General features: G+C 48.5%; 3 protein-coding genes and 1 non-coding gene across 6 annotated transcripts; 3 read left to right on the top strand and 1 right to left on the bottom strand.

The window, feature by feature from the left end:
• Nucleotides 1-1,339: 1,339 nt before the first annotated feature.
• Nucleotides 1,340-12,424, top strand: NPTX2 (neuronal pentraxin 2). Its single transcript, XM_060123930.1, has 5 exons — nt 1,340-1,765; nt 3,366-3,582; nt 8,755-8,999; nt 10,795-10,974; nt 12,011-12,424. The coding sequence occupies exons 1-5, from the start codon at nt 1,340-1,342 to the stop codon at nt 12,236-12,238; spliced, it is 1,296 nt and encodes a 431-aa protein (XP_059979913.1). The 3' UTR covers nt 12,239-12,424.
• Nucleotides 12,425-148,366: 135,942 nt separating this feature from the next.
• On the bottom strand, nt 148,367-164,068 carry TMEM130 (transmembrane protein 130). Of its 3 annotated transcripts, none has more exons than XM_060123883.1 (8): nt 163,984-164,068; nt 158,293-158,598; nt 156,849-157,008; nt 153,464-153,630; nt 152,655-152,739; nt 151,228-151,430; nt 149,147-149,259; nt 148,367-148,679 (listed from the first exon to the last, which is right to left on the bottom strand). In XM_060123883.1, exons 1-8 carry the CDS (start codon nt 164,066-164,068, stop codon nt 148,491-148,493), a joined length of 1,308 nt encoding a protein of 435 aa, XP_059979866.1. In that variant the 3' UTR covers nt 148,367-148,490. The 3 variants fall into 3 exon arrangements, with proteins under 3 accessions (XP_059979866.1, XP_059979867.1, XP_059979869.1); XM_060123884.1 differs by having other exon boundaries at nt 148,367-148,643; XM_060123886.1 differs by lacking the exon at nt 158,293-158,598 and having other exon boundaries at nt 148,367-148,643.
• Nucleotides 164,069-170,391: 6,323 nt separating this feature from the next.
• On the top strand, nt 170,392-279,889 carry TRRAP (transformation/transcription domain associated protein). The gene is made up of 73 exons (XM_060125038.1): nt 170,392-170,507; nt 171,359-171,519; nt 171,927-171,976; nt 176,108-176,218; nt 177,265-177,369; nt 178,339-178,422; nt 179,979-180,035; nt 181,377-181,502; nt 182,764-182,841; nt 183,043-183,131; nt 183,956-184,052; nt 186,237-186,375; nt 188,677-188,755; nt 190,272-190,506; nt 191,141-191,507; nt 191,596-191,693; nt 192,182-192,376; nt 193,181-193,372; nt 195,676-195,841; nt 197,442-197,698; nt 199,735-199,935; nt 202,544-202,695; nt 206,301-206,500; nt 207,788-208,005; nt 208,123-208,320; nt 208,887-209,147; nt 209,685-209,846; nt 212,017-212,113; nt 213,681-213,802; nt 214,128-214,298; nt 217,603-217,671; nt 220,033-220,086; nt 220,221-220,241; nt 221,896-222,015; nt 222,255-222,374; nt 222,760-222,924; nt 223,021-223,202; nt 223,430-223,628; nt 224,056-224,184; nt 225,913-226,179; nt 227,583-227,789; nt 228,831-228,989; nt 229,085-229,219; nt 229,587-229,697; nt 230,581-230,727; nt 232,150-232,363; nt 233,128-233,253; nt 233,688-233,834; nt 234,538-234,737; nt 235,292-235,413; nt 235,735-235,948; nt 237,869-238,048; nt 240,213-240,359; nt 241,558-241,677; nt 241,874-242,161; nt 242,310-242,447; nt 243,139-243,251; nt 243,682-243,817; nt 246,817-247,008; nt 252,234-252,429; nt 253,070-253,335; nt 253,909-254,009; nt 255,235-255,436; nt 256,670-256,834; nt 258,246-258,336; nt 260,198-260,397; nt 261,208-261,469; nt 264,023-264,248; nt 265,090-265,307; nt 266,630-266,814; nt 276,634-276,837; nt 276,923-277,117; nt 278,872-279,889. Exons 2-73 carry the CDS (start codon nt 171,420-171,422, stop codon nt 279,154-279,156), a joined length of 11,625 nt encoding a protein of 3,874 aa, XP_059981021.1. The 5' UTR covers nt 170,392-170,507; nt 171,359-171,419; the 3' UTR covers nt 279,157-279,889.
• Nucleotides 171,648-171,841, top strand: LOC132506569 (small nucleolar RNA ZL1). Its single transcript, XR_009535891.1, has one exon. It is a non-coding gene; the product is annotated as a small nucleolar RNA ZL1 (small nucleolar RNA).
• Nucleotides 279,890-285,795: the final 5,906 nt, after the last annotated feature.

Raw genomic sequence — 285,795 nt, 5'->3', positions numbered from 1 at the left:
TAATGGATAATATGATTAATGACCTTGCCACAGGATTCCTTAAAAACAGAAAAAAATAAAGATTTCCACTTAGAATGTGCAGTAAACCAGTTCCGTCTGTAGCTTTGCACCAAAATCTCTCTGAACTTGTTTGTAAACCACAGCCCAGATTCTGAAACAAATTTGCTCCTGCCTTTGGGGGTTCCTGTCCGTCGATGTACCCTCCAAGAATCTGAGGACAGTGGTTTCTAATGGGTAAACTGGACACGGTGGGCAGCCCATTCACAAGGGTGACGCAGGGTTTCACCACATGGCGCCATCTCAACGCGACTGCGGTCGGGATCAAGGCCCATCCAGCCCAGGCCTTGCTGCATAAGGTCACCACCCGGTGGGCTGTCGCCGGACCCGCACAGGCGAGCCCTGCGCGTGGCCTCGAGACTCCGGCCCACTGCACTCCCCTAGCTGGAGGCAACGTGGCCCGAGGGTGCGCGGGCGACTCCTCCTGCGTCTGGAGCCTGTTTCTGGTCCCCGCAGACCTGAGAATTCTTTCCGGGACGGGGACGGGGACGAGGCCGCTGAGGGCGTCCCGGAGGCGGCCGTCCTGCGTCTCTTTCCCGCCTTCTGAGTGAGGGGGCCGCGGGCGGGGGGCGACGGCAGCCCACGGTTCGAGTCCCGCTCAGGCGCCTCCTCACTTTCTCCACTTGTGAAATGGGGGTCGCCCCCGCCCCCGGGCTGCGGCGACCGCGGAACGAGGCCTGGCGCCGCGCCCGCAGCCCAGAGCCGCCCCAGGGGCCGCCGGGGCACCAGTGGGCTCTTAGCTTCTCCACAGCCCGCGACGCCCGCGTCCTCAGGTGGGTCCGAGGGGCGCCTGGACACGCCGGCCGAGGCTCCCGAAGGCACCCAGAGCCTTTTTTACCTCAGCTCCCCGGTTCTGGGGGACCCGGGGGCCCAAGCTCGCGCCCTCAGCTCGGGCCCACACGCCCACCCCCAGGTCCGCCGCTCCGCCGCTCCGCCGCTCCGCGAGTAGGCGCCCCCGCCCCGCCCCGTGCGTGACGTGAACCAGGCCAAGCCAATCAGAGCTCGCGGCGCCGCTCCCCATGCGCTGGGCCCCCCCCCGTCCCTTCCAGCTTAAGAAAGGGCGCTCGGGTCCGGCTTGGCCAGAGCGCGGAGCCAGGCAGAGCGAAGGAGCTGTACGACGGCTGGCGGCTCCGCGGGCTCCCGCGCTCCCGCTGCCCTCGAGCGGCGCGCCCGGCCGCAGCCCTCCGCGCAGGCGCCCCCGCCGCCCGCCCCGACGGCGCCCGCTAGCCCGCTAGCCTGCCCGCCCGCCCGCGGATGCTGGAGTGAGCGCGGCAGCGGCGGGATGCTGGCGCTGCTGGCCGCTGGCGTGGCGCTCGCCGTGGCTGCCGGGGCCCAAGACGGCCTGGCGCCCGGCAACCGCTTCGTGTGCACTGCTTTGCCCCCGGAGGCGGCGCGCGCCGGCTGCCCACTGCCCGCGATGCCCATGCAGGGCGGCGCGCTGAGCCCCGAGGAGGAGCTGCGGGCCGCGGTGCTGCAGCTGCGTGAGACCGTCGTGCAGCAGAAGGAGACGCTGGGCTCGCAACGCGAGGCCATTCGCGAGCTCACGGCCAAACTGGGGCGCTGCGAGGGGCTTGCGGGGGGCAAGGCGCCGGGCCGGGCGGCCTCGGGCAAGGACACCATGGGCGACCTGCCGCGGGACCCTGGCCACGTCGTGGAGCAGCTCAGCCGCTCTCTGCAGACCCTCAAGGACCGCCTGGAGAGCCTCGAGGTAGCAAGGGCGAGGGGTCCCTGGGGGAACGTCCCCGAGGCTCAGGGCAGAGGAGGGGCGCATGGTCCTGCCACCAGGTTGTGCGGAACACGGCCGCCCGGACGCGCTCAGAAGCAGGGCGAGCTGGGTTCGGGGTCAGGGGCGTTCTCGGTCCTGCTCTGGAACTTACTTGCTTGGCTCGCATCCCTCCTCCCCACCTCCTTACTGGAAGCGAAGGGTTAAATCGCCCCGCGCGCCAGGACTGCCAACTGTGCGGCCATTCACTTCCCGAGGTCCGGGCTGGCGAACGCGGATGGCCTCCTCTCTCTCTTTGCAAATCTCCGAGTCTCCCCTAGCAGGACGCGCTCGTGAAGCTTCTGTCGGGTGACGTGAGGCTGCCGCGTGAGGTCAGCAGCCCTGGGCGTCCGGTGTTTCCTTTCATAAATCAAGTTGGGCTGGACGAGAGCAGGTGGAGGTCCGGGGGTCTTGGCGGGAGGCGAGCGCGGGCCAGTCACCGGCCATACTAGACGCGCCTTGGAGGAAACCTGGTTAACTTCAAAGCCACTGTCCCCAAATTGCGCGGATCTAAGGTGCCCTTCCCGATTGCTTTGGGGGAAGGGACCTTATTCCCTTCTCTCTTGGAAGGCGTATGCAGTTTGGAACTTTGAGAGAGAAATGTTCATTTAATTTCTATCTTTACTTTCCACCCTGTTTAAGCAGTGTGGATGTTTCTGTTATACACGTTTACCAAAATACTACTTCGCAAAACTAGGTTTCAATTACAGGTGGTAATTATTGCAAAATTACTTGAGAGTTTCCCGTGGCATGATGGCTAAATACAGTATTTCCAGCATCTGTATATCCTTCGATTCATTATGATTAATAACAGCTAACATTTCTGGAACACTAAATATGCGCCAGGCGTATTATCTAATTTTAACCCGTGCGACAACCCCGTGAGGCAGATCCTATAATCTGCATTTAAAATTTGGAGCACTTAGAGAGAGGGGGTAAATAGCTTGCCAAGGACTCATGGCTAGACAGTGGCTGGCTGCCTTCAGAGCCAGCAAAATGGTAGAGGAGTGAAAGAAATAAAAGCAAAGATTTCTGGAATTCAGAGTAGTCACGCTTTAGAGTTCTCATTTTCCAGTAACATCCCTGCAACCCTAGTCACGCACCTTTGTGCCATACTGGAGCTTGGGGGGGTTAGATGAAAGTTCATCAGTTTTGAGGACCATTTGATTAACTCTTTCTCTCTCTTTTAATCCTAGCTGTATTTTGGTCTTTACTTGAGAATGACAGATGTTGGTTAAATTTTTGACCTTTTAGTAAAAGAAGAAAAACAGCTTTCTCAGAGGAAAAATGAGACTCCTAAGTTTCAAATATCACAGCAGAGCAATTCTTGTCTGACTATGAAATCCTTTCCATACCCCCAACCAAAAAAAAAAAAAAAAAGCATCAGTGAAATGCTCCCTTTCCTGCCACTGGCTGGCACGATTGAATACTCCCACTTTGGAAGCTTCTCCCTGTGGGGGGGGGGCATTGGAGCTACATCTCACAGTTTCTTTTTAACTGGCCTTAATAGTTCTCCCGCTTGCGTCCACTCCTCCCCCACCAAAAGCACCAGCTCCGAGTGAACATGTCCAGCACGGCGCTGCCCGGCGACTTTCGGGAGGTGCTCCAGCGGCGGCTGGGGGAGCTGGAGAGGCAGCTGCTGAGCAAGGTGGCCGAGCTGGAGGACGAGAAGTCCCTGCTCCACAACGAGACCTCAGCTCACCGCCAGAAGACCGAGAGCGCCCTGAACTCGCTGCTGCAGAGGGTGACCGAGCTGGAGCGAGGTGAGTGCTTCACCAGCGTCTCTGTGGCCCCTTGGCTGACATCCCTCCGGCCCCCCAGCCCACTGTCTTCCTTCTTGGCTGCCCCTTCTTGGCTTGGAAGTGGGGCTCAGAGTAAGGGAGGGCAGGCCGGGAGGGGTCAGCAGCACAGCCCTCTTGGCCATTGACAGATGAGGCCACTCCCAGACCCCTGCCTGCTGACTCTCGGGGCAGTGGCTCTGCTCCCGAGTTTCCCGAGTTTGCTCGGCTCTGAGGCTGCTCTCCCATCACCTCTGAACCTTCAGTCTGAACCTTCAGTCTGAACCTTCAGCAGAAAACCACCTGACTCCTTACCATCCAATCAACAATCCACCTCTCCCTTCTGCCTCTCACTTCTCAGATGAAGTGTTGCGTTTTCAACCTGAGTCATCTCATGGTGCACAGGGTTGGGGTTTCTCCCCCACGGGTGGGCCGACTTGGCCTTGTTGGCACTTGTCAGAGATGGTGGGCATGGAGGGGGCTGATGGCTGATGGGAGTGGCCTGGGTTTCATCACTTGTGCTCAGACCCCCGTTGTCAGCGGTGATTGTGGCACCACATGGTTCGTGGCTGTTTTTTGTTGTTGTTGTTTTATAGTCTGTAGTTAGACTCACTCATATTCCTTTTATTGCGTGATAAATTATAGGAATATCTGACTTAACAGATGTACTATAGCTCTGAAGATTCTGGAAAGGATTCCTCAGCCAACTGTAATAGCAAAATAGTGCTCATAAACAGGACTAGGTTCTGGTTAGGAAAACATGTCCCGAAATCCAGCTGGGTCAGTTGTGACCAGCCAGGTGACTTTTCTTTTAGCCAAGTTAGAGACCATTGTACCTGATTGGTTGTACTTATGTAGTCGCAGCAGGAAGTGTTTGTGCTAGCCCAGCTTCCTCCTCAACCAGTTATGGCTGATGAATTCAAACTGCATTGCTAGGTCTCCAAAGAAGAGCTTGTCATTAATGTCTTTCTAGGGTGAGACATTACTGACCGCTTTGCATTTGTATTATTCCCACTATGCGAATCCAAACTCGCACAGCATGCGTGAACAGGAAGCAGACAATGAGGGTGACTGATAACAGCCATTTCCGGAATTAACCCTGCCCCCAGCCCCACTGGCATGTCCGTGGAAAAGCAAGACGCTCGGGATCAGCTCGGACAAACAACCTAATCCCTGACCTCCTGCCAGGTGGCCATTTCAGTCCCTTCTTAACTAGCCCCTGCAGCAGATTCTGAGTATCTTTCTCTTCTCTGCTCACTTTCTGGTGGGTAAGTTTCTTCCACAGACAGGAAGGGGAGGGATCAAGGGCTCTAGATCATTCAGATTGCACGGGGTGTGAAGTTTTAGGTCTGCTGGTAGTGGATATAAGATTGTAGTCTTTTCAGATACACTAAGCTGACAAGGGCAATTTCTCATGACTCAGTTTTATGAATGGGTAGGTGAATGTCCAATGGCAGAATGTCCACTTACTCCTTCAGCGACGTGGGCTCCGCAGGGCCAGATGGAGTCACCCAAGGGGATGGTGTTTCTGTTTCATTTGATTTAGTCGCTTTTACAGCAGCATCCCAGAAGTCCCAGGTCTCCTTCATCCCTCTCCTGTTCTCTCCCTCCAGAAAAGTCTGTCCTTCCTTCCTTCCTCTTATTACTACACTTGGATTCTTGAGTTAAAAAAAAAAGTCCTCTCTGCCTCACCTCCATTGCTGGGTGACCTCAGGAAGCTCATAAGGTCTCAAGAGCCTTCCCCGGAGGCAAAGCAACTGCAGCTCAGGCCTCTGTCACAGGACAGGAGGAGAGGAAGGCAGCGTCAGGGCCAGGGGAGGGTGGCTCGGGTTCCCTTGCCCAGCCTCGCCCTCATGGGACCTGGAACCTGCAGGCTGAGGGAGCAGGGACACTGCAGTTACTCAGTAGCTTGAAGCAGGGTTGGCTGTAGAATGAGGGGAGAGCTTTGCCAGAGACCTTGGTGGCTGTATACCTCGCTTGGCATGGCAGCCGCGTGGCTACAAGGAGGTGGGTTAGTAGAAGTCCACTGAGTTAGAGCGTGGAGACAGGATTCCTGTTATACCCATTTCATAGACCAGAAAAGTGCTCCGAGGTTCCCAGCCAGACGTGTCATGTGGGGAGAGGGGACCAGCTGGTGAGCAATCCCGCCCCTCCCCGTTTTATTCTGTGACTCCAGGGAGGTTGTGAGTTTCACGTGGCTTCCCCTAAGGTTCTTCATCATGGCTTGGGCCACCCAGGAGATGCCACTTTTTGACTCTCCCTCCCATCCTTAGCCTGCCTGTTCACAGCCAGAAAGCAACAGTCAGGGCTCACCCCAGCCAGCCTGATTCCTGTAGCCATGCTCTTTGGTGCTACGGAAAGCCCTCAGAGCTCACCTGCCCCAGAGGGGAAGTCCGTGTTCGAACTAGAGCTGGACTGCACGACATTAAGTCCCCTGGCTGGCCATTCTTGCAGAGCCCGCAGGCCCTGGCACTGGGCAGCAGCTCAGCCTTTGCTGTCCCCTGCCTTTTGACCCCACCACAAGAATTCTCGAATCCTGTTTGCTCCACCCAGCCGTGGGATGAGTCTTTGAGGAAAATTACCATCTGCTGACCGATTAGCCTTCTGGGCAGTTCTGAGTTTATGTCTGTCATGTAGAGACAAGTGTGAAGGGATGTGTAGACTCCCAGGCCCCAAATATACCATGAGTAGAATATACACTGTGTTCCTTAGAAGCATCCTGCTGAGCCCAGAGGAGAGAGACCTCCACCATGTGCAAAGTGGGGGCTTTGGGGTGCTCTGGCCTTCGCCGCATCGTCCCCTGCCTGTTAAGTGCCTGTTCTGCACCAGACGCTGGCCTCTGAGCTCCACATTCTCTATCCTCTGTAACCCCTGCAGCAACCCAGTGAGATGGGATCTAGTTAGACGAGGGACTGAGTCAGAGCTAAGCGATGCCTGCATTCACGTGGCTGGCAGATTGCAGAGCTGGGGTTGAGGTTAGTGGTGACCCCCGAGGACCAGAGTCATGAAGGCTGCAGCCTGGAGGGGCATGTGAGCTCCGGCCATGCTGGGCGGGAGGCTCCTCCCAGCCCAGTGGTGTGCATCCAACCCTGTGTGTGCCCCTGCCACCCAGGTCCCACGGGTGCTCATTTTCTTTATTGTGAGACCTCCTCATCTGCGGCTGCCTCCAGACCCGGGTCCGCCGGCGAGGGAGAGCCGAGCTCGGAGTTGAAGTAAATGTTGGAACCCTTGTCTCTTTGGTCTCAAGCCACCCCCCTCCTTAGCTTGTCTGCCACCTGCAGTCTCTGATTTATTGGTCAGGGCTTTTAATTCCTTAATTGGTTTTAACTGAGTTTCCTCTGAACCTCCAAGCTGTTTTATGTAAATAGAGGGCACCGGCTTTCGAGGTATGGCCACCCCTCGGCTCTCCCAGCTCTGATGAAACCTCTGTTGTCACCGAGCTAACGATATTACTGACACCGAGCCTTATTAAGTCAGCAAGCCTGCCCACCTGCCAGGAGAGAAGCAATTTCTCTCTATTAGATAATCACATCTCGTGAAAACACAAGCGTTTGCAGATTAAGTACTCGCAGCTGCGCGTAGCGGGAAGAGGGACTTCGGTTCCTGGTTCTGTCACTCACGGGCTGCGTGACCTGGGGTAAGTCCCATGGTGCCCCCACTGTGCAACCTGCCAAATCGGGGAGTTGGGGCTTTCTGGTTCTCTCTCTTAGCTCTGCTTCAGCCTCATGTGGGGCCCCTGCCAGCCTAACCTCTAGCCTGGCCGCATCCTCGGCTTCCCCAGGCAACAGGGTCTTCCCAGCCCTCGCCGGGTGCTCCACGGCCTTGGGAGGTCAGGATGGATGAGGCAAGACTGCACAACCAGCAGATAGAAGTAAATGCTACGTATGAAGCCCAGATTCTAGTATTTCTATGCTGCCTGTTCCGGAGAGGTTGGAAGGGTGACACTGGGCCCTGCTGCCTTCCTTTGCAGAAGGTCCCTCGGTAGGTGTGAACCGTGGCACCGAAGAGCTTCTCTCACGTGTTCCTCGCTGTGGCAGAAAATGAGTTTGGGGGATCATGATGGAGAAAGTTCATCCACTCTGGGTCCTGTTCTACAGAGGGGGGCAAGAAAGGGACAGATTTAGTCCTCCAGTGACATGGGCAGTTTGGTTCCAGGCCGGGAGAGCCTGCCTGTCTTTGACAGAGATGGGGACCATCTGGCCCCTTGTGTGTGATTAATAAATACTTGTTGAATGAATGAAAGGCATTTAGGTTCCTTCCCTGGCAGCGCCTGGTCCCCAAATAAGAGGGAAGCTTTTACTGTGACAGCTCCCAGAGTCACCAGTCCCCTGCAAACTCTGAGATCTGTGATAACCAGGCAGGGGCTTGTCTTCTTGCGTGTTTATTTATGATGCTGCCATTAATTTTGAGCTTAAATCAAAACTGTACTGAAAATGCCTTAGGCCTGTTTAAGAGTATCACTCTTTTCAAAAGGTCTGGGACGTGCCATTTACATGGGGACGGCCCCAGGCAGGCCTCAAGGGTCAAGACCCCGGCCGGTGGGTAGCCTCTGTGGAGGGGGAGCCTGTGCATTTCCCTGCCTCCCATTGCTTCCAGACTGCAGGAGACGGTCCATCAACTCGGTGTCCTCTTGAGGAGAGCAGGGCAGATCGTGAGCAAAGCAATTCACACCAGGGATTTAGTCCAAAAGCCCCTTCTGAGTTAAGTTGTGTCGGGTCACGGGTGCCTGGCTCCGTCGCCTCGGGCGGTGGTGGTTCTTCTGGGGGAGAAGTGACATGGACTCATTGGGGGACAAGTGTCTTTGGAGCGCCTGGGGTCCTGTAAGATGTCCTGCCTCCAAGCCCAGCAGGCCCCTGACCCAGCCCTGCTGAAGGGGCCGGGATTTCAAGCAAACAGTGGAGGGAACAGGGTTTCTGGCTTAATTTAACCAGAAAGTTAAATCCTGCTTGCCCCTACACACTTCCTTGAGCTTCCAAGAGTGAGGATATGCCTGTTTCCCACTGGAGCTTCAGCACTGAACAGCAGCCGGTCAGTAGCAGGTGCTCCGTTGTTTGGGGGACCCGCCGGTAGGCCGGGCGGGGGTCCAGGTGGGCTGCCGCTCTGGGTTGTGGTTGAGAGAGGGCTCACATGCTGTTGCCCCTCTCTCCCCCGCCCCAGGCAACAGTGCTTTCAAGTCGCCTGATGCCTTCAAAGTGTCCCTCCCCCTGCGCACGAACTACCTGTACGGCAAGATCAAGAAGACGCTGCCCGAGCTGTACGCCTTCACCATCTGCCTGTGGCTGCGGTCCAGCGCCTCGCCGGGCATCGGCACCCCGTTCTCTTACGCGGTGCCCGGGCAGGCCAATGAGATCGTGCTGATAGAGTGGGGCAACAACCCCATTGAGCTGCTCATCAACGACAAGGTGAGGCCTGCTGGGACGGCCACCCCCCTATCCTGGCAGCCACAGAGGTTGGGATGTTGCAGGGAGCCTGACGTCTGGCCACGGGGCTGTCCTCCTCGCAGTGGGGACAGTTTTGGCCTGACTCAGTCCCCCTCTGGGCAGGTGGCTGGGTAGGGGGCAGGGGGCAGGCAGCTGCAGCTTGTGGAGATCCAAGCTGTGAATCCCGCCAGGAAGCAGCAGAGGGTCCAGGCACAGAGGCCACAGAAGGAACAGAATGAGCTGGGTCTCTGCGTGCTAGCCTGAATTGTCACGGACCCTCGGGCCGGTCAGTGAGGGCTGTTCCCCGGGGCTGCACCAATTAGGCGAGGGTGTGTATTTGTGTGTGTGTGTGTGTGTGTGTGTGTGTGTGTGTATGAGTGTGTGATATTTCTCATGAGCACATCTTTAGTGGGGGGGGGCTTGAAATATATTTATATACAATAAAATTTACACTTTTTAGTGTATAGTTCAACCAGTTTTAACAAATGCATACAATTACTGTATCCACCACAATTAAAATCTAGAACAGTTTCATCATCCTCCAAATTTCCTCATTCCCCTTTGTAGTCACCTCCTGCTCCTACCGCACCCCATGGCAACCACCCATCTGTCCCCATCCCTGTAGTCCTGCCTTTTACAGAGTAAATGTCCCCTTTCTGACGGACTGGCTTATTTCGACATTCAGGAACGCGGTCTCCTCAAGAGATCAGCTCTGAGCATCTGCGGGACCCTCCAACAGCCTCACCTAAACTTAAGTCAGGCTCCACGTCACCTGAACTGCATCCTCACACCCTTCTTGCTGGAGCTGAGTGGTGAATGGCTGCACCAGCCCCCTGGCTGCCTGAGCCCCCAGAGCGCTCACCAGGCAATGGCCTCCCACCCTGTCTGTCTTTACTAAACCCGCCCTGGCTGGAACTGAAGTGGGAAATGCTGTGGAATCCACCTTCAGGGCTCTTTCCAGTGGTGACCACATCCTTGAGCTAGGGATTAATTATTCTAAATAAGGCCCTTGGAGGAGGCAAGGCCGAGAGCCTTGTTTTCCTCTCGGTTTAGATGTCGTGTAAATAGCCCATTCCTGGGAGGGAGCTCCGGGTTGCTAGGACACCAGCAGTAACAACACAGTGTTTCACAGGCCTACTGGTCTGTAGAGCACTCACAGGACTGCCAGGAGACAGTGTGGGTGGGAAAGGCCCTCCCCCCAGCTCTACGTGCATCCCCCCACCCCCCTACACTCACACGTAATTGAAGGTGCTCTGCACAGGAGGACACACATACACGCAGATCCCCAAGTGCTCTGCACAGGAGGACACACATACACGCAGATCCCCAAGTCCCACGATGGCACTTGGGACTTTGCCTGCAGCGGGTAGATGCCTGGTCTGTTTTCCAAAGAAATTGGTCCAGTAGAGTCCTGACTTCCCTTTAGATGCTCCAGTGAGGGATGTTCAGGACCAGTATGCGGGGTGGGGAGCCGTCTGTCACATTTGCTTGGTCTGCACAGAATCCTAGGCCCTTAACTAAGCCCAGGTCCAAGGGTGTCCAGTTGAAAGCAGGTCACCCTGGGGTCAGGGTGTGTACCCAGGCTGCCCCTTTCCCCTTAAGAGTCTGTGACACACGTGGTGTCTCCAGCCCAAGGGTCACTCTGAGCTGGGCAAGGTTGGGCATGTTACCCACAGAGCATAGAAGGGGAGCAGCAGTGGGCCCAGGGTCTCCGTATCCCCAGGTCAGACTCCTGGGAACCCCAAGGGGGCCCTCACCTGCACGTTGCCGCCCACAGGTCGCACAGCTGCCCCTGTTTGTCAGTGACGGCAAGTGGCACCACATCTGTGTCACCTGGACAACGCGGGACGGCATGTGGGAGGCCTTCCAGGATGGGGAGAAGCTGGGCACCGGGGAGAACCTGGCCCCGTGGCACCCCATCAAGCCGGGGGGTGTGCTGATTCTCGGGCAGGAGCAGGTGGGTGCAGGTGGGGTGCCGGGAGGAGCGGCTGGCAGGCCAAGCAGCACACGGCCGGGCCTGCGGGCTGCCCCTGGCCCTGCTCAGCTGTCTGTCTGCCTGCCAGACCTGGACCTGGCCACCGCAGCACGACGACCACCCTGGATGGCCAGCATCCCCGCCGGCTCAGCCCGTGCTGTCCTGTGGCCTAAGGGGCTGAGAGCGGGGATGGGGACACATCCTGCCCTTCCTGGCAGGGACCAAGTTGGTGTGGTGGGTTCAGACAGATTCTAGAATGGAGTCTGTCCGATACAGGTGAGCAGGAGTGACCCTGGCGTCCCAGGGTTAGGTAGCGACCCCGGGCCATCTCTCCAGCTGTTTGGCCTCTGCCGGCCACTGCATTGACTCCAGATGCTGGGCGCTGGCTGGTATTGGCATCTTCCAGGAGCTGCCAGCTCAGGGTCGCGACCCTGATCCCCAGCAAGGGCACCTGGGGAACAACACCTGTGGGCGAGATGGGGCCAGGCCTCAGAGACTGCGCTCAGAAAACTCGCCATCTGGGGCAGAGGCCATCTGCTCTCGGGCAGATGAGAATTCACATTTCAGTCTGTGTTTGGGGTTTCCTGGAAAACGTGGAAAATGAGGGAACAGACTCCAGGTCCTCTGGGGGGCTTTGAGTCTGGGCCCTTGGCTCTCCCCGCTCCCCACTACCCTGTTTCTTCTCCCCTGGGAGGGGCTGGGAGTCGGGAGACCCGGGTCCAGTCCTCGCTCTGGGACCTTGGGCAAGGATCTCTCTGCTTAGTTTCCCCTCCCTAAAATGGGCCAGTTTGAGTCATGCCATTTCCCAGGCCTGACGTGGCCTAAAGCTTTGGAACTGGCAGGAATCAGTGGTCACAGGCTGCGATCTGAGTTGGGGAGTCAGGGAAATGCCCCAGTCCCCATCTCCCTCCCAGGCTGGCATCCCCCCACCTCCCCTGAAGCCGGTCACGCCCTGGGACAGGTAGCAGATGTGTCTGCCTGTGAGCCTGCCCCGATGCAGTCTGTTCCTCCTTCCCAGGACACGGTTGGGGGCAGGTTCGATGCCACGCAGGCATTCGTGGGGGAGCTCAGCCAGTTCAACATATGGGACCGCGTCCTTCGTGCACAAGAAATCATCAACATCGCCAACTGCTCCACGAACATGCCGGGCAACATCATCCCCTGGGTGGACAACAACGTGGACGTGTTTGGAGGGGCTTCAAAGTGGCCGGTGGAGACCTGCGAGGAGCGTCTCCTTGACTTGTAGCCACCTGCTCCTCTGTCCAGGAGGCGGGGGTCGGGCCGTTCCCCTTACTCCCCCGGTGGAACTGTGTATAAACCTCCTGCCATAGTGCGCCGGGACCCCCAAAGCCCGTTCCCAGGGCATCTCTAAGCCTGAGGCGTTTGTCACCAGCTTATTTGTTCCTAACCAAGATTTTGTTGGTTTTGGGGGAGGGGGAAGAAGCCCTGAGCTGCAGGTGGGTGGATTTCGGACTTCTGCTGTGAAGGGACTCTTGTCCTTAAAGCCCTGTTCAGCACCCCTGTAAATGCTGGCGCACCCCAGCCCTGCCCGCCCTCTCGGATCCTTGGTGTCTCGTGTGCGCCGTCTGTCCGTCCCCTTCAGAGCCTGTGCATCCATCCTGCTGGCGTGGCCGCGTCCCTCGTGTGTTGAGTTACACCCTGCTGTCAACTGAGCACGCAGCAAACCACCCCCGCCCCGTTCCACCCTCCCCGCAAAAGGGCCTTTCTCTTGATGTTCTTTACGCTGTGAATATTTCCGTCCCAGGAACTCTTGAGTCTACTGAGGAAGGCGGGCTGCCCGGACAATGCCCTGCGTTCTCCAAGGTGGAGGGGGCATCCATGGCTCCAGAGAGGGGGCTGTGAATGGGAACTCAGAACGGAGAAGGGCCATGGCAGCTGTCCCTCCCCCTCTGTCACCTCTCCCTCTGACCCATGCTTTGGCAGAATCCTGGTTGGGTATGGCTTTGAAAGGTGTCTTTTCTCCACTGGTGCCAAAAGTTCAGTTGCAGCTTTTACAACCATTCGGTGTGGTTTGGGGAATTTATTTATTTATTTTTTCCCGACAGAAGAGAGCAGCCGTTAGCTGGCTCGCATTTTTGATGTCTCGCCCCACTGTGAGGAACGTGCTAGTTTTTTTGTTGTTGTTGTTTGGACGTGCTAGTTTTAATTCATGTTGATTCCTGTAAGCATTTGACTGTCTCCAGTATTTCCCCCAGAATGTTTTCAGGAAACGAATGTCATTTGGCTGATGTCTGTTTAGTGACTCCAGGCTGATTAATTTATTGGACAGAGGTAGTAATTTATTTTAAAGATAACGTGATTAGTGGGGAAATTTATACAGCTAAATATTATATATTTTATTTTTCATACATGTTTGAAGTGCAAATCTGTGGATATTCCATTTGTAGGAGCAAGTCGACATGCCCATCCTAACACTGTATGCTACAAGAACTCTTCTGATGATGGAATTTTGATTAAAATGCACTGGAAGATGCCTTGATGTCTGCTTTCTCCTTGTCCGGGGCTGAGGGCAGGGAGGGCTGGTGCTTTGCAAACCCTGGCAGGAGGTTGTCCTCTCTGGTTAGACTGGGCCGAGCCCCAGGGCGTGGCCCCAGGGCGTGGCCCCAGGGGAGCTGAGGACGCTTGGAGGAGGGTGTGGTGCTGGACTGCGCCCTTCCCTCCTCAACTCCAGGCTCCATCTGGGGATGCCCCGCAGGCTCTTCCCAGCCTCTCTGTCCCCAGCCTGTCCCTGTCATCTCAACTGGGAATCAGGCTTAGCTAGATGACCCTCAGCGCCCTGTCCCGGGTGTGACACCTGTTCAGCATCTACTCTGTGTGCTCTGCATTAAAATCTCATTTAATCCTGTTCACGACCCCCTGAAAGAGTTCATCCCAATTCACAGGTGAATACGTGGAACAATTAAACAGTCACTTTGGGATCATACAGCTGACAAAGGGCAGAGCTGGGATCCCAGCTGGCCTGTGGCTCTGACGGCCCTTCCACCCACCCCCTGCCTCTGGCTTTTGGCTCCGAGGGGACCTAGGGCCAATGTGTCCTCCCAGTGCCACCTCTCTGTGTCCACCTGGCCCTAGCAGGTGTGTTGATATTTTCCCCATCTCCACAAATGTTAGGTATGCCTCCCTCACCCCCACTTTCTATTTTTGTATCTTTATTTCAGTAGCTGCAGAGTATAACTCAGTTTGTCCCCTTCCCAAGTGGCAATGTCTAAATTTTTATTCTAAGGGAGCAGAGTCCAGTCTTGGGGCCAATGACACTATGTCATTGGGGCCAAATGACACAAATGTACTATGGGCTTGGTGTACCTGATAGGCCAAAATGGAAGCTGTGACTTGTAAAACCAAGATCATTACTGGGTCACTGAGGCTCTTGGAGTCTATTTTCAATGTTGTATGTTATGACTTGGCAGGAACTCAATCATTAGTGTTGGGTTGAACATGAAATTAGGCCAGGTTCCCTGCTTGGGGGGGTCTTTGGAATCCAAAGTGCTGAGGTCAGGTGGAGAGCAGTTTATTTGGAATCTCCTTCATGATGAAGCTACTCAGATCTCCCCGTGAAAGGCACTGAGGAATTACCTTATTTCATACCCACGCCAGACACTGAGCTTACCTTACCTGATTCCCTGGCACTGCTTCTTCCAGGAGCAAAACTTTGCATAAGGGCTTTGAACCCCTGCTGAGCCAGGTAACTTCCTTCCTGCAACTGGAGAAGCTCTGAACCCAGAACACGGGGCCAAAGTACTTCCTGACCCGATGTGGGAAAGTGAAACATTTCACCTCTCCTTACCACTGCTGCAGGCTGGTCCTCCTATTGGAGGTTTGGCTTTCCTGACATAAAAGCAGAAACAAGAATCAGCCAGGAAATCCTGTGAATTTCTTATGCCTTGAGCCTCGCATCTAAAAGAGACCCAAGGCCTCTGTTTCCCCACCCAAGACCTTACCCTTTGCTAGAGGCTGGAAAACACCTTGATAGTGAACTGGGTGCTCTGACAAGGGTGGGATAGAGAGTGTCCTGGATGATGGAATATTCTGCTTAGTTGAGGGTTGCCATGGAAACTGTAGCTGGATGATCAATGATGAATGGATTAAAGTGATAAAATGCAACTCAGTTGAAGGCAAACTGGGATGAAGTCTCTGCTGGTGGGGAAGGCAGACCTGGGCCCTCTATAGACTTAAGGGACTCCAGCATCAGCTCTCCTTATACGGAAGGCCTTGGGGGAGGTCTTCCTGTTAAGCACAGGTATTACCATTCATTCTATTCACTCAACAAGTATTTGGGGTACCTACAATGTGTCAGGCCCTATTCTAGGCACCAGAGATACAACGGTGAGGAAGACAGCCAAGTTACTATCTTTTTTTTTTTTGCGGTACGTGGGCCTCTCACTGTTGTGGCCTCTCCCGTTGTGGGGCACAGGCTCCGGATGCGCAGGCTCAGCGGCCATGGCTCACGGGCCCAGCTGCTCCACGGCATGTGGGATCTTCCCGGACTGGGGCACGAACCCATGTCCCCTGCAACGGCAGGCGGACTCTCAACCACTGCGCCACCAGGGAAGCAAAGTCTAAAAAGTAGACTTTAAGACATAAATTGTTACTAGAAATAAGGACATTTATCATTTTATAACGATAAAATGGTCAATCCATCAATAAATTATGACAATTATAAACACACATGCACCTAAAAGCAGAGCCCAAAATTACATGAAGCAAAAGCTGACAGAATTGAAGGAGGAAGTTCTACAATAATAGTTGGAGATTTCAATACCCCACTTTTAGATCAACAGGGAAATAGAGGACTTGAACAATACTATCAATACAAACTTACTATACATAGTAGTACTCCACCCAACAACAGCAGAAAATATATTCTTCACAGGTGCACATGAAACATTCTCCAGGATAGACCACATGTTAGGCCACAAAATGGTCTCAATAAATTGAAAAAGATTGAAATCATAATATATTTTCTCTAACCACAGTGGGATAAAGCTAGAAATCAATAACAGAAAGTAAGTTGGAAAATTCACAAATATGTGGAAATTAAACAACAAACTCTTAAGCAACCAACGGGTCAAAGAAGAAATCACAAGAGAAATCAAACAATACGTAAAAATGAATGAAAATGAAAACACAACATACCAAAACTTATGGAACACAGTGAAAGCAGTGCTAACAGAGAAATTTATAGTTATAAATGCTTACATTAAAAAAGAAGAAAGAGGACTTCCCTGGTGGCACACTGGTTAAGAATCCACCTGCCGGGCTTCCCTGGTGGCGCAGTGGTTGAGAGTCCACCTGCCAATGCAGGGGACACGGGTTCGTGCCCCGGTCTGGGAAGATCCCACATGCCGTGGAGCGGCTGGGCCCATGAGCCATGGCTGCTGAGCCTGCGCGTCTGGAGCCTGTGCTCCGCAACAGGAGAGGCCACAACAGTGAGAGGCCCACGTACCGCAAAAAAGAATCCACCTGCCAATGCAGGGGACACGAGTTAGAGCCCTGGCCCAGGAAGATCCCACATGCCGTGGAGCAACTAAGCCCGTGAGCCACAACTACTGACTCCGCGTGCCACAACTATTGAGCCCATGTGCCACCACTACTGAAGCCTGCGTGCCTAGAGCCCATGCTCCGCAACAAGAGAAGCCACGACAATGAGAAACCCATGCACTGCAATGAAGAGTAGCCCCCGCTCACTGCAACTAGAGAAAGCCTGAGTGCAGCAATGAAGACCCAATGCAGCCAAAAATTTAAAAATATAAATAAATAAATAAATTTTTTTAGAAAGAAGAAAGATCTCAAATCAACGGCTTAACTTTACAACCTAATGTATTAGCAAAAGAAAACTAAATCCCAAAGTAGCAGAAGAAAGGAAATAATAAAGATTAGAGCAGAGTTAAATAAAATCAAGAATAGAAAAACAATAGAGAAAATTAAGAAAATCAGAAGTTTTTTATTTGAAAAGGTTAACAAAATGACAAACCTTTAGCCAGATGGACCAAGAAAAAAAATACACAAATAATTAAAATCAGAAATAAAAGAGAGGCCATTGCTACTGACTTTATAGAAATAAGAAGGATTATAAGGGAATACTATGAATTGATGTATGCCAACAAATTGGATAATCTAGATGAAATGGAAAAATTCCAGAAAGACCCAAGCTACTGAAACTGACCCAAAAAGAAATAGAAAATCTGAATAGATCTATAACATGACACTGAATTAGTAATTTTAAAACTTGCCAAAAAAAAAAAATCCAGGACCCATGGCTTCACCGGTGATTTCTACCAAACAGTTAAAGAAGAATTAACATGAATCCTTCACAAACTTTCCAAAAAGTAGAAGTGGAGATAGAACTTCCTAACTCATTGAGGCCAGCATTACCCTGATACCAAAACCAAAGACTGCACAGGAAAAAAAAAATCTATAGACCAATATCCCTTGTTAATATAGATATAAAATCCTTAGCAAAATACTAGCAAACTGAATCTAATAGGAATTATAAGGCTTATATATTATGACCAAGTGAGATTTATTCCAGGAATTCAAGGGTGATTCAACACAAGAAAATCAATCGATGTAACACACTGCATTAATAAAACAAAGGAAGAAACGTACATGATCATCTCAATAGATACAGAAAAACATCTGATAAAATCCAACACTACTTCATGATAAAAGCATTCAATAAACTAGTAATAGAAGGGTACATCTTCAACACGATAAAAGGCATTTATGAAAAACCCACAGCTAACCACATGCTTAATGTTGAAAAATGCTCTCCCTGTAAGACCAGGAACGAGACAAGGACTTCTACTTTATCACTTCTATGTAACATTGTGCTGGAAGTTCTAGCCAAGGAAATTAGGCAAGAAAATGAAATAAAATGAATTTGTAACAAATAAGGAAAACTATTTTTATCTGCAGGTGACATGTTCTTGTATATAAAATCATAATGATGCCACCAAAAAACTACTACAGTCATTAAATGAGTTCAGCAAGAATGCAGGACATAAAGTCAATTGACAAAAATCAACTGTGTTTCTATACATTAGCAATGAGAAATTGAAATGTAAGAAAACAATTCTGTTTGCTACAGCAGCAAGCAATTCAAATACTTAGGAATAAATTTAATAAAGGAAATGAAAGATTTGTAAAACTTTTGAAAACTGCAAAACATTGTTGAAAAAAATTAAAGAAGATCTAAGTAAATGGAAAGATAAACATGCTCATAGATTAGTAGACTTAAAATTGCTAAGATCACTGCTGTGGACTCTTGGCAGAAAAAAAAATTGTTTCAGATATTGAGTCTGATGACACCACCCCCACCACCAAGGGTATGAAAAAGTTTATTACTCACATAATGAGGCTTCCTGGGGAGATTGGGGTGGCCCCCAAGCAGATCTGAAAATGGCTTGAGAGAGCAGGGAAAGAATACTGGCTTGGGTTTTGTATGGTGGTCAGAGGGTAGGGCCAGAGTGGTGGTTCCCCCATGTATGGTTTGGACTGCCCACTTGGCACCAAAGGAGAAAGAATTTAGGCTTTAGCCCCCAGATCAGGGGCACAAGGGGAAGAGAGTGATGAGGCTTAAAAGCTGTCAGCAGTCAAACATCAAAAACTGGAGTCAGACCCTTTTTTACAATTCACCTCAAGGTGTTTGATGACCAAAATGTGCCACGCTGCATTTAATTGAACTTGAACTTAAGTAAGCTATTATGGGGTATATAGCTTGAGGCTGGTAAGGGAGGTGAGAGTTCTGCTGAATGCTGGTTCAAAAGCCCAGAACTGTGTATTTTGAGAAGCGCAATCAGTGTCTTGGTCATTATCAATAATATCTAGAGCTGAAGGAGATAAGGAGTATCTTGGTGAGCTCTTGTACTATGGCTTTAGTAAGCAGAGATATGTGTGATCTTGATTTGTATTTTGAGCATCTGTGGGGCAAGAGATTTCCAGAGTTCTTTACCCCAAAATGGTCAACTTGGCTCAAGAGTAAGGAAAAAGGTGCAGATGGGTCAAGTCTTGGCAAGGGCTTCCAGTGCTAGGGAAAAATATTTGCAATCAGGTATTTGATAAGGGACTCGTATCCAGAATATGTAAAGACCTCTTAACAACTCAAAAACAAAAAAGGACATATAATCCAATCTTGAAGTGGACAAAAGATTTAAATAGATATCACTCCAAAGAAGATATACAAATGACCAATCACACAGGAAGACATTTTCAATATCATTAATCATTAGGGAAATGCAAATTAAAACCACAATGATATACTACTGCACATCCATTAGGAACAGCTATAATTACCCCCACAAAAAGGAAAGTAGGGCTTCCCTGGTGGCGCAGTGGTTGAGAGTCCGCCTGCCGATGCAGGGGACGCGGGTTCGTGCCCCGGTCCGGGAGGATACCACATGCCGCGGAGCGGCTGGGCCCGTGAGCCATGGCTGCTGAGCCTGAGCGTCCGGAGCCTGTGCTCCGCAACGGGAGAGGCCACAACAGTGAGAGGCCCGCATACCGCAAAAAAAAAAAAAAAAAAGGAAAGTAAAACTAGTGTTGATGAGAATGTGGAGATATTGAAACCCTTATACTTTGCTGGTGGGGATGTAAAATGGTGCAGCCGCTTTGGAAAAGAGTCTGGTAATTCCTCAAAAAGTTTAACATAGAGTTACCATAGGACCCAACAATTCCACTCCTAAGTGTATATTCATGAGGACTGATAGCATATATTCACAGTAAACTTGAACACAAATGTTCATAGCAGTGTTATTCATAATAGCCAAAAAGTGGGAACAACCCAAATGTCTATCAACTGATGAATGGATAAACAACTTGTGCTATATCCATACAATAGAATATTATTCTGCAATAAAAAGGAATAAAATACAGATCTATGCTATAGCATGGATAAACCTGGAAAACGTTATTCTAAGTGAAAAAAGCCACTCACAAAGGACCACATATTATATGATTCCATTTATTTGAAATGTCCAGAAGAAGAAAATCTATAGAGACAGAAAGTAGATTAATGATTGCCAGGGGCTGGGCGTAGATGTGGTGTTGGAGGGAAATGGGGAGTAACTATTAATGGATACGGAGTTTCTGTCTAGGATGATAAACATGTTCTCAAATGGATTGTAGGGATGGTTGCAAAGTCTGTGAATATTCTAAAAATCACGGAATTTTACACTTTAAAATTCAGGGTGAATTTTATGGCATATAAATTACATCTCAATTCTAGAAAGAAAACAATGTGAGGTTTTGGACCTGAGCAGGTGATGGATGCCATTTACTGAGACAGGGAGATGGGGGGAGGCAAAAAGCAAGTTTGGGGGCAGACAGAGTCAAGAGTTCTGTTTTACATATAAATCTGAGTTGTCTAGACCACATTTTAGTGGAGCTGTCCGGTGGGCAATCGATTTTTTGAGAAGTCAGGGCTGGAGATAAAAATTGGGGTTTAAAAACATGGCCCCTGCCCTCTAGGTACTCCCAGTGTGTTTACCCAGCCTCTGCATCTTTGGATAGTAAATGTAAAGAAAAGTAGGTGTCCTCTTCCTTGAGCGGACTGTAGGCTCCTCACTGCCAGAAACCATATTTGTGCACAAGCCAAGTTAATTAAACATGTATTTATGGATCCTACTGTGAGCAGCATTTAGAAGAATGGAAGTGCACCTCTTCTTGTGGTCGACTATGAGAGACAGACAGTTAAGCCAATTAAGCAAATAGTTTTCTCAAAAAGCCTGTAGGTGGCCAATGCTGGGGAATGGGCATTTTCCATGGGGACTTCTTTAATGATCCCTTGCTCCACATTCAGCTGCAAACTGAACCAACCCAGCCATTGACATCAACCTTGATGACCCAAATAGCCGCCAGTTGACTCTGCCCGGCGTTGGTGTTGGGACAGTCACATAGAAGCAATTTGATTGTCACTGGGGATTTCAGTATGATAAGGCAGCTTGTCAAGGCCAGGACTGCACGTGTTTGGTTACGTGACTTTGGCCTTGACAGGCTGCTGGCTTCCCATTGTTTTCTCAAGGAAACACAAGGCAAATTTACCAGGTAGTTTTACTTCTCTCTACAAAGCAGTCCTGCTCTCTGTAGTTGTCAGTGCAGATATTCATGAACACATTTCAAAACCCTGTTCAAGGGCTTCCCTGGTGGTGCAGTGGTTGAGAGTCCGTCTGCCGATACAGGGGACACGGGTTCGTGCCCCGGCCCGGGAAGATCCCACATGCCGCGGAGCGGCTGGGCCCGTGAGCCATGGCCGCTGAGCCTGCGCGTCCGGAGCCTGTGCTCTGCAACGGGAGAGGCCAGACAGTGAGAGGCCCGCGTACAGCGAAAAAAAAAAAAACCCTGTTCAAGCAGAAATAAAACACAGAAGACTGAAGTTGTGGGTAGATTGACATTTTCTTCTCAGTGTCATCATACACCAGAGACCATGTCCTGTGGGAATAATGTAGTCAAAACCCTGGCTTTCTGTGCTTAAGGGAGTGGCATACATCATGAAGGGTCTGTATCTTGCCTCAAGACTCAGAACTTGCAAGAAATACCACATTTATTTTCTTCAAACGCTACTTATCATAAGACACCATATATACAGCAAAGTGCCATGCATATGCACAGTTTAAAAGATAATCATAAGATTTCTCCAGGCCGATGCGTGTGGCTGTAATTCATTAATGTTCACTGTTATGTAGTCTTTCTTTAATGCGCATACCGCATTTATCTATCCATTCTTCTGATGAGGGACTTTTGGATGGCATACATCTAGTAGTGCAATCTGCAACAATTTTCTCTGTGGCCAGTGCCTAGGTGTGCAATGGCTGAGCTGAAAGATGTGAGCATCTTCACTTTTTTTTTTTTTTTTTGGCCACACCACACGGCATGCAGGATCTTAGTTCCCCAACCATGGATCAAACCCGTGCCCCCTGAAGTGTAAGTGCAGAGTCTTAACCATGACCGCCAGGGAAGTCCCAGCATCTTCACATTTAACCACACGTTATAGGTTGAATTATGTTGTCCCCCCAAAGATGTTGAAGCCCGAACCCCATTATCCGTGAATGTGACCTCATCGGGAAATAGGGTCTTTGCGGATGATCAGGTTGAGGTGAGGTCATTAGGATGAGCCCAAATCGAATATGACCGGCGTCCTTAAAAAAAGGGAAATTTGGATACAGAGACAGACACATATAGAGGGAAGACAATCTGAAGACACAGAGAGAATACCACCTACAAGCCAAGGAACACCTGAGGCTATCACAAGCTGGATGAGGGACCTAGAACAGATTCTCCCTCACAGCCCTCAGAAGGAACCAACCCAGTGCACACCTTGACAGACTTCTGGCCTTCAGAACTGTAAGCCAGCAAATTATTCTTGAAGCCACCCAGTTCATGGTACTTTGCTACAGCTGCCCTAGCAAACTTATACAAGTTTTCATACCAGATTGTTTTCCAAAGACTTTGCACCTATTTGCATTTCTTCCAGCACCCCCATTATTGCCCCACATCCTCACCAACACTGGATATATTCAGACTTGTAATTTTTTTGCTAACATGGTGGGAATAAAATAATACTGAATTTGCTTTAACTTCACAGTTTACTGTTTATTCATGCAGCTGAGCATCTTCTCATGTGTTTATGGACATTTGTGTTTCCTCTCCTGTGAAATAACTGTTCATATATTTTGTCCTTAAGTTGTTTGCCATTTTCTTATTGATTAGTAGGAGTTCTTTGGGTTCTAGAAACTTATCTTTTGGCAGTTGTATGTGTTGCAAATACTTCCTTCTAGTCCATGACTTGTCTCCTTGCAGTTCTATTGGTTTTTGTTTCAGGTGTTTTGAAGCTCTGTTACTGGGTGCATATACGTTAAGGATTGTTATGTCCTTTTGATGAACTGACACTTTTATCATTACAAAATACCCTCTTCATCTCTGGTAATATTCTTGGCTCTGAAATCTACTTTGTCTCATGTTAATATGACCACTCCAGCCTCACTGAGAGCTTTATTTTGATTAGTATTTGTATGGTACATCTTTTTCTACCTCTTTAGTCTTAACTTGTTTGATTTTTTAATATATAAACTGTGTTTATTATAGGCAATACAGTTGAGTGTTGCTCTTTTATACAATATGACAAACTCTGCCTTTAACTTGGGGGATTTAGACCATTTCCATTTATTGTGGTTGTTGCTAGGGTTAGGTTTCAATCTGTCCACTTACTGTTTGTTTTGCATTTATCCCATCTCTTTTGCTCCCCTTTTCCTCTTTTTCTGCCTTCTTTTGGATTAATTATTTTGTATGATTTTATTTTTATCTCCTTTTCTGGCTTATTAGCTAGAATTATTTTGTTAAAATAAACTATTAAAAGGTTGCTCTAGGGGTTATGGTATACATCTTCAACTTATCAAGTGTACGTTCAAACACCATGATACTACTTCACGTATGGTACAAGAACCGTAGAACTTTATACTTCCACCTTTCCTTGAGGTAGCTTTGTCATACATTTTACTCTTACGTATGTTATAAATGCCTCACTACATTATTATTTTTTGCTTAAAACAGTCAGTTATATTTTCAAGAGATTTAAACAATAGGGGAAAAGTCTTGTATGTTTACCCCATGTAGTTATCATTTCCAGTTCTTTTCATTTATTTATTTTCATTCCTTTATTTCCATCTAGTGTCATTTTCCTTCTGTCCAAAGGATTTCCTTGGACACTTCTTGTAATGTAGATCTACTGGTGATAAATTCTTTCAGCTTTTGTATGTCTGGAAAAAGTGTTCACTTCACTTTCATTTTTGAAAGCTATTTTTACTGGGTGGAGAAGTCTAGACTGACAGTTTTCTTTATCTTTCGATATTTTAAGGATGTTTTTGCACTGACTTCTCACTTGTGTTTTCGCCAGCAAAAGTTCTGCTGTCATCCTTAGTTTTTTTCCTCTATACACATATTGTGTTTTTTTCCTCTGCTGCTCTAATATTTTCTCTCTATCACTGGTTTTGGGCAATTTGATAATGATGAACCCTGGAGTAATTTCTTAATTTCTTGTATTTGGAAATGTTTCAGCCATTATCTCTTCAAATATTTTTTTTCTGCTCTCCTCCTCTCTCTAAAATTACATGTTTGTTAAGCCACATGAAATTGTCCCACAGTTCATTCGTTCTCTTTTTAATTTTATTTTTGATTTTTTTCTTTTACTTATGGTACTGCCTATTGCTGTATCTTCAATTCACTAGTATTTTCTTTTACAATTTCTAATGTGCCATTAATTTCATCCTACGTATTTTTCACCTCTAAAAGTTTAATTTAGAGGTTTTGATATCTACATGCCTATCTAGGAGAAACTCACTGGTTTCCATTACTCTCACACTGAATACTTCTGACACCAGATGTGTTCTACAATTCAGTTGTGTTCTGACACTGTCTGCCTGGCATTAGCATCAGATCCTACAGGTTAAGGGCTCAGTCTCACAAGACTGCCCCCCTTCATACACCAATCACAAGTCCCAGGTTGTCACCTGTACTTCTGACCAACTGTATAAAGTGGGGTTCTCACAAACCCCCCCCTTGGGTTCAATAATTTGCTAGCATGGCTCACAGAATGCGTGGAAACACTTACATTTACTGGTTTATTACAAAGGGTATAATAGGGGATACAGATGAACAGCCAGATGAAGAGATACATAAGCCAAGATCTGGAAAAAAATCTCAAGCTCGGGAGTTTCAGTCACCATGGAGCTGGGGTGCACCACCCCCAGGCACATGGATGTGTTCACCAGCCCAGAAGCTCTCCAAACCTCATACTTCAGGAACTCTTATGGAGACTTCATCACATAGGTATGACTAGGTATCAGCTCCATTTCTAGCCCTTCTCCCCTGTCCAGCGAGTGGGGGTGGAGCTGACAGTTCAAAGCTTCTAATCGTGGCTTAGTCTCTCTTGTGAGCAGCCCCTATCCAGGAGCCCACCAAGAGTCATCTTATAAGAACAAAAGATGCCCCTATCACCCAGGAAATTCTAAGGGATTTAGGAGCTCTGGGTCAGGAACTGGGGTCAGAGACAAATGTGTGTGTGTGTGTTTTAATTTCACAATGCCTCACAACTTTTTGTACACATGGAGAAGAAAAACTTTTTAAGCCTACTGAGCAGCTATAATCATTGTTTTAATGTCCTTGTCTCATTACTTTAACATCTATGTAATTTCTAAGCCTGGCTTCCAGGAGCCCTGTGCCACAAGTCCTCAGCAGCTTCCAGTCTGGGGAGGAGTGTGGTCTGTCTACCATCTCTGACTGTGTCTGCCTGTCTGTCTATAGACAGTGGAATGACTGAAAGGTATCTGTCTGCTCCAAAAAGGGCAATGGGTCTGACTGGGAAGAGGGACTCTCGGATGCCCTTCCTCTGGACACAGGCTCCACGAGGCCCTGGAGTCCCTGCCTGTTTGGAGCTGGCCCGTAGGCCTAGGGTGCCGGTGGAGTCAGCCACGCCCCTGAAGATGCAGCCACGCCTCTGGAGATGTGACCACGCCCATGGCGCCCCTGGCGATGCTGCCATGTCCCTAGAGACGTAGCCATGGCCAGCACCTTCCCAGTGGGTGCTGTCCCCCTCCCCTGGGACCAGGGCCACTCAGTTGATGCAGACACAGCCTTCATTTTCCACCAGGGCTGCAGCACTTCAGCTGGTTCCCAAGCCACCCATTAGAAGCCAGGGCCCCTGGCAAAGCGGAAGAATCCAGGTATGGCGTGGACAAAGTTGGTAACCAAAAAGGCCACATTCTCCTGGACCCAGGGCACGTCTGTGTGGCGTGGGTGTGGAGGGGTGAGCTCAGGGATTTCCACCTCCCTCCCACCTTGGGCAGAACCCCAGTTGCCTGTGGGTCCTCAGAGAGGAGCTTCCAAAGCCCAGAGACCTCTCCTCACAGCCCCACCTCCTGTTCTATTTTAGGAGTTTCCAGTGCAAAAAATAGGAAAATGGAATAAATAAATATATTTGTGTTTCCAGCAGAGAGAGGAGGCAGAGTGGAGAGGGCTGCGAGGAAACTTTCAGAACAGTGTCTCCTGAGAACATTCAGACTCACTCCCAGCTGGGGGAGGGGAGGGTCCTGTTTACCTGTGCGGAAACTGAGGCCCCAGATCTCTAAAAAGCCAAGACTCAATTCCAGACCTTTAGTATATTCCATGTGCTTGGTCTGTACACCTTATTCTCTTAATAATATGATGTAGTCTTTTTTACTAGGATGTAATTTAAAAATAAATGACGCTTTTGACCTATTTACAAATCAAGGTGTGTATGTGGACCAGTTAACCTGGAAACCCCAGGTGAGGGGGATGGCCTGCGGGGAGAGCCCTGGTCCCTTCCGCAGGCTTCTGCAGGGTACACTGAACCCCTTCCCAGCAGCTCAGAATCTGCTTCCCTGGCTTCTCTCTGCCGATACACTGCCCCAGGCCCTGACCCAGATTGCGGCTAAGCCCCAAGCATGTCCACAAGGAAGCACACAGCAGCCATCGTTCACAACCGCCCAGCTCTGACAGCTGGGCAGAGAGGGCCTCCTGGCCTGAGATGACAGCAGGCCTGGGTGGCTGGGTTCTGGGCCCAGCTGCACGCGCTGTGTGGCCTTGAGCAAGCCCCCTCTCCTCTCTGGGCCACCCAGAGGGTGGCCTGGAGCTCTTGACATCCCTTCATCCTGGAACCCAGTTTGGGGAGTGGTCTTTACCACAATTTTCAGGAGGATGCTCCAGGGAGGCTAGACTTTACTTAAGCTACTGACATCCCTAAAAAGGCAGGCAGCTTTGTTATGCCTGTTTCACAGATGAAAAAACTGAGGCTCAAGAAAAAGGAGGAACTTATTGGTGCAGAGGAGGCCCACCCAGAATCTGGCCCTGGACAAGCTGTCCTGAAGGCATATTTCATGCAGAAACCCAGGGAATGGGCAGGAGGTGGAGGTGTGCTCCCTGGGTAGAGGAGTTATTACTGGCAGCATCTGAGTGCCCCCTGGGGACAGCCCCCAGGCCATCTGCAGGCGCCCAGGACAAAGCCCTGCTCCCTGTTTGCCTCCCTACCTGGTTCTCTCTCTCTTTCAGCAAATATTTGCTATTGCTCGGTGAGCTGCTGCCATGGTTACAGGCATCCCAGGAGCTGAGGGTTCAAGTTGGACTTTAAACTTCTTTGAAATTCAAGACCTAGAGTAAACAGCTTCTTGAAACCTCAGTCCTGTAGATGACAGCCCCCATCACGGCAGGCTGTGAGCCCTTTGCTGGCTGAGGGGTTGGGGAAGGTGGAGGAGGGGCCCCACAGTCCTGGGTGGGAGAAGAAGAGCCTGAGGCCACACACCAGGGCTGACCCCCGCTCTGAAGAGGTGTCACCCCTGGGCAGCTTGCAATGACCCCAGGGGACTGAGTTCTGATGGGGCTCCCTCCACCCCAGCTGTGGATCCTGAGTAAGTCGTGGTTCTTTAAGCCTTAGTTTGCTCATCTGTGAAATAAGGGTGATTAGCATCCCCGGGGCTTGTTTTGAAGAGTAAAGCCCTCGGCTAAGGACATGCTTTCTGAGTAGGAGCATGTGGTTGTAAGTGGATGGAAATCCAGAGATCTGGTTATAATGGATGCAAACGCCCAAGCTCACACTCCTCTACACAACGTCTCTGGGTGACTTGGGGCCAGTGATTTCACGTGTTTGAGCAGCAGTTTCCTGCCTATATAATGAGACAACAGTCACTACACAGCATAGAGTTGTTCTGAGTACTGAAAGAGCTGAGATGAGTGTGTTCGTCATCTGTTGCCACGTAACAAATTTTTCTAAAACAGAGCAGCTGAAGACAGCAAACCTTTATTATCTCATGGTTTCCGTGGGTCGGGAATCCAGGAGCGGCTTAGCTGGTGGTTCTTGCTCAGGATCCTTCATGAAGTCGTGGTTGAGATGTTGGTCGGGCTGCCGTCTCGGAAGGCTCAGTTGGGCTGTAGGACCCCCTTTCAAGATGGCGCCCTCACCCAGCTGCGGGCAGGAGGCCTCAGTCCCTCACCATGTGGGCCTCTCCAAATGGCCGTTCCAGACATGGCAGCTGGCTTCCCACAACGAGTATTCTGAGAGCAGGCCAAATCTTTTGTAACCTAATCTCAGAAGTGGCATGCCATTGTTGCAGGAAGCGGGACCCCTTCCAGGGCCCGAGAGCAGGCTCTTGTCTAACATTCAGAAATGAATTGTCCGAGGAGACACACGTGCTGACAAAGCCAGAGACGTTATGAGGAAGGGGCGCCCGAGCGGAGAGCAGCAGGGTCAGGGAACCCGGAAGAGCTGCTCTGCCACATGGCTCTCAGTCTCAGGTTTTATGGTGATGGGGTGAGTTTCCGGGTTGTCGCTGGCCAATCACTCTAACTCAGGGTCCCTCCTGGTGGCGTGCGCATCACTCAGCCAAGACGGATTCCAGTAAGGATTCTGGGAGGCTGGTGGGACATATGGACTGAAGTCCCTCTCTCCCTTTTTTTTTTTTAAGAAGATGTTGGGGGTAGTAGTTTATTAATTAATTTATTTCTGCTGTGTTGGGTCTTCGTTTCTGTGCGAGGGCTTTCTCTAGTTGTGGCAATCGGGGGCCACTCTTCATGGCAGTGCGTGGGCCTCTCACTATCACGGCCTCTCCTGTTGCGGAGCACAGGCTCCAGACACGCAGGCTCAGTAACTGTGGCTCACGGGCCTAGTCGCTCCGCGGCATGTGGGATCCTCCCAGACCAGGGCTCGAACCCGTGTTCCCTGCATTAGCAGGCAGATTCTCAACCACTGCGCCACCAGGGAAGCCCTCCCTCTCTCCTTTTGACCTTGCCTGAATTCTTCCGGTTGGTGGTAGCTTGTTACTTCCGCATTCCTTACCAGGACCTCCTGTTGTAAGAGAACTCATATGAGTGGCTACTGTTGTGCCTGGGCAGGGTGGGCGGTTTCGGTCAGTGGTTCCCCTCACACCATCACATCTGCTGCCTTCTATAGACCCCATGGACCAACCCTGGTGCAATATGTGGGAGGGGTCTGTTCAAGACTGTGCATCCAGGGAGCAGAGAGCATGGGGACCATCTTCAAGGTTGGCTACCACCTGAGGAAAGGGCTCACCCAGTACCAGCATGTAGTGAATACTTAGCATATGGGGGTAGTACAGTCGTTATGTGGGATACAAACCCAGAACTAGAATGACTTAGGATGGAGAAGGGAATGCAGGAAAAAGACCAGGCCCAGAACGAGGACTCCAGGCCCCAAATGAGGCACATTCTCTGGGCCAGGCAAAGAGACTTGGCAACCAGATCAAGGGCCAGGGGGAGAAGGGGCAGGAGGTGTGACCCAGCAAGGAATGACTGACAGGAGTAAGGTTCCAGGTAGAGCCGCGCAGCCTGGGTCAGGTATGGCTGAGAAGCCGGGTGGACCCCCACCCTGTCTTCCCTGAGGGTGGCCAAGGCCCAGAGGGCACCCTGTGGCGCTGGAGGGCAGGCTGGGGTGCAGTGGACACCCTGGACCCTCTTGTCCTTGGAGACTCTCTGAAGTTGCCCATCACTCTGTGAGCAATCCTGGTCCCCGTGCATGCTCTGTCCACACTCAGCTGCAGCCTGACGAGCCAGCTCTGCTTGGTTTCTCACTGTTTCTTTCTGGTGTGAGTATATGCCAAGCCTCAGGCGCAGTTGCCTTCCCCGTGGTTTCCGGAGTGCCTCATTACTCGCCTGTGTTCTTGCGGCTTCATTCACCCTCCTTGGGGCCCAGGAATGAATTCAATAATCATCCAAGCACTTGAAAGATGCAAAGAGCCTAGAACGAGATTCTCTCCTCGCACCAACGCCCTCCCGTCACCCAGGAATCTGCTCCAATGACACTGCTTCTGAGAGGCTTTCCTGGACCCGGTCTCAAATGCTCTATCCTTCCTTTCTAACCTTAACTTTGTTTTATCTTCTTCAAAGCACAAATTGCTCTCCACCATTACCTCATATAATGATTTACTGATTGCTCGTTTTTCATTGATCGATTGATGACTTGATCATTATCGTCTCCTCTAGAGCTGAAATCTCCTGGAGAAGCAGGAAGCGGGTCTGTCTTATTCATTCTGCATCCCCTGAGCCCAGCTCTGTGCAGCACCCAGTAGGTTCGCACGTAAGTATCTGTGGAAAAAGTGAATGAAAAAGGGAAGAGACTGGCACTTTCTAGGTGGGAAGAGTACCTGCCAGGCCCGATGGAGTGGTCATTACATTTTGAGACGGGGACAAAACGGTGGGACCAACATGGCCCCTGAGGAGACCTGGGATCAGCTCAGCTTTTCTAACTACAATTTCAGACCCAGGCCGTGTTGCCTTTTAACCGCAAGAGAAGTTGTCCCATTTCCATCTCCATTGGTCTGGATCATTCCAGACTCATAACATCCCCAGACGAGTGGCAGGGGTACCACATATTAAACTCTAATTAGCTGGGAAGCAAAGGGAAAAAGGAGACAAACACCAGTCCCACTGGAATGTCAATCATGTCTCCTGCATCAACATGGAAACTTTAACATCTTTTCTTTGAGCCTGAGTTTCTAGGCTATTCTATTGGGTGGATGTGGGCGATCACTTGTAAAAGTGGGGGAAGCAGTGTGACTCAGCAAGAAGGATGAAGGGACTTCTGGTCTACCCGCCTGCTGCTGTGGGTACAGTTGCCAGCTGTGCAGTTATTAAGTGCTTGCTGTGTGCTAAGCCCTGGGGAAGGTCCTGGCAACGTCCCAAGATGTCAGGCCCTGCTCAGGCTATGGCCCCAAGGGAATGCCCTTTCTTCTCCATCTCTCTAAACACTGCCCATCCTCAGACCCCGCTCCTTTCCCACTCCTCCAGGAATGTCCCTGACCACTGACTTCTCCCCTGCATTCACACAGCAGTTAATCGAGTGTGTGCTGGGTACTGTGGCCCCCAATATTCTTTACACCCTCTCCTCCACTGTGTCTGGGGCGGGGGGAAATGAGCCCACACCCATCTCCAGGGCTGGGCCCTGTCTGTCCTGAGCCAATCAGGGGAACCCCACTGGGTCCTGGGCATGCTGGCAAGAAAGCATGTCATCAGGCTCCTGCTGTCTCCAAGGAGCTCGACCCACCCTGGGTGGGTAGGGACAGTGACTCTGCCTGCAGGAGTCCCCAGGGCCCCAGGGGTGGCAGTGACCCGAGCATGGACCAGGCACAGCCAGGGGCTGCTTTCTTTCTGGGGGACCTCCTGGGATCACAGATACATCTAGGAAGGAGGCTGGCCTCCCTCCAATCCCTCTCTGTCCTGAGGTCACTTCCTTACTGAGGAGGGGCAGGGCTGAGTTGCTCCGTGGCATGTGGCATCTTCCCGGACCAGGGCTCGAACCCGTGTCCCCTGCATTGGCAGGCAGATTCTTAACCACTGCGCCACCAGGGAAGTCCCAAGAGATGGGGATTTTAGGTGGTTAAATGAGGTCATAAGTGTGGGGCCCTAATCTGATAAGATTGGTGTCTTATAAGAAGAGGAACAGTATAGTCAGTATCTTGCAATAACCGATAACGGAAAAGAATCTGAAAAAGAATATATATATATATATATATATATATATGTGTGTATGTATAACTGAACATTTGCTGTACACCTGAAACATTGTAAATCAACTATACTTCAATAAAATTTAAGAAAAAGTAGAAGAAGAGGAATAAACAGCAGAGCACTCTCTCTTTGCCATGTGAGGACACGGCAAGAAGGCAGCCGTCTGCAAGCCAGGAGAAGCCTCAGAGTGAAACCTATGGGGCCAGCACTTTGACCTTGGACTTCCAGCCTCCAGAACTGTGAGAAATAAATTTCTGTCGTTTAAGCTGCCCAGTCTGTGGTGTTCTGTTATGACAGCCTGGGCTGAATAAGACAACGATGACGCCTTTAGCTAACGCTGTGGGGCACCTACTATGTGCCAGGCACTATTTCAGAAGCTGAGGATGCAACAGGCAACAAAATTAAAAGAAATTCCTCCTATCATGGAGTTCATATTCTAATAAATTTATATAGTAATATGTATGCAGTATCTATCTATCTATCCATCCATACACCTATCTATTTATCTATCATCTACCTACCTATTTATCTATCAATCAATCAATCTATCAATAGATGTAGTAAAATACTTAGAATGTCAGATGGTAATTGTACTAGTTAGGGTTCTCTAGAGAAACAGAACTAACAGGCTATATATATATATATAAGCAGAGGGAATGGCAGGTGCTGAGACGAAGAGTTGAGAGTAACACCAGGGTAGGAAGGACCCATGTGGCAGGAGGAGGGAGGTGGTGAGACATGAGTGGGAGAGATCTGCGGGGCCGAAGCTTCTGAGACCTCGATACTGCAGGTAAGGACTCTGGATTTCATTTAGTATCATAGAAGCCACTGGAGGGTGCAGACCACGGTATCATCCGACAGGTTTTAACAGGACCATCCTGGCTTCTGCAGACACAGGATAGAGGGGCCCAGAAAGAAGGCAGAGAGGACGAGGAGCCTGTTCTACCAACTTGGGAGGGAAATGACAGTGACTGAGCGCAAGAAGGTGGCAGTGGAGGTGGTGAGAAGGGCTTGGATTCTGGATTGGTTCTGAAAGTAGAACTGACAGGGTTTCCTGACAGATTGGCTGTGGGTGCGAGAGGGGGAGGGCGTGAGGATGACTCAGATTTGGGCCAGAGCTCGGGGGACGCTGATGCCATTGGCTGAGACAACTCACCAGGGTTGGGGGGGGCGTGATGCGGTCGAGTGTCGGCAATGGAGACGGAGGTGTTTGTAGGAATCAGGTGGAGGTGTGCGCAGGTGCGTGCAGGTGTGTGTGCAGAGTTCAGAATTTGGGAGAGAGTCAGGTTGGGGATAGGAATGTGAGAGGCCCAGGCATGGGGGTTGCATTGGAGGGAGGAGAGGGAGCCGCTGGGTCCTGGACACTACAGGTTAGAGGTCAGGAGAGCAGAGGAACTGAGCGGCAGCTGCTGGTGACAGAAAGAACATGTGGAGGGTAGAGTCCTGGGAAAATGCATTCAGAGTGTTTTGGGAAGGAGGGAGATACCAGTGCCTGACTGAACGGTGTGCTGGGTTGGAGAATGTCCCCCCAAAATTCATGCTTATCTGGAGCATGTGACCTTAGGCATAGGATCTTTGCAGGTGTAATTAGTTAAGATGAGATCCTACAGGATCAGGGTGGGCCCTACATCCAGTGACATATAAGAAAAGGAGATGGGAATTCCCTGGTGGCGCAGTGGTTAAGAATCCGCCTGCCAATGCAGGGGACACAGGTTCGAGCCCTGATCCAGGAAGATCCCACATGCCGCGGAGCAACTAAGCCCATGCGCCACAACTACTGAGCCTGCGTGCCACAACTACTGAAGCCCGTGCACCTAGAGCCCGTGCTCCGCAACAAGAGAAGCCATTGCAATGAGAAGCCCATGCACCGCAACAAAGAGTAGCGCTCGCTCGCCACAACTAGAGAAAGCCCGCATGCAGCAACGAAGGCCCAACGCAGCCAAAAACAAACAAATAATAAATAATTTTTTTAAAAAAAGAAGAGATGACACACAGAGAGATGCAGAGGAGAAGGGGAGGTGATGAGAGGGGCAGAGATCGGAGTGATGTGTCTACAAGCCAAGGACACCAACGGCTGCCGGGAACCACCAGAAGCCAGAAGAGGCCTGGGAAGGGTCTTCCCCTAGAGCCTTCAGAGGGAGCGTGGCCCTGACGGCATCTTGACTGTGGTCTTCTGACCTCCAGAACTGTGATAGAATAAATTTCTGTTATTTTAATCCACCCAGTTTTGCAGGTGCTTTATTCCCACAGCTCCAGGAAACTAACAGGTGGGTACCCAGGTGCCCCCCAGCCCACCCCTAGGGGACATCTTTAGCCAGAGGGTCAGCACCCTGACCCACTCTGCTTTGCTCCCTTCCACTCTGACCCGCTGTAGCTGGGACACTAGTGACCCTCTGTGGGGAGACTGTAGAGGTGACTCTGTGTCCAGGGGGCCAGGGTTGGGGTCCCACTCTGCCACTTTTCAGCGAGCCTCTTCCCTGCCTTTTTCCTTACCTGATGAATGAGAGTGACAGCATTGTCTATACTTACACTGAAACCATTTTTTCTGTTTATCTGAATTCAGATTTAACTGGGCACTTTATATTTTTATTTGCTAATCTGGCAACCCTGCTCACCCCTCAACGTGCTTCTGGCAACCAGGACTCGTGGCCAGGTCCACGACGGCCTCACGAAGAGGCCATCTGACCACATTTGGCTAAAATCAACCCCCCGCCTGCCTCTGCCTCCTTCCACCCCCACTGGTTTGTTCTTGTCGGCTGTGTGCAGAACATGCTTTCCTGTCACACCTACGTCTCCACATATGAGGAATCAATAACGACTTTAGGGAGAAAATACAGTTGTCATGGGGGGAAAATAGAGTGAATTCAGAGTTCATCAGGCAAGTTAATCAAATTGCCCAGCCATGCCTTGCCGCCCCTGGGAGCCATCTGGCCCTCCCCGACCAATGCAGGGCCAGGGAACAGGACAGGAGGGCCTGGGAATTTGTCATCCCACACCCGGGAGGGGCGGCTTTGGTCAGGACCCTCCACCAGCTCTTACGCCCCGTCACCTTGAAGATACACGCCCGGACGGCTGCCCTTCCACCACGTTTCTTGGAGTCCTGCTCGGCACCCTCCCAGCCCACCCCCCCCACCCCACCCCCCCCACCCCACCCCGCCCACACACACAGGCAGCGGGCCAGCTGGACAGGCTTCCCTCCTCACAGGGCTGATATTCCAGGCGGGGATAAGCAGTCAACACAGAAGCAAGAACTTGCAGAATAGCCGCCTTCCTGAGCTGCAGGGCTGCTGACTATGCGCCTTTCCACTCTGCAACACACACCCAAGTTCCTTGGCTTCCCAACTCCTCCATTTATAGGGAAGCCAGGCTTGGGTGAAGCCCGCGGCAAAGCAGAGTGACAGAAGAATCCGGGTCCTTGGTGTGGGGTCAAGGGTCAAGCAGCTGAATGGAGACTGATTTTGAAGCCCACCCCCTAAGCACTTTTCAGTTTTGTGAGCTAATAAAGACCCTTTTCATTCAAGGACGTGTACGTGAGGTTTCCGCTTCTCACAACTTAAAAAGCTCTGACCTGTACCGTCCTTCAGCTCAACTGTTCTCGCTGACAGGGGACCCAGCAGTTCTGTGACTCCCAGGCCAGTGTCGATCATGGGTCGTGGCAGCCCACAAGGACAGCTGCAGGAAACACAGGCACCCCCAAGACCTCCACCACTGAGGGCATCCCCAGAGCCTCCCACGTCACAGGGACAAATTCACACCTTGCTTCTCATGACTCTTGGGCTCCTCAGGGCAGAGTCCATCATGGGGTGACAAGTGTCACCTGCTGCTCCAGCAGGCTGGGTCCAGGCTACAGCTGAGCTCTCTGGGTGGCTGGGTACCAGGGTCTGGAAGGATGTATGAGAGTGATGCTCTGGCTGGTACTCAGGCCCTAAAGAGCCCTGCTTGATCCTGGAGTCTCACGTGGTCCCTTTCAGCTTCTGGCCCTGACACCTGTCCTCAGGTGGGATGGGAGACGGAGATTGGAGATGAGGGAGGGCACACCCCACAGGTCACTCATGGTCCCCACAGGAAACAGGAACACCCTCATCTGGGATTTTTTTTTCTAATTTTTTTTTTATTGTGGTAAAATACACACAACATAAAATTTATCGTGGTATTAAATATAGTCATAACAGGGAATTCCCTGGCAGTCCAGCAGTTAGGACTCGGTGTTTTTACTGCCAGGGCCTCAGGTTCGATCCCTGGTCGGGGAACTAAGATCCCACCAACCAAAATAAATAAATACAGTCATAACGTTGTACAACCATCACTACCATTATCTCCACAACTCTTTTCGTCTTGGAAACAGGAAACTCCATACCCCTTAAACATTGACTTTCCATTCCCCTTCATCCCAGCCCCTGGCAACCACTGTTCTACTTTCTGTCTCTATGAATTTGACTTCTCTAGGGATCTCATATAAGTGGAATCATACAGTATTCGGTTTTTTGTGTATGACTGGTTTATTTTATTTAGTGTAATGTCTTCAAGATTCGTCCATGTTGTAGCATGTGTCACAGTTTCCTTCCTTTTTAAGGTTGCACAATATCCCATTGTATATGGATAGACCACATTTTGGTTTTCCATTCCTCTGTTGACGGATGAGTTGCTTCCACATTTTAGCTATTGTGAATAAGGCTGCAGTGAACATGGGTGTACTTTCCTGGGATTTTTGAATGAGGGGCTGTTTTCAGAGGTAGGGGCAGGACTGAGGAATCAGGAAGGGTGATACCCAGAGACTCCCAAGAATGGAAAGTCATCATCACCCCCCGGCCTGATGGGCGAGGACAGGGAAGGGTATTTGCAGAGCCCAGGGATTGTCTGGGGCTACACAGCAGGAACTGTAGCTTCTAGAACCATCACAAAGCACAGAGGGAGAAAGGCCATTGCTGATGGGGCCACGCTACCCCGACACCTCCTCCAGCTCTCTGATCTGCGGGTGCGCTACACAGCAGGAACTGTAGCTTCTAGAACCACCACAAAGCACAGAGGGAGAAAGGCCATTGCTGATGGGGCCACGCTACCCCGACACCTCCTCCAGCTCTCTGATCTGCGGGTGCTTTCCAGTGGAGCCTGAGGGTATTAGTCTGATATTGCCGCGATGATGCTGGTAACAGACTACCCCAGGTTTCAGTGGCTGAAATAACAATCGTTGATTCTCACAGCTTGGCAGCTCTGTTCCCACATCTCATATCTCCTTCTGTGGCCCAGGCTGAGGGGCCGCAGCTGCCCAGGGTGTGTTCTTCCCATGCAATGCAGAAGCCCAAGAAAGCAGGCCCAGCTGCACAAGCACATTTAGAACCTCTGCGCATCTCAGCGTTAGCCTCCTCTTGGCCACGCCCACAATTAGTGGGCGGCAAGTCCACTCCGTCTACCCCCAGGCCCTGGCAAGGGTGTGGCAGTGCATTTCTGCTACAGGGGAGTGAAGAATCCTGACCAGTAAAGTCAGTCCACTGGGGAGGGTGGGGTAGTCTGCAGAGTCAGGCTCCGGAACCCAGGGAGGGGTAGAGATGGGAGGGGGGATTAAAGAGAGCAGCCAGCAGCTTGATGCCCTCTCGGGTCTCCTCTGACCTCCTCCCAGGTGAGTCAGCATCAACCCCCATCTCCTCCCCCAGCATCTCTGCAGAGGAACCTGATGTGCAAGCTCTCAGCCACCCATGATCAGAGGCCAGGAAGGGTTAACTGTAGGACTGTGCTGAATCACAGTCGGAGAGAGACTTTTTCAAAGACTTGATAAATAAATCACCGCTCATGTTTAATTCAAAGCCCCCGCTGCCTACAGAGAACACAGGGAAGAAGCCATCTTTCAATTAAAACAGCTCTGAGGGGCTTCTCCTGCTCTCCCAGGGCCTTCCAGCCTCTCCACCCACACCCGGTTGGAGGCCCTGGCAGGGAAGGTCGGCGTGATCCTGCCCCGCTCCCAGGACAAGCTGAGAATAGAAATCGGACTCACATCTGGGTCACCTGGGGTCGCAGCCTCAACCCTGGTCACTCTCCTCCCTCATCTCACCATCTCCCATTGTCCCCTCCAGGTCATTTTCTCATACAAGCCAGTTTTCTTTTCTCCAGAGCTCTTGTCATTATGTGATGGTTTTGTGGGTTTTATCTGTTTCTTTATCTTCTGTCTCCTCTGATAGTATTTCATCTCCGTGTGAGCAGAAATTGGGCTCATCTGCTGAAGCCCCAGCACCCAGAACAGCTCTTAGCACATAGTAGGTGCTCAATAAATGTTTGCCTGTTTGTTTCAGAGCCTTTTCTCTTCCAGGCTAAGCAACCCCAGGTCCTGCGGTTTCACACATGGGGCAGGAGGCTGAACGTCGCTCGACGCCATGCAGTGCTCTGAGCTCAGAGTCTCTGAGGAACAGCAAGAAGGCCAGAGGAGGTGCCGAGCCACATCCACGAGGGCCTGTGACAGGCCACTGCTGCTCTGAGCACTTGGTACGGATGGACCATCTCAGCCTCCCCAGAGCCCATTTTACAAATGAGCAAACCAAGGCACATTGAGATTAAAGTCACCTTCCGCACATGGCACCTTCAGGGCATTGGAGGCAGGATTTGAACCCAGACCCAGTGCTTCTACAGCAGGCACCCTGAGTCACTCTTCGAGAAGGTGAGAGCTTTTTATAACCACCAGGTGCTGGGAAGCATGAGTTATCATATCCCTCAAGAGTCTGGCTTTCTGAAATCCCAAGTGGCAAAAATCAGGCCCAGGGGTGAAAGAAAGATCAACTCTTCCCCTTGTGGACTGATAAACTCTCAACCAATATTTTGGACTTGAAACCTGTTCTTTTTTATTTGCCAAAATCACACTGAATCACTGTTTCTAGCATAGCACCCGCTTTTATCAGCGGGTCTATGTGCCAACATTCAGCAGACTTCAGGTGATTTAATCCTCTCACTAATATCGTGCAGTTGATGGTTTTAATCTCCATTTTCGCTATGAGAAAACTGAAGCCCTAACGGTTGAGTACCCGGTCACCCTGCTAGGGAGTGTCAAGAGTCAGGAATTGAACCGCTGGCCTCAGAATCATGCTGTTTCTACAATAATCCCACAGTGGACATACTATGAGCTGTAATCATCATCACTAACATTTAATGAGCACTTACTATGTGCTGAACTGGGTGTTTAGCATTTATAGTCATTAACTCCTTTGATCCTAATTACAACTCTAGGAGGAAAATACTATTTTTATCCCCATTTTAAAGATGAGGAAATTAAGGTCCAGATGGTTAAGGAACTGCTTTAAAATGTAGGTTTTATTATTATTCAGATATGATGAGGCCAGCAGCTTAAGAGATGACTGCCATTGAAGAGATAGTTTGTCACACACAGATCCCAAGAGGAGGGGGCCTGTCTTATAGGGCCACACAGGGGAGCATCAGGGTCAGCCAGGTGGTAGAGGGAATGAGGGGGCATCACAGGCAAGAGCTTTATTGTGGTTTCCACAGGGATGCAGACTTAGGATGGGCTAATTTGGATCATTTCAGTGGCTCTGAAGCATAAGAGCTGTCCCTACTTGCCTGGCACCTGGCCCTGCTGAGGGCCGATGGATTCTGGGCCAGAATGTGAGAGCCTCATAGAGGAAGGTGTTGAGGGTATGAGCTCTGGATTGGCTGGTTTGCATATGGAAGATGCACTTGCAGGTGAGTCCTTTACCATCTCTAGGAATTGGTGAGCCCTGTGTGGGCAGTCCCTCCAAGGTCAACATGGCTCCAGATGTCAAAATGTCTGCTTTACCCGCTCAATACAGGAACTTCGCCCAGGTCACTCAGAACAGGATTTGAAACCTTAGATCAGCTCATTTCTGAGCCCTCGCTTGTTACCACTTTACAACCAGATTTCCTGTCTGCAGCCAAATACTTGATCATGCAACACAGCGGGAAGTTACTACAAATATCACCATCTGAACAGAGATGAGGCTGGGATGCAGGCTGCAGAGGGGGACCAAGCGGGAGCCAGGAAGGCTGTTAGGGGCTTTCTTCAGCCAGACGAAGAGTCCCCAAGACAACTGTGCTGAGCTGGCATCCCTGTTGATTCTATTGTCATCTCAGTTTGGGAGGAAACCAGGAACATCTGACAGAAACTTGAATTCCACCCCCTTCCTTTACACAAACAGCCCAGATTGGATCCAGTGGTCCCCGCCGCGTGGCTGAGCTACATCCTGATCGTGTTCTGACGCGGGAGTGTTGCGTCTACATTATCTGGGATAGGCAGCTGGAAGGGAAAGCACAGCCCGGATTGAAATAGCAGCATCTGTTAGTATCTCCCAGGAGAAAAATTCTCCTTTTGTTGCATATTAAGTCATTAAAACACCAAAGAGAAAAAGGGACATTCATTTCCCCACCATATTGCAGACAATACTTGAATGCAAAGGTACCAAGGGAAACGGGCCAGGCCTTCAGATGACAGGCTATAGAAGGAATGTCAGGCACAGGGGGTGAGCCAAACACCCGAGACCATCTGTCCCCTGCAGGGCGGGTGTCAGTAGCCGGGGCTGGGTCTACTCAATCCCATATTCCGGGTTTCTCTCTGCTTCCCAGGACTAAGGGAGGCTTGGAGGTCTGGGGACCACACTGGGGTTTCAGCTCATGCCTAAATCATTGTCCCAGACCCTTGCCCAGATCCCTTTTGAGGCCACGGTCATTTCCCCCAAACTGCTACCAGCCTCCTGGATCACTGAGAGAGGGATCCCCTCCGAGCTGTCAGCCGTCAGCCACCTACTAGAAGAACAGGCTTTCCGTCCAGCAGCCCTGGGTTTAAAAACCTGTTCCAACCACCCAAATGGCCATGTGACTTGGTCGGGACTTGGCATCTCTGGGCCTCAGTGTCCTCATCTGTAAAATGGGGGCAGTGACGTGTGACCTCTGGTGTTGTGAGGTCCAAAGCCAGTGCTGGCATCTGTCAGAGCTGAGCACTTCCTAGGGAGCTGGGGGGAGGTAGCACCTGGTCCCTCGCCTTCTGATAGCTGATGGGTGATCCTTGTTCTTTCCTTCCCATCGTGCTCGTCAGGGTTCTTGATGGAAGAGCAGGTGGCAGCAGGGCCACGTGACCCTGTCATGTGGCCCCTCATCTCAGGCCCTTTTGCCTCTAATACCTGCCGATGATGTCACAAAACCACTGCAAACCTGGGAGGGCGTCTGCCTCTGTTTCTCTACTGAGGGAGCAAATTGCCCCTGTGCTCTTACCTCTGTCCTCTGCTTTCCAGACCTTGTTGGCCCAGAGCACCCCTCCTGCTCTATCTCCCAGGCCTCGGGGCTCCACCTCTGTTCTCTGCCCATTGGGCTTGGATGCCCAGAAGAGCTTCCGTAGACTGTGCCTCTGCAGGCTAGGTGGCCCTCGGCAAAGCCACTTTACATCCTGTGCATGAGCCCAGCCAGAGCCACTGGCTTGTGTGCCTGTGAGGGCCCTCCTGAGCAGATTAGAACCAACATCTTCCTTCCAGGATATCCCCAGCTCTCCCTCTTAGGAATAGAGGGTCATTTTTTCTACCTTAGGAACAAAAGGCTTAGAACAATGTTTCATTTGCAATGGTAGCCACCACTCCAGCCAGGATGGTTTATTGAAGATTTTATTATCAGTTCACTAAAGAGTTTACTTGGAAGAGTGTATTAGGTTAAGCTGGGCTTTGAAAAGTAATGAACAGCTCCCAAATCTCGTGGCTTTCACCCAGGTGATGTTTATTTCTGGTTCACATAAATTCTACCTCCAGTCCAGGTGGCTTTCCAGGCAGCTGTCCTCTATGTGTTGTCCCATAGAGGTGTTGTCCCAACGTGAGCTGCTTTGGTCTTGTGTAGCCCCCCCATCAGCATGATCTTCCCAGGGAAGAAAGATCTGCGAACATCACGCACTAGCTTTTGAAGTGCTTCCCTATGGAAGGTCACGTGACCATCTGCTCACTTCTCATTGGCCAATGCAAATGACACATCCATGCCTCACTTCAAGGGGGCGGGAGGTGCCATCCTCCTGGGGTCCAGAAGGAGAAGAGGGATGGAGAGTGAGAAACAGCAGTAATGCCGCTCACAACACATAATAATAATAATAATAATAACTAATAAAATTAAATAAATAACATCTAAAAAATAATAGAATAAAATTTAAAAGTGCTTCAGCTGCTGTATTGAGCACCTCACATGTGTTACCTCATTTTATCCTTATGCTAATCTTGTAATATAGAAGTTATTTTCATACCCATTTTACAGATGAGGAAACTGAGGCTCAGAGAAATGAAGTGACTCGCCTGAGACCTGCACAGCCATCCAGCTAGTGCCACCACCAGATGAACTGCCCTGATAGAGACAGAGGGAGCAGACCTAAGCTTCTTGGATTCCCCTCAAAGCTGGCTGGGCCTGGACCACAGCATTGTCTTTGCTAAGTGTTATGAACTGAATTGTGTCCCCCCTAAATTTATATGTTGAAGCCCTAACCCCTCAATGTGACTATATTAGGAGACAGAGCCTATAAGGAGGTAATTGAGGTTAAATGAGGTCATAGGGAGGAGTCTTAATCCAACAGGACCAGTGTCCTTATAAGAAGCAGAAGACCTTTCTATCCCTCTCTCTCCCGGGACACACATAGGAAAAGGACCATGAGAGGACAGAGAGAAGGCAGCCTTCTACAAGCCAGGAGCAGAGGTCTTGCCAGAAACCAACCCTGCCAACATCTTGATCTTGGACTTCCAGCCTCCAGACCGTGAGAAAATAAATGTTTGTTGTTCAAAGCACCCAGGTTGTGCTGTTCTGTTATGGCAGTTCGAACAGCTGAGACACTGAGTAATTTGCCAGAATCCTGTGGGGCCTAGGTATGACAGAAAACATGGCACTGCCACAGTTTCCCAAAAGTGGGAGAGGGACAGTGACAAAAGCAGCCTGGAGGGCATGACCTGAAATCAGCACAAGGTTTGTTGACCAGCTGTGCTCCAGGCAGGAGCCTCCTAACTCTCCTGTGGGAAGCAGGTCCTCTGCAGAGACCTCAAATTCTTTGACCCTAGAAATGACATTGTTGGTCCACCCCTAAGATTCTCTGGATACTCTGGTAGTATTTTGTGGGTCAGAATCCTTGGCTTTTGACAAATTGCAATTTATTCTAATGCTGTTTCCCAGGGCCCAGCCCAAAGTCCCCTGGATGGGCAGCCTCAAAATTGGGTAACACTATGGGCTTTGGAAGCCAGGTCTCAGTTATGATTTTGTTTGTTTGTGTGAAACCACGAACCCAATAAATGGTATATTAAATAAGTAAGAAGTTTATTTGCCTAATGAAATAAGGATCCTGGGGAAGGTAATCCACTGATGTCATCAAAAAACCCAATTACTTCTACCTTCCTACACAGCAATTCTTGGCATGTGGACTTGACCTCATGGTCACAAGATGGCTGCTGTGCATCCAGGTATCATATCTACACTTCAGATAGAATAAAGGGAGAAATCTAAATGGCTGAATCTGTTCCAAGAGCTTCTGCCTAGTCCTTTTTGTTTATATACAGGTGGCCAAAACTGGTCACTTGTCCACTTCTACCTGCAAAGTAAGTCTGGCAAGATGAGTATTTTAGCTTTCCATCTCTTTAGAAGAAGAAGACAAGGGAAAGGGTGTTGGGAATGGCTTTGGGCATCAGATCCTCGCTGCCTGACAGAGACAGGCAGATCTGGCCTCATCACTTAGAATACGACCTTGCACAGAGGATTTATTTGAACTTCTGTTTATTCATGTGGAAAATGAGGACAATAAGAACACCTCCCTTCCAGAATTGCAGTGCCTGGAATACAGTAAGTATTTAATACATAGTAAATATCATTATAATTGTTACAATGGGAAAACAATATTTACGTGAAAGGTAGGCAGCGGGCCTAGGTAATGTATTCCTGGAAAATTACTGAACTATCCCAAATTACACAGAAATATATTCTGAAAATCCCTGCAGAGGCAGCTTGGCGTTTTACTTGAAGAGGTCTGAAGCTGAGGAGGGTGAGAACTGCTAACCTGTTTTCCTTTGGAGCCTGTCGGGGGTGACAGCAGAGAGTAAACAGAGGAGGGACATGACCATCAGGCTCCTGGGGCCACAGTGAGAGGCCTGTCTGGGAGCATCACAGAGCTGGAATAACCCAGATGCATGCCGGCCCGCCTTCTCCCCCGTGGAGCTGGAACCCTCCCCACCCCTACTCCGACCCCCACTTACTGCGTTTGTGTTTCTTTTGTAAAGATGAAAAGAAAGCTGGAGGCTGCTGATCCTGCCATGGAAGCATCTCATTTCTGCTCTGACGTTCACACGCAGAGGGCAGCAACCAGCAGCGGAACTGGCTTCACTCTGGAGCTGAGGGCTGCGGCCAGGGTGGCCCCTGGGGTCCTATGGGGATGAGAACCAGGGAATAAGAAGACCAGGCAGGCAGAATTCCTGTTCTGGCCCTTGCTTATCTGGCCCGATTTCCTCAAATAGCCTCCAGGGGACCGAGAGAGAGAGTGGACAAGACTGACCATTGGGCCACCCAAGACTCCTGGTTGGGGCTTTGTGTCCTAGGAACCCCATCAGCCCCTCATCCTGGGAAAGCAATGTGGACACATACCGGGGTCATGTGGAGGTAGCAGCCACAACCCCTGTGTCCCGAGTGGGACATGGCAGGTGCTCCAGAAACTCAGGCTGGGTAGAGGATGCCAGGCACCACTCTAGGAGATGCCCACGACCGCTAGTGAGTTGGTCTGATGCTCGTCCTGACTCACTCTGGTGTGTGTCCTGTGTCCTGCAACCTCTGGGGCCGGGCCTCCCTCCTCCCAATGCTCCTTTGCAGTAGGAAGGTCTATGAGGGACCGGACAGAGCATCCTATCCGGTGAAGTCATTCACGCACACTCAGCATACGCTGAGCACCGACTGTGTGCACCGCCCCAGGCCAGACAGGGTCGATTCCCAGCATGATTTTCATTTAAAATCCGCTGATTTTCACCTCTGGCACGTTTTTCTTAGAAATGACTCAGAGTTAGTCACCTGGAGAGAGACACAAAGGAAAAATTAGGGCTTGCCTGGTGGCGCAGTGGTTGAGAGTCCGCCTGTTGATGCAGGGGACGCGGGTTCGTGCCCCGGTCCGGGAAGATCCCACATGCCGCGGAGCGGCTGGGCCCGTGAGCCATGGCCGCTGAGCCTGCGCGTCCGGAACCTGTGCTCCACAACGGGAGAGGCCACAACAGTGAGAGGCCCGTGTAACGCAAAAAAAAAAAAAAAAAAAAAGGAAAAATTAAGTTAGAAGTATTAGTGTCCTAATGGCAAATCCAAACAGATACCAAGCAGCTGGTTCTCTTGGGAAATCAGCCTCCCCATGTGGGGTTGGATCTGGGGAGGAAATCAGAGGCTCTTGCCTGACGCATGAGCCCTCGTTCTGAGGTCTTTGGGCTAAGCCGCTCCCAGGAATAACTGTCCTTCAGCCCATCTCTCCCTCTACCAGCCCCCACCCACCCCCAGAACCTGACCTATAACCAGATTTGACTCACTTATTTGATTTTCTCATTAACCCCCAAGGTCATTCCTGCCCCAGGGCCTTTGCACTTGCTTTTCCTTCAGCCAAAGAAAAGCTGCTTGAACTTGTACACAAGCCACTTAACTTCCTGTGCTTCAGTTTCCCTTTCTGTAAACTGGGGGTGTTAGTAGTATTACTTGTCTTAGAGTGTCTATAAACATTAAGTGAGATCATACACAGAGAGCCTCAGAACCAAGCTCAACACAGAGTAGCAACAAACAAATTCACTGTCAGGACAGGCTGTGCTCTCAGCCACCTCTGGCCGTGAGGCCATGTGGCATCTCCCCTCCCTGCCCCCCTCACTGTGCTCCCCTCGGCCGCAGCACCTGACACAGTTCCTGAAGTCAACCAGTTGATGAATTGTGTCCCCCTGGTGGGAGCACCTTCTTCCCTTGGAAGACCTCTCTCCACAGCCACCTCCTCTGAGAAGCCTTCTCGGATTCCTGGGCAGAGACTCCTATTTCCTTTGAGCCCCAGCGCCCTGCTGAGATAACACTGGAGCCAGATGACAGGGCACTGACTCACAAGCCACTTGAAGCCATTTTAGGGGCAAATCCTCTTTTTTTTTTTTTTGCTGTACGTGGGCCTCTCACTGTTGTGGCCTCTCCCATTGTGGAGCACAGGCTCCAGACGCGCAGGCTCAGCGGCATGTGGGATCTTCCCAGACGGGGGCACGAACCCGTGTCCCCTGCATCGGCAGGCGGACTCTCAACCACTGTGCCACCAGGGAAGCCCCAGGGGCAAACCCTCTTGCAGCAGCTGAACCTTCCAGACATTAACTGCAAACTCCTAAGAGACCCTAAGCCAGAAGCACCGGCTATGTCGCTCCTGAATTCCCCAAGCACAGAAAGCGTGATGGTAGGTGTTCATTGTTTTAAACTGTTAAGGGTTGGGATGATTTTTTTCTGCAACAATAGTTAACTAATATAGTGTATAAATACCCCACCAGACAGCACTGGGCTCTAATGGGGTAACTGTTTTGTGGGTGTTCCGTGCGGGGTCCTGGGGTCCCCCCATGGGATTAATCCCTGCATCTCACTTCCCCATCCTATCACTTTCCCTCCCAATAAACCACTTGTCCTCAAATGCTTGTTTCGGTCAGCTTCTATAGACCCCAACACTAGGGCACAGGCGGGCTCAGAGGCTCCGCCCCATGGCCTTGCCTCAGCATCACTGACCTGGCTGTGGCGTCTGCACAGGGCCTGTCTGGACACAGCTTGTCCAGCCCCATGGAGCCTGAGTCCTGGGCCCAGTTTCTCCTTCAGGTAACATACCCCGCAGGAAACTTACCTCCTCCCGGGGCCCCTGGGAGGAAAAAAATGCCTCCTGAATCCAAGCGAAAGTGTCAGCACTTAAGACCTGGGGACCCCAAGGGCATCCTGGGCCTCCTCGCTCTTTCCCTCCTGCCCACAGATCCCTACCCTCACCAGAGCCCACGTGGCTGCTCCCAGCCTGAGGCCAGGAGTTACCACCAGGCTTCCAGAATCTGCCCCTGCCCCTGCCACGCCAATCTGCAACTGGTACAAAGTCTCCCCACCAGGTATTCCTTTTCAAATGTATGTAGATGCTGCGATAAGTAACTTTCAAATTATTTTTTCAACGTGCCTGAATTAATTCACATTCACTCTTTGTTCTCTACTGGTGTCTCAATCCACAGATGCTCGGAGCACAGCCGCCATCCTTGGCCACGTGGATTTTTCTGACTTTACCAAGGGGCTCTCCCATTACAAAGAGTGGGACTCCCTGCTGCAACAGAAGCCATTAACCTGCAATTGTGGTGACAACCATGGGCAGGGCCAGGTCAGGAGGTGCATTGGGAGGCGGGGGACGGTGTTCTCCACCCAGGTGATCTTACATGTGATGTCCACGTTTTCCAGAAGAGCTGAGACTACAAATGGAGATCTTGCTGTTGGACTTGGGGTCTGATTTTGGTTCTGAAAATGAAGGCACTGAGGCCTTGGTGTCAGGACTTCCCCTGGGCCTTGGGTGTTGACTTTTCTGCTTTTGATTTAGGGAGCAGTGTCCAGGGCCCCCAGCAGGTCCGCCATGTACAGTTGTTCAGGTTGGAGACACATGGTCATTGAGGGTTCCATGCATATGGAGGATTTCTTCAGAACATTCTTGCCTTCCTGCTATTTTCACGCTTGCTTACTTACTTATTGTCTGTCTCACCAACAGCCCTGAGCCCCGTGATTGCTGAGGACTTCATCCGCTCCATGCCCAGCACCCGGCTGAGGCTGGGCCATCAACACTGCCACCAGTCACTGCATGAACCACACGAGTGGTCTGAATTCTCCAGTAGTCACGTGAAAACAACAAAATGAAATAGAAGGGATGAATTTTAATAATACATTTTCTTTAACCCAACCTATCCAAAACATTTATCACCCCAACATATAATCCATATAAGAATGATGAATGAAATATTTTACACTCACTGCATGTCTCAATTCAGACCTAAATTTTCATCACAAGTTCTTGGTCTGTATTTAGACTTCATACAATTTGCAGTTGAACAAGCAGATCCCCATGTCCAAGTTGTTCCAAGCATTCTTAAGGCTTTTCCGATAACTATATCAAGGATCTATTCTAAAATTAAAATGAACTAAAAACAAATGAAACTTTACAATGAAACGTTCAACTCCTTGGTCACACTATCCACATTTCAAGTAGCCACATGTGGCCATTGTACTGGATGATGCAGACGGAGAACATGCCACTGGGGCAGAAGGTTTTGTTGGACAGAATAAATCCAGGCTTTCGTGTTCTTTGGGCTGGAGCACTGATTAACGATGAAGACCCATCTGGACGTTGATTCAGACCCTTAGGGATTTGGGATCAGGGCACACGCCCCACGTGGACCCAGAATGCCGCCAGCTAAACTTGCGATGCTTTGACAAAACCCAGACAAGATCCTGTAAACAGCGTGGGCGAGAACACGCAGACCCTGCCCAGCTCAGAACGAGAAAGCAGATTGATGCGATACTCCCTCTAGACGTTTGTTTCCTAGGTGGGGATTCAAAACCTAAACATTTCAGTCAGCTTTTCAGAGACATGCTTCCAAGAGCATGTGGAAAAGCAAAGTCTGAGACAAGCACATCTTTAAGCATTTCCTGGGCGGGGCCGCCTGGTCCACTTTCTGTGACACCTGAGGGTAGCCAGGTGGGCTGCCAGGGCATCAAGCAGGTGGCAGACCAGACTCTGTGCTGGCCTCAGGCTGCCCTTTAAATGTATCGGCTGCTATTCCAGGGCCTTGGTCTGCTTGTGCGAATCTCCCCTCAGCCCCAAACAAATAAATAATTCATCCCCAAAGTGGCACACTTGCTGGTATGGCTTAGATTAAAATCCCTAAAATATGTATTTAATTTGGATTTGGTGAGGCTGTTATCAGCCTCAGATAGCACCAGAATTAAAATAAAATTTGGAGTTCTTAGGAGACAACGGAAAACTCGACTCCAGGTGTTCTCTGACACCGGACCCTTCTCACCCTGGTCTTTCCTAACGACCAGTCTGGAGGTCCGCCTAATTACCATGTTGGAGTGCGTGTAGCACCTGCTTCCAGGGCTGGCAGAACTGAAGCCATGCGCTATGTAATATTTATGTTTCCTGCAAAATTCACAGAATAATTGGTGGTGCTTGGCACTTGGTGTTGTTTTCAACAGAGGCTCCCAGCCTTGGCAGAGTGAATGCCCCGTCCTAGCCTCTGCCTGGGGGTCAGGCCCAGCCTTGGAGGAATGGGGTGGGGGGTGGGGACTGTCTCACTGGTGCCCCTCTGGGGGGGTTCAGGCCAGCGATGGGATTACAACCCCACTTAAAGATGCTCAGAAACACATTAGTCCTCCATGCATTCACTCAGAATCCTCACAACTGCCCTGTGTTGGTTGATCTTTACTGTTATTTATTTATTTAGTTAGTTAGTTAAGTCTTTATTGAATTTGTTACAATATTGATTCTGTTTTCTGTTCTGTTTTTTTGGCCGCGAGGCATGTGGGATCTTAGCTCCCTGACCAGTGATCGAACCTGCACCCCCTGCATTGGAAGGCGAAGTCTTCACCACTGGACCGCCAGGGAAGTCCCATTGGTTGGCCTTTATGACGTGCCTGCAGAAGCTGGAAGAAACAAGGGGGGAGGGGTGAAGATGGTAAAGGTTAAGGGGGAGAGGGGTACCTAGACAACCCAAGGTTCTGCGCATCTTCTGCTCTCTTCTTCCTCCCTTCCTCCCTTCCTCTGACATTTAACAGGTACCTAATATGTGCCGGGTACAAATAAAGATGCCAAACAACACGAACAAAGCCACATCCCTGCCGTCCTGAAGCTCACAGCCTAGAGGAGGAGGCTGTGAGTCACTCCCGAACCACGTGGACGTGTAAATTCACAATTGTGCTCCGTGCTACGGAAGAACACTCAAGTTCTCCTCTGTTACACGAACATCTCAGAGTCCAGGGAAGCACACGTTTTGATCTTCACTGGCCTAATGCCTACGTGGGTGTCGAGAAAGGACTTTGGGCTTCTGGCATTCTGTCACTGCCACACCAAGTGGGTAAGTACTCACATCTTTCATTCATTCCATTGCTTGATGAGTACTGGCCGTGGCAGCCCCTGTGCCGAGTGCCGGGGAGACAGACACGTAATGGGCGACTCTAACCTGTCAAGAGGACAGAGGTGATGGAGGTGAGCTGGGGAGGGGATGAGACCTCAGGCTTGGGGAGAAGGCTGCTGGGTGGTGGAGGCACTGATCAGCAAGGACACCAATGAGATCAAGCAAAGGCTGTGCATTCAGAGCCTCCTATAGCGAGTCAGCCCCTGTCACTGGTGTTTGGCAGAGACTCAGAAGCAGGTAGGCAAGCTTTACAGGGGACACAAGGGAAGGGGCAGCCATGCCCCAGTCGGCCTGGGGAAGCTGGGGGAGGCTCATGGAAGAGAGCATCTTATGTGACTTGTTAGGGGAGCATATTTGGCTTTCTCTGGTTGGCTCTAAATTGGAAGCAGGGACAAAATTAGGGAAGATGCCAGGGGATGAAGTCCTGGCTGTCTGGGGCTGGTTGAAGCAGACTGTGGTTTGGATGAGTTCTGCTTTTACAGATAGGCTGGCCCTTGTTGCTTCTGTTTCAGTCTCTCATCCCTGAATGCCACCTTAAAATGAGGTCTTCTCTCTGTCAGGAAGGCATGAGCTGAATCTGGAAGGAGCAGGAGAGATGAGTTGCTCCCGGGAAAGGACATTCCAGGCAGAGGAAGAAATCTCCAATCTGATATTGTGCAAATGAATGAATGAATGAGTGATGTAGCAAAGCTCCTTCATCCAACCAGCGTGCTTCCTTGCAAAATGAGAAGTCGGCTTCCTCAGTGACTAGGATATAATTTAGTTCCTAATGAGCTCTTGAGAGTGCTTCATAATTAGGGAGGCTCTGGCGGGCAGACCAGCAGCTGACGGCTACTTAGAGAACACACCGTTTCTTTGGTGAGTTGACCAAGGATGGTGGTTTACCAAAGTAAAAACTAATGAGATTCCACAGTCACCAGGTTTTATGTGCAGCCATATAATGCCAGTGTAATTATACATGTGTATTCCTAAATTGGACCTAAAGCTGAAAAGGATGCTTTTGGTAGCAAATGCAAAAGAACAACAAAGTCATAAAAGATGCTCGGTGCCCAGCACGCATGCGTGAAAGCTGCCGTGATGGGGTGTCTGTTTTCACGAACTCCGTGATCTGGGGTCTCTTTTGTTACTCCCCAATCTGACCCTTCCTTCTTAAAGTCGGGCAATGCCCCAATCTTGGGGGTTTCTCCGCGTCTCAACTGCCAGTGTCCATGAAGTCTCCGTGCTGGCTAGGAGCATTTCTTGTACTTTTCGTGGCTTCAAGCCATGTTGTTGGTTAATCACAGAGCTTAAAATGTGATCAGAAAAGATCTCACTTTAGCCTTTCTAAGCTGACAATTTTGCAGAAGGCCCACGGAATGACATTTATTACATTAATTGTAAAACCCTTTTACTACCGGTTCTATCCGCAAACATATAGAGCCTGGCAGGGAGGAATTGGCAGTAAGCCTGCTCCCTCATCTGAGTCCAGTTTCTTCATCTGTAAATGAAGGATTTGGTCTGGGCTCTCTCTTTGTAAGATGCCCCAAAATTCTAAAACCCCGAGTTACTCTTTAGGACATGACATCTGTGGCTTGTCTTAGGCCCACGTTGTATGAACGGATCTGGAATTTGGTGAAAAGTCTGAGATACAGATTCCCAGGACATTTTGGCCACTCCGTGCTCCAATGACTCTGGGGGAAATGTTTTGAGTCAGGTTGACTCAGCCTGGCACTTGAGTAGACTCTGAAACACTAGAGACTCTGTTTGGGGATGAACTGGACCATCTGGGGCAGTCTTCTGTGCAGATTTCCCAGTGCCTTTTGTAGCTGATTTTGCAGAAGCAAGATCCTCCTGTGTCAGCTGCCCTCTGGGGAGGCTGTGGGGAGGGGGCCAGGCTGAGGAGTGTCTCTGAGGCCGTCTAGGAGGAGGCAGGCTGGGGTAACCTCACCAGCTGGATGGATTGGTTAGATAGATAGAGACAAGGAATTTTGGAGAAGGAAAGTAGTGTGATCAAAGACTTGCAAGTGGGAAAGGCCCAAGGACATTTTGGCCAGGTGTCTACTTGGAGCAGAGGGTTCCCTTAAAGAAACAAGTCACAGCCAGACATTCCTTGGACACCCCTCTGGGCCAGGACCTTCCTCAAGGCAGTGAAGGAAGAAGGAGAAAGTCTCCAGTGATCGACTCAAGATGCTGGGCCTGGTTAGCCTGGAAGGAACCTGTTTTCAGGTATCCTCCCCCAGCAGGCAAATCTATGGCAGAAGTGGGGCTTGATGAGGAGCTGGTCTCCTGGTTCTCTGGGGCCTACACCCCCCTCCAGCAGGGGGGGCTCCACCTGCACTAGCAAATTAATCCACTTCTGACTTTAGGTCCCTTTACCCCAACTCATCCCAGGACATGGCTCCAAGCGGCATCTGATAAGTAAATCGGTACAACCAGTTTAGAAAACCGTCAGTACCTAGTAACGTCTACCCCGCCCCATGGCCCAGCAATTCCACTCCACAAACGTGATGGAGTTTGCATGTGCCACCAGAGACTTGGGGAACCAGTGTTCACAGCAGCTTTTGCATGAATTTCTCCAAACTGGAATGAAGTCAAACATCCATCAACAGCAGAATGCATGACATAGTGTGGTACATTCACATGATTGGAAAAACCGCTCAGCAATCACAAGGGAAAAAAGTACTAACAGACACAACAGCCCAGATGAATCTCACAGGCTAGAGGCTGAGCCGAAGAAGCCAAGCACAAGGCATCCAAACCGCAGGGTGATTATTTGAAATTCAACCACAGGTGAAGCTATTTCGTGGCGATAGAAGCCAGAGTACTGGTTGCTCTGGCGGGGTGGGGCGTGGGGGGATGCTGACTGGGTGGGGGGCATGTAGGGCCTTCTAGGGGCTGAAAACACTCTGTGTTTCCATGTGGGTGGTGGCTGCCTGATTGTATTCGTGTGAAAATTCATTGAGCTGCTCTCTTAAGGTCTGTGTGCACTTTGCTGTAGGTAAGTTAAAACTTGATAAAAATGGGGGGCAGAAAACACAACAGAATGGTGTATAGTGAAGGATTTTAACCTTTGCTCAAAGACAGGTATGGCCTTTGCCCTCGGCTTTTGGGAGGTGATCTCTAAGCCTTGGAATGTCCTGCCTGATAGGAGTGTCTTCATTTACCTGGGGGCCTTGGGCCATGCCAGACAGTCTAACAATGTCATTTAAGGTGGGGGCTTGGGGACACATGTGGTCAGCTTGACCTCCAGAGGGACTGGAGACTGAGGTCAGCCATGTGGGGAGACAACCATGTCCGTGTGATGGAGTCCAATAAAGACTGTGGACACCAAGGCTCAGGGGGCTTCCCTGGCGGGCAGTATACCACCAGGATACAACATGTTGTTGCATGTTGTTACTGGGAGATGCTAGCACTGTCCTTACCTCTGCTGGATGTCCTTACCTCTGCTGGGACAACTGGAAGCTAGCTCCATGTTTGGAATTTCTAGGACTCTGCCCATGAGCCTTTCCCTTTCACTGATCCATGTCCTTTGCTGTAATAAAGCATGACCATGCATGTAACAGCTCTCAGTGTGTTCCATGCATCCTTCTCGTGAATCATCCAACCAGAGGGTGGTCTTGGAGACCACTGGTGTCAGAAGTGAGAGTGGTCTTATGGGCTGTTCTCCTAATGACTCTCCAAGGCTCACACCAAATACCTGGTCATGGAGCACATGGGGGAGGATTGGAGAACAGTCCCACAGGGCCCTTTCCAGGGAGGATGGGGGAGGAGGGCCGTGGGGCCCTTTCTAGCAACTATTCCTCTTCAGAAGCTCAGGTCGCTGCCATCTGGATCCCATTACAGAAACTCCCACTTCTCTGTGTTGATTTCGGCAAAAAACAGACCCATTTCTGATGCACAGAGAGACGGACCCTCCTTGGACATGGCCCTTTGAGCCTCACCCTTTGGTTCCAGTTTCCTGCTTCTCCTCCCCAGTCACGTGTCCCGGGAGGAAAGAGAGCATTTCCAAGAACCTCCCATCTGAAGTCAGTCTCCTTAGATCCCATCAGACATTCATCCTCAGGTACCCACAGAATCTGGAAAAGCAAATGAGGACTGGAGAAAATTTATTGGGAGGACTGTAGATAGCAAACGATTATGTGTATCTCTTGGTTTGTCTTCCAAATCTGGTCACCAGGCCAAAGAAACATAATGAATTTCTTGGTTCCAAAGAGACAATTTCACCCATGATACACATCTTTAATTAGCCCAACTCAATTGTGCTCCAGTACTTTATTTCAGGGAGCTCGACGCTGACACGTTAATGGAAGATGGTGCCAGACTCTGGGGTAAGAATAAACATGATAATAAAGGTCTGAAATGAAAGTGGTTACTTACACAAGATAAGCACCGGGTCTTCATTCTAGAAGTGAAATAATCAGTTGTGTATCTAAGAGAGAAATGCAAATGGGTAAAAAGTGGAGTAGAATCCATTAGGACAAAGATGAGGAAGGTAAAGAGGTTTAGGGACTGTCCTTAGTAAATCTCTTGAGGGTATATTTTGCAGATGGTGGAAAATCCAATACAAACTAGCATGAGCTAAAGAAGGTTTGTTATCTTATGAAACGGAAGAGTTCTGCAGGCTCTGACCTTTTTCTGTCCGAGCAGGCTCTGACCTAGTTTCTCTGCTGTTCTCTCATCTTCCCTCCCCTGCTTGTTGGCTTATTCCTCATGCCAGTTTCTGTCATGGTCACAAGATGGCTGCCATGAGACTTGCAGCTGCAGCTGTCATCCTTCTCCTGGCCAGGGGTGTGTGGGGGAGGGGAGAGGACACAGAGGGTGAGCAAGAGAATAGCTTCCCACAACCCAAGTCAAAGTGTTCTGTGCTCTGCTCTGATTGGACCAACCTGGCTGGGACCTGATTGGCATAGGTGGCTGGCCCAGATCTGTACCAACTCAAGGGACTACAGCAGGAGAAGCAAACACTGAGTGTGGTTAGAAAGGAGGGCTGTACTGATAGCGACAGCATTTAGGGACACAAAATGATAGGATAATCTGAGGAGCGCTTACCAGAGACTTGTCAAAGGTGTGAGCAGGGGTTAGGAAAGCCAGGAGGCTGAGGCAGTGCCCTGGGCCCCATGATTGCCCAGAGGCCTGTGGGTGCAGGGGACAGCCGTGGTCACTGAGACTGACCCCATAGAACCTTGAGGGGAGAGGGCCAGTGGCCCTGGTCAAAGGCAGCAGCCAGCCTGTGGTGACTCTGCCGAAAGAGAGCAGAGGATTCCATACACAGACACCCCTCCCCTCCCTCCATCACCTGCTGGGCTCCCCATCGCTGAACCAAATGAGAAGCCAGAGGGTAGGGAGACAATACGTGTGGCCGCACAGGCAGCCCTGGGCAGAAAGCAGCATGGAAGAACACAGAAGAGGGTCCAGAGGCAGGAGAGGGAATCCCACAGTCTAGCAGAGTGGCCCTGGGCGCAGGGTGGCAATGCAGCTCCTGGCTGCATCCCCCTGGAAACTACAGGACCAGACAAACTGTCAACAAGGGATCAGCAAGCCTGTTGGTCCTGATAGGTGAACACTCTAGGACCAATAGAAGTTTGCTCTCATAATCAAAAAGTTGCCACCGTGACACATAAAGACAGATCAGCTTTCAAATCGTGGGTCTGCCATTAACCAGCCTTGTGAAATAGAACTTCACCTCTTTACACCCTGCTTCTTCATTCATAAGGAAGGGTGGATAATACAACCCATGGGATTTTTAGGGGCATTAAGTTGGATAACGTATGTAAAATGCCCGGCATGTAGTAAGTGCTCAATACATGATGTTACTACTTTCGATAGTGATATTTTGTGATACATTCACATTGTGGTACAATGGGATATGTTGCTCATAAACCCTAAGGATACTGAGGATACGCAGCCCTGCCCTCTGATTTTTTTTTTAACATCTTTATTGGAGCATAATTGCTTTACAATGGCGTGTTAGTTTCTGCTGTATAACAAAGTGAATCAGCTATACATATACATATATCCCCATATCTCCTCCCTCTTTCATCTCCCTCCCACCCCTCTAGGCAGACACAAAGCACCAAACTGATCTCCCTTGCACTGTGATTTTTTGACAGTTTCTCCAAAGAGGTGGCATCTAGGCTGGGCCAGGATGGACGAGAAGGAGTTTCCCAGGCTAACGCCATTATAAGGAGGATATTTATCTGCACCTTGATGACATCACCATGTTGCTCAAACACCTGCTATGACTCTCTACGTCCTGCCAGAACAATTCCAAGACTGTGCAACTTGAGTCCCTCCATCTGTCCAGACTATCCCCATCCATGGGGAAGCTGTGCTTAGACCCATCCAGGTAGTTCTGGACAGTTGAAAGGACCCCCTCGCATTGCCATTTTCTCAAATCAATAACTCCCTCCTGCTCACTCTTCAAGACTCCAGGAGCCTCTCCTGATCTGTCCGGCCCTGCTCCCACATCCACACATCCCTCCCCCATCAGATTACTGCTGTCTGCTGTCTTCTACACAGGATTTCCTGGAGGTGGGAGCTCAGAACCCTGGTACACAGCCTTGTACACAGTAAGCACTCCATAAATGTTAGTTGAGCAAATAAACCATGGTTTGCAAATCGATGAATTAATTAATAATTTAATCTTTTATTAGTTGTGGATGACAATTTTTCCAGAGTCTCAATTTCACCATTGGTAAAATGGACAAAATATCTCTTAGGGGTTATTATGAAGGATTAGATGGTATGAGATCACACATGTAGTACATAAGACCCATGACAGGGGCTCAATAATGTGTGTTTCCCTTGACTCCCCTAAAAAAAAGTAAATTATCTGAAAGCGGGCCCCGTGTTCTCCTAACGCTTCTTTAAAGTCAGTTTTATTGAGGTGCAATTTATATCCAATAAAATGCATGTATTTTTGTTTAATGAGTTTTGACTGTATATACACATATAACCACCACCATAATCAGGATACAGAACATTTCCATCACTGCCAAAGGTTCCCTTGCTGAGCTCCTTCCCAGTCTAAACACACTCCTAACCCCAGGTTGCAGCCAACTATTGATCTGCTTTCTATCAAAAGGCAGTAGATTTCTCTTTCCTAGAGTTTCATGAAAATCTAGTCATCCTGTAGGTACTCCTACAGGACTGGCTTCTTTCACTCACCTCAGTATTTTTAGATCCATCCATGTGGTTGCATTCCTTTTTAAAACTGCATAGGATTCCATTTCACAGATGCATGACAATTTGTAAGTCTATCCGTTCACTTGTGGATGGACATTTGAACTGTCTCTGATTTAGGCTATTATGAACAAAGTTTTCATGAACATTCACACACAGGTCTTTGTATGGACATATAGTTTCATCTCTCTTAGGTAAATACCTAGGAGTGAAATCACTGAGTTGTGTGGTAAATATATGTTTAACTTTATAAGAGAGACTGCTAAACTGTTTTCCAAAGTGGTTGTGCCATTTTACACCCTGACCAACAACATATTAAAATCCTAGTTGCTCCAGCTCCTTGTTACCATTTGTCATTGTCAGTCTTAAATTTTAGCCACTCCAGCAGCTATATAGTAGCATCTCATTGTGATTTTACATTGCAATTCCCTGATGACTAATGATGTTCACCATCTCTTCATGTGCTTATTGGCCATTCATGTATCTGCTTTTGTAAAGGGTCTGTTCAAATCTTTTGTCTACTCATAATGCTTTTGAAACCTGCCTCCCACGTAAACCAAAAAAGCCTGATGTCACTTTCCCAGCTTCCCTTGCAACTCAGTTGTAGTCATGTGATCTAGGCTTGACCAATCAGATGCACCCAGCCCAATCTGTACATTGGGGGCTGATGGCTGGAACAAGTGAGACCAGTTCCCATTTTAGCATCAGTGGGAACAGTAATTGCCATGGTACCAGTGGCCACACCCGGAGGCCAGTGACCTGTGCCAAACATGGAAGTGAAGGTCAGCCTCCTGGATTTCTGGGGGGCCCAGCAGCAGGGGTCTCACTAAGCCAGGCCTGTAGCTGACTCTGAATCAGCCTCCCCAGGTCCTGCCTATGATCCTGACGTCACCCAACCTCCTCTTCTTCATTCATCAGCCACATCCGCCAAGTCCATTTCTATCCTCCCAATCAGGGCACAGCATTGAACACACGGTAGGTTGGGTTGTGAATGAGTCCCAGGGGAGAACTGAATCTGTCACATTCCTGGTGTAGTGGGAATGCCCAAGATTGTGACTTTCTCGGTCAGAATGAGAACCGCCGAATTAGCATGCTGCCTGTCACTGCAGCCATTGCAGGCTTGCCTTGCTTTCAACTTCTTTGCCAAAGGGCTCAACAATAAAAGACACTGTCGAAAATGAAATCTTATCATTGCCTTTTTTTTAAGAGGGCTGTCTTCCAAGGCCTGGATCTCTGCCCTCATTTGCGTTTGGATGTGGGAAATCAATACAGCACCATAAGTATTTATTTTTAATAATCTGATAGCATGCAAATACATTTTCCATTTCCCAACTTCTTTCCCTTCACTAACCTTGGTGCTCCTGACAAAATAAGAACAAACAAACAAAGGCTCACTAACTGAAAATGCAGCTGTGTGGGTTTGTCCAGGATTTGTCCTTTGGGAATTGCTGGAAGGTTCAAAGTTATAGACCGTGCACTTGGCACAGTCTTTAAGTACCCTGTGGGAGAGCACTTCCCAGGGGTGGGCCCAGGTTTCGCCAGATCTGAAGCATATATGATTTGGGGGGGGAGGGGTGTCTCTCTTTAAATAGAGAAGACGAAATACCATGAAAAATTAGGAGCAGGTGTTGGGATGGGCCCTTGCAAAGGAGTGGGCTGAAGCCTGAATTTCATTAACTTCTCAGTACGTCTGGTTCTAGCTACCACTGCTATTCTTCAAACAACACTAACAAATTCTTGATTCTGATGAGGGGCCAATGTTCACCTTTCAATAGGCCCAGGTTTTAACTTTCTGTCCCTTGCTTCTTCCAAGGTGAGATGGGGGAAATCCAACACCTCTGGGCATGTCTTCTGACCAGCTGTGTGTTTTTTATCATCTCTTAATAGCTTTGATGTCCGGGACAAATGAGACTGATTGCTTCCTATGTTGGTGGTCTACCATTAGGCTAACGGCCCCCAAGGCTCTGGGCTTCCTCCACTTTGCCCTGATCCCCAAACAACAGTGTTTACTAGGGGACACGGATTTCAACACCTGGTGATCGGGAGCAAGGACGAGTTACATACTTGTACAAGTGGCACCACGGGGTCACTCCAGCTCATTCTCAGCCCAGACACCTCCATCCTGCCCTCCCCAGTAATCGCTCCATCTATTGGGATGGGGGTCAGGCAGGTCCTCTCTTAGGCTGCTACGCTGTCAGCTCTTTGTTTCAGAACAAGTTTTGCTTGTGCAGAAAGAGGCCCTGAAGCTGTCTCACAGCCTCAGATGACACCTCACCCTCCACTCTGCTTATATTCTGCAGCACAGGCCTGGCCAGTACAACGTGAGGACGCAGTGAGGACCCTGCCAGATGCTGCAGACGTGGAGAGTAGCTAAAGTTAGTGTGGCATCCTCACCACCAGGAGAAGCAGCGGAGGGAGCCTCACCCCCAGGAGAAGCAGCAGAGGGAGCCTCACCCCCAGGAGAAGCAGCAGAGGGAGCCTCACCCCCAGGAGAAGCAGCGGAAGGAGCCTCACCCCCAGGAGAAGCAGCGGAGGGAGGCTCACCACGAGACTTGTTCCATGACTTAACATCAAGGGAGAGAGACGGAGGCAGAGGAGGGTGTACAGCGTGATGATGCATTTGGAGATTGTGTGTAGCCTCAAATACAGTTACAGTGAGGCAGACTGTACGTTCCAAAGAGAGCTGCAACACTGTCCCACGAGCTCTTCTGCAGTGTGGCTTTGCCACTCCCCTGCCAAGGGCCGGGGTTCCAAAAGCCCAGGGCTAGCTGGGACCTCTCAGTTATTGACCCTTTCCTGGTCCCAGCATGGTGTTCTGGGCTCTGTGGTGGTCTCCACCCTACCCACAGCCCTGCCCTGCAGGGGATGCCCTGTAACCCCAAAGTTTGCCTGACCGGCCAATGTCATATTGGGCATGGCAACCACCAACACGATCCTCGCCCTCAAAAGGACCTGCTTCCCCTTCCAGGAATTGTAGGAAGATGGCAGAGTAGGCAGGAGTTGAAGGCCAGCCTCCTGTGTCAACACCTGCCCCTGATTTGGGGGCTTTAAAAAGCAACAACAACGACAAATTTATTGAGATATAATTCACACGCCCTACCATGTACCTACTTGAAGTGTACAATTGATGATTTGGGGTATATTACACTTTTCAATTTTAAAAATGGTGATAAAATATATATACCATAAAATTTACCATTTTAACCATTTTTAGGTGTACAATTCAGTGGCATTAAGTACATTCGTAATGTTATGCAACCATCACCACTATCTATTTCCAAAATTTTTCATCACCCCAAACAGAAAACCCTGTAGCCATAACCAATAAGTTCCCATTCCCTCCTTCCTCAGACTTCGGTGGCCTCAAATCTACTCTCTGACTCTACGAATGTGCCTATTCTAGATATTTCGTCTAAGTAGAATCATAGGGAATGTGGTCTTTTGTGTCTGCCTTCTCTCACTTGGCATCGTGTCCTCAAGGATCATCCGTGTTGCTGTGTGTGTCAGTACTTCATTCTTATTTAGGGCTGAATAACATTCCGTTATATGGATGGACCACGTTGAGTTTATCCATCGTCCGTCGGTGGCCACTTGGGTTGTTTCCACCTTTTACGTCACTGTTTTTTTTCCCAAGAGTGTGTTTCTCTTTTCGGATACAAAATACCTTTTCCTTGATCAGGATTCAAAGTCTGTCCTAGGGACTTTCCAGGTCTGGAGTAGAGGGTAGGATGAGAAAGAACAGCTGTGGATGGAGATGGAGGATGGAGGGAAGATGACCCACACTTTTCAGCATGGCCGGCGGTTCGACCCTGTCGTTTACATGGACTGGGTGTCAATCCCATGTTCCAATCTGGGCCAGCCCCTCACCGTCTCTGGGGCTGGGTTTCCTCATATAATGCCTTCATATGGGATGCTGTCAGGAGGAAATGGGAAGTATTGGTAAAGCACTAGCCTGGTGCTTTATGATTATTATTATTAAAGGATCCCATCTCAACCTCCACCTCCTCCAGGAAGCCTCCTCTGGCTGCATCCACCACAGGGACCACCCTCTCCTAAAAGCCACAGCGTTTGTTGGCTGCAGCCCTTGTTCCTCTCTTCATCATGGCTGCCTTATTTTATTCCACATTTCATCAGTTACACGTAGAAACTGTTAATTCTGTGGGCTGGCCCCCAGGGGATAGACAACACACAAGCTCTGAATCTGTGATGAAGCCATCCCGCCTTTGATGGAGGCAGAAGATGAAACGCAGGCTACCGCGAATCCCGAGAAGATGGGGGCTGGCATGCAATATTTCAACGGCCCTTTCATGAAAGGGAGCTACCCAAGCTCTTAACATCAAGGCTGGAGAAAGTCAGACTTGATTTCCAAACTCAGGCTGATGTTTGGGTGCACTTTGTGTTTTAAATACTCATTTCTACTGCCTTGATATTTTAATTCATTGCCTTTCAAGGTTTACAAGCCCAAAGTGCTATCATCAGGTGCTCTCTTGGGAGGCTGGGCACAGGAGGTGGGGACTCAGCACATCCTAAGAGGGAATTTGACTGTCGCTGTGAGGTCAGGAAAGCTGACCCCTCTGACATGGAGATGGGTGATACCGAGCTCTGGTTTGCACAAAGCCCAAGCTAGGTGTTGAAATATGTAAAGTGGATTCAGGGCAGCACACTCTTCTCCCTCCCTCCCTTCCCCTTCTCTTTTTCTCCTTTCTTTCCACTTTTTCTAAAGGAGATATAGCTTTTGATAAAGTGGACAGACCTAAGTGCACAGCTCAATGAATTTTTATGTGTGTGCCCCATGTAACTGCCACCAGATTAAGATGTGGAACATTTGTCACCCCAGAGGGACTCCTATGTCCCTTCTCAGTCAGCACCCCCAAAGGTAACTGCTATCTTGACCTCTATTGCCTAAGATTTGTCTTCCCTGGTTTTCAACTTCATATAAGTGAAACTTTGCAGCATTTCTGGTGCTGGCTACATCTTAATGGGAGAAGCCATGTCAGATAGGTACTTATCAACAAAGGTGACTGCGTTTAGAAATAAAAATTGTACATGTAATTTGCCATGTATCACATATTTGAGAATGAAATACGGGAATTTTTAGAAATCTGCTGCCCTTTGGGAGTTCCCTGGTGGTCCAGTGGTTAGGACTTGGTGCTTTCACTGCTGTGGCCCCCGGTTCAATCCCTAGACAAGGAACTAAAATCCTGTAAGCTGTGGGGTGCGGCAAAAAAAAAAAGAAAAGAAATTTGCTGCCCTTAGAGCATCACATCTTTTCTGGAACAAGCTTAGCATACTGGAAGTCAACAAGCCAACCTATTTCAAACATAAACAAGTATGAATCTTCTGTTTAGCTGAATTGTTATTACAATTACAAAAAGGAACCATAAACCTTAAGATCTGAGCTTCTTTCTCAAATGTATTTTAAAAATCTCAAACCAAATGACATTTTAAGTAGGAAAAGTCTAATTTTCCCATAATTCAGTGATCATCCGTCTCTGTGGCTCACAGACAAATGCTCATTAGCCGTTCCATAATAAGCCAGAGTCAAAGTTTATCACTTACATTAAACATGCAAATGAAAGGAAAGGGGCGATTTCCTTTTAAGAGAATCCTCCATTTGCCACACCAAAATTACAGAAATAATTGGGAGTGTGAGAAATACTGTTTAATGCTTACTGATGTTCTGCCATGAAACAAAATCCTTTTACTGAATTGTGTTTTGGGGAATCTAGCCGACCCTTTGACACCAGAAAGAAGGATTTTCCATAAATAAAACCTGCAGGTCAATTTCACTTAGTGATGAGTGATTTCTTTCCCATGCCATCGGATTATTAATAGCTGGGATTTGTGTTTCATCTCAAGGCAGGAAATTAATCACATCATGTACAGGACTTCATGTGGTCCCATTTATTTCAAGAAGGAAAATGTAGTTAAGCGTTTAAATTAAATAAACGGATTGACGTTACAGCCATTACTGAGGAATGATTTTGTCACACAGCAAAGAGAATGCATTAAAGATATGAAAAGCTATTTCTCAGTTTAAGGGTATAGTGTTTCAAAATTCAGGAAGTGACTTTTGTGTTCTGCTGAGATTTCAATTTCAAAATTAGCAGAACCAACCCACAATACAGGTAAAGATGTTTGTTCACTTTCACCAAAGCATAACATTTTGGCAAAATGATCCACTTCTCTGTAATGCAACAAAAGCAGGTTTCTTGTTAGAGTTACATATTAGGTCAGTGATCATTTTCATTATATGATATCATTTACACATCAAATCCAAGCACATAGTTTTGTGCGGCAGTTGAAAGAAAAGTCAGAAATTACTGAATTTAACACAACAGGATAATTATACTATGAAAGGTGAATTGCCTTATCCTGAGGTTGGTCCAAAACTAGGATCGAGCATTTGAGGCAAAACAATCTTTGAGAATTCTCCCTTGAGGCTGTTTCTCACACCAATAACAAGTTAGATCAGGCTCATTTTCAAAGATTATCTGCATGTGAAGAATGGAAACCCTTTCCACAAAACTCACCCCAGCTGATCTCTGTTTTTTGCTCTCTTCCAAGATCCTCATTCAATAGCTGCTTTCTTAAGAGAGGGCAAGTTGAGCATGAGTAAGAAAAATAATTGTAATGATAGAAATAACTAATGATTTTGAAAGTTGGTAAATAAACAGGAGGAAAAATCAAGCATTCATCTTGCCTTTTCTGAATAAATGCTTCCTCAGACTAGCCAAATAGTTAGAGGCATTTTCTCTTTGTAGAAATCTTCCAGCTAATAAATGCAGAAGAAAGCACAAATTTATACTATCACCCATACTGCAAGCTAAGCAGTATGATACGATCTTTTTTAGATCATATCATTATATGATCTAAAAAAGAGGCCATCAAACATAAAGCATGTCCCTGATGGGAGGACACACTGTCCCCCATGAAGTGGTCTTGCCAAAAACAGCCTGATTCTGGCAGGTCTTTGGATTTACCTGATTAGATTAAATACAGGGGACAGAGGAACAGGTTACAGGACACCATAGGGCTGCAGTCAGCAAAATCCAGGCTAGGGGGAACCCAGGAGAACCAGCGACTTGGTTTCTTTGATGAATAAATCCCAAAGCAGGGGGTGGGGGGGAAGATAAGAAGAGAGCTCAAAGGAGGGGAAATCTTCTAGAATCAGAGATTTAGGTATGATCCAGTTGTGTGGACTTGAAATGAATTCTGATGCATACTGTAAAATTTATAAATATAAATACATATTTATATAAACAAATATAAATGTAAATATATATTTATATCTAAAATATATATAAATGTGTATATATATATATACACATTTATAAGACAAGTGGGGAAATGAGAAATTTGAACACTCAAGATATCTGATATATTAGGGACATAGTTAATTTTTAAGTGTGATTATGATACTGGGACTATATTTTTAAAAAGCAAGTCCTTATCTTTTAGAGACACATACTGAAATAGTTACAGATGACAGATGATGCCATGAGTCTATTTCCAAACAGCCCAGTGGGGGAAGGGTGGGTGTGGTATGTGGGCAGAGTTGAAACAGAAGTGGCCATGAGTTGTCAACTTATTGAAGCTAAGAGGTGGGGACATGGGGGTTTACTTTCTCTCTTCTTATTTATATTTGAAAATTTCCATAATGGAAGTTTTCTTTTAATTTAAGAAGTTCACAGACCAGTAATGACTTTTTCACCAAGCTCAGAAGTAAATTTTTTAATTGGCTTGCTAGAAATATCTGATCAACTACAGACTTTTTTCTGGGAAAAAATTTGATTTTTTCCTCCCCAGGGAAAAAATATATATGTTTAATATTTTATGTTTATTAAATAGCATATATATATATATAACCAGCTTGAGGACCTTGGTCCTAATGTTTACACCCCCCTTTGCAATAATTTTACTGGAATCCTTCTGCTCCCTTCACTGGGATCCCTGTGCTGTTTCCCACGATGCCTCAGCCCCCTTTTAGGTACCGCCCTTTCCAAACCCTCTCAGCTGCTTCTTAATTAGTATTTGACTGTTCTGGGCTTCCCTTCAGCCCCTTCGTGTGTCACTGAGGCTGACTCCATCCCTGGCCACTAAGGCTTTATTAATTACAGTTGTGCATCCTGGTTCTTGAAGGTGCGGTTTATAACTGATTCTTGCATTAACTGAAGCCGTGGCTATAAAGGAGCTGCTAGTGGGTCAAGATGCATTGTTGCCACTGCAGGCCGCTGCAGAAAGGCTGAGCTTGGTACTAAAAAGCACGTCCCTGTGAGTTGAGGGGCCAGTGTTCCCATGGGACCTGGGCATCTGTCCAATTCATCAAACCAACCTGACTTGGGTGCCCAGGAGTTGCGAGTTTTGTACTGCGTGTGTTGAAAGAGCTTTCTGTTCAAAGACATGCCCTGAAGTTGAGGTCCAGTGGCACCAGCAGCCTGGGCAGTGTCTGGGGACCTGGTGCACAGTGGGGCTGAGAGCCTTGCTCCTCGTCAACACCCACTGACTCTGCCTTCATAAGGAGGACTGAGGTCACGAGCACCTCCTGGGATATGAAGGGTCCTCCACTGCCAGCCTGGCCCTGTGTCTGGGGCAGCTGATGCAGGAGGAACCTGGACCCAGAAGCACCCTGCTGGGGAACAGAGGGGAGTCAGCCCTGACACATAGCCTTTCTGAGCCTCAGTTTTCTTGTCTGTAGAATGGGGATAATAAGGGTACCTACCTATTGATATATTAGGGGCTGCCATAACCAATTACCACAAACGTAATCCTGGGGTGGTTTAACATAACAGAAATGTATTCTCTCACGGTTCTGGAGGCCAGAAATTCAACATCAGTTTCACTGGCCTAAAATCAAAGTGACAGCAGGACAATGCTCCCTCTGGAGGCTCTAGGGGAGAAACTGTTCCTTGCCTCTTCCGGCTTCTGATGGCTCCTGCATTCCTTGGCTTGTGGCAGCAACCCTCCAAGGTCTGCCTCTGTGGCCCCATGGCCTCCTCCTCTTCTGAGTAAAATTTCCTTCTGAATCCCTTTTATAAGGACACTTTGGGGAGCATGATAGGAAGGCAGACTCCTTACCCTTACCTCCAGAGATTCTGATTCCTTAGTTTGGGGCAGAGGGAGGGCATGGTGCAGGAGTAGGAATCTGCATTTTTAAAGCAGCTCAGACTGAACTGGGAGATGCTGCTAGAGGATATCCAGAAGCCTGTGTCCAGACTTCTTTCTGTTCAGCAAGGAATGTAGCTTCTGCACCTGCTGTACAGCTGGGTCCCACAGCCTTGGGGTCAGACTGTGGACCCTCGGCCTCGCAGAACACATCCCTCAAGATCCATGTGTCTGGGACCCACGCCTGCTGTCAGAGGCCGGGTTTTCCCAGCAGCAGAGCCTGAGTCAAAGGTGCAGTGCAGCTGGTCTATTAGTTGCCTGTGTCTGCTGTAACAAATGACCACAAGCTTTATGCCTTAGAACACCAGAAAATTATTCTCTCACAGTTCCGGAGGCCAGGGATCAGTATCACTGCGCTGAAATCATGGTTTCGTTGGGCAGAGCTGCATCCCCCCTGCAGGCTCTAGGGGAGCATCTGTTCCTTGCCCCTTCCAGCTTCCAGGGGCTGGTATTCCTCTGCTGGTATTTCTCTGCCTCTGACTTCGCATCCCCTTCTCTCCTGCCTGCCTCAGATCTCCCTCTGCCTCCTACCTATGAGGACACATGTGATTGTATTTAGGGCCCGCTGGATAATTCAGGATAATCCCCCCCATCCCAATATCCTTGACGAAATCACATTTACTAAGATCCTTTTCCTTATAAGGTCACAGTTACAGCTTCCAGGGATTAGGACCTGATATCTTTGGGTGGCCGTTAACACTGCCCCACAAACTAGGAGTGAGGATTCTGTGAGTTAGCACATGTGAAATGCTTAGAAACTGCTCCCAGCACTTTGATATCTCCATCTATTGTTCCCATGGTTCCAGGCAGCCCAGGGAATTGGAATCTGATACCTTAGCCTGGCCCCGGAAGCCATGCTCTGAATTTCCCCCAGCTCCCTCTTCCCCGTGCTTGTCTCATGAGCCCCCTGTCCTTGGGGCTGGGAGCCTCACCGTTGTCTACTGGAGCCTGCTTCATGAAGCCCCCAGGAGATGAAGGGCCATCGCATATACAGACACCCGTTCCTACCTGTGATAAAGCAAAAACGTCAACCAGATTTTGTTGGAATAAACATCTTCTGAAGAAATGAAGCTTGCCCTTTGAAATGCCTATGTGTTTAGACTTTCCATGGAAATGTTTCTGGAATGTGTTACATATTCCCCAATAGTTTCGGGACTATAGCTGACACAGTGATTCTCGTCACATGATTCTTGCTGTGCACAGGTGTCACTGGACCAGCCTGTGAGAGGGAGAGGTGGTGAATGTCTGCTCTAAGCTGAAAGCGCCAGGTGCATGTGACACTGGGTTCTGATTTTGAATTTCCCTGTCTCCTCCCTCCTGCTCCAGGGTAGCTATTGTTTTTATCTGTAGGTATCCCTCCTGAAGGCAGACATCCCATCTCCCTTGCTCCCCGCCCCCTTTTTATTTTGCTGCTTCTAGTAGCTGTGGGCTGAGAAGCAAGATAACTGAAGCTTGTTAGCACTTTTTGCAAAAAAAAAAAAAAGAGTTAATAGTGTCAATGTAAGAGTCTGAACCATTCTCCAGGACTATTGTTATTATTATTGTTTGCTTATGTACCATCCTCCACCATCGCACAGAATTTGAAACATTTTGTATACTTTCACATATTTGTAATTGACATCTAAAATATTTCATAAATGCAAATGGTTGCATTTCTTATGCATTGTAAATATTGACATTTTAAAAAGAAAACTTGTATCACTCTTTTAAATGTATCCAATGAAGTCTAAAGGCCATGGTAATTTGACATCTATCATCATTCATTTAGAAGATACACAGACAAAGTCTATTCTAACAAAAATTTTGTAACTTTCATGTCTCTCCTTGAATTCACTTCCACTCCATTTCCCCTACTGGCATTGTATTCTAATGTAATATATTTTAATGCTTGAAAGTATTTTATGAATCACCCTATTATAATTCTCTCAACAAAAAGCCTAGAAATTAATATTACATTTTAAAAATTACCTGTGACCATAAAGTTCTGGAGTTAAAAAAAGTTTTGATTTCTAGTTTGAGCTAACAGTGCAATTATGAGTAGCCAATCTATCAAAACGAATTCACTACACATTTTCATAAATAATTATTAAGCATAAAAATAAAATTTTGTTAGAATTGCATCTCTTAATGAGATAGATGGGGCTGTCTTTTTCTTCCCCCCGCAGTTAATTCATAAATCCATGGATTTCTCTTGCTATGATGAGCCAGAATTCAGAATCAGTTTTTCTATTTTTTTAATGTAAGCTTTAAAAAATATATTGGTTCATAAAATAAGAGTATGGGAACCGAAGGGGTTTTGTTCAATGATTTGAACTCCTTCAGAGTCATGTGCCGAAATGAACATAATGGTCCATCATCGGAAACACTTCCATCAGCCTACAACTTCAACTGGCCTTTTTAAAATTGGACTGAAAGCTCAGTATTGGAAACACCCTGATTTGCACCTGTTTTCCCTCTGCACTGAGTAGGTTTCCAAGTAGAGGCAGAGAGACTTTTCTTTATCCTGTGAAATGGAGAAAAGGAGTCTTTGGAAGGCATGGCTGATAAGGGAAATCTTGATTACAGCTGCTTCCCTTTGCTGAAAAGAGTCTGGGAAATTGATTCCCTTAAAGCCCCCGTGTGGCCCAGTTAAGACAAGTGTGCAGGGGCTCCCTGAATTTTGCCTTCAAACACCAACCAGGTGAGCATTTGGATAGAAGAAGGGCTGCCTCGCCTGGACCTCTCTCTGCTCTGTCGCCAGGGCCTGCCCAGTGCACTTCCTCGGATTTTGGACGGGGACACTGTGATGCTGAATGGTGGCAGATGGCTGAGCTGGAAAGCCCACGATGGCTGTAACCATGTGATGCCCAAGCTGATGACTGAAGGTGGGAGGCCAGGCAGGCTTTGCCTCTGTGGTGCCAACCATCAGCTGGCCCGAGTTTTCGAGATGTTTCTAAGAGAGCTACTTGGCGATTGTCATCAGTAGAGCTGAAACCCATTTCATGTAGCGACTAACTTATTCACGTGTTCATTTCTTTATTCATCAAGTCAGTGGAGAATGCAGCACTCATTGGGTTCCACCTCCTCTGTGACCCCTACCTTGTACCAAGCACCAGGTGACACAGGGGTGAGGACCATGGGTCTCCTGTCCTCAGGGGCCTCACCATGGGGAAGGGGATGCACGCAGATAGATGAGCCCCACCCTTCCCTTTGGAAAGGAAATCCAAGACCTAGATGTGGCAGGAGGAAAGGAGATTCAGGATCTGGTGGGCCTTTTGGCTGTGGCCCTTCACACTATTTTTTCTGGACAAGGATCCCCATATTTTCCCACCTGAATATGTGGGGATTGGGAGACTCAGACCTCCAAGGGTTCCCCAGACCCTGACACTCACCTTCTAGAACTGTGCCTCCTTGATGCAGGACGTCAGGAAACTTTTGGGTTGTAGGGGGGGCTCATCCCCCAGTGTTCCTGAGTCTTGGACCTCCCCCAGGTGGGTGCCTCCCAGCTCTCCACCCTAAACCAGAGTAATGCTGGGCTCTGTCAGGTCACTAGGTTTACCCAACTGTCCCTGTCTTCTTGGCTGTCTGTTTTTAAAAGTGATGATTTTAAAAGCTTCAATTAGTCACGTGTTTGCCACCTGGGCCCAGGGTAATATGATTTTCAATCTCTGTCTCTCTCCCTCTCCATCCCCCTTTCTTCCTTCTCTCCTTTATTTTCTTTCTCTCTCTTTTTGTTTTTTTGAGACCTGATTTATTGAGGCATAATTTACATACAATATAACTCACTTTTCTTCTTGTACATTCCTATCTTGCTTATTTCTGTGAGTTTTGACAAACACCTACAGTGTGTAACTGCTACCATCGAGATATAGTATATTTCCATCATACTAAAAACTTCCCTCTCATCCCTTCGGAATCAACCCCTCTGCCTTCCCCATCCTGTCAACCATGGATGTGTTCTCCATCCCTAGAGCTTTTCCTTTTCCAGATGGTCACATAAATGGAATCGTACAATATGTTGCCTTTGGGATCTGGCTTTTTTCGCTCAGCAGAATACATATGTGATTTTATGTATGTCCCACGGATTGTTTATCTGTTCCTCAGCTGAGGGCCCTTGGGGTTGTTTCCAGTTTTTGCAGTGATGACTAGAGCTGCTATGGAGATCAGAGGACTGAGTCTTCGTTTCTCTTGGATAAATGTCCAGGATGGGATGGCTGGGTGAGATGCTAAGTACATTTAACTTAGTGGTTCTCAACTGTGGGTGATCTTGGCCCTCAGGGGACATTCAGGGATGCTCGGGTCATCTTTGGTTGTCACACATGGGGAACGGGAGGGGAGTGATGCTAAACATCGTAGAGTGTACACTACAGGCCCCAAGCAGAGAAACATCAGGCCCAAATGTCAACAGAGCTGAGGGTAAGAAAGCCCGGCTTTAACTCTTTAAGAAACCTCCAGGAATGTCTTCCAAAGTGGCAGTACCATTTTGCACCAATAATGAATGAACGTTCCAGTTGCTCCACAGGTTCATCAGCATTTGGTTGCTTCTGTCTCTCTTTGTCTCTGTCTCTCTCTGTCTCTGTGTCTCTCTCTCTCTCTCTCTCTCTCTGTGTCTCTCTCTCTTTTTAAAATTGTAGCCATGCTAATAGGTGTGGAATAGTAACTCCATGTGGTTTAATTTGCATTTCCCTGGTGACAGATGATGTCGAGCATCTATGCGTGTGTTTATTGGCCATCTGTGTACTTACTTTGGTGAAGTGTCTGTTCAAATCTTTTGCCCATTTTTAACTGAGTTTTTTGTTTTCTTACTACAGACATTTCTTTTTTTTAATTTTAAAATTTTAATTTAAGTATTGTTGATTTGCAATGTTGTGTTAGTTTCAAGTGTACAGTAAAGTGATTCAGTTATATGTATACATATATTCACAAATGTATTCTTTTTAAGATGCTTTTCCATTATAGGTTATTACAAGATATTGAATATAGTTCCCTGTACTATACAGTGGGACCTTGTTGGTTATCTATTGTATATGTAATAGTGTGTATATTTTAATCCCAAACTCCTAATTTATCCCTGCCACGCTTTCCCCTTTGGTAACCATAGGTTTCTTTTCTATATCTGTGAGTCTATTTCTGTTTTGTAAAGAAGTTCATTTGTACCATTTTTTTAGATGCCACATATAAACTATGTCATATATTTGTCCTTCTCGGTCTGATTTACTTCACTTAGTATGATAATCCTAACTGTACACATTTCTTATTTCTTTCCTATTTAAGCCCTGTACCCTTGAGGTAGATTTGATAACTCATATTTTATACATGAGGAAATGAGACTGTGATGTCATAGGACACGTGGCTGGTCCCAGGGGTCTCTGGCTCCTTTCTCCTTCACCCCCACCCCTACCCCCCATCCAGACCTGTTTGCTGTCTGAGCTCCTGCTCTGAGCCTTAATCAGCATCCAACCACTTCCCCCCCACCCTTCCTTCTCTTTCCTTCCTTTCTCCTCACTTATCCCTCATTCTCTCCTTTTCTTTCTCCTTTGGTAAACAAGGTCTTTCTTTGAATGAACAAGAAGGAAGGCAAACCAATTTTTTTTTTTAAGGAAATGAATTCTGTGTACTTTTTGATGAATGCTGGCCTACTTAGCTCAGGGGAAGAATTTGAGAGCAGAAATTTCTTTGCTTTTCTTGGCCAGAACTCATGCTGAGATGTTGGGGGGGGTATTTTATTATTTTGACAGAGCCAAGAGTTACTTGGGGGAAAAACGGACCCCATTTGTGCAGGAGCACGGTCTCATGGCGGAACGGAGGGCGAGGTTACCAAGGGCTCCGCTGGACCAGATTCAAATTAACAGCTCAGCTTCTGCTTTCTTGCAAATTTGAGGTATTGGCTGTGACTTAATAATTACCTCTGTTCGAAGGAAGCCTTTGTTCTTCTCTAAATGAGCAACATAAAAAGTTAGTTTCCAAATATGTGCAGCATGAGACACATTTAGCAGAGTTAGCGTCAGAATCTCAACAACAACAAAAGACAGAGGGTAGCACTTGGCCTCCTGCATGGCGGGGCTGCCGGATCAATTGATTCAATAAATTTCCCAAGCGAAGCATCAAGGTCTCCAGCTCCGTTGCTCATACACTATGATGGCATCTTTGTCAGCGCCAATGGCCCTGGCCCCTTCTAGGAAGAACCAGGAGGGTGCAAATGTTCACGGGCTGGGAGTGGGGCCCATCACTGCATATCAGAAGCCCCCAAATCTCCTTCCAATCCATTTCCAAATGTATTTGTTAGCTACGGCTTTCTAATGCCTTTTTTCTTCCTGACACCAAAAATACGATGTCTTCTCCAGCACCAACCAATTCTCCGGCTCTCCACCCACGAACGGGTGTCCCACCAGGTTAAGGGCTCAGCCCCACAAGACAGCCCCTGGCAAGGTCCAGGAACCACCTATACTTTTGGCCAACCAGTTATAAGTCCAGAAGTTTCCAGACCTCCTCCTCGGGTTCGATAATTCACTAGAACAACTCACAGAACTCAGGAGAATACTTTATTTATGCTTACTCGTTTTTTAATTAATTTATTTTTTATTATATATTTTTTTATTAATTAATTTATTTATTTGGCTGCACCGGGTCTCAGTTGCGGTTCACAGGATCTTTAGTTGCAGCATGCGCGACCTTCAGTTGCGGCATGCGGGGTCTAGTTCCCTGGCCAGGGATCGAACCCAGGCCCCCTGCATTGGGAGTGTGGAGCGTTAACGGCTGGACCACCAGGGAAGTCCCTATGTTTACTGGTTTATTATAAAAGATACAACTCAGAAACTGCCAATGGAAGAGATGCACGGGGCCAGGCATGGGGGAGGGACGTGGGGCACCCATGTCTTCTAGTGCACCAACCTCCTAGGAAGTCAACGTATTCACCAAACCGGAAACTCACAAAATCTTGTTTGCATGTTTATAACTCAATCTCCAGCCCCCTTCCTCTCCCAGAGATTGGGGCTGGTGGTGAGGCTGAAAGTTCCCACCCTCTGATCCAATGTTTGTTCTTTCTGGTGACCAGCCCCATCCTGTAGTTACCTAGGGCCCCACCTGGGTCACCTCATTAGTGTAAATTCAGGTGTGGAGGAGAAATGACCATAGCAGGTAGTGACCAGGGCTTCTGGAAGAGGGCGGGAGGGGCAGGAGTGATGGGGGAGGGGGAGGCCATGACGGGGAAATGGACACGAGCTGGTGGGGCCTGAAGGGGAGTGGGCCTGGGCACCAAAGGTGGAGGAGGGAGAGGGAGGCTGGGCTGAGGCTGGCATCAGGGGGGCAGCCGGCCAGACCAGGAGCCCCAGGTCGGCCAGAGAGACCCCTCCGTTTGCTTGTTCCTGCTCCAGCAGGGCGAGAAGGTTGTTGGCAGAACGGTGGGTACCCAGCTTTGCTGCAGTCAGAGGGTGGAGGGCCACTAGGCCACGTGGCTACCAGAGGCTGGAACCCAGAGAGCAGAGTCACAAGGGTGGCTAGGTGCAGGGTCGGAAGGGTCGGTCAATCCAGCTGCCACCAGAGGCGACGGGAGTTTGGTCCATGAGTGCCCCCATTGTAGCTGACCCCAGGGAAGAGACCAAGTCTTAGAAGCCAGTGCAGAAGGGTGAACATGAGCCCCGCCCCCTAAGAGACCGGCCTCCCCCAGGCCCTGGGACTCACAGTGTTCACAGCTGCCCCTTCCCCACACGAAGCTGGCCGAAGGCATAATAATGGGTGGGGCCTCTGGGCTGTAACACTGACCCCAACAGAGGCTAAAGACCGCAGGGGAAGCAGGTAGACCAGGGTCCAGATGACTCTTCAGGAGCCGTCGCTGAGGCTGCTGCAAGCCCCCCACCATCCAGGTTCTTGGGGAACCAGGGCCTGGAGATACCATGACTCATTAGCTTTTATTTTTAGTTTTATGCCACAGAAGATGTGCAGTAACGAGATCAGCCTAAATGTCTTGCTATAAAAAGGATGATGGGGGTGAGGGAGGGTGGATGGGAAGTGAGAAAAAGGCAGACAGACATGGACAGACAGAGACCAGGAGAAAGAAAAGAAGAAACACGTCAAGATGTTAGCAAAGATTTCCTCTAAGTGTCTAGATTGGGAATAATCTTAAAATATCTTCATAAAGAATATGTATTATTTTTTATAATCAATCAAAAAATATGTTCGGTATAGACATAAGGCATGAGAAGGCCTGAGGAGGCCCTCTAGGCTCAATGTTGTGCAGGCCTTCGATCTAGTTACCAGCCTTGCAGTGAAGAAGACCACCTGCTTCCCAGGGATTTCAGAGAAAGTTCTGGATCCACCATGGGCCACAGACATGCTCCCGAAACCGAGACGGGGTGGTAGCCAGCCTCCAAGATGGTGCCCAATCTCTGTTGCCTCTTGGTGTTCTTACGACGTCAGCCCATCTCTCGATGAATAGGGCTGATCTGTGTAAACAAGAGGATTTGTGGAAATGATGGAACGTGACTTCTGAGGCTAAGCTATAAAGAACGTTGTAGCTCTGCCTTGCTCATCTCAGATCACCAACTCTGGGCAAAGCCAGCCGCCGTGTCATAAGGACACTCAGGCAGCCCTGTGGAGAGGCCGTTGTTGAGAAGGACTGAGACCTCCCACCAACAGCCAACACCAAGGTGCCAGCCATGTGCGTGAACCCTCTTGGAGGTGGCTCTCCCAGCCCCGTCAAACCTTCAGGTGACGGCAGGCTGGCCGACCCCCTGACTGCAGCCTCACGAGAGATTTGGAGCGAGAACCACCCAGCTAAGCTGCTCCCGAGTTCCTGACCCACAGAGACCATGACATAATGGGTGTTTCTTTGTTCTTTTAAGCCACTAAGTTTGATGTAACTTTTTATGCAGCAATAGGTAATTAATACAAATGATGCCTTTCGTTGGAAAGGCCCAGTCACAAGCTTAACCCCAGAGCCAGGCCTGTGGGCCATCCTACCCAAACCGCAGGCCCGAAAGGGAAGGAAGGAATGAGACATTGATGCCATGGACCTTATGGGGCTGGGATGAAGGGGAGGTGAGTGAGGGCAGCGAATGCACAGGCAGGGTCTGATCCTGTCTTGACAATTCTGCTGTCTTGTTCATGGTGAATATTTTCTCATCACTTTCCATTTTTAAAAATTATTGCATTAACCTATTATTTGTCTCGACTGCCGAGTTTGAGGCACCCCTTAAATTGGGCACGTGAGGTGAGTGCCTCACTCACCCGACCCTCCTCTGCGGTCAGACCCTCACCCCCCCCCGCAGGCCTTCCTGTGCGTGGGGCCGGGGAGGGTGGTAAGTTACCCTCTCAGCTCGCTCTGTTCACACATCATGGCTGATACTCCATGCCCTGATGGCTTCCCCATTTGATTATCAAGGACTCTGCCGTCAAACATGGCAGCCGTCGGCCACGTGTGTCCACCGAACACCTGAAGAGTGGCCCATCCAAACTGAGATGTGCTGTAAGTGTAAAATACACACCCAATTCCAAAGACTTACAAGAAAAATAAACGTCTCCGTCACGATGTTTGATACTGGTTGCATAGTGAGATGATCTCCTTTAGATCTATCATATATGTATCCTATGCTTCAGATATATATTTTCCTTTAATGTGGCCCATATTCTATTTCTATTGGACGGCACTCTTCTAGAGCCTTCCCTGGCCCACCAGACCTGGCTCTCATGAATCTACGGCTCTCACCGGGATTGCTTCCTCTGTACCCTTCACAAGCCTGTTCAGGAAGCTGAGGCCGAACTTCTCTAGGAAATCCAGCCTCAACAATTCAAATTCTCCTCAGGCTGTATGAATGCTCCCAGCTTCCAGAAAGGAAAAGCACAGAGGTGAAGGTTTTAAAACATCATCTCACATCTCGCTGGTTCCCCATCACTCCCTTCCCTGGGAGTGGAAACATCAGTTGTCCTCTGGTACTCGCTGTTTGGAACCTTCTCCCTCCTCTCGCCCTGCTTTTCCCTTCTCGTCCCGCCTCTGCTGCTCGCACGCACGTGTGCCCTCAAATACCGGGAGGGTGTAGGGAAAAGGGGGCCTGGAAGGCGCAGCCGGACCCCAGGGTAGAAGCTGCAGAATGCAGGTTTCACCTCCAAGATGGAGAGCATGTATGAGACAGGACCCTCGGGAGGTGGCAAGCCCTTCACTGGCCGTGTCCGAGCAGAGGCCAAAAAGGCCTGAGGGATACCACGCGACACAAGCTCTCAAACGTTCATCTGCACCGGAATCCACAGAAAGTGTGTTCAAAAGGCAGATTCCCAGGCCTCGCCCCCAGAGCTTCTGACTCGGCAGGGCTGGGTGCGCCCCACAGTCTGAATTTTTAACAGGAGGTTTTAAGGCCACATTTTGAGGGGCTTGGGGGAGGGATGGAGCGGGAGGTCGGCGTGAGCAGATGTAAGCTTTTATTTATAGAATGGATAAACGACAAGGTCCTACCGTATAGCACAGAGGATTATATCCAATACCCTATGATAAACCGTAATGGATAAGAATATTAAAAAAAAAATGTATGTATATGTGTAGCCGAACCACTTTGCTGTGCAGCAGTCATTAACACGACATTGTAAATCAACTAAAATAAAAAAAAATCTGCCGACTGCTTAAATTCCTCATTTCCCTTTCGTGTGCATATACACAATGTGCAGATGTACCGTACAGACTGTTCCGGAACATCCACGGGAATTCCCTGGTGGTCAGTGGTTAGGACTCAGCGCTTTCACTGTGGGGGTCAGGGTTCAATCCCTGGTCGGGGAACTAAGATCCTGCAAGCCACCCGGTGCGGCCAAAAAAAAAAAGATGGATTATCCAGGGACCTAAATAAAATAATGTGACCTAAAAATGAAAAGAAAAAGAAAAAAAAAAAGGCCACACTTTGAGAAAAAGGGACCCCTCTGCTGGCCAGAGTCAACTCTAGAAGGTTATAGCACTAGGTGCTAAATTAGAGATTGCTGAATGAATAAATGAAGAAATGAATGAATGAATTTGAAGACATATTAACACTGCTCCAGCCCCCTGTCCTGAGTGAGGAAGACAGCAGCTCTCAGCAAGGAGCCTTTTCTCAGCAACAATCCTTAGGGGTCCCCGAGGGCCTGGAAAACTTACTTTAAAAGCCCTTGCTAACATTAACCTCGGGAGAGAATTCTGTCCTGATCGTCCTCGGCATCCTCTCATAAGCATGGGGTCTGAGTTACTGCGTTAATCCTTAAGAACAAACAGACTGCTTTAAATCTCTCCATTGGTCATTGGCGTGTTACTCAGCTCCAGCTGTCATAACAGAACACCACGTGGCTTAAACAACAGAATTTGGTTTTCTCCCAGTTCTGGAGGCTGGAAGTCTGAGATCAAGGTGTCTGCAGGGTTGGTCTCCCCTGAGGCCTCTCTCCTTGGCTTGTCGATGGCCGTCTTCTCCCTGTGCCCTCATGTCATTGTCCCTCTGTGTGTGTCTGTGTCCTAATCTTCTCTTCTTATAAGGACCCCAGTCCTATCGGATTAGGGCCTACCCTAATGACCTCATTCTAACTTAATTACCTCTTTAAAGGACCTATTTCCAAATACAGTCATATTCTGAGGTCCTAGGGGCTAGAACTTCAACATATGAATAGGAGAGAGGGACAGTTCAGTCCATAACAATGTGCAACCAGAAATTTCTTATTTCCAAAGAGTTGTGGGTCCCCATTCATTGAAATTGAGCCTATAGCCCGAATGCTATAGCATTCGGGGTTCCTGTGGACTCCTGGAACCCACAAGAAAGTGCAACAAAGTCATTGCCACATGCTCTGCAGACAGTGTGGTCATGACAGTGGTATCGCTTCTGTGGTCTAAGGAGGCGCCACGAGGGGTGGTTCCCTGAGTCACGGGGAGGGGCCCGTGCGCCCTGTTCTCCCGCCCCACGGAGACCCTCCCGGACAGGAATCCCTCTCCGGGCATCCGCCTCCCCACCCCTGACTTTTCTCACTCTTTTCTTACCGTCTGGCTGGGGGAGGGTGAGTCACACTGAAGGAGCCTGACAAGATGGCTCATCGACGTGTTTTATTTTAACAGTCGGCGCCACCAGACGCTTCCCCAGTGAGACTCCTCACTTGAGTTGTGATCCACACGGCCACTGGAAAGTCACTTTATTAAACCGTAAATGTTCGCCACAAATCACAACTACATTAGCCCTCGGCGGAAGCTGTGCAGAACCAACACCCCCCCCACTCCCGCTACTTTAACTCGGCGACGAAGCAAAAGGTAACGACACACTTTGAACACTGTCTCATCAGGTTTTAAGGATCCCGGAGGCCGTCTGTTCTACGGGTTTGGTGTGATTGACATACGTGCACGTGCGCACAGGCGTGCGCAGAGGATGTTGAGAGTGGAGGCAGGAAAGGAGAGGCGCCTTTGCTCCCGGCCCGGGAGGCGCCGGTGCTCATGACAGCGCCCCCTGTCCTCAGGTCCCACAGCTGCAGACGAGAGTCAGCCAGTCACAGGACTGACCACACCAGGATGCCCAAATCTCCTCCCCACCTCAGGAACACCTGCATCTGAGCAACGACCATCTGGAGACCCAACGCTGCAAACCAAGGCAGTAGCCCCCTACCCAGGGTGTTCTTGAGAATCCCTTTCTTGCTCTTGGACTCAGTTTATTCAGCTGTAAAATGGGGGAAGTGGGGAAAATCAGTGGTTTTCAAACTGCCCTATGGAACTCTAGCAAGGCACCTCAGAGGCCCCCGTGGTGATCCAGGGGGCTCCAAACTGCCCACCTTCACTTCCACCCAAACAATCCCACTTTTACCTGTTTTGTATGTTGTGGTCATGGGCCTCAGTGGGGGAGGGAGGGAGGGAGAGAAAAAGGGAATCTAAACCAAAAACTGTTTGAAATACACTTGACTTTATGGCTTCTGGGGACGCTTCTGGTTCTATACTCCATGAGATTGTGAATCTGGGACCTTCAGGGACCAGAATATCAGGGTCACCTCCACACCTGTGTGGTGGAAAGGTCTTGTGACTCTGTCTTGCATCGTGATCAACCTAGTGCTTGTGGCTTGTTACCGTGTCTGACTGCTCCTGTGTTCCCTGCAGAGTCTGGCCTTGGTAAGTCAGAGTAATGAAGGCACCTCTGTGTTACCAGTCCCCAGTCCTGTGCCCGAGGCAGACATCACCAATCAATTGCCATGCTCTGCTGCTGAGCCCTGATTGGGGCTCAGTGTTCTTCTCGTCTCATTGCTCCAGACAGCCACTGCCAATGGACACGCAAAAGCAGGCAAGATACAGTCTATTTGCCGGTGCCTTTCTCCTTTCCTTCTTGGTTAAAAAAAAAAAAAAAAACTCCCTGAAAGTTTAGGAACTGGCCTTTCGGTGGCTTGACGTGATGCTCTTCAAAGCATTTCCTTTCTTGTTCAGAGGTAGCTTGGGAAAGATGTGTCTGTGGTGGCCAGTGTCCAAGATGGTCCTAACAGTCCTCACCTCCTGATATTCACATCCTGGTGTGGTCCCCTCAAACACTGAATAGAGCTGAACTGTGCAGCCAATAGGATATTGTGGAAATGACACAGTGACTTCAGACACTAGATCATAAAAGGTGTCGTGGCTTCCACCATGTTCTCTCTTAAATCACTCACTCTGGGGGAAACCAGCCACCATGTTGTGAGGACACTCAAGCTGCCCTGTGGGGAAGTCCACATGGTGAGGAACTGAAGCCTCCACCCACAGCCAACACTTCATTTACCTGCCACAGGAGCAGATTCTCCAGCCCCAGTCAAGCCTTCAGACTTGAAGACGTCTTAACTGAACCTCACAAGAGACCCCAGAACCAGACTCACCCAGCTAAGCTGCGCTCCAATTCCTGACCCACAGAAATTGTGTGAGATGATAAATATTTCTTTTTTCAGCTGCTAAATTTGGAGATAATTTGTTATGCAGCCATGGGTAACTAATACATTACCTGAATCCGTACCTGCTCAGGAGACCCCAGCACAAAGAGAGTCACCAGGGTGACACCCTTTCTAATCATAGACTATCAGAGGATAATTTGGCCCAAAACAAGGTGGGGTGTTAGTGAGGAAACAGAAGGAGTCTTTTGACACAACTCCGACTCACCCAGTGATTCCTCGCTATGGCGTTTCTTTTCCTTGTACCTCTGACTGTGTTTATTAATCAAAACCAGAAGTCCTCAGAGCTCTCCCACCCCAAGAACTAATCATCTAAAATCACAATGATGAGCCCTCCCCCCTCCAAAAAAGAGAAGAGACTGAATAAAAGGAAAAAAAACAAGCATTTTGGTTTCTCATTGCCCTTTCCCTTTTTATTAAAATACTTGTCCATCACGATTATGAATCTTGAACTCTAATGAGCTGCTGGTATTACTGTTGTTTATTACTTTGATGTGAGATCTTTTTTATTATTCGTTTGGGCTGCAGCCCAGTCATAGATTTACTGCTTTCCTCATGACCGGTCTTAAAATATTTGATTTCAGCTGTCAGAATGCAAATAACTCCAGGTATCCTTGTAAATGGAGACACCAAGGAGGGTTTTATTGTTGGGAGGAAAATGGTGAATAAGAAATAAAGCTGATAACATTAAAATGGTCTCAGTACTGAAAAAAGAAGAAGAAAGAGGCTGAAAAAGGAGGAGAAGGGGGAGAGGAGGAAGTGGTCATAGCTAAAAGCCAGATCCATTTAATTTTAAAATCTAGAGAACCCCCTCCGCTCAGCCCCTTTTGAAGTTGGCCATGAGGTTTAATTCCCACCTTTCCGGTCTGTGTCTGGAACGTCTTCCGCAACTGACCCACGATCATTTGACTTGGAGAGGGAGGACCCTGTGACCTCACCGTGTGTCCGATCAATGGACTGACTCTCTGACATTCGCTGGTGGTTCTCAACACCCAGCAGCCAGCTCCCTGCCTGGTCCCCAGTAGTTGCTATGCAAATGTTTGCCAAGTGAACAGGAAAGTGACAGATGTGTTCTATGCAGTTTATCAGCGTGTCACCAGCACAACCACACTGGAGTCCTGCCTGAGCCTGGCAAGGGCAATCTTACGCCCATTTTACAGATGAGGTTATTGAGGTTCCTTACATTTCCCAGGATCACAGGCCTGGTCGTTAAGGATCAAAAGCCAGGTGTTCTTACTCCAAGCCCGGGCCCTTTCCTCTACGTCACAGCGAGGCCGGAAGAGGGAGGATGGAGTTGAGAATGCGGCGGGCTTGACGTTCAGGAAGTCACGACAAGGAAGAGAAGCAGGCTCAGTCAGCCTGCGACTGGCTGGTACACCCTGGGATCAACAGACGTTCCACAGAGATGCCTTCTCAGCAGCACAGTGCATCTTCTGATGCCTGCTGTAACGTCGGGGTGCACGGTTGGCTTCCTCTGACAGCAGCATCATTGATGACAGATGCTGGAGAGGCAGGGAGAAGGCAGCAGGACCCTCTTCCAAAGGGTCAGCCCAGCCTCCCTCTGCTTCCTGCCTGGAAGTCTTCCCCCCAGCACCCCTAGCAGAGTTGCTCCCAACCTGGCTGCACGCCACACTTACCTGGGAGCTTTAAGATAACACTGATGCCCGGGCCCTGCCTTGAGTCTAGGATTCAAGTGCACAGCAGGATGGAGAGAGCAGCTCCCCCAGGGAGAGATGGTCACCTCTGGGAAGAACGTTCCAGCTTCGTGACCCCTGGGAATTCCCCACCGTCTTGGTGGTGGAGGTGGTGGAGATGGAAGGAGGGAAGATGGCAGAGGGTGCACCTGCTTGGTCTCCAGTTCTGGAATCTGGGCCTCCCCTCAGCCCCTGGGGAACCCTTTGAATGACAGGCGTCATCTCCAGGTTCTGATCCAGGAACCTGGGTGGGCCTGTTTAGACAAACAGGGCTGTGGGGATCCAGGAACCCGGCTGAGTTCAGATGGAAAGAAGTGGCCTTTCGACTCTTCCCTCAGCTGTGTCCTCTTTAACCACTAAGGACCATGAGCGCTAACGGCTGGTTTCTAGGATTAAATGGCAGTTAATCGGCTGTAGGGGCCATTGCGCTCTGTTAATGGGGGAAGGGCCTCCAGGGAGCTGCCGGACCTGTGATTAGGGATGTACAGGGGCTGTCATCGCCGAGGTTGTGGCTGCCCCAGGGGGAGCTGACTGCCATCCCAGATCTGCCAGGATTTCCTGCCTCCCATAGGTGGGTTTGGATATAACCGAACAGGCATTGAACCCCACTGTGTGCCACGCTGGGCCAGAGAGACAAGGATGAGGGACCCTGGTCCCGTGGGGGGACAGACCAGGAGTAAACCATGACGATGATGCTTGAAGCACGGACAGAGATCAAGCGGGTGGGACCAGGCACCTATGTGGTCGGGAGGAGAGAATGGGGGTCAGGCAGTAGAGGCTCAGGGGCTTCACAGAAGATGCAGCCTTGGAGTTGGATCCAGACAGAGGGAAGACTCCTCAGGTGGACACAAGTGTCACACAGATGAGACAGAGGGACGGAGGGGATGGCAGAAGCAGGGGGCCCTGCAGCAGGCAAGGGTGAAGGTCACTGTCCTAAGAGCAGCAGAGAGACTTTGAAGGGCTTCAGCGGAGAAGCAAAAAGAACAGAGGGCATTTCAGGAGAGGGGCTGGTGGGAGGGACCTGGACCAGCTCAAGTCCCGGCTGTCACTTTCTGGGGCGGCACCTTCTTTCGCCTTTAGGCTCCAGTTCCTTCTGTTGTAAAACGGGGGTGAGGCTGGAACCTGCCACGTGCAGTGGGGTGAGAATTAAAGCTCACAATGCACGTGAAACATTTGGCACATTATTCGCCCCACGGCGAGCTCCCGATAACTGTTAACTCTTATTCTTACCGTCATTATCATTATTCCCACTTCAGCTCCCAGCACAGTCCCTAACACGTCCTGCTGTTCAGAATATAGGAATGGATGAACGAGTGAATGAATGAATGAAGTTTAGGCTCATTTTACAAACACAGGACGTAAGAAGTTCAGGTCAAAACTACGGCCCAGGGCAGCACAGGTGTCAAGGGACAGGTTTGAGACACAGATGTGTACGTTAACCATAAAGGGTCAAAATAATAACCCCAAGCCCCCCAAGGGACTGCAGTGCCTTCCTTAAAACTCTCTCAGCAGAGACACACCACACTGATGGTCCAAATCGGTGTTCTGAGTTTTACCATATTTCCATTATTTTAAAATTCTTGCATTTGTCAGGATAGGAAAGGCTTTGCGCATTAACAAAATAACCTGAACGTCTCCGTGACTCAGTGCAGATTTCCTTCCTGCTCATGGTGTAGGCCCAGGTAGGCAGGGCCAGGGGAGGGGCTGGCCTCCACACAGTCACTCAGGGATCCAGGCTGATGGAGGCCTGTCAGTCACTGAGACAGGAAAGAAGACAGACTGGCCATCTTCTCAGTGCCTCAACTTGGAAGGGACACACACCACTTCTTTTATATCACTGGCCAGATCTGATCACACAGCTAGCCTAGGTTCAGCCTCTGAGAGCAGGGAAGGAGAGGAGAGCAGGAGGTTGGTGAACTCTCACGCCGCCCACCCCACTTCTTCACCCCCTTTCCCTTTCTAGCTAGAATACTGAACCAACTGGGGCACCTCACTCAAAGTATCTGCTGCAGCCAGGTGGGTCTGATTGGCAGAGATCCAATTTGAACCTTTCTGTTCCTCCTCTTTTCTTCCAGGGGGACTGATTTTTGCCTGAATGAAATCTCTATTCCTATAGCCGATAGCATTGCTGGCTGCAAGCATTACAGATCTTCTGTGAATTTTGCTATACTCTTTATGCTTTCTTTTTTTTTTTTTTTTTTTTTTTTTTTTTTGGTGGAGGTGCCAGGGATTGAACCCAGGGCCTCGTGCTATGCTTTGATTTTATGTCCACACTCATGTTCATTATAAGGTTGTTATTTCTTTATTTAACCAATTTTTTTTTTTTTTACATTCATGGTTATGGTTTATTACAGTGAAAGCATACAGATTAAAATCAGCAAGGGTAAAACATACAGGGTCCAGAAAAGACCAGGAGCAGGCTTCCAGTTGTTTTCTCCTGGTGGAGTCACATAGACGGTGCTTAGTTCTCCAGTGAGGACAACACAGAGTATTATCAACCAGGGAAGCTCACCCGAGCCTTGGTGTTCACGGTTGTTACTGGGAGTCAGTTTTGCTGGCTGACCTTAGTCTCCAGACCTTTCAGAGGTCAAGCTGATACTGCATGGCCCAAGGCCCCCAACATAAGTCAGGTTGTTGGTATAGACCATCTGAGGTGGCCCAAGCTCCAGGTAAACAAAGACACTCTTATCAGACAAGTTATTCCAAGGCCTTATAAGTTACCTCCCATGAGCCAGGCAAAGCCTTCTTTGGAATGTGCAGGGTATTTAACCAATTTTACGGCTACGTATACAAGTTTGAATGGGGATGGGGGGGTTAAGTTAACCTGATGACAGTATCTTTGCTTGATATGACACTGCTGCTTATACCATCATTTGAGCTGATTTAACAAAATTTATAATGTATTCAGCAGCTGATGGCTTGAGCCTAATTGAACACAAATTTATAATGCCATCCAGTGTTGTAATTAAAATGAGGTAAAATTAGCTCATCACATATATACGCTACCAAATGTAAAACAGATAGCTGGTGGGAAACAGCCGCATAGCACAGGGAGATCAGCTCGGGGCTTTGTGACCATCTAGAGGGGTGGGATAGGGAGGGTGGGAGGGAGACGCAAGAGGGAGGAGATATGGGGACATATGTATGTGTATAGCTGATTCACTTTGTTATAAAGCAGAAATTAACACACCATTGTAAAGCAATTATACTCCAATAAAGCTGTTGAAAAAAACTATAAAAAAAAATTAGCTCATCAGATATTGTGTATACCCACTCTCCCCGTCAGCGGCCTTTGTTTTGTTTATGGTCAATTACATTTTCAAAGTGGAATTCTCAGAAGACTCCATCAGATGAATGGACATGAAAGGAAACCAACCAAGGACTTGAGCTGGCTCTAAATTGACCAGGAAACACTCAGAAAATATTTTCAAACAATGAGAGAAATTAATTTTCCAAGGTGGAGATTTTGGGGTGTGATTAGTGTTCTATGCTATTTGAATGACCACAGAATTATGGGAGCCGAAGGGGGCTTGGATGCATTAAAAAGGAATTGTCCGTGTTTCTCTGTCCAGAGTCCAGGCCACGCAGGAAAGAGAAAAGGGGACATTCCCCACTCCCTGCCCACCACCAAAGAAAACCAATTCCTTAATGATGATCTGTAGGCATAGATCATCATTCATTCCAATTGGTCTTTGCTATGTGATGACTTAATCTATCATGAGGGCATCTTCAGGGTTAAAATTACATTTTGTGGGGCTTCCCTGGTGGCGCAGTAGTTGAGAGTCCGCCTGCCGATGCAGGGGACGCGGGTTCGTGCCCCCGTCCGGGAAGATCCCACATGCCGCGGAGCGGCTGGGCCCGTGAGCCATGGCCGCTGAGCCTGCGCGTCCGGAGCCTGTGCTCAGCAGCGGGAGAGGCCACAACAGTGAGAGGGCCCCGTACTGAAAAAAAAAAAAAAAAAAAAAAAAAATTACATTTTGAGCCTAGAAACAACTCCTTCCATAAATATTGTTAAAGAATAATTAAAGAGGTACAGGGAGGGACTTCCCTGGTGGCACAGTGGTTAAGAGTCCACCTGCCAATGCAGGGGACATGGGTTTGAGCCCTGGTCCGGGAAGGTCCCACATGCCGCGGAACAACTAAGCCCGTGCGCCACAACTACTGAGTCTGCGCTCTAGACCCTGTGAGCCACAACTACTGAGCCCTAGTGCCACAACTACTGAAGCCTGCGTGCCTAGAGCCTGTGCTCCGCAGCAAGCCACTGCAATAAGAAGCCCGCGCACCACAATGAAGAGTAGCCCCCACGCGCTGCAACTGGAGAAAGCCCACGTGCAGCAACGAAGACCCAACACAGCCAAAAATAAATAAATAAATTTAAAAAAAAAAAGAGGTACAGGGAAAGGTGCTGGTGATGGGGAAAACATTCTCACCATGGGGCTCTTGTTTGCCTTCTGCTGTGGTAGAATACAGCTTTCTTCAACTGGATAAAGCAGTCATGAGATTTGTCGGGTGCTCCCTTTATTTGGGGCGTGAACACTGATCTGTTCTGGGAGGGGGCTCTTCCGCCCCAGCCTGCCCCCCCCACCGCCTCTCCCCACTGCCCCCTGGTGGTGTTGGGCTGTAGCTGGAGTTAGCCGAACTCAAGGGTGAGAACCCCAACTTCAAGTTCAGAGGATTCCCCCAAACTCTCTCAGGTTCGATAATTCACTAGAACACCTCTCAGGACTCAGGAAAGCACTGTGCTTGCAATTACAGTTTTATTAGAGCAGAAGGGTACACATCAGAACCAGCCAAAGGAAGGCTTTGGCTTTTGCCAAGTCTGGGAGGTGTCCAGATGTGAAGCTTCCGCCATCCTCTCCCCGAGGAGTCCTGACGCCGTTAACCCTCCCAGCCATGATGTGTGACAATACTCCGAGTATATTGCCATACTATAGACTGGGGGCTTAAACAACAGAAATGTATTATCTCACAGTCCTGGAGGCCAAAAGTCCAAATTCAAGGTGTCGGCAAGGTTGGTTTCTTAGGGCTGTGAGGGAAGGATCTGTTCCAGGCCGTTCTCTTAGCTTCTGAAGTTCCGGCTTATGGTGACTAACTCTAATTTTCACACGCTATTCTGTGTGTGTGTGTGTGTGTGTGTGTGTGTCCATATTTCCCCCTTTTTATGAGGACACCAATCATATTGGATTAGAGCCCACCTTACTTTAACTCTGTAAAGACCCTATCCCTAAGTAAGGTCACATTCCGAGGTAGGGGGCTTTAGGACTTCAACATATGAATGGGGGAGGGGGAGACACAATTGAACCCATAACACAGTAGCACCCAACCTGCATCGCAGCTTCCCCTGGTGGTGGCCAGAGCCCTTCTACCATGGAATTACCCCTCCTACAAGGCTCCTATGCGCCTTTAAACAGTTCCAACCTGCCCCCTGGAGAGGCAGGCTGGCATCAGACGCCAGGGCCAGGGCTTTTATCCAGGCCATTGTTACAGATGGTGCCGCTGAAAGCTGTGTTTTAATACCTTCTCAGCAGTGTCCCCCCTGCACTCCCCACCTCTCTCCGGCCAGAAGCCTCATGTGATCAGGGGCCCCACCAGCTGCTGGCTAGGAGGGAAGGCGGGTGTCTGCAGTCATCTGCTGGGGATAGGGGGGCCATTTATTTGGGGGGCTCCCTGACAGAGCGGGGGGGAGGCACCAGGTGTCCAGCCTGTGTCTAGCCTCAGACATGCCTGCAGACACAGCAGCAAGGGGTCATGATTTAACCAGAAATCAGGTCCTTGCTCTTGGCAATAGGGTTATTCTCTTTCCTGACCTTTTCCCCCAGCCATTTAAAAGGTTCCCGTGGGTGTATCTCATGGGCACATCCCATGGGTGTGTCCCGCCCTTATTCCTTCTCAATATGCAAAACACACCTACAGCTGACCCTCACTTCTGCGGATGACAACTTGGAACGGCCAGGAATTGCACATCTGTTCCCAGTACCGACCTGAAGAGCATCTAACTGTGTTCCTTTGACGCCCCGTGTTTATTTCTCTCTTGACAGATTGTGGGCTCATAGCTCAATTAAGTGAAGGTAAACTAGATGACTTATATTTCCCAGCAAAGGCCAATGCAAGCACCTTGTGCCTTTGAGTCAGGCTTCTCGGTGCCTCTGAAGGACCCTGAAGGCCATGGGCCCTGAGGACTTGCTGGGGCATGGGAGCAAGTCAGATAGCATGTCCCCACATCTGGCTGGGATGAAGCTCCCCAAGGGTATGAGGATCTGTCAGTCAGAGAAAACAATACTGGCTACTGCTGGTGCTGGGTCAAGGGCAGCCTTGGGCCCAAGGGACCCCAGCCCAGGAACTGTCCTGCATTTGGGTTGGGGTGGGTGGAGGACAGACAGTGCAAGTACAATGGCATGTGGGGACCCTGCAGTGATTGTAATAATCATCACAGCTGTCCCTCACTGAGGGTTTACACCAGCCTGAGCCCTCCATACGCACCATCTCCTTTACTTTGCACAAAATCCCTACAAGGTCTGTGTTATTACTACCACCTTATAGATGAGGAAACTGGCTGGGACAAGTTAAGTAACTTGCCTAAGGTCAAGGTCAAAGCTACAATTCACACTCAGTCCTGCCCGACTCCCAGTCTGTTCTCCATCCACCATTGTGCTCATGGCCTCCCACCTGGAGTCCAGGAAGAGCTGAGCCTGGGACCCTGAACTAGGCTCGGCAGAGAGACCCTTTGATTTCTCCCCCTCCTTCCTCCTCCAGGACCCCTGACTCCCTGCTTGCAGTCAGTAGTTTTCATCTAGTGCAGGATCTGCTTCCCATAAAAACAACTTAGGAATGTGTGTCAGACCTTTATCTATATCTTTCAGGGAACTGGGAGTTCCATGACTCTGCTGTGTGGCTGATTTATAGTCTAAATTGTTACCAGTTTCCCAGCCCAACAGCTACTGTATTCTTTGTTTCTACATCTTTTACTTCAAAGGACAGGGACACAGGGGCTTGTATATGGTTTCAATCCCCACTTTTCTTTGATACTCCTCAATCTTGAGGGTAAGAATTTTGGGACAAGAAAGGTAATAAAGTGTTGATAGAGAGGATAATCATAAACTCAGTAGAAGAACTCGGTTTTAAAGGGACTCGCTTTCAAAGTGATCCTCATTTATCCATTCAACTACTCTAGAGGACAGGACAGACAGCAGATAACAACAAACAAGTGCTGGCAAGGACACGGAGCATTTGGAGTCCTCATACACTGCTGGTGGGAATATACAGGGATGCGGCCACTTTGGAAAACAGTGACAGTTCCTCAGAACCTTAAATATAGAGTTAGCATGTGACGCATCAATTCCACCCCAAAACAAATGAAAACATATGTCCACATAAAAACCTGTACACAGATGTTTATAGCAGCACTATTCATAATAGCCGAAAAATAAAAAGAAGCTATGTGTCTTTCAGTGGATGAACAGATAAACAAATTGTGGTCCATCCATACAACGGAAGAGTATTTGATAATAAAAAGGAACAGACGACTGGTACATGCCATGACGTGGATGAACTCAAGAAAACACTGCACCGAGTGAAAGAAGCCAGACATAAACAGGTCCCATGTTGTATGATTTCTTTTCCATGAGATGTCCAGAATAGGCAAACCCACAGAGACATAAAGTAGATGAGTGGTTTCGGGGCTGGGGAGAGGGGAGAATGGGGAGGGACAGCTAGTGGGGATGGGTTTCTTTTGGGGGTGATGAAAATGTTCTAGACTTAGATAGTGGTGATGGTCGCACGAGCTTGTGAATATACTAAAAAAAAACCTCTGAATTTTACACTTTAAAATAGTACATTTTTTGGTGTGTAAAATATGCCTCAATTAATTTTTTTTCAAAAGTAAAGGGATATAAGACTGCTCAGGAAACTATACAATATTATTGAGAAATGGCAGATCAAATAAGTGGAGAGATACACTATGTTCAGATGGGAAGAATCAATATTGTAAAGAGGTCAGTTGCCTCCAGATTGATCCATAGATTCGGGGCGTCCCCAGTCAAAATCTGGCCCCTTACCTTCCCAGTCTTAGCCCAGAGTCCCACACAGTGGAGGAGCCCCCAACCTAAGTGAACATTCTCACCTGCTTTCTGAGGGAGGGAGAATGAGATGTTGTACATGGAATCTCTCTGAGGCCTCCCTTTTCACAGCTCCGGATGGTACAGCCCAGGGAGCCAGGCTCCGAAGACCTCCCAGAATGGACTCGGAGCACGGCTGCATCATCTCCCAGCAGCAAATGTCTTGCCTCAGTGCAGCAGCCTCCAGCTACACCCTTCCTTTCAGAGTAAGTGATTCTGGGCTTCCCCCAGCTCTCACTGTGTAACTCCATGTCCTAACAACTCCTCTCACCTCCTCCTCCTCCAGTGCCCTGCTTTGCCCAGCTGATAACGACGCTGTTGCAGCATCCAGGACCACAGGGATGGAGGCTTCCCGGGAGCAGGGACGGTCTTTCTCTTTGCCGTGTGCAGCCTCCAGGTACACAGTAGGCACTCAGTGTTTGCTGAATAACTGTTAGTGCCTTGAGGCAGGCAGGCAGAAGAGACAGCCCCACAGTATAGAGCACCCAGGGAGGGGCGGCAGGAGGTGACGGCGACAGAGTAAGGCAGTGGTCAGGGCTTCTGCAGAGGGGTAAGGAGTGGGACAGAGCAGAGAGAGCCCTGTCCCAAGGGACGTGTGGGGACAAAGGCCCCAAGTCTTAGGGGCTGGCTCTGCCTTACACAGACCATGGGACCAGGCCCTTCTGGTCCAGGGAGGGGCACCAGCAAGCTTGGGAGCCTTTTCCCCCTCATGCCTGTGGTTCAGGAGGAACAGAGGCTGCCACCACAATTCTGGGAACAGCACGTAATGGGGTGGATGAGAAATGCCTGGGGGGGGCACTGCCAGCTCTTTCCCCTCCATTACCACACCCACATGGGGAGCTCCCCAGACCCCACCAGCACCCAGCGCCCCAGCCCTTCTCCCAGGCCAGCAGCACGCCCAGGCTTCGGCTTCAAGGGGCTGCGCTTCCGAAACCCCCTTCCTAATTAGTTTTCTCCCACTACACCCTGATGTGCTGTAACAACAGTGCACGAGACCCTATCTGCGGCGGACGTCACTCAGCTCCCCAGAGCATCCCGGGTAGGGAAGCACGCCTTCATTAAGCAAGTTAATTACTTGCCAGCTTGGGAGCCTGATCAGGCCTTGGGCAGGGGATGCCCTGGGCCTGCTCTGATCCCTGTAATCCCAGGGCATCCCTGATGCCGACGTGGGACCTAGCTTGAGGCTTTCTGAGCATCCCAGAATCCCGCATTCATCACTCGGCCAAGAAATCTGGCCACAGACTGGTGGGCAGAAGGAGCCTTAGTCTGGGCAGGGATGTTCATAGCAGGAGAAATGGCTTGAGCAAAGAGAAGAGAAGTCAGAGGTGGGTTCCTGCTGGTACCCAAAGCTCCTGTGAGGACTTTGCTCTGTGACATGAGCCTTCAAAGGGTTTTGAACAGAAAAGCAGGAAGGAGGGACACGACCTACCTCATGCTTTCCTTCCAGCTGCCCCGCTGAGATTCGATTGTGGGAACAGCAGTGGACACAGGAAATATGAATGCAGCGGTCTGGGGTACAGAGGATGACAGCTTGGGCGGGGGTGGGAGCGGGGGAGGTGGGATTCTAGATGCGCTCTGCAGGTGGCGCCCGTGAGACTTGCGGATGGGTTCGGTAGGGCGTGTGAGGGGAGGAGGGGAAATCAAAACAGCTGCCACGGATATGCGTGAGCAACTGGACACCGGAGTTACTATGAACGAGATGGAGGGTCCTTGCGGAAGGCTTAGGGTGGGGGAGGAGCTATTGGGAATTCAGTCTGCGGGCAAGTGAAGGAGTCGAAAAGGCAATTGTCCCTGTGAGCCTGCAGTTTCAGGCGAGGTCTGGTCCAGAGCAGTACGCTGAGTGGTCATTGATGAATTGATGGCTTTGAGGCTCACCAAGTGGGGAGAGTGTAGTCGGACGAAGAGGCCCGAGGTCCGAGCCCTGGGGCCCAGTTAGGGGGTGGGGGAGGGGCAGGGGCAGCGTGGGGGGCGGCGGCTGGGGATGAACTGTCGGATTTAGCAGCGGGGAGGTCGTGGGGCTTCAGGAGCTGCTCCCGAGGATCAGTGTGGGCAAAACCTACCTGGAAAGGGGTTTAAGAGATGAGGTGGGGGGGGCCGGGGAGAGCCTTGGAGGCTGGGGGAGTCTTGTTGCGAAGCAGAGCAGGAAGATGGGCAGAAGCTGGAGCAGGAAGTAGGGTGGGAAGGGAGGGTTTCCACGTGGCAGGAGTACCCCGTCCCCCGCCTCCCCTTCGAAGCCACACCGTGGAGTGCAAAGTCGTGATTTTACCAAATTCAGAAGGAATCCAGGCGGCCCACAAGCTACACCAACGGCCACCCCCAGACAGATGTCGTCACTTTCCCACCCGCCCGTGACTCCTTGGCGCTGCTGCAGGAACTGGCAACCCGTGTCTGCCTCCTCCCCTGCCTCCCTAGCTGAATAATTTAGGCGCTATTCTAAGTTAAAACCAAATAAAGCAATTGAGAGTGACTAATTCCTCGTGAAATTTATGTCCCCCCAGACGTCTTGCTGGTAACAATGCCGGGAGCCATTTATCCCCCTTAATTTCAGCTGTGCTGCTACTGGAAGGAGCTGTCCAGCTGAGGTAGCCTTGTCTCGTGCAGCCCAGGGGGCAGGTTGGCCACACAGCTGCCGGAGGGCCGTCCAAACCTGCAATGTACACGGGCGGGTTCTCAAGAGATGGCATCACGCACATAGCCATTCACAAGGCCATCTCAGGACTTCACAGTTGGAAACGATGGAGGGAGAGTGCTGAGCTGAGCTGGGCCAGAGACAGTGTGATATGAGCAGGTCCCCGAGGACCAGGGGCTTCAGAAAGGTGGCAAGAAGCTGCGGGGGCTTACGGTGAGCAAACATGTCTGGAAGAACATGAGTGGGGCAGGGAGAGGAGGTGGAAGGAGAGAGAGAAGGGAAGGACCCTCCTCCCCCAGGCCCCATCTCTGCCCCACTCCTCAGGCAGAGCCCTCAGCCCCCCTGGGGTCCCAGCCCCTCACCCTTCCCTGACCTCAGCCCTGTCCCGACTGGGCTGGGAGCATCTGTGTCCAGCTTATCCTTCCTCTAGACTGGACACTTTGCCGAGTGGGAGTCTGGGAGAAGAGGCATCTAGCAGAGGGAACAGCCAGTGCAAAGGCCCTGAGCTCCCACATTCTTCCGTGTGTTCAAACAGCAAGGAGACCAGCAGAAGTGGCAGGACCTGGGTCTGATCCGTGTCGTGTTCAGCACAGGCCTGGCACGTAGTAGGAGCCTTAAGGATGGCAGGTGAATGAATCGGGAAGGGGTAGATAGACATACACGTGTGGGGTAGACGGCCCCTGTCCAGGCATCACTGTGCTTGTATTATGCTCTGGACCTGAAACGTGTTTGCTTCAGTGCTGTGAGCGTGGGGTGGCCATGGAGTCCTGCCTTTGTCTCCCTGAGTCCCCTCCAGGGCTGTCGGGAGCTGGGTGTCAGGACCCTGGTGATGAACCGAGGCTGTTGGTACCTTCCTGCCTGCCTGACACACAGGCACTCCTCCCACCCAGCAGGGGGCCTGGGTGTCCTCCTCTGTACGATGGGGAGGCTGGGGGAGGGGATGTCCAAAGTGGAGACAGGGGTGGGGGTGAAGGTCTCGGAGAACCTGGCTCTTGTAATCAGCCCTGTGGGCCGGGGCATGTTTCCTTCCAGAAAAGACTGGGGGTGGCAGGAATCTCCCTGGAGTTTCTAGGGAAGGCACTAGAGGCAGAGACAGGAGACTGGGAGCCCCACAGTCCCCAGCAGCAGGCTCTGAGTTTGGACAGGCGGCAGAACGCAGACCCTCCTCCATCCTGTGGGAGGAGCAAGGGCTGCAGGGATGGACCCTGAGGCTTCCACCCAACTGATATCCAGGGCTGCTTCATTCCCTCCAGGGAACAGGGTCCCAGGGGCCTATCAGGGAGGGAGGCCTTGATTCCTGAGTAAAGGAACATGTATCGAGCACCTGTTGTGCGCAGACACACCTCCGCAGGCCTCTTCATTGATTCTCACAAGCTTGAGGTAAGCAGTCTGTCTCCATCTTAAAAGTGGGAAACAAGCTCAGAGATGTAGTGTGACTACCCAAAGGTCACACAGTATGTGAGTGACTGAGTTGGGGTTCAAACACAGATTTCTCTGGCCCCTTGTGGATTCTACCAACGCACTGTTGGCTATCTGTTCCTGAATCCTGATTTCAAGAAATGGAAGTTTTCACGTCAGAGAAAACATTTGATTTTCTCCTTGAAGGGATGATTCTCCTGTCCCTGGAGTTCAAAGGGGCTTCAGTTACTCTCCCTACGTCATACTTCCCAGGATGAGTCAAAGGCACTAAATTTACTGTGTTTAAAGCGACTTCTTGAGCATCCCAGTAAAGGCTCTGATTTATATCCAAGGCGTTGTTTTAAATATGTAACAAATGATAAAAATCAGTCCTGCCAATGCACCTCAAGAGAAGTCATACTAAGGGAGGAAAAGAAACGGTGAGATTAGATGTTTCATTAAAAGATAGAGTGATGGATTAAGGCCCAGAGTGTGAATTTAGTGTGACTCGCTGAAAGAAAAAGTTGGGGGGCAGTAAATCCAAAGTGACAATCTGTGTACGGTGGAGCAATATTTGTCACTTTTATTATACTTTGTTCAGAATTGGTGATGGGTCGTTATTTAAACACATACACACACCAACAATGCTCAATAAAGCTTTTAAGTGAAAGCTTCTTGTGCTAAGGATACAGGCTAAAATCTCGACTCCAACCCTCTGTGTCAACTCAGAGAACATTGCATAATGCAAGTTTCTTCCTGTCGTATCTAGAAAACATTCCAAAGGCAGAAAATGTGGGAAAGGCTCTCAGAAGATCCCCAACCACGCCCAGGAAGATAGGGAAAAGCAGCACCCACATCTTCCGAGTGGCAGAGCCCCACGCCCAGCCATGCCAGCGTCCTCATCAATAACAATAGCAGTGCCAGCGATCGATCGGAGGGTCTGACATTTCTCCTGGTCACTCATTCAAAGGGCTCTGAGAGCAAAGGTGGCTGGAAGCCAGGGCATGCTGTCTGCTCTTCGCACTGGGAGGTCACAGGTCCCGGTCTCCACCAGAGATGTTGGGGTGGATTGGATTCTTGTTCCCAGTTCTTTCCTCCCTGTAACTGGACATGGACAACACATCCATGGCCTCTGCTCTGTGACTTGCAGCATTTCTCACTGTGGGTGGGGTACATGTCCCTGCCTGGAAAAGACAACCCCCTTAGTCCCAGCCTCAGCCATATACATGCCATGTAGGTAGCACCCCACTCTGCCTTCTATTTTTTTTTCTTTTTTTTTTTTTTTTTGTGGTATGCGGGCCTCTCACGGTTGTGGCCTCTCCCGTTGCGGAGCACAGGCTCCGGACGCGCAGGCTCAGCGGCCATGGCTCACGGGCGCAGCCGCTCCGTGTTATGTGGGATCTTCCCGGACCGGGGCACGAACCCACGTCCCCTGCATCGGCAGGCGGACTCTCAACCACTGCGCCACCAGGGAAGCCCTCTGCCTTCTATTTTAAGGTAACTCCAATCACCTCCAAATCCACCCCCTAGGCATTGTCCTCCCAAGAGACTCATGGGAAACCTGCTTCCCCTAAGGATGTAACTTTGAGTATATTTCTGTTCCCCCAAATTCGAGCTTCTGTCAGTTTTGTCAAAGGAGTCTCTTTGTCATAGTATTTTTAAAGAACTCTAGAATTTCTCTACCAAGGTTTCCCCATGGAGCCGCAGACCCAGGCCTACTTATGAAATGTTATTAGGACCCGCAGAGGCCTGTGGAGGTGGGGCAGGGGGAGGGGAGACAAAATTGGAGGTCTAGTCAAAAAGCCATTCCTTCTCTCTCTTCCCCTCTGCTCTAGATTGGCACGTGGCCAGTGAGAGGACTGTTTCATGGGGGCTCCCGGTTGCCCACTCCCCCAGCATTCACACTTTTGTGTGGTCACCTCCCATACATTCTGGGCTTGGCCATGTGACCTGCTTTGGTCAAATGGGATGTTAGCAAGCTTGACACAAGCAGTCTTGAAAAGGACCATGCAGATTTGGGATGGTGCTCTTGGAAGATTCCCTTTTGGAACCCTAATCCACCCTGCTGGGGAGAGAGATCTGCCCGGCCAACCCCCAGCTATTCCAGCCATCCCAGCTGAAGTGCCAGGCATGTGAGTGAAGCCATCTGGAAATTTTCAACCCCAATCAAGCCTCCAGGTGACTGCAGCTGCATGGGGAATCCCAGATGAGACCAGCAGAAGAACCATGCTGCTGAGCCCTGTCCAGATAACAGAATAAATAAATGGTGGTTGTTTTAAGCCAGCAGGTTGTGGGGTGGTGTGTCACACAATGTGGTGGATTGAAATATGTCTGTAAGTTTTTTGACACTCCCCTCCAAAGAAAACGAAGCCTAATTCTTCTCCACTTGTATGTGGACTAGACTTAGTGACTCACTTCTAATGAATAGCATAAGGTGGAAGTAATTGCGTAAGACTTCTGAGACCAGATCATAAAAGGCATTGCAGCTCCCTTGTCTCTGTCTCTCATAGCTCACTTTGGGGAAAGCTAGCTGCCATGTTATGAGGACACTCAAGCAGCTCTATGGAGCGGTCCACACGTGAGGAACTGAGGCCTCCCACCAACAGCTGTGAGAGTGAGCCATCTTGGAAGCCAATCCTCCAGTCCTGTCAAGCCTTCAGAAGACAACAGACCCCACCAACATCTTGACTGCAACCTCTCAAGAGACCCTGAACCCAAACCACCCAGCTAAGATTCCTGACTCTAAGCTCTAAGAAACTGTGTGAGATAATAAACGTTTATTATTTGGAGCTGGTAAGTTCTGGGGCAATTTGTTATGCAGCAATAGATAACTGATACACACAGCAAGAGATGACTAAAGTAGCCAGTGTGCTCTGGTACCACTCCGCAGGTTGTCTACACACTGGAATATGACATGGTAAATGGCCTCTGCTCCAAGCTCTCTGAGGGCCACCCAGCTGTCCTGGCCATCCCAGAAACACCCCTGGAAATCCCAAACCTTCTTTTGATCCTTCAGTTATAAGGGGGTCCTCCTTGGCCTGGCAGAGGTCCTGCAAAACCCTGGACCCTGCCGTGGCATGTGGCACAACTATTTTGACATCCCCCTATCCCACTCATCCTGTTGGTGGTGGGATGCCCATCAGGGCGTCACAGAAAGAGTCTCTGTGTTGACCTGCCACCCCATCCCCCCAAATCAGCCACTTTCATACACTGCTGACAGGAGTACCTAGTGGTACAACCCTCCCACGGAAGGAATTTTGATCACAGCTAACAGAACTTCAGGCATTTTCCCCGAACCCAGCCATCCCACTTCCAGGAATCAACCCTGAAGATACACATCCAACAATACTACACAGAAATTCTGGGAAGTGATTGTAGCACGATCTGTAGAAACACTCATACCACAGAGAGCTGTCGAGAAACCTACGGTCTGTTCACATACTGGATGCTATGTAGTTGTTTAAAAAAAAAATGAAGATCTCTATGTCCTGATGTGGAGGGATTTCCAGAATGTATTGTGAAGTAAAAAAAAGCAAGGTAAGAAAGATTATTTACTGTGGAGTTATTTTTTGTGTAAGAAAGAAAGGAAAAGAAACACATATACACACGTATCTGCTAGTTTTTCCAAACAGAAACACTGGAGGATGGATAATCTCAAAATTAATGAAATTGGTTACGCACGGGGCTGGGGCTGGTTGGGGAACTTCTTTGACTGCACCTTTCTTTTTCTTTTTTTTTTTTTTTTCCGGTACATGGGTCTCTCACTGTTGTGGCCTCTCCTGTTGCAGAGCACAGGCTCCGGACGCGCAGGCTCAGCGGCCATGGCTCACGGGCCTAGCCGCTCCGCAGCATGTGGGATCCTCCCGGACCAGGGCACGAACCCGTGTCCCCTGCATCGGCAGGCGGACTCTCAACCACTGCGCCACCAGGGAAGCCCCTTGACTGCACCTTTTTAATACAGTTTTCACTTTTGTATCAAAAATTAACAAGGTTGGGGGAAATGCCTAAAAATAATTAGGAACATAAATAAATGAACCACACTGTATATCAAACTGAAAACATAACCATACAGAAGAGATTTTTTAAAAAAATAGTTAATAGTTACTCCAAGTTTTAAAAAATTCCCCTCCAGTTTCTTTAATGGACTAGGCAAGCCTAGTCCATAACAAGCATCCAATAAATGCTTCTGGGAGTAAATGAATGAATGAATGACTCAAGGACAAAGGCTGGAAGCTGCGAGTCCTGCTTTCCCCTCCCAGGGGTCTCTGCTTGGGTCACAATTTATATAATGTAAGGTCTGTTAAGATCAGTTTCGTATCACAAAAATGAGCCGCAGGTGGTGTCTGTGGCCCACACTCCTATGGCCCCCCGAACAAGATTTTAAAATCTCACCCTTGCTGGCTTCTTCCCCTTCCCTTTCCTGTTTCCCCCACTGCCTTACCAGCCTCCCATGGGAGACTTCCCTTAATAAAACACTTGCTGTTTTATTTGTTTGTTTTTATTTGTTTGTTTGCTGTCATCACAAAGTACCACAGGCTGGGCAGCTTAAACAACAGAAATGTATTGTCTCCTGTTTCTGGAGGCTGGAAGTCTGAGGTCAAGGTGTTGGCAGGGTGGGTTCCTTCTGCAGCCTCTCTCCTTGGTTTGTCGACAGTTGTCTTCTCCCTGGGTCCTCACGTGGTCTTTCCTCTGTGTGTGTCCCTGTGTCCGAATGTCACCTTTTTAGAAGGACACCAGTCATACTGGATGAGGGCCCATGCTAATGACCTCATCTTAACTGAATCATCTGCAAAGGCCCTCTTTCCAAATTCACATTCACAGGGATTGGGGTTAGGACCTCAGCATCTTCTGAGGACACAATTCAACCCCTAACACTTGCATATGATCCTGCCTTAGACAAGGGCATTGCTGGTCGCTAGCAGGACTGTTGTGAGGATTAATTATCAATACACATCAAGCATTAACAACAGTGTTGGGGGAAAAGCAAGTACGTGGTTGTTATATTTATTATTATGTATCGAAGCATGGTCTCCACCCTCAGAATACCCTAGTGCTGGCCACTGCGCTGGTGCCGTCCCAATGGGACACCTATCAGTCATTTTTCATCCCGTCCTCAATCTCGGCTGCTTGCCAGGCTTACCAGTCTCACGACCGAAAGTGAAGGTCTAGTTCTGTGTCTTTGAGCTCGGAAGAGGCAAAAACCACCTAGGAACAATCGAAGGACAACAGTAGTCTCCTTTCAGAATGCCAGCAGCCTCCACGCTGTGCTGTAGACGTGATCATAAAAGTTACAACGCTCCACCGCCCCCTGGTAACATTTACAAACGTATATGGGATTTAACATCAAAAAACGCCCAAGGAGGAGGCGCCCGTGCTGAGTCGGCAGATATCAGGGTCTTAAGGGATTGGGGCAGGAGGCTGGCACTATACATGCTGCTGTGAAGTCCGTGGGGGCAGCTTAGGAGGAGGGCTGGGGGAAGGGAGCGGTCCTCTCTTCGCCCAGGCAACACACAGACTCGTGGCCACTTTCGCAGGGGCCCCGGGCGGGTATCCATCCAGGTCCACCCAGCAGGTACGTGTCCTGACCCCACGATTCAGTCGGGCTTTGAGAACCTTGCCCCCCGCACTTCCCCCTCATCAAACATTATTTCAATGTGGTTGGGCGAGGCAGGAGGCAGCCCTGAGTGCGTGGTAGGCTGGGCCGCAGCTCTCGGCTCAGTTCAAGGTCCAGAGGTTCCCTGCGCCGCTGCCAAATGAAATAACGCATTTGTGCATGAAAAGAGAAGCCTCAGAACAAAAGACAGAGAACGGTGCGTGTCCCGCTCTTGGCCTTGGTGATGCTTGACATTTCTGGGAAATGAATTTAGTGCAAAACCCAACAATTCAAAACCTTGTGCCAAACAACCGCTGCGAATAGAACCGGTGGGAGCAGAAATAACGTGAAGAGGCAGCGCGTCCTAAAATAGTCCCCGATGGCTGCTGCGTGCACGGGAGCAGAGGGAGGCAAGTCGTCAAGGGAGCTTTATTAAAGCGGAGCCCGAGGCTGGAGCTAGGGCGGGCTATTGAGAAACGCGAGTGCGTGCGTGGGCGGCGGCGGAGGAGAGGAGTTATTGTTCTGATGAATTCAGTCACCATCTGCGAACGCCCAGCAAACTGTCCACATCCAACTTCCGGTCCCCCAAGGCCTGGCCGCTGGCCAAGCCGTGGCCACCGTGTCCCACGGCCCATCCCACAGGTCCCACCCACTCAACCTGCCCAGAATGGACTTCTCTCCCTGCCCCCACAGCACACCCAAAAGTGACTCCTCCCACCACGCCCCATCTTCCCCTCTCCACACCCCCATCCAACCTGCCATCTCCACACCTGCCATGTAGAGGCAGCCTTGGGCCACTAGGATGGGTACAGGCTTGGAAGCCACGCTGCCAGGGGTCTGGGTTCAAATCCTGCCTCTGCCACTTATTGGTCATGTGTCCTTGAGCAAGTTCATTTCTCTGAGCCTCAGTGTCCCCTTCTGTAAAATGGGTGTAACAGCAGCACCTGCTTCCTGTGACTTAAAATTTGTCACAGCATAGAGCTGTGCCTGGTCCAGGTGAACTCAAAAAAAGTTGACTATCATTATTGTCGTTAGTATTAGTATCTCATCGATCTCAGTATGCCCTGTTTCTCTGTCCCCACTGTCCCTTCCTGCAGAACTGCTCAGACCACCTCCAGTCATTCATTCATCCTTCCCTTCCCCTCCTGGCAGCCAGGGAAGGAGCCAGCAGGTGGGGTCCACTCCTGGCCAGGGCCATACCTACTCCCCATCTCAGAGGTCTGAGGAACAGCCCCTGCTCTCCCCTTAAGACCCTTCCAGCCCTTCCTGGCCCCCACACACTCTCACCTTGGAGGATGTAGTTTATTGACTAAGTGTCCCCCCAAAATTCATGTTCACCCCAAACCTCAGACTGTGACCTTACCTGGGAATAGGGTTTTTCCAGATGTCATCCAGTTAAATTCAGTACACACTAGATTAGGGTGGGCCCTAAATCCAAGGACAGGTGTCGTTATACTAAGATGGGGAGACAACACAAAAAGGTACACTCAGAGAAGGTGGCCATGCACGGACACAGACAAAGACTGAAGTGATGTGGCCACTAGAAGCCAGAAGAGGCAAGGAAGTCTCCTCCCCTAGAGCCTTTGGAGGGAGCATGGCCCTGCCCACACCTTGGCTTTGGACTCCTGGCCTCCAGACTGTAAGAGAATGAATGTCTGTTATTCGAAACCACCGGTTTGTGGTCATTTCTAACAGCAGCCCCAGGAAACTAAGACAAGGCCATTCCACGTTGTGAGCAACTTTGTCCCTCATTGAATACCATTTACAACCAACAACATAGGAGTCAAACCATGTCCTTTCCGACTAGCAGCCTTACGTGACATTTTGTAGATGTTTCATTAAACTTCTATTGATTACGATTTTGCAATTTCTTTTCCATATTTCGCAGCCAATGATTGCTTTCCCCAGGTTTCAAATGTTTCTTCGGCCTTTGAAAATCCTACAGCCCAAGGGCCCCATGCCTATGAGGCCTGGTAGATGGAACACTCCACCCACTACAGCCTGGCCACCTCCGCTCCTGTAGGTGCCCTGGGGACAACAGCCAGGTGACCCGGCCCTGGCCAACGGAGCCCTGCAGAGCCCCATAGAAGTCCAGAAGAGGGGCATGGGCTGCCGGTCAGCAAAGACCCTTTCTAGCACCACCAGCCTCCTCCAAGGCTCTGGAGTATGGTAGGGATGGAGACATGGGGAGAACAAAGGTCAGTGCCTGACCTTGGGGACAGGCCCCCAGCCTGCCCTGCCTTCCCTTTGTTGATTCCTCTCCCCTACCCTTTGCTTCAGCAGCTCCCTCTTTGCAGCTGTCCTGTGCCCCTGAGCTTCTGCCTGTCCACCACCTGGAGGGCCCCTCCTGCCTTTCACTCCACTCAACACTGACTATGTTCGTGAGATCCTCCTGGAACCTCCAGCCATGTCCCTCCAGAGCAGACTCAAGTGATGCTGCGTTTTCTTGCAGCAGCAGAGGAGAGGAGTGGGAGTGCACTCTCCAGCCCCTTGAGGTTCATCCACCCACAGGCCCCTCCACAAGGATGCAGCAATGGGAGGATCCCGACACTTCCCCTGGGGGGTCAGAAATACAGAAAGCTGGGAGGGCACCTGGGGGCCGTGGACACACCTGTTCAAGCAAAACAAAGGCGCACACCTTGGGTCTGAATCAGGGAAAGCTACGGCCGCACAAGTTAATGAGCCTGGCGTGGGCTGCGTGGGCTCCCTGTCTCTTAATAAAGAAGTATTGGGCTTCCCTGGTGGCGCAGTGGTTGAGAATCCGCCTGCCGATGCAGGGAACGTGGGTTCGTGCCCAGGTCCGGGAAGATCCCACATGCCACGGAGCGGCTGGGCCCGTGAGCCATGGCCGCTGAGCCTGCGCGTCCGGAGCCTGTGCTCCGCAACGGGAGAGGCCGCAGCAGTGAGAGGCCCGCGTACCGCAAAAAAAAAAAAAAAAAAAGTGTTCCCGCCGGTGCTGGGTCTCAGGTGGCCGAGCAGGGATCAAATAGCACCTGGAGTGACCATTATTTGTCTCCCATGCTTTCTCGCCACCTCCTGTGGCCATAACTCTCCTAACCATTATCTCACAGGCTGTGAGATAATGAAAATCCTACAGCCCAAGGGCCGCATGCCTGTGAGGCCTGGTAGATGGAACACTCCACCCACCTGGCCACCTCCTGCACGCTCGCGCACCCAGGCAGTAAAGCGGAAGCTGCGGGTTGCGGGGGGCCAGCCGGCTCTGCCTGGCCAGTTCCACCTGCTCTTGTCGTCCTTGCGTCCTGCTCAGCTTTCACATCCCTTCATCCTCCATCCTTCCTTGGGCATCACATCTGCCTCCTCTGTGGACCCTGGAAAGTTCCCAGCCACCCCCAACCCATCTCCTAAGAGTCACCTGTCTGCCTGCCAGCGAGGAAGTGCCAGGCCTGTGGCAGGACTGGGCCAGCGATCATGATACCTGCAGAGCGAATGAATGAGGTGGATCCCCCCGAGCCAGGAGGAGGCCCAAGCTACCCGCACCAAGGGGGCCAGTTTGCTCTCTTCATTGCTGACTTGGAGCCATTGCTGGTGACATGTGACCTCTCCCGGGGGGAAAGAGAACCCCAGCTCCCACCCATCTTGGGACACTTAACTTTCCAGTCTTTCAGGGTATCCACCTGTAATAGGGGTCCTCACATCACCATCCCAGCCCTGCACCGTGGCTGTGGGATGGGAGTTACTCCCCACACGTGGGTTGGCCCCCCCAAAGCTTGCACCATTTTACTGGATTCCACTTGAAAACATGAAGGTAAACGGCAGCTAGATGCCCAATCTCTACGGCTCTTTCCGTCATAAAGCTCCGAGATCTCAATGTCTACGCCAAGTCACTTTTAATTTCTTTTTAACTAAGAATTAGCTCGGAGGTAATTGCTTCCATCACGTTGATGGAAATCAAGATGAAGTAAATAAAATGAAAAGCAAAACTGAACCTGAACGTCTTCCTCGTTGCCTTTGAATAATACGATGACAAAAAACTATTTGACCTCCCAGGCTTGGAGTTTTTGTTGTTGGACATCTAGAAAGGAGATGTAATTATAGGACCCATTTTTCAAAAAGATTAAGGAAATCAGGGAATGGGAATTGGTTTGCAACAGTTCTGGAAATTATATCAACGTGACCCTTTGGTTCTGCATTTTTCACTCTGTGTCCAGCAAGGTTCTCGAATTCTGCAGTTTTCCTCCCTCCCTCCCAGCTCCCCAGATCAATACTCATGAATAAGGTTGATTCTGAGGGGCTGTAGGAGCAAGAGGCCAAAGAGAGGCCCCCGCCTCCCATCCCAGGACGGGGGGGGGGGGTGGGGGGGGTGGGATGGAAGCCCCGTCAACTCAGTGCAAGGCTGGCTGGCGGGAGAAAGACTTGTTTTCCTCAAACTGTGTTACCAAGGATACAGCATCCAGTCCTTGGGATCTGAATGAAAGAGCCTGGTTTCCGGGGGTTTTTGTGCCTTTCATAATTTAGAATACGTTTGGTTTTCATTTGCAACCGGCCTGCCAGCCCGTCCTCCCCACAGCTCTGTGAACTCGCCCGTAACGTGAATAAATCAAACTCTCTCAGCTCCAGCTGCCTCACGGGGAGGAATTTGGGGTGTTAGGAGGATCAGAGGATTCTCCTGGTTTGGGGGTTCTCAAGACTTACCCTGGGAGTGTTTCCAAAGGACTTTTACAAAATGCACACTCCTGGTTCCCACGCCCTGGGTGAGGTCCAGGCAGGTTTTGTGGAAGTTCCCCGGATGGTTCTGGGGCACATCTTAAGAAACAAGTCCAGCACCCCTACTTCAGGCGAGGCAATGGAGGCCCTGTGGGACTGGGGAGGGGTAGGGGGAAGTGGCCAGGAGCAGATGGTCATTAGCAGCAGACCCTGACCTAACAACCCTGACAGTGCAGGGGAAATGGGAGCAGAGGTGTCGTCCCTGGCTCTGCCTCTTGCCAGCTGTGTGACCCTGGGCAAGTTACTCGATGTCTCTGTGGTCAACTTCCTTAGCTGAAATATGGGGACAGTACAGCCCGTCCTTTTGCTGGGCTGGGGTGAGGCTTACGGGAGATTACACCAGTGTGTAATGGGACCCCCCCCACCAACGTCCAGTATCATTATGTCCAGCACGTGTCTTTGTTGATCCTGCACCATAATGAAATGGGGCTTTGGAGGTGCTGTTCCCACAGTCCCCAGGGCTTCTGCCTTAGCTGGCCACTCTAGACGTTTCCAGGGATGGCTATTTCCTGACACCATCCTGGCCCTGTCTGCCCTCCAGGGAACAGTGAGCCAGGCGGGATGCCCAGAGGGCCCTGGCTGCCGGGCCACCCTGCTTGATGGTTTCTGGGCCTGGAGATGGCACGAGGTTTCCCCTCATTGGCTGCTTGGGGCGTCATCTTTGCACACACAACCCCTCTGTCAAAGGCTCTGAAAACCCCATGAGTGCTTTCCTGGAAAAGAGTTCCCCATCCTGAAAGCTGTGTTTCCTAGGCCACCATGACAAATGGCCACAAACTGGGTGGCTTAAGACAAATTCATCTTCCCACAGTTCTGGAGGCCAGAAGTCCAAAGACAAGGTGGCAGCAGCGGTGGTTCTTTCTGGAGGCTCTGAGGCAGAATCCATTCCATGCCTCCCTTCTCTTCCGGTGGCTGCCGGCAATCCTTGGCATTCCCTGTCTCGCAGAAGCATCACCCCAATCTCTGCCTCTGTCGTCACATGACCTTCTTCCCCCATGAGTCTGTGTCTTCTCTTTTGTCTCTTATACGGACACTTGCCACTGGATTTAGGGCCCACTCAGTGAATCCGGGATGATCTCATCTTGAGATCATTTAATTACATATGCAAAGACCCATTTTCCAAAGAAGGTCCCATTCACAAGTCCTGGAGGTTAGGACTGAATATATCTTTGCGGGCCACAATTCAACCCACTGCAGAGGGGTTTCAATGCCTGTATTTCCTTGATTCTAAGATTCTCTTTCCTCCCACATGTTAATGTTTAACTCCACATGTATCTTAAAACCAGTGATCAACTCCAGTGCAGTCCTTCTGCCTCCCCACAAGCTATTATTAAATCCATGGTAGTTGTGTTTCTCATCTATTGTGAATTGACATAGTTCCAGGCTCTGGTCAAAGGAAGGTCTCAGGGCCTCCGGGCTGGGGTCTCTTCTTGCTGGATGCTGGAGATGGGAAGGCCCGAGGCCAGCCCGGTCTCTCTTCCTCTGCCTCAGCGAGGCCACTTGCCAGCCAAGGTGGGGCACCTCAGACTGAGCCTCCAGGGGCTCTGGACCAGATCTCCTCTCCAGCGGGGGCCAGCTCTGCTTTCTCACCACTCCTGACGGCTGTTGGTTCTGCTGCCAGCACCCCACACCCTACGGCTCTCCAGGCGCAGGGTGGTGGGAGGAAGGCCCTGCAGCAAACCCCGCAGCAAGTACTTTCCATTCATTCTCTCACTTGTTCGCATGAAGGAAATAAATAAGTAAGAAACCCAAGTCTAGCCAGCCGGCTTAATCTTCATAACTGGGTCTACATCCAAGGCCCCTCATCCTCTCAAAATTCACAGCCACCTGGTATTAATGTCCCTTTGATGCCTTTCACAGCTGGACCCGGATACTTCCTGGTTTGGGACAACGGGGCATTTGGATTTTTTTCAATGGCAGCCTCTAGAAGCTAATTAGGCCATTACTCTTCAAAGATTTAATTTGCTTTGATGGCCCCATCTATAATTATATTTCCAAACAGCTTCTATTTAATTACTGCACAAAATGAATGAGGTCCTTGAGCAATTTGAGTCTGATAAACTCACTTCCTGTTTTAGTTCCCCAGACAAAGAAAGACACAGGGGGAGGGGGAAGGCAGATGGATGGGGTTAGGGATGGGGGCTGACTGACACCTAGGGAGGTAGCTGTCCCTGCCAGAAGTGCTGCAGGGATCATGTGGCTACGACCACAGCAGGAAGGGCCACGGTGGGAAAGATGAGGTGGGAATCAACAGATGTTTGGGGGGCGGGGGGGCATTGTCCCTAGAAGGGAAGCCTCAGGAGGGCAGGGATTTTGATCTGTCTTTACTGCTGTAGTCCATGTGCCCTGAGCAGAGCTTGGCCGCCAGCAGGTGCTCAGCGAACACCTGTTTAGCAGGTGCATTGGGTAGACTTGACGGGAGTCTGGGTTCTTACAGCCTGAGCGAGGGTGTTGCTGGGAGAAAGCAAGCTGGTCCTCGGACAGCTGATCCCCTAGTGAGCCTTTTGCACCAGGGCAACTGCGGTTGAACAGCCCAGCATCCTTTCCCCCTTCTTCTAGGGGTGGCACCCTTGTTCTGTGTTGAGGGCCCACCTTGCCCCCTGAACTCTGTCCCAATGGATGTCACGGGTTGAATCGTGTCTCCCCTTCCCACAGTCATGTGTTGAAGTCCTGACCCCCCATTTCTTCAGTGTGTGGCCTTACTGGGAAATAGGGTCATGGCAGACATCATTAGTTAAGATGAGGTCGTACTGGAGGAGGGTGGGCCCCAATCCAATATGACTGGTGTCCCTATAAAAAGGGGAAATTTGGACACAGACACACATACACAGAGAGGATGCCATGCGAAGATTGGAATGATGCTGCCAGAAGCCAAGAAACTATCAGCAGCTCGGCGAGAAGCCTGGAACGGGTCCTTCCCTAATGCCTACAGGGAGGGAGAACAGCCCTGCTGACAGGGCTTGCTCTTGGACATCCGACCTCCAGAGCTGAGAGACAGTACATTTTTGGTGTTTAAGCCTCTCGGTTTGCAGTTTTTTTGTTTGTTTGTTTGTTTGTTTTTGGTACTTGGGCGTCTCTCTGCCGTGGCCTCTCCCGTTGCGGAGCACAGGCTCCAGACGCGCAGGCCAAGCGGCCATGGCTCACGGGCCCAGCCGCTCCGCGGCACGTGGGATCCTCCCAGACCGGGGCACGAACCCACGTCCCCTGCATCGGCAGGCGGACTCCCAACCACTGCGCCACCAGGGAAGCCCGGTTTGCAGTATTTTTAATGGCAGTCCTAGCAAACTCCTACAGTGAGAGTGTCAATCCCGACGCCCTCACCTGCTCCCGCCAGGATGCTACTCAGGTGCCCCCTCCCTGAAACGTGACTCCCATGTCCATCAGTGAGCCCTGCCCTTTTCCACCGACTGGGTAATTCTCCTGTGGGCAACTTCTCTCCTGCCTCCCCCTTCAACTCTCTGATCTACCCCCAGAACCTCCTGAGAACTTCTGGGGGCTTACTGAATTCAGAAGGTTTTTTTTGTCTCGTTGTCAGTCAGATGTTCCTGATTGACACCAGAACCAAGAGCTGCCCCTTGTGAGGCAGGTCTCCAGGCAGGGAGGGGGCGAAAGCTCCCGGCCTGCCTGCGCAGCGGGCTTGCTCACGATGGCATCATCTGCTCCCTCTTGCCCCGACCACACACGTTATTCAGCTCATCTAGATCATGTGTTTGGTGTAGGGGATGCTGCAGTGAATAGGGCAGCGGGACGGGAGATGATCAAGTAAGCAATTTCAGTACAGTGGGGTAGGCATTGTGACAGGTAGGAAGGCACCCTGTGGGAGCACAGATGAGGGGCACCTAACTCCTTATGAGTGGGGTGGGTGGTCAGAAACGAGGACGGAGCAGGGCTTCCAAAGGCAGGAGAGGATGGAGCTAGGGTGACCGGCTGTCCCGTTTGCCTGGGACTGTCCTGATGGTAGCATTAAAAGCCCCGGGTGCTGGGAAGGCCCATCGTGCCAGGTAACCTGGGGGAGTCGGTCCCCCAGGACAGGGCACGAAGGGGATTGTGTGTGGCTGGAGTGGAGAGTAGGGCGAAGTGGGGAGGGAAGTTGAGAAGAGGCAGCATCGCCAGGGGCCTTGCAGCCCAGGGAAGAAGGTGCAAATCTTAGAGCTAAGAGGCAGGAAAAGCTTTGGAAAGTCTCCTGCAGAAACGTGATGTGACAGGAGCTGTAACTTTCCCGAGGACTCCTCTGCCTGCTGTGGAGGGTGGAGCGCACGGGGCAGGAGGGGCGGGGAGATGGCTCCACATGGGGACGAAGCTGGGGAGGCTCGGGCAGGTTAGGCCTCGAGCGGCCAGGGAGGTTGATTCAAGCAGTGATTCTGAGCCTTTCTTGGAGGGGAGGGTGGCGACAGACATGCTCTGAGATGCTGATGAGCGCCACGGACACTCTCCTCCAACAGATGCACACGGCTGCCCGCACGCATCGCTTTTCTCAGGCACACGGATGCTGTTGCGGGCAGTTTCAGGGCTTTTGCAGACCCCCGAGATCCAGCCACTCCTCACCTCCTGCCCATCTCCAGCCTGGCCCCTCTGGTCACCCGTCCCTCCAATAAACCCCCCTGCGCTCAAGCTAATTGCCAGGTCAGCTTTGTTCAAGTCAGTTTATACCTACAGCAAGTCGGTAGTGGACCCAGGGTTCAAACACGGGTAGATCCGCTGCCCAACACATCGCATTTTCTCCTGTCTCGATGCCTGCGGGGGGTGTGTGTGTGTGAGAGAGAGAATGAGAGAGAGAGAGAGGTTTGACACTCCCCTTTTTATCTGAAGATAATATTACAGACGAAGGAGCAGCCTGCACTTGACTGAAATACAAACGTGTAAGCAATTCTGTTCCATTGCAGAAGCTCCACGGAGGAAATAGCCCCTGATGTGATGAGCTGTGACGGATCCTCGGGGCAGCTGGAGAGATGTGCTTTCTCTTCTCTAAGGGGAGGTCACCCGTCTCTGACTTTACCACCAGCGTGCAGAGCCCAGGAAAAGAAATCGCATATTGAAAGTGTCCATCGTGACACTGTCCCCAGAAAGCAGACAGGGATCAACTAGGAGAACACACAGTAAATAACACGACCCAGGAAGGGAGGGGACTTCCCTGCTTGCTCGTCAATGTGTCAGGTGTTGCTTATTGGGAGGGGGTTTTAAGGTGTCTGGAAAGGAGTCACAGATGTTTGGGACTCCTGGGGAGGTGGATGTCACAGAGATGCTGATGTAGCCTGGAGATGCTGGATGCTGGTCAGGGGTGATTTCCGGGGGTCCTAAGACTGATGTGAACTGTAACTTACACGAACAGAAAACTCCTAAGCTAGGGCTTTAAAAGCACTCGGTGTTTTAACGGCCAGCAGCCAGAGGTCTGGCATTCATCAGCAGGGGCTCAGCCTGGACAGCAGAGGGGCCCTCTCTGTGCCAAAATACTGTCACCGCCCGCGATGCAAACCCACACGCTGGGATGAAACATAACAGGTCTGGCCCTGGCCCCTAGCCCTTGAGCCAAGCCACTGGCTGCCATCCTGTGTCCTGGACCCTTCAGGGACCCTCTGGCTGGGGCTTCCCTGCCCTGAGCAGTGCTGTTGCCTCGGACGCTGGCCCAGCTGCCCGGCCATCATTCTCACTGCCTGCAGTGGATGAACTGGGAGGCAGAGACATTGATCCAGCCCAAATGGTAACCGAGGACACAGGCAGTGCTTTCGGGTGTAGCTGGAGAAGAAATCGAACTTCAGCCACAGGTCAACGTGGAGGGAGACCCCAGCTGACCCAGCTGCAGCCTTGCCAGCCCGGAGCGATCCCGAGAAAGGAGCTGGCCCTGCTGGAGGCCGCAGGGAGAAGGCAGCAGCCGCTGGCCCTCGCTGGCACTGCCAGGCCATCTCGGGCAAGGGTCTGACCTCACCGAGGCTGGTCCTCCCCATTCTTCACGTCACCCACCTCCCTGGGCTGTTAGGGGACTAAATGATGGATTCTTTTGTCAGGGCTGCCATAACACACTAACTCAGACTGAATGGCTTACACAACAGGAATTTATTTTCACACAGGCTGGAAGTCTGAGATCAAGGTGTCAGCAGGGTTGGTCTCCCCTGAGGCCTCTCTCCTTGGCTTGTCGATGGCCGTCTTCTCCCTGTGTCCTCACGTGTCCCTCCCTGTGTGTGTCTGTGTCCTAGTCTCCTCTTCTCATAAGGACACCAGTCGTACTGGATCAGAGCCCACCCCAGTGACCTCCTTTTAACTTAACCTCCTCCCATCTCCAAATACAGTCACATTCTGGGGTACTGGGGCTTAGGACTTCGATGTGCAAATTTTAAGAGGGCATAATTCAGCCCATAACAAATCAGATGCTGCGTAGAGACGCCAGACACGGTGAAGGTGGTTAATAGACAGAGGCGAGTGCGATTCAGGGGGGCTGAGAAGGCAAGCAGAGACAGAGCGTTGAAAACTCTGCCGAGCTCCGGCACCTTAGCCTTTCTCTCCACCGGGAAGCCACCCTGGGCTTCCGCTGTTGATCCTTCCAGGGAGGAAGGAATTTACTTCGCAGCCTTGCGCGACCCTACATTTCTGGCGTGGCTCAGCTGAGCTAGCTTACGGTCCCTTGAGAGCTTCCAACGGTGGGCTCACCGTGCCTTGAGACAGGAATCCCAGGCCCACTCCCCCCCTCCCCACCTCCAGCCAACAGCTGGTGCCAGTCTAGCAGTGTCAGTGGACCCTATAGCCCATGTCAGGGGTCCCGGTGTCACTGCCTTCCTTCCGGGCTGCCCCCCGCTGACATCATCAAACGGGGAGGGGTGATGCCGGTCAGGAAATTCATTACACCTCCTTCCCATGTTTGATTCCATTGGGTCATGAGACAGGGATTTCTGCCCCTCTGACTTTTTTCTTTTTCTGGCCTGAAGCTATTGGGAGATTTTTCTCTGATCTGGACACCCCACAGGCACTCAGGACCGTCTGCTCAGGAAGGGGCACCTTCCCAAAGGCCAGAAATAGGCTCTCTGGATGCCATTCAGACCCAGGAAAGGGGCTCCCCGCAGCCCAAGAGGGATCAGAAGAGAGAGGGGTTGGGTTTCTGGTGAACTGTCTTCATTGAAAGGCAAGAAGCAGCTTAAAAGCACCTCCATGACTATTTTTCTGGTCATGTCCTGTTCTCCCCACAGGGTTTAAAAATCTGTCTGAGCCCAAGACAGGCCTTTGATGATCGTGTCAAAGGCGGGGGCTTCCAGGCATCGGCTGGTCCTTCTTCCCACCACATACTTCTGCCCTTATCTTCCCTAGAACGTTGACATGTTGTACCAAGCGGAAGATTTTCTCCAAAACCATCAGCAAGTTGGTGATAATTTTCTGCAGCAAAAACACCACCAAGGCTTTTCTGGTAACATTTCAAAGTTGGATTGCAATAGACACGCCCCCCCCCAACCGGAGTCTGGGTGAATGAGAGCAGGCGTTTTGAGTCGAGACAGTTTGATGCATTTTACTGGCTGCTGCCCATGTGTCCTGACGTAGTGGTGTCATCACCCGCGTTTGTTTGCTGTGCACAGACAGGGCTCTTGCCCCGACTAAGCCATACTGTGGAATAATGGAATTATTCTTTTCCCGTCCTGCCTGCTGGATCTCAGTAGCTGTAGGACCCGCCCTGGGGGCGAAGCTTCAGGACCTGAACTGTGCAGAATGGAGCAGAAGCTCCCCCTCCAACTCTCTCCCTCCCCAGTCATGAGATTTCTCCCGAGGAGCCTCAGTATCATGTTGCTACCCATTAACGCTCCTTTCTTCTTTTTCTTGGAAATCAAAGTGTCAGCTTTTGCCAGCAACTGCCTAAAGAAAGTGAGAAGGCGGAAAGGCCCAACCCACCTCCACGCCCCCGTGCCACGCTGCCAGTACCTCTGGGAGGAAATGCTGGACCTTTCCTGCTTGGTACCCGCTTCCCTGCAGGTTCGCAAGTGGCAGTGCAGGTAAGAGGCGGATGAGTGCCTCAAAAGTGAGAAATAGAATTCCTCTTCTGGATCATACCCCGAATAATCGAAAGTAGAGGCTTGAACAGTTATTTGTACGCACGTGTTCATAGCAGCATTAGTCACAGCAGCCAAAAGATGGAAGCAGCTCACATGTCCATCAGCAGATGGATAAAGTGTGGTCTGTCCACACAAGCGAGTATTATTCACCGTTAAAAAGGAAGGAAATCGCATATCACATGCCACAGTTCGGATGAACCTTGAGGACGTGATGCTGAGTGAAATAAGCCAGCCACAGAAAGGCGGGTCCTGTAAGATTCCACTTATACGAGGTCTCTGGAGCCAGATTCACAGAGACAGGAAGTAGAAGGGTGGGTGCCAGGGACTGGGCTAGGGGGAGATGGGGGGTTCGTGTGTAATGGGGACAGAGTGTCAGTTTACAAGATGAGAAAGTTCTACAGGTGCATGGTGTAGGTGACTGCACAGCAATGTCAGTGTTCTTAATGCCTTAAACTGAGCTGTTTACCTAAGAATGGTTAAAACAGCGCATTTTATGTTGTGTGTATTTTACTAACAGTACAAATGAAGCAGCTCAGAATTGGTTAAGGGGTTTTGCTCTCCCTGGGATGGGCAGCATGGCCCGGTGGGCACCCTCTCTGTGCCTGGGCAAACCCGGAGTGGGCTGGCCCAGGGGTCCTGGGGCTGCGGCCACCCACCCGGGGTCTGGAAGAAGTCCCACTCTGTCTCAATAAACCCCCAGGCAGAGAGAGCTCTGGGTCCCTGTCACGTGAGATTAAATTCAGAGATCAAGGCCCCAGGGAGGCGTCGAGACCGATGTCACACAAGGAGGCCCAGTTGCTGTGTCCGTTCTTTGTGTCCAGCTGTGACAGAAGCCAGGGGAGGGCGTGAGTGGTACAGGCCAGTCACTGCATGTGGGGACAGAGGTGGGCAGGGTGGGGACACTGGGTCTGGGCGGAGGGCTCTGAGGACCAGACATGGCCGTGAGGAGGGCTACAGAGCAGCTCTGCGTCCATGGGGCCTTTTTAGGGCCATGGGCTGTGGCTCAGCGTGACCTCAGGCCTGTCCGTCCCAGTCCCCGGGGGGCAGTTTCCTCCTCTGTCACATGAGGGTGGATGGTCGCTAAGGGCTGTCCCAGGACAGCAGACGTTTATAATTCTGTGTGAAAAATGAGCATGTCCTGAGTAGTGGAACATCAGAGCTCTAGGAGTGTGGGAGACACCTGGGTGGTCACCTGGCTAGCGCTGCCCAGTGACCTGGAGAGCTCGGCACGTGGGAAGTGCCCCTGCCGCCCTCCCACCCACCACCAAGTCGGCTCTGGGGGCTTTGTGCGGGGGTCCTGCTCATGGCTCTGCTCAGAGGCCCTTTGGCAGTTGGGACACCTACCTCCTGGTGCTGCCGTGCCCGGGGTCGCCCCCGCCACTCACTTCCCAGATGAGGCCCAAGAAGGATGAGCTGGGCGCCAGGAGAGGTTTTCTGAAAATGAATAATCTGGGGGAGGCAGGTCCTGTTCCTTTCATTTCTTGAGAATCCAACTGGGCAGGGCCAGGCGGGAGGTGGGGGAGGGGAGCACAGCAGGGACCCGGTCTGGGAGCCACCACTGTCCTCTGTAGCATCTTCTTCGCCATGACAGCACTAGCGACCAGCTCTGGAGGTGTTCCAGGCACCAATGCTTTACATGTGATTTCTAATCCCTTAAGACAGCCTTTCAAGATACTTGCTACTGTCCCCGCTTTATGGATGAGAACATCGAGGCTCAGAGCAGCTGAGAGACTGGCTCAGGGTTACACAGCAGGGAGGAGGTGGGGCCAGGATCTGAGTCTGCGTTAACCTCCCACATCACGCAGCCCCGAGGTCCGGAACTGAAGTGGTGCCCTGAGCGTGGTGGATGGATGACAGGAGCCGGGGAGCCCCCGATCATGGCGGCAGGGTCCCCGTGGGCAGCTTCTCAGCCACCAGGCTCACCGAACGCTGCTGGTTGGAAAGCCCAGGAGCTCCCCTGCCCCAGAAGCAGGGAACACACAGTGGAACACACCCACCAGCATTTGGAGCCAGAGCTGCGCCGTCCAGCCAACCGGCCAGCAGGCCAGCAGCCAGCGAGGGCGCCAGCTCTCCCAGGCTGAGCACATCCTTTCACGGGGAGCCGCGGGGAGCGAGACCCAGGGCCTGCGCAGTGGGTGCCTCCCCTCAGCGGCCCCGTCTATCCCCGCTCCCCGATTCCCTAGGCTGGGGTCCGTCCTCCCCGGAGCTGCTCGGTTCTGCCCACAGGCCTCGGCCCAGTTTCCAGACATCTCAGGGAGGCTCGGAAGGCTCTCGGCGGGCCCAGGCTCGGTCTGAATTAGGTTGCTGTTGACGGTATTGTTTTGGAGAGAAATGTTCATTTCCAGCCCCCACGCTGTGCACACAGACTGCGGCTCCTGTCCCGAGCCAGGTGCCGACTGATTCCAAGGGGAGGGGCGGGAGTTTGATTTGATCCCGTGCGGGGGCAGAGGGGCCATGCTCCGGCCCGGCTGGGGGACTCTGGCGGCTCTGGCACGTAGGGTGGGCTGCTGGGAGCGTGTCGGGGGGCTCAGAGGGGAGCAGGCAGGCGAGCTTGCCCAGGGCCGAGATTTGGAAACGGCCGCAGGGAGTCTGGGGGCCACGGCCCAGTTTTGCCTGCCCCCAGCCCCAGGTCCAGTGTCGGAGTCCCAGCCCCTGAACAGACGATGGGCGTGGAAAGTCGACTTGCCCCGAGCACGAGGCACAGGCTATGGGGCCAAGGACCCAGGGCGAGAAAGCAGGCAAGGTCTTCCTGCTGCTCCTTCAGGGATGGCTTCTCCCCTCCAGCCCTCCCTGGGGCCCTCCCCCCAGCTCTCCCCTCCAGGTCTGTCCAGGTCTGTGCGCTGGAGGCGGGAATCCCCACACGTCAGCGGTGCCTGGAATAGACACTGCCTAGTGTATGCCTCCTGGACACACAGCTAGATGGTGCTTCCCAGCCCCCCTTGCAGACAGGTTCATGCTGGGGAAGTGAAGTACCTAACCCCCCCGCCCCCGCAGGCCTGGCCCATCACACCCTCCTTCCTTGGATTCCAGGGCTCTAAGGGAAAACGGGTCATCTGATGGAAGGAGCCTGGGTCCCTGCCTACCCACGTGGAGCAGAGCATCCACAAAGCCCACTTCCAGCTGAGACGTGAGTGAGAAGTAGTCTTTCTTGTGGGGAGGCCCTGAGCTGTGGACTGGTTTGCTGGCTTCATGGTACCTCTTGGGGGGCCTGGAGAAGGCAGCTGACCTGAGGGCTTCCCATGGCTCCATGAGCAGCACGGCTCCAGCCAAAGGAGAGGCAGGAAAACGCAGGTGCTTCCTTGTGGGGGCACCTGAGGACCCCAGACCTGCTGGAGGCCTCAGCAGCGGTGGGGTCCCACAGGACAAGTGAGGCAGCGGCCTGCACAGAGGAGGCCACTGCTGAGAGAGAGGTGGGGCTGGGACACTTCAGCGTCCAGCACAGCAGTTCAGGAGGGGGCGTCTTGTGGAAACAAGACTGGAGGGGACCCATGGCAGCACCCCTGCGACCTGCAAAGGATTGTGGGTCCAGAGCCTTCCCTATGTGTGGCAAGCAGGCTGGAACACCCGCCCTCAGTCCCCACTGCTCCAAACAGGTAGGCAGGTGGGCCAAGGACAGAGGAGGGGTCCTGCCAGCTAGAGGCAGCTGGACCAAACCACATCTGATTCAGAAACGCTCTTGTCTTCAAGAGCACGTGTGGGCCAGCACCCCCGGGCTCCATCTTCGCCCTCAGTGTCCCTGCCCCACCTTGGGTCGGAAGGGAGGGTCTTCCGACACTGCCAGGGAACCGAGCTTCTTACCTCCTCCATGCCCAGAGCCCCTCCCTCACCCAGCATCGGCCTTGACTGCTATGTTCAGCCCTGACCGAGCCTGGAGAAAGGGGGTGCTTTGGGGGGTGGGGTGCAGAGTGGGGGATCGTGCCCAGGTTGGAGGAACAGAGAGCCCTCCCAGATAAACTGGGTGCCACAAAATAACATGTCTTCCTGGGAGAGCCATGGATACACTGAGACAGCACATCACGGAAAGAGATGTTTAAAGTTTAAAAGGCAGTCCATTGCCTAGATCTGTAACCCAAACATCTATCCCTGCTCTGGGCAACTCAGCCCCTGCTACTGCTTACACACCCCTAGTGATGGGGAACTCACTACCTCAAAAGGAAGACATTTTAGTTGTCAAAGAGCCAAGACCAAGTGTTTATCCTTTCTGAAGACAAATGCTTCTTGCCAGGCAGAGCAGGGGGAGTCTCTCCTGGTTTTGGTGAAGGACAAGGGCTCTGGACTCAGACTGGGCAAGTCCCAGCTCCACTTCTCACTGGCTGTGTGTTATTGGACAAGCACTCAACGTCTCTGGGCCTGTTTTGTCATCATCATTTTTTAAATGGGTGTAATAATTGTACCTTCTTCACGAGGCTATTGTGAGGATAAAATGAAATAACCCATCTAAGTTACGTGGCATAGTTTCTGCCATGTGACACGTGCTTGATAAATGTTAGGGATTATTACCCAACTCTATGAAATATAAATTCTTTAAGCCTGAAAGTAGGGATCTGAATCAAATTGGAGCTTGGCTTTGTGGATTCCACAAACGTGAGCTCCCTGGGAAGGTGAGCGGTAAAGCTTTTCATGTCTCTATTTCGAGTAACAACAGCGACCATTACTAAGCGTCCATCTCCTGCAGGTCCCGTGATCAGCACACGTGTTCACGATCGTATTCCATCCTCCACGGACTCTGTGAGGTTGGGCTCATTAACACCTGCAGTGGGTTGAATAGTGTCCCCTCCCCCAAATTCATGTCCACCCAGGACCTCAGAACGTGACCTTATTTGGCAATAGGGTTGTTGCACGTGTAATTAGTTAAGATGAGGTCTTACTGGAGTAAGGAGGCTCCTAAGTCCATTGACTGGGTGTCTTTATAAAAAGAGTAGGGGCTTCCCTGGTGGCGCAGTGGTTAAGAATCCGCCTGCCAATGCAGGGGACACGGGTTCGAGCCCTGGTCCGGGATGATGCCACATGCCGTGGAGCAACGAAGCCCGTGCACTACAACTACTGAGCCTGCGAGCCACAGCTACTGAAGCCTGCATGCCTAGAGCCTGTGCTCTGCAACAAGAGAAGCCACCGCAATGAGAAGCCCATGCACTACAATGAAGAGTAGCCCCCGCTCGCCGCAACTAGAGAGAAAGCCCGTGCGCAGCAACGAAGACCCAACGCAGCCATAAATAAATAAATACATAGATGCATAAATTTATAAAAAAAAAAGAGGGAGGAGACACAAAGACACACACACACACACACACACACACACGTAAAGACAGAGGCAGACATTGGAGTGATGTAACTCCAAGCCAAGGAACACCACGTCACCGGGAGCCCCCAGAAGGCAGAAGAGGGGAGAAGGATGCCCCCCTAGAGCCTTGAGAGTGAGTGTGGCTCTGCCGACACCTTGATTTCAGACTTCTGGCCTCCAGAACTGTGAGAGGATCAATTGCTATTGTTTAAGCCCCTAACGTTGTGGCAATTTGTGACAGCAGCCCCAGCAAACGAATACGTACATCCCCATTTTACAGATGAGGAAACTGAAGCTCAGAGACGTGGTCCGGGTCCCACGTCACTAAATGAAGAGTCAGGATCTGATGACTCTTCAACGTCGAAGCTCGGGCGGTTCTCTGCAATCACGCCTCAGGAGAAATATCCATTCTCTCGGGGACACGGAGGACAGCGTAATCAGTACACCGGGGCTGTCCTAGCCCAGGTTTTCTAGAAAATAGAACCTGAGGCAAGACTTGAGTGCTAAGGGGCTACTGGAAGGTGCAGTCCCAGGGCGGTGAGAGTGAGACAACAGAGGATAGTGGAGACATAAAATGATACGCTCCTAGGCCAGCCGCTGCTTCACCCGCTGCAAGAGGTGCCCCAGGGATGTTTCCCGCCAGGCTTGCAGAAAGACAGCCAAGCCTCAGAACGACATTTCCAAAGGAGGAAAGGAGAAGAATTTATCTGCCAGCTTCATCCCGTCTCCCATCTCCTTCAGCCAAAGTTGGCCGCGTGGGACTTAACTGCCCCAGCTGCCATGTGCATCGCCTGCTACCTTTAGGTGACTGTTGGGGGGAGCCCGGGCCATGCATTCACCCACGGGGGGGTCAGGACAGCCCGTGGTACTGATGGAAGAGGTTACAAGGGCAGCAGAGGCAGCAGCCTGGGCTCTCTGTAAGCAAACAGCACAGTCCCAGGAGACCAGGAGGCAGCAGGGACCCGAGGCAGCACGTCCAGTGTCCTTCCCAGTCCCTATTCCTCGGTCACCCCCAACTTTGCCCTTTCTTTCTTCAAAATGCTGCAGAGAACAGCTGCCACAGGGTCCCCTGAAATTCTCCATGAAGATGCGGCAGAGTCCTGGGTTGGGAGACTGAGCAATCTGGATAGGAATCCACACTCCACAAACAACTCACTTTGGACACCTAACCTTTGACTTCTGCCTTCACACGGTTTTACTCTCTCTGTGTGTGTGTGTGTGTGTGTGTGTGTGTCTGCGTGCACGCCTGTGCGCATGTGCACGAACGCATGCACACCCACGTGCATCTGGGTCTCTTCCCCTCCCACAGGGACACCAGTCACTGAGTCAGGAGTGAAATCATGTAACCCATCTGCACCCAGTTCTCTCATCCATGGGTTGGGGAGGTGGGCGGTCTCCTAAGACGGCCTGGGTGAGCCATGCCTCCTAGAGTTCACACCCTCATGCGGGTCCTTCCCACGCTAAACCAGCAGAAGTATGCCAATTCCAGGTCTGGCCTGCCAGCGTCAGCTTCCTCCCTCTTGGGTCCTGCACTTTGGGGTGCTCAGGGCCACCACCTAAAAGTCCAGGCCCCTTCCAGGAAGACAGCACGGAGAGGCGAGACTCTGGTACTACATGGAGCAGAGAGAAGCCCAGCCGTGCCCGGGCCCAGTCGAGCCTACGGATGACACCAGCCCAGCCACTGTCTGACAACGACATGAGAGGCTTGAAGTGGGATCAGAGGAAGAACTGCCATGCTGAGCCCGGCCAGCCCACGGCACCATGAGAGATAAAAGGCTGCGGCTTGGGGTGGTCCGTTCCGTGGCCACAGGTAAGTGAAACAGCAGTGATTTATGCTCTCCGTCCCACAGGGCTGAATTCTGCCAGAACACCTGCGAAATGTCAACGGGAGATGAGTTCAAGAAGCATGTGAGGGTCCGGAACAAGCCACGGGTGTAGGAGGCTACCGTTTCCAACCACCTCCGCTCCGCTCTCCCTTCTGATATTCGGAACTAAGAACTGTGGACTTGTCAGCAGCAGGGCCCACAGAGATTGCAAGCTTGGGGGCTCTGGCGTGACCCCATAGGTGGCCCTTCTGATGAGGGTCTGCAGGGACACTGGGCTGTGTCAGAAGAATCAAGAGGTGCAGCTCCCCCACTGGAGCCAGCAGTGTCACAGAGAGGCCCCTCAGCCCAGAGACCCGGGTCCAGGCCCTCCCGGGGCCACAGGGAGGGGCCACAGCCCACGCCCAGCCTGGAGCTGGGCGGAGGAGAAAGGGCTGCAGGCACGGACAGTGCTCACGCCTGCACTGAGGGAGGTGGTCCCTCCCAGGAGCCTGAGGGCCCTGCAGCTCGGTGGCCCAGCCCAGCTTTGTAGCATAAGCGGGGCCCAGAGAGGACACGGTCCTGCCCAAGCTCACACAGTAAGGCAGCGGCACGGTCTGGCCCGCTCCTAGGCCCTGGTCCCCATCCAGGGCTCCTCCTGCACCCTCACTTCCCTGCTGAGGTTGTCCAGGCAAGAGGAGTGGCCGCCTGGGGCACGGTACTCCAGGCAGGACCCTAGATGGGCAGAGACAGGGGCAGGAGGGCCGCCCCAGTCAGCATCCTGTGCCCTCTGGCTGTGAGCGCAGCTGGACGAGGTCTGACTTGCTGTCATGGTTGTCATCTGCCAGGGCAACAAGCCAGCGCTGTTATGTGAGTGCCATTGCCATGGAAACCATGAGTCAAGGCCGCACTTTAGCAGAGTCAAACACGCGGTGGGGGGGGGGGGGCCGTGTTGTCTCTCAGGGCCTCTGCCAGTGGGAAAGGAGAGGCCCGGCATCTCCTTAGACTCTCCTTAATGGGGTGGAGTGGGGGTGATGGGGAGGGAGCGGGGGTGGGGAGAAAAGGAGAGGAGGAGAGAGGAGGAAGTTAGAGGGACAGCGCAGCCCTGGGACCGGCTCGGGGGCTTCCAAACCCAGATCACAGGGCGGAAGGGTCTCTCCTGCCAAACAACCCAATCTGCCACTTACTGAACCCAGGAGGCCAAACGTCCCGAGCCCAGGGCTGCACCCACAGCTGCAGCCTTTCAGCAGTGATGGGGAACTGGGGGGCCTCTGGAGCGTGGGGCTCCACCTGAGAGGCCACTCAGCATAACAGCTCATTCCCCAGGGGAGCAGGGAAGTTTGGGTCCCGGGGTCACGCGGTGGGTCCACGTGGCGCCAGGAAGGCAAGAGGAAGAGGGCGCTTCTCACCCACCGAAGCCTCTTCCAGCTCCCCACTGTCCAGTGGGCAGGTGGGTGCAGGCCTGCCAGCTCCAGAGGAGGCCGGATCCACACTGGGACCCCCCCCCCGCCTCGGCCTGGGCCCAGCAGAGAACAAATCCCACCCCCAGATCTGCCTGGGGCACACACACTGCGTTGGTAAGTCAGCTGGCAGCATCATGGCACATGGACAGCCAGGGTCCCAGTCTAGCCCACGTAAACCTCACTACCACGCCCTGTGGTATTCCCCCCTGCCCCCTGGTCCAGAGCCTCACACTTCCTGAAAAGAGGGCAGACCCCCCCCCCCCCCAGGGAGGGAGCCTACCGGTGAACTGCAGGTGAGGACAGTGGGTCCCTGCTCCCCCTGGGCAGCCATTCTCTCACGTCTTTACTGATAACGGCCAATGAGGCCATTTGCCAAAGGCCACAGAGCTTGCAAAAGGGAGAACCGCGCTTTGAACCGAGGGCTTGGTGATGACAGAGTCATCACAGCGGTTAGACGCCGTGCCACTGAGCACAGGCCCGGTGGCTGAGCCACCCGTGGGAAACATGATGTCTGGTCAGCCCTCTCACGTCTGATGTCAGGAGGCTGCTGGCTACTGCCCGGCTGCCACTGTGAGCACTTCCGGGGCAGGAGACCGTGGGACCTGGCATTGGAAGGGGAGAGGTGAGTTGTCCTGGCCGGCGTGCTGGGCCAGTTTCCCAGCAGAGGACAGTTGTGTGGTGACCAAGCCACAGGCAGGGCAGGACAGAGCTAGACACGTGCCCCCAGCTCGTGTCTCTCCGCAGTTCCAGCTTGGTGGCTGCACACTTGTACCTTCTGCTGTCGGGCGAGGTTCCATGGCAGGTGCTGCCAGCACCACACCTGTGTCCCCTCATGTCTTACCACTGCCACGCAGGCCAGCATGCTTCCAACTGCCAGCCCCCGCGTCTTGTGGCCAGAGGGCTTTCTCTTGGACACCCAAGTGGCCCGAAGTCCCCAGGGGCAGTTGTCTGTCCACCATTGAGCCCTGAGAGTGTTGGTGCATCAATACCCCAGCTCTCCTGCCCTGCAGTGGGGGGAACGTGCACGCCCCATGCTATCTGCCACGGCTTCCCAGCAGCTTTCAGCTTCAGACGCCCGCAGTGGTCATTTACTGGGTACTTCACCTTTTATTGAAGCCTTCCAATCCCTGCCTCACAAACACCTCTCCTGGTGTTTCCTGGGACACCTCCCAAGTAAGCCACTTGCATTCGACTCCTTGTCTCAAGGTCTGCTTCTAGGGTGACTCAGACTCAGGCTCCCATCCTGCCTCACTCTGAGACTCCGTTGGTCTCAGTGGTTACCTGTTGCTCTGTGGATCACACTCTGAGAGCCAGGGTTGATTTTTGGCCACTATCTGCAGACAGGCAACAGGGAATGGAGTTAGGGGAGGCTTAGCAGAGGACCACTCGAGCGAGGTCTTGAAGGATAAATAGTCTTGTCTGTGGAGAAGGAAGCCCGGCAGCACCACCTCCCCCATCTTAGCCCTGAACTATTTGCACAATGTACCTGGGCACCAGCACCCATCACTCAGCTGTGGGATTCTGAAATGTGAACCTGTACAGCTCTGACTGGTCACTCCTTAGCTCTGCAACCTGTAACGTCTCCCCTTTGCCTGCACCAGGTCCAAGCTCTTTGGCTCACGGAGAGAGGCTCTTCGTAAACTGGCTCCACCCCACATCTATGCTGTTACTTACGTCATTGCAGCTGTCCTACTGACCTCCCCAGTGAACCCAAGCTGGTAAAATTCTGTCTGTCCTATTCTGTGCCATCCAAACACCCTCTCCTCCAGGAAGCCTTCAGTGGTGGCCTCAAGATCACAGCTCTCATCTTTGTGCCACTAGAGTGCCATTGCCAGACCCTAGGGCACCGCCCAGCTCCAAACTGGGGTGAGTCACCCATCTGGGTCGGACCAGAAGCTCCTTGAGGTCAAGACCCATTACCTGGGCTCTTCATATCCCCCCATCACAGCAGTAACAATGTAACAGCACTTCTGGAACATAACAAAGCTCTCTCCTTGGGAGACCAAGGTCAAAGGTCTCCCCTTTGACCTTGCATGGAGAACACATCTCCACCAACACAGGCTGGTTTGGATGGGCATGAACGGGGCTCCCATGCAGCCCCAGGGCTGGATTTATGATTTGATTTATGGTTTACAAGGGAGGGAACAGAGCTCATCAGGAAGGCCGCAGTCATCCCAACTGCTTCTTAATTAAGCGAAAGATGAGGGTCCAACTCCCTTAAAGAGGAGCCCCTCCTTCCCTCTTCCCCAAAACGTCGCATCATCAGAGGCGCGGATGGCAAGGAGTGGGGGCCACATCGGGAGTGGGCAGGACCTCTGCAATCGCAGCAGCTGGGGATAGAGGTGATGCGCCCGCCAATGAGCTTAAAGCCCAAATCAGAAGTTTTAACATATTCCTTAATTAGAACCCTACTTTGTTCCCAGCTGGCCACCCCTGCGGCCCCAACAAGACCAGGCAGCATTGTTGTCTATATGCCCCTGAGGCAGATCCGCTGGAAGAGCGCATCCCAAATGAGATTACATCTTTTACATGTTTAATGTACTCTTCTCGCCATTTAAAATGTGGGCCTATTAAAATAGCAGGGAGGGAAAATTGACTCTCAGAGCTGGGTGTGGAGAGAATAGATCACTAGTGAAATGAATAATATATTAACAGAGTAATGATGTTGCTTCTCATATTAATCATATAAATCACAGGATTCTCGGGTTGTCAACAGAAGTTTAAAAAAAAAAAATCCGACTTCTAGTTTTCCAAAAGACTGAGGCCCGTGGGGCATGGGAGCTGGTTGCCTGGTGGCCACAAGGGTCATGAAGCTGAGGTTTTCTGGGCACTCTGACGAGGCTGCCGAGGGCCTGGGACTTCCCCTGGAGGTGGCGGCAATGTTGTGGGAAGATTATAACTCAGCTCCAGCCTGCATCCCTTACCCATGCCAAGGATACAAGAACTGTGAATGAGATGTGGTCCCCTGCCCACTGGCCAGAGGGACGGGAACATATACAAAGGGCCCAGAGCAGGCACAAGCCACCCACCACTGACCCACACAGCCGTTCTAACAATCGCCAGGACCACATCTCACCTGGGAAACCACTGGCCGGGCATTGCTACTGGGTCATTGAATATGCTCGGGGCAGTGTCCCCCAGGTGTCCACAGCGGAGACTGGCCAGGGTCTGTGGCTGCAGCCTTGTCCTCCGATGGTACCCGCCTCCCAGGATGGTAGGGGAAGCACGTCGGGTAGTTCACAGAGGTGCTTACAGAGAGCCAGGCCTGGGCTAAGCACTCAGCCCATCTGAGTTACCGTGACTGTTGCCGTTGGTGCAAAGCTGGACTCCCTACTGTCCTATGTTTCTCCCTGTGTCCCTGGCAGGGACCACATCTGAGTGTGGAATTCTGCCCAGCAGGGCCAACCCTGTCCTGGGAAGATGCAAGGGGCAGAGCTCAGGAATCAGCTGGCTGAGCGGTAAAACGTCTCCGTGGCAACCAAACCCACCCCTTCAGAGGGGGGTCACTGGCTGTGGTTTTCCAGGCCCTGGGAGGGCAGCTGGAACCCATAAGCTGGAGAAACTAGGGTGCAGACCAAAGGCTCACTGCACTGGATCACAAGCTCCCTCGGCCCCAGGGCAGCCGTGGAAAGTAGGCCAAAGCACATCTCCCCCTTCCTCAGGCACTGGGAAGGCTCTTAGAGCCCAGAGCCCTGAGGAGGTCTCAGGCCCTGTGTCCAGACGGCTGTGAGCTATGACGTGGCAGGGATGCTAGTCTCGGGCTATGGCAGCAGGGCGCAGGCCGCAGAGCTGTTGAGCGGGGAGCATCTCCAGGTGGAGGAAAGAGGAAAGAAACCCTTGCCTCCCGGGGCTTTTCACTCTGAGAGGTTTCGAATGCCCGTCTCTGGTAGCCGGGGGCGACTGACCATCAGTGTCTCCAGTGATGTGGAACTGATCACAGTGTATGTAGTTCTGCCTCCACGTAGGGAAAATTAGGGAAACTGGGCCTCAGAAAGGATGCCAGCTGTCCTCAGCGTCACCCAGCGAGGCAGGGGTAGAGGGGGAAGAACACAGCTGTCCTGATTTCCACACCAGCCTTGTTCTACTTTGCCAGCGAAATCATCTAGGGAGATTTTAAAACTCCCAACACCCAGGCCCTTCCCCAGGCCAGTGAAATCAGAGTCTCTTAGGGGCAGCAGCATTGGGATTTTGTCAACCGTCAGATCATATCACTGGGCAGTCAGTGTCGCTCTGCTGCTGCCAGTCTCCAGCCTGCTCCCCGACTGGCCTTATCCATTGACTGCAAAGTTCTCGACGGTGCTTGAAAACACTGCCTTAGGAGAAGCCACTTGGGACTCCCCTGGCGGTCCAGAGGTTAAGGCTCCGCGCTTCCAATTCAGAGGGCGCAGGTTCAATCCTTGGTCAGGATCTAAGATCACACGTGCCACGCTGTGTGGCCAAAAAAAAAAAACAAGAAAAAAGAAAAAGTAACTTATGAACCTTCTCCCTGCAATTTTGTCTACACCATTCGCTCTCGTGACAGACTGCCTCTTCACAGATAGTTCCAGAGTCAAATCTAAATGATCAGAAGTTCTCAACTAGTGGAGAACATTCAACTTCCCTTTTTCTGGGCAACCTTCGCTGAGTTACCCACACATAAAAGAAGGAGCTTTGAAACCCTCTGATCCTTTGGGGAACTGAAGCCCTATGAACATCTGTGCTCTGAAAAGTTGTGTGTAGCTACTTTTAGTCATTTTAAGAAGAGTCCCCAGTTTCCTTCACCCTAATTTACACAAAGTGCTTTAGCGGTGCTGTAGACTGAGCGTTTGTGTCCCCACTCCAAATTCAGATGTTGAAATCCTAACCCCCCAACGCGATGGTATTTGAAAGTGAGACCTTTGGGAGGTGATTAGGTGATACAGGTGGAGCCCTCACAAGTGAATTTGCGCCCCTATAAAAGAGACCTCAGGGAGCTCCCTCACCCCTTCAGCCACGTGAGGACACAGCGAGAAGACAGCCATCTGTGACCCAGGAAGCAGGTCCTCACCAGACACTGAATCTGCCTTGATCTCGGACTTCCCAGCCTGGGAACTATGAGAAATAAATTTCCATGGTTTATAAGACACCCAGTCTCTGGTAGTTTGTTACAGCAGCCCAAGTGGGCCAAGATGATGGGTCTACAAAAGACAGCAAGCAACCACAATGCCCCCCCCAAAACCACAGGCTCTGTGTCAAGTACTCAATGGAAATATAAAATAGCAGAGGCTTCGGATGATCAAAGGAAACTCGCTGCCAGGAAGGCAACGGTGCGGTGGGGCAGGGAGAGCTGAAAGGTCGAGGTCTTGATTCTGGTTGTGCCACTTCCTGCCTCTACGGCCCTGGGCTCTGCCTCAGCACACAGACGCCCACTCTCCTCCAGGGGCTGCCTGGGGTGCTTGGGGGGAGGGGCGCGATTGTGCCCACGTGCAACGACTCCGCGGGCTATAGGCGGCTCCATGATGGTGCATGAGGCTCCACTGGCCGGAACATTTGCAAACACCGTGCCGGGGCCTGCTTTTGGCTGAAGAAGGAGAAGAGGAGGCCTCGGGGCCCGGCTTGTATATGGAAAGCCCAGCGGGGATCCAGGTCGCACCTGAAAGTGGTTTGAAGATGGACAGCATCCTCCATATTCATGCATGGAGTAAGGGGGGGAAGGGTTCTCCTCCCACCGGGCTCCGAGCTGACTGCGTGCCTCTGAGGTCCAGCCACGCCCTCACCCTCCAGCCTTGCTGTGTCCATCAGGCCCTCACGTTCCTGTCTAGGACGGTTTCCTCCAGGTGCCTGCCAAGGAGCGTGTGGCCCAGCCCGGGACGTGGTGGAGACTCAGGGCAAGTTGGTCAAACAGAATCAGTTCTTGTGGATGCAGACCAGCTCCTTTGCACCCGGCAGCCCACGCTCCTCTCACTTCTTGCTAGGTCATCAGCAGAGGATGCTGTGAGCGCTGAGCCCGGTAGCTGTTCAGGCCGGGACGGGCAGGTCAGAGGTAGACTGGGACAAACAGCGTCCCCTCGGCCCATTGGATCTAAAGGGAGATGGAAGCTCGGAGGATTGGGAAGGGTTAACGGAACATTCTAGGTCTGTTTGAACATTTGCAGCAGGCTGGAACTGAAGAAATAAAGAAGGAAGGGCATTCTATCCCAGTCTCATACAAAGGCAGTGTGAACCGTCCTCAGCTGCTACTGGACCCATTAAAAGCCTAATTTCCATTCACCTACAACTTTATTAGGCTGCTCCGAGCTATTCATCAGAATAACCTGTCTTGAAAAGGGTGTGTAGTAGCTTTTATTCAAATGTCTTCTCAGTGGCTCACGCATTAGATTTTATGGTGCCGCACACAGATACACCTTTACAATGGGAAAGAGCCCTCTCACTGCTGCTGAGACCCACAGAGATTACGGGCGAGACCCTGGGAGACAAGATGTCCAAGCCACCCATCCCCGTACATGGGCCTCGGTGTCTGGAGCGGGTCCTTGCCGTGTCTCTGGGAGTTTGGGTAAAATTTCCCATCCCAGAGCTGCCAGCTGACTCTCATACAGTGCCACACCCACCCCGCCCCCCACTCCCAGCTGCCCCGCCCTTCAGTCATACGCTGGAGCCAATGTGATTCTTGGAAACTGGTCCCTGGGTAGAGCCTGGAGAGTCTGGATAAGGCGTGGCCGGGCCGCTAAAAGACTGTGACGGGCAGTCCTGGGAGCACAGGGCTTGGCAGGTTGTGAAAAATGTGGAAGGGAAGGGACTAGACGGATTGAGAGATCAGAGGTGGAATGCCAGTGCGTCCAGCACCCCACAGCGGAGAAGGGAGGGGTATCCCTGGCACACCCATGAGTTTGCAGGTCTCTCTGCCTCTGAAAAAAAGCCCCGTGAGGACCAGTGGGAGCAGGTGGAAATCAGCGCCAGCTCTGCAGCTTTGCCGCCGAGTGACGATGGAGCAAATTACTCAGCCTCTCCAAGCCTCAGTCGCCTCACCTGTACAATGGGGCTCACGCCCCCATGCTGCTGGGTCGTTGTCAGGATTAAGGCAGACGGATCTCAAAAAGCATGTAGGGACTTCCCTGGTGGCACAGTGGTTAAGAATCCTCCTGCCAATGCAGGGGACACGGGTTCGAGCCCTGGTCCGGGAAGATCCCGCATGCCGCGGGGCAACTAAGCCCGTGCGCCACAACTACTGAGCCCATGAGCCACAACTACTGAAGCCCGCGCGCCTAGAGCCCGTGCTCTGCAACAAGAGAAGCCACCGCAATGAGAAGCCCGCGCACCGCAACAAAGAGTAGCGCCCGGGCTTCCCTGGTGGCGCAGTGGTTGAGAATCTGCCTGCCAATGCAGGGGACACGGGTTCAAGCCCTGGTCTGGGAAGATCCCACATGCCGCGGAGCAACTAGACCCGTGAGCCACAACTACTGAGCCTGTGCGTCTGGAGCCTGTGCTCTGCAACAAGAGAGGCCGCGATAGTGAGAGGCCCACGCACCGCGATGAAGAGTGGCCCCCACTCGCCACAACTAGAGAAAGCCTGCGCACAGCAACGAAGACCCAACACGGCCAAAAATAAATAAATAAATACATAAAATTTATTTAAAAAAAAAACATTTAGCGACAGGCCTGGCACATAGCCAGCCCCATGCTCAACTGGGATTTGTTGACAAATATATGTAGTGTTTGAAAAAGAGAGATTGGTCCAGGGCGACCTGAAGGTTTGGCTTGAGACACAGGAGAGATGGACTTGCCACCAACTGGGATGGGAAGGCAGGGTCGCAGGGGACCAAAGCTGAAAGGTGGCCAGGGGTTCACCCTGATCCTGTTGAGACCCCATTTCAGGACAGGAAGGAGGGTGGAGGGCAGGGAAGTGGGAGTTCCAAGGACACCCTGATGCCCACTGCCCACCACCCATCTGTCTTCCAAGCACTTGTCTTCAGGAAGGGCTGCCCAGCGGAGCCCCCACCAGAAGGCCAAGGCCACCCACTCCTGCAAAGGCCCGTGCCTGTCAGCACATTTCTCAAGCGAGAGAGAAAAACACCTTCAGGGAGGTGATCGCCGTGACTCCTTCTCACTGCCAGCAGATACCACAGCCCGAACTTCTGACACTGCAAGAGTCCCCTAAAAGGAACAGTTGACACCTGGTCCTGCCTCCCGCCTTCCTTTCGATGGGGACCCCTCTCTCCTGACTCAGCCCCTCTCAGCCCTGAGCCTGCTTGGTCATTCTGCATGAAGGTGCAGCTCTCCCGGTAGAGAACAAGAATTCCTCTCGCTTCAGAAGTAAAATGTATACGTCTGCCGGTGGCCTCACATCTCTCCCTCTCCTTTCTCAGCATGAGGCTCGGGCTCTTTATAATTTATCAAAAAGGCCACACATAATGAGCTCCGCGCTTACTCCGCAGCCAGGGCTGCCAGCTCACTTTTTAAGAACCCCACACCGTGGCCGAGGACACTTAGATCTTGTCATCCTGAGGCTGGGGATGAATCACCTGTGAGTCAGACATGGGGCTGAGCCAGCCCACCCTCCCCTTCTTGGGGACCAATCGGGTGCAAGGGGGCTGGGCTGGGGGCTTTCATAGATGCCACCTTACATAATCCTCTTGTAACGCTGGAAGGAAGATGCCTGCCTGCCCATTCTGAAGATGTGAAAACTGAGGTACCATGAAGTTTAGTATCTCGTCCGAGGTCCTTGGCAGGTGTCTAGTAAAGAATCAACCTCATCCAAAGAGACGTCTAGGCTTTGCTCTCAGCTCCTAGAAGGTGATCTCTAAACCCTCAGAATGTCCTGCCCGATAAGGGTGTCTTTGTTTACCTGGGGGCCTTGGACCATGTCAGAAAGTCTAACATGATTTAGGGTGGGGGCTTTGAGGCATGCAATATCAGCTTGACCTCCAGAAGGGCTGGCAAACAAGGTCAGCCGCATAAGAGGTCAACCACATGTGGCTATGTGATGGAGCGCCAGTAAAGACTCTGGACACCAAGCTCAGGTGTGTCTCCCTGGTGGGCTGTATCCACGTGTGTGGTCACTTGTCACTGCTGGGAGATATCACACTGTCTATGACTCTACTGGAATGGGACATCCACACATCCTCCTGGACTCAGCCCTGAACATCTCTGCCCTTGGCTATATCCTTTGCTGTAATAAACCATAACTGTGAGCACGACAGCTCTCAGTGAGTTCTGTGAGTCCTTCTGGCAAATTATCCAACCAGAGAGTGGCCTTGTGGTCCTCAAATCTGCAAATGTTGTCAGAAATGAGAGTGGTCTTGGAGACCCCTGGACTCTGCCATGGGGTCAGAGGTGAGGACTTGTGACCTGGTCCCTCATGAGTCTCCTGGACTGGAAGAGAATACATGTCTGTTGTTTTAAGCCAACAGAATCTCAGGGCAAGGACCCCAGCAGCTCTGCAGCTCACCAGCTGGGAGTTTGTGGTAATTTTATGGCCACCCTAGGAAACAAATACAAGCCCTCTCCCTTCTAGTGGACTCTGCCATAGCCGCTCTCCCTGCCCCCAAAGGGTTCAGTCCTTCTCAGGCCAACAGCAGCTCCCCTTCATTTGATCAATGACCGTGGTGGCCGTGAGAATGTGCCCAGAAGCCCCTAACAGCTGCAATGCTCTGAACCCCACAGCTGCATTTGCCCAGGCCTCCCTTCCCATAGACGTCTCCCAGCCACCACTGTCTGCAGCAGACCCATTCCTGGGGCAACCCTGAAGCCGCCAGCCAACTTTGGCTCAAGGATTCCTTAAGACCCTCAATGAAACTTCCTGAGGCTGCACACCAGTTGAGCACAGTTCCCTGCAAACCTCCCTCCCTCTCCCCTTCCCTTGGGGTCAGATTGCACAAATCCCAGCCTTTCCAGCTCCCTCCCCAGTTCCTCTCATCTGAGCTGCATTAGTCTCTTGGGGCTGCCATAATGAATCATTACAAACTGTATGGCTTAAAACTACAGGAATTTTTTTTTTTTTTTGGCTGTGCCAGGTCTTAGTTGCAGCATGCTGGATCTTTAGTTGTGGCATGCGAACTCTTAGTTGCGGCATGTGGGGTCTAGTTCCCCGACTAGATCAGTAATTGAACCCAGGACCCCTGCTTTGGAAGCACAGAGTCTTAGCCAGTGGACCACCAGGGGAGTCCCTACAGGAACCTATTATCTCACAGATCATGAGACCAGAGTCCAAGGTCAGGGTGTCTATGGGGTTGGTTCCTTCTGGAGGCTCTGAGGGGGAAGCTATCCCATTCCTCACTCCTCACTTCTGGTGACTGCCGGCAATCCCTGGTGCTCCTTGGCTTGTAGACAGGTCACTCCAATCCCTCCTCCATTGTCACATGACCTTCTCCCCTGTGTTTCTCTGTATCATCTTCTCTTCTTCTAAGGACACCAGTCATTGGATTTGGGATGATTTCACCTTGAGGACCTTAACTGATTATGTCTGCACAGACCCTATTTCCAGATGTCACATTCTGAGGTCTGGGTGGACATGAATTTTGTAGGGGTAGGGGACATTATTCAACCCACTACCCAGACATTTCCTAATATAACCCGACCTTGGCATCTGGTTGCCAGTGGACCTGCACTTACACACCCTCTGTGGGCCGGACACCGTGCTAGGTGCTGAAACTACAAATGTGGACCATGCAGATGTGGCCCCTGGCCTTACAGGACAGAAGATTTGGGAATGGGGCAGATGGGGAGGATCAGGTTGGGAATGGAGGTGTATTGGGCACTGGGACACCCACCTCCACCCTGCTTCCCTGCCTCCCAGGTAGAGGCTCTGGTCCAGAGGCAGAAAGACCCGGTTCTGCAGCAGCCTTGGCTTCCAGGGTGTACGTACTTGGGAGGCTGTCGTGTGCATGAAAATACCAGGGAGGCTCTTCCTTTCTCTGACTCTCCGGCACCCAAAATAAATGAAAAAGAGACATTCCTGGCAGGGTCTGCGGAGGAACTCCACGGCAGGAATGAAAACTGGCTGCAGCATCCAAGAAATCCTCGAATGGAAAGGGATTTCTAGGACAGCGCGCCTCTAGGAACAGAAATGTCAGCAGTAGCTGGGGTGGGGGTGAGCCTGCCACCGAGCCTGTCTGCACGTGTCTGCAGATGTGCCCGCCGTATGCACACCTGCACAGGTGGAAGCGTGTGGGCGAGTGTGGGGAGCCCAGCATAGGCTTTTTCTACTGTTTGCCCATCTGCCATCCTCTCCCATCACCCCCAAGCCCACTGACCAGCTGTGGTCACCTTGTCCTATTACATCTCCACAAAATTGGCCTTGGCCCCTGTCCAGGGTCTGGGAGAGACGCCAGCCTCCGGCCGCTCCCTGGGGATCCTCTGCAGGTTGACATGGCTCCAGTCCCACCTGGCACCGAGTTCCGGCTTTCTCTGAATCCTCCACCTGCCCTGTGCCAGCCGTCCCTTCTCCTCCAGACGTCACATTCACACAGCTTCAGGGAGTCACTACCGTGGGGGGCTTTTTCCAGCCTCCATCTCAGCCTCCGACATCTTTTTTTTTTTTTTTTTTTTTTTTGCGGTACGCTGGCCTCTCACTGTTGTGGCCTCTCCCATTGCGGAGCACAGGCTCCGGACGCGCAGGCTCAGCGGCCATGGCTCACGGGCCCAGCCCCTCCGTGGCATGTGGGATCTTCCCGGACCGGGGCACGAACCCGTGTCCCCTGCACCGGCAGGCGGACTCTCAATCACTGCGCCGCCAGGGAAGCCCCCATCCTCCAACATCTTTAAATTGAAACAAAGCAACCCTGGCCCAAGAAGTGCCGTGGCCAATCCTCCTCTGGGAGTTTTCCTGGCCAGGGGCCCCCACCTCCCATCCAGAACTCACCAAGGCTGCTCTTTCCATCAGAATGGCCCACCAGGGCGTTGTGAAAACAAAGACGGTCCCTCCCCCATCCCCAGCCCTTTGCCCCTCCCATCCCCCATCCCAACCCTAAGTGGAATCTGCCTGATCTACAAGCTTGGTGAACCACTTGGGTCGGAAATGTGCCGCCCTCCCAGACCAGCTCTGGGGGCCCTCCCAGCCCTCTTGCAGGCACCTCCTCCTTTGGTCCTTCTAGAAACAACCTGGAGCCACCTGCTGGTGTTTGCCCCAAACTTGCGCTGCAGTGGTGGGAATCCAGGACTGTGTGTGCCGGGCGACCTGATCTGAAATCCTTCGTCTTACAGAGGGGGCCAGAGAGAGAACAAGCTTGCCTAAGCCATGCCATGAGTCAGTGTCTCCCCAAGGGAATGGGGAGCCCAGGTCTCCTGACTTAGCGTGAGGGCTTCATCCCAGCCTGTGGGGCCAGCAGGTGCTCCCAGGCACAGAGCCATGACTGTGGCAGGGGGATGGGAGTCCTTAAACACCCAGAATCCTCTAAGAACATCTCTCTTAGTGAGCAGCTTTTCTTGCCTGGATGCCTCCTCTGCCCCCACACTCCCCTCTCAGCAGGGGTGGGGACCGTGAGGTGGATAGAGCTTAGTACCTTCCTGTCCTGTGCTCTTCTCTCCAGTCCCCAAGGTACTCCACAGCCCCATCCTCCTCCCCCTCAAAGGAGGACATCTTTGCTAAAACTATTGTATTGTTACAGACTGAATGTTTGTGTCCCCCTAAAATCCATATGCTGAAGCCCTGACCCACAACATGACTGTATTGAGAGATAGGGCCTTTAAGGCAGTAATTAAGGTAAATGAGGTCAGAGGGTGGGGCCCTGATCTGGCAGCATTAGTGCCCTTATAAGAAGTGACACCAGAGAGCTCTCTCTCCCTAAATGCATGCACAGAAGAAAGGCCATGTGAGGCCACAGTGAGAAGAAAAGGCAGCCATCTGCAAACCAGGAAGAGAGCCCTCACCAGAAACCAAATCTGCTGGCACCTTGACCTTGGACTTCTAGCCTCCAGAACTGTGAGAAATAAATGTCTGTTGTTTAAGCCACTCAATCATAGGTATTTTGTTATGGCAGTCCTAGCAGACTAAGACAAGAATGGAAATATTTACAAATTAAATGAAACAAACTCTGAAAGTTGCTTCAGAATAACACAGAAGAGAAAGTGAGCAGGGGGTAGAAATGAAGCAAAATTGGCTACAAGCTAATAATTGTTGAAGTTGGGCGATGGGTTTGTGGGGGAGGTGGTTGTCATTATTTTCTTTTTTCTACTTTTATGTGTTTGAAATATTCTCTAATAAAATGTATGTAAAAATAGTATAGTGGAGTGGGTCATAAGATCAATGCAGTGGGTCACAACTAGCATTTTTAAAAAAAAGATAGAGGGACTTCCCTGGTGGCACAGTGGTTAAGAATCCACCTGCCAATGCAGGAGACACGGGTTGGATCCCTGGTCCGGGAAGATCCCACTTGCCGCAGAGCAACTAAGCCCATGCACCACAACTACTGAGCCTGCACACCACAACTACTGAAGCCCGTGCACCTAGAGCCTGTGCTCCGCAACAAGGGAAGCCACCGCAATGAGAAGCACAGGCACCACAACAGAGTAGCCCCTGCTCGCCACAACTAGAGAAAGATCGCATGCGGCAATGAAGACCCAACACAGCCAAAAATAAATAAATAAAATAAATAGATTTATTTATAAAATAAAAATAAGATAGAATAAAATAGAACAGGCTAGAACATACCAGAATGTAACACATATAATAATGTAATACTTAGTGAAAATTTTTTTCAGGGGTATGTGTGTGGTGTCCTGGCTCTGAATGTAAAATGTACTTCTTACTGTGGATCATGATCAGAAGAACTGGAAAGTCATTTCTTGTAGTTGACTTGACCGTGGCCTCCACAGTCAGATTGCCTTGGTTCTGGTTCTGCCACTTACTGACTGTGTGACCTAGAGCAGGTTGCTAAACATTTCTGTGCCTCAGTAGAGCTGATAATACTGCCCCACCATAGGACTGATGTGAGGATTAAGTGAATTAATGGATGTAAAGTGCTTCTAGCAATTCTCTTAACACATTGTAAGTGCTCAGTAAATAGTAACTGTTATTATAGTGCTGGGAATTTGTTGGCCTGTAAAGGGAGCATGTGGGTTTCATAGGAAAAGAAAGGCAATGGTTAGCCGTGAAGTAAATCACTCTCTAGGAGTGGATTCCAGCCACTGCGGCACTTCATTCATTCATGAATATTCATTCATCCATCATTCATTCATTCAATGACTATTATGGAATGCCCACTATATACGTCATTTTATTGCATTTTGCAGATACTGCATTTTTTACACATTGAAGATTTGCGGCAACCCTGAGTCAAACAAATCTATCGGTTCCATTTTTCCAACAGCATTTGCTCATTTCATGTCTGTCTCACATTTTGGTAATTCTTGCAATATTTCAAACTTTTTCATTTTTATATTTGTTATGGTGATTTGTGATCAGCGATCTTTGATTTTACTACTATGACTCGCTGAAGGCTCAGATGATGGTTAGTATTTTGGGGCAATAAAGTATTTTTAAATTAAGGCATTGCATTGTTTTTTTAGACATAATGCTATTGCACATGCAATAGACTATAGTATAGTGTAAATATAGCTTTTATATGCACTGGGAAATCAAAAAGTTCATGTGACTCGCTTTATTGCGATATTCACTTTATTGCAGCGGTCTGGAACCAAACCCACAGTATCTCTGAAGTCAGCCTGTACTAGTCCCAGGACACTGGCAGAGAGTGATGAACAAGACAGATATGGTCCATGCCCTTGTGGAGTTCACTCTTTACCTGGGAAGGAAAATTAAATAATTAATTGTGATAAAAATGTCATTATTGGGATGGGAAACAAAATAGGGTATGGAGGACCACAGAGGAGGGGCAGTAATCTCATAACAAATTAATGTTTAAAACTCAGCAGAGAGGAAGACCAGGGGAGGTCGGATAGAGGGAGCAGCGGGTAGCCAAGGCTGGGATGCTAAGAGACTGAGAAATGACAGCAGTGTCCCCAGAGGATACCCACTGCCCACGTGTGGCTTTTTAAACTTAAATCAATGAAAATTAAACAGAGTTAAAAGTTCGGTTCCTCAGTGCTTAAAACCCATGCCACTTGTATTGAACATTTTTGTCATTTGCAGAAAGCGAGACCCCACGTTGCCCTGTCCATTGTGACAACCGCAAGCCACAAGGTGGGGCTGCTGAGCGCTTGAAATGTGCCACTGAGGGACTGAATTTCAATTTTTATTTCATTAAATTTCAATTAGTTAACATTTTCAAATGGATCTTTAATGCAGTCATTGGAAGACGCTTCCTTATATTTGGAAGAACTCGGGTATGTGGATCTACTTTTCCAACTGTACACTTTATGAAATCTAAATACAGTTCAAGTTGGAAGATGCTATACGAGGAAAGTACACAACCAGACCGTGAAGACACAGCACAAAACCATGAAGGTTAAATGACCTCATTAATAAACTCTGCATTGATTACATGCTGGGATGATAATATTTTGGGTATAGTGTGCTAAAGAAAAGATAGAATTGAAATAATCTGGCCCATTTCTTTTCATTTTCTAGTGTGGACATTAGAACATTTAAAATAACATATGTGACTTGAGTGTATTTCTAAGGTTTGGAGGGAGCTAGGTGGTGAGCTGAGAGGTCGGCAGTAGGTATGGAAGTCTTGCTGGCTCAATACTGATGAAATAAAATTATTTTTAAGGCAGGACAAGAAAAATTTTAAACATAAAATTCTCCCTCTGCCCATTTGAGCCACTGCCCCCTCCCCTTTAGTGAGCGCTGTGCATCTGCATTACACATTAACTAGATCCCCTTAGAAGACACAGGAATGCCTACTCACCAAAAATAAAAAAAACATTTTAAAGAAGAGAAAGAAAGAAAGAAAAAAAAAAATTTCTTCCTGGCACCAGCAAGGTAACTCCTTAGGAGGTAACAGTCCTTTCTCAATCCTGTAAGGGGTCACAATAACTCACTACTCACCTTGTTACACTATGTAAACTGTCACTATGTTACTTTGTCTCAAAAACTTAGATAACTGTGCCTTGATCTCTAACAGTCCTTGGAGCTTTCTGAAAGACTGTCTACCGGGTTATAATCCTCCAGTTGGCTGGAATAAAAATTTCCATTTCTCTCTTGGGTTGACTATTGATTTATTTTTCGTTAACAACACAAGAGTTTGAACATCTTCCTGGGTAATGGGGAGTCACAGCACGTGTTTGAGCAGAATAATGACACAATGAGACATGGCTGCCTCACAAGGATCCCTCTGACCGTCGATTTGGGGGGAATGGGAGCAGCGGGACACCCATTGGAAGCCATTGTCATCAAGCTTATCAGACATGACCGTAGCTTGGATCAGGATGGTGGCTGCAGGGATGGAGAAAAACTGCTTGTCTCCCATTTAAGGGGGTTTTGCAGACATTTCACCCAAAACTTCTGCTTTTTTTTTTTTTCATGTTTCCTGAAGATATTTATTACCATCCAGACGTATTTTCAACAGGGAAAGGCATGATTCCCAATTTTCCCGGGATTCATATTTTCAAGGTCTCCCAGGGAACCCATCTTTCATGGAATCCTCTGAAGACTCGGTCTTTGCAAGGGGTAAACTAAATCAGACTCCAATTTCCTCTGCCAATTTCCAGGCTGACCTGCAAATTCCATCTTACTATTTCCCTTTAGTCTCTGGTTCCTTTTTGCCAAATCTTCTGCTTTTATCTCATCAGCCACCCCCAGAATGTACGGGGGACTGGAAAAGTCGCTTAGTTGGGCTCAAGGCTGTTCCAAACAAAACTGGGACCCTCGCCCTAAGGAAAATGGAAAGAACGGAGGCTGGATGGACAGCCGGCCACCTCCATTAAGAAAGCCAAGGAAGAGGGGAAAGGAGGCACTGCCAACCGGGTGGGAAGGAACCAAGGAGAGCGTAGGGTCTGCGGGTTTCAGGGAGGACCAGCTGCTGCCCAGGAGAACCCAGTGCTGCTGAGCGCCAGGCGGGATGAGGGGGGAAATCTGCGGGCACAGAGCCTGACTCTCAGGGATGCTCTACAAGTGTTTGTTGAATAACATGGGTTTAGCCATGTGAACATTACTGATAACCTTGGGAAGAGCAGTTTCAGAGGGGATGGGGGAGGGAATTCTTGCCAGAAGTTTGGCTGGGCGTGGGAGGGTGGGGCGGGGGCAGAGCCAGAGAGAGGATGGTTGATGGAGGGATCGTGTCCTCTTCGGCTCTGAATCCCAGGACTTGGCATTATTATCATCATCCCAACATACATGTGAGAAGACTAAGCCTCCAAGAGGTGGAACGTTTGCCCCAGGTTTCCAGAGAGGACTGAGGCTTGAGCCCGAGTGGCCACAGCCCAGCCCGGCTCCCCGACCCTCGCCCTCTCCCACTCCTTCCCCGCATCCTATTTTTCTGTAATGAGCAGGGAGTTTGATACTCGGGCCTTTCACGAGCTAAACAAACCAAAGATGCAGAGTTTTGTTTCGTCTCTTAACAAAAGAACTCATTGAATAAGCAATGGGCTTTTCTGCAACTATTTTTAAAGATGGAGCTGCACGCAAGGCTGTGAGGAAAATTACAGAGAGCAATCTTCTGAAGGTCACCCAGCACTTAGGGGAAAAGCCAGAGCTAGTGGGGCACCTCCTGGACCCCACAGGCTGGGACCCATCAGAAGCCAGAGGTCCTGGGTGCAGCTCCTAGAACACAGCTCCATCCCGCCATGGCCCTCTGTTCTCTGCAGTGTCCCCAGCCGTGTCCCTTTGGCCGAGGTACTTTGTGACCCGAGACACTGCTGACCTCGGCAGCACGCCAGGCTGCACGCTCTCCAAGAGGAGATGCTGTAACTGCCCCACCCCCTCCACTGTCTCCACACATTCCTTTCTCCTCCAGGTTCCCACCTCTGGCCACACAGATGACTCTTCATCAATCCACTCCCCACCTCTGCCCCCCCGGACGTGGCTGCACATACTGGTACCTGGTTATCACACACACATCAGATGCCCTGTCCAGACCTCCGACCTGGTCCCTGCCCTCCTGGAGCTCCAAGGTGGGGTCAACATTCCTGGGAACAAAGGGATTTCATACACATCCCTGCACCTAATTCCCAGCCACTTCCCAGGCATTATCTCTGGGGAAACTGAGGCTCAGAGACGTCAGCGGCTGCATGTGCCCTAGTGGGGGGAGAACCCGGAGCTCCTTCTGTCTCTGTGGTTCCAGCCTTCCTTACACAACGCAGGGAGCTCCCTCACCCTCCATAGATCTCTGGTTCAGGGAACCTGGAAGGTTCTGGAACTTCATGTGAGGTCGTGCCTGGGAGGTGCTGCCAACGGGATATTGAGCCGTATCCAGGTGGGGAAGGTTAATTCCAGCTTTTGTGTGCCTGTAACTCTGACTCTCTGGGGCTCAGTTTCCTTGGCTGTAGAGTGGGTTGGTAACAGCAGTAGTAGTAGCAGTTATTATATATATATTTTTAATTTTTATTTTATATTGGAGTCTAGTTGATTTACAATGTTGTGTTGGTTTCAGGGGTACAGCAAAGTGATCCAGTTATACACATAGAAGTTACTATTTACTGGGTCCTAACCACGGAGCACGTGGCAGAGTCCTCTAGGAAGGCACCCTTGTTTCCCCCAAAGGAGACAAGGAAAGCAAGATTCAGAAGAGCAAAATGACTTGTCCAAGGTCACATACTTGCAAGGGTTTGAAGCCAGGCAGCCGCACCTGGGTTATCTTGCAGGGTTGTTGGGAGGATGCGAGAATGTGGGGGAGGGGCCTTGAACCTTCCACTTCTGCTTTCCGCCCAGCAGCAGGGGCCTTCCTTTCCCCCTCCTTGGAGCCCTGGTGTCCCCTGGTGGTCGGTCCCTGCAGCTCCACCTCCATCCTGGCCACACCTGGGACAGGTGGGCCCCTCTGAAAGCCTGAGGACCAACAGCTGGGGAGCCCACCAGGGCCGGTGGAAGCCAGCAAGCTAGGAAGTCAAATCCCAGCCCCGCCGCCTCAGCCCTGCTCTGCAAACTTGTGCAAACTACTTAGGCAGGAGAAATCACTGAGTAATTAATTTATGTTTTCTTTTTGTTAATTTCCCTCTTCTGGGTTCCCAGAAAAGAGCAGGCGTCTGCCTTCCTCTGCCTCCAGGTCTTTGTATGAGACAATCCCCGCTTCCTGGCTTTTAGGGCGAATGCTGAATGGGAGGGCATTGTTCTGGGCCAGGCCACCAGGGCAGATGGGGGTGGGAGAGGGTGGATGCAGCTCAGCTGTGCTGTGTTCCCAGGAATCAAGCACTGTTGCCTGTTTCCACACAAAAGCACTTCTCCCCAACAACGTAAGCTCCTGTTTAGAACCTAAGGTGGGTGGGCAGGGTTCTGACATCACCTGCTCAGACCTCCTGAAACTTCCATTGAGTTATCAGCAGCTGTCTCCCAAGCACGTCAAATAAAAATAAATCCGGAGACAGGAAGAGAGATTCTGTTCAAAAGGATGGGCCAGCGGAGACAAGCAATTCAGGTAATTATTATGAGGCAAAGAAAAGGGCTTTGGAGCATCTGCAGCAAGCCTTGTGTTGTCACAGGCAAACGGGGGGAGGGCGGAGAAGGGTGGGTCTTTGCAATAAGCCATTTTCCCCAACGCAAAGTGTGGGGCAGGGGTGGGGTCCCTTTAACCTCTGCCGTTTCCCAGGAGCTCAAGGCTCCTGTAAAATCCAACATTGTCAAGAGTGAGGACACTATTGTCATTTGTGGGTTGAAGCTGAAGGTAGCAAGAATGTTCATTGTGTCCAAGGTGAAACAGAAGAATAAATAGATCACAGAAAATAACCTTTTTCCTAATAACTGTTAAAAAAACAGTTTTCCTAAAAACTTTCCAGGCAGAAGCGCGTCAGTCGTCCTGGGTAGAGCTTATGTTGATGCTTCTAATGAGGCACTGCTGGGCTATTTGCTGCTTCACCTCCTCGAGCTCAGAATCCTAGAGCATCTCCGGGGGAAGCCTTGTGATTTTCTGCTGGAAGAGCCACATGTGGTCACCAGAGCTCTCATGGTTTTGGTCTGGGCCGGAGTCAGGAAACTTGGCCTCATGCTGGCCACTGGGCAGGTTTCAGGCGTGTTCCCCAGGCAGGACATGAAGAAGAGGCACCAGCCCCTGACAGCTGGTGGCTCGCTCCGTGGTTTATGGCCGGATGCTGGTCATCTACAGGACGGGAGGCCCCAAGAGGCCGGGTTCGCTTGGCTGGCGGCTGCATCCCAGCATCGGTCATCGTGCACACGTGCCAAATGGATGAAGGTGAGCCCTGACAGCAGTGGAGGGGGGGCGGGGGTCGTGCTTAGACCACATGCGTCGTGGGGAAAGGGTGAATCCATACTATAGGGAATAAGGCTGGAGAGAGAAGTGGGAGCAGCTTGAGGGCGGAGAGTTTGGACTTGGTGTTAAAGGTTGTAGGGAGCCCTTGAGCTTTTTGAGCTGATCCCACCTGTTTCGAGCCAGAAGCCTGCGGCGCCGGTCCACACTCGTTGGGAGTCTGGGGGTGTGGTGACCAGCCAGAAACTACAGCCTGAACTGGAGCAGTTGAGTCTAGAGGGGTGGTCAGGCCGTTCATTCCCTGCTCTGCAGCTGGCTTCTAGCACCCCCTGCTGCCCGTTCCTGGAAGCACACCGGGGCTTCGGGGAAGAAAATGAAAAGAAAGCAATGGCTGCGTCCCCCTGCGAGGTGCGCCGGGACCGCTTGCTGCCAGCGGCCCCTACAATCCTAGCTCACCACTGACTCAGACTTTGAAATGTGCCCAGCGTGCCGGGAAAGAAGGGTGTGTGTCCGGGGTCTGCTGGGCCCCTGTGCAGGGCTTGTCGATGCTGCCTGAACGTTCTCTCAATGATTGCCTGGAAAATGCACCCATTCGTTCTTCTTGTTTTGTTGGAAAAAAAAATACGTTGAAAAAAAAATAGATGAAATTCACATAACATTCAATTGATCACTTTAAAGTGAGCAATTCAGTAGCATTCAATGCATTCAGAATGTTGTGCAACCACCTCTCCGTAGTTTCCAAACTTTTTTCACTGTCCCCAAGAACACACACTACTCTTTAAACAATCCCTTCCCCTTCCTCCCTCCCCCACCCAACCCCCTGGCAGCCACCAATCTGCTTTCTGTCTCTATGAATTTTCCTATTCTGGACACTTAATATAAACGTGTGTAGCCTTCTGTGGTTGGCTTCTTCCACTGAGCATAATACTTTCGAGGTCCATCCCTGTTGTAGCAGGGTTAGTACTTCATTCCTTGTTACGGCTGAATAATATTCCATTGTGTGTATTACCACAATTTGTTCATTCATTCTTCTGTTGATGTATATGTTGGCTCTTTCCATCTTCTGGCTCTTGTGAATAGTGCTGCTATGAACATTCATGAACAAGTACCCGAGTATCTGTGTTCAGTGCTTTTAGGTGTATACCTAGGAGTGGAATTGCTGGGTCATATCGTAATTCTGTGTTTAACTCTTTGAGGAACCGCCAAATTGTCTTCCATTTACATTCTCACCAGCAGTGTACGAACGTTCCTATGTCTCCACATCCTTGCCAATACTTAGTATTTTCTGTTTCGCTTTGATTGTGTTTTGTGTTGTCTGTTATAGCCATCCTATTGGGCGTGAAGTGGTATCTAAGGGTGGTTTTGATTTGCATTTCCCTGATGACTAATGATACTGAGCATCTTTTCATGTGTTTATTGGCCATTTGTATGTCTTCTTTGGAGAAATGTCTATTCAAGTCCTTTGCTCATTTTTCATTAAGTGGTTTGTCATATAGTTGTTGAGTTGTAAGAGTCCACTCTTTATACAAATTGTGCAACACAAAGAAACTAGAGCTTGGACACATTAAGTCACTTGCCCAGGGTCTGGGCAAGACCTCAGATCTCCACTTCTTCCACCCACTCCCTACCTTGGCTGCAACTAGATTATTTTTGTGGCTGGAGTTACTGGCTTGTGCTGGCCTGTGGACGCCTCAGAAAAGATATCAGGGAAGGAAAAGGTGAGGAAGAACAAAGGGGGTCCCCTCTTCTGAAAGGACTTCCCAAGGCAAGAGTCCTGGGAATGCCTTCTGTCCTGGAAGGGCCAGGATGTTCTGGAAGCTGATTCCCAGGTAGGCTTCTCCAGCTGTCAGTGTGAGCGTGCATATGCATGTGGCGTGTGCACAGGTGTGTGCGTCTGTGGGTGCCACAGCTGCCAGGACCCACGCTATCCGTGTCCCCTGTATTCTTGTGGTGCCTACAGCCAGCACTAGGAGGAAACTGCAGAAGCATGGCTGGGCGGGGCTGCCACCTGCTGGTTGCACTGAGCACTGCAGGCCTGTGGGGACCTGGCACCTGGTCTCCTGGGTCAGATACCCAGGGAAGGATCCTTCCCTCTGGTCCGAAGAAAACAAAGTCTCCTGTCACCCCTGTGCCCCTGAGGATCTCCCCAGAGAACAGCTACAGGGGCCTGATAGCCTTCTTGGTACCATGAGCCCCCCTCCAGTCAGATGAAGCCATCAGAATAATGGTTTTAAAAGCATAATATTAAATAATAGGATTTCAAAGGAAACCAGTTATCAAAATAGCAATTGTAATATATGTGCTTAGTGAAATAAGATCCACAAGCAAGTCTAATAGCAACGGTAGTTTTGAACACATGATCAGCACAAATGACATTTTGAGAGATTCACAACTGGAGTGTGATGTGAACATGTTTTTGATTGTTACTGATGGCAGTCACAGGAACTGCTGACAACACTGCCATTTGGGGCCACTATGGTGGAAGGAAATGCCTCGATTGGATTAAAGGTTTGTAACAATGGAGATGTCATTTCTCCCATCCAAGTTCATGAATTCTCTCCATGGATCCCTTGGGGGTCGGGCACCCCAGGTTAAGAGCCCCTGGCCCGGATCCTGCCTGGTGGCCCCAGTCCCTCCTCAGCCCCTTAGCCAGGTTCCAACCCAGCTTGCTCCTTCGGCCCCTGCTGTACCCTCCACAGCCTGGCTCCCCACTACCCTCTGACCGCCCCCCCCAACACGGAATGAGGCATCATCCTCAGAAGACAGCCAGGGGCTTCCCACTCTGATGATGAACAAGCACCAGAGCTGGTTTCCGGAATGCATCACACTTTGGGGCAGCTTCAGGTCCTCCGGGCAGGGAAGGACACCCCCAGACAGTGGTCCTTCTGTCACCTGGACATCACCACACTGCCCAAACCAGGGCTTCCATGCTATTTGTCCTTCTGGACAATCTGGGGAGACACTGAGTCCTTTCCTCAGCATTTTCTCTTTCCTCTCCTAAATCCTAGACATTGCCAGGCCATGCATTTGAATGGGGAGGTGGCATTTCTCCTCCTTTCCTCGATAATATTTAATGAACACCTACTATGTGCCAGACATTATGCTAGGTGCTGGAAATAGAAATATTGGACACAGTAGGCAAAGTCCCTTCATTCCTGGAGTTTTTATTTTATGGAGGGAGGCAGAGTAAATAAACAAATTAGTAAAATTAATAGTATGTTAGCAAATGATCAGTGCTCTTGGGGGTAAGGGACGTAGGGTACGGGAGGTGGGGGATGTCAGGGTCGGTATCACTGAGCAGGTGACCTTGGAGCAGATGTGAAGGAGGCAAGGAGGGAGCCCCAGGCATGTGTAGGGAAAAGCTCCCGCAGGGGGAACGGCCCTAGGGAAGCCCTGAGGAGGACCAAGCTGAGGCAAGTGAGGTCAGAGGGCCAGGTCGTGCGGGCCTTGAAGGCCCCTGGAAGGCCCCTGAGCTGGGAGACATGGAAGGGTTTGGGTAGAGGACATGGACTTCGTGTGGGTCTGAGAACATACCTGGGGTGAGATGAGGGGCAGTGGAAGCCAACAGGATGGGGATGGCCCCACCAGGGAGGGGGGTGGCAGTGGAAGCAGGGAGAAGTGGTTGGATTCTGGATCTGTTTTGAAGGACTTCCTGTTGGATGGATGCAGAGTCTGAGAGAGCTGCCAGGATAGACATTGCAAAGTGTATTCGCTTCCTGGGGCGGCGGAAATCAACACCACAAACTGGGCGGCTTAAAACAACAGAAATCTCTTCCCTCCCGGTTCTGGAGGCCAGAAGTCTGAAATCAAGGTGTTATGGGTTGAATTTTGTCCTTCCAGAATTCATCAGTTGAAGTCCTAACCCCCAGCACTTTGGAATGTGGCTGAATTTGGAGATAAGGCCTTTTAAGAGGTAATTAAGTTAAGACGAGGTCATTGGCGTGGGCCTACTCCAATCTGACTGGTGTCCTTATAGGAAGGAGAAATTAGGACACAGACACACACAGAGCGATGACCAGGTGAGGACACAGGGAGAAGATGGCCGTCTACACACCAAGGAGGGAGGCCTCAGAAGGAACCAAACCAACCCTGCCAACACCTTGATCTGTGACTTCCAGCCTCTGGAACTGTGAGAAAATTTATTTCTGTTGTTTAATCCACCCAGACTGTGATACTTTGTGATGGCAGCAGGAGCATATTAACACACAGCGATCTGCTCTGAGCCTCTTCCAGCTTCTGGGGTGGCCAGCAATCCTTGGCATTCCTTAGTTTGTAGATGCATCTCTCTAACCTCTGGGTCCATCACGTGGCCTGTCTGTGTCTCTTCTCTGTTTGTAAGGACACCAGTCATCGGACTTAGGGCCCACCCTATTCCAGTATGACCTCATCTTAATTTGATCACATCTGTAAAGACTCTATTTCCACATAAGGTCCCATTCACATGTTCTGGGTGGACATGAATTTAGGGGGAGTCACTATTCAACCCAGTATAGGTGAGTTCATGTACGTTTCCTTGGACACCCACTTTAATCCTATCAGGCTTAAACCCTCAGAACCCTTCCAAAACACCCGAGTATGTCCAGGGTGATGGGCTTCTTAAAGGAAAACATGGCTCTTATCAGGTACCGGCAAAAATACATTCAATTGATTCTGCTCCTGACACCCTGTGGTCATGGGAACCCACCGCCTCTCATCAGCAACAATCTGGTCCCTCCTGGAACTGTAGGCTGGTGGGAATAGCGGCCCAGCCCTCCTGCCATCTGGACCTGGGGTGTGGTTGTGGGACAGGCTAACAGAGAATCATGACAGTGCTTACAAGGATGCTCAGGTGAGTTGTAGCTGTGCTGGACAGAGCTGGACACTCGCTGCTACAGGCCTGGAATGGGCCAGTGACCAGGGGCTGGTAAGGAAATACAGTGAGTTCCCTACAGGCTCCTCACCTGGGCTACAGCTCTGGAAACCTCCTGCAATCCTCCAGAGGAACGTTCCAGACAGCCTAGCAAATCAGTGAGCACTGCCCTGGGAGGTGTCCTTGCCCGGGGTTAGGAGGGAGCCTGGAAGTGCCTGACTCTGCTGCCTGACCCAGCCGACTGCCCAACAGCCTGCGTGCTCCCAAACTTTGCAAGTCAAATACTCTGCTGAACTGTATTGCAGCTGGTGCATCTGTGCTTGGCAAAGTGAGCTTCCCTCTCCAGCTCTCAGGTTTTTGGGGGTGTTTTTTATCCCAAGGGTTCTTTTCTACCCAACCTCTTAAATGTGGCTGACAATTTGTTGTTGTTTTTTTAAATTTTTTTTTAACTTCTGTGAGGCAAACACCTGATTACCCCCATTTTTGCAGAGATGTAGCTGCCTTTACAGCATGAAACTCCACTTTTAAATTCTTCTGGGTGAGTTGAGATTTTTTTATCCTGGTTCTCTTGAAGGCATGCGGAGATGGGGAGCTGTGTCTTCTGCCAGCAGGAAGTGGTTCTAAAATGTTTTCTGTCCTTGTCTATTAAGAATACTTTAAAGTAACTCAAGGTTTCATTTGATCCTCTAACCAGTTATCCAGGGCGTGAGGGTGCCCTGCTATACCCAGGTTCCTTCCCGCCCTGAACCATGACATAGCTGACCCCTGGGTGGGAGGCCAGAGGAAAGGTGTGTGTGGCAGTATCCAGCCCACATGCCAGCGACGCTGAAGTCCAAGAAAGTTCCCTAAATGACTTTGCTCGTTGAAAGTGGGGCCTCCAGGGTGGCACAGCAGGGGTGGGGTCAGGGTCTATTCACCCCTATGTCCAGCTCCTCAAATCTTGGGGCACACCCGCTGGGTGCTGGGTGGTGGGGGCGACAGGAGAGCAGAGGCAATTAAGAAAAAATCCTGAACCACTTATAGAAGAAAAAGAGCTCAGGAAGGGTGTAGACTCAGAGCCTTGCAAGTCGAAGTGAGGTCCTGGGACCAGCAGCAGCAGTAGCATCTGGAATCTTGTTAGAAATGCAGAATCCCAGGGCCCATTCCAGACACCCTGCGTGAAGGTATGTCATGTAACGAGACCTCCAGTGACTCATCACATCCAAGTTCAAGAAGCCCTGCTGGAGATGGGAGGTTCTCACACTTGATGCACCAGGGCTGCCCCCTCCCCGGGAGCTGATTCACGTGTGGCATGGGGCCCAGGGATCTGCATTTCCAAGTTCCCAGGTGTGCCCTACATCCCCCTCTGATCAGGAGTTCCCCCCCAGAGTCTCAGACTTGGCTACACATTGGAGTCACCTGGGGCGCCCTCAGGAGCCAGACTGTCTGTGATGCAGCCTAAGAGGCAGTTTGAGAACCACTGACCCAGGCCTGAGGTCGTAGCCAGCGGCTCCATCCAGGGCACTTGCCAGAGAACACGACGGGACGTCCCGCTTCATCCAAGAAATGCTCTTGCTGCTTGCAAGGCCCAAACATCCACGCACGGAAAAGAAAGAGACTCGGGCCACCTGGCATATGCTTGGCTATACTCAGAGCACACAAGCTTTATTCGGCAATAATGGCAGTATTTCATGAGTAGGAGCTGCACGACAGTGGGAAACGCTGTTTTCAGCACAAAGTCTGAGAGCAAACGATGACAGCAACAAAGCTCAGCCCCCACGGCCCTGCCTCCCCTCCCCAGGCAGGCCCAGGTTGCTCCCTAATCCTGCACAGTTCGATGGGGGCCTAATCGTGGTCTCCCTCTGCACCCATAACACACTCTCTGCACATCCTCTGCCTCCCCCAGGCTGCTGGGCCAACAAAGAAAGAGGAGTGGGCTGGTCCTCCGCCCCGGGTTCCATCCAGTCCTGCCTCTTCCTTCTCAAGGCCACCCTGGGAGCAGCTGGGGGGGGCAAGAACACTATCCCCTCCCCCTCCGGGTACCCAAGTCCCCGTGGCTTGACTCTTTTTTGGCTGCAAAGCCTTTTCCTCAATGAAAGTTTAACACAGACTCAATAAAAGAAGGTGCTATTTATAAAGCACTTTGCACTCACAAAGCATTAGCCCTGCCCCCACCCAACCCTCAGCAAGCAGAGAGGGAACAGGGTGTCCTTAGAAAGGGACCCAGTAGCCACAGGGACAGCACACAAAGGGAGGAGCCAGGCCCAGGAGCTGTCAGGGCCATGTGGGAAAGGTCAGATTTCATTTTAGTGCTGATTCAGGGTACATCCCAGCAACCACCTAACTGATACAGAGGAAATCATCTGAAATGTCTGTGTGGCGTGTGTGCACGCTTGTCTCTGTATGTAAGACCTTTTGTGATGTAGCCTTAAATTATCCATTTGTGACCTTCCTTCCAGCTCTCTGACCTGGGCAGGGCTGCCTGGGGGAGGGGACTGTGAACCCAAGATAGACAGCAAATGTGCCAATAGGGGAGGAATGGACGAGGAGTAGCCAGGCACACTTAGGAGAGAACAAGGACCACGTCTGGTGTTGCAGCCCCACTTGAGGCCTCTTCAAAGCCAAGGAGTGGGACTGACTGAGAGGGGCTTACAACTGTATAGGTGGATGGATGGATGGATGGCTAGCGGGTGTGATGGAGGGGGGGCTTGTGGAGGCAGCTGGAGTGTAAAAATGGACGGCCGTCCAGGGTGGACAGCCCTGCACGCATGAACCCCTCCTGCTGGGCAGCGTGCACCACCCTGCCCCGCCCTGCCCGAAACTCCCAGTCAGCAGTCAGTTAACGCTGAAACCGGGTCGGGGGCGGGGGGTGCTCACACTGTGTAAGTTTTGACAGACTTGTAGAGGGGCGGCAGCAGCCCGTGGTTCTCGCGGACAACTTCCAGGTACTCGGATGGCGTCTCCAGCAGGAAGGGCCCACAGCACATCTGGCAGCAGCACCTGACCCCAGTGGGCGGCTCCGGGTTCTTGTCAGACATGGGGGAAAAGTCAAAATCAGCCACCTATGGTGAACAAAACCCCACTGGTCAATCACCCGCCCGCCCGCTGGGAGTCCCATTAGGTGGCCTTAGGAGCTCAGCTGCCTGGCTAGGTGGCCTGGAGCTCAGCTGCCTGCTGGCAGCGTGCACAGAAACACCTTTCTGGAGCCATGCAGCGCTTCCCTGTGCCTTTGGCTTTTCTGCTCTGTGGGTCTTTCCTGCTTTCGGTTGCCCTCTCCCTTACCAGCTCATGGGCACGGCTGCCAAGCAAAGGGCTAGCATAGAAGGAGGTAAGTCACATTGGCAAGCAGCTAAATCATCCATCGGGCCCCATCTATGGATGCCTCTTGGGCACATTACCCCCAGCCTCAGGGCCTTGCTCTGACATCCAGACCACCTCCAGGCTCCCTGGTCTAGCCCCCACTGCCCTCTCCACATATCCTCTCCTGTCAGGGCCCAGGAGTCCAGCCCCCACCCCGCCAAGCACCCACCTCCACCATGTCCTTCTGATGAGCGGCGTTCCGCAGGGTCATGTACATGATGAAGGCCAGCATCATGGTGATAAGTGTGGCACACGGGAAAGCGAAGACAGCAGGCTGGATGCCTGGGAGTGAGACAGGCTAAAGTCACGAGCCTGGGTAGTTGGTGCTGAATACTAGCCTTCAGGAGGAGATGACACAGGGGAGAGAACACAGCCCACCAGAGCTTTTTTCCTCCTTGTGTTCATGCATCCCAACTAGGCAACCCCAACAGGCAAATCCAGGATTTCACAAAAACCAAGCTGGGGTATGTGAGGGTTTTCAAGTTTTACTTGAGAGTGACTTTCAAGGGGTGCAACTAAATTTCCCACCAGAGTGTGGGCTGCTCCCAATGAGCAGCATGAGACAGAGTGATGACGTACAACTTCCGAGCCTATGCCATGAAAGACCTAGCAGCTTCCTCCTTGGTCTCTCTTGGGTGACTTGCACTGGGGAAGGGAAGCCAAGTTGTGAGGACACCCAAACAGCCCTGTGACCTCTGGCAGCTCTGGGCTCACTCCCTTATCCTGTTACCAAGAAGCAGCATGGCAGAGCAGGAAGAGCCCAGGGGGTCTTGGGTTCGAATCCTGGTTCTGACCAGTGACCTGATGGCAATACTGACCCACAAGGCTGCCACGGGAATGCAACCAGGTGAGGCAGGTGCAAGGCAGGCCATCAGCAAGTGTGGGTTCCTTCTCACTACTCCCCCACCCTCCTCCTGGTAGAGCCGCCGCCATATGCCATGAGGATCTGTCTCTCAAGAAAAGGCGGCATTGATTACCTGTAGTGCTGTCTTCCTCTGCAGAATTCAGAGGGATCTCAGACACTCAGTGCCCAGGAGATGTTGGGGGAGGTGGGGCCCAAGGCCGCCGATGATGCTAACAGGTTCTGCCTGGCCCACAACATCAGCCGGGGCCAGGAGCGGAGAGTGGTGTCTGCTCAGGGTCTCAGAGGGACGAGAAAGACTGGAGGGGGCAGTGACAGCATCTGGTGCACTTACAGGGCCAACCTCAGGGATGAGTGCAGCTGGCGGGGTGTCCCCTTTTGTTCTGTATGGCATGGAACCTGGCCGGGCATCTGAAAGACCATCCCTAGGGTTCTGGGATCCTACTTTCTCCTCTACATAAGAAAGTTCTTTTCTGGGGTCACAGAACAGGCCCCCCCACCCCCGGAAATGAAGGGTAGGACCTGATGCTGTCATCAGCCAATCCTGTGGCTGTAAGCCAGTGGCAGGACCTCATGATGTGTTTGGGAAAGGGTATTCCAGGGGCGATGGTTGGGCACCCTTATGAACGAGAGAGACTGTACTGCACACTTTCTGAGCTGCCTACCCTCCCTGGGAGACTCACAACAGCCCTGTGAGTCCAGCACCGTCACCGTTGGAGATGCCTGTTTTAGTGGCGGCAACAGCGCCGAGATGGAGGTGATGGGGTGGCGGTGATAGCAGTGAAGGAGGGAGGGTTCGTGCTGGGGACAAGTGTGGCAGTGGTTAACGTATGGAGAGACACTGACCACTGTCAGTGGTGGTGGCAACAGGAGAGCTGAAGTTGGGATGATGCTGGGGTAGCACGGGATGGATGGTGTTGGTCCAAATGGTCGGTGCAGGGGCTGGTGGCAGGGGTGTTAACGGCAGTGCTGATGGTGGTAAGGGTGGTCGCAATGGCAGCGCCGTCTCTGGCTATTGAAGATGCTAGAAGAACTGTCTGTAGCATGTGGTGATGGTGGCAGTGGCGCTGGGCAAGTTAGCCGGCAGTAGCTGAGCTGTCTGTCGTTACTGCTAGTGGTGCTGGTGTGGAGGGTGGTGGTGGTGGAACTGAGGGGTTCTGGTGGTGGGGGCTAGAGCAGTTGTTGGTGGCACTACAGAGTTTCTAGTGCTGTGGGTGGTCAGTCAGTGGCGCTGGTTGGGGACCGTAGGGTTATTGATGATGCTTGTGTTGTTGGGACTGATGTTGATGGCTGTTGGTGGAGCTGGCTGGTGGCAGCACACTGGCGGTGGTGGCAGGGTTGACTGGTTTTTGCTGCCTCTGTAAGAGCAGAGGCGAAGTGTCACTTACTGGAGGGCCAGACCTGGATCTTGTGGTACTGATGCGTCTTGCTGATAATGTTCTCGGCCTGGATGCTGAAGCAGTAGTCCCCAGGATCCCTGAAGATGTGGGTCAGGTTGTAAGCCGTGCTGCCCACTGACACAGGGTGGCATTCCCCTTCCCCCAGCGGGAGGCACTCGGGCTTAAGACGCCAGCACACGTTCAGAGGGGGGCTGCAGGGAAATGGGGGCATTTTTTTAGCAATGGCTCAGCAAGGAGTGTGAGCATACACTAAGTCCAAGAAAGCCCAGGCAGTCATGAACTTCAGTGTCCTTTCCAGGACAGAACACCCAGCTTCCCTGGCCTCCAGGGAACAAAACGGTACATAAGAGATGGCTCGGGACTCCGAGGGGGTCAGTGAGGCAAACAGGGACATACACAGACTGCTGAAGGAGGCAGAATGAGTGCCCCAGTGACGCACTTGGTGCACTGTGGAAGCACAGGGGACGGAGGAGCGTGTTCTTAATGAGGAAGTCAGGGGAGGCTTCCTGGAGGAGGTGGCATTTGAGTAGGCCCTAAAAGGATAAGTCGGCTTTTGACAGGTTTGAAGGGGTGAGGGCATTCCAAACTATCCACCTGCCACAGCACAGGCTCAGAATCTGGAAAATGCAGGTCCATAAAAAGAATTCCAAGTGAGCATTCCTATCTCACATGACCTAGACCAGAGTAAACACACACTCATGCCACTTCAACGATCAGGTCTACCAAGCACAAGTAGTTTCCCCCTCTGCTCTCTAAGTACTGAGCTCTTATCTCCAAAGCCCCCTGAAAGCGTCAGGAGCCACCTCCAGCCCCTTGGCTTGTCTTCCTCCTTCCTTGGCTACTTTGCCCACTCCCAGTCTAGCCTCATTTCCCCCTGACGTGTCCCCTTGTTGGGGGATTGGGTGGGGTTGGTCTTCCCCACTAGAGTCCTTGGAGGGCTGGGCCCTGACCACTATTTTTCTGCAGCCCCATCCATCCCAGTGGCCCCAGAGAGGGGCTCCCTTGTGGGGAGAACACACCCAGCATCTCCTCATCTCATCACTTACTACAAACTCAGCTTGATGGTGTTCGTGGCAGGAGCTGAGCCAGGTCCTACCCAAGATGGCCTGCTTTCCAGGGGGCTGGAAAGCAGGCCCAAGTCACATACGGGTCTTTTCACAGGAGTGGTCGCTCACCTGCCCCTGCCTTGATGCCCATGTTGCCGACAGCCCCAAAAGGCCACTGCTCCCTCCTCTGGACCCTGAGAATGGAGCCATGCCTGTGACTCTCCCGTGGCACAGTCAAGGGTGGCATCATCCCTCCGTGAGCTCCTTAACTTGGGTCCCCTCAGGGATGGAGCAGAAGGTCAGGAGCCTCGGAAGGGGAGTGCGGGCAGGACCACAGGTCATGTGCAGTGTGCTCTGGGCTTCACTCACCTCCCCAGGAAGTTCAAGGTCACTATCATCTTTTGGAAGGTCTGAATTAGGGTAGGCCCCAAGACCTGGATGCCTCGAAGGGTTTCTGAAAGGCAGAGAAGACCTCATTGTATCTGGTGGCTGACGACAGCTGTATCAGGGCTCGTGGAGTCCCGAGGCTGTGTGACCATCACCCCGTCCTCCTCCTGGCCCTCCCCAAGGGCAGGTCACAGGTCACATCCAGGGCATACCCGGGTCCCGCCTCCCTGTCAGCAGCAGGTGCTGGAGCCAGCTCAGAGTGAGGGAGCCGGAGGAAGCAAGCAGGGCCCTGGTGAGCAGGACCTGGGGCTGACTTAGGGTACCACCGCCTCCCCGCATCATCTGTTCCGTGTGTGGGGTGGGGGAAGCAGCACCCCATTAGCACGACCGAGAAATCTGCTGCAGCTGCCCCAGCACCCCCTCTTGCCAAAGCCAGGTCTGGCTGTTCCCTCCCTGTGCAGCCGACTGAAGCTGTCCCAGCCCCGACAGGACGGTCCTTGACGGGAGGCAGATGTAGCCGGGAACGAGGAGTATCACAGCAGTGTCTGGGCTCTGCCACCTGGTGGCCACCTGACCTCCTCCATGGCCTGCAGTGCCCTCTTGGAAGCGGGGAATGACAGACCCACTCGGAGGGCTGCCAGGGGAACAGAAGAGAGGCTGTGCATCCGAGCTCAGCCCAGTGCCCACTTGGAGCCACCCTGATCTGCAAGTGACCCAGCCCTGGAAGGAGTGGTACGCAGGGCTCCCTGATGGGCCAGATGCTCAACCCACACCAACCCCCAGAGACTCACCCTGCAGCTTCAGCGAGGCGGAGAAGTCGCCCGTCTTCTGCAGAACGCCCTTCCCGACGTCCGGTGTTACCTGCTCCCACTCCGCCACAACCTTGACCTTCACAGTGAAGGATCCAATGATGGAATAGTTATAATAGACTGTAGCGTCTTTGGTCACCATCTGGGTGCTATAAGGTGACAGGGAGGAGATGACAGAAGTGACTCACGTGCCCTCTTAGAGTGGTTGTACAGTGACACATTCAGACCAACGCCTTGCAAGCAAAAACAGCATCCCAGCATCAGTCTCCAGAGCCAGCCAGGGCATGAGGTCAGCTGTACCTGGTAGAGTGGCTGCTGGTTGTCTTTGTATTTGTAAGTTACAGGTAGGAGAACTCCTAGCCATAGGTGCCTGTCACCTGCCAGGAAGTGCTCTGCACCCCGAGCCAGGAAACTGGGAAAGGCTGTGTGTTAGACAAGGACAATCTGGGGAGGGGAGAAGTATGAACTCTGGAGTTAACACACATCTGGCTTTAAATCTCAGCTCCAGATTTCCTATTTACGTAACTCTAAGCCTTACTTTTCTCATCTGAAAAACAGGAAGAGTCATACCTCCATCACAGGTTATGATATAACATATTAAGTGTGTAACATCATGCTTTTTCCCTACAATTACCTGAATCACTTCAAAAGGAATTCTAGGGCTTCCCTGGTGGCACAGCCGTTGGGAGTCCGCCTGCCGATGCAGGGGACGTGGGTTCGTGCCCCGGTCCGGGAGGATCCAACATGCCGCGGAGCGGCTGGGCCCGTGAGCCATGGCCGCTGGACCTGCGTGTCCGGAGCCTGTGCTCCGCAGCAGGAGAGGCCACGGTGGTGAGAGGCCCACGTACCGCAAAAAAAAAAAAAAAGGAATTCTAGTAACAATAAAATATTTTTGTTTATTTGTTGATGCTCTTTATATATGAAGTTTATCAAACCTTTACCTGTTACTTATCTTCCAAATATTTTCTCCCAGTTTAACCTTTATTCTTTGGTTTGATTTACTTCTTCCATTTCAAATTTTAAATCTGATGATGCCAAATTTAGCATTTTTTCCATTCTAGTTTCTGCCTTTTATTTACAGAAATGCCTTCCCCACTGCCAAACTATCCAATCTCAGGGGATCATCTACATCCCAATGTAGTCCTGGTTCATTATGTTTACTATTTTAAATCTATCTGGAATAGCTTTTGTTAGGGATTAGATTATTTTTCTCCCAAACAGTTAACCAGCTACCCTAGTATCATTTATCAAACAATCTATCCTTATTCACTGGCTGGAAATAACATTGTTATCATACACTACATGTGTATACAAACTTAGGGTTTTTTTCTGCTTTTTCTATTCTGTTCCATTGAGCTGCCTTTTCTTGCTGAAAATTATTTGTAGCTTTCTAAATACGTTTATGTATGTATTTCTAGCCCCTTTCCCCATCACCATTCATCATCATTCTGCTTTTCTGATCATTTCTCTTTCTTCTTACAATATTGAGAAATTCTCTCATCATTTTTCAAGTCTTTTTAAGGTTCTCAGTACAATCTATGATTTTATTCACATAAATCCTACAATTTTAGGCTAAGTTTATTCTGTCCATTTTTATAAATATTATGAAAGATTTTTTCGACTGCCATTATATGGAGAAGCTAAGAATCTTTGTTTTGTAACCAGCCACATTATTAAAATCTTTTTAGTTCTAAGATTTTTCAGTTGAGTCTTTTGTGTTTTCCAGGTAAACAGTACTGTCATCTGTGTACAATGACTTTTGTCTCCTCCTTTACATTTATATTTCATTTACTTTTCTTATTTTATTTCATTGCCTAGTCAAAAATGTTCAATTGCAATAAAAATAGTGAATAGGGAATTCCCTGGTGGTCCAGTGGTTGGGACTCTGCACTTTCACTGCCAAGGGCCTGGGTTCGACCCCTGATCGGGGAACTAAGATCCTGCAGGCTGCAGCGCAACCACAGAAAAAAACAAAAGAGAAAGAAATAGTGAATATAACTTTCTTTAACGTGAAAATAAATGCCCCTAATAAATATGGAGGCTGTGCCCTGGTTTGAGACAAATATTCTTTATGTTATAAAACCATATATATACATATATATATAAGCGTATATGTGTATTTGTATACATGTATGTATATACATTATGTGTATATGTGACGTATATGTATATATGTGTGTGCACATATGCATAAAACTGTGTATTTATACACAAAATTTAGATGAACTGTAAAATCTTTGTCATGTTCCAAAAATTATTCTTATTGGGATTTTTATTGGGTTTGCATTAAACTTAAAGAATTACTGGGGGGAAACGGACATCGTTACAATATTAAGACTCACCATCCCGGACATGGTGTTCATCCCCATTTACTCAAATCTTTTCTACTTCTGCAGGTGGGAGAGGGATGGATTGGGAGTTTGGGATTAGCAGATGCAAACTATTATATATATTATGGATAAACAAGGTCCTACTGTATAGCACAGGGAACTATATTCAATATCCTGTGATAAACCATAATGGAAAAGAATATGAGAAAGAATATATAGGGCTTCCCTGGTGGCGCAGTGGTTGGGAGTCCACCTGCCGATGCAGGGGACACGGGTTCGTGCCCCGGTCCGGGAAGATCCCACATGCCGCGGAGCGGCTAGGCCCGTGAGCCATGGCCGTTGAGCCTGTGCGTCCGGAGCCTGTGCTCCACAACGGGAGAGGCCACAGCAGTGAGAGGCCCGCGTACCGCAAAAAAAAAAAAAAAAAAAAAAAGAATATATATATATGTATATATGTACATAGCTGAATCACTTTGCTGTACAGCAGAAATTAACACAACATTGTAAATTAACTATACTTCAATGAAACAAATTAAAAAAACAAATCTTTGCTACTTCTCAGCAGCTCTGTAGCTTTCTTCACGCAGGATCTTGCCCATTTCCAGATCTGCCTGACCGGCCCCTACTTCCCGACCTGCCTCCCGCAACTGGCTTGTCTGGAGAGGAGGTGTAAGGAGAATGAAGCTGGAACACCTGAATTCTACCATGTGAGTATAACAGCGTGTGTCATTGGCTGGCCAGGTCCCTCCAGAGTCAAACAGAGAAAAATATACCTACCTTGACCAGCCTTAAAGGGCTGTTTTGGGCACCAATGACCCCTCTACTAGGTTGCAGGCACCTTGAAGGCAGGTCCCATTACTGGCTCACACTGGTCCCTGTGGACCCCGAGCTTGGCACAGAGCAGGTGTACAAGGCATGTTTGGAGTGAGAGAGAGTGAGAAGGTGAAGATGGGAGAGTACAGAGCACCCCGCCTGGGACGACAGGGCCACCAGCCATGAGCCAAGACTTTGGGGCATCAAGGGGGATAAGGACATACCCGTCTCCGAAGTCCCAGCTGTAGAGAAACGAGGCGGTCTTGAAGAAGTTGCTGGGGTCGTGGAGGAGGAAGGAAACTTTAAGGACTGTCTTGGTGAGGTAGGAGCTGGGCCAGGGCAGGGAGGTGTTCTGGGTGACAACGAGGTTCCCCACGAGGAACTCTGGGACAGAGACCACGGGAGGGTGAGTCCACTGAAGTGGAGGAGGGCAGAGCCACATGCCAGTTGGCAGGGCAGCCTCTCCCCCACCCGACCTCCTGGCTGTCACAGCCAGGTGGTGGCAAGAGGGGACCCTGCAGGTCACCGAACACAGAGGCATATGCCCCCTCCGTGGATGCTGGTGAAGACTCACTTCATGTGTTACATGCATAGCTCTGCTCCTGAACCCCTTTCACCAAGACCCTGAACTTTCTGGCACAAAAGATGCCCAGGACCAGAAGGAAATGCACAGGCTTTGAAAGCAACTCTTGGGAAATATTTCAAAGTATTAGATGAGCCTAGAAAAAATGAGCAGTTCTACTGACCGCAGGTCCACACCCCATGTGCTGGGCTGGGTGAGGAACACCATTCCATGCTGCCTCCTCTAAAAAAAAAAAATTAAAAGCTGATTTTTTAAGCAGAAAGTGAGGTGTGCTCAATAAAGCTCATTTGGAAATTGCTGAAAAGTGGAATGAAAAGAAAAGAAACTGCTTATCACGCAAACATAAGCATTGTTGATGTTTTGAAGAATTGCAAAGTATACGTGTGTACATATTTAAGGTATACACATATTAAACACAGTTGATCAAATTGGTTATAGAATTTTGTTTTGATTTTTTTAAATTTTACAACCATGAGTACTCCCCCAGGCTACAACAAACTCTTTGTAAAGGTCATCATTATTCATTATACAAACTGTGTCAGTATACTTAGCCAGTCCCCTTATGGTTGCATACTTAGCTTGTTTCTATTTTCTTCTGTTATTATAAAAACTGTGATGAACATCTTCGTGCATAAACCATTACCCAAATGGAGGTTTATTTCCTGAAGATAAGTTCTTTAATAGACTGTAAACTCCAAGAAAGCAGGGACTTCTTGGAAACAGAGAGAAGGGAGGGGAGGGAGGGAGGGAGGAAGGAAGGGAGGAGAAGGGGGGGAGAGAGAGAGAAAGAGAGGAGAGAGGGAGAGAGAGCGAGAGAGAAGGAGAAAGAAGAGGCCAAAGACTAAAATAATTTATAACCATTGATACATATGTATCAGCTGCTCTCCAGAAGGTTGTATTAATTTACACCCGAGTAGCGATATGTACTCTAAGTGTCCATTTCAGCACAACCCTGCCAGCAGTGCATATTACCGTTTTCTGATCCTTTGTTAACTGACAGCAGCGAAGGAACCACGGGTCTAATCTGCATTTATGTGATTACCAGCCAGGAGTCTGAAGACAAATGAAGTAGGAAAGGTCCTCACCTGTAACGGGGAGGACGAGGACGCTCCTGGCCACAGGCTGGCACATCCCGCAGTCAGCGGCGGTGACCCAGACGGAGACCGGGAAGTCCCCGGGCACGTTCCCCACCACGCGGATGGTGGAGCTGAAAGCCTCATCTGTCTTCCCCGTGAGCAGCAATGGGGTGTGAATCCAGCGGAAGCGGTAAAGGCGGGTGCTGGCGGGCAGGACCAGGCTGCCATTGTCATCGGCCACCAGGCTGGCCGTGATGGTCACCTCTGCCCCCGTGGTGGCAGGGCCATCGGGGGTGAGGTGAAGTTCATACACGCCTAGGAACCCAGAAACGAAGACCGCGTTTCACGAAGGGGCGTGGCCAGGAAACCCACCGCCACCCTCTGGGCCGGCTTCTGTGAGTCTCTTTTACAGGTGGAGAAATTGGGGCCCAGGCAGGTCAAGTGACCCGCCCAAGGGTCATACGATTAGTTCATTGCCCAGCTGGGATTCAAACCCAGGCCCAACTGACTCCCAATCCCACGCCCTTTCCCGTGCCTCCAGTTATTTTTTCATGCCAGCCAGGCAGGGCCTTACAGAGCATGTGTATGCTGACCTGGCCCGGCTTCGTAGCCGTGAAAATGATGGCCAGTGCATGTCACAGGAGCCATCGCAGCTGATGCCAAGAAATGCCCCCCATCGCCCACTCTTTTGGACTAACCTTTACATGTGAAACAAAATTCCAGCTGGAAACACAAAGCTGAGTCTGGACCCTGATAAGGCCTAATACCTTGATGGTGGTAGGCCAGCCTTGTGAGGAAGGGCCCCTGTGATCCAAGCCAAGCCCCCTTCTCTTTGGTCTCAGTTTGTAAATCTGTAAGGTGAGAGTTTCTAGAGCTGAGCTGTCCAATATGGTAGCCACGTATGGCTCCTTAAGCGTCAATTAAAGTGAAACAAACTTAAAACCCACTTTCTCGGTTGCGCTGGAGCATTTCAAGGGCCAGCCACGTGTAGCCAAGGGTCACCACAGTGGACACTGTGGATACAGATCTTCATTATCACGGAAAGTTCCACTGGACTACACTGCTCTAGGGAACCTCCAGGATTCCTGCAGGGGCCAACGCTGGAGCTCTGTGTTTCCAGCTGGGTCAACTCCTTGGGGAACCTGAACTGAAATACTGGGGATGCAGCTCTTACAGGGAACCCAGGAATTAGTTTTCTAGGTTGCAAGCAGAGAATAGGGCCTGGAGCACATGGAATGGAGACCAAATAAGAGGCCTTTTCAATAACACTCCCCATCTGACCAACATATTGAAGGTAAGACTAACTGTAATCTGAAAATAGAGAAAAGTATAAAATTAAAAAAAATTTTTTTTTAATAATTAGTAACAACCACTTACTATATTGGGTCATTTCCTACTATTCTTTTAAATGCTGCTTACTCTGAGATTATATATTCCATTGCTGTTGCTGTTTTTTCAATTCTGTATCATAGGCATTTTCCTAAGTCATTATTCTTCACCTGCTTTAGATAGCTGCAGATTTCATCATACTCAGAAGGTAGGATTTTAAAAATCAGATTTGTTTCCATCATAAAAGTTATACATATGCATAAAGAATAGTAGAAGTGTCCTATTACCCTACCCCCCAGAGACAACAGCTGCTATCATATTGCTGTCCTCCAGCTCTTTTTCATGCACGGAAGTTTTAAATTTAGTCAGAATCAGCCTCTGCACACAATTTTGAATTACTTTATTTCTACCTGACGATACATCAGAAGGATGTCTGCAGTGGCACTAATGTGAACTTCACTATTTGCATGATAATCCCTCAAGCAGGCATATCTTAATTCCCAGAACCCTTCACTCTTGTCAATAGCACTACTGCACGTCTTAGTAACTGTTTTCCTGTGATGTGTAATTTTCTTTTTCAGGTGAGACTTCTGAAGGGCCTGAGGTTAGAGAATGTCTAACAGTGCGCACCTGGGCAGAAGAGGTGATGCAGAAGGAAGGGAGGAGGGCCCCCCAAGCCCCCCTCTGCTCATTTTACTCCCTCCCACCCCACTTCCTGGCAACATACACCCCCTCCCTTGGCTTCCAGTACCTCCTAAATGCTGATGGAACCCAGTAACACAGACTTCATTTCTACTGAGCAATAATACAATGGCTACTAACCACATGCAATTAAATTTAAATTAATCAAAGTTAATCACTTCAATGTATAATACTAAAATTCCAGTCCCTCCATTGCACTAGAGCCACAATTCAAGCGCTCAACAGCCATAGCTCTCCCGGATAGCACAGATATAGATCATCTCCTCCATCATCTAAAATTGTGTTGGCCACTGATGCTCTAGACCCCCTGGATTTCTCCCCTCCCAAACCTACCATTCTCTTCACCTATCATTCTCTGCCGGGTCAGAGGACCAGCTGTCCCAAGAATCAACCCCTGGGCCTCTGCCACTAATTCTCCCTCTCCATTACTACCAGCATTGCTTAAGGTAGCACTCAGCCCCATCCGGATGGATTACCGGTACATCCTGAATGTGACCCTTGGCCTCCAGTCCTGCCCTAATTTCAGCCACCCCAACAAGCAGCTTCCTGCACAGTTAATCTGATCATGGGCCAGCCTCGGGGTGGAGGGAGACCACATTCACATTTTAGTACATCCATGCTGTAGCTTTAACCCTTTAACACCTGCAGTTCCCCCCAACATGCTCTGTCCTTCCTAGCCTCAGGGCCTTTGCACACACTGTCCCCACTGCTCTTCTTCACCTATCTGTCTGTGGATATAACCTCTTCCAGGAAGCCCTCCCTGACACCCCCCACCCCACCCCACCTCCTCGGCACTCTCCCAACAGCCCGAGCACACAGTTGTCACAATCTTGGGTTGGGATAAAGGTTTCCTTATCTCCCCCACTGCACTGCAAGCTCCTTGAGGGCAGGGCAGGGGTCATTCCCATCTCCCCCAAGCCTAGCCAGGTGCTTGGCACATAGTAGGGTTTCAACACTATGCTGTGGAGAGGCACCTGGAGAGAAGGGTGTGGCAGAGGGACCAGGCCACATGGCACTGCCCCAGGAAACTCTTCACCCAAGCGCTATGGACTGAGCCCCAACCCGCAGCTGCTGGGGGGACCCAGAAGTACAGGATGTGCTCCCTGCTCTTAGGGGGCTCACGAGAGACCTGCTGGACTCAGCAAAACCAGGAGGTGAGCGAGTGTGTCCTCAACTGCACCCCATTTGCCTTGCGGCGATGTTGCCCGCCCCCAATGGGGACTCTGGCTCCAGCCTTTCCGCTCACCCACGTTACACGTTCCCTGTTGTGAATCCCTTTCCTTGGGGCCGTATTTTGGATTATAAAGTCATTTGGGCTAGCATTGCAAAAGGGACCTGCAGCACCTTAATCCCAAAGAGAGAATTCCAGACACGTAAGTTTCTCCAAGAAAACACAGTATGTATTTTACACTGAAGGACCTGAGTCCCTAGAGGTCCCCAGGGACTAATGCTACTGCCGGGGACCACACAGCAATCTGCATTGCCCTAGGCTGAGTCCCTCTGGCTGGGAGGCAGCCTTTGGCCAGGCTGCTGCAGAAAGAGGTGCTTAGAGGAGAGGCCATCTCCTCCCTTCCCTCTCTTGCTCCTGCCCACACCCCCCAGGAGAGGAGCGTGGGCCACAGTGAGGCTGGCAGGTGGCAGGGACATTCAGCTGCATGCTAATGGCCATCCAGCGTCTGCAGCAAGACAGGCGCATGTCAGCACGACGCAGATCCGTTGCCAGGGGAACAGAATCAGGAGGGCAGCCAGCTCAGCCAGGAGGCGGGATGGGGTGGGGGTGGGGAGGGGCTGTGGCTACAGCCAATGTTGCAGCAGACACTGGCCCAGCTCCTGGGAGCGCCCCCCATCCCGACCTGTCCACACGCCAGAGGCTCCAAGGGCACTTTTCTCAGGCTTGTTTTTAAAAAGCAGGTATTTCACAGCCCCCGGGTGATGCTGCCCCTCGTCCTCAGGGCCTAGAAAGCGTCCAGAACATCCAGGCTGAAATGGACTGGGAAGGCTTTGCCACCTGTGGCTGAAGGAACCAAGCCCAGGTTTGGCTACCTACCCCTGCAAATCCATCTTTCCAAGTTTGGGAGCCCAGATGACATGGCCTTGGAGTACAGAGCAGCCCAGTCAGGGGCTTAGGGGCGCCACAGGTGCCCCAGTGACCACACAGGTGCCCCAGTGACCCAGAGCTGAAAGGGCCAAAGCAAAAAGTGAAGTGACAGCGGCCACAAAGTTTGACCCGTGGAAGAATGTCCACCAGCAGGCTCCCTGGGCTTCCACCTGCAGCATGCACATTCTCCCTGACCACACAGCCTGTAGGGCCCCAGAACAGTCTAGAAAAGGGCTACATCAGCCTTTTCTCACTGCACAGGTACACAGCCCAAAACACTTCCCAAGGTACCTCTGAAGTCTGGACAACACAACCTGGAATTCATGAACGGTCCAGGACACGGACTTCTGACTTCAACCCCTGGTGTAGGAAGCATGTCGTGCAGGCGGACCCAGACCCGGGAAGGGTGGAAAGGGCTTCTGAATCTCTCTTTTTCTCCTGTGAGTTTTCCCCAACCCCATTCCCAGCTATTTGGACTGTATCATGGGTGCAATAGGCCAGGCTGGGAACCACACATGACTTCCAAAGAATTAACCCTCCACACCGTTTTTTTCTGGCAATTTAGGCCGCGTTGATAATTTCTGGACACATGTAAACCTAATGGACAAGAGACCCCATTTCCAGGGGCAAGCAGATGCTCCTGACCAAGCCAATTCCCACAAAATTCCCTTAATTCATCCTTAAGATGCAGGTTTTTTATTTTACCTTGTGGCTTTTATTTCACAAGTTTGCATTAGATCTCTTCTTCTGTCTACCACTCTTTTAAGGTGTAGGGGGGGTCATGAAAATATTGGATAATATTTAACACCCACCCAACAGCTGCCCACATCCCAACTGTCCCCTTAAAACTCTCCACCCTGGGTCCTTTTTTGTCGCCAAAATGGGGCAGAAAAGTGGGTGTTGGCCTTCGGGCGTTGAGGAGGTGGAGATGTTAGAAGCACGATCCGGGGGACACCGGGTAGGACCCAGCGGAACCAGCTCCGGGTCCATTTTGGAAATCACTCCCAGAGAGGAAATGGCAGACCGGCCTCCTGGGCGCTAAAATCGCATACTCCCCGAAGTCAACACAAGCAGGGTAGAAAGCCTCTCTGGATAAGGCCACATTTTAAGGCAAAAACGCTGCTCCGCGGGCAACCTGGCAGCGCTCCCTGGGGGCTGTGGCGAGAAGACCGACCCCGAGCATTCCCAGACTCCCTTCAGCGTCCTCCCCCACCTCCAGCGGCTGCGAGGTTTCCAAACATCGGGATGGATGCGCCGGCCACCGCGCGGTCCCTAGGGCAAGGCCGATCTGGAGGTGGCAGCAGGAACGAGGGCGCGGGGAGCCCCCTCAAGTGACGGTGACTTCAGGGGAGAGGGGAGAAGGGACAGAGGAGAGGGTTGCGCGGCGGCCGGCAGGCCGTGCTCCGCTCCGCAGCTCGCGGCCTGCGGGGAGGTGGGAGGTGCGCGCAGGGCGCACGGCGCCACCTCCGCAGCCCCGGCTCCCGGCGAGGCCGCCCGCCCGGAACCGCTCCGAGGCCCCGGGCGCGCTGCGGCTCGGGGAGGGCGAGCGGCCGGCTCGCGCAGCGCCTTACCTGCAGCCACCCTAGCCGGGGCCAAGGGCAGGAGGCAGGCCAGCCAGAGGATGCGGCCGAGGCGCGGCCAGAGGGCCGGGGCCATGGCGGCGCTGGGAGCTGCTGGAGCGTGGAGGGCACGCGGCTCGATTCGGCTGCGGCGGCTGCAGCTCGTGGGTCGCACGGCACGGGCTGTGCGGGGAGGTACGGGCGCGGCGCCGGCTCGTCCTCGCCTCGGATCGCTGTGTCTCTGCGCGCCGCCGCCGGCCACAGCCCGCCGCGCCGACCCTGACCCACGTCAGCCGCGCCGCGCCCCCTCCCCGCACCCTCCCTCACTCCGCCGCACGCCGCCTCTCCCCACGATCCTCCACTCTCCCCACGATCCTCCCCTCTCCTCCCCGGTCTCCGCTTCTCCAATCTGCTCCCCCTCCCTCCCTTCCCTCGCCGCGCCCCTCCTCTCCCCTCGACCCCTCCCTTCCCCTCCCCTCCCCGGTCACCGTTCCTCCACTCTGCGTCCCCTCCCCTTCCTGCGTCTGTGCCCGCGTCCGCCGGCTCTGACTCAGCGTCCCCAGAGGAGCGTGCACCAGTGTGAAGCCCAGAGCAGGCCCCTTTGGGCTCTTTCTCCAGGTGGCGTCTCCCCTCATGACGCACACGACTTGGAGATGCGGCTCTTCATTCAAGAAAAGTGTAGCACCTACTGTGTGCAAGGCGCTGGGCAGTGGGCCTAGGAACGTCTTGTGTCCCTCCGGAGGGAAGGGCTTGGGTGCAGGTGCCCAGGTGCAGGCGCTGGGACTGATGCCATTCCTCAGTTTACCCTCTCTGCACCTGCTGTAAAATGGGGTTTGTGGTCATACCTGGGCCCACAGCGACAACGCTGTCACTGAGGGCCTTGGGACACTCAGACAACCAAGATAAGGAGTGACCAGGCTGCTCCTTGGACACTCCCTGGCCTAAGCAGGCGCTTCCATCTGCCATAACGGAACAGAGCATGTCTTTTCTCCTAGAAGGTGGCCGGCCTGGCTGATCTTAAAGACTGGACACCGGCAGCCTGGATCCTGGTCCCAGCTCTGCCTCTACTTTATCCTTGGCAAGGGAGCCCACCCAGAGGGGGTGTTGGATGGCTGGTCTCACCTGGCTGGCACTGATGGGACCACAATTGCAGGATGGGCTGCATGGGAGTGAAAGAACTTCTGGGACAGCTGTGGGGTTCCCTGAGAACGGGCCCCACTGGCCCCATTGCCATGGGAGAACAGATTTGAGTGAGTCCCCTTAGGAAAGTTAAAAGTGCTAGCCACTCCCTGGTGGCATCAGTCATCATTGTGGGGACAAATACCAGGCCTAGGAACCAGGAGACTTTGGATTCTGAGAGTTATGTGACCTTGAGAAAGTCACGTAACTCTCCTGGTGCCTCAGTTCACTTTTATTTAAAATAATAATAATGCCCCATGAGACTGTGGTAAGGATAAAACGACTTGACACATAGAACAGTGCTTGGACATAGTAAGTACTCAGTCAGTGTTGGCTGTCATCCTTAGAATTGCTTAAGGACTTGGGAGAGTTTCACTTGTCCATCAGGAATTGAGAAGAAAATTGTGCTTGAGAAGAAAATAGTATATTAAGATTATAAATTGAGTTTCAAATATTTGACTATTTCACATTTTTCAAAGGTCTGGTTGTTAGTGGTTTTTGTCATGTACTAAATGCATAAATAGAATCATAACATTTATTACGTTTTTTTCATGTGTAACATTATTACATTGAATAACTATACAGTAGCCATAGATGGTCACATCTATGTCACAGAAGCCACCTGCAAGGCCACCCTGAAGCCGATGTTGATGTGACCCTTCTTTGTCTAATTCCCCACAGGTATCACCTCCCCCAGAAACCTTCCTTCTTCTGGGCTCTCACAGCACCTGTCTTGATGTCCATTCTTGTCACTGAAAATCTTTCTAAAGCAGGTTAGTCGGTCTGTTGGCCCTAGCAAAGTGGTATAATTGATTTCCCTTTGGTAACAGAAGGGCAGCAGCCCTAGTGTTAATATTCCTACCACAAATCCTCATTATCTTGCATTGGAAATGTAACTGTGGGAAGTGGGGGCCACTGAGCTGATAACAATCACCCCCGATCAGCTCTGGAGAGGCTTTGGGGGTTAAATTCTATGGTAGTTTGAAGTAGGCAAAAGGGAGTTCAGGGTGATCTCTTTGTTGAATTTACCATGGCTCCAGGCCTAGATCTCAGCTTTACCGGATTTTCTGCCGGAATTTTTCAACCACAGGACACCCAGTCACCCTGTTGAAACCCACAAGAGACCTAGGGAGGATTTGTTAATTCATCATGGGGGAAAGGTTCTTCATAGGGGTGGAGCCCTTAGGGCCAGCCTCCAAGAAGCCCAACAGGTGAGGCAAAGGTAAGCAGGGACTCCAGCACAGCAGGGGACAGGGGAGGGAGGATGGCCTCTTGGTGGCTCTCAGAAGGTCAGACTGAGGCCTCATGCCCTGAACCACTCCATGCAGCGACCACTTGTGCAGACTGCTCATGCCCACCAGAGTGAATATTTTGAGGCCCCCTGTATTGTTTTTAGTGTTCCAGCTGTTCCTATCCTATGGGTTCATACAGTATTATTCCAAACATTTGTTTATGGGCTGAATTGTGTCCCTTGAGAAATCCATATGTTAAGGCATAATCCCTAAAGTGACTGTATTTGGAGACAGCACCTCTAAAGGGGTAATTAAGGCTAAATGAGGTCATAAGGGTGGGGCCCGAATCCAATAGGACTGGTGTCCTTATAAGAAGAGGAACAGACACCAGAGATCTCTCTCTTGAGAGAGCACAGAGAGGTCATGTGAGCGCATAGTGAGATGATGCCACCTATAAGCCAAGAGAAGAGGCCTCAGAATGAAACCTACCTTGGTGGCACCTCGATCTTGAACTTCCCAGTCTCCAGAACTATGAGAAATAAATTTCTGTTGGGTAAGCCACCCAGGCTGTGGTACTTTATAATGGCAGCCTGAGCAGACTAAGACAACACCCAATGGGCAAAAGGAATACATTGGTAAAGAAAGACAGAGGGACTGCCCTGGTGGTCCAGTGGTTAAGACTCTGCATTCCCAATGCAGGGGGCCCGGGTTCAATCCCTGGTCAGGGAACTAGATCCTGCATGCTGCAACTAAAGATCCCGCACGCGGCAACGAAGATACAGCGTGCTGCAACTAAGACCCGGCACAGCCAAATAAATAAATATTAAAAAAAAAAAGAAAGAAAAGGAGCTTTCTGTCTAGGAGGGAAAAAGATGATAAATGAGTAAATATAATTTCTGATTCTAAGGAAAATTCCAGTATTATGAGAGCTAGTGGGGGGGTGGTGGTGGCAGGCAATGGTTTTCTTATATTGGGCCTTAAAAAGGCCTCTCTGAGGAGGTGACATTTGAGCTCATCAAGGATGACAAGGAGCCAGCTTTGTGCCTCTCAGGGAAGAACATTCCAGACAGGAGAATTAGCTACAAAGGTCCTAGGTGGGCAGGAGTCACAGCAAGGCCATTGTGGCTGGAACATGAAAAATGAGGCTGGGAGGTGCACAGGCCCAGGGATTGAGGATAAGTTGAAAAGTCTTTGGAGGGTTTTAAGCAGAGGAGGTGCATGATCTCATTTATCTGATAGAGATGAAGTTGACACTGTCCCCAACATCTAATTCAGGAGATAGACAAGAAAACAGGCAAAAATCATAGCAGCATGATGGGTACTTTCGTAGGAGAAGCTAAGGCCATGGGAAAGCATGTGAATTTCACCAATGTTAACCTCCCGGTCCCCCCAACTGTAGGTCTTTATCACATGCAATTAAACGGAAACTTATCAAAGGATTTGTGTACTGCTGCTTTTTTTCTCGACCCCTCCCCCAACAATATTAAATAACCTCGGATGGCACATTGGTTCCAGCCCTTAGATTTTTCAACTTTACCCAATTTTGGACCTCCTAAATTTTGGGGTTGGCGGTGGTAGGAGCAAAGAGGATTTTCCTTGCAGGTGGGCAACTTCTTCCATGGGGGAAGGAGTGTTCTGACCCACTATATTTCTCCTGCGGCAGAAATAAGTGGCACTATATATATCCACTTACAATCTCAGCGCTTCAGCTGAGGCTTGTTCTTGAGTGGCAACATTAAACAAAAGCAAGGAGCATGTCTCTGAACGTATCTTGTAGGAATTGCAAGCTCTATTTATTACCAGGTGTGAAATATATCTGTCTGAGAAGGGAAAACAAAGGTTCTGGTGAGTTAGTGATGATGGGGTGGCAGTGGGGCGGTGCGGGGCGAGCAATGGGGAAGTACTGTCAGGAAGGGGCAGGAGGTGGAGCCAGGTCCTGGAGGGGCTGGAGGTAGGTCAGGTTATCACTTTCATGCTCTATTTACCATGATTACCACGTGTTTCCAGGAACAGCTCATCATTCAACCAGTCTCATAGATGGAGTCTGCAGGTGAGGCCTGAGAGGGCCTCCTGGTCCAGCCATCACCTCATTTGGGCATCCGGGCCCCACTTTCCCCTCCCTCTCATCATTGCTCTGAGCCAAGGCACCTGCCCCGTCGCGTAGGCGCTGAAAAGCGGTCCACTGCGGTCTAGCCTCGGAGTGATGCAGCTGCAACAAATGACCAGGCCGGCCTCTTCCAGGCAGAACACCTGAGCTCTCCTTTGCGTACAGGGTCTCCGCCTGTCTGCAGCCTTCGCCTTCCCAAAGACCCTCCTTACCTCCTCCCCCTCCCCGGGCTAAGAAGGACCCCAGGCCTCAAGCTGGGGAGAAAACCCCGCCCCGCATGCCCCGTTCAGCTCAGGGGTGGCCTCTTCCCGGGCCCGTCCGCCGTCTGCTAAGGAAGCCCTGCGGGTGCCCACCGCCCCGCAGCAGCCCTCAAGCGTCCCTCTCCAGCCTCCTGGCTTCTGCGAGGATACTTAGGGCAGAAAGAGCCGAACCAAAGACGCTTGTCACTGCCTGCCCCTCCCTCCCGGCCTGCGGCCCCGCCCACGCGGACAGAGGTTTAAAGGGCCAGGCAGGCGCACCCGGGCGTGACGCCTCTCCCCACTCCCGCCGCCCGCCCAGGCCGCACCCACTTGGAGGCGGCGCGCCGGGGCCTATTCCTCCGGCGGCGGGCGCGGCCGCTTTAAGCGGGGGCGGGACTGCGTGCTGCGGCGCGACAGCGGCGGCGGCTGAGAGGGCTTAGGTGGGGTCGCGGGCTGGGGCTGCAGGAAGCCGGCCGCCGATGTCGGGGTAAGTGTGGGCAGGCGCGGTACGGCGGCGGTACGGCGGCGGAACGGCCTCGGGAGGTGCGCGCGGCGGCCCCAACGGGTGCGGCGGGGCCCGGGCGTCGGGAGGCCTCTGCGGCGCCGCGGTCAGCGGAGCGATGGAGGGAAGCGCATAGCGATGGAGAGAGGCTCCGAGCAACCCGGGGTCCCTCCGCCCCCCATCGGGGCCCAGTCCGGGTGGCGGGGGCCGGCGGCGGCTCTCAAACCGCCGCCGCTGCTGCCTGGGCTGGCCGGGGATCGCCGGGAGGCGGAAGGCTAGTGGCGCGGGAATTGACCCTCGGCGCCCGCCGTAGCCCGGCCCAGGAGGCGGGCGTTGGGTGTCCGGAGACGGTGACAAAAGGAGGGAAGCCGAGGGCTGTTTGAGGCCGGGGAGGTAGAGTGTGGGGTTGGGGCCCCGTCCCCCCGGAGGCGCCTCCTGTTGCCCTGGCCCCTCTCGGCCTCCACGCAGGCACCTGGCTCGCCTGGCCCGGCGCGCAGAGCGAAGGTACCGGCGTCGACAGCGCCCCCTCTGGCCCGGCGCCGCCGCCTCAGGCCTGGCGCGGCGGGGCCGGGCGGCGCGGCGGCGCCGTTTGCCGGGAGCGGGCGGGGCACCGGCTCCGGCCCCCACAACCTGGGTCGGGACGCGGGGGCGGGACCGAAGCTAGGCCCGGGCCCTTGGCTTCTGGGGTCTTGGAGCTTCTCTCCAGCTTGGAGGCTGGATGGGACGTCTTCCCTCGGGGCCCCCAATCCCCCGGCCCAGCGGATAGCGGAGCCTGGCCTCTCGGGGTCTCGGAAAATGGGGGGTTGACGCCTTCGGTGAAGAAGTGGATCCAAGCCTTTAAAAAGTTTGGGCACGACTCACCCGAAGTTTCTTAGGTAGGGAGTGGCCGTGACCCTGAGTCTTGGGTCTCGGTGATGGGAGGTGAAGAGGAAGCAGAAGTCGGGTCATCCAGCGGGGCTGACAGAATCCCTCCGGTTGGTTTCGTTAGTGACTTTTCCTGCCCCCGGAGCCGGCGGGCTGCGCGGGAACAGCGGCAGGCACCCTCTCTGCTTTTGGTGTCTCGAGAGGGCGGGCGGAAGAGGATCTGTGGCGTCAGGGTGTCCCCATTGCTTGGGGCAGGAGTGTGAGCTGCAAGGGAGCGTATCTGGTAGGCAGGGCCGTTGAAAGGCCTGCAGAAGAGTTAATGGTGTGTTTGTTGAAGAAAGAAGAAAAGCAAGTCATGAAACTGCTCCTTAATGTAGAGTGAAATGTGACTGTTACATTCGCGGGGAGGATGGGTAAGAGCAATTTCACTAGGTTCTCTTAAGAGGGCTCTTAAAATAGAAACCAAGTCTCCTGTTTTTCAGCCTGGAGCTGCAGTTCTCAAATTGTGGTCATCCACACCTGTTTCCAATTCACTGAGGTACTTTTTGAAGCATTTAGCCTATTGTATGTCAGATGCAAGCAAAATTTACAGCTTCCTGGACGCCTCCCTGAACCGAGGTCTCTGGATGGTCCTTGGGAGTCCACCTTTGGCACCTGATTTTAGTGCACAGTGAAGTTTGAGAACCCCTCATCTAATGCACAGGTGGTTCAACTACAGTCAGCAGACCAAATCCAGCCAGGTGGCTGTTTTTATACAGCACGAAAACTAAGAATGGTTTTTACATTTTTTTAACGGTTGGGGAAAAAAAATCAAAAGAGGAATAATGTTTCATGATACAACTCAAATGAAATTCAAATTTCAGTGTCTGTAAATAAAGATTTATGGATTACAGCCATGGTCGTTCGCTTACAAGTTGTCTGTGGCTATTTTGTGCCTCCAGCAGAGCTCAGGAGTTGGGACAGACCACAGAGCCTGAAATATTTACTCTCTGGCTCTTTACAGAGAGTTTGCTGGCCCCTAGCCTAGGGAAAGACGGACATACCATAGGAAAGAAAAGCATCTGTGTATAAAAATCTTGTTTAGAAATTAATAGACAGTATGGAGTTAAGTAACTTTTATTTTCAAAAAAGCAGAGGGAGCAGTGTTGTTTTCTGAATTAATGGAAAACTATTTAGATTAACACAGGCATTTAGGTAAGATTTTCCTAGCGATCATGAACCTGTGCCCTCAGTAAGTTGGTTAATCATATGCTTCTTTTTGTAGGCTGGGCAAACTCATGGTTATAATACTTTTCTCTTGAGAAACAAACTAGCTCAAAAGAAAAATGGCGTTTGTTGCAACACAAGGGGCCACGGTGGTTGACCAAACCACTCTGATGAAAAAATACCTTCAGTTTGTGGCAGCTCTCACGGATGTAAATACACGTGAGTTGATGCTTTTCGTCATTAAGAAATGTGTTGATGTGACTCCTTCATCTCAGTTCAAATGATGTGCACATTGAGATGAGTAGTCACATTAACTTTTATCTTAATTTCCCCTTTCTCTACCTCGTGGAGAAGCAAAGTGATGAGCATTTCTGTCTGGAGCCCCAAAGAGGCACGCGTGTGGGTGTGCGTGTATCTGTGTCCTTGTCTGTGCATGCATGTGTATGTTTGGGAGTACGAGTGAGTGTGACTGGTTGTAGGGAACTAGTTATGTGCCTGCTTTTAGACCATGACAGTCAAACTGATAAGATCTGATTGCTTCTCTTAAATTATTAAATCCAGTAATTTTAGGAACATTCTTAACATAATTTCTCAATTAATCTGATGGTTTGTTTTGCCATTTACAGCTGATGAAACAAAGTTAAAAATGATGCAAGAAGTTAGTGAAAATTTTGAGGTATGAGCTTTATATTTTATTTTATATTATATTTTATAAAGTTTTAAATTTTGAGGTATGAGCTTTTCATTTTGAGATAAGTATTCACATGTGCTTTCCTACAGCTTCCCTGTCAGTCTTTTTACTAGTAACTTAAAAATTATCTTTGTTAATGTAATTTGTTGTATTTCAAAATTGAAATTTGTACAGTGTTGTCCAGTTTCTTCACACTGGTGATAGTGATTCCTGAACAGTGTTGAGGAATATTGCTTTTGTTTTGGTTATTTGACCTTTTTTCTTTTCTTTTTTAATTTATTTATTTTAATTTATTTATTTTTGGCTGCGTTGGGTCTTCGTTGCTGCATGCGGGCTTTCTCTAGTTGTGGCGAGCAGGGGCTACTCTTTATTGCGGTGCGCAGGCTTCTCGTTGCAGTGGCTTCTCGTTGCGGAGCATGGGCTCTAGGTGCGCGGGCTTCAGTAGTTGTGGCTCGCGGGCTCTAGAGCGCAGGCTCAGGAGTTGTGACGCGTGGGCTTAGCTGCTCTGCGACATGTGGGATCTTCCCGGACCAGGGCTCGAACCCATGTCCCCTGCATTGGCAGGTGGATCCTTAACCACTGCGCCACCAGGGGATCCCCTTGACGTTTTTTTCATTTTCAACTATGGTAGCCCTTTTAGGCATATGCTTTCAGGATACACTCAAACTTTTGTTGTGGATTTGTTATGCTAGGTAATGGATGGTATGGGAATGAGAGCTGGGTGGCAGTTTTGGCTCTCCTGTTTATAACTTCTGCAACTTTGATCAAACAGTTTCTCTCTTCTGGCTCTTACATTCTACGATTTTATATTGACCCATAGGTCCCTCAGATTCTGTTCATTTTTCTTCAGTCTTTTTTCTCTTTGTTCTCTGATCTGCCTTCAGATTCACTGTTTTTCTGTCATCTCCGCATCTGCTGGGATGTTATTTTTAAATTTCAGTTTATTTGTATTTTTGTTTTAAAATTTTGGTTATTGTACTTTCAGTTCTAGAATTTCCATTTGGTTCTTCTTTAGATGACACTTCTCTGTAGAGATTCCCCATCTTCATTTATTGAGACCATGTTTTCCTTTAATTCTTTGAACGTATTTATAATAACTGCTTTGAAGTCTTTGCTAAATACAGTCATCTATAAAGGTGGATTTTTATTGACTACAGGTCACGTTATCTGGCTTCCTTGCATGTCTGGTAGTTTTTGATTGTACACCAGACATTGTGTGTGAAATGTAAGGACCCTAGATTCTGTTATCTCCCTTGGAAGAGTGTTAATATTTTCACTATAGTCAGCAGTTCAGGTGCTGGCTGATCTCACTGAACTTGTGTAGGCTTGGTTTTAGGCCATGGTAGAGAGGATCTCTGGGAATCCCAAGGGGTTTCCCAAGTCCCTCTGACTTTGTAGGATTCAACCTCCAAACCCCATCTTTCTGTGGATCTCATCAGAGGTTGATTTTAGATTTTTTGGGGATGGGGCTAAACTAGGCCTTACTCTGGGGCATGGTCCTTCCTCAGCTGAATGTATGAGGTGCTATCAAGGTGTTAAGGTCTTTGCACTGTGTCGAGGCTGGACCCCCAACATCCTCTGACATTGCTAAACCTCTGATGTCTTTCTTCATTTCTCAGTCCTCAAGTGCCCACTCGCTGGTAAGCCTCAGGTAGTCTTACCTTCCCTCACCTATAAGTACAGCCCAGTCCTCAGTCAAGGACTCATAGGAGACCATCCACACCCCTTTCTGTAGTTCCTTTTTCTCTGGGGCTTTGCCCTGCAGATTCCGGCCACTTCAGCTGTTGCAAACTCTGGTATTTGCGCCTCAGCTCAGCAGGACCATCATGCTTTCCTTGGGCTCCAGCCTGCTGAGCCTGGTTGGGAAACCGTTCCCAGGCAGAGAGCCAAGGTGGGGCACAGTTGGTGAGTTCCCCTTCTTCTAGAGATCATGGTCTTGCACTGCCTCTGGTCCAGCACCTGAAACTGTTCTCTCATATTTTGTCCTACTTTATGGTTAGTCTGGTGCCAGTTAGTCTCAAAGGCCGAAGAGAAACTCGCTTTTCTTTTAATGTGGCTATGATAAAACCTTTCTCAGAGTTAATATGATTAAGAACAATAGATAAAATGTTTCCTAGCCTCTGTCATGGTCATTTGAATCACTAAACATTAAATAAATGTTCGTGGGATCGAATTAGATACCCTACTCTCTATAGTAATGGATGGTATTTTTGTTTGCTGAGGGAATTTTTTGTTTTTTTTTGTTTTGATTTAAATAGATGTTTTCCAGGATTTGTTGCCTTGAACTGAGGTGGAAAAAAATCCTGAGATATTTAGAGATTGAGCTAAAGAGCTTTCTCTTCCACCCAAGCTGTTAGTGCAAATTGTTGAAAAATAAATAAATAAAGCTTAAAAAAAGAGGTGGGCGGTAGAACAGGAAAGGCCTGCATTCTGCATTTTATTGGAAGAACTGCTAGGAGAGAGCCACAGCCCTTAAAGTTTATTTGAGAGGCTGAAATTGTGGCACTGCCTGTGATCCTCTGAGTGTGGGCGTGGGGCTTTTTCAATTAAGTGTCTCAACCCTTTCTCTCCTGTTTAGGGTCTGGCAGTTAGCAAGTTAGTTCCTGGCTTTGGTCTCAGATGCATTGATTAAATTAACAGAATTAAAAGTTAGCAAAGTAATAACACTTGGGGCTTTTCCAAATAGTGCCTTTTGAAATCTGATAGGTATTTACCTTAAATGAAATTCAGATGACTGAGTCCTTCGACGAATGAAATACTAGAATGACCACCAGTAGGTAATTCTAAATTACCACCACTGTTATCCCAGAACAAAATACTTAAGTGAAATTAAGAATTCCCAGTGGTTTAAGGAATCTTAGAAATTCATTTCATTAACCACTTAGGGATAAGATTCCAGGCTAAGTAAATGTCACATGGGCCATTTCCCAGGGCAGAAAATAAAGAAATGTTGAAGTTAGAAGTCACAGGAAGCATTCGTATGGATCAAAAAGCCAGGGGCTAAGTTGAAATACTGGCAGAATAACTGGGCACCTTGTTGAATCTTTCCTATGGGAGAAATTTGAAACTTAGATGTTTGAAGGCTGTGGAATCTGGATGGTATGGGCTGACGTGCAGGTGAGCTTGATTTCTTGATAACCTTGATAATGTTCCATCATGACTCTTATCCCTCTTTTCCTTCAATCCTTGAATGTGGGTGTTTCGTAAAAAGTCTTACACTTTGGGGTTGAAAGGTGACAGATACAGTTCTTGTCCCCAGTGGATTCGCAGTCTGCTTGGGAGGGGCTGGTGAGGTGCTGTCTGGCTCCTAGGGGTGCCTCTTGACACACAGCATGCTGTGGGCACGGGCCCCTGGAATTGAGCTCCGGGTCGGCCGTGGGAGACCAGTGCTCAGGTGCGCATCCCAAGAATGGCGGTTCTTTCTTTGCTCCTGTGGCAGCGCACTCTTTTCTGGTTTTTGCCTGTATTTCCTTCTTTATAGACTCCTCAGGTAATAGACAACCCCATGTCTTTATCTTCCTCCCAGATCAGTGTCTGGAGCTCCAGACACATTTAGCTGCCCAGATGCCTTGACTCACCAGCTTCTCAGACTCAAGATAATAAAAGTTTAAATTCCTTCCTCTTATACTCCCATCCCTGCCATATTGAACTAGAAAAAGTTCAATATGTACCTTTTACACTCAGCCTTTCTCATCATTTTGTGCCTTTGCATGTGCTTTCCTTAGAACCTTTCCCACTTTCTCCCGTGGTTAACTCCTGCTGGCCTTTTAGGTTTTAGTGTCAGCATCACTTCTTCGGGAAGGTGGTCTCTGCTATTGGTTCCATCCAGTCAGTCATGCCCCATTGTTCAGTTCCCTTAGTTAGGTGAACATTCTCCACAGTGCGAGTATTTCTAGGTTTACCAGTAAATTTTAGCATTTAGTTCTCTCTAATTGGATATCAGAAGCAGCAATCATCTTAACTTCTTCAAAACTATGTTATCACTAAAGCATCTGAAGGTATTAAAAATTACTATCAGCTCTGCTACAGTTTTTTCCTTTTGAGGTTATTATAATATGTGAATTTGAATATGTACACAAACCTTTATGGGGTTTTCTTTTATTTTTGCATAATTAGAATGTCACTTCATCTCCTCAATATTCTACGTTCCTGGAGCACATCATCCCTCGATTTCTTACATTTCTTCAAGATGGAGAAGTTCAGTTCCTTCAGGAGAAACCAGCCCAGGTAACCTGTTCAAAAATATAATGAGAAAAAAATGTCCTGCTGTAGGAGTGCAAGCACTTAAGAATGAAAACAACTCAAAAAACTTATGATTCCCCTTAAAAACAAAAGAAATTTTGTCATATAAGGATAACTTTGTCCAAGGCCATTGCCTCCTCAGCTAAATATCTTGGTTTTATTTCCTCATAGCCATCTCTTTCACAATTTAAATTCTTCACATTTGCTGACCAGTGACGTGTGCATATGCTATGTATTATAGCCAAATTCATGTGTATATATAGGAGGGAGCAACAGTTTCATGACCCTTCCCATACCTGTTGCCCAGCTCTGATCTTACTATTTTCAGTTCTTGTAACTCTGGCCAGTTTTGTTTTATCTATACCCCCACCCACTCTTCGCCTCCCCCCTCTTTGCCTTGATTATTTTAAAACAGTCCCATCATAACTTTTTTTCCATAAATATTTCAGCATGTATCCCTTAAAAATAACTTTAAAAATTACCATAGTACTAGTGAAAGTTAATTGCTAAACAAAGCACTTTTATGTGGTACCAGTTCAAGATCTACCTATTTGACCTACTTTTTAAGTTGTCAGTTCTATAGACAAAATCATGAAAGCTTAGCACAGCTTATGATGTAATTAGTCCTTAGGCCCAAGGTAATTGGAGAGCACGTCAGAGGAGCTAAACAGAGCTTATGAAGGGAGACTGCAAATGAAGTTCACTTGGTGTTTTGCTCTTTTCATCTTAAATTCACCCCACATGCACACATTAGTGTCCTCCTCCTGGGAATACTGATAAGGTGTAAAAGAGGAAAATTTGGCTTACTTGATTTGGTACACAATTTTAGAAGTACTGAAAATACTGGTTTGCAATACATGCTTTGGATTACATTTAAATAATTTACAGAACCATTTCTAAAATGGGCTCCATCTTATTGTATGGTGGTTACCAGTGCTGGGTACAGCTGTGTGACACTTCTAGGATGCCAAATAATTACCTTGAAACTCTTGGAAGGATTTCATATTTACATTTTTGTTTCTCTTCAACAGCAACTGCGGAAGCTCGTTCTTGAAATAATTCATAGAATACCAACCAATGAACATCTTCGTCCTCATACAAAAAATGTTTTGTCTGTTATGTTTCGCTTTCTGGAGGTAACTTTTGAGAATTTTTATCTAGCCGCATTCAAAACTTTTAATGATGTTCTTACTGTAAAATCCTGCATTATACAACTTTTTCACTAAAGTTCTGATTCACATGAGTAGAAATTTTTTTAATGTCCATTTTCTTCCACTTTGCCAACCAGATTACTAAGAAAGATTATTAAATGAAAATCTTTTTTTTTGAGTCACTGAGGGATTGACTAGACATAGTGGGAATCTGAAAGTGGGTGGTGGTCAACAGACTCCAAGTACAGGGGACATTGGCTTTGTGCCTCTGTTTGTGTGTCAGGCGCAGTAGATGCATAGTAGTCAAAGAGTTCCTCAAATTCTTGGGGTTAATCCATTTGGTACCTGTTAAGCTAACCTCTGAAATTGTTTTCTTGTTGTCCTTAGTCTTGGTGTGTTTAGAATTCTGTCATGTTTCTGGGCCCCTTGGAAAGATGAGCTCTGTAGGGGGACTGAGTTGAGTTCAGATCCTGGCTCTGCCATGTATTAGCTCTGTCATGTCAGCCCCATTCTTTCCTGCCCCAAGCCTTCGCTTCCTCGTAGTAAGATGTGGAAGGCACCCCCATGCAGACAGTGTAAAGTGTTAGCACAGGGCCCAGTGCATGGTGGCTGTTCACTCATTGCTCTTTTGGCAATATTTTCAAACAATGAAACGTGTCTGCTGGGCCATTAAGACCTTGCTTCGTAGTGTGACTTGCCTTAATTGCCAGTTACTCATTTGTCTGAGTGTTACACTCACAGGACCTACTGGCGGGCTATACTTCAGACAGTCCACCAAAGACTGCAAAAGCTTCCTCTCTGGGACAGCTGTGTTCTGTGGGTTTATGAATTTTCTACAAACCAAATCTAAGTTGGTTGATGGAGGGTGTATATGCAGAAAATGCTTAGAAAATAGTCTTTAGATTAAAATAAGTTTTCAGAAGTATAACTCTTTTTAAATGCTTTTTTTTTAAGACGGAAAATGAAGAGAATGTTCTTATTTGTCTAAGAATAATTATTGAACTACACAAACAGTTCAGGCCACCCATCACCCAAGAAGTAAGTGTTTATCTTGATAGCATTTATAAACTGTGCTGACAAATTGCTTCTGTGTGAATTTTTTACCCTCTTTTAGAGTTGACAGAACATATGCTGCTTTCAGTCATAAAAAATATCGCCTAAGTTGGGGGAAATTCTTTGTGGGTTAAACAGTGACTTTTTTCTGAATGTGTACATGAATATTTTGCTGAATTTGTTCAGTATTTGAAATGTGTTAACCAACCAAACTGGCAGGGCTCTTTGGGTGGTTCTGGTACTTACAAGTCTGAGATGCCCCAAGGCTCCAATGGCTTTTATACAAGGGTTCAGATGTGGGTTCTGAAGTCAGAGCTGGGTTTGAATCTCAGTGTGCAGTTGAGTAGCTGTGTGACAGTGGGTAAGCTCTGAGCCTTTTGGAGCCTTTTCTGTAAAATGGGGACAATCACAGTATATCCTCAAAGATTGCTTAGATAATTAAATATAAAAGTTAAAGTTCTTGGGCTTCCCTGGTGGCTCAGTGGTTGAGAGTCCGCCTGCCGATGCAGGGGACATGGGTTCGTGCCCCGGTCCGGGAAGATCCCACATGCCGCGGAGCAGCTGGGCCCGTGAGCCATGGCCGCTGAGCCTGCAAGTCCGGAGCCTGTGCTCTGCAATGGGAGAGGCCACAGCAGTGAGAGGCCTGCATACTGCAAAAAAAAAAAAAAGTTCTTAGCACAGTGATTGGCATCTGCAGAGTCAGCATTAAACAGTCTGTTAGCCATAATTAAGATACTATCTTTTCTGATGATAACCTTGGTAAATGCCTGTTGTAGATTATTTGGAAATTGAAAGACGAAATAGAATTCCTTCCATCTGGAAAACAATATTTAATGTCTTGGTGATTTCTTTTCCTTTTTCCCACCTTATGTATTTGTATGTTTACATAATCACAATACTACTGTGGATGACATTTCATATCCTGATTGTTTCCCTTCACATTATATGTAAGCGTTTTCCCAATGATAAAAAATGTTTTGTAAAGTTAATTTTTAATGGATATATAATATTCTTTCATATTCTTGGATATTTAGGGTATTTCAAAATTTTTATTTTATGACTAAAACTGAGTATCTGTTTACAATTCAAATTATTTTGTAGACTGGGTTTATAGAAGTAGAATTACCAGATCAAAGGTGTTAATGTTTAATGCTTCTGATACATATTGTTACATTGGTTTCCAGAAAGGCTTCAGCAGTTTAAGCTTCCCTTAGTAGTATAGTATAGTATGGTTGGGGAGGGGTGTCTCCTTATTTGCACTCCCTCCAGCATGGTGTGCTATTACTTTTTGAAAGGCAAAAAGTGACATTTACTATCATTTTCATTCCATTGCTCTTCCTGAATTAGAACACTTGTTTTCTGTTTATCAGTCTTTTTGTGTGTGTGTGTTCACATTCATTGCCTATTGGTATCTTGAGTCTGACATTTTTCTTAACTGTTTTGTGAGTTCTTACATATGGAAACTATTGATGTTTTTCTTATTTATTGTAAGCACTTTCTGTTTATAAATATCTTCCTAATACTGTCTATTTCTTTTTTAGATTCATCATTTTTTGGATTTCGTGAAACAGATTTACAAGGAGCTTCCAAAAGTAGTGGTATGCTGTTTTTAATATTATTTGAATTTACTGTTTATATTTATTTATTACTTCCTCATTCCAAAGGGTTGAAGGAATAATTGGAGGGATGCTAATTTTACAATGGGGAATATTTAGTGATGGTTACAATCTAGGTTCATAAATTAGCCCTTAGAAAAAGAGTTCTTTTCGTTTCATTGTTTAGATACTGTATTTTTGACGTAAAAGCAATATATTCTTATTGTAGAAATTTTGCAAAAAAGGAAAATCATCCATAATGATTCTTTCACTTATAAGCAACCATTGACGTTGGAGTTTTGTTTCGAGTTTAACTTTGTGCTTTTAGAGATGGTTGCCCTCATATTCTTGAAGCTTTTTGGGGGAGTGGTGTATACTTTCAGCATTTTTCTGTATCTTGAAAATTTTTTCCTGTATTGAAAAAACTGTTTCCAAGCAGTGCCACCCATATAAAAGTGTGTGGAGTGGAGGAGGAAAGGCTCCTCCCTACCATGCTCTCATTTACTGGAAGGAATCACTGTTACAGAAGGGAACGTCCTTCAAGACTCTTCTGTGGCAGTCATAATTTTTAGCGACCGATAATTTTCTGTCATATGCATGTACCTTGACCATCTCCCTATTGCTGGTTTCCCCCATTTTCAGTTCATTACTGTCACAAATAATGCTTCGGTAAAAATCATTGTGCATAAATGTGTTTATGTTTCAGAGTTTCTATTTTCAGTTTTTTTTTAAGCTTAAATTTTTTTTTAAATTCACACATGGTAAAATTGACTTTTTGGTTTTTTAAGGATTTTAACCTGCTAATAGTGTATAAAACTTAAGTTGCGTTCTGAGTTACCGAGTTATCATCGTGTCAACTACCATTTTGATCAAAGAAGAGCTGCTTTTCATATGAAGCTGTCTTTTTTAACATGAAGCCCAAATTTCATTGAGAACTAAGGATGCCAGTGAGGTCCTGGCCTTTTAAAATGTTTTCTGTACTTTGTTTCTGTTTCATACTTGACCTCTATTTAGGAGACTGTGTGGAAAGTTAATTCAGTAGGGTTCAGCTCCTAGTTTCTTATCACTGGAGAGATGGGTTACATCCTCCCCGCCTCACTGAGGTGGTAATATAACATGACATACATTTCATCTTTTATCAGCCAGGAAAAAATAGAAAATACAGCAGGCAAGTTTGTTTTCTGTTGTTGGAGGTGGCGGGTGTGTCTGTCATGTTATCTTCATAGTCCTGGAAAAAAAGAACACCAAGTACTGTGGGGTTGGTGCAGTATAAAAGGGTAGGATATTCGATTTCTTCACCACACGTCAGCTGTAAATGACTTCTGTTTTTTTTTTTTTCTGTAGAACCGCTACTTTGAGAACCCTCAGGTGATCCCCGAGAACACAGTCCCCCCCCCAGAAATGGTTGGAATGATCACAACGATTGCTGTGAAAGTCAATCCTGAGCGTGAGGACAGTGAGACGAGAACAGTAAGCGTTTCCGTTGTTTTGCTTTTTGCTTTGCTTTTATCCACATCTCCTGCCCTTGATAGAGGAAAAATGAGGTATTGACTTTTTAGACCACTTAAGTTTTTTGTTTTTTTCTTAAACACATGGAGGGATTTAGAATAAGCAAACAAACGTGTGTGCGCGTGCGAGAGAGTGTTGCTGATTGTGCTCTGCAGGTATGCATGTGAGCTGTTGCTCGCCAAATGTACAAAGATAACATCGTGGTGGAATCCAGAACCAGAAAGAGCAGCTGACCCGGCAAGGGGGCCTCCGTTCTGTCCTTAGCTTCAACATTAGTGAAGTCCCTTTAAGCTACATATAAATTTGTAGTTCAGTGCCTGACGGTGTGGGCTCTGCGGACAGAAGTTCTGGGATGATGTTACAGCTCTACCACTTGCATTTTTTGACTGTAGGAAAGTTCACGAACCGTTGTTCTGACCTTATTTTCCCTCTCATCTGAAAAATCAGTCTCGTGGAGTTTTGTGAAGGTAACTCTGGTACTGTCTGCAGCTGATGCATTAGATTTGTAGTATTTGCCACGTAGGGAACATGTATGAGCATTTACCATGACTGTATTTTTATGATTGAATCAAGACTATCATCTGTATTTGTTTTACTGAAATGGTTTTGCAGAATGTTTCACTTTGAGCTAGGATAAACAGGAAATTACATTTTGAATGAAGCTTTCATTCCTTTGTTCTTCCTGAATTAGAAACTTGTTTTCTGTTTATCAGTCTTTGTGTTTCTTTTTTTGCTTGTCTGTTCCTATCCATTTATCACCCATTTTTATTTTGAGTCTGACATTTTCCTTACTTGAGTTTTTATATATTAAGACTATTTTTTTCTTATATTTATTGTAAGCATTTTTCCTGTTTATAAATACCTATGAATAAAACTAGGTAAACTTGTACTTCTTGCTGTTGTTCTTGCAAGTAAGCAAGATAATAGATTAAAAAAAATTTTTTAATTTCTCCTGTGATTTGAATCTCTTAAGTTTTGACAAATTTTCCTGAGGTTTTTACTACAGGTGTGACATTGTAAAATATGAAAACCTTTATATTAAATAACAGTTCTATGTACTTTGTTTTCAAAATAGTTTATTTCACCACAGATAATTATGAAGACGTGTCAGTATTTTCCCTTGCCTTTATTTCAATGGGGTGATGTGCAGTAGTGGCACACTGATTAGGGCTATTCTAAGTGCCACGGGGATAACCTCAGTCCTCCTGTTCCTCTCTTGCAGCATTCCATCATTCCAAGAGGATCTCTTTCTTTGAAAGTGTTGGCAGAATTGCCCATTATTGTTGTTTTAATGTATCAGGTATGCATATTGCTTAGTAGCTTCTTGGGTTTTGGGCTTCCTATTTTACAACAAAGTTTACACCTAATTTTCTGTGGCAAATAGATGTGTATGATACACATGTGCTAACTAATGAATCTCATCACAGTTTCTTTGGTATGCCAAATTATTTTGCTATAAGCAGAGTGTCAAAGCATGACAATCTGATATGTTTGCTTTTAGCTCTACAAACTGAATATCCACAATGTTGTTGCTGAATTTGTGCCCTTGATCATGAATACCATTGCAATTCAGGTATCTGCACAAGCCAGGTGAGATTTCTTTGGTCAGTGATGTAGCTGATTACCATAGTTCTTTAATCCAAGTAAAAATGTACTTGCTGTCGTCATTTGTAAGACAAGAAAATTTTGAGTGATAAAATTTTGGTTAAACTTATATGTATTTTTGGCTTTCTGAAGTTGTATTTCGATGACGGGTGACATGTCTCAGTCTTTGGTGTCTTGTAAATTTAGAACTATCATTAGGCATTACTGTCCTCAATTACAGCTTTGGGATATTCCAGGCTCTCTCACCTTCAAGCCTTTGTTCTTGCTGTTCCTCTCAGCACGAGGGCTAGGAAGCTCTTTACCCGCTTCGTTCTTCCTCACCCATCACCCTTAATCACTGACTCGTTCATCCTTGAAGCCTCCCAGTGAAGCTTTTTCTCCAGCCTCACAGCATTCCTCCTAAGATCTTTGTCACTTGCTCTCTTGACTTGCGGCCTATCTGGCTCTAAGTCACTTGAGAGCAAGAGCTGAGGGTGAATCAGCCCTAACAGCCTCTGTGGCCACAGCAGGGGTCTTCCACTGGTCAGACAGGTGCCCTCGTGCTGTCTTCTGGGGAAGCAGGTCAGTCTCGCCTTTGCTGTGGGGATTCAGATTGTGGCTGCTGCCCAGCGGCCTGGAGATCTGCCTGCTTCATGCCTTTAAGGCCTTTAAGTTAGTCGGAACTGCATAAAAGTGTAGGCGTGTTTACTGTTGCTGCTGTGTAGAAATCAACCTTTTGGGGTTAGTAATTACTATAGGCTTTTAATTAATAGTAACATGACCGAAAGAGTTGAGAGCTAATATTGTTAATTTTGTTCATATCTCATTAGGCAACATAAGCTTTACAACAAGGAGTTATATGCTGATTTCATTGCTGCTCAGATCAAAACGTTGTCATTTTTAGCTTATATCATCAGAATTTACCAGGTAAGTTCATTGACTTTTGTTTTAAGTCAGGTTTACTGAGATATAATTTACATGCAGTAAAATTCACCTTTTGTAGGTGTACAGTTCGCTGATTGACAAATGTGTACAGTACAAATGCATACCTAACCACCAGTACATCAAAATACAGAACATTTCCATCGTCCAAAAAATTCCTTTTATATGTTTGTAGTCAATTTCCTCCTCCCGCCTCCAGTCCCTGGCAAGCACTGGTTTGTTTTCTGTCTCCATAGTTTTGCCTTTTCCAGAATGTCATAGAGATTAATCACTTGGTGGACAGTATTTGTAACCTTTTGAGTCTGGCTTCTTTCACTTAGCAGTAATGCTGAGATTCATCCTTGTTATTTTATTGGTGACTTGTTACTTTTTATTCGTGGTTAGTTGTCTTAGTCTGCTCAGGCTGCCATAACAAAATACCATAGACTAGGTGTAAACAGCCAGAATTTATTTTCTCACAGTTCTGGAGCCTGGAGAATCCAAGATCAAGGTTCCAGCAGGGTTTGGTTTCTGGGGAGGCCTTTCTTCCTGGGTTGAAGGTGGCCACCTTCTTGCTGTGTCCTCCCATGGTGGTGAGGCGGACAGAGAGATCTCCTTCGTTTCTTTTATAAGGCCGCAGTCCTACTGGACGAGAGCGCCACCTATGATCTCATTCAACCTGAATTACCTCCTAAAGACTCTTATCTCCAGATACAGTCACAATGGGGGTTAGGGCTTCAACATATGAAATTTGGGGGGGATACACAGTTCAGGCCATAGTGGTGTATTCTGTTGTATGGGTGTAATCATGGTGTTTATCCATTCTGATGATGAACATTTGGATCATTTCCAATTTTTTTAAAGCATTTTATCAAGATATAATTCATATACCATAAAATTCACCCTTTTAAAGTGTACAGTTCAATGGTTTTTAGTTTATTCACAGATTTGTACAACCATAATCACTATTCAATTTTAGAACAATTTTTTCTCCCGAAAAAGAAATCCGTACCAATGAGCAGTGACTTCCATTCTTCTCTGACCCACCAGCCCCTGGCAACCACTAAAGTATTTCCTGTCTTTATAGACTTGCCTGTTTCATTTTTGGCTTAATAAAGCCATATAAATATTTGCACACAGATTTTTATGCGGATGTATGAGGTTTATTGACTTTTGCTGTTATTGGAAGTTGTGTGTTATAGCAAATTATGTGGGAGAGATTGGAACTTCAAAAAATGGCATTATCAAGTAAAACTGATAAAGAGGTTTTGGAGGCTTTTTTGAGGAACCTGTAGAGTAGTTTTATTTTTGTTTTTCCCACTTGGAGCTGTGGTCTCTTCTTACTTAAATCATAAGAACTTGAAGGAAAAAATTGATACCTTATCTCTCATTAGTCTTACAGTTTTTTTGAATAAAACTCTTGTATAGAGGTGGTTATTCTAAAGTATGGAATAAATTTAGTCCTGATCTGTTCTAGAGCAATGGAATTGTATTATAATTGATCATTTTTTTAAAGATTTTATTTCAGGAAAGTAAAAATGAAAATGTGTGTGTCAAATTGTTTTTATTCTAAACTACCTTTGAAAACATTTGTAGCCTTCTCCCCCCTCCCTTTTTAATGTGTTTATCTCGATAATGATAACTTACACTAAGAAAATGGAACATTTGTAAAAAAAAGAAAAATCTGGATTAGATACCCCTTGATATTTTAGTCAGCTTGAGTTATTGTGAATAGCTTCCTGAAACACCTCAAAAGGCAGTTGTGACTGGAGCGCATTCTGAGCTGATTAAAGGTGTCTTTGGTGTCATTCACAACTTACATCAATGGGACGACTCAGTAAATAGTTTTGTTTTTTAACTTCAATATTTATTTCTTCCTCCTTCCCTCTAACAGGGAAGCAATACACATTCACTGTTGAAAGTTGAGAAAATACAGGAAGGCCTCCATGATCCCATGATGTAAAAGAAACTGCTCCATGTGGCTGCCCCTCCTTCCGGGGTGGCATTGTGCACACAAACTGCTAAGACTTTTCGGATAGTACTTGTGTGTTAGGCCTATTACTTTCTGAGGGTCCTTTGAGCCAAGCTTACTCTTACTGAATTTTTTAAAAGTTTATAAAACTTGGGTTTTTCTTAACAACTGCCTATCAGTATAACTGTTGTTTTCCTTTTTTTTTTTTTTTTTTACAGGAGTTGGTGACTAAGTACTCTCAGCAAATGGTAAAAGGAATGTTACAGCTACTTTCAAATTGTCCAGCAGAAACTGCGCACCTCAGAAAGGAGCTTCTGATTGCCGCGAAGCACATCCTCACTACTGAGCTGCGAAACCGTACGTCTGTCTTGCCTCTGGCCACTCGCCTGTCTGTGAATGTGGGCCTGCTGCTGGCGGTCCATTGTGTGCTGAGCCTGCAGCTCGCTCAGTATTTTGGCTCTGTGTGTCCTTTCTTTATTGCTATTTTAGGTGTATTTTTTCTCCTTTATCTGCCTCTCTACCTCCCCCTCTCTCTGCCTGCCCATCCCTCCTTCCTTCTCTCTCTCTCTTTCTCTCTGCCCATCTTTTTTGCCTGCCACCAGGGTTCTCCCTTTGTCTTCTCAACAGTTTCATAATTAATGTGATAATTTCCTTAGCACAGTTTATGGTCTGGGTATCTCTTAGTACTTCTCTGCCTTCTGACTGCCTGTCTTTTGACATTGCAAATAGCCATTTGCTTTCTGACTCACAGCCAGCAATCTTTAAAAGGTGAGAAGAAAACAGTGTTTTCTTTCTCCATGTTGTGAAAATGATGGAAGAGTTTTAAATGGGATGTTTTAAAATCTATTTACTGAAGTGACTGAGTTGTGTCTGGAGCACCATTGTCAGATGGTATTCCTGCCATTGGAATAATAAGAACTTTGGAGGTGCATTGGGGAGCCACGGAGCAGGAGGTTTCTCCTTGTTGAAGTGCTGACAGATTAAAAACCCTTCTCATGGTTATCAGATAACCTCTGATCCGTCACACACGACCAGGCCCTCTTTTGAGACCATAAAGCTTGGTTTCAGTCTTGTTAACGCTACAGAGATTGACAGATATCCAAGATGCTACTCTCCAAGGTTAGATCGTGTTAGGCTGGTTGAATTCAGCTTTTAAAGGCTACTGTTGCTTTTTTTTTTTTTTTAAACAAGATACTTTATTTTGAAGCCCGTAGTGGTTCCCAGACTTAAACAGGTAACATCATGACATCTCAAATTTTCATTGAAAGAAACCTATAAAGAATCATGTTAAATGTTAGCCATATTATAAATACAAAACATGCATGCATATATTTAAAATTTACACATCCACTACCAAATGTTAGTGAAAACATTCCTTTGTTGGCATCCAAAATGATATCAGACGGTCGCCCATTTGTGCTAATCCTGAGGAGCAGTAGTTTGGAAAAACCTGACTGTTTAACAGATTTATCTGTTTCCCTAGAAAATCTGATTCTGGGTCTTTTTTTTTTTTTTTTGCGCGGGCCCCTCACTGTTGTGGCCTCTCCTGTTGCGGAGCACAGGCTCTGGACGTGCAGGCTCAGCGGCCATGGCTCACGGGCCCAGCCGCTCCGTGGCATGTGGGATCCCCCCGGACCGGGTCACAAACCCGCGTCCCCTGCATCGGCAGGCGGACCCTCAACCACTGCGCCACCAAGGAAGCCCCTGATTCTGGGTCTTGAATGTGATCTGGAAGCCAGTGCCGTGCAACTTAATTTCTTCTCTGCACGCATCACTCATCCCCGCAGCCGGCCCTCCGGCATGTGGGGTCTCAGCCCTTTGCATCTTTCCTTTGTGCCTCCTTCCTCCTGGCCACCTCGCCATGGGTAGCGGGACATGTCCCCTCCTCCGACCTCAGGGACTACTTGTGGCTTCTCTCGTTTTTCTTCCTGTGCTGCCTGGCTGTAGGAGGCATCTCTCCAGTGTGCATGTGTCTTGTATCTTTGATCCTCAGTAGCTATTTGCTGGCAAAGAATGTACTGTTTGCTCTACTGTTTGCCACCCTGTGTGCGCAACCTCAGAAACGCCAGTTGTCCCTGAGTGGGGACCAGCTGTTCCACCCCGAGAGGGCCTCAGCCTGCAGAGGAGCGGGGGGAGGTTTGGTGGTGGCTCTGCCTGGGACCCCTAACTTGGGACCCATGCCTGTGAGAACACTAGGATGTCCTAGACCTTTGTAATTCCTATGGAGAAGTATCCTTATTTCTCCATAATGACTAACCTTACAGTCTTGAAGAAGGACGACTTCAGGGCAGTGAATAAAGGGGCCTTTAGGGAATACTGTCCCCTTGGGTGGATCATGCCAACTTTTAAGGACAGTGGACAGCACCTCCCTTGAAGCATTGGGGGCGAGTTCCCCTCCAGCGATACGAGGCTCACGGTTTCTTAGTTTATTCTCTGACATTGAATGTGATCCTGACCGCGTCTCTGTGACACGTGGCTGGTGTGGCCCAGCACAGCCAGCGTCTTAGACTAAAGTAGCTTGTGTGCCTTCATGTTCCCCACGCTGCCCCACATCTGGATTGCTCGTTGGTACAGGCTGGCTCCTGTGAAAGTACTATTAAGTGACTTACACACACCTGGTTTGGTTGGTGATGTATGCAATGGATGTTTGTGTTCCAGAGTTCATTCCTTGCATGGACAAGCTGTTTGATGAATCCATACTAATTGGCTCAGGATATACTGCTCGAGAGACTCTCAGGTATGATGTTGAACCTGTGATATCTGGTCTATTCAGTGCCAGGGACCGTGGATCCTGACACTTCCTTAGCATTTCAATGAGCATGGACTGTTGGGCCTTTTCCTCTCCCATTGGATTTAGAATTGCGGGAAGTTTCGGAAACGCCTTAGTTTGCTTCTAGTGCCTTGGCTTAATCAGAGTAGTTGTCTTGATTTAAATTGTAGGTAGAACTATCTGACTAGTGTTAGTTGTTTTGCTTTCTAAGTAGTAAATGCACCTTTTTATTAAAAAAAGTATTTGATAACCTACTAAGAAGAAAGGAGAGAAAACTTTGGTTCTCCATAAGGAGATCAACTAACGTGGCTAATATTTTGAACTGTTTCCTCCTAGTCTTTATTTCTCATGCATTTTATAAAATAAATATAGTTGTGATCATGCTTATTATTTCTAAAGGAAAGAATTAACATTTAATCATCTTTCACAATGTAAAATGGATCAACATTAGTCATTTTTTGGTTCTAACAAGGGAGGTGTGATTGATCGTATGAAAAGTATGCAGAATATTCTGAATATGGTGTAGACGGTTCACTGTGTTTTCTATATAAAACACTGTTGTAAAATATCGAGTAAGACATTCTTTATAACTTGGGGGTGAACCCGCCTGAATGGATGTTAGATTGAAACCCTCCAGTGGTTTCTGTCGGTCGCCCTTAGACAAAACCCAGACTCTTGACCATGGCATGTGGCCCCGCGGGGCTTGACTCTGCTCTCTCTGCCTGACCTGCTGCGGCCACGCGGGCCTCTGCGGCTCCTCGGCTCCCCCAGGCAGTTCCCAATCAGGGCCTTGACCTGCCAGATGGAAATGTCCCTAGCTGAGGTCACAGAGCCGATGTCACCTCGGAGGGGCTTTCTCTGGCCCCCACCAGTTTTTCTCCTGGTGCCTTTTCACATCTCCTGCAGCACTTAGCAACTTGCACAGTTGATTTCTTTACTCGTGTGTTCCCCCCCGCCCCGGAAGCAAGCTTCCTGAGGACAGGAGCTCTATTTACTGGGGTCACTGGCATCCCTGGTGCTGGGCTCAGTGTCCGGCACATGGCAGGTGTCCAGACGTTCAGTGAGTGAAAGTGCTGGGTGGCCTGAACACTACTGTTGCGGCTCAATAAAATATATGGTATATAAGGTGTTATTTGACAGAGGCTGTTCAGCTTTGAGCAGCAGAACCCATTTAGTGCACAATCAAGCTGGTAGTTACTTCTGCTCAGATTAACTAGATGTGCTGGTATAAACATGATGCGCACAAAGTTAACCTTTTTAATTTAGAAAGTAAAGATTTAAGCAAAAAGACAAGGCCTGAGCCTTCTAATCATGTAGCTGGGAGGAAGTAACAGGGGGGAAACTGGGACCCTATAAAGCGTGCCCCAGATGAGCCATCCCACTGGGGGTGTTCCTGGGGCGCAGGTAGTGGTGGAGATGGTGGCCCACAGCCGAGGCGGGTGGGGCCGCTGAGATGCAAACTAGCAGAGGTCTCTGCCCGCAGGCCCCTCGCCTACAGCACGCTGGCCGACCTTGTGCACCACGTCCGTCAGCACCTGCCCCTCAGTGACCTCTCCCTCGCCGTCCAGCTCTTCGCCAAGAATATTGATGATGAGTCCCTGCCCAGCAGCATCCAGACCATGTCCTGCAAGCTCCTGCTCAACCTGGTGGACTGCATCCGCTCCAAGAGCGAGCAGGAGAGCGGCAATGGGCGGGACGTGCTGATGCGGATGCTGGAGGTACCGGTTCCCTCCGCGTCTTCACCGCACGGCGCTCCACTCACATGAGTGCTTTGCTGGCAGTTCACGGGCCGCCCAGTTGCCAGCTTGGTCCTGGGTGTTTAGACCACGTGGGTTCAAACCCCCACTACCCCATCAACTAGCCAAGGATCCTTGGGCGAGATGCTTGACCTGCCAGATGCTGGTCTGCCTGTCTTCTAACCAGGGACAGTCACAGTGTCTGCTTCCTAGGGTTGTTTGAGATGAGTAGGGCAGCGCGTGAGCTCTTAGCACAGTTCCTGGCGAGTAATCAGGAGAGGTGTTTTCTGGGACACCGCCTAGCCAAGTGCTACCTTATCTGTGAACTTCTCTGGAGAGATACCCAGGGTGCCTGGGTCAGGGGTAGATAGTGTGGATCCCGGAGCAGTCCCCGGTCGCATCCAGGCCCTGCTCATCAGGCCAGTCACCCAGCTCTCCTGAGCTGCTTCTCCACGGGTGAAGTGGAGATGGTGACACTTGCTGTAGTACCTGTGGGGGAAAAGCACCAACTTCAGCAGGTGGTTTCAGAGAGAGTTTTTTTCTGTCTTCTGGAAGGGTTGTTGGCCTATTGAAGAGGAATGATTTTTGTCTCCCCTCCACTTTCTCTTCCTGACAGGTTTTTGTTCTCAAATTCCACACCATTGCGAGGTACCAGCTCTCTGCCATTTTTAAGAAGTGCAAGCCTCAGTCGGAACTCGGAGCCGTGGAAGCAGCTCTGCCGGGGGTGCCTGCGGCCCCCGCAGCTCCCGGCCCTGCCCCTTCCCCAGCCCCCGTGCCCGCCCCAGCCCCGGCCCCACCCCCACCCCCCACCCCTGCCACCCCTGTGACGCCAGCCCCCGTGCCTCCCTTTGAGAAGCAAGGAGAAAAGGACAAGGAAGACAAGCAGACATTCCAAGTTACGGATTGCCGGAGTTTGGTAAAAACCTTGGTCTGTGGCGTCAAGACAATCACGTGGGGCATAACGTCGTGCAAAGCGCCTGGTGGTAATTGTGCTCTTGAATCATTTCGACAAATGATGTTTTTCATAGAGTGGGTTTTATTCACATTAACTTATTGTGCTCTCTTTTCCAGAAGCTCAGTTCATTCCCAACAAGCAGTTGCAGCCCAAAGAGACTCAGATTTACATAAAACTTGTGAAATATGCAATGCAGGCTTTAGATATTTATCAGGTAAGGCAGTGAGTGCCCTCAAACCAGGCTCCTGAGTGTGGAAAATGCCTCTTAGAATTAGAGGTGCTAGTGATGGAAGGGGTCTCAGAAATCTGTTACTATTTGGATGGTCTAGAGTATTCATATACCGAGGTTTGCTTTTGTTCTGTAGCATAGGGTTGCATTTATGGTGAGAATTCCTGTGTCTGTGTATTTTGAGGGGCAGATGGTGTAAAGGGAATGCAATAGAAACGATATTTAATTTTACTAAATTTCTTACTGTTTTAAACACCTAATGAAGGTTTTTGTTTTCTGAGGTCTTCCCCCCCCCCGCAAATTTAAGGTGAAAATAGAGAATTTAAAAGATTTGGGAGGGGGGAGGTGGCGGAGATTTGTTATCTAATTCAAATACTCTGTTTTAAGTATTCAGTTGATCTGATTGTGTATTGGAATATATTCAGAGATATTCAGTTTTAATTCCCGTGTGTTTTTTTTTTTTCCTGTGCTAGGTCCAGATAGCAGGAAATGGACAGACATACATTCGAGTAGCAAACTGCCAAACTGTTAGAATGAAGGAAGAGAAGGAGGTATTGGAGCACTTTGCCGGCGTCTTCACGATGATGAACCCATTAACGTTTAAAGAAATCTTTCAGACTACAGTCCCTTATATGGTGGAAAGAATCTCAAAAAATTACGCTCTTCAGGTATGACACTCTTATGTTCTTTCAACATGTGTCGAATACTTGGTGTTCCTTTTATTTTGTAAGTGATGTGCCTAAGGATAGTGCTGTAGAGCAAAATTTAGAGAACTATTAGGCTGTAGTAAAAGAAAAATTTCAAAAGTTTAAGATGCTTTGGACCACTTCCTTTCATAGTAGAAATTAAATACGTGTTAGATGTAGGCTCTTGGTCCTTGATGGTGACAATAAAATGACAGATTAAGTACTTAAGTGAACTCCACTCAGTGCTCAAATCGGTTTTGTTTTTTTTCTTTTGGTGGATAATTCATTTCTTGAAGTGTCTGATACAGATTTGATTTTGTAATTTTGGAAAGTTCATTATTTTTTCTTGAATCCGCTTTGGAGAAGTAATGATTTTTTTATTTTTTAACTGAAATAATGTGTGTTGTTTTAAGCCATTGCACTTTAGGGTAATTTGTTACAAAGTAATAGGTAACTGATACAATTGCCATATGGTAGTTTTCTTTTCTTTTTTTTTTTTCACAACTCACACACACACACTGTATTCTATTTTTACAAGAGATAAATAAACTGACACCAAGCATTGTAAATGGATGACCACAACAAAAGCAACAATGTTGCAGTTACCAAACATGAAACACACTCACACTATGTCATAATATTGACATTCAGTCCAGGAATCCTCCACTGTAACAGCTCCTTTACTTTGCAGTGAAAATTGATGTGTATATTTTTTGCCCCTGAGTCCTTGTGGGATTTTTTTTTGGAAGTAATGATTTTTGTCACATGTGTTTCTTGTTTTGACAGATTGTTGCCAATTCCTTCTTGGCAAATCCTACTACCTCTGCTCTGTTTGCTACAATTCTGGTGGAATATCTCCTGGACCGCCTGCCAGAAATGGGCTCCAATGTGGAGCTCTCCAACCTGTACCTCAAACTGTTCAAGTTGGTCTTTGGCTCCGTCTCCCTTTTCGCAGCTGAAAACGAACAAATGCTGAAGGTAAACTCAGATCCAAGCTGTGCATTGTGTTTGGGTTTTTTTGTTGTTGCTTTTTAATTTTCTTCATTTTGAACAGAAACTGGCTTTGCTCTTTATAAATATTGTAATATTGAATTAATAAATGTTTACAACGAATCAGGGCCAAGTGTAGAAAACATTTCATGTGTTTCTAAAGCAGAGCTTAATCTATTTGTCTCCTAATCCAAAATGAACACTTCAGAGCTCTCGTGGTAGGCAGGGGTTGTCATTAGTCTTGGCACCCTGATTTTCTTTTTTAAACTCATTTCTTGTGTGGACCACACAAGTAGTGTAGGAGCACACTGTGCTTTTTTTTTTTTTTTTAAAATTGAGTGACGCAGAAGAATATAAGAGGAAAAAACATCTTACCTCTCAGATCCAATGGGAAATGGTTGGCTGTGTAACAGTTCTCATCACATACCCATCTTCCACAGCACATCTCTGTGTTCATATTTTCTGTGGCAGCACATAAACATCCCATTTCAGGGCTATTTGTTCATTTTTCCCCTCTGAATCAAGAGCTCTAGCCAATTTGTGTCCTTTATTAAGACCATCTGGGAGGGATGTGTCTCATAACACATTTTTATAGATGACTAATCCTATACGTGTAATTTTATCTCATCAGTTATTTGACTCTAGCAAATGGCAGAAACCAATGCATGGTTACATCATCCACTAAAGGCAGCAGATGGAACAAAAACCTTATCAAAATTCTCTTCCACTTAATTTCTGTAGAAGGTTGAATATTATCATCAGTTCTGTCTGAAGAGAGATGTTTTCCCATAGGGGAAAAGATCTATTTTTTTCTGAAGTAAATATATAGGTGGTGATATAAAGCACCAGTAATTTGTGCTTTTATGTGACAGTTTCCTCCATTTTTTCAGTTATATAGTAATCAGTTGTCAACAACCTTGACATTACGTCTGTGTTAGTATAAAAAGAAAATATTCAAATTTTTAGAAAGATATAAAATATTTAATAGTCTTTGTCCACATAATTTGGTATCTTCAAATAATTCCATTTTTGCCGATATCTGGGACAATATGTAGAACAAAAACCAACAAAAAAGAGAATAAAACCTAATAGATTAGACAAGTCTAATGATGGGGTTTTGGAATATTGTTCAAGAAAGATGTTCAAAGAATAATTTCATAGAACGTTTTGTCATGAGGCTAATATATGTGATTTATCCATAAAAGAAATATATCTTGCCATATACAGTAACAGACTTGTAATTGTATCACTGACTATACAGGTAGTTTACAGTTCACAGTTCACTTTAAATACACCTGCAAAAAAATTCACATCAAACTTAACCTGTCACATGTCAAAACTAGGATTTGAAGTACAAGATAAAAAACTAATCTGTCTTAAAATGTTGATTAAACTTACTATAAGCTAATAAAATGCTCATGAACACATTTTTCGATTAAGTCTTCTAAAATGTTACCATCTCATATGTCTTTTGAGGTTCTTCCAAACTTTGCATGTATGGTATTTGGTAGTGAAGTTTCAGTTCCTTTAGGTTGCATTTTGCATTCTGATAGTTAAGGAACAGGCTTCTTTCATTTTGTTTGATTTTTTTTTTTAAAGTTTATTTTATTTTATAAATTTATTTATTTATTTATTTTTGGCGGCATTAGGTCTTCATTGCAACGTGCGGGCTTACTCTAGTTGCGGCGAGCAGGGGCTAGTCTTCATTGTGGTGTGTGGGCTTCTCATTGCGGTGGCTTCTCTTGTTGCAGAGCGTGGGCTCTAGGTGCACGGGCTTCAGCAGTTGTGGCACACGGGCTCAGTAGTTGTGGCTCGTGGGCTCTAGAGCTCAGGCTCAGTAGTTGTGGCTCACGGGCTTAGTTGCTCTGTAGCATGTGGGATCTTCCCGGACCAGGGATTGAACCCGTGTCCCCTGCATTGGCAGGCGGATTCTTAACTACTGTGCTACCAGGGAAGTCCCTCATCTTGTTTGATTATTTGGTCTCACGAAGGACTGTTCACAAGAACAGTAGAGCTCACAGGCCCTCCAGTTCCTGTTGCAAAGTGTCTGCTCAGCATCATGTACCTACATAGTAAGATGGGAACCTAGTAAATGCTGCTTTCACAGCCAAACTGGTGGAAGCCTACATATGTTTTAAAAGAAATTAATTTGAGTCAAATAAAAGTTGGAAAATTTTTATTTTGTTTTTCCTTTTAGAATAAATTCATCAAAATTACCTTCTGTTCCTATCTTTTTGCAGTGAACCCTCCTCATTTAGAGCTTGTTAACCTGCCTTTTCTCCATCCTGCAGCCTCACCTGCACAAGATTGTGAACAGCTCAATGGAGCTCGCCCAGACTGCCAAAGAACCCTATAACTATTTCCTGCTGCTTCGAGCCTTGTTCCGCTCCATCGGGGGAGGTAGCCATGATCTCCTGTATCAGGAATTTTTGCCTCTCCTTCCAAACCTACTGCAAGGTCAGCGCAGTGATGTTGGTTGCCTTTTAGTCTTGTGCGCGTGCATGGGTCTTGCTTCCCTTGGTTGCTGGGGTTCCTGCTCTGCACCTGGTGAAGGTCATGGTGAGGGGATGTAGGTACATGTCCCCTGCAGTGTGTGTATGTGTGTGTCCATCCCTGTGTCCTCTCTTTAAAGGCAGTGCATCTTTAAAGGGATGGGTTTTTCTCCCTGCTCAGAGTTGAATGGGAGTTGGAAGGTCTTAGTTACCCTGGTTAGGACTTTGTTACATTTTTGTAGCGTTTGATAAGCAGTTCTAGAAAGTGGTTTAGTAAGATCAGGGATCCCTAGATTGAAAGAGAATCAGAACAAGAAGGGAAAAAAACAAGTTACAAAGCTGATATAAGCTTTATATAAAATACATAAAAATATGTTTATATTTTTATCTAGTTGCTAACTTGCATAGACAGAATTCTTTTATTCCTGTGTGTTAGGAATGCTTTCAAGGTATATATAACTAAAAGGGATATTGGGTCCAGTGAATGTTTACAGGTATGAACTGACTAGAAACACTATACTAGGAATTTTTTTTTTTTGTAAGGGTGAGCGCTTGGCAAGGGATTGAATCTTCACAACTGGGAAATCCTTGAAAATGATGAATGTAACATGGCCCTATGTCCCCCAGGCCAGGTGCTTAAAGAGGCCCGTAGTCAGGCTCTGTCGTCCGTGTTTGACCCCGTCCCCAGTCTTCCCCAGCCTGCGCCCTCTGCTCTGATCAGTCTGATTTTCCCTCCTGCGCTCTTCCCAGCCTTACTTCTCCCCACCTGGTTTTGTTCAAGTACATCCCCTCCTTGGGAACTTAGCTGTGCCCTCTCCTCACCCACCTTCTCCTTTGGATTCTGAAGCTGGTGTGGCTGCTGTGTGATGCCTTGGCCTTCCCTGGTAGCTCCTCTTTCTTCAGCCTCAGCTGCCTGGGACGTGCCTTTGCGGCCACTGTTACTTGCTTTTCTCTTTCCACTTGTCTTTAAGGTTCTGTGGGCAGGTGCTGATCTGACATGTCTTAGGAAGGGGCTCAGTAAATACTTGGTTACCCTCGTGAAACGTTGGGGGGTTGTGTTTATGAGCAGGAAGCTCCTCCCATTTATAAAAACCGAAAGTGGATTTTTTTTTTTAATGTTTATTTTAGAGCATAGACGTCAACTGTGGTTTACTGGAAATCTGAAAAAACACGTAAGGTTATAAACATCAAGCTTGATATGGACACGTCATATTGGAGTCTGTTTCTTTAGACTGGGCTTATTCATAGCATGACATGATTTTTAAAAGTTTGATGTATAATATTTATTAGTCCTTAATATTAATTTAATCAATATTAAATAGTATTAATTGTAACTGAAACTATGTGCAGCCTGCTGTTGTCACCACAAATAAAGTAGACGGAAGAGGTCACAGGGTACAGTTACAGAATAGATTTAGCTAATACAGAAATTATAAGGCGTAAAAAGCCTTCCTATTATCGGGTTGATGTTTATGTGAAAAGGCGGGTCACTTACTCTGTACAGTTAACTTGGGCATGTGTCTGGGAAGTAACTTCCCCCTGACGGCCTCACACCCTGTGTTTAGGGCTGAACATGCTGCAGAGTGGCCTGCACAAGCAGCACATGAAGGACCTCTTCGTGGAGTTGTGTCTCACGGTGCCCGTGCGGCTGAGCTCGCTCCTGCCCTATCTGCCCATGTTGATGGACCCCTTGGTGTCGGCTCTCAACGGGTCGCAGACGTTGGTCAGCCAAGGCCTGAGGACTCTGGAGTTGTGTGTGGACAACCTGCAGCCCGACTTCCTCTATGACCACATCCAGCCGGTGCGCGCAGAGCTCATGCAGGTAAGTCTGCGTTTCCGTGCCGCCAGCAGAGGGCGCCAGGACTTACGTATCTAGTTCTCACTGAGGATTTTAGGCTGTCAGTTTCAGAAGTGACTGGCCACTGTTGAGGTCGCTGTGTGGAGTGGTGGGCTCCCTGCTCTCTGGTGGGCTACAGGTGTAGCCTTCAGCTTGCTGTGTGAGTCTTCTGGCTTACGAAACGATGCCAAGAAATATTGCAGGTATTGAGTGAATATTTGTTTTGCAGTATTGCTCCCCTTTCAAAGGGTTTTCACAGTGTCACGTTCTCGTGAAGTTGATGACTTGGGAAGGCAGGTGTTAAATGGCTGCTGTTTCTTCCAGGGAGATCCTCTCTTTATCCAGGAGAGATGTTGAGTTACACAGTAGAGATGCAAACTTGTAAAGGAAGTAGAGCTGTCTGGCCACCCCCAAAGGAAACAGTAGATAAGAAAGGAGGCAGTTTTGAAGCCATTTTATATTTTTGGTCATTAGAGCTCAGTGTCAGATATCAGGTTATTCCTTCATGTTTTGCTAATGGTAATGATTTGTAATGTGGTTGGTAATTGTTCGAGATTCAGGCTGCCTGTTGCTTACTCACCTGCCCCTTTGGTGTAGAGTATTTGGCCCCAAGTAGGTAGTCCAAATGCCAGCTTTCTGTGATGGGCAGTAACTCAAGTACAGGAGTCTCTGGACAGTAGGTTGGAGGTGCAACCAGGACTCGCCTGCCAGTCCTGAAATTTAGATCTTGGGCTCCATCTAGGCAGGAGAGCATGGCCTAGAGGTTGGGTTGGAGCCTCCAGGTCCAAGTCCAGTCATTTGGAGGCTTGACTGACTCTCGAGCCTGAGCGGAGAACAGGACCGTTGGTTCTGGAAGGCAGACCGTGGGCCCGACCCAATCCTGGGTGAGCTTCCTGTGGGAAGAGGAGGCAAGGATGGGTTCTTGGGCCTCTTGCCCTTATGTGAGGCAGACAGCCCCAGGGAGAATTGGGTCAGGGCTGCTGCTTGCTTTCGGAGGCACAGTTACCCTACCTGCTGGACAACTGACAGAGTACCATCAACCCGCTACGAACCTGTGCGAGTGCTGGGAGATTGGACCCTCTCATTCCCAGTGCCACCCCCTCCTGGGGAGGTAAGCAGAAGACCCCTCTCCTGAGGATACCTGAGCTTTGGGTGGGCCAGGTGGAGGGTAAGGAGTCTTAGACTACATCTCTCGACAGTCATGAAGGGAAGCCTCTTTGGACCTACAGGAATGTAAGAGAAATTGGAATTTTGCTTTTAAGAAGAGTTCCAAGATTTTATGTTGACTGTCGTTGGACACTGATACCTGGCATTGTTACAGGAGGTGGTCTAAGAAAATAGGTTTAAATAGTGAGCTATGGTGATTTTCAGGGCTTATGATAATTTAGGTGAAAAGGTGTGGGAAAACTGACAGAGTGTTTTGGAACAATTGAGTACGTCTCTGTTCCTTATACTAATTGTGAGTACAAGGTACACAGTAACTCATTTTTCCCGTAATGCAGGTCCCTTTATGATCACTGTTTTCCCTCTTCACTGTCCTTTGTAATATCAGATTTGAAATGTAAAAGGTACTTTATATATCATGTTTGTAAGTTATAAAGCCTAATAATAGAAGTAAAAACCTGAGAAGGCACCATCTAACCCAAGATCAAGAACTGTGGCAGCAAATTGTGTTTTCCTCTCTGCTCCCCTATCCCATTTTGTATATCTGCCCAAACAATGTGTTGTTCAGTTTTCTTGCCTTTGAGCTCTGCACTGTTTATGACATGCTACCATTTGTACTGTAGGAGCATGGAAGAACATTTATATTTATATGTGCATTTTCTGTAAAGTCATACGATTTCTCTGGAAGGACACACCTGACTAACATCGTTGGTTTCCAGAAGGGAACTGTGTGTTTGGGGGACGGAGGTGGGAGGAGGCGTTTTTGCCATGTAGTCTTTCATAACTTTTGAGTTGGGATTGGGGGACCGTGGGACTGCATTGCCTCGGAGGGTTAATGAAAGCGTACTGACTTTCAGGCTTTGTGGCGCACTTTACGCAACCCTGCAGACAGCATTTCGCATGTGGCCTATCGTGTCCTTGGTAAATTTGGTGGCAGTAACAGGAAGATGTTGAAGGAGTCCCAGAAGCTGCACTACGTCGTGACTGAAGTTCAAGGCCCCAGTATCACAGTGGAGTTTTCTGACTGTAAAGCATCTCTTCAGCTCCCGATGGAGAAGGTAAATTTTGGAGTCTCTGGGAGTTTCTTAAAGATACTGTAAGTTTCATTTTAAGACATTTAATTTCTATTTGAAAACATGGAAATAGAACATATACTTTTGGGGTGGGAATTTCTAACTCAAAGGAGATGAAGATTTATTGGGGCCCACTTTGGTCGGTTGGAGCTTCCATCATTCCAGGAGGCCAGTGGGTGGTGTTGCCCCTGAGGACATTGGACCCTTGGGCAGGACTGTCCTTCTTGGTGGACCAGGAGGTGTCGCCCAGCCCACCCCACCCTTGCACTTAGTCTGTTTTGATGTCCAATAGGTTTTACATTGTGTCATTTAGAACCCAGGTTAGTCCCGTTCCTGTCTCATTCCCGTCACTCCTGAGTACCTGCTTCTCTCCCAGTCTCTATCCAGACATGGCTCCTTAGCCCACCACGGACAGCTCTTTGGTTTCTCTCTGTGTGCCCTTTAGAACGCCTCTGCCCTTGTATAAAAATCAGCAGACTGTCCCCAGCGTTTTGTAGAGCACTCAGCCGCTTCTGCATGATCCTTACTGAACACCGCCCCTTCACCTTACTGACCCCTCCTGGTCCTTTGTCACACAGCTAAGGTTGTATTTATTACAATCTACGTTGTCACATTCGACTTTCCCCTTTTTATTATATGACCAGCCTTCCCGCCTGCGTTACAGCTATTGTTACCATGTCTTTTCAGAACACTTATCTAGCTGTTAATATAATGTGCATTTTTGGAAAGGGTTTTATAGAAGCCTTTCACGTGTATCTGAGTGACTCAGCCATTTCAGTGAGCCACATGCTGGCTGAGATTCTTGAACTCCTTGCAGGCCTGGTCTTAACAGCATCCTGTGGCCTGGAACCACTCAAAGCCCTCCTTTTGCTCAGGCGCACTCTATTCTGTCCTGATGCATTGTATTGTAGAACTCAGCTTGTTTACCTTTCTGTATAAGGAGTTTACACACAGTAGTGATTTCTGTAATTCTTTTTTTTAAGCCAGACTTTACTGAACATTTGTGAGGAAGGGTACCCATCATGGGTGATGTCAGTCTGGAGTCGTTTCCTGTCGTCGTCTCTCAGTCCACCTGTCCCCCCTACACACACACACCTTTTCCCCCCAAGTTTCTCAAGCACACAAATTGTGTCCACCCCACTCCCAGCCCCACCCCATAGAACGGTGTCGCTTTCCAGTCTTAGCTTCTCATCCAAACCTTTATCTAAATACTTGCCAAATAAACACTAGTTTCCCTGTAAGAAAATACAACTAAAATTCTGTCTTTACCTTGAAAATTACCACAGTGAACATATTGTGAATCTAGCCCGTTGCCACGTTTTAGGTCGTTTCCTTAAGTTAGGATTCTATTTGCTTTAGCCCCATCAGTGGCAGGGTTGGTATTAGAATGAAAACTAAGACATCTGACTTTTACTTGACCTCTGCATAGATTAAGCAGAGCAAGAAAATCCCTGTAGAAGTAGTTCTTCCCCAAAGCATCTAAAGCATGGAAGAAACCAGGTTTTGAAGACAAGCTTCCATGGCCCTCCTGGACCCTCCCAGGGACTCTGTGGTGCTCTCGGAGCCCTTTTCCCAGCAGGTAGCATCCTGAGGGCCGTGGCACACCCTGCAAGGCTGAAGGAACCAGCAGGGAAGGGGATGACCAGCAGGGCAAGTGCCAGTGCATTTACATGACAGAAGTTCTGCTTTTGGCTACTTTACAATCCCTTTTTTGGCAGGGAAGGGACAGGTAATTGGCTCGTAGGTTATGTTGATTCTTAAAAATAACACTTCTCAGACTGTCCTTGCATGATTTATTACATAACCCTGAGCAGGTCAGAGGCAGCAGGAGAAAGGGCACTTCTGTGGTGCCCCAGAAGAGCTCGGACACGCAAGCTGGGAGTGATGCAGTGAGGGGCCCTTGTCACCCTCTGTGCTGTGTCGCCTGGCTGCGTCTGGAGGGTGGGGCCCCTGTCCGTGTCAGCTCTGGTTCCTCACACGTGGCCAGGATAAATCTTTAAACTTCAACACAGATTGGGGCTTTGATTTCTAGGTATATAAGTATCTTTAGCATTAATATCTTAGCTGTTAAAGACTCCAAGTGTTTTTTTGTGTGTGATTGTTCCTTCCCTGCCTTCCTGGTCAACCTAATGAAAAGGCTAAAATGTGTATGTAGCTATGTAGGTTTTCTGCAAAAATGAAGTAAATCCTCTTTTAAAGAGAGAATTTAGTAAAAGCTTAGGAAAGCCATCTTTTAGTTTTGAACTGAGATGACTCAGATGGTAGTTTAATCCAGCAAATCTACCACAAGAGGCCTTCTGAGCTCACTTAATTTCTGGAATCTCCCATTGGCTACTTAAGCATGAAATTAGTGAACTCCACGTCCCATTTCAGTTTGAACCATGGCAGCTCTTGATGTCATAATACTTCTGTCACCTTCTCTGGAGGTTTCATTTGGAGAACACCTGCTAGCCTGTCTGCAGGCCCCCTGTGCTCTCTTCAGAAGCAAGCATGCATTCAGGTTCTTCTGCGTGGTGCACGTGCTTTCCGTGCAAGCTTTTCAGAGTCACGTCATTTCAGCACAGACTACAGTTTTTGCGTTTCTTTGCTGTAGGCCATTGAAACGGCTCTGGACTGCCTGAAGAGCGCCAACACGGAGCCCTACTACCGGAGACAGGCGTGGGAAGTGATCAGGTGCTTCCTGGTGGCAATGATGAGTCTGGAGGACAATAAACACGCACTCTACCAGCTCCTGGCACACCCTAAGTATGCTGATGATTTAATTCTCTGTGCTGGGACATAATTTGTTTCAGAAAATTAGGGATGGAAGGACCTCCCAGATCTCTTAGTGTTTTAAGTATGTTCCTTCAGTTCAGGAAAATGCCATGTTGTTTGCTCAGCAATGCTTCTCTTGCTTTTTAGAGAAAATGGGAAGAACCTTGGGCACTTGCGAGTTAGAATTTCTCTCAGTTGTAATCCTCCTTTAGTATTGCCTCCTCCAGTAGGGCGCAAGCCTCAGGAATCAAGGGTCAGTCCTCTCTCCCTTCGGCTCACCGTTACATTTGCAGCACCTGCACATGATAGGTGTTCAGGGGATCTTTTGCTTTTCCAATCCAGAGTGATCCTTTTGTGTGACATTTTTATTTCGCTCATATCACTTAAGGCTGTGACCTTTATATAATGATCTTTTGTGGTGATGTATGTTTGTCATCTTTCTGTGTTACAGGTTTCAGGGAAGAGGTTTTTCCTTTGTATTTTTACGTTTCTCACAGCATCAAAGATAATGCCAGATATATAGTAGGTGCTCAGTTGTCGAAAGAGCATTGGAGAGAGAGCAGTGAGCAATAGCCAAGTGCACAAGGAAATAAGGCAGCATGAATAAGAGCCCACAGAATCAGCAGAAAGAGATCTGCTCAGACTGAAGATATGAGGATCTCCACAGCTAGGTTATAACTATGCTTCTGCTGTGTTTAAAATAAATGAAAGACAAACTTGAAAACATTCCAAGAAATTACAAACCTTATAAAAATTGCCCAAGCAGATTAAAGAAAAGAAAGGAGAAAGAGAATCTTTAGATAAGAGATAAGTCAAAAGAAATTATCCAGAATGTGTGCAGAGAGAGAAAAAGATGAAAAATTTTAAAAAGATTTAAGAGACATGTAGAATAGTGTGAAGTGGCATAGTTGCTTGAAGTCCCACAGGAATGAACAGCAAAGAAAAGGGCAATATGTGGTCAGATGTAATTGGGGTACAGCTAAGGCTATATTTTGAGGGAAACTTGTAGCCTTAAGAATCATAATAGACTGGAAACAGTCCAGATGTCTGTCATCCGTGGTGCGTGGATACAACGAAATCTCAGCAGTAACAAGGAATTAACTACTGACTCGTGTTCCAAGATGAATAGATCATTTCCAACACCAGGCTAAGGGAAAGAAGCCAAACCCAGGGCTGCATATTGTACGGTTCCTTTTTTTTAAATATAATTTTGGAAAAAAAAATTTTATTTTTTGGCTGCGTTGGGTCTTTGTTGCTGCGTGCGGGCTTTTCTCTCTAGTTGTGGTGAGCAGGGGCTACTCTTCATTGCGGTGTGCGGGCTTCTCGTTGAAGTGAAGTGGCTTCTCTTGTTGCAGAGCACCAGCTCTAGGCGCACAGGCTTCAGTAGTTGCAGCACGCAGGCTCAGTAGTTGAGGCTCGTGGGCTCTAGAGCACAGGCTCAGTAGTTGTGGCACATGGGCTTAGTTTCTCTGCAGCATGTGGGATATTCCCGGCCCAGGGATTGAACCTGTGTCCCCTGCATTGGCAGGTGGATTCTTAACCACTGCGCCACCAGGGAAGTCCCAGCATAATGCTTTTGAAACTCATCCATGGTGCAAAATTTGTAGTTTGCTCCTTTTCATTGCCGAATCATATTCTCTTGTATGGATATAAAATGGTGATTTTCTACCTCCATGTGCTCTTTTTTTTACAAAGGAAGAGCTTTTTCGTCTCCTTTCATATTTGTTTATAGTAGTATGGACTCATGGATTCTTAATTTATTTAAAGGGTGACAGTCCATTAATTTGGTGACCAGATTGTCTAGATTGAGTCACTGAGAGCCCCTCCTGGCTGGCTCCTGTATTCCTGTGTCATGTCCCCATCAGTTTCTGAGCATCCTTTGTAGCTCAGCAGGATGTTTCTGGCTCACCTCGTGCCCTCTCTCCCCCAGCCCTGGAGTCACCATTCCCTTTCAAAGGAATGAGGGCTCCTGAAGAAATGGACACAGACCAAGGTCTCTCTGCTAGGTGTGCTCATTGTTTCTAAGCCTTTCCGCCTAAGTTTTTGATAAGCAGAAGTTCATGATATTACTGTGGTCAAGGTGATAAATTTTTCCTTTTGTTTTATGTTTTTTATTATATTGTTTGTAAGAAATCATTTTCTGCATCCTCATTGTGAAGATACTCTTGTATTATCTTCTAAAAGCTCTGTAGTTCTGTCCTTTGCAGTTTGATCTTTATCCTCTAGAATTAACTTTTGTGAATGGAGTGGAGTAGGGGTCCATGTTTATATTTTGCCCTTTGGATATTCAGGACCCACTTATTTATAAAGACTGTTTGTTCTCCATCTCTGCATTCACAGATTGAGTACCTTCTAGAACCAGGCTCTGTTCAAGGTTTGTGTGTAAGACTGCATTCTTGCCTTCAAGGAATTTATATTCTAGTGGGGTAGACGGACAACAGCAGAAAGAAACAAATGCATAGTATTTCAGCTAGTGATAAGTGCTACTGTGCATCGCAGGCTAAGTAGTGCGCTGGGTGGGAGGGAGTGTGGGGTGGGATGGGGCTGAGTTAGGGCCTCAGGGGAACACCAAGAAGACTTTAGATTTCGCCCTACGTTTCACAGGAAGTGGATGAAAGGCTATGACTTACTCTGGCGGACCGCAGGTTGTCTTGGCTTAAGCCAGAGGAGCATGTACTGGGGTGTCAGGAACAGTGTGGAAGAGCAGGCCGGGGGGATGGTGGGACTCAGATGTCTGTTTGGGTTAGTTGGACCCAGTGGCCTTTTAAAGAGCATGATTACAATCTGGAAAAGAGCTGAGGAGACGTTCAGGTGTGGGGTGGGGAGTGTGACCACCACTCTTCCCTCTGTTTGAAGATGTTGCACGAGGAAATGAAGGGCCTGTGTATTTTATTAGTTTTGGGGGAAGAACCAGAGAGTGAGTGGGCAAATATTAGAGGCAGACTCTGGTCACAGAAAGAAATCTGTTACTTGGACCAGTTCATGGTTGGAAGAAACTAAAAATTTTTTAAATATTGATGACCATTTCTTATCCTTGTGTTTAATGTGTGCTTCCCTGACTCTGCTTTCTTGGGTTTTAGTTAATCTCATATAATTGGCAGTAAATCCTTTATCCATTTAGACCCATAGCCCCATTTGATTCTGTACCTAGTGGTGTGACTTTTCAACATATAAAAGGTATATAGTTGCCTTTAAGTCATAGCTTTTTTTCATCTCTCTTTGATCATTGATACTTCTTACAATTTGGCTTATTTAATTGTAAAAGATTAACATCAAACATCAAATTTCTTAAAATAGAAAATAATTACAAAAATATTGAATGTGCTGTCCTTTTGTAATTTACCTCTGATTCATTACCTGTGCTCATATTAGGTAGAACGTATTTGGTGTTTCTTGAACCATTGGCTATAAACATTCATCATGAAATTCATCATGTTTGATTCCAAAGTGTTGCTGAAATTAAAGCAGAGAAATTAATTCACTCAGGCCTATCTGCACAAGAGGAAAGTGGGCAGGTTGAAAATAAGTAAGTTGTAGTGGAATCATTGGCTCAGGACTTGAGTGTCGTGATGATGGATTTAATTGTTGTCTTGCAGCTTTACAGAAAAGACCATACCCAATGTCATCATATCACATCGCTACAAAGCTCAAGACACTCCAGCTCGGAAGACGTTTGAGCAGGCTCTGACCGGGGCGTTCATGTCCGCTGTCATTAAAGACCTCCGGCCCAGTGCCCTGCCCTTTGTAGCCAGCTTGATTCGCCACTACACAATGGTGGCAGTTGCCCAGCAGTGCGGTGAGTGGGACAGAGAAGTGGTGGGTTGAGGCCTTCGGGGAGCTTCAAAAACTCGGTCAGACGCTGTGTTTCAGAGAAGCTGAGTTTGGCTAATTGGTTTTTGGCTTTTGTTTCATAGTTTTCCACTCATTCTATTGACAGAGATAGTTGCTATATCAGCGGTGGGTGCTGTATTCACTTGAAAATTGTCACCAAGTTTTACCTATAAAATACACCGAGTTTAACATTTTGGCCCTTTGTTTTTCATCCTGGGGGCTGAGTACTTTTGGACCCTCTGTGTATAGAACAGGGACAGTTCGTGATCGCACCCCTTGCTGGTCCCCGTCCTTGGCGGTGTTTCCAAGGCTCAACCTCCGCTCTGCCGCATCACCCGCTGGCCGCTCCTCGGTCTCCAGGCTCTGCTCCTGGGGCCCCTGGCGGCGTCCTGCCTGGGCACTCCTCACCTCTGCTCCGGGTTCTCAGGCTCTGGGTGGTGAAGGACCCATTTTGTTTGTCTCTGCAGACTGGTGATTTTGGAAAAGACAGTAAAAATGTCACCACACCGCCAATTGCTAAGTTTCTGAACACTTAATCTCACCTTGATCTCAGTGCTGGTCAGTGGGCACGCACACTTGAGTAGCACTTTGGGTCCTTGGAGCCCCTCACCCTCGATCGACAAGTAGTTTTCTCCAGACACTGCAGAACACAGAACTTCCCCTCCTTTTTTTTAACTCTTCCTACCTGGACAGTCAGTGCTGTACAGTTTAACACTTAGGTTGTTTCTCAGTGTTTCCAGCAGACCTGTACACTTCTTAGTAACTCCCATCTTGCCTCATGCTGGGTGCCTGCCAGGTATGAATGAACGGTTGCTGGCAGACTGTTCTCTGTGTGGTTAGGTTTTGCAGGTGGATGTTGTTGCTGTTTACTGTTACTTGTATGTCAGGAGTGTCCAGAGCATAACCCATGGTCATTCCCGTATTGTACCTCTTGGCCTCGCTAATGATTTTTTTAAAGAAGATACCCGATTGTGGTTCTCATTGTAAACTAATACATCTTTGAATTGGGATTGAGAAAGGGTGAAGATATCAGTGTGTAATGGAAAACATTCAGAAAAATAGCCTTAGTGCAAGTCAGATCACTTAGTTTATAAATAACTGCAGTTTACCAGCAGTTGGTCTGGAGTACCAGGGTTGGGCTTTTATTAAATTCCTAACCTCAAGGAAAAACACGAGGTAGTTTTGCAATTTGAGGGACGAGAATGTGGAGCTAAACCCGGCTTTCCCTCGTGCCCTCTGCATCTCCTTTCAGGTCCCTTCTTGCTCCCCTGCTACCAGGTGGGCAGCCAGCCCAGCACCGCCATGTTTCACAGTGAAGAGAACGGGTCGAAAGGAATGGACCCCTTGGTCCTCATTGATGCGATAGCTATTTGTATGGCGTATGAAGAAAAGGAACTTTGCAAGATCGGGGAGGTGGCCCTTGCTGTGATATTTGATGTTGCGAGTATCATCCTAGGCTCAAAGGAGAGGGTAAGGAAGGACTGAGGTCTGTGTGGGCGTGTTTGAGCTTGAGGGTGGTCGTTCTGGAGATCACTCACAGTGTAAGAACTGAGTAGCACCGTACGGGTTGTGTGCGTTTTTCTCCAGGCGTGCCAGCTGCCCCTCTTCTCTTACATCGTGGAACGCTTGTGCGCGTGCTGCTACGAGCAGGCCTGGTACGCAAAGCTGGGGGGTGTGGTGTCCATTAAGTTCCTCATGGAGCGGCTGCCTCTCACTTGGGTTCTGCAGAACCAGCAAACCTTCCTCAAAGCTCTTCTCTTTGTCATGATGGACTTGACTGGAGAGGTAGGTGATGGGTGACCCCAGACCTAACCATCCTGGTTCAAGATGCTGCTTTGCCTGGAGCACAGTTGGTTTCAGACGGTTCTGCAAATATGCTCTCCTAGAAGCTTAGAAAACATTACAGCATCTTGAATGAAAGGACAGATCAGAGCCCTCAGGTTCTCTTTCTTTGAGGATCTAAATACTTGTCTGTCTTGATGAACAGCCCCTGGCCAGAGTACTTAACTGGCCAGAAGTTTCTATAGGAGTCGCGTTCTTTATGAACCTCTGTGCAGATACAAACAAATAGAAGATGGTGGGCATTGCCTGCTTAAATCCATTCGGTAAACACAAGGATCAAGTCTAGATCTGCATTTTCTTTTCTGAATGACAGACAGAAATTACCTATGAGCAGGAGAGTTAGCTACCGGAATACCTTGCAAACGTTAATGAAGCAGACTTGATACATTAGCTGGCGTGAGGGCCGTGCGTCCCCAGTGACAGCGTTTGTTGGGGGTAGTGTGTGCAGGAGACGTGGGTGCTGTGGGCAGCATCGCCCCCTTTCGTGCTAAGGAGTCCCTGGCCTGCAGGTTTCCAATGGGGCAGTCGCCATGGCCAAGACCACCCTGGAGCAGCTTCTGATGAGGTGTGCGACGCCCCTGAAGGACGAGGAGAGGGCTGAGGAGATCATGGCGGCCCAGGAGAAGTCCTTCCACCACGTGACCCATGACCTGGTTCGGGAAGTCACGTCTCCAAACTCAACCGTGAGGAAGCAGGCTATGCACTCCCTGCAGGTGCTGGCCCAGGTCACCGGGAAAAGCGTGACCGTGATAATGGAACCCCATAAGGAGGTGAGACGTCTGTCACCAAACTAGTGTTATTGGAACCTAGTTTGAAGTTTGAAACCTAGTTTGAAACCTTTGAAGACTTTTTTTTTTCCTTCAAATTTGACTTGTAGATGATATGGAATTTGTAATTTTGTGTCCAGTACAGAGTGCTATTACATATGCTCTTTTTGAGAGCATGCAGACAGCAACATGCTTATGTTTATGTCTGTATCAGTAATTGTGAGTGTCAAGGGAGTAGAGTGCTGGTTTCCTGGGCCTGTAGAGCACAACCTGATGGTGCTGTTCTTGTTTTGGTGGTGGTGGTTGTGAGAGAGGTTACTCTGGACCCGTAGGAATTAAACGTATCTGACGTGCATCTTTCCATGACCCAGTGTCAGCATATGAAACAGAGCCTCCCTTTCCTAACTAAAGGACGTCTGTGATAACTTTTGATCTCATTTATGGTTTTCAAATTGCTAATTGACTTAGAACATTGTGATGAGAGGTGTTTGCTTTCTGAGGGGCGGCTGGTCAGTGATGCTTCCTCCCTGCCTCTCCCAGGTTCTCCAGGATATGGTCCCACCTAAGAAGCATTTGCTCCGACACCAGCCTGCCAACGCGCAGATTGGCCTGATGGAGGGGAACACGTTCTGTACCACGTTGCAGCCCAGGCTCTTCACAATGGACCTTAACGTGGTGGAGCATAAGGTGTTCTACACAGAGGTAGGGGGGTGGTGGTACGGCGTGGTGTGGATGGTGATGACGTGTGTCTGGTAACCTGTCTTTGTGCACGAAGACTGGTCAGGCAGCACTCAGAAGGCATGGGTGGTGACCATAGTAACTGGCCATCGCCTGGCTCAGGCCCTGGCACAGGTATGTTACGTCCGGGATTGGCGAGGAGGTAGGCATGGTGACTAGAGATGTCCGGTAGAATGTGGGGGGTTTCTGAGTCTGTCAAGCTCTCTTAGCCCTCCACAGGGAGCCTTGCTCTTCAGGACCTTGAACTTGTATTCTAGAGATAAGACTGTAGCATCTACCTTAATCACTCTCGTATCAGTAGGTGCCCAGGTTACTGAATTTATCAATCACTTGAATGTGCCGTTTGCAGTTGAGAACTCACTTCACGTGAGTGCCCTTACCTAGTTCTGGCAGCACCCCATGAAGTACAGATACCGCTGATTCTTATTTTGAAGATGCAGAATCTGAGCCTTAGGGTTTGTTAGACACCTAAAACTACAGAGCAGGTGAGCTGGAGAGCTTAGGGTGGAACCACCACGGTTGTTTTAGAGCCTGGTTTCTAATCATTCCGCTGTCCTGCTGGGCTCTTGTTTAGTGGACTTGACTTGCCCCTTGACCCAAGGTAACAGGCGGTGGTGGGTGGCACTTTATAAGTGTTTGTCACCGTAAATATTACAGTGTGGGATGAAATTAGACAGTGATAAATAGAAATTAAACTATAAGTACAGTCTAATTATAAGCATTAATTCTTAGACTCTGTAATGGGCTGTTGATTAGTCCCAATCTGAAATTTTTATGAGACATGAATCATACTTCTGGAGGCATTGTCAGAGAACTGAGGCAAAAGTCGTAAGGAAGCAAATCCTTCCTTATCCACGCTAAGTCTGAATTTCTGATTATGAAAAATTTACCTCTTGATTCTTAAAGTGTCCTATGTTTTTGCTTGGACATAAGGTCATTGATCATGTGTTCTAGCTGAAATCATTTATACCTTGTTATGTCCCTTGTATAACATCACTCATAAGATTTGATGGAGGGTCCAGGAGAGCCCCTGGAGAATGGGAGGGGAGCTTCCTTTGGGGGCTTCAGAGGCAGATGTGTTGTAACCTATGGGGAAAATTCCTCATGGAGCTGGAGACCAGAAACTGGTAGTGAGTGTTTAAATTTCGGGAATCTAAACTGGTTTTGAAAGTGTTTATCAGGATACCAGCTGCATCAAAACATGTGAGGATCTTTCGGAAAATAGAAACTCTTGAGTCCTCTTCCCGAAGATTTAGGTTCAGTAGATTTGGGGTCAGACCTGGGAATCTACTGCCTAAAAAGTTCCCAGGTGATTTTGGCGTGGCCACGTTTGGAAGTCTGGCTTTCTAATTTAGTTTCTGATGCTCTCTCTCTCTCTCTAGATATAGATAGAGGGATCTATATATGTGTGTGTATACAAATATGTTGTATATGAGGAGAGTGTTACTGAAGGTTTCCTCTGGGGAGTGGAATAGGTTGGGTGGTTGAAATGCTTTTCTCTATACATCCTCCTCTACTGTTTTAAATATTTTACTAGGTAGGAATCTTTAAGGGAAAAAAAGGGTACGATTTTCCAGGATGTCAACAGAAGGGGAAAGTAGTAATAGAACACCATATATAGTATTTTAGATATTAGATATATAAATGTGTACTGGTCTGTTAAAGTGTCTGGAAGGCTAGCCACTGGAGTATCTGCGTTATGGTATTTCCAGTGAAACACTTCCTGCTTATGCCACTCTGTACTTGAAAAGAAAGAAAAAAAAAAAAGGATTGCTGCTCAAACTCTGGAATTATAACATGTATGTTTCTTGGGCACTGGCCCAAGGCATTGGGAAGCAGCTCTGAACGAGGAGGAGTTGTACCCGCCATCTTGGAATTTGCATTTAGATAAAGTGATCCTCTATGTAAAGAAAAAACATTATGGTATCAGAGTGGGTCAGAAAGTGTCACAGAGGTTGACTGAGTTTTGCTTTAGAATAAGGAAGCTCAAGCACATTTCTATACTTAAATGGTTTGGGATTTGGGTTTAGTTTGTTAATCATGTTGTGTGTGGCAGATCGCTGTGTTCTGTTACTTGCAAGGTTATTGTGTCTTCACAGTGAGAGCAGGCTAAATTAAGTTCTATCTTTTGCAGCTCTTGAATTTGTGCGAGGCTGAAGATTCAGCTTTAACAAAACTGCCCTGTTATAAAAGCCTTCCGTCGCTCGTACCTTTACGAATTGCAGCCTTAAGTAAGTTCATGTAAATATGAGACAAGTTATGGGATACAGAAGTGAAGGGAGGGCTTCCCTGGTGGGGCAGTGGTTGAGAGTCCCCCTGCCGATGCAGGGGACGCGGGTTCGTGCCCCGGTCCGGGAGGATCCCACATGCCGCGGAGCGGCTGGACCCGTGAGCCATGGCCACTGAGCCTGCGCGTCCGGAGCCTGTGCTCCGCAACGGGAGAGGCCACAACAGTGAGAGGCCCGCGTACTGCAAAAAAAAAAAAAAAAGTGAAGGAAGACAGTGGCATTTTTTTGTTGTCTAATTTTTCTGACTTTTTGTGGTCTTTTTAAGGTGGAAAAAAAAATTCTGTTTGTATATTTATCAAACTACATAGTGAGATGTCAATGGATTATATAGGATTTAAATAATTGTTTTTACTCTAATAAACTGGATTTTACTCTATAGTAAGCTCTTTATAGCTGTCTTATGGGAACTATATATATCTCTAAAGTATGTATCTCTCTAATATTCTGGTTTAAGAGAGTTGTCATACCATTCCTATCTTGCCATTTTCATCTGAATTGGAGTATTTAGACCTTTTTAAACTTTTTAATGATTCAGAAGCATTTGAGACTCCTGCTGTCTCTAGGCTTTCATTAAGAATGTGTTATCATTGTTTAGCACAGGGATTGTACATAGTTTAGGAACGTATACTAGATCAGTACTCACCCTCATGCTTAGAAACAGTCATTTCCCCCTTTTTTGATAAATACCCAATACAAGTTGCTTAGTTGACTTTGTCTCTTGTTGACTTTTATACACTTAATAAAATATTACCCGAATCCTCCTTGAATTAGAGGTAGAGGAGCTGAGAGGCAGACCATAATACTTGGGCTTGAGGATGGGGCTCAAGACAAGCTAGCCAGAGTTGGGGTGGGTGTGGCGTTGGGAGCTTCTCACATTTCGTGGTGGGTGCCTCTCAGGCGTTCCTGTCAGCCGGGATGGGCATTGCTCTTGCTACAGTGTTACCCCTTAACTAACCTTTAACATAGAGGCTGGAGGCATGTCGTGTTGCCTAAGGATATTTGCATTTTCAAAGCCTTTAACCCCCCAAGTTGGGAGGAGACCACCTGATTAGACTTGGATAGTGGAGAGACGCTGGGCTGTGTGTGTCTATTTCCTTCATCACCAGAGTCTGAGGCTCTACCCTCGGCTAATTCAGCATGCGTCCACCCACAGCTCAGCCGTGCTCTCACCTGTGAGGATGTCTTGGGGGCATGGGTGCATTGGGGACCCCCTTCAGCCCTTGTTTTCCCATTGTTTCTCTCCTTCAGCCCTTCTTCATCTTATCTGGGCAGTAAGATTGATCATGGACTTTCTGGCAGGCTGTTGCCTTCTTAGGTAATAGTGTTCACTCTTAGATAATAGTGAGCCTGTGAGTAGAAGGCCGTGCATTCTTTTGTCTTTCAAGAGGCCAGATACTAGGAAAGAAGTTTAGTGACTCATGTATTTGTTGGTTGGTAAGAGCCTTTAGACTAGGAAATTGTACGTTTTTCAGGCTAACGATGAAAATTATATTGATTTCTCTCCCTAAAGATGCGCTTGCTGCCTGCAATTACCTTCCTCAGTCCAGAGAGAAGATCATTGCTGCCCTCTTCAAAGCCCTTAATTCAACCAACAGTGAGCTCCAGGAGGCCGGGGAAGCCTGTATGAGAAAGGTGAGCGAGGGCTGGGCGGGTGTGAGTTCTGCATTGAGTTCTTCCTGTTGACCTTGTCTGTATCCTGGGAGTCGGCCTGTGGTTAATAACATACCAGATTGTAATAGTGTCTCTATCTGTTTCATAGTCATCCTGAGCCCTTTAAAAGGTAAACAGTAATGACTAGTCTTCCTCATTTCATCATAAACTTCTGGAATATATACGGTTTAATACTCCATTTTCCCAAGCAAAACAAAAACTTGCTGCTAGAGTTGAATATGAGTTCCATTCTGTTATGAAGTATACTCTGATATCTGTTTTGCTTTGTAACCTTTTTTTAAAACAGTTTTTAGAAGGTGCTACCATAGAAGTAGATCAAATCCATACTCATATGAGACCTTTGTTGATGATGCTGGGAGATTATCGGAGCTTGACACTGAACGTCGTGAATCGTCTGACCTCGGTGACCAGGCTCTTCCCAAACTCCTTCAATGATAAATTTTGTGATCAGATGATGGTAAGCCAAATGCATACAAATTCTATGATAAACCTGAAAAATTAAATTACTTTTTTTAAATGAGTAATTCATTTACATGATTTAAAACTCAGAAGGTGTAAAAGGGTGTCTGTGAAAAGCCTCCCTCCTACCCCCATCCTCCAGCCACCCAGTTCCTCTTCTGGGGGACCACCAGTGTTCAAGTTTCCTGTGTGTCCTTCTAGAGATGTTTCCCATTTGTAGTGGGACATACGCCTCGTAGTTCCCACAAAGGGAAGTATAATATATACATACATCTTACTTTTTCCATTTACCATCCCATCATTTCATATCAGTACATAAAGCGTTTCTTCATTCTGTCTATGGCTACATGATATTTCATGATGGGAACATGCCAGAGTGTACTGAATCATTCCCCACTTGGTGAACATCTAGCTTTTTCCCAGTCATTGGCCTTTATAGACAGTGATGCAGTGAAAAACTTGTAAGAGCATTAGAAGTCCTTTGAGTTTTTACAGTTATCAAGGAAATAATTACACACAGAAAAGATCTGACAGTGTTTAAACGAGAGGTGTAAACAGATGAAAGAGGATTTCAAGTATTAACTTTATTTTGCATTCTGTAAATAAACATTTGTAAGTAATTTATTAACTTAATTTCATGGTACGTTACTACAAACATGCATGTGTTTTTTATGCAGCTTTTTAACCTCACATGCTGGTTTCTTCGTGTCTACAGACGCCTAAGAAATGAACAATGGCCCAAATACCTAAGTGGGAATTGATAGTATTATGATTGGTCCTAAAACTTTTAAGTGATGCCCTAGTAGTAGAGTGTAATTTTCCAAATTGAAAGGCTCTTTCCCTTTAAGCTTCCATGTGTAATACACATACGTACCTATCAATTTACATGCATACAAACATTCATAATCATGGTTAAAGTAAATGAAATTATATCACTTCCCAGTCAGAGCACATCAAATACACACATCTTACCTCATCTTATGACCTTTGGTTCTTTCATGTATGAGATCTGTGCATGTGTTCTAATCTCCTAGTGTTTTTATGTTTGTCTCCTTTTAAAACTGGTCTCTCTCTACCCTCTGTTGGCTGTCATTTCTTGCTGCCTTTGCATGCCTGCCTGAAACAACTTTCTTTTTGTGTGTTTTTTTTTTTTTTCACTCCAGTCTAACCTGTTAGATCTGTGAGCTGGGAATTCATTCAGTAAACATTGTTCTCCAGATTTTTTTTAGAACGGAGTAAACAGGGAATTCCCTGGTGGTCCAGTGGTTAGGACTCTGAACTTTCACTGCCGGGGGCGCGGATTCAATCCCTGGTTGGGGAACTAAGATCCTGCAAGACGTGCAGCACGGCCAAAAAAAAAAAAAAGAACAGAACTGTATCACATCTGTAGTTTCTGACCAAGGCCAAGAGTCTTCTTCCTTAAAGTACATGGGTTTTTTGTTTCTGGCTTGTTGAGGGGATTTTTTTTTTTTCCTTCTCTGACATTCTAGCCACGTTCTGAGTGGTTGAATGCCTCTGAAAGCAGAGAGTGCTGATGTACTTGGATACAGAATAACTGAGGCTGCTGTTTGTCCAGCCATCTCGCCCAAGTCCAGCCAGGTCCTGTGCTATGGTGCTTCTGCGTTTGTAGTGCTGGACATGGACCCTGTGGTCTGCCACGTTCGTCCTTACTGAGCCGTGTTCTTCAGAACTGGGCTCAGTCATCAGCCTCTGTTTTCCCTCATTTGATACACTTTTGGGGTGAACAGCTCAAGCCTTCAGCATAAGTTTAAGAGATAGGACACCTTACTGTCTAGGGTGGGCATTCGTAAAGACACCCCTGAACATTTTCCTTTCTTATAATTTCAACTGCTTGACATTTGATCTTGAAGTTTCTTATATGGTTAGTTGTTTTGGAAATCTCCTTATTGAACTAAAAGTGAGCTTTATATACCAATCAGTGTTTTTTTTTCCTTTGGGAAATCTGAAAGCAGCTGGCCGTTTTCTGTACCTTTTATTTTGTTACTCTCATATCTTTGGCATAAATAGCTATTCTAGTAAAATAGAGGTTTTATGAATATATATTCTGATGGTATCCTTCAAGGAATTTTACTGGTAAAATCTTGTGAGTGTATTTAGTTTCTTTGAAGAAATGTATATTATTTTAATGTTTCTCAATGTGTGTTCCTTGGAACACTGGCTTTAGAAGATATAGGGTTTCTGTGAAAAACAGTAAGTAACTAAGTAAGTTTGGGAAGCACCACTTAACTGTGTTCCCCTCTTGAAGTTTTACAAGGTCTGTGGACATTAAAGGCTCAGAGAAAAGTGGATGTATTTGAACCGTCTGTCCCCGAGCCTGTTTGTGACTGAGGAGTCCTTTTTAAAGTAGCTTGTTAACTTCCTGCAGGGCAGTGTTTTGAAGAACAGGTTTGGACAGTGTAGGATCATGAAGCTGTTGTTTGGATGCCCCTGTGTGGTTTAGCTTGGGCTCTGAGCACTTGTTGCTGGGTTTTGCTGGACCCCGTTGAGAGCGGGAGCCTGGCTGCCACAGGCTGGGTCAGCCTGAGTTGCTGTGGCCTGGGGGTCGCTCTTCTGCTCCTGCAGCAGCACAGTCTTTTCACAGAACGAGCGCCCTCATTCCGCGTGGAAGGGAATTGCTACCCGCATGCACTGTGGGGTCCGTGCTCATCTCACCAGTCCCTCCCCCGGGGTTCCCCCTGTGCCCACTCACCCTCGGCCACAGTGGCCACCCTTTCCGTTTCTGGCCTCCCTCCTTTTCTCTGCCTGGAGTGCCCTTCCTTGTGCTTCTGGCCTGTCTGCCTCTGCAGGGCCCTCCCGGACTCCTCGGCCCTCATCTGTAGCTGGTTCCTGCTCTTCCGTTACACAGCAGGCACCTGTGTTTTACCTTGTTCCCCCGCTGCCACTGGAGCGCCACAGGGACAGGGATGATGTCTCCTTGTTCACGTCTCTGCCCCGACGGCTAGCTTGGTGCTGGCTCAGGGCAGCACTCCCGGAACAGCTGCAGCACAGAGTAACAGGAGTAAAAGTCCTGGTATTGGAATGGCCGGGTTGCAGGACATTTTCTGTTGTTGTATCAGGGTAAATTCAGGGTAAATTTCTATTTATAGAACATAAACAAATGCCAGTTACTCTCATCACTGGTTCGGTGGCTGCGCTATTTCAGTAATAGAATCACTGCCATTCTCACATTAAATAGCATGGAAAGTAATGATTACATATGAGTTTTCACCTGAGAGCTGCATTTTGAAGTTGAGATGCTCCTGTTGTCAAGAAAAAATGGCTAAGGATGTATTTTTTCACAGCAACATCTGCGAAAGTGGATGGAGGTGGTGGTCCTCACCCACAAAGGGGGCCAGAGGAGCGACGGAAACGTGAGTGACTTGTGTGTTTCTGGGAGGGCAGCCCCACTGTGCACTGCCGTTACTAATGTCGGAGCGGTGCTTTTAATTAAAATTCCGGTCAGAAATCTAGTTTTATGTGACTATGGTCCATGTAAATTGTTAAACATATTTTGTTAGCATTACATTTTGCTTTTATTTCTCTTAATTGTTGAACATTCCTTTTTATGTTTCTTTAAAATCGCCCTTTTGTTCACTTTAACATGATGTTTTTGTTGATGAGAATTCTGGGAAGCTTGAAATGTATTTCAGTTTTATTAGTTTTTCTTGAAAGTGAGTAAAGTGTACTTTCTAGACTGTTCTGGCAGCTCTTCTTTGCACAGGCTACAGTCCTCAGCTGCTGTTTTCCATTGCTTTCCGTCATCATTGCCTCATAAACCAAGTAGAGGTTTTAGGACTTCATAAAAGCATTAAGGAGGATGTAATAAAGCATCGCATTAATATTGGCATGTATGTTTTCTAGGTCCAAATCCCCCATCCCAGTTGTTTGCTGAAAGTCCAAATGGCCAGTACTTCAAAACACATTTTTTTACGGTTTTGAGGGAAAACCGCTTTAGTTAAATCTTTTTAAGTATCCGATGTGGGTCACTAAAGACTTTGTCTCTTAAAAATGAATGGTTCTTGCTGTTTTTAATCTTATTTGTATATGTTAATATTCTTTTAAGATGTTTTTAAACTTGATAACTGTCCTCTCAGTGGGATTGTGTTTTCCACAAGCTCCTGTTACGCCCAGTGAATTGTACAGCAGTACCTAATGAGGGGATTCCTTGAGCTCTTCAGAGGCATAATTAATGTGGCTTTTTGTCCTCCTGTGCCTATTTGTTGGATGCTGTGTTTCATCCCGTCTTGCATTTTATTTATTTATTTTGGCTTTATTATGCTTTGTTTTGACCATTCTATGTCAAGGTGTTTTGTTTATGTGAGTCTTGTTTCCTGCTGCTTCTAAACAGCCAACAAGCAAAACTAAAACAGGATCTTGAACTTTTTTTAGGCGTGTTAAACCATCCATGACCTCTCTGAAGTTTTGTTATTTTTACATATATAGGGAAAAAATCAGGAAATCTTCATGGGGGACAGCAGAGTATTTTAAAAGCCTGAGCTCCTGGGCGTAGATGCAAGTGCCTCTGTACTTTCCCTCCCCATCTCTCATCTGTTAGGTATTTTTGCTCTAAATTTATTATTTGTTTCTACAGTTAGCTGTTAATTCTCTGAAACATATAGCCAGTTCTAGAATAAACATTTAAACCCTAGTGGGTAGATGAATGACTTCCATTCGATCAAAAAGATAAACTTTTACTGCAGCTCATGTGGGATGGGGGGTCAGTTGCATAGGGGGTGGGGCCGTGGGCACTGGGAGGTCCCTGAGCCCCTTCCTGCTGAAGCCTGTCGATCAACATATGAGCATGACCCCGAGAGCCTGGGAACGTCCCACTGCTGAGGAAGGCCGCGGCTCTCAGCTCAGGGGCTATGGTGTTTGGGGTCCAAGGCAGTGTGGCCACAGCTTCATGACCTCAGCCCAGGGCCAAGCCTCCTTTCTGCCCTTGAGCTCTGATAGTTTTTATGAATGCTCCACAGATTAGGAATGGGTCTTGGAAAGTAGTTTATTTGGTCAGATCCCCAAATAACATTGCCCAGTTGAGAAACTATAACCAATGACATGTTAAAAGTTGAATAAAAATAAATAAAAGCTCCCCATAACATCGGGTACCCCTGATGATCAGGGTTTTGCATTGTCATCACGTTTAGGAAGGTTTACCTGTTTGGCATTGAACTTACAGGGGAAAACTCATGACCACCTGTTACACTGTGTGTACAGACACACACACACACACCCTTCTCAGGATAGCCTAAGTATCCAGTGAGTGGCATCACGGCCTCTGGGTTCTTCTGGCCTCAAACATGCCTAATTGATGGGGATTAAACCCCCGGTCCTCTTCCAACTCCAGCTGGGAAAGAGGTTTTTTAAAATATCAGCACTTCACGCATAATCTTGAATTACTCACTCTAAACAAAACAGTTTTTTTAATGTATTTGCATACGACAGGGTCTTACAGTTTCTCCCCCTAGACAAGAATTCCAAAACTCCTTTTTTAAAAATTTGATTTAGGGAAGAATACACTCCATGTGACACCATCAGAAGGGCTGTTTTGACATCTGAAGGGTGGAAGGTGTATTTTTTGCCGTTGAGCATTTGTTAATTATTATGTGCTTTCTGATAATTGTGTCTTTACTGTCTTGTTTACCCCAATAATCCTTACTGTGTATTGAGTATATGGGAAGTTCTGTGTAAATAACATAAATAGAAAAAAAGATGATTTTCCTCCCCATCCTCAGGAAAGCATTTCAGAGTGCGGGAGATGTTCCTTGTCTCCATTCTGTCAGTTTGAGGTGAGAACAACCTATTAAAAGTCAGTTTATGACTTGCAATGTGAAGAACAGTTTATATTTTCTTTTCTTTTCTTTTCTTTTCTTTTTACCTTTCCGTTGCCTTTTTTCATGCTGTAATTTTTGTTTTGGTTCAGCCTGCCGTGGAAGGGGTAGAGGTGAGAATCTCAGTGGAAGTGCAGGAGGGGTCGTTGTTGTACTTGGTTTTGCTGTGACTTGTGGTTCTGTGGTGGACAGAGTGTGTCGTGCCTTTGAGTGCAGTGAGCTGTACTGTCTGTCTGTGGCGGAGTTGTATTAGTACCATTGCCGTGAACTGTCCGGGTGCCACGCATGTTTTCTATTAGGACGTCTTTAAGCAAGATTCTAAGTTCTTTGGTTTTCTACGTGCTAGAATTGCAATATCTCAATATTTCTGATCCAGCCGGGTTTTGCTCTCATAATGTTTGTATGAACTCATGCATCTAACAACCTCTTGAGAGGAAATGCCACAAAGAATACATTAGACCTGCTAGAAATAGGGAGGAGTTCTATTTCCTCTGACTGGCCAGCTGCCTCAAACTGAAACCTCCTTGCTCCCCCTGCACCCAGGCCCCTGTGTATGTCTCTCACGCATACCACACTGTGGTGGTCACGACACTGACTTTGAACAGCCTAGCCCTGAGCTTTCCCTCTTGTGTAAAATGGGGATGGTAATACCTGTCATTCCTGCCTTCCGGTGGTGACGTGAAGGCCAGAAGTGATTTCATGACAGTGCTTTGAAAACGAAAACCCTTAAGGTGAAAGTACCATTGTTAGAAGGTTATTCTAATTTCAGCATAGAACTTAATCTGCCTGAAAACTTGGAAACACTGTAGAAGAGAACTCTAGAGGAGGCATGGGAGCAACGCTGAGCTGATTTTTCTCATTTCTTACCCGTCGCACTGTTTTGCCTTTTGGCTTAGAGACATTTTGAGAAGTATCTCCAGTGCTGCCGGGATGTGGTCCCTCCTGACTGGCGTTTATCATCCCCATTTTACTGGTTTAGAGTCACGGGTATCCTATTACCCGCCACCCAGGATGGGACATCAGGGAGTCTTCCCTTCCCTGTGGCCTGAATGGCAGACACAAAACCGTGGGAACTGACACTGTGAATGGAAAGTCGGAATGACACTCAGTAATTGGCCGCTGAGCTGTTAGCACGTTAAAAAACGCAAAATTCTTGGCATCCCACGTTTTGCATATGATTCCGTAAAGCAGTTTGTCAGCTTTATTTTCAGGCCTGGTTGATAAATTTTTAGAACCACAGTCAGTCATTTATTTACGCTGATAATTAATTTCCAGGGTAAATACTTCAAGTATTTTTTTTGAGGACTTTGTGCTAAGTTTTGAGGGTAAAAGAAGTCTGTGCCCTCAGAACTTAGTGCATTGGGAAGACCCCGTGATGTCATGGCAACGTGAGGGAATCCTAATGCTCATGGCCACGGGCGTGACCCCCCGCCCCTGCTGGGCTCACCTCGGCAGCCCGAAAGGTCACTTCAACACTTGTCAGTGTGCGTGAAAGCAAAGACAGCACCATCACCGAGGTGCACAGTCAGCTCCCTCTCCCCTCCACTGACAGATGAAATCTGAAGGCCAAGGGCAGGTAGTTTCCTTAGGCCACAGCTGTAATCTGAGATTGGTGAGTTGTGGCTTTCTATTGATACATGTTAACTCTGCTTCTGTTGGCTAACCTTGCAAATGTAGCTAGAGCCTAGCAGGGTCTGTAGTGATGTTGGTATCTCTCGCTGGCAAAATTAATTGGCCTATTTTATAATTTCTGGTCTTCTTCATTAGGAAATGAAAATTTGTTCGGCAATCATAAACCTTTTTCATCTGATCCCAGCTGCACCTCAAACTCTGGTCAAGCCTTTGTTAGAGGTCGTAATGAAAACAGAACGTGCTATGTTGATCGAGGTAATGGTCGAACACGGGCTAATTCTAATTCTTCCTCCATCTGTTGCTTGTAATGTTTTCACTGTCATATTTTAGATGGGTTAATCTAACAGTATAAAGATACTGGGTGTTAATATTTGCTTACGGTGGGTGCACTCCAGTTACAAGGGGGAGAAATGCACATTGGAACCGTGTGAGGTTGCTAGAACAGAAAAGCCTCAAACCCCCAGAAGGTCCAGTTTTCACCACATGTTTTCTAGGCCGGCAGTCCGTTCAGAGAGCCTCTGATCAAGTTCCTGACCCGCCATCCCTCGCAGACGGTGGAGCTGTTCATGATGGAAGCCACGCTGAACGACCCCCAGTGGAGCAGGATGTTCATGGTGGGAGCCCGGGGCTGGGGTCGGGGTCCCTGCCACCATGCTCGACAGTCTGGAATTTATATATCGCTGTTCAGTGTCCTGGCTTTATTTTTCTCTAATGTATTTGAGTATTAGAAACATTGTTGTGTATGTGAAAAGCTCAAGTCCAGGAATCCCTCTCTGTAGGATTTTGGTGGTGGTAATGAACAAATGAGCTGCTAGGATTATGAAACTCAGGGTGTGATTATTGTCTAAAAAGCACTTTTTAAAGAGGGTGCTTACAGTGATTTTATTTTTTTTTTGCCTGCCTTGAGAGATTTAGGAAGAACCTTAGAGTTTATATCATTTCAACATTTTGTGGGTTTTGATTAACTTAAAACAGCTGATTATTTTGCTTTGTTTTCAGAGTTTTTTAAAGCACAAAGATGCCAGACCTCTTCGAGACGTGCTGGCGGCTAACCCCAACCGGTTCATCACGCTGCTGCTGCCCGGCGGCACCCAGACTGCCGTGCGCCCTGGCTCACCCAGTACCAGCACCCTGCGCCTGGACCTGCAGTTCCAGGCCATCAAGGTAGCACGGCTCTCTCTCAGGCACCCGACGTCTTAGACGTTTAGTCAAGACTCAGGGAGAACCCTGTCAGCAACCTCATTGTCTCTTCTTTGACAGATCATTAGTATTATAGTTAAAAACGATGACTCCTGGCTGGCCAATCAGCACTCTCTGGTGAGCCAGCTGAGACGTGTGTGGGTCAGCGAAACCTTCCAAGAAAGACACCGGAAGGAGAACATGGCTGCCACCAACTGGAAGGAGCCCAAGCTGCTGGCCTACTGTCTGCTGAATTACTGCAAGTGGGTGCACCTGGGCGCTCTGCACCAAGTGGCCTGCTCTCCCTGATAAGCCTCCTCCCTGAGCTGCTCCTCCCTGAGCTCTGCATAGCTGGCTCACTGCATGTGTGTCATCGCATTTGTTGTAGAGGACGGGCTGTAACTTTGAGCTGCTCAAAAGCAAGTCGGACATCAAACATAGTTATGAAATTTGCCATAATTTAACCTGCCTTCTTATTTTGACCCTTCAGAAGGAATTACGGAGACATAGAATTGCTGTTCCAGCTGCTCCGGGCCTTCACTGGTCGTTTCCTCTGCAACATGACGTTCTTAAAAGAGTATACGGAGGAGGAGATTCCCAAAAATTACAGCATTGCTCAAAAACGTGCCCTGTTTTTTCGCTTTGTGGACTTCAACGACCCCAACTTCGGAGATGAACTGAAAGCCAAGGTGGGTCCCACTGTTACTGCGGGAGAAGCCACGGCGTTTGGGCTCGTTTTCTAGGGAGCCAAGGGCACTACTTCTGCTGTGCCTTTCCTCGTCTGGGCCGTTTATGAGGAAAATTTCATTGTTGGGAAACATAAGGCAGGTCCACCCGTGAACCAGTGTTGACGAGTAGTTTGTTAGTTCCCTTGTTTTTATAAAACAACTTGTTTGAGGTGAGAAGAGTGAACCAGGCCAATGTCTCTTTCCCTCAAGTTTTTAACCTACCTTTACAGTTGACATTGTAATAAAAGACAAGATTATTAGCTGCACCCTTGATTGAAGTCTAACTTGATGGTGCAGCGTAACCAAGCTGGTGGTCCTGCCACCTAGTGAAAGAGATAGAGAGCATGGCTTTGTTTTCCTTCTCCTTCACTGTAAAATTTTTTTGTAGGTTCTGCAGCATATCTTGAATCCTGCTTTCTTATACAGCTTTGAGAAGGGGGAAGGAGAGCAGCTCTTAGGACCTCCCAATCCAGAAGGCGATAACCCGGAGAGCATCACCAGTGTGTTTATAACCAAGGTGACATCACTAACCATGCATGGGCCTGAAAAGTAACTTGGGAGATGTGACAGGTTCAAGGAAATAAGCTTATTTCCCTAAGGCTTTTATTTTTCATGATTGTGTTAATTTATAGCAGAACATTATAATTCTTACTAGTGAATTTATTAAGGCAGCCTCCATTTGGAATGAATTATCTTTTCCACATTAATAGATTCCAGTGAGAAACAATATATCTCAGTGAAAAATTCAGATGTCACATTTGTTTTGTAGAAACCTCTATTGCTGGTCAGTAGAGTTTTCAAGATCTGTTTACATCTTTAGCTTTGCAAAAGAATCCCCTAGAAGCCAGTGAGAATATTAGACTGGATCCAGTTGCCGCTGTACCCCTTTGCTGCCAAGTTCACGAACATCGTTGTGGCACTAGGGTGTCTGAAGTTAGCTTGGGTCTCAGCACTTTTACAGTAGTGTTTCCAGTTTGCACTAGTGAGGCTTTTGGAATCAAGTGTCTGCTTGAGGAATGCCTGTGCTGTGTTTCCCATGGTGCCTCGGCTGTCCTCTGTCATTAGGCTATTGAACTTCACCAGCAGATGCCGAGTGTGCCTTGAGGTTGTTGCACTGAGTGTTTGTGCACGGTTGGTGGTGGAGCGCTGTGAGCCGTGGGCATTCCCACCTGTAGCGTGCCACCGGTGAGTCACCGCCCTCGGAGAGGACACAGTGGTTTCCTCACTGCTCCGTCCTGGGGTCCAGGCAGAGGGAGTGCTGTTCACATGGACAGGTCGCTGGGCCTCCTGTAGTCTTTGTCCCTTAGGACGGCCCTCCTTCCTGCAGTTTTGACCCCACGCCCACCCTCCTGTGGAAGTGAGAGCTGAGCCCAAGGAATTATCTTTGGTCCACATACTGATATTTCCCTTGTTCTGGGCAGCTGTGGGGAGATGGTGACCCGGACTCGGCCCCTCCTGTTTACTGCCTTCTCTAGGCTGTGTCCTTGGGGCCAGACGCTGCCGACTCGGCACAAGTGAGGAGCTGGGATCTCAAGCGTCGATGGGGGTAAATGGTGCGGGGCAGGCTGGCGCCCTGGGAGGGGCCGCCGTGAGGCAGCACATCCAGGGGAGAGGGCGCCCTGGTGAAAACACAGTTATTGTGGAAGACTTTATTCTGGCAGGTCCTCTGAGAGGCGGAAGGTGGTTAGGGTACTTACTGGATGGTGCAGTCAGTATGCTTGACTCACTAGGGACGTGTAACCTGTTCCTCAGAGTGCGCATATTCTTCTTCGTGAAACACATGTAAAAATCTGTCACATACTTGATTGCATAGGAAAGCATAACAATTTTTTAAAAAACAGATTTTTTGGTAGGTAACATTTTCTGATAATACTAAAAAATAAGGACAAGGTAATTAATGGTTGACTCGAAAAAGATTCTCAATTACTTGGAAATCAAGAAACTCAGTCCTGAATCACCTTACATTGAAGAGCTAGTATTCCTTTTCTACCTCAAGCCCCTTTGCCCACTGCATTCTGACTTCTAAGCCTGCCCCTTTTTTCAGCATTAAAATAAATGTATCGAGTTTGTCATCTGTATGTAATAAAGGAAAATTGGTGTGACGTCATTGAGTCCATCACGGTAGAGCTTAATATTTTGTGTGGGGGGAGAGAGAGAGAGAGTTTGTGTTTCAAGGCTTAGACTTGTCGAGTGACCTTTCAGAGGTAGCAGACCAGAAGTGCATCCTGTGCTCGTGCTCTCGCAGGTCCTGGACCCGGAGAAGCAGGCGGACATGCTGGACTCGCTGCGCATCTACCTGCTGCAGTTTGCCACGCTGCTGGTGGAGCACGCACCCCACCACGTCCACGACAACAACAAGAACCGCAACAGCAAGCTGCGCCGCCTCATGACCTTCGCGTGGCCCTGCCTGCTCTCCAAGGCCTGCGTGGACCCCGCCTGCAAGTACAGCGGCCACTTGCTGCTGGCCCACATTATCGCCAAGTTTGCGATACACAAGAAGATAGTCCTGCAGGTACTCAGCGGGCTCCCTGCCGTCCACCCGACACCACGCGCACATGCTGCTTCCGTGGACGAGCGCAAGTGCAGCCTGCTTCCCTATTTATTATCCTTCCCAGTACATTTAAAAATGCTCCTCTCTGGGCTTCCCTGGTGGCACAGTGGTTGAGAGTCCGCCTGCTGATGCAGGGGACACGGGTTCGTGCCCCGGTCCGGGAAGATCCCACATGCCGCAGAGCGGCTGGGCCCGTGAGCCATGGCTGCTGAGCCTGCGCGTCCGGAGCCTGTGTTCCGCAACGGGAGAGGCCACAACAGTGAGAGGCCCGCGTACCGCAAAAAAAAAAAAAAAAAAAAAAAAAAAAGCTCCTCTCTGCCGTCTTTTTGTGACTGTGAAATGTCCACGACGATTCATTCTCACCCTTCCTCCCTGTTCTTGCTCTGCCCGCTCCTTCCTTTGCAGCCTTGCTTTTGAAATAAGACAGTGTCTGCCTTGTCCGCCTCATGCTTCTCTACCTGTTGCGTGAAAATGTGTCAGTCAAGGGCCCCGGCCCATGCCTTAGCTAAGGACAGACAGTAGACACTCTTGAACCCTTGTCTCCTAACCCCTCTTCGGGTTGACGACCTGAAGCACTTGTTCCTTGCATTGCTCAGTGGGTTAGGCTTTGATGTCAGGCAGGCTGAGTTTGAGTTTTGTTTCTTCCACTCCTGAGTTCCGTGACTCTGACTGAGTTCGTCACTGTCCCTGTGTAAGAGTTAAATGTAATCATGCACTTGAGCACTCAGCCTGTGTGTCCCATTAAGCACCTGGTAAGTGCTGGCTCTCGTCCTGTCCTGTGAGTCACTCTTGATTGTTTCCTCTGACCACTCCCTCTTGGGAACTTCTCTGGACCAGAGACCCCAGGGGCATCTGTGACACCCTGTCATTCTCCCAGGCATGCAGGCTCAGCAAGTTCTGTTGTTTCCAGCCCCCGTCCTGTCCCCTCCACCCACAGTGCCAGTCGGCTGGTCTGTGTTCCCATGACCTCACTTCCATCAGACCTTCATGTGAACTAATGCAGCACTGTCTCTGAGAGTGGCCCCTTTCACTCCATTTTCTACCCTGGGGCTGGAGTAAAATGATCTGTATCCCTCAACCGACTTCCCACTGGTTACGCCAGAGGAGCTGGGTCCTGCTCGTCTTTGTATGCTCCACCCTAGTTCAGCACGGGCACATAGTAGGTGCTCAGAAAATGTTAGCGCAAGCATATTCTTCAAAACCGAATGAAAAGAGAACGTAACTACTGCGGTCTTTCCTAATAAGAGAGCCCTAAGGAATTTCTTTAAATTGTTTTGCAGAAATATCATGCCTTAGTTCTAAGTGATTGTTTTTATCTTGTTTTTTAAAACCTTCATTCTATCAGTATTTCTGTCCTGTCTTAGGTTTTTCACAGTCTTCTCAAGGCCCATGCAATGGAAGCCCGAGCAATTGTCAGGCAGGCGATGGCTATTTTGACTCCAGCGGTGCCTGCCCGAATGGAGGACGGGCACCAGATGCTGACCCACTGGACGAGGAAGATCATCGTGGAGGAGGGGCACACTGTCCCCCAGCTGGTTCATATTTTGCATTTGATAGTGCAGCACTTCAAGGTGTGTAGGAAATACTGTAGATTGATGTCGATTGCTTCAGAGCAAATACCCTGTCAGACATTTGCTTTGAAGTTTCACCTGTCTTCGTTTTCTGCAATAATAAGGTGGTCATACATCTTTCAGTAAAGGTAATTCTGATCCATTGGTTAGTATGGGTATGTGTATGGCCTTATCAACATGGAAATTGCTGTAGTTTAGAGAATGTGTCCCTGGTACAAGCTTTTTGCTAAGATGGCATTTTTCTTGTAAGTACAGTTGACCTTTGAACAACAAGGGTTTGAACTGTGTGGGTCTACTTACATGCAGATATTTTTCAATAAACGTACTACGGTATTACATGCTCTGTGCTTGGTTGAATCTGTAGATGTGGGACTACGGATGGAGAGGGCCGACTGTAAAGTTTATGCTTGCGTTTGTGACTCTGTCAGGGGTGGGCACCACTGACCCCTGTGTTGTTCAAGGGTCAGCTGTACTCAGTTGTCCACGAATACAGATGAGTTGTTACTCTAAGGTGGGAGGTAGTTGTCATTAACTCTAGATTTTGGTAACTTGGCTTGAAGGTGTCGCTGGCACCTCCTTCTCTATAACCAGATCACCCCCTTTGTTGGATTTATTTATATGTAGATATTCCTTGTAGATGTTTGGGTAAAGGAGAAAGGATTAAGTTAAAAGCTAATTCTTTTACAGCCAGCTCTTTTAGAGTTGGGAATTTGCCTCTTGGCATGGCTAATTTGTATGACATCAAGTCTGAAGTTTAACACACGTGACTAGACTTGCCTACCTAAAGATAATTCGGTGTTCAGCATTTTTTAAAGATGGTCCTAAAAGGCTGAAACACGCTCTTATGTTGGGACTCAGTAGGGGGGAGGGGGAGTGGTAAACACACATACAAAAGGTGATGAGAATTTCTTTGCTAAAGTTACGGTTCAGAATTCTTGGGCAGGAGGTTGGGCTGTGTGTGTTGGGGCCGAGGTGGGTTACGTGGGCGTGTGTGCGTGGCGGCACGCAGTGTCCCTGGCGTGACCTGGCCCACGCCCACAGGTGTACTACCCGGTGCGGCACCACCTGGTGCAGCACATGGTCAGCGCCATGCAGAGGCTGGGCTTCACGCCCAGCGTCACCATCGAGCAGAGGCGGCTGGCCGTGGACCTGTCCGAAGTCGTCATCAAGTGGGAGCTGCAGAGGATCAAGGACCAGCAGGTAGGGCGTCAGCCCCTCGAGTCTTCCGTGACTGTTCTTTATGCCTCTCCCTGGAGAACAGTCAGGAAGGTCAAGTGTGTGTGTGTTTCTTTAAGCCGGATGCAGACATGGACCCAAATACAAGTGGAGAAGGAGTCAACTCTGTCTCATCTTCCATTAAAAGAGGCCTGTCGGTGGACTCTGCACAGGAAGTGAAGCGCTTCAGGACGGCGACGGGAGCCATCAGCGCAGTAAGAGCACATGCACAGGCTGCGAGTGCCGCCTTTTATGGGTTCATTTATCCAACAAACTTTGAATGTGGGCCGAGTGCCCGGTGCCATGCCAGCAGGACAGCTGGGAAAGGCTGCGCCCACAGCTAGAAACCCCACGATGTCCCACATTGCTGGCTTCCTGGACCTTGGTCACCATACTTTCTCCCCATACTTTCTCCACGGCTACCCCATACTTTCTCCACGGCTACTTTGCTTGTCCTTCTTCTGCGGAGACCATGCCCGCCAGTGGTGTCCCTGACGTCCAGGATGGGGTCTGCCCCGGGGAGGAGGGCCGCGTGTAGTTAGTGGGCTGCGCTGTTGAGAACTCTCTTCCCTCTGTCTCCAGGTGTTTGGGCGGAGCCAGTCTCTGCCGGGTGCGGACTCCCTCCTTGCCAAGCCCATTGACAAGCAGCACACGGACACAGTGGTGAACTTCCTCATCCGCGTGGCCTGTCAGGTGTGGTATCTGTGTGTCTCAGGTTAGGGATCCTTCTGAACAAAGGCTGCTTGATAGGTTCCAGTGAGTTTGATTGTCTGTGATGGTTTGGTCAAAAAAGAAATAGACAAACCAGGGTCTGAGAGCTAGTTTTGTCCCTTTCATACCAAATTCCGTTTATTTTGTGACTTGCTAATATCTGAAATCTGCCTGTGTTTTATAATACGATTTAAAAAAACATTTTTTTTTTTCAGTGGTGATGAAGTAATGGTATAGCTTATAATAGCATCTTGGTGTTGGGGAAACATGGCAGTTCAGTGATCTTGGGCAGATCACTTGACTTTCGAGTTATCTGTGTCATAAAGGTGTTGGGATGACCCAACCTACATAAGTTATGGACAACATTAGTAGTTCAGCTGCTTTATAACTTGCATTTATCATTCAAATCAGTAATATATTTTCATGGAGTTGTTGGGAATCAATTCCTGAAACTTCATTTTTATATTTCAAAAAAGCTTGTAACTGAAATTTCCCTTACAAAGTAGTTTTTATAATTATTAAAAAATAGTATATCTTGCAACACTATTGAGGATCTCCAAGTACTGAAAACAGTCTTCTAAACTCTTCAACCGATCCTTTCCTGTGTGCTGCAGCGTGCTGGGCACGGCCTGGGAGGCCCAGCTGATGGATTAATCACACAAATGAGTGCAGATCACCACTGACCCACTGTGAGGGAGGAGGGAGTGTCCCCAGGGGGAGCAGAGACAGCTGGGTTGAGGCAAGGTTGAGTCAGACAGGAGAGGAGGTGGAGCGCTGGGGTGGGAGGGCGCGGGGCAGCAGCTGGCGAGAGGCCTGTGAACACGTGTGCTGGGAAACTTGGGCTTGAACGTGAGTGAACTTCCAGGTTAACGACAACACCAGCACTGCGGGGTCTCCTGGGGAGGTGCTGTCCCGCCGGTGTGTCACTCTCCTGAAGACAGCCTTGCGACCAGACATGTGGTCCAAGTCGGAGCTGAAACTCCAGTGGTTCGACAAGCTGCTAATGAGCGTGGTAGGTGCGAGGGCCCAGGCACGGGCGGGCCACCAACCCCAATCTCCTTGCCTGCGGCTGGTCATGGCCCCTTTCGCCTCTTCCTGTGGCCACTGGCTAATGAGGAGGGAGTGTCATTCGCTGAAAATGGCTCTAAATCTTCAGCTCTCACCTCCACCCCAGGGAGAGTTGGGAGTTTTGAAAACAGAATAGTTCTCTTGCCTTTCACAGATTAATTTCTTAAACCCACCTACCCGCTGGCATGGAATAAACATTTTTAGTTGACTTATGCAACCACCTTTAAAGTAAAGTTGAATTTTTAAAATAGATTGAATGATGGACATAGCACTGTATAGTCAGGTAACTAGAGATAGCCCCAGATGGCTGATTATTTGTTGGATTTTTTGGTTTTTGTTTCTGTAAAAACCACGATTCTGTAATTTTCTGGAGGTTGCAGAAGCTGTTCTCTTGCCTTATCCATTTCATTACCAGGATACAGTTCAGTTTATCTAGTTCTGTGGTGAAATTTGAAAGCTTTTGGTCTCAGGATGATCATACCTACTGTAAGCGTTTGTTATTTTGTGCTGCAAAGATTAGCATCATTGCTCAAGTTTTTTGAAAGGTTACACAGGTTAACCTGTGTTATGGAAACAGTAATAGGCCCCCTGAGTCTGCGGCACATGCTTGCTGCTTAACTTATTTGCAGATTTCTTTCCTCTTTTTCTCTTTGAAAGGTCAAATTATTTTCCTATCAAATGTAGTCACCATTGAATCAAGTTCAGCCCCTTCACAGGCTGACGTTTTCTGAGGGCGATGGGTCTGTTCACACTGACTTCCTGCCTTTCCCCATGATCTGCCTCATAGCAGTGCACACATACGGTGCACCTGCAGGGCATGTGTGTGCGTCAGCCACAGACACGTGTTGTGAGGCCAAACTTAAGTCCTTACTGTAAAACTTGTACTCTATTTTCTATTTTATTCTCTTGGGTTTTTTTTCTTTCTTTCTTTTTTAATGCTGACAATCTCTTCGATTGATTTCATGATACACAGTTTCAAAGATACTTCCTTTTGGAAGGATATGTGTATTTTAACTAAAAACATGAGAAAAAAGCAAAATTCATTGCAATAGTTGCCTTTTTAAACCAGATTTTAGTGATTTTCAAAATTTTAGTGCTAAATATTGAATATCAATATCTTTCATGAGCTTAAGGGAAGTTTGACTAAATATTTAAAGCAAATTTATTAAAAGGAAGATTACGAAATCCTACTGTGTTAATAAAATATGGTGGTCGTTTATATATCTAATGTGTTTATTTTTCAGTGGTTGTTTATTTTATTTCCAAGTACTTATTGACACGTGTAGTTTTAATTTCGCTTGGTTTCTATTTGTAACTCGCTGTACTGTTTATCTCATCTGTGTGTGGCCTGTGTTCTCCGTTCCAGGAGCAGCCCAATCAAGTGAACTATGGAAACATATGCACAGGATTGGAAGTGCTGAGCTTCTTGCTGACAGTGCTGCAGTCCCCAGCCATCCTGAGCAGCTTCAAACCCCTGCAGCGTGGAATCGCAGCCTGTATGACGTGCGGAAACACCAAAGTGTTACGAGCCGTCCACAGCCTTCTTTCACGCCTCATGAGTATTTTCCCAACGGAGCCAAGTATGTGACCTTTGCCGTTGGCGCCTTTCTTTCTTTCCGAGTGGATGGGTGGGCACAGAGCTTGTTAGCTGAGAATGCTCATCCTCCTGTTACTATAGTGAGCATTTTATTATTCTGCTTTTCTTTGTACCTTTAAACTTTCTTTAAAAGAAGTTGAGGGCTTCCCTGATGGCGCAGTGGTTGGGAGTCCGCCTGCTGATGCAGGGGACGTGGGTTCGTGCTCCGGTCCGGGAGGATCCCACATGCCGCGGAGCGGATGGGCCCGTGAGCCATGGCCGCTGAGCCTGCGCGTCCGGAGCCTGTGCTCCGCGGCGGGAGAGGCCGCAACAGTGAGAGGCCCACATACCACAAAAAAAAAAAAAAAGTTGACATAAAAACTTCATGGTAGCAGTCTGCATTAGCAGTTTTGTGTCTGCTTTGGAAATACAGTTTTCTCCATCAGCTGAACATACCATTTCCATATGGTATTTAAAGGAAGCTAGGTTAAAATATGTTGTCAGTTGCTGAACAGCTTACAAGATAGAATTTTGGCATCTCATATGTAAGTGTATTTAGGGTATTCAGGCGAGGCTTGGTGGCATGAAAGGTGGTTACTGAGCTCTGTAAACTAGGAACCACGCGTCCTGCGGTGAGAGGTGCCTGTGTCAGTCACTGCAGGTCCCAGACAGCCAAGCTCAATGCTAGCCTGAGGAGAGTTAGCGTCCCAGAGCCTGGCCGGGCCCACGAGCCGGACCCCAGAGCCCAGGTTCTCACTACTGTTTCAGGCACTTCGAGCGTGGCCTCCAAGTACGAGGAGCTGGAGTGCCTCTACGCGGCGGTGGGCAAAGTCATCTATGAGGGACTCACCAACTACGAGAAGGCCACCAGCGCCAACCCCTCCCAGCTCTTTGGTGAGCGTGTGTCCATCGTGGTTTTCCCAGCGTGGTCCAGCTGTGCACTGGATAAGCTTTTCCTTCTGGGGCCGAGGGGCGCTGGCCCCTTGCAGGCGAAAATCTTCTTAGGAGTTACAGTCGGCTCTCTGTATATTTTACATGGTTCCTTCGTGTCCGCAGCCCCTTGTACACAGATTCAGCTGACCCCGATCGTGTAGCACTGTAGTATTTACTAGTGAAAAAAAGCTATGCGTAGGTGGACTCATGCAGTTCAAACCTGTGTTGTTTAAGGGTCACCTGTAATGTTGACATTTGGGATTAACCTGCACTTTTGTCAGAAATGGCACATTTTTATCTAGCACGTTTTTAATGTTTTAAGTAGTACATTTTTGTGAATTACTCAATTTTTTAAGACCTTTCTCAAAAAACACCTGTCACTCTCTACCTTTCAGGGACCCTGATGATCCTCAAGTCTGCCTGCAGCAACAACCCAAGCTACATCGACAGGCTGATCTCGGTCTTCATGCGCTCCCTGCAGAAGATGGTCCGAGAGCACCTGAGCCCGCAGGCCACCTCGGGCAGCACGGAAGCAACCTCAGGTGACAGGCTCGGCCCCGTGTTCTTCCCTGAGGTTTCAACACCTAAACGTGCCGGCGGTGATTAGATTCTAAAGCCAACACGAATGTCTGTTGTTTTTATGCAGTTCAGTATCATTTGCTTTTCACAAAGAGGTTCTGAGCATTTCATTTACAACCATAAAAAGACTCACTTTTAAAATGAACTGATTTAAAGACTGTGAATGTAAGAATGAAGAAATTTGAGCAACATTCATCACTAGATGAGAGTTATCTAACAATTTTGCTATAAAACAGAGGTTGCTATTATCAGAACTATTATTTCTGAAGAAGAATTAAGTCACTGGTTCCAGACCTGAGCTGTGAGCTTCAGGGATCGGCGATATGTTGGTGTGTGGCAGGGAGCTGCGCTTGTCACTCTGCCAGTTGCCCCTCGGAGCACCAGTGCCATGCATGTGACTTCAGGGCTTGGCTGTATGCGGGGTTTCCTACAGTGGTCCCACCAGCTCGATCATCCCTTCCCCTGTGAGGAGGCTCTTATAGGGCCCCCCTGGCAAGGCGTAGTAGTCAGAAAGCCGTGAGGCACTTCAAATCCCAGAGCTCTAGTTGCAGGAGAAGATATTTTGGGGAGGCAGTGGGCAGAATCCAGAGTGCCATGCAGTGCGGGTGGTTGGTTGCCTGCTCAGGCAAGTTGGTAGAGATCGTTGGGCTTTCTCCGCTTGAGCAGGAACCAGTGAGCTGGTGATGCTGAGTCTGGAGCTGGTGAAGACGCGCCTAGCTGTGATGAGCATGGAGATGAGGAAGAACTTCATCCAGGCCATCCTGACCTCCCTCATTGAGAAATCCCCCGATGCCAAAATGCTCCGGGCTGTGGTTAAAATTGTGGAAGAATGGGTTAAAAATAATTCCCCGATGGCAGCCAATCAGGTGAGCTGCGAAGAGGGGCTGTGCTCTGGCCAGGTGATCTTCCTGTGTGTGTAAAAGGAAATTCAGGCGTTGCATTCTAAGCTCTTCTGCAAGTTCTCAAACAAAACATTTTTTTCTCCAGTGTTTGCGTTCACTGAATCTTCCCTTACGGTGGATTTTTCTCACTGTGCTTAACAGATTTTAAACAGAAATTTGGAATAACTGGTCACTTATCTTATAAGGTTTTACTTCTGTTAAAACGTTAAATGAACCTTACTTGTTAGTCTTCTATGGTGGTGAAGTTAAGCCAAAAATAATAATGATGAGGGGTTATTATTTGATTTAGTAAGATGCTTTCAAACTTCTGATTTGTTTTTTAGTTTAGTTGCTTTTATGTTGGCACCTGTCTTGACCTTGAGCATCCGAAGAACCATTTAGAAACAGCCTTGTCTTATTTTACCTGACAAGATCGTAAGAGCTTAAAAATTGGTAGAGCATATGGCTGAAATACTTGGGAGCATGTCTTTTTTCAAACAAATAATTGACCTTTTCTTTTAAAAAACAAATTTGTACAGACACCTACACTCCGGGAGAAGTCCATTTTGCTTGTGAAAATGATGACCTACATCGAAAAGCGTTTTCCAGAAGACCTTGAACTAAATGCACAGTTTTTAGACCTTGTTAACTACGTCTACAGGTAATCACAGCAATTAATCAAATGTTGCTCGTGTCAGTCCCCGGCGTGCTCTCTGATTAGCCAGTAATGTGACTTTTTAATCTTCTCATTATATCTAAATTTTAAATGTTCATTTAAATCACATAACATACTTTGGCATCATTAATGAGCCTTTTTGCTCAAATGCTGCATCAGCCCAGGACGATTTGGAACACACTCTTGGCCTTCATGGAGGCTTTTCGGAAGGCTGGTGTCCACTTGTTCACTGCTCGTTTGCTTACGGCCTGAGGGTCCCCCGTCCTGCGTAGCTCTGCTATCTGGGTGTCATTCCTTGGATTGCAGGGATGAGACGCTTTCTGGCAGCGAGCTGACTGCGAAACTTGAGCCTGCCTTTCTCTCTGGGCTGCGCTGCGCCCAGCCGCTCATCAGGGCCAAGTTTTTCGAGGTTTTCGACAACTCTATGAAGCGTCGCGTGTACGAGCGCCTGCTCTACGTGACCTGCTCCCAGAACTGGGAGGCCATGGGGAGCCACTTCTGGATCAAGCAGTGCATTGAGGTAGGACGGACCCAGCTCATGGTCCGTGTGGGGGGCCTGGGGCCGGGTGTCTACACACGCAAAGACAGATCAGACATCTCTACCACAAGACCGCTTTAATCTCTAGTAGGAAGGGAAAAGACTTAAAGCCGGAAGGGTGTAGAGCAACCAGGCCAGACCAGCCTGACAACGCTATGGGCTCTGACCCCTTAGTGCAAGAGGCCAGGGTGCTGGAGATGAGGCCCTGCGTGAACGGTCAGGCTGTTTCAGTGGACAGCAGTTCAGATGGTCTCTGATGTTGTTCACGGGATTGTAGTCAAACTTCTGGCTTCATTCTTTGGATTAATCACCAACAAACATACTGCATCAGGCCACCTAGGTTTTCCAAAGCAGGTTACCGATGCTGTGCAAATAGGTTACCAGACCACTTTGTCTAGTGAGACAAGGTTGTGAAATTCTCTTTCAGGGAAAAGAAGGGAATTGTGGCACTGGGTTTCAGTGAGAGCTTGTTGGCATGTTTCCTTTGGTGCTGAGTGTACGTTTTCTTAGTGCTGTAAATAGCAGTATCTGGAACTTCACAAATGGCAACACAGTGGGCAGAGTTCCCTGATTTAGTCTTCATTCTTTCACGAGACACACCGATTGCTATCAGGTGCCAAGCCCTGGGGTAGGAAGTGACAAAGACGAAAAAGACATTGGACCATGTAGAGGACAGGGCGGGCTGAAGGGTGCAGCTAGGAACCTGCTGTCCTGCCTCCTTCATCCTGTGTGTCTGGTCCATCGCCAGGTGTTACCAGTTCAAGGCCACTCGCTTTTCTCCCTCCCCTCTCTGGCTCACGAAGATGACAGGAATGGTGTCCTTAGTGTTCACCCACCTTCTCTCCTGCCCGCCACAGTTCTTACTGTTGCAAACTTGTTCTGATAGAGTAAAGCAGACTGTGTCGCTCCTTGCCTTTGTACCCAGCACAAGACCCCACCTCCAGGATACCGACTCGCTGGCCCCTCTCCAGCCCTGTGCTGCCCCTCTGCCCCCGCTCGTTAGTCTCCAGCCTCACTGGCCTCCCGGGTTCTCACACATGCCACGTTCCTGACACCCATGCTGAACTGAAGCAGGCGCCCTTGTATCCTCTGTCGCCTGCCCATTCCCTGGGCTGCATCATCACGATGAGCGTGTGTGTGTTATGTGTTGATGTTGGTCTTGTCCTTCCCTCTGACACTCCAGCCTCACCGGGCGGGGGCACTGTCTCTGTGAAGTTGACAAACGAATCTCCAGGGCCTCACACAGTACATAGTGGGTGTTCAGTAAGAATGCAAGAGTGGCTGGGTCGGGGGTGGTGTGAGCCGGGTCGGGGCTTCGGGGAATAGTCTCGGGGGTGTCGCGTGCACGTGGGGACCGTTACCTCATGGGTGCCCCGCTAGGGAGCTCACACCATCCCCTGCGGACTGTGCGAAGCCCCTGGGGGTGTCGGGAGGGGGTGCCGAGGTCAGCTTGTGGAATAAGATGAGTTTGAGAAGAGTAAGTCGAGATGAGTTAGGAAGCTGTGTCTGGGCAGGAGGTGACGGCTGCCTGGCTGTTCAGGAGGTGATACCGGCAGGACCCGGTGCGGTGGGTGGGAGACGAGAGAGACGGGAAAATGGGCGGATGGAGCAACAGCAGCTGCACTCCTGCCTGGGAGACGCCTCTGAGAGGACAGGGGAGGAGTCCTGTCTGGTAGGGAGACAGATGCCCAGTTTATGTCTAGACACAGAGTCAGGGGTACCTGAGTGGGGACGCTGGGAGAGAGGGCCAGACTCCTTTCAAAGCTGGAGGGTGTAAAGCGAGCTGGGGACTGGGGTCATCAGCATGTGCTGGTCGAGGCAACTCGGGGTTAATGGGGTCCACACACCAGAGCACGAGGCGTGCATCCCAGGTTTGTCTTCTCTCCCACAAACCCCCTCCAGCTCCTCTTGGCCGTGTGTGAGAAGAGCACGCCCATCGGGACCAGCTGCCAGGGCGCCATGCTCCCGTCCATCACCAACGTCATCAACCTGGCCGATAGCCACGACCGCGCGGCCTTCGCCATGGTCACACACGTCAAGCAGGAGCCCCGGGAGCGGGAGAACAGCGAGTCCAAGGAGGAGGTAACGCCCAGCGCACAGTGCCACCATTCCACCGCAGGGCTCCCATCCCTGTTGGAGAATTTTGTATCAGCCTTAGAATATTTTTAGGGCAAGAGCAAATGTGTTAAAACCTGTCTCTGCCTGAAAGCTCTGAACGTGGTACTGTGTTCAATACTTATATTTTCCTTTTTTTAATGTGGAGGTATAATTGATGTACATCCTGTTAGTCTCAGGTGTACAGTGTAATGATTTGGTATTTGTATATACTGCGAAACGATCATCACAGTGAGTCTGGTCAACATCCATCGCCACACATAGTTCCAGAAGTGTTTCCTTGTGAGGAGAATTTTAAGACCTACTCTCTGGGCAACTTTCAAATACGCAGTACAGCATTGTTAACTGCAGTCCCCATGCTGTACGTTACATCCCCAGGACTTCTTTATCTTATAACTGGAAGTTTGTACCTTTTGACTCCTTGACCCATTCCACCTGCCTGCCACCCTCTGCCTTTGGCAGCCTCCAGTCTGTTCTCTGTATTTAGGAGCTTGTGTGTGTGTATTTAGATTCTACACATAAAATTGAAATCATACGATTGATTTCAGTTAGCATGATGCCCTCAAGGCCTATCCATGTTGTCGCAAATGGCAAGGTTTCATTCATTTTTATGACTGAATAATATCCATTCATCTGTTGATGGACACTTGGTTATTTCCGTTCAGTTAGATGTTTTTAAAGGCAGAATTGATAAGCGCCTTGTCTCATCATTAAATTTTGAGAGAGATCACTTTATCATGGGCTGTGCTGCTGAGCAAAGGGTATTTTACTCTTTGGTGATTGTTCTCCCCAAGACAGGAGTAGCCCGTGTTGTATTACAAAGCACTGCTCCAGGGAGTGACGCTATCATGAAGGAACTGTGGCTCTAGCTGGCTCCGTGGTCCACCTACTGTGAACCTCCTGTGTCTCTACCCAGTCCTGGCAGGGGCGGCTGTGGAGCCCAGACCTGACCGGCAGGGCAGAGCCTTGGTCCTGCTGACTGTCAGTACCCCGTGTGGAGTGGCTGACACCACGCAGGGTGTTGGTCTGTAAGCTGTTTCCTTTAGGGTGTTGGCCCTTGGAAGTTCAGTCTGCCTGGAGTGTTGGGTGTTAGAAGACAGCCAATCAGTGTTGAAGGAGGAGGGTACCCTCTTTGCTTTAAAAGGGGTAGTTGGTACCCTCTTCTGTATGGGAGACATCCACTTATTTTATTTACAAATAAAAATTTTCTTCACTTAGTTGCTAAGCACTAGGTCATTTGGTGATAGAATCTTTTTCTCTTTCTGTCGTCCTCCCGTGTGAAATAAATTACTAGCTTTGAAGTGATTCTTCTGCATTTTCAGGGCGCACACCAAATGGCCACTAGCGTGACTTAGAGCCTAGTCCGATGATTGGATTTTGACTGTGACTTCCCAGAAAATTCAGAGAGAAATAAGGTTCATTCTTTTTGGGGGATGAGTTGTGTAAAACACCATGCCAGCAAGGTTCTGTGCATTGGCCTGACAGTATTATTAATCTGAATGAGCAAGACAGCCAGGCAGCTATGTTGCATTTTATTTATTTTATTTATTTATTTTTGGCTGCATTGGGTCTTTGTTGCTGCACGCAGGCTTTCTCTAGGTGCAGCGAGTGGGGGCTACTCTTTGTTGCGGGGCGCAGGCTTCTCACTGCGGTGGCTTCTCTTGCTGTGGAGCACAGGCTCTAGGTGTGTGGGCTTCAGTAGTTGTGGCTCGTGGGCTCTAGAGCGCAGGCTCAGTAGTTGTGGCGCACGGGCTTAGTCGCTCCGCGGCATGTGGGATCTTCCCGGACCGGGGCTCGAACCCATGTCCCCTGAATTGGCAGATGGATTCTTAACCACTGCGCCACCAGGGAAATCCCTAAAGTTGTAATATCTTTTTAACTTTGCTTTCCATAATCCACATATGAAAGCAAAATGGTGACATTTTTATAGTGTCATGTAAGAAAGAGAGCTAGGTCAGGTCTAGTTTAATCTGCTTGTTTTTTATTTTAGAATTCAAGATTATTTAATCATAAACTTCCAAGAAACTAAAATTTTATTTACCAAAAGTGTAACAAGAAGTGTACAGGAGTTGTGATTGTTGATTTTCTTCAATTGACCTTTTGGTTTTACATGTTTGTTTCTGTTTTTTAGGATGTGGAGATAGATATTGAACTAGCTCCTGGAGATCAGACCAGCACGCCCAAAACCAAAGAACTTTCGGAAAAGGACATTGGAAACCAGCTGCATATGTTAACCAACAGACACGACAAATTTCTTGATACGCTCCGGGAAGTGAAGGTCTGTGCAAATTTGGGGGGTTAGTTGTGGTTCTCCCCCTGCCCCTGAACATTTTGAACAGTCCATGAACCCATGGACTCCCCCATTCACTGCTCGAGGTGAGCGTTTCTATAGCCAGGTCTGTGGATACTCGTGGCCATTGAGTACTTTGGCCTCTGCCACTGACTTGGAGCAAGGAGGCCCCTGACGCCCTGACCGGGGTGAGGGGAGCAGCCACATGAGGTCAGCCAGGCTCGTTTCCTCATGGCCTTCCTCACTGGGCAGCCTGAGTAGCAAGTAGGAGTATTTTCCACTTAAATGTTTTCTTCCATTTTCCTTGGAATATTTGTATCCTTGGGTTTTGCATTTTTAATAGAGATGTGGGTATGAGAGTGAATTCCCTGTTGTTGGGTAAAAAGGACAACATGATTGTGACGTGTGTGTCTCCATCTTGGGCAGCAGGGCCCGTGGAGGGACGGCAAGTGTGTGCCTGAGCCCCTCAGCGCCGGCTTCTTGATGCCACGTGGGGAGCTGGGCTTCAAGCAGCCAGAAACGTGGCTGTTTATAAGAAATTCGTACTTCAAAAACCACGGAGCTGTGGACAAAATCAAACGCATCTGTGGATTTGATATACCCTCCGGGCCCCTGGTTTCCAACTCCGACCCCATTTGTGGGGTGTTCTGGTTCAGCCCTGTGCATTCCAGGCACCTCTCCAACTCTTGCCCGCTGTCAATTGCAGAGACTCTGAACTTTCATGGTTCTTGATTTGTTCTTCAGAATTACACCTGTTGGCAAATAGCTTAGCTAGTATGTGTATGCTTCTCCTGTTTCCTCTTCATGTCTTCAGTAGCCTCTGCTTTGATGGTGCCTGTGTGCCTCTCGTTTGCACTTTCAGCATCAGCATTGTGTTCGTACTTCTCGGGCCTGGTGGAATCAGTAATACGAAATGCCCTTGAAAGTTAAAAATGTAGGTGTGTCACTGGTGAGCCCCTTACCCAGGTCCTGGCTCAGCTGCTAAGCACACCGGGGGTCTGTGGTGCTCAGAATCTGTGTTTCACTGTGGCGTGACGTTTGTTCAGGTCTTTGAAAGTTTGGAAGTGGAGGAGCGTGTGGTAAGGTGGGGCAGTAACGTTTCCTGACCAGGGACGCGTGGGGCAGCCGCGCGGCAGGGGTTTCAGCACCAGCCCTTGCCCGCTACACCGGTCTTTCCTCTCCGCAGACTGGAGCCCTGCTCAGCGCTTTCGTCCAGCTGTGCCACATCTCCACCACGCTGGCCGAAAGGACGTGGGTCCAGCTTTTCCCCAGGTTGTGGAAAATCCTGTCCGACAGACAGCAGCATGTGAGTCTGTTTTTTAAGTCCTCTTTTGAAAAATATAGTTTTAGCTTTTGATAAGTATTTGATTACGTTTCAAAGGCTGAGGAAACTAGTATTATCCAAGAGTGAATTATCAAAAATATCCCAGATGCTGAGTTGAGAGGGTAAAGACGGGCTGATTTTTGCACAAGACCCAGGTCAACCTGCTCTTGGGTTTCAGGCTCTGGCGGGCGAGACCAGCCCATTCCTGTGCAGTGGCAGCCACCAGGTGCAGCGGGACTGCCAGCCCAGCGCTCTCAACTGCTTTGTGGAGGCCATGTCCCAGTGTGTCCCTCCCATCCCCATCCGGCCCTGCGTGCTCAAGTACCTGGGGAAGACCCACAACCTCTGGTTCCGCTCCACCTTGATGCTCGAGCACCAAGCCTTTGAGAAAGGGCTGAGCCTGCAGATTAAGCCCAAGCAAACAGCCGAGTTTTATGAGCAGGAGAGCATCACTCCGCCTCAGCAGGTGAGGCCCCGCCTTGCTTTGCTGGTGACTTCGTGGTCCCAGCAAACATCTCCCCAGTGATTTTAAATTAGGTACCGTGAAGTTGCTTTGTTGGGGCAGGGGGAAGGCAGTTGTCATGAGCACTCAGAAACTGCGACCTGTGTTTCAGGAGATTCTGGATTCCCTCGCTGAGCTTTACTCTCTGCTACAAGAGGAAGACATGTGGGCGGGCTTGTGGCAGAAGCGTTGCAAGTACTCGGAGACAGCGACGGCCATCGCCTATGAGCAGCACGGGTTCTTCGAGCAGGTAGTGCCGTCGGGCGGGACGTCCAGGTCACATGGGTGGTGAAAGGCGTTTATAGTGGTTCTTGAGTGTGTCCTCCAGTCAGTTCGTGTCTAAATAAGAAATTTACTGTTTTCTTTGAAGCATTTATTTATCCACATAAAGACTCTTAGATTAAAGTCTCAGTTTCAGAGAAACATACGTATGGGACGTGAACACTTTTAAAGCTCAGTCCTGCCTCATTTACTGTTAGTTGCTAACGTGGATGCTTCTTATCTACAGTCATTGATCCTGTTGGAAGTAGTAGGTAGATTGTGATCAGTGTGCGATTTTAATCCTCGTGCCCGTCCTTTCACTGTAGTGTGGGTCATGGTCGCAGGTGTGGTCGCAGCTGCGTGTAGGACACTGAGCCACAGAAACTCCAGAGGCAGAGGCACGGGCCGTGGCCCCTGCTCTCATCTCTGACGGATGGAAAAATGAACCCGGGGTCTGGGCAGTCTCCCTCCCGCTCCTTCCGTTGCATGTGGGGAATTATGCACCTTCTTCTCCACTCTCTTCTATTCTCTGAATGGAGAATTCTGGGTGTTGGGTGACCTTAGAGAAGAGCAACGAGACACCCCTGGGTCTGTGATGCAACTTGCCCTAAATAATTGAGCAATGGTCATGTAAAAGTTTCTAGTTAAACCGCAGTTTGAAAGCAGTTTAACTTTTTTAGGCTCAAGAATCATATGAAAAGGCAATGGATAAAGCCAAGAAAGAACATGAGAGGAGTAATGCATCCCCTGCTATTTTCCCAGAATACCAGCTTTGGGAGGACCACTGGATTCGGTAAGCTGAACAGTGACGTGTTCAAGAATCAGTTAAGGAAACCAGTGAGAATCTCTGAAATTTTCTCATAATGAGTGTTTTTAAGAGGGAACTTTGCTGCTTTCTTTATGGCCCCGTGAAGAAAAGAACAAACAAAAATCTATAAACAGCTTTTAAAGTCTTGAGTAATTAAGAGTGTGTTGGAGAAACAGTGAATGACTCCTGCTCTCCACAGGCTCCGGAGCTCTGAGCTCTCTGCTGCAGGGGCTGCGGTTCTTGCTGCTCCAGGGGCGCGCATAGTTTACTGCCCTGGGGCACCTCAGCATCCCGCAGAAGTCCACCCTTCTCTGTGTGGGGGAGATACTTTTTCCTTTCGGTGGAATGGAAATGACTTAAAATCCCATCTGTGGGTGTGGTCACTGAGCTTTGGCCCTGGATCCCTGGTCTCTAGGTGCTCCAAGGAGCTGAACCAGTGGGAAGCCTTGACGGAGTACGGCCAGTCCAAAGGTCACATTAACCCGTACCTGGTCCTGGAGTGTGCTTGGCGGGTGTCCAACTGGACCGCCATGAAGGAGGCGCTGGTGCAGGTGAGACCCCACCCCTCCCTGCCCATCCCGTGACTCGTCCATGCTCAGGTCACAGTCTCCACAGCTGAGTGGGGCCCTGTTGCCAAAGCTGTGAGTCTCTGGAGATTTCCCTTCACTCACAGCAAGCTGGGCATTTTGACAGATGAAAGAGAGCACTTGGAAAGCAAGAGTTATTTTGGGTTATCACTAACATCTTTCCTGAGCTTGAGTTAAATTATAACTTAAGTATTAGTTCATTATTGAGTTACAGTAAAAAGTATCAGGTGGAGACCTTGGATTCTCTGAGAAAACAGTAATGTCTGGAGAAATTTGGAAAAACAGAGGCAATTGTACTGGTGGACTTGGTTGGCAGAAGCTCTGCAGCAGTGAGTATAGCAAAGATGAATTGTACAAGCCCAGGGCCTGGCACGGTAGCTGCTGTTAGTAAGTTTGTTACATGAAAACAGTATCACATTCAAAGCATGTCTTGCATTACGGAAGTGGTAATTGTGCAGTGTAAGTGAACTTGAGCCATTAACGTGGTTGAGCACTACATTTTCAAAAATTAAACTCTATCCAGAGGAATTCAGTGCATGATGGGAGAGCAGGCACAGAGGTGCAGTTTTCTTTCTCACACTGGGAAGCCTGTGTCAGGGCATCAGAAGTTATGGTGTCAGACAGTGCAGCTGTGTTGTCTGAACCCCACGTCGTCGTCGTCATCGTCATCGTCATCGTCGTCGTCATCACTGTCACCACCATCATTACCATCATCAAAGCCTTGGGTGGTCTGTGAAAGCAGCTATTCTTGTTGCTCTTCATTTTTTCCTGCATCTGTACCCTTCCGTGATTTTCTCCCTTGGCCCCTTTTCTTTGCTGCTGCTGCTCAGTTTTTGACCTTTTCTATGTGGTGTCAGTGTTATGGGGTTTAGGGGTTTACACTACTGTCCTGTTCTCACCTTCCCCCTTTACCTAGTAAGGGTTTATTTACAGTCACACCAATGATTCTCCTTCCTTAATATGGAGATTCAAAAGCACATTGAGATTGTAGGCCACTTTGTTTGAAAGGATTAACCTAAAATTTTAACTTGTATTGTGGATACCATGCTTATTTTGTTACTTCTGCTGCTTTTAAACAAAATGCAAAAGATCGAAGAACTGAAGTAGTCACAAGCTGTTAACTACAGAGTGGTCACAGAGCCCAGGGTCTGGGCTTTCAGGGTGGGACCCGGGAAATGGCTCACCTGATGCAGGGAGCTGGTGTTACTCTAAGAAATAACCAATCACTTATGTAGGTAAACAGAAATAAATAGTTTGCTGACAGGTTGCATTTACAGTTGATTGTTCTTTATTCTGATAAACATTCTCCTTTATTTTATCTCAGTGTAAAAATATTTATATTATAAATAAGTATTTATAGCTCACTCTAATGGTTTCTTTTTCTCCTTTCCAAGATTTCACTTAGCATATGTGCAGTATCGTACTGTCCATGGGTCTGACAAATGATCTTCTTCTTTCACAAATTCTTGATTACTTTCCCAAAATTTTAAAGCACTTACTGGTTAGAAAAAGCTCGAAGTATATTAATAAGCACTCTGGGTAATCTGCAGTAAATTAATTTCAAATGGTCTTGATAGTACTAACTTATTTACTCATTTACCAGTATTTAAAAGAAAAAAAATCAAATTACCTTTCTTTTTCCTCCTGGGTCTTGCGATTATGGGGCTGCTTGTAGTAGTTCTTAATAAATGGGGTAATTTTTTTCAGTGGAGGAGAAATTAGAAGACAGGCCTTTGTTCTTAATGTTACAGAGGACAGGTGTGATTGACAAAAGTCTGTCTTAAATAGTGTTTAAGTCCAGAAAATGTAAGATTTTAGGTGTAATTTTAGAGGATCATGTAGGAAGCAGATGTGTTTACAAGGTTGTCTGCCTGAATTTCTTCATCACTGGATTACTGAGAACTAAGAGGGGCCATCGATGTGACTCTGCTGTGAAAAAGTCAGATGTCAGAAAACAAGGCCAGGTGTTACGTCAGCACATTATTATTACCATCACTGCTCTTACATCGTTTGTGCAGAGAGCAGCATGGGACTAAGATGTGTGTAATTTCTATTGTTATTTCCCAAAGGTGCTTCACAATGAATGTCTCATTGATCTTGTTACAGCAAGTCCTATAAAATTCTTTTAAGAATATCTCTATATTCTTTCATTTTTTTATACACAAAGAGATTATTTTTGAAAAGAGTTTAATTTTTTAATTTACATTTTTAAAAATGCTCTGTAAAAGGCTGATAAAATGCAATGAGTTCTAATGCCTTCTTTAGAAAGTGGTGGGCGAACACAGGTGCTTTCCCGGGCACACCTGGAGCCTCTACCTGGGCTTAGGGCCAGTGGGAGGAAATGTGATGGCTCTGGGCTCTGTCCACTTCATCAGAACTGATAACCAAGATATGAGAAATCTGGGGGAAACTTTATAGTAGATAATAAAGTGCGGCTTTTAAATGACAGTAAAATTTATGAATGTTCACTCATATTCTTATAAACCTGAATCGCTGCCTTCAGCTTCCTTATATAATGTGGAACAAGTTAGATGAATTTCCCAGGATAACAGTGTGAATTGGAAACAATTCAAAATTTTACTGATATTTATCAGAGAGGAGATGAGCACATATTTAATCCTTTGAAAATTCACTGGCTGACTTTGTACGTTATTCATCTGGTCCGTCATAATGGTGTTGATCAGTTTCCCCTTTCTGGAACTACTAGTGACCTTAAAGCAAGGAGCCTGTGGCACCTCCATAGATAGAGAGATTGGCCACTCATTGGTATTCAGCAGAGGAGAGTGTCCAGAAAAAATCTAAAGCATGATGACGTCTCTAAAGAAAATGAGTATCTATTTATAGCTTAATTTCTGTTTATTGCTTTGCAAACTGGCTACCAAAAAATTGGCTTTACTTTTTGACTCTTTCCACTGAGAGGAAGTATACCCATTGTTTCCTATGTGATATTCTTCCATAACCAGGTAGAAGTAAGTTGTCCAAAGGAGATGGCGTGGAAGGTCAACATGTACCGTGGATACCTGGCTATCTGCCACCCTGAGGAGCAGCAGCTCAGCTTCATCGAGCGCCTGGTGGAAATGGCCAGCAGCTTGGCCATCCGCGAGTGGCGGCGGCTGCCCCATGTGGTGTCCCACGTGCACACACCTCTTCTCCAGGTGGGTCCCTCATAGCAGAGCTCCTCCTGTCCAGGCTTAGGTCCATAAGCTGAGCTGGACGGGAGAGGAAACTCCTTCCACTTGTTGTTTCCCATTTAAACTCATCCTTGGTGAAAGGAAGGCCAGAGTCAAAACAGAGAGGACTAAAATGTTGCGTCTCATTTTTGGTGCTTCCAAGGGATTTAAGTGACAGAAGCCGTCCCACAGGAGTGATCTTGATGATTTTCATTTTTGCTTTAGGAATATTCTTTAATGCCCACTTTACCACCATCAGTGTGATGCCACTGTTCAGTCTGAAAAGGTCTCTCCTCCTCTTGAGACTCTTAAGACTGCAGTTAAATAGGCTGTGCCTTGGCTTCTTCCTTTGTGTATCGTCTTCACTATTTCTGACAAGGGAACATGCTTCTTCCCATCCTCCCAGCCCCAATGCGTACACACACACACACACACACACACACACACACACACACACACACACACACACACACACACACACACACACACACACACACACACACACACACACACACACACACACACACACACACACACACACACGAAGGGCTGTGTCAGCTCTTGTCCTCTTTTATCTGGCACCTGGCATGGAGCAGCTCCCAGTGTTATTGAATGAGTAAAACTATAGGCAGAATGGTCATACATTTTTCCTCTTGAAAGAGTAGTTTTGAGACTTAAACTGCTATATTGATTTTTATAGTGTAGTTTTTTATAGATTTTTTAAATGATAATTATTTATTAATATACTTAGATTATTTTGTCATTGTCATAGTGAACCAGAAGTTCATTGAAGCAATTAATCGCTTTGTTTTGATATTTTTCCTTTTTGTATCTATTATTTTTGGCTTTTTCTCAAGGTGTGCACTAAGGTAGCGTTATTTTGCAGGTATATAACATCTCTAATCTAGGTTATTAAGATATTCTAAAGCCTTTATTTAAAGTGGACTTTTTCTTCCACATCCTCTAAAAGGGCAAAGATGGGTTGCATGTCGTAGCTGTTAGGAAAAAAGTTATTGCGTGAACATAGGAAAAAGTTGTCAATGCAAGAAATATTGAGAATGAGTATTATTATGGATGAATGACTAAGTATTGCTATGAATAACACAGTTGTGAATAAATAGAAATTATTGTGTGGTTATATATTCAAAGTACAGAGTATAAAATGCAGTATTTCAGACAATCCTGATTCAGGAATTTTGGAAGTGAAATTAAAGGCAGTTTCTCTTCCACTGCTGTGGTCACAGTTGATACTCAGTTATTTGTTGATTAGTTTGGTTACAAAGCTGACTGCATTTAGAGAGATGACTTCCTCCCCCAAGTAGCACTATCAACCAGCATAGCTGAGAAATCTTATAGAAAACAAAGACATAAGAATTATTTTATGGAAACGATTCAGTTTGATCATTCAGTAACTATTAATTTTAGGGTCTGAGGAGTTTGAGGAGGTAGAAAGGATGAGCTCAGAGAAGTGTTTATTTTAAAAAAGTTAAATATAAGTACCTTTTTTCGAAACGTATAAACGTTAAAACAATGCCTAATTTTTTGAAATATTTATCATGTTTTAATAAGTTATAAAATAATGTATTTCGAACTACAGCTTGTGTGTGTCCCCCCTCCTCCTCAACTACCACCCCTCAAAAAAATCACTGAGGGGAAAAGTTGTGGTGCTTTTGCACAGCAACATTCCTGTCTAACTGACTCTAGGACCCCAGACTTATGATAGGGATTTTAGATGGTGCGTCTACCCCTTTGGCCTACTGTAAACATCAGTACTGGGCTCCTGGATCAGCCACTAGTCAGGAAGAAACACAGAGTCTGAGCGCTGTTGCGGAGGGAGTGACTGTGCTGTCATGTTGTCCAGAAGAGCAGCATAAGGGCCTCTGAAGTTTTACTTCTTCATAGCAGCAATGGGCACAACGGGGGAAATTGTTAAAACCAACCTTTCACAACTCTGAAATTTAAAGATTTGCAGAAATCCAGGGAGCATTTAAGGAAAAACAGCTGTATTTCAGTAAGAATAGCAAGGTTTGTGGCATTTAATTGTCCTATTCCCATTACCCCTCTCCCCAGCTCTGCCTTGAAAGCCAACGGCTTCCAACCATAGTAACTGTGAAAACCAGCCTAGCAGCCACCAGTGGAAGACAGTACAGATTTAGAGACCCCCCAAAAAGAACCCAGCCCCAGAATGCTGGCACTGTTTAACCAGCACTACAGCTCCTAGAAAAACCCTATTCACAGCGTTTGTCTCTGTTTGACCTGGCTCAGAGCTCGCTCAGTAGAGAAAGTCATATGTGAGAGCGTTTGTCAGAAATAGTCCCTGGCAGTTGTTTAATATCACAGCTGCCTGAGGTAGCAACACCAGTCCCAGGAAAGCGAAGATTAGAGAATGACATGTCTATATACATTGTGAAAAGCTTTAACGTATTCCTGGGAATCTAGAAGACCACATATACATACATCCTGTGCACACATGCTCAGGAGAGACTTGAGAAGATCCTAAGCTTTCACCTCTGGCTGACCTTGGGGCTCTGTATAAGTGGGAAGTAAAGGCTGAGGCAGAATTGAAGGTTGCCTGGCTGAGGGATGAGGGCATGCTGCAAAAGGCACACAGAGCCTTATCATTTCAGGTCTTTACGGAAATCTCTCTCTAATCATTTGCTGACCAGTAAGCTAACTGAGCAGAGACTCGTGGTTACATTCTACAAAGACCACAGACTTTATAGAAGTAGTTCAGGATTTTTTTTTTTTTTTTTTTTTTTTTGCGGTACGCGGGCCTCTCACTGTTGTGGCCTCTCCCGTTGCGGAGCACAGGCTGCGGACGCGCAGGCTCAGCGGCCATGGCTCACGGGCCCAGCTGCTCCACGGCATGTGGGATCTTCCCGGACCGGGGCACGAACCTGCGTCCCCTGCATCGGCAGGCGGACTCCCAACCACTGCACCACCAGGGAAGCCCAGTTCAGGAATATTTGAAAAAGTTTTATCTGACCGATAAGCACATGAAAAAAATGCTCAACATCATTAGTCATTAGGCAAATGCAAATCATAACCACAATGAGATACCACTTTATACACATTAGCATAGCTAGAATGAAAAAGGTAATAGCAAGTATTGGTGAGGATGTGGAGAAAAATGGAATCCTCATATGTTGCTTGTAGGATGGTAAAATAGTGCTTGCTCTTTGGAAACAGTCTGACAGTTTCTCAAAATATTAAACATGGAATTACCATAGGCTCAACAATTTCACCCATAGGTGTAAATCTAAGAGAAATTAAAACTTATGTCCACAAAAACCCGCACACAAATGTCTATAGTGTTAATAGTCATAATAGTCAAAATGTGGAAATACTCCAAATGACCATCAGCGATGAATGAATAAATTAAAATGGTATATTCATGCAATGGAGTATTACTCAGCAGTAGAAAGGAATGAAGTACTAGTATGTGTTATAGCATGGGTAAACCTTGAAAGTATGCTAAGTGAAGAAGCAAGTCACAGAAGGCCACATATTGTATGATTCCATTTATATGAAATGTCTAGAATAGACAAATCCATAGAGATAAACAGTAGATTAGTGGTTGTCACCTTCTAGGGGAGGAAGAGTGGAGAGAGGCTACCTGTGGGCTTCCTTCTGTAACTAGATAGGGTTGATGGTCATATAGCTCTAGGAAAAATATACATGGTCGCTGAGTTACAATTTTTTGACTTTATGATGGTGTGAAACAATTTTTTGACTTTATGATGGTGTGAAAAAATACATATATACAATCTATATTCAGTAGAAACCATACTTTGAACACTGAATTTTGACCAGACCAGCGTATGTGGTATGATACTCACGTGGTGCTGGGTAGTGGTACCAAGCTTCAGCTCCTGGTCGGCCATGCAGTCACGAGGGTCAACAAGCACATGCTTACAGCTATTCTGAACCCATACAACCATTCTGTTTTTCACTTGCAGTACAGTTGTTACTAAATTATGAGAGAAAGTCAACACTTTATTATTAAATAGACTTTGGGTTAGATAGTGTGAATGTTTTAAAGCACATTCAAGTTGGCTGGGCTAAGCTAGGATGTCTGGTATGTTGGGTGTGTTAAATGCATTCTCAACTTCAGGTATTTTCCACTTAGGATGAGTTTATTGGAACATAACCCCATGGTAAGTTGAGGAAGATCTGTCCTAAAAACTACTGAACTGTACACTTTAAAAGGTGATTTCGATGATGTTTCAATTATACCTCAGTAAAGCTGTTATAAAACAAATATCCCATTGTTCTATTTTCGGTAAGCTTTTGGTGGAAGGATGAGATAAAGGTTTCAGAAACCGGAATGTAATGAATTAAATGTAATGAAGTATAGATGGAAAGCATAAATTCCTAAATTTTTAAAATTAAGATGAAACAGAAGGATACTGAGTACTGAACTTGGTGCTGTGTTTGGGGATTCAAACAATTTAAAACTTTCTGCCTCAAAAGAGAATTAGGCTGGAGGGAGGTGACATATCCATAAGAAGCAAAATTTTAAGAGGGAGTCTATGATTCAGTGCCATGTGGTAGGACAGAAAATAAATACAAGGATTTAGAGAAGGGAAAAGTCCCTGTGAGGGAGCAGGTGAAGCTTGACAGGTAGAGTTTGAATAGGCTCGGAATTGTGGCCAAGGCCTCCGCGTAAGGAGAGGGCACCATAAATTTGGAGCCAGCAACACATCTGGGGTTTAAAGGGTAGTGACCTGGACAGATTTATAGGGATGTGATGCAACTGCATGTATCAGCCCGAAGAGATCGTTAGAACCGTGTTCTGAGATGCTTGACGTGGCTCCGGGCTTCAAATGTCCATGGAAGTAAAGCTTGAGGGCAGGGGGACCAGGCTGTTGTGGTCTTGGGCGTCGGTAGACAAAGAGCCACACTTAGCTGGTGGCAAAGGGAACAGAAGAAGGATAGTTATGGGGGGGGGCGGGGGGAGTCGGTGTTCTCCAGGCCCCAGTGTCACAGCAGCCACAGAGCAGAGGCGTTAAAATGGGGGATGGGGACAGGGACCACGAGAGTAGCGTTTGAGGTATGGAGTAAGTTAAACGTGGCATCTGAGGCACAGCGCTTCCTTTGGTAATTGAATCGTGAGCTCTTCACAGTGAGGATTCCTGACTGACTCTGGTTTGTTATCCTCCTTCAATCTTAATGCTCACCGTGGAATCTCTTACGCTGGTCCCTTTTAGGCAGCCCAGCAAATCATTGAACTTCAGGAAGCCGCTCAAATTAACGCAGGCTTACAGCCCACCAACCTGGGAAGGAACAACAGCCTGCATGACATGAAGACAGTGGTGAAGACCTGGAGGAACCGGCTGCCCATCGTGTCTGACGATTTGTCCCACTGGAGCAGCGTCTTCATGTGGCGGCAGCATCATTACCAGGGTAAACCTACCTGGTCCGGCATGCATTCATCATGTAATTTTCCAGACACCCCACTGTTCTGGTTTCATGTCTTGGTTATGTTTTGTTGTTTTGTTTTTTTTTCTTTTACCGGATTTTCTCTTTTTTGGCATGGTAGATGGTGGTTGTTATGACAGGGTAAAGATGAAGGTGGTGAAAGATGGGAAGAATTTCCCCCTACCTGTTCCCTTTTTCCAGCTAAAACAGACGTGCTGCTGGACACTGTTGCAGCAGGGGCACAGGCCAGTGGGATCACAGCCTGGGTTGTGGCCCTCTGTGTTTTGAAGCCCCCTGAGGAAGAGCTGCGCTCAGGTGGCAGCGTGTAGCCTCTTTCACCTGCCCTGGTCCCCTCTGCTCTTCCCCTCAACCTGCCAGACATCTATTTGTTCAGAGCGACCTTCATGGTTTAGTTAGCCAAGACGGTAACACCCAACTCAAGAGTTAGTGCTTCTTAGATCTTCCTTTTGATACAGAATACGAGGAAAAGTAATGAGGGTTTATCACAGAGCTTCCCATTGCATAAGCCATGTGTGTTTGTTTTTCATTTTTTATTTAAGCCTTATTGTGGAACACTTTGAAAAATGTTTGACATGGACTGAAAACTCATTTCTTTGCTCTCTAGCTATTGTAACTGCCTATGAGAATAGTTCTCAGCATGATCCAAGTTCAAACAATGCTATGCTTGGGGTTCACGCATCGGCTTCAGCAATCATCCAGTATGGAAAAATTGCCCGAAAACAGGGACTGGTCAATGTAGCTCTGGATATATTAAGTCGTATTCATACTATTCCAACTGTCCCTATCGTGGATTGCTTCCAGAAGATTCGGCAGCAAGTCAAATGCTACCTGCAACTGGCAGGCGTCATGGGGAAGAACGAGTGTATGCAGGTAGAGTGCCAGCCGGATCCCGTGCCTGCCCGCCCACGCCCAGGAGGTCTGGGGAGGAATGAAGGGTCCATGTGGAAACGCCTGGTTCAGACAACAGGGAAAGAGGCTAGAACTTTACAAACACAGCTCTGGTCTTGGGGAACAGTCCTGCCAAAACAAGAAAGGGACAGGAAGCCGCTTGAGTATTTGAATGAATTATATGTGATGGTCTCTGTTCTACTTGGTTAATGTAGTTAAGGAAAGAAAATTAAAAACTGCAGAACTATGAGGGTATATGGTAGATTTGGGCTATGTTCAGAGGAATATTAATAAAAACAATGAAACTGACTAGATATGGTAAAGCTTTGGAGAAAATAATACCATTACGGTGTCTAGAACTGAATTTGCATTTAGTGATTGAGTTTAAATACTACTTGTTAGTCAGCAAATATTCACGGTGGGCAAGCCTGTTGTCAATTTAAAGTATATTTGTCAATGACCTTTCAGAGTTGCTACATAGATCAATATTTTAATGAGGTTTTTATATTATTGTCTAGAAAATTCAAGAACTTTTTTTCTGTTTTTAATAAACAGGGCCTTGAAGTTATTGAATCTACAAACTTAAAATACTTCACAAAAGAGATGACGGCTGAATTTTATGCACTGAAGGGAATGTTCTTGGCTCAGATCAACAAGTATGTATGTTATATAGATGGAGGATAAGAGAAAGACTCATCAGATTATTTAAATAGTTATTTATAACTTGAAGCCAGTGTGAAGACCAAGCTAGAAATTGATATGACTTAGTGACAGTTGTCAGGGATGATATTTCAAATATTGTACCTCTAGGAAGGTAATAACTTGCAGCAAATTGACGGGCCAGCTTGAGTGTAGTACTTAAAAAACTTTTTAAACATGAATTGCTTGAACAGAGAACTGCTGATTACATGGATTCGTTGCCCCAGTTTCTCAGCATGCCATTTTGGAACAGAGTTGATTCCTTTTTTTTTTTTTTTTAATAAATTTATTTTATTTCATTTATTTTGGTCTGCATTGGGTTGCTGTGTGTGGGTTTTTCTCTATTTGCGACAAGCAGGGGCTACTCTTCATTGTGGTGCGTGGGCTTCTCGTTGTGGTGGCCTCTTGTTGCACAGCACAGGCTCTAGGTGCACAGGCGTGTGGGATCCTCCTAGACCAGGGCTCGAACCTGTGTCCCCTGCATGGGCAGGCGGATTCCTAACCACTGTGCCACGAGGGAAGCCCCCAGAGTTGATTGCTTTTATGGAGATGATTCTTGCTTTAGAGCAGGGGTCAGTCAACTGGAAAACAGTATGGCAGGTCCTCAGAAAACTAAACAAAAAATTATCATATGGCCCAGCAATTCCACTCCTAGGTATTTACCCAAAAGTGTTGAAAACAGGAACTCAAGCGGGTAGTTGTTCGTGAAGGTTCACAGCAGCACTGTTTACTATAGTCAGAATATCAAAACAACTCAAGTGAATGGATAAACAAGATGTGGTGTATACAAACACTGGAATATTATTCAGCATAAAGAGGAATGAAGTGTTAACATGTACTGTAGCGTGGATGAACCTCAGAAACACAATGCCGATTGAAAGAATCCAGACAAAAAAATCACAATGTGACTCCATTAATAAAAAATGTGCAGAGTAGATAAATCCGTAGAGACAGAAAGCAGGTCAGTGGTCACCAGGGCTGGAGGTTGGGGGAATGGAGAGTGACTGCTTCATAGGTTGGGGTTTTCTGGGGTGATGATAATGTTTGTGGCCTACATAGAGGTGGCAGTTGCACAACATTTTAAAGGTACCAAATGCCATGGAACTATTTACTTTAAAATGGTGATTTTATGCTAAATGATGTTCACCTAAAAAAATTTGTTTTGATTTTGTGTCTCCACAGGTCTGAGGAAGCAAACAAAGCCTTTTCTGCAGCTGTGCAGATGCACGATGTGCTGGTGAAAGCTTGGGCCATGTGGGGCGATTACCTGGAAAACATCTTTGTGAAGGAGCGGCAGCTGCATCTTGGAGTGTCTGCCATTACCTGTTACCTGCATGCGTGCCGGCATCAGAATGAGAGCAAATCAAGAAAATACTTAGCCAAGGTGAGACTGAAAGAATTAGCTTTGACCAAAGACCACCCGGTAGCCTTGAAGTTTAGATGAAAATTCAGCAACTTACTGATCTGTGCTGGGCATGAGGCATTTCTTCATGCCTTACCTCTCATTTCCCTTCACCTTTTGAAGTATAGTCCATAGTTCTACTTCAAGCTGAAAAATGGAGGCCTGGACATACTTGGAGTCAAAGGTCTTCTAAGCAGCAAAACTGAACCTAGAGTCTGGGTCTTAGGACTCAAGTCCAGTGTTTGCTGTGGGACCTCACATTGGACAAAGATTCCTGCAGACTGCTGAGGGGTCTGCCCAGAGAGCTTACCTGCTAGACACCTGTTAGATTCTGATCTCTCACCTGCAGGGACCATGCACACAGTCACAGAGCCGGTCAGCTCTAGTCACAGGTGACGTTGAATCCCCTGGTTTCTGCACACACTACAGGGTGAGGTCTCAGTCACCTGCATTGTCATCCGCGGGGCCCCCAGTACAGTGCCGGGCACAAGGCCGGTATTGACCTGGGCCCAGTGGGGGGCCGCTTGAGCCCAAGTGTCCTCCCCAGTATTGAGCCTTCTCAGCCCTCCCAGGAAACACATCAATGCAACCCAGACTCCATTCTTGCAGAAACTTAAGAATAAGTTCTGATTTTATGTTTTATCCATTAAAGGTTAGGAGTTTTTAGAATTCCTTGGTTTAACATCAAAATTTGGATTGAACATCAGCACCTAGTAGTTAAAGCCGACTATAGAAACAGACTGACTGTAGTCACACCAGGAAACCACCTCACTGTCTTGACTCCAGGTTTGCTTATTTTTAGATGTAATTGTTTCAGACGTCCCTGGACACCAAGCTGCCAACACGGGGCCTACCTGGTACTAGGGTGGTTGTCACCTGAGATCTTTAGCAGAAGCCCATTTTGTTCTGGGGAGATTGCAAGTGTGGAGTAGCAGGCTGAAACCCCTTGGGGTCACACTGGCCACCACTAGCCAGCCGACTGGGTCAGTTACTAGTGGGCATTAAAGCTAAATCTGGATGAAAGCTATATTTAAATTTTCAGTTTTATTCATAAGATTTACGTTTAGGTTTAGCAATATTGTTGGGCCTTTTATAGATATTTTCCCACAATGCCAGTGAAGTTACTCTATATGGTATTTTAATGTGGGAGGAAAGGTCACTTGATCAGAGCCTTAGAATTTTCATTCAACTCTAGAATTTTCCCTTCTGTCTTAGGTGCTGTGGCTCTTGAGTTTTGATGATGACAAAAATACTTTGGCAGATGCCGTCGACAAGTACTGCATCGGTGTGCCACCCATCCAGTGGCTGGCCTGGATCCCACAGCTGCTCACCTGTCTGGTTGGCTCCGAGGGAAAGCTGCTTTTGAACCTGATTAGCCAGGTGGGAATAGCAAGGCATCTTTGATCACAAAAAAATTGTCTTCATTTCACCTCCTTTTTTTTTCCAGAAAGGAAATGCGCATGCTCAAAGAGAGATGGGAAGACATACACAATTAGATATCACTTGATATAAAGCACAATTGAAAGTGACTGAAGAATATATCAGGGTTGGCGTGGAATAATCTGCTAGAGTTACAGTATTAAAATGGTCATTTCTTTCCTTGAACGTGTTGCCACATAAGATACACGTAAAATAAATATTCTCTTAAAATGTAAGGTCACTAGTGAGTACTCAGAGTTACTCACAGTGAGTGTGTATCTGGTTGATACTTTATGGCTGAAATCCCATCGTGTGCTAGTTGCTCTTCAGAGCTTCCCTTCGGAAGAAACTCAGCCCAGCTGTGGTATTTATTGCCCTTTGTACAGTTAGTTGCTCAGCCGCAGCTGTCGAGGCTGCAAGTTGTGTGCCCTGGGTGGGCTTGGGGACTCGGACAGACCGGGGCCCGGGGTCCTGTAGAAGGGCTCTCATTACCCTTATTTTGAGAGTGGCTCCAGATTGTCCCTCTCCTGCAAAAAGACCGAGAGGGGAAGGGCCTGAACAATAGAGATTTGGATACAGTCGGTCTGGGATCGAGTGCCTTTGACTGTGCTGCTGCTTGTAAAATTACAGAGTCATATATGTAATTTTCACATGTAAACAGCGTCATAACCGAGCATTTGGGGACATGCTGCTTGTTCATCGTTCTGTCTGTTCTTCACATGGGGTGCATCATCTACACGGTACCCAGAAGTGGTTTTCTTTTTCCCTTGAGCGCTTGCAGCTATGTTCCTGGGTACTGACTGTTATTTCGCTTGGAGCTGATCTGTCAAGGTGTAGACTCCCTTTATTTGGTATTGTCATTCATTGAATATCTCTTAATGTACGTTAGCCAGCCACCCTGTGGCAGAGCTGGGTAATGTCTGCTCAGCTCTTTTGAAGGAGCCATATAACCCCAATTTGGTAAAACCAGCATGTCTTACCTTAAAGAGAAAAAGTTCAGTCTCCTCCTTCCTGCAGTTATGCAGAGTAAAGTTACTCGCTAGTGAGCCTTGTTGTCAGTTAGAATCAGCTCACAGTTCCTGGTGAATCAAGACTGGTGTCATTTTGTGTTTTCCTGTCATTTGCCCGAGTGAGATCCAGGGACTTGAGTGTTTGTCATCCTCATATTAACTGAATCAAATGAAAGTGTGGTTTCCCTCTGTCATCAGTAGTCCTGGGGTAGAAATGATGAAGTACACCATGTTGCTCTTTCTTGGATATTTTAAAGCTAAACTAGATGTTTGACTTGCTGTTTAATCCGGCCTCGTATTAGGTCGGTGGTGTGGCCAAGTGCAGGCCAGCATCCCACTCATGATTGACTGTCTCAGAGCAGGTTGGACGAGTGTATCCCCAAGCCGTCTACTTTCCCATCCGGACCCTGTACCTGACCCTGAAGATAGAGCAGCGGGAGCGCTACAAGAGCGGTACGTCTCTGGGGGGTGCAGTGGCCAGGTCCCCACTGCCGCGGACACATGCTCGCTTGCAGCTCCTTTCCAGCATGTGGGCTGGTCTTGTGTTTCGTCCCTGAGAGGACAGTGGGTCTGGAAGATAAAACCTGATCTCCCAGTGAAGTTTCTGGTTCTCCTTCGCCACAGCGTAATAGGGTGTTCATCTACCTGAGTGATTCGATCCCTAAGTAGAAAAAAATATATGAAATTTTTAGGTATAGATAATTATAAAGTTGAACTTGCCTCATTAGTTATAAATGCATCCTGGTAAACATTATAAATGTCAGTTACGGTGTTATAAGGAATATCTTCAGCTGTCAGGGGATCAGCATAGAAATCAATCTCACCAAATGTAAAAACGTACTCGAAATAGAGGTTTATAATCTATATTGAATAGTTCTGGTGCATAAAGAAATAATTTAATGGTTTCAGTTACCCACTAAGCATGGTGCTTTGTAAACACCATGTTTACTTGCTTTACCACGTTTTTAATATGTAGACATTTATGCTGCGAGGCCAGAGTCTGGCTAGGAAGGTGACTCCATCCACTGGACAGTGGCAGCATCTTCTGGTCCTGCGCTGGGTGGGTGAGGACTGCACAGCGTGCTAGCTCCAACCTCCTGGGTACCTGGGTAGATTCGTGTTTTGGTCATTTGAAAGTTAAGATTTTTTTATTCTAAGAGAGCTGAAGCTAAAAGAATGAGCAAAGGAGGTTCTACAACATATTTCTTTTTTCCTTTTTTAAAAAATTTATTTATTTATTTATTTTTGGCTGCCTTGGGTCTTCATTGCTACGTGCGGGCCTTTTCTAGTTGCGGCGAGTGGGGGCTACTCTTCTTTGCAGTATGCAGTCTTCTCATTGCAGTGCTTCTCTTGTTGAGGAACACGGGCTCTAGGCATGTGGGCTTCAGTAGTTGTGGCACACACAGGCTCAGTAGTTGTGGCTCGCGGTCTCTAGAGCACAGGCTCAGTAGTTGTGGCGCACGGGCTCCGTGGCATGTGGGATCTTCCCGCGGCATGTGGGATCTTCCCGGACCAGGGCTCAAACGCGTGTCCTCTGCATTGGCAGGTGGATTCTTAACCACTGCACCACCAGGGAAGTCCCTACAACATATTTCTTATATAGTGAGTGACTGTATTTTTTTTTTTTTTTTTTTTTTTTTTTTGGCGGTACGCGGGCCTCTCACTGTTGTGGCCTCTCCCGTTGCGGAGCACAGCCTCCGGACGCGCAGGCTCAGCGGCCATGGCTTACGGGTCCAGCCGCTCCACGGCATGTGGGATCTTCCCGGACCGGGGCACGAACCTGTGTCCCCTGCATCCGCAGGCGGACTCTCAACCACTGCGCCACCAGGGAAGCCCCAGTGACTGTATTTTTCAAAGATGGCATTTTTTACATGTGGTTTGGTTTACCTAGATGAAAACACGTAGGCTGACTTGTTAACTACTTCTAGATTCTCTGAGCTCTAATACAAGGAATGAATTTTGACATGTTCTGCCAGACATTTAAAAAAATGTTCAAACTTCCTCTGAAGTTAGAGAGTCCAGTGAAGCCTGCACACCCTCACCCAGACCCACCAGTTACGTGCTGCCATACCTTCTTTCTCTCTCAACACATACGCCTCCTGGAACCACTGGAAGCCCAGTTGTAGGGGCTGCGCTCTCCGCAGCGCCCTCTCCTTAGAGCCAGGGCGCCTCCCGCACAGCCCCTGGGAAGCGCCCCGGGATGTGTCCCACGCCGGCAGGAACCAGCGTTCCTTTGGCCGGTGGGTCCTTAGAGCACCGACTCTCCCATCGGTCAGTTTGGCGCTGACATTGGCGTTGTGTGTGTTGCTCTCAGATTCTGGACAGCAGCAGCCAAGTTCAGTGGGTAACCAGTCCCATTCTGCATCAGATCCAGGGCCCATAAGAGCCACGGCCCCCATGTGGCGCTGCAGCCGAATCATGCACATGCAGCGGGAGCTGCACCCGACCCTGCTGTCTTCCCTGGAAGGCATCGTCGATCAGATGGTCTGGTTCCGGGAAAACTGGCACGAGGAGGTATGTGATGTGGTCTCGGGGGTGCTGGCATCCTGCGGAGGGGATGGATCGTTTGGAATGCTTTCATGGCCATGTTCTCTTGAGACTACCTGCCTGGTTGTGTGTATGTTTGTTGTTGGATTGAACGGTGGAACAGCAAATACTTCAGGTCTGCACGCTAGCGCTGCCTTAATATTGGAAGCAGAAGACTTCAAAAGAAGATGAGATTGAGAAAGCCATTTCTGGCCTTAAAATGCTTATTTTGTTCGCGTGTATGAGCTTAATCACTGAAATGCCACCACTGACCAGGGAGCAGCGGTGGTGTGGGCAGGGCTCACTCACTGGCCGCTCGTCTCCAGGAGCTGGGAGCTGGTTCTCAGGCCACAACCTTAGTGGCGGTGATAGAATAATCAGGCTTTGTTGCCCAGATATTTGTCTGGTTGGCCACAAGCCCCCTCATTAGTACTGTGTTATTTTGTGTGTGTGCAGAGTACACTGAAGTGATCTGAAAATAGGTTTTTTTCCTTGGTTGCTCAACAGAAAGGTATGTGTATGATGCAAAAAGTGGGGTCTTGGGTCTTTTTTTTTTTTTTTCTTTAAATGTTCAGGACAGTTGCTTCTCATTGTTAAGAACACAGCTCATGGCATGAGTGTCCGGGCGGCCCCCTGGTTCCGCACAGTCTGGTGCTGACGCCTGCTGTGCGCCAGGTGCCGAGAAGAGCTTTGTCAGTGGTGGGGCCGGGTGGGCGGGGCAGGTCCTTTTTGGTTGGTGGGTGGGTTGCTTGAATGGAGAGCTCTGTGTGCAAGCTGCCTCGGGTCTCTTTCCCCCAGGTTCTCAGGCAGCTCCAGCAGGGCCTGGCGAAGTGCTACTCTGTCGCATTTGAGAAAAGCGGAGCAGTGTCAGATGCCAAGATTACGCCCCATACTCTCAACTTCGTCAAGAAGCTGGTGAGCACGTTCGGGGTGGGTCTGGAGAACGTGTCCAACGTCTCGACCATGTTCTCCAGCGCGGCCTCCGAGTCCTTGGCCCGGCGCGCACAGGCCACCGCACAGGACCCTGTCTTCCAGAAGCTGAAGGGCCAGTTCACAACCGGTGAGTCCTGATCCAAGGGAGCTCCCACTCAACGTTTTTCCTCCATCTTAGCATCTAAGTTAACCACATCTGTTCGTTTTCATGAGCACAGTACCGGGCGAGCTGGTTAGACTGTGTTTAAAATACAGACTGGATCACAAGGAAACTGACATTCCCTGCCTGGGACTGCACGTCCTTCCCTCCTGTGAAAGGTCAAGGTTTCAGGGCCAGAGCACCGGGCTCCCTGTCAGGTTAGACACAGGGTTTTAGGACAGACCTGCTTCTGCTCCCCCGTCTCTCCTTCTGCTTGGTTTTCATGGGAAAACGCAACAGGGTAAGGTGAGGCAGTAAGACCCAACGGTGCAGGGCCCGAGGTGACAGGTAAGGTTCAGACCTGTAGTGGATTCTGGTGGCAAGATGATAAGGAGGTTGTGTTTCTAATCCTGTCCCCAGTTCAGGTTCATGCATTTCCCTAGACCCACAGGAGCCCCACCTCTTTCTGCATGATCTGAGGTGAACGGTCCAGTCGCCCTCAGCCCAAACCCTCATCTATCGTAGGGACCCTCGTCCCCCCAGTGTACACACAGGCACAGCTGCATCCCCTGGAGCTCGTGCTTGTGTGGTCTGTCATCCTCTGAAAAAGAAAGAGTCTGAGATGAAAGTTTCATGGAAACCATCATATATTACTTGAAAGAAGTGATATTTAATGTATCTTTATTTTAAAATATCCAGATCATTAAATCAAATGTGGTCTGAAATAAGAGAATTAGAAGTGGAACAAATCATCCGGATTCTGATGTGAAAAAAATGACAAACACTGAAACTTGAAAGAAGGACAGCTATGAGGCTCTGACCAGCCACAACGTGTAGCGAGTTTCAGATACTTAAATCAAGAGCTGTCCTACGCCTCTTGTCATGTGCCCCCAGGGAGGACCGTCTCTGGGTTTTAGCACTGTGTTCTGGTCTAGAAAGTGGAGGAGAGTTGTTCCTCCATCTCCAGCAACATTGAATGCATTGGGTACTAGCTCCAAGTCTTTAAGGAGGTAGAAGGGAGTTCAAAACAGTACATTAAATTTATCTCAGAGAAGACTTATTTACAAGCAAAAACTTATACCCAAGTGTTGATAGCCGCTTTATTTGTAATAGCTCTAAACTGAAGTCCACCCACATGCCCCTCTAAGGAGAATGGATACACAACGTGTGGTATTTCCATACTCATGTAAAGCAAATAAAGAGGAGTTAACAGCAGCTTAGGTGGACCTCGAAGAAATTACGCTGGATGCAGAAAGCCAGCCTCAAAAGGATTCCTGCTGCACGCTGCTTAAGTATGAGACACTTGTGAGATAGCGTAATAATCAAGATGGAGGCCAGAGTAGTGGGAGCCAGGCGTCGGGGATGTGGGCGGGGAGGTGGCTGTGGCTCTGAGAGGCTTCGGGCGTCCTTGGTGATGGACGGTGAGCATCTTGGTCACGGTGCTGGTTTGGTGCTCCCTACATGGCATCTCACGGAGACACACATGCACGCACGCACACACAGGACACATATCTGAATCAGCCCTGGGGGTTATGCCAATGCCTTGGTTTCGGAAAGGGGTGTGTGGCCCTCCCTGTACATTTCTTTTCACTCCTGTGAATCTATATTCATTTCAAAATAAAAGTTAACGAAAAGTAACAAACAAAAATCCATTACATGAATGTCAGGCCTGAGCTTGGTAACACCTTCCTGATCCAGAGCTGAGAAGGAGCAGCCCCTGTGTGCAGCTGCCTGCGTCCTGGCTGGGTGGCCTCTGCCGTAGCTCTGCCGGGGAGCCTGGGTGGAAACCTGCCTCCTCGTGTTGGTGCATGGGGACCTCTCCAGCCACCCGCTTGTGTGAAGTCATGCTAGAGTTAAAGGGAAACCAGAGAAATGCTGTGAAAAAAACCCCACACAATAAAAGTGCATTGACTTTCAGGGGCTTCCCTGGTGGCACAGTGGTTAAGAATCTACCTGCCAATGCAGGGGACACGGGTTTGAGCCCTGGTCCAAGAAGATCCCACATGCTGCAGAGCAACTAAGCCCGTGCGCCACAACTACTGAGCCTGTGTGCCACAAGTACTGAAGCCCGTGCGTCTGGAGCCTATGCTCCACCACAAGAGAAGCCACCACTATGAGAAACCCGTGCACTGCGACGAAGAGTAGCCCCCGCTTGCCGCAACTAGAGGAAGCCTGTATGCAGCAACGAAGACCCAACGCAGCCAAAAATAAATAAATTATGTAATTTTTTTTAAAAGTACATTGACTTTCATAAAACTGATGACCCTGTACACAATTGAGGTCACGCGTGGGCGTGATGATTAGAACTGCTGGAGTAGCTGGGTGCTGTGCTGAGGGCCTTAATGCGTGCTACCTTGTTTAACTTAATCCTTGAGGGTCCATGCTATTTATATCCGTCCTGTGACTTACAGTGCTTTGCTGCAGACTAGACGTGAGATGTGTCTGTTTCCTACCTGGGAGGTGCTTGAGCTGTGGTTTTTGTAGTGAATTAGAAATAGCCCAAATGACTAAAAATGTTTCTAATCATATTTTATTTTACAGATTTTGACTTCAGTGTTCCAGGTTCCATGAAGCTTCATAATCTTATTTCTAAACTGAAAAAGTGGATCAAAATTCTGGAGGCTAAAACCAAGCAACTTCCAAAATTCTTCCTCATAGAAGAAAAGTGCCGGTTTTTGAGCAATTTCTCAGCACAGACAGCTGAGGTAGAAATTCCTGGGGAATTTCTGATGCCAAAGCCGACACATTACTACATCAAGATCGCTCGGTGAGTGAGCCCGACCTGGCCCGGGATCACCAAAACCTTCCCCACAGACCCCCCAGGCAGACCTGGCCAGCGGGTCACACTGTAATTCCCTCCCCTCTGCACTCCTTCCCCCAAAACGGGAGAGGACACAGTGTTGCTCTAGGATATGAGTACCTTTAAAGGGTCTGGTCTAACCACTGGGTTCAGTGTCTTGTTTGAGTCAAGCTTTTGTTTGCTCTCAAAAGAACCCTTTCTGAATCCCCATGGAACTTGACAAAGTATAGTTTCGCAGTCTTCTGTAAACTCAAAGCACAGGATTCAAAAGAATCAGACAATGGTCAAATTTACCAGAGCGAAGCAAGTTGCATCTCATTTAAAATGTAAAGTGAGCTGTGAAGGGGCGACCCTTAATGGTCAGGTGTTTCCTCCAAACCTGACCCGTCCTGGCCGCCCCCTCCCCCTCCTGCCGTCAGCGTGCTCAGGCCCACGGCCCACGCTCGCTCCTCGGGCACCTGGTCCTCTGCCCCAGCGCCAGCCAGTGGGGCCCGTGCCGTCGTGGCTGCGGGACTCCTCTGGGCCGGTTAGCGCCCATCTCTGGCTGCTGAGGCTGGACCCTCGGCGTGCCTGTTTGAAACTTCCAGCTTCGCCTTCTCTTCCTCCTCTCGTTTTCCCTCCGATACTGTGGCACGACTACCTTGTCGTAGTGAGGTGGGGTGTAAATGACAAACCGCCTCTGTCGTACAGTCTGTTTCCAGGGCGGTTCTGACAGCCGCTTCTGTAGAGCTCCATTTTCTTCTCAAAGGAAAGGCTTGGAAGTTGCGGCTTGGGGCGTTGGTGTCTGATTGTCCACTCCTCCCGGCAGGTTTATGCCCCGGGTGGAGATCGTGCAGAAGCACAACACGGCAGCCAGGAGGCTGTACATCCGCGGGCACAACGGAAAGATCTACCCCTACCTGGTCATGAACGACGCCTGCCTGACGGAGTCGCGGCGGGAGGAGCGCGTGCTGCAGCTGCTCCGCCTGCTCAACCCCTGCTTGGAAAAGAGAAAGGAAACCACCAAGAGGCACTTATTCTTCACAGGTACCAGCACGGCCCAGGGGCTGCACAGCGACACCCGGCACCGGCAGCCTGTGCCGTCTGTGTCAGCAGCTGCGAGTCTCTGAGCCCCGCCAGGTGGGGGCAGGCGGTAGGCTGAGGGCTGGTGCCTGCAGGGGCCCTGCTCCTGGAGGGAGGGGACACCTCCACCCCTGGGGCCTGAGGCTCCTCCCCGCAGGACGGGCGCCCAATGAGGACTTGTCTGGAGAAGGAGGCCCTGGGCCCGTGCACACGGCCCTCCTCACTTCCCCAGGAATCTTCCCAGGCTCTGGCGATGCCCGGCCGAGGTGAGGGCTTGTTGGGCGTGTGCTCACGGCACGTGGCAGTTTTTAAGTGCAGTCTCAGATCTGCTCCGGGACACAGCCTGCAGTGTGTGGGCACCGCCTGAGGTGCTGCCTGGGAGTCAAGGAGCCCCGGGCAGGCCACAGAAATCTCAGGCAGGCAGCAACCAGCAACGTTGAGTGAGGTCTTCCCAGAACCGAGTTGTCGTGGGTGAATTGTGAGTCTGTAGTAAGGGGTGTAGATGAGCTGCCTGTAATCCCACCCAGAGGAGGGAGCTATCATTACACTTCAGCATTAATCCCCAGTTTAGGAGCCCATTGCAACGCATATTATCTGGTCCTGTACGGAACTTTCTTCTGCTAGCTAAGTTGTGATCCAGCCTATTCTGACCTAAAATCTCTTGCTCTTAAGTTCAACATCCCCAAATAAGAAGTACATTTAAAAAAAAAAAAAACAGGTCTGTAGAAAGCTGTGTGCATTTTCACACGAATGTAACGTGATCTACTGTGTTGGTCCCAGCTGTGCTAGTTGGTGTTCTTTGCTGCTTCCAAAGAAACAAGCTCCTGGTTAGCTCCAGGTGGTGGTCCGTGTACGTCCCCTGGAGTCCTGTAGGAATTTCTTCATGGGTTGAAGCCATGGCAATGGGCCAGTAGCCAAGCTTTAACTGGCGTTAGACTGAATCAACTCTCGATTAGAAGTCAGAGGCGTCGTGTGCCCACCGCCACCCCCCCCTCCGCAGGCTGGCAGACTTGGCTCAGAGCTGTGCTGCTCAGCTCCAGAGCACTTGGCGGCACAGCCTCCTTGTTCTTCTCGTGAGGTTGCCTAGTGAGGCCTTCCTGGTCACCTGTGCCTTAAACGCAGGTCACGGGCGGCTTGGGCTCCGGCCCTGCTAGACGGAGCCTCAGGCCGTGGGCTGAGGCCACCGCGCCGTGTGACCGCGCTCTCCCGGCTTCGCCCGCGCCTCTGCCCCAGCGCTGGCCTGTGAGCCCCGCTCTCATCTGCCCGTTTCTCTCCTCTCTCCTCAGTCCCGCGCGTGGTGGCCGTGTCCCCGCAGATGCGCCTGGTGGAGGACAACCCATCCTCACTCTCCCTGGTGGAAATCTACAAGCAGCGCTGTGCCAAGAAGGGCATCGAGCACGACAACCCCATCTCCCGCTACTATGACCGCCTGGCCACCGTGCAGGCGCGCGGGACGCAGGCCAGCCACCAGGTGCGGGGGCACCGGGGCCGGGGCCGGGCAGGGGGTCCAGTTGGACTGGTGAAGTGGCCGTGGCCTTGGTGAAGGGGCATTTGCCGCAGACCATTTGTTGTAACAGGACAGAGAGGTACGTTTCAACCTTGCAGAGCCTCATAGTCCTTTACCTGCACTTGCAGAGAGGCCCAGATATCAGCATTTTAAGAGTAACTTCATGGCAGGTTCATTTGGCCAACAAACCAGGTCTAGGTGATGGGAGGCTGTCTCCCCACGTAGTGTTCACGTTTGTCTGGTTTGCTGCAGGGCCTTAAGGTGCCACACAGTCTCTGTACCACATGTACATTCTAAAATACAGAAAGTGGGGAACCCTGAACCACGTCGGGCTGGCTGTTTCTGTCGCCTAGGGTGGCAGCACAGTGCCCCCCGCCGAGTCCTGGACGGCTCTCGGCTGCACCTGTCAGGTGGACGAAGGTCCCTCTCCACCTGCAGGTTCCTGCCCTTGATGGATAGCAGGGCAGGGGTGGCCCCTGGATGAGAAAGTTTTATCCAGAATTGTCTGTGTCACCAAAAGGCATCTCTTTGGGCCATTCTCTGGATGCCTCTGGCGTCCTTCCTGTGTTTCCCGAGAGGGCCTCACGGTTTCTAGGAGAGACACCCTAGAGCTGGAAGCTGTGACTTGCCTCTGTTCTCCCGGGGACTGGTCTACATTAATCTGGGTCCCAGAGGACTTGGTTTAGGAGGATGGAGCCCACAGGTGCTCGTTTCACCCACTGCGGCAGTGCTCAGGGCACAGGGTCTTGTGTAAGCCTCCACCTTCTTGCCGGTAAAGCAGGTGGGATTCCTCTGTTCTGGTTGGCCTCTGTGGAGCATGGGCAGTTTTGGGGTGTTTGTGGGAGATGAATGGATTGGATTCTTCAGGCTGCATGTACCTTTCACAGTGTGGAAGCCATCAACTCCTGTCTGCAAATACATGGCTACCTCAGAATGCCCTATCGCTTTGTAAAGATGGAGCTGATGATTGGTCCAGCGTAGAAACAGTGCTAGGGTCCTGCTGGGCCAGCTGGAGATGCTGACAATACAAATAATCCCAGCTTGGTTCCCTCTTCTTAGTCTTTGTCCCCTAGTTTGTTTTGTTATTAACTCTGCTGCTTCATCCTTTGCAGTTTTTTATAACACCTTTGGGTATTATAATTGGGATATTATTCACATGCCATAAAATTTCCCCTTTAAGATGTACGATTTAGGGGCTTCCCTGGTGGCACAGTGGTTGAGAGTCTGCCTGCTGATGCAGGGGACACGGGTTTGTGCCCTGGTCCAGGAAGATCCCACATGCCGTGGAGCGGCTGGGCCCGTGAGCCATGGCCGCTGGGCCTGCGTGTCCGGAGCCTGTGCTCCGCAACGGGAGAGGCCACAACAGTGAGAGCCCGGCGTACCGCAAAAAAAAAAAAAAAAAAAAAAAGTGTGCAATTTAATGTTTTCAGTATTCACAGAGTTAGTCATCACCACTATCTATCTTTAAAACATTTCATCACCCGGAAGAAACTTCATACCTGTTCCTAGTCACTCCCTATTCTTCTCTGTCCCCACCCCTGGTGACCACAGATCTTTCTGTCTCTGTGAATTTGCTTATTCTGGGTGCATCATGGGATCGGAATACAACATGTGGTCTTCAATGTCTGGCTTCTTTCATTGAGCGTGTTCTCAAGGTTATCTGTGTTGTAGCATGTGTCAGTAGTTTGTTTTCTTTATTGCTGATTATTCCCTTGTATAAATATAACACATTTAATTTATCTGTTCATGAGTTGATAGACTTTAGCTTGTTTATACTGTTATGATTAATGCTGCTGTGAACATTTGTGTACCTGTTTTTGTGCGGGCCTGTGTTTTCATTTCTCTTGGAGATATACCTAGGAGTAGAATTGCTGGGTTATATGGTAACTCTTATGTTTAACATTCTGATGAACTGCCAAACTGTTTTCCAAAGTGACCGCAATATATGAGGGTTCTAATTTCTCCACATTCTTAACAGTGCTTAGTCTGTCTTTTTGTCTTTTTGATTATAGCCATCCTAGTGGGTGTGAAGTGCTAGCTCATTTTGGTTTGATAACCAGTGATGCTGAGTATTTTTTCATTTGCTAATTGGCTGTTTGCATATTTTCTTTGGAGAAAAGTCTGTTCAGGTCCTTTGCTTGTTTTTAAATTGGGTGATTTGTCTTTTTATTGTTGATTCTAAGAATTCTTCATATGTTCTGGGTGTAAGTGACTTGGTACAGGTGACATCACCTTCTTGGCTGTGTATCGGCCATGTTGTCCTGCTTCTTTTCATGCCTCATAACTTTCTATTGAAAACTGATGTTTTGGGTAATATAATGTGGCAACTCTAGAAATCACATCCTTCCCCCCAAGGTTCGTTGTTGTTGCTGTTTGTTTTAGTGACTTTCCTGGGCTGATTCTCTCCAGGATGCCATTGAGGAATATCCAAAACCAAACTCATCAACTCTCCCTAGAGGACGTGACCACTCCTCACACAAGTGCAGCCACTGAGGTGTCTCCTCAGTTAGCCCAGTGGCCAGCCAGTGATTTACAGAGATATTCTTTTTTTTTTTAATTTTTGAATTTTATTTATTTTTTTATACAGCAGGTTCTTACGAGTTATCCATTATATATATATATTAGTGTATATATGTCAGTCCCAATCTCCCAATTCATCACACCCCCACCCCCACCATTTTCCACCCTCGGTGTCCATACATTTGTTCTCTGCATCTGTGTCTCTGTTTCTGCCCTGCAAACCGGTTCATCTGTACCATTTTTCTAGGTTCCACATAAATGCGTTAATATACGATATTTGTTTTTCTCTTTCTGACTTTCTTCACTCTGGATGACAGTCTCTAGATTCATCCACATCTCTACAAATGACCCAATTTCATTCCTTTTTATGGCTGAGTAATATTCCATTGTATGTATGTACCACATCTTCTTTATCCATTCATCTGTCGATGGGCATTTAGGTTGCTTCCATGGCCTGGCTATTGTAAATAGTGCTGCAGTGAACATTGGGGTGCATGTGTCTTTTTGAATTATGGTTTTCTCTGGGTATATGCCCAGTAGTGGGATTGCTGGGTCATATGGTAATTCTATGTTTAGTTTTTTAAGGAACATCCATACTGTTCTCCGTAGTAGCTGTATCAATTTACATTCCCACCAACAGTGCAAGAGGGTTCCCTTTTCTCCACACCCTCTCCAACATTTGTTGTTTGTAGATTTTCTGATGATGCCCATTCTAACTGGTGTGAAGTGATAACTTATTGTAGTTTTGATTTGCATTTCTCTAATAATTAGTGATGTTGAGCAGCTTTTCATGTGCTTCTTGGCCATCTGTATGTCTTCTTTGGAGAAATGTCTATTTAGGTCTTCTGCCCATTTTTGGATTGGGTTATTTGTTTTTTCTAATATTGAGCTGCATGAGCTGTTTATATATTTTGGAGATTAATCCTTTGTCCATTGATTTGTTTGCAACTATTCTCATTCTGAGGGTTGTCTTTTCGTCTTGTTTGTGGTTTCCTTTGCTGTGCAAAAGCTTTTAAGTTTCATTAGGTCCCACTTGTTTATTTTTGGTTTTATTTCCATTACTCTAGGAGGTGGATCAAAAAAGATCTTGCTGTGATTTATGTCAAAGAGTGTTCGTCCTATGTTTTTCTCTAAGAGTTTTATAGTGTCCGGTATTACATTTAGGTCTGTAATCCATTCTGAGTTTATTTTTGTGTGTGACGTTAGGGAGTGTTCTAATTTCATTCTTTTACATGTAGCTGTCCAATTTTCCCAGCACCACTTATTGAAGAGGATGTCTTTTCTCCATTGTATATCGTTGCCTCCTTTCTCATAGATTAGTTGACCGTAGGTGCGTGGGCTTTCTATCTTGTTCCATTGATCTATATTTCTGTTTTTGTGCCAGTTCCATATTGTCTTGATTACTGTAGCTTTGTAGTATAGTCTGAAGTCAGGGAGTCTTAATTCCTCCAGCTCGGCTTTTTTCCTTCAAGACTGCTTTGGCTATTCAGGGTCTTTTGTGTCTCCATACAAATTTTAAGATTTTTTGTCCTAGTTCTGTAAAACCTGCCATTGGTAATTTGATAGGGAGTGCTTTGAACCTGTAGATTGCTTTGGGTAGTATAGTCATTTTTGTAATATTGATTCTTCCAATCCAAGAACATGGTATATCTCTCCATCTGTTGGAATCATCTTTAATTTCTTTCATCAGTGTCTTACAGTTTTCTGCATATAGGTCTTTTGTCTCCCTAGGTAGGTTTATTCCTGGGTATTTTATTCTTTTTGTTGCAATGGTAAATGGGAGTGTTTCCTTAATTTCTCTTTCAGATTTTTCATCATTAGTATACAGGAATGCAAGAGATTTCTGTGCATTAATTTTGTATCCTGCAACTTTACCAAATTCATTGATTAGCTCTGGTAGTTTTCTGGTGGCATCTTTAGGATTCTCTATGTATAGTATCATGTCACCTGCAAACACTGACAGTTTTACTTCTTTTCCAATTTGTATTCCTTTTTCTTCTCTGATTGCTGTGGCTAGGACCTCCAAAACTATGTTGAATAATAGTGGTGAGAGTGGACATCTTTGTCTTGTTCCTGATCTTAGAGGAAATGCTTTCCGTTTTTCACCATTGAGAATGATGTTTGCTGTGGGTTTGTCATATATGGCCTTTATTATGTTGAGGTAGGTTCCCTCTATGCCCAATTTCTAGAGAGTTTTTATCATAAATAGGTACTGAATTTTGTCAGAAGCTTTTTCTGCATCTATTGAGATGATCATATGGTTTGTATCACATTGATTGATTTGCGTAAATTGAAGAATCCTTGCATCCCTGGGATAAATCCCACTTGATCATGGTGTGTGATCCTTTTAATGTGTTGTTGGATTCTGTTTGCTAGTATTTTATTGAGGCTTTTTGCATCTATATTCATCAGTGATACTGGTCTGCAATTTTCTTTTTTTGTAGTATCTTTGTCTGGTTTTGGTATCAGGGGGATGGTGGCCTCGTAGACTGAGTTTGGGAGTGTTCCTTCCTCTGCAATTTTTTGGAAGAGTTTGAGAAGGATGGGTGTTAGCTCTTCTCTAAATGTTTGATAGAATTCACCTGTGAAGCCATCTGGTCCTGGACTTTTGTTTGTTGGAAGATTTTTAATCACAGTTTCAATTTCATTACTTGTGATTGGTCTGTTCCTATTTTCTGTTTCTTGCTGGTTCAGTCTTGGAAGGTTGTACCTTTCTAAGAATTTGTCCATTTCTTCCAGGTTGTCCATTTTATTGGCATAGAGTTGCTTGTAGTAGTCTCTTAGGATGCTTTGTATTTCTGTGGTGTCTGTTGTAACTTCTCCTTTTCATTTCTAATTTTATTGATTTGAGTCCTCTCCCTCTTTTTCTTGATGAGTCTGGCTAATGGTTTATCAATTTTGTTTATCTTCTCAAAGAACCAGCTTTTAGTTTTATTGATCTTTGCTAATATTTTCTTTGTTTCTATTTCATTTATTTCTGCTCTGATCTTTATGATTTCTTGCCTTCTGCTAACTTTGGGTTTTGTTTGTTCTTTCTCTAGTTCTTCAGGTGTAAGGTTAGATTGTTTATTTGGGATTTTTCTTGTTAATTGAGGTAGACTTGTATAGCTATAAACTTCGCTCTTAGAGCTGCTTTTGCTGCATCCCATAGGTGTTGGATCATCGTGTTTTCATTGTCATTTGTCTGTAGGTATTTTTTGATTTCTTCAGTGATCTCTTGGTTATTTAGTAACGTATTGTTTAGCCTCCATGTGTTTGTGTTTTTTACGTTTTTTTCCTTGTGATTCATTTCTAATCTCATAGTGTTGTGGTCAGAAAAGATGCTTGATATGATTTCAGTTTTCTTAAATTTACTGAGTCTTGATTTGTGACCCAAGATGTGATCTATCCTGGAGAATGTTCCATGTGCACTTGAGAAGAAAGTGTTATCTGTTTTTGGATGGAATGTCCTATAAATATCAATTAAATCTGTCTGGTTTATTGTGTCATTTGAAGCTTGTGTTTCCTTATTTATTTTCTGTTTGGATGATCTGTCCCTTGGTGTAAGTGAGGTGTTAAAGTCCCCCACTATTATTGTGTTACTGTCGATTTCCGCTTTTATAGCTCTTAGCAGTTGCCTTATGTATTGAGGTGTTCCTATGTTGGGTGCATATATATTTATAATTGTTATATCTTCTTCTTGGATTGATCCCTTGATCATTATGTAGTGTCCTTCCTTGTCTCTTGTAACATTCTTTATTTTAAAGTCTATTTTATCTGATATGAGTATTGCTACTCCAGCTTTCTTTTGATTTCCATTTGCATGGAATATCTTTTTCCATCCCCTCACTTTCAGTCTGAATGTGTCCCTGGGTCTGAAGTGGGTCTCTTGTAGACAGCATATATGGGTCTTGTTTTTGTATCCTTTCAGCAAGCCTGTGTCTTTTGGTTGGAGCACTTAATCCATTCACGTTTAAGGTAATTATCGATATGTATGTTCCTGTTACCATTTTCTTAATTGTTTTGGGTTACTTTTGTAGGTCCTTTTCTTCTCTTGTGTTTCCCACTTAGAGAAGTTCCTTTAGCATCTGTTGTAGAGCTGGTTTGGTGGTGCTGAATTCTCTTAGCTTTTGCTTGTCTGTAAAGCTTTTGATGTCTCCATCGAATCTGAATGAGATCCTTGCTGGGTAGAGTAATCTTGGTTGTAGGTTCTTCCCTTTCATCACTTTAAATATGTCATACCACTCCCTTCTGGCTTGTAGAGTTTCTGCTGCGAAATCAGCTGTTAACCTTATGGGAGTTCCCCTGTATGTTATTTGTCGTTTTTCCCTTGCTGCTTTCAATAATTTTTCATTGTCTTTAATTTTTGCCAATTTGATTACTATGTGTCTCGGTGTGTTTCTCCTTGGGTTTATCCTGTATGGGACTCTCTGCCCTTCCTGGACTTGGGTGGCTATTTCCTTTCCCATCTTAGGGAAGTTTTCGACTATAATCTCTTCAAATATTTTCTTGGGTCCTTTATCTCTCTCTTCTCCTTCTGGGACCCCTGTAACGCGAATATTGTTGGGTTTAATGTTGTCCCAGAGGTCTCTTAGGCTGTCTTCATTTCTTTTCATTCTTTTTTCTTTATTCTGTTCCACAGCAGTGAATTCCACCATTCTGTCTTCCAGGTCACTTATCTGTTCTTCTGCCTCAGTTATTCTATTATTGATTCCTTATAGTGTAGTTTTCATTTTAGTTATTGTATTCATCTCTGTTTGTTTGTTCTAAATTCTTCTAGGTCTTTGTTATACATTTCTTGCATCTTCTGGATCTTTGCCTCCATTCTTTTTCTGAGGTCCTGGATCATCTTCACTATCGTTATTCTGAATTCTTTTTCTGGAAGACTGCCTATCTCCACTTCATTTAGTTGTTTTTCTGGGGTTTTATCTTGTTCCTTCATCTGGTACATAGCCCTCTGCCTTTTCATCTTGTTTATCTTTCTGTGAATGTGGTTTTTGTTCCACAGGCTGCAGGACTGTAGTTCTTCTTGCTTCTGCTGTCTGACCTCTGGTGGATGAGGCTATCTAAGAGGCTTGTGCAAGTTTCCTGATGGGAGGGACTGGTGGTGGGTAGAGCTGGCTGTTGCTCTGGTGGTCTGAGCTCAATAAAACTTTAATCCCCTTGTCTGCTGATGGGTGGGGCTGTGTTCCCTCCCTGTTGGTTGGTTGGCCTGAGGCGACCCAGTACTGGAGCCTACCTGGACTCTTTCGTGGGGCTAATGGCGGACTCTGGGAGGGCTCACGCCAAGGAGTACTTCCCAAAACTTCTGCTGCCAGTGTCCTTGTCCTCAAGGTGAGGCACAGTCACCCCCCACCTCTGCAGGAGACCCTCCAACACTAGCAGGTAGGTCTGGTTCAGTCTCCTATGGGGTCACTGCTCCTTCCCCTGGGTCCCAGTGCACACATTGCTTTGTGTGTACCCTCGAAGAGTGGAGTCTCTGTTTGCCCCAGACGTGTCGAAGTCCTGCAATCAAATCCTGCTAGCCTTCAAAGTCTGATTCTCTAGGAATTCTTCCTCCCGTTGTCAGACCCCCAGGTTGGGAAGCCTGCCGTGGGGCTCAGAACCTTCACTCCAGTGGGTGGACTTCTGTGGTATAAGTGTTCTCCAGTCTGTGAGTCACCCACCCAGCAGTTATGAGATTTGATTTTACTGTGATTGCGCCCCTCCTACCGTCTCATTGTGGCTTCTCCTTTGTCTTTGGACGTGGGGTATCTTTTCTGGTGAGTTCCAGTGTCTTCCTGTCGGTGATCGTTCAGCAGTTAGTTGTGATTCTGGTGCTCTCACAAGAGGGAGTGAGAGCACGTCCTTCTACTCTGCCATCTTGAACCAATCACATACAGAGATTTTCTTAAATGCCTTGAATCAATAAGTTTTCGGCCTTTTTTGAGGGCCCCTGTGTGTGTGTGGGGGGGGGGGGTAGCTCACAACCCTGCTGTAGCCTTCACCGCCTGCTTGTGCAGAATCTCGCCGTCAACCAGAAGTGAGAGCGTGGGCCTTCTGAGGTTTCTCATGAGCATGAGGCTGGCCTTCAGGGTTCCCAGGAATGTGGTGGAGCTTTTCAAAGCCCCCACGTCATCTCACTCCCCAGCTTGTCCCTGGTCTGGCCGCCCTCTTGTGTGCTCTGAGTTCAAACAGACAAGACCAGTAAATGGGGGTTTTTTTTCCAGAGGCTGCCGACAGGTCACCAGTGACCGTCCTCTGGGGATCAGGCCTTTCTGGGGTCACCACACCGATTCTGCCCACTCCAGTGGCTGTTAGCCTGCTTGTTTTTACAGCTGCCGAGGATACAAGGCTGTTGGTTTTCAGGGCCACTGTGGAGCTGGGGAGGAAGGGATGGGAATAGGACAATTAAACTGCCACGAAGCTCACTGTTCTCACCAAGATTCAGCCTTCTTTTTCTTGAATAAAAGTTGCTCAGATTGTCGGAAGCCTTTAATTTCCAGAGTTGTGGAAAAGTTTGTTTTGATGGGTTTTGGCAGTGTTCTCATTGCATTTACGGAGCAGTAGATTTTGGAAGTCCTCACTCTGCTATCTCAGAAGGACTTCTTTCCATTTTGCTGATGAAGTGAACAGGAACAACGCGTGATTGGAAGTCTGCGTGGTTCTTGGTTGCTCACGACCTGCATACTAGTGGTTTTCCAGAGCACATGGGTGTGGCTTAGCCCAGAAGAGACCTGTATACCTTTACCAGTTGGTCTAACGGGAGCCAGCTTAACTCAACAAACTTTTTTGAGACCATCTCTAAGTATGTGATGTTTTAAACAGTATTGTGAGTCTTCCAGTGTAGAATTCAGTTTAAAGTGTTGTGTAACATCTAATCTCATTTTAAGACTAGCTCCTTCAGTTTATAAAACTTTTGTCTTTAATATTCTTGGTTACGAAGTATCCAACTATTCTTTTGATCTTCTGTTCATCGGCCTGGTATATTCTGTGGTTGGTGAGTTACAGTATTCAGCTAATTACCTAAATTCTTGGTGAAACATCATTACACATCATGCAGCTGAGACTTTTATTCACGGAGCTCCATTGTTGCTTCGGGCATAAGACATGGAACCTCGGAGGGAAATTGACCAATTTTGTGCATCGTCATGATTGGTCAAATGACACTGCATATGCATTTGTCAGCAGAGTTCACTCAAGTGGTGCTAAGCAAGAAAGAAATTACAGTATGAGAGTTTTCTTTTTGAAGGAAAAAAATAAGTGAATTTGATGGAAGAGTCATGGAGTGATGTGTCATTTCAGGTCCTTCGAGACATCCTCAAGGAAGTTCAGAGCAACATGGTGCCACGCAGCATGCTTAAGGAGTGGGCTCTGCACACCTTCCCCAACGCCACCGACTACTGGACCTTCCGGAAGATGTTCACCATCCAGCTTGCACTCATCGGCTTTGCGGAGTTCGTCTTGCATCTCAATAGACTCAACCCCGAGATGCTGCAGATCGCTCAGGTAACCTGATGTGAGCGGCCAGTCCTCCTGTAGAATCTGCGTCCTACTGTTTTAAGTTTCTGAAGCGTCTCCTTCTGAACTTTAGGACACCGGCAAACTGAACGTGGCCTACTTTCGATTTGATATAAACGATGCAACTGGAGACTTAGATGCCAACCGTCCTGTCCCTTTTCGCCTCACACCCAACATATCTGAGTTTCTGACCACCATCGGTGTCTCTGGCCCGTTGACCGCATCCATGATCGCCGTCGCCCGGTGCTTTGCCCAGCCCAACTTCAAGGTAGGTAAGGGGTCGTCTTGTGAGGAGCACAGACTGGGTAACTCTGCACGTGGTGGGCTCACAGGAGCCCCTGATCTGCAGACAAGGCAGGACGAGGGAAGAGCATTCACAGCACATTCACTGGGGAAAAGGGGTTTAAAATGTTCTCTGTCCATGAGTGTTTAGGATGCTGAACCCAGTTTACAAAGAGCAATCTAGAAGCCTCTGTTGGATAATTTCCCCAGCTACTACCTCTGTGTGTCAGTTTTGTTTACTCCATTTTATAGCTACCTTCAGTTTCTCATTTTGCAAACCTTTCTGCTTAAGGGGGCAGGTGTGTCCGTGTTGGATGGCTCCTGTCTTACTGGGGCTACGGTGACGGGCCCTAAACAGACATGACACGTGAGGCAAATAGTGAACCCCCATGAGATGCCACGTGGCAGATGCCCTTGGCCATGCCAGGGCTGTGACACTCTGTGCCCGGCACTGTGCTCGGGGAGGACAGACAGGGATTCAAATCCAGTTCATTCTCACCCTGATCCTGTCTCTCCACAGTTGGGGACGGAACACAATTTATTTTTTCTTTTAATTTCTGAGACCAGCTGTATTACTATTGGTTTGTTTATTGTTTTCCCAGATAAGCAGTTTGTGTCTAGAGAAGGCTGCAGACACCAGTTGCTTTTGCAAAACACTTACATAGAACAGGTTTTACATTATGGAATAATCTCTTAACTGTGAACCAGAACTTTGCTCTTTTTAATCTTCGGTTGCACATGCCCATCAGTGTGGGGTGCTGCTGTGGGATATAGTGATGAGCTGTTATGAACGTGAGTGAGAACAAAGAGCCCACGGTTCCTTCTCGAGAAAGGAGTCTGCTCTGATGCAGGGAACAGCAGTGCACTTCTATCCACTTTGGCTTAAGGCTTGAAATATGAACTTCTCGTTTGTTTCCAGAACAATTGTTTCTATGCAGTCAGGGTAATTCTTAGAGTGGCATTTAATTGAAAACTTTAGAAAGAGTGAAGAGGGCCCTCCATATATTAAAGACCTGTTACGACTTGGAAAAACACTGGGAGTTACTCTGCACAGTCTGAGCTGGTGTAGACGGGAGGGAACTGGGCCTTCTCCAAACTCTGGGCCCAAATGTAGTGACTGCCTTTACGTTCGGCTAATACAGAGACCATGCTGTGTGGGAATCTCCTTTAATAACACCTTCTGTTGGGGCCAAGTAACCCAGAATAAAACCCTCAGCATGTCAGTCGAAGTTACTTTAAAGCAGCCCTGGTGCCTCACGAAGCTCCCGCGTCCTTTGATGGTGACGATGGGCTGAGGTCCCATGTTGTGGTTCGGGAGGACCTGTGCACGGTGTGCCCGTCGTGGGAACGCCATCTTGTCGGTGATGTCAGTGCCCCCGCTGGCCTCTGGGTCCCCGGCCCTTCTCCAGTCCCCTCCCCCGGGTGCTTCTCACCTTCCTGCTGCAGCCACCACCTCCCCACCCTGTGGACCCAGTTCCCACAGTTCCCTGACCCCAGGGGGAGCGGCAGCCGCTGGCCCCTCCCTCCCTCCCCTCCCTCCCTCTTTCTTCAGCTTAGAATCCACGGGGTGACATCACGCGTGTCTGGCTGTGGCGGCCCCACCAGCGTGCCTGTGGCACCTGGCCCCGGGTGCTGAGGCTGATGGCCCGTCGGCCGCCATGGCTGAGCCCCTCACTTGGGGAGCCGCCCTCGGGGCTGTTGTTGGTTAAGCACGGACCGTTCTGTTCTCTCCCCACCCAGGTGGACGGCATCCTGAAAACCGTGCTTCGGGACGAGATCATCGCTTGGCACAAAAAGACGCAGGAGGACACGTCATCTCCTCTGTCAGCTGCCGGGCAGCCCGAGAACATGGACAGCCAGCAGCTGGTTTCCCTCGTCCAGAAGGCCGTCACGGCCATCATGACCCGCCTGCACAACCTTGCCCAGTTCGAGGGCGGGGAGAGCAAAGTGAACACCCTGGTGGCCGCCGCCAACAGCCTGGACAACCTGTGCCGCATGGACCCCGCCTGGCACCCCTGGCTGTGAGCGCGGCTGCGGCTGGCCGGGAGGGCGGTTGCTCGCCTGACAGTTGGAGGGGGACGAGCATCAGGAAGGTGAGGCCGTTCAAGGGGGGAGCTGAGACTTACCCCCAGCTTTTCAAGTAAAGACGCCAGGGTTCCCTCGTGCAGAATTTATGAATTCTTTTTTACTAGGTTCCTCCCTCCGTGTGAATGTACAGATTGAACTGTAGAAAACGCTTCTGTGTCGTCATTTTTAACTTTCAGAAGTTACACCTCCCAGGAGCTTCGTGCTTTTGTACAGAACTTCGTAACAAGTGTACAGAAAACCCACTTAGTTGGAGAACAGGAAATTACGAACGAACTGTGTTGGATTTTCTCTGAGCACAAACTTTTACGCTGTACGTAACCAGCCTCGGAAGCCTCACTGAGCAGCCGACTGGATGGACGAGGCCCGGGGCCCCAAGGGCCGCCCACTTCCCCTGCGTTCAGAGTCGGATTCCTCTGGGGAGACAGAACTGCAGAGCTGGCGGTGAACCTTACTCTACAGGCTGGCTCTCTGGATGTCTTCTAGACATTTGCTGTCACTGTACTTGGAAAAAAGGAACCCTTTTTCCTTCTTAATTTAGAAAGAAGCAACGAAGTTTTGTTCGTTAACTCCAGTCTGTTATGTTCACATTTTTATAAATATGAGCCTTGAGAATGTTCTATATGAATTTGTACAGTGTGATTTTTTTTAGAATAAATATTTTATAAAAGGATGAGTTGTTTCCGTGAGGTGTTCCCTCTGCCCCTCAGGGCCCCAGGCCAGCGCGGCCTGTGCCCCAGTGTGGCTCCACGGTGATGGTCACGTGCGTCCAGGCAGGGTCTCGGCTGGGACTTGGGTCTGAACCACTCGGCGTGTGCTGTGATGCTGACCAGAAGTGCTGGTCCCGACTGATGGCGTCAGAGATGCCCAGGGATCTGGTCCCTTCAGCTGTGTTCACGTGTTTCAGGGCTGCTGCTGTGTAACCTGTGTGCGAAGGGGAGACGCCCAGAGGCCTCATCCTGGACCTGCGTCCCCGGCGGGGCTGTTCCCGGTGCCTGGAGCCCCACCCCTCGCCTCAGCTCCACCAGCTCGTTGGCCTTCAGCCCCTCCACCGGCACCTCAGGTACGGAGTGAACCAAGCAGCAGAGCCCTGCCCTGGAAAACACTGGAGGGACGGTTCCCCAGCACAGGCCGTGCTGTCAGCAGGACGAGAAACTGAGGCAGGACGGAGGAAGGGGTTGTGACTTTAAAATTACGATTCTGAATTTAGAAGGACTCGCCCCTTTGGGAAGTGTACCACATGTGCAGTGAGGAGGACAGCCTCTGAACAGCTCAGGCCCCAGACAGCAAGGCCCCCGTGGGGTCGGGGCGCTGGGGTAGGACGGGTGCTAGCACATTTGGGGTGGGTGGGACCGATGGCTACAACTTGAGGTCACCGTGCTGGCCTCCAGTCCTGGGAAACAGGTGGGCCCCCAGCCCCTCCACTGCACAGAGAGGTGCAGCTCAGGGTGAGCAGCTCCTCCACGGTCCAGAGTCCCAGAGCCAGTCGTGGAGGAACGGCCTAAACCTCATCCAGCTTGACTCTGGCCCCCGAGGCTACACCCTAGAGCATGGATGGAGGCTGAGGGGCCGGGTTTTGCCCAATTGACTGGACTCTCCCATTCTTTCTTTTTTTTTTCTTCATAAATTTATTTATTTTTTTGTCTGTGTCGGGTCTTCGTTGCCGCGCATGGGCTTTCTCTAGTTGCAGCGAGTGGGGGCTACTCTTTGTTGCGGTGCGCGGGCTTCTCACTGCGGTGGCTTCTCTTGTTGTGGAGCACGGGCTCTAGGTGCACGGGCTTCAGTAGTTGCGGCACGCAGGCTCAGTAGTTGTGGCTCGCGGGCTCTAGAGCGCAGGCTCAGTAGTTGTGGCTCGCAGGCTCTAGAGCGCAGGCTCTAGAGCGCAGGCTCAGTAGTTGTGGTGCACGGGCTTAGTTGCTCCGCAGCATGTGGGATCCTCCCAGACCAGGGCTCGAACCCGTGTCCCCCGCATTGGCAGGCGGATTCTTAAGCGCTGTGCCACCAGGGAAGTCCCTCTCCCATTCTTTCTTTGGAGCTAATTATGAGTTATTTTACAAATACTTGGCTGTTTTTGTGAGAAAGCATCTTGGATTGCAGAATGACAGGAGCCTGTATCTAAAATGACAGGTGTCATCGTGCCGTCAGGCTGGATGGGGAAGACGCCCATCTGTCTGACAGTCCTCACTGTGTAACAGGGTCTCACAAGCCGGGGTCAGGACTCATTTGAAACAAGCCACTGAGTTGCCCTTGTGCACTTGGAGAGTTGGTGTGGAGCCTGGTGGTTGTGTAGATGTGTGGATGGCAGTTGGGTGAAGGGAACATTTGTTTCTTAGCCTCGATAGTTGGGAGTCTGGAGTCGGTATCCTGGTGAGAAGGGCCTGGGTCCCATGCCAGGCTCGCCCACACTGTCCCAGGCACTGACCCTGGTTCCTAGGAAAACCAGCCTCTGAAGAGCCAGGGCAGGAGAGAGTTCCCCACTGGAGACCCAGCATCTCCTGAGTGCTGCCTGTGAGTCGGAGTTGGGAGTCCTGAGCCAGTGCTTCAGTGACCAGGAGCCTCTGCATTCTTCCCCAGATGTGGCACTGCTGGGACCTAGGTCCTCAGGAACCAAGGAAGGTCAGAGAAGGAGGTGGCGTGGGGAACCACACATGGGTGCCTCTGATTCTCCAATCACTGTTTCCAAGTTAGTACGATTATTAGACTTCTTTTTAACTGTAAAATATTACATAACAGAATTTACCATTTTAACCATTTTTATGTGTACGGTGCAGTGGCATTGAGTACATTCACATCATCGTGCAACCATCACCACCTTCCATCTCTCTCCAGAACTTTTTTTGATCATCCCAAACAAAAACTCTGTTCCCGCTAAACACTGTCTCCCCCTCCTCCCCGCAGCTGCAGGCAAACACCCCTCTACTTTCTGTCTCCATGAATTTGACTACTCTGGTAATCTTACATAAGAATCACAGGATATTTGTTCTTTGGTGACAGGCTTATTTCACTTGGCATAATGTTGTAGCATGTGACAGAATTTCCTTCCTCTTTAAGGCTGAATAATGTTGCATTGTGTATATATATCACGTTTTCTTTACCCATTCATCCATTGATGGGCACTTGCATTGCTTTCATCGTTCGGCTATTATGAATAATGCTGGAATGAACGTGGCTGTTTTGGGGGGAGTCGAAATACCTGTTCAGCTCCCAACTTTCAATTCTTTGGGGAATATATACAGAAGTGGAATTTCTGGATTACATAAGGTAGTTGTATTTTTAATTTTTTGAAGAACCTCCATATAGATTTCCAGAGTGACTACACCATTTTACATCCCCACCAGCAGTGCACAAGCGTTCCAATTTCTCCACATCCTTGCCAACACTTGTTTTCTGATTTAAAAAAAAAAAACAAAAAACCCTTTTTTTTTATAAGAACCATCCTAATGGGTGTAAAGCAGTATCTGTCTCATTGTGGGACTGGTTTGCATTTCCCTCATTATTAGTGGTGTTGAGCATATTTTCAGGAGCTTGTTGACCATTTGTATCTTATTTGGAGAAATTCATATCCGTTGTTCATTGTTTTTTTTAAGTTGTAGGAGTTCTTTATATATTCTGGATATTAAGCTCTTATCAGATACATGACTTAACAGATATTTTCTCCCACTCTTTGGGTTGCCCTTTCATTCTGTTGGTAGTGTCCTTTCTTGCCCAAGTTTTAAATGTTTCTTAAGTTCAATTTATCTAGTTTTTCTTTTGTTGCCTGTGCTTTCTCGTTTCATATCCAAGGAATCATTGCCAAATCCAATGTCATGAAGCTTTACAAAGTGTTTCTGCTAAGAGTTTTATAGTTTTAGTTCTTACATTTATGTCTTTGATCCATTTTGAGTTAATTTTTATACATGGTGTGAGGTAAGCTTCATTCTTTCGCATGTGAATATCTGGTTTTCCAAGCAACATTTGCTGAAAGACTGTCCTTTCCCATTGAATAATCTCGGCACCCTTGTCAAAAGTCATTTGGCCACATACGAGGGTTTATTTCTGGGTTATCTATTCTATTCCATTGGTCTGTATGTCTGCCTGTTTGGCAGCATCATACCATGTTTATTACTGTAGCTTTGCAGTAAATTTTGAAATCAGGAAGTGTGAGACCACCCACCAAATTGTTCTTTTTAAGATTGTCTTGGCCAGTTGGGGACCGCTGTCATTCCATGTGAGTTTTAGGGTGGATTTTTCTCTTTCTGCAAAAGCGTTGTTGGGATTTTTATATAGGTTTGTGTTTGAATCTGTAGATCATTTTGGGTGGTAATGATGTCTTAACAGTAGTAAGTCTTCTTACTCATGATCCCAGAGTGTCCTTCCATTTATTTGTGTCTCCTTTCTTTCACTTTATAGGTTTTTTAAAAAAAAAATTATTATTTATTTATTTTATTTTTGCTGTGTTGGGTCTTCGTTTCTGTGCGAGGGCTTTCTCTAGTTGTGGCAAGCAGGGTCCACTCTTCATCATGGTGCGCGGGCCTCTCACTATCACGGCCTCTCCTATTGCAGAGCACAGGCTGCAGACGCACAGGCTCAGTAGTTGTGGCTCACGGGCCTAGTTGCTTCGCAGCATGTGGGATTCTCCCACACCAGGGCTCGAACCCGTGTCCCCTGCATTAGCAGGCAGATTCTCAACCACTGCGCCACCACGGAAGCCCCTATAGTTTTATAGTTTCAGTGTACAAGTCTTTTATTTCCTTGGTTAAGTTTATTCCTATTTTATTCTTTTTGATGCTACTATAAATGGAATTGTTTTCTTAATTTCTTTTTCAGATTGTTCATTGTTAGCATTACAGAAACACAGTTGGTTTTTGTTTGTTGATTTTCTATCTTGCAACTTTGCTAAATTCATTTTTTAGTATTAGCAGTTTTTTGGTTTGTTTTTAATCAGGAAGAAAACCATTTATTTTAAAATAGTGTTGGCAAAAATTTTCTTTGGAAAAAAACCTATTTAGTTGTTGGACGAACATGGTAAAAAGTATGAAAAGATAAGCTTCAGTCTAGTTTCTTTTTTTTTTTTTTTTTTTTTTTTTGGCAGTACGCGGGCCTCTCACTGTTGTGGCCTCGCCCGTTGCGGAGCACAGGCTCCGGACGCGCAGGCTCAGCGGCCATGGCTCACGGGCCTAGCCACTCCGTGGCATGTGGGATCTTCCCGGACCGGGGCACGAACCCCTGCATCAGCAGACAGACTCTCAACCACTGCGCCACCAGGGAAGACCCGGTCTAGTTTCTTGAAGCAATGATAAGAACCAGTAAGAGCTCTCTGAAATGCTTCACTTAAAAAGAGGATCATGGCGGGGGGATAGAATAAAAGATGTAAGTTGGGTCTTGAGGAAAAGGTGGGACTTGAGAAACATGGAAAAAGACAGGAGCGAACCAGGAGACAGTCTGCACAGGTGGTGGATACTTCAGGAGGGACCAGGGAGTATTTCGATGGGCACCTGGGCCACCTCTGGCTAATGAACCAGCTAACTGGGATGGAGGGGAGAGAAGGTCAGAACCACGGGTAACGAACACTGGATTATGAGCCACTGTGAGCTGGTGCTGAAGTTTTCACCCATCATTAGAAAAATCAGTGCACCAAAGTGAGGTCTTCATAAAAGACAACCAAAACAATAGTCTTTCATTGTGAAAAGTTTTGATGTTAAATGTCCTTTTTAAATGAAATGTTGGTGATACAGATGATTTTTATCTGGTAAGTATATTTTACTGGTCTACAAAACAGAAAAGTTTGGGAAATACTAGTCTAAACGTCTCATGGCTATATGAGATTCCTTATCACTAAAATAGTGTAAGATATTTTTCACCTGTAGCTTATATTTAATTCCAAAATCTAATGAAGAGTCCCCCCCCCAAAAAAGTGTGGGCCTATATCATGTATATGTATAGATAAAAAAGCTTAAATAAAACACCACCAAATAAAATTCCGGACTATTTTTACCCCTATGCCTCATAATTGTAATATGATAAAACAGTTGTGTGCAACACAACCTAGTTATGTTATTTTTTTTTATATTTTTGCATAACATGTATTCTTTTTAGTGAATTATCTAGTTACTATATTCATCTTGAACCTACCTGTCTACCTTCAAGTATTATATTTCACCTATAATGTAAGAATCTTACAACTGCAGACTTCCATTTCTACCCCCCATCCTTGGTGCTGTTGTTACATGTTTTATTTCTATATATGATATTAACTCCACAATAGATCATTATTACTTTTGCACTAGACTATGCATTCTTTTTTATTTTTTAATTTTATTTTTGGCTGCATTGGGTCTTCGTTGCTGTGTGCAGGCTTTCTCTAGTTGTGGCGAGTGGGGTCTCCTCTTCGTTGCAGTGCGCGGGCGTCTCATTGCGGTGGCTTCTCTTGTTGCGGAGCATGGGCTCTAGGCATGAGGGCTTCAGTAGTTGTGGGGCACAGGCTCGGCAGTTGTGGCACAGAAGTTTGGTTTTTTATGGCTGAGCAGTATTCCATTATATATATGTATATTTTATATATATATGTACCACATCTTCTTTATCCATTCGTCTGCTGGTGGA

The sequence above is a fragment of the Lagenorhynchus albirostris genome, chromosome 15 (genome assembly GCF_949774975.1).
Source record: "Lagenorhynchus albirostris chromosome 15, mLagAlb1.1, whole genome shotgun sequence".
Lineage (NCBI taxonomy): Eukaryota > Metazoa > Chordata > Mammalia > Artiodactyla > Delphinidae > Lagenorhynchus > Lagenorhynchus albirostris.
The sequence above is the reverse complement of the archived record's forward strand: the minus strand, read 5'-3'. Positions and strand labels throughout refer to the sequence as shown.

Excerpts from the sequence above, each read along its gene's own strand:
- TRRAP (XM_060125038.1), top strand. The coding sequence starts at position 171,420 with ATGGCGTTTGTTGCAACACAAGGGGCCACGGTGGTTGACCAAACCACT. Across the intron at positions 206,501-207,787 it reads GGCAGTTGCCCAGCAGTGCG|GTCCCTTCTTGCTCCCCTGC; the intron begins GTGAGTGGGACA and ends ATCTCCTTTCAG. Across the intron at positions 241,678-241,873 it reads TGTCCGACAGACAGCAGCAT|GCTCTGGCGGGCGAGACCAG; the intron begins GTGAGTCTGTTT and ends CTTGGGTTTCAG.
- NPTX2 (XM_060123930.1), top strand. The coding sequence starts at position 1,340 with ATGCTGGCGCTGCTGGCCGCTGGCGTGGCGCTCGCCGTGGCTGCCGGG. Across the intron at positions 9,000-10,794 it reads AGCTGCTCATCAACGACAAG|GTCGCACAGCTGCCCCTGTT; the intron begins GTGAGGCCTGCT and ends TGCCGCCCACAG. Across the intron at positions 10,975-12,010 it reads TGATTCTCGGGCAGGAGCAG|GACACGGTTGGGGGCAGGTT; the intron begins GTGGGTGCAGGT and ends CCTCCTTCCCAG.
- TMEM130 (XM_060123883.1), bottom strand. The coding sequence starts at position 164,068 with ATGGCCCCGGCCCTCTGGCCGCGCCTCGGCCGCATCCTCTGGCTGGCC. Across the intron at positions 158,599-163,983 it reads CCCGGCTAGGGTGGCTGCAG|GCGTGTATGAACTTCACCTC; the intron begins GTAAGGCGCTGC and ends CTGGGTTCCTAG. Across the intron at positions 152,740-153,463 it reads CGCCTCGCTGAAGCTGCAGG|AAACCCTTCGAGGCATCCAG; the intron begins GTGAGTCTCTGG and ends TCTGCCTTTCAG.